General features: G+C 37.7%; 13 protein-coding genes and 2 long non-coding RNA genes across 20 annotated transcripts; 13 read left to right on the forward strand and 2 right to left on the reverse strand.

Annotated features, from left to right (window-relative positions):
• Positions 1 to 14,570: 14,570 nt before the first annotated feature.
• Positions 14,571 to 77,911, reverse strand: LOC124165324 (WD repeat-containing protein 6). 2 transcript variants are annotated; one of them, XM_046542683.1, is made up of 17 exons: positions 77,512 to 77,911; positions 76,870 to 77,209; positions 75,008 to 75,152; positions 71,516 to 71,758; positions 60,179 to 60,313; positions 52,705 to 53,020; positions 42,951 to 43,106; positions 38,358 to 38,524; positions 37,537 to 37,839; positions 35,039 to 35,242; positions 30,043 to 30,278; positions 29,826 to 29,950; positions 29,418 to 29,631; positions 25,265 to 25,606; positions 22,543 to 22,706; positions 15,148 to 15,316; positions 14,571 to 14,833 (listed from the first exon to the last, which is right to left on the reverse strand). In XM_046542683.1, the coding sequence occupies exons 1-17, from the start codon at positions 77,576 to 77,578 to the stop codon at positions 14,752 to 14,754; spliced, it is 3,408 nt and encodes a 1,135-aa protein (XP_046398639.1). In that variant the 5' UTR covers positions 77,579 to 77,911; the 3' UTR covers positions 14,571 to 14,751. The 2 variants fall into 2 exon arrangements, with proteins under 2 accessions (XP_046398639.1, XP_046398638.1); XM_046542682.1 differs by having other exon boundaries at positions 29,826 to 29,959; positions 77,512 to 77,907.
• Positions 77,912 to 84,583: 6,672 nt separating this feature from the next.
• LOC124165807 (heat shock protein 23-like) lies at positions 84,584 to 88,787 on the forward strand. Its single transcript, XM_046543330.1, has 3 exons — positions 84,584 to 84,718; positions 84,830 to 85,255; positions 88,420 to 88,787. Exons 2-3 carry the CDS (start codon positions 84,830 to 84,832, stop codon positions 88,528 to 88,530), a joined length of 537 nt encoding a protein of 178 aa, XP_046399286.1. The 5' UTR covers positions 84,584 to 84,718; the 3' UTR covers positions 88,531 to 88,787.
• A 22,920-nt stretch (positions 88,788 to 111,707) lies between these two features.
• LOC124165793 (protein lethal(2)essential for life-like) lies at positions 111,708 to 114,098 on the reverse strand. Its single transcript, XM_046543296.1, has 3 exons — positions 113,970 to 114,098; positions 113,172 to 113,606; positions 111,708 to 112,054 (listed from the first exon to the last, which is right to left on the reverse strand). Exons 2-3 carry the CDS (start codon positions 113,604 to 113,606, stop codon positions 111,884 to 111,886), a joined length of 606 nt encoding a protein of 201 aa, XP_046399252.1. The 5' UTR covers positions 113,970 to 114,098; the 3' UTR covers positions 111,708 to 111,883.
• A 10,483-nt stretch (positions 114,099 to 124,581) lies between these two features.
• On the forward strand, positions 124,582 to 127,669 carry LOC124165069 (alpha-crystallin A chain-like). Its single transcript, XM_046542324.1, has 3 exons — positions 124,582 to 124,862; positions 125,873 to 126,322; positions 127,115 to 127,669. The coding sequence occupies exons 2-3, from the start codon at positions 125,873 to 125,875 to the stop codon at positions 127,211 to 127,213; spliced, it is 549 nt and encodes a 182-aa protein (XP_046398280.1). The 5' UTR covers positions 124,582 to 124,862; the 3' UTR covers positions 127,214 to 127,669.
• A 6,301-nt stretch (positions 127,670 to 133,970) lies between these two features.
• Positions 133,971 to 136,482, forward strand: LOC124165070 (alpha-crystallin A chain-like). The gene is made up of 3 exons (XM_046542325.1): positions 133,971 to 134,120; positions 134,860 to 135,309; positions 136,130 to 136,482. The coding sequence occupies exons 2-3, from the start codon at positions 134,860 to 134,862 to the stop codon at positions 136,226 to 136,228; spliced, it is 549 nt and encodes a 182-aa protein (XP_046398281.1). The 5' UTR covers positions 133,971 to 134,120; the 3' UTR covers positions 136,229 to 136,482.
• Positions 136,483 to 139,554: 3,072 nt separating this feature from the next.
• On the forward strand, positions 139,555 to 141,909 carry LOC124165075. The gene is made up of 2 exons (XR_006866117.1): positions 139,555 to 140,619; positions 141,306 to 141,909. It is a non-coding gene; the product is annotated as an uncharacterized LOC124165075 (long non-coding RNA).
• A 3,267-nt stretch (positions 141,910 to 145,176) lies between these two features.
• On the forward strand, positions 145,177 to 154,334 carry LOC124165073 (alpha-crystallin A chain-like). Of its 3 annotated transcripts, none has more exons than XM_046542333.1 (3): positions 145,177 to 145,355; positions 152,128 to 152,571; positions 153,721 to 154,334. In XM_046542333.1, exons 2-3 carry the CDS (start codon positions 152,128 to 152,130, stop codon positions 153,808 to 153,810), a joined length of 534 nt encoding a protein of 177 aa, XP_046398289.1. In that variant the 5' UTR covers positions 145,177 to 145,355; the 3' UTR covers positions 153,811 to 154,334. The 3 variants fall into 3 exon arrangements, with proteins under 3 accessions (XP_046398289.1, XP_046398287.1, XP_046398288.1); XM_046542331.1 differs by lacking the exons at positions 152,128 to 152,571; positions 153,721 to 154,334 and adding exons at positions 146,071 to 146,514; positions 147,651 to 148,260 and having other exon boundaries at positions 145,178 to 145,355; XM_046542332.1 differs by lacking the exon at positions 145,177 to 145,355 and adding an exon at positions 151,207 to 151,412.
• Positions 154,335 to 155,516: 1,182 nt separating this feature from the next.
• Positions 155,517 to 157,270, forward strand: LOC124165076. The gene is made up of 3 exons (XR_006866118.1): positions 155,517 to 155,654; positions 156,272 to 156,343; positions 157,184 to 157,270. It is a non-coding gene; the product is annotated as an uncharacterized LOC124165076 (long non-coding RNA).
• Positions 157,271 to 159,579: 2,309 nt separating this feature from the next.
• Positions 159,580 to 161,566, forward strand: LOC124165074 (alpha-crystallin A chain-like). The gene is made up of 2 exons (XM_046542334.1): positions 159,580 to 160,009; positions 160,921 to 161,566. The coding sequence occupies exons 1-2, from the start codon at positions 159,589 to 159,591 to the stop codon at positions 160,962 to 160,964; spliced, it is 465 nt and encodes a 154-aa protein (XP_046398290.1). The 5' UTR covers positions 159,580 to 159,588; the 3' UTR covers positions 160,965 to 161,566.
• A 10,979-nt stretch (positions 161,567 to 172,545) lies between these two features.
• LOC124165071 (protein lethal(2)essential for life-like) lies at positions 172,546 to 192,930 on the forward strand. Of its 3 annotated transcripts, none has more exons than XM_046542329.1 (3): positions 172,546 to 172,704; positions 173,420 to 173,863; positions 192,768 to 192,930. In XM_046542329.1, exons 2-3 carry the CDS (start codon positions 173,420 to 173,422, stop codon positions 192,795 to 192,797), a joined length of 474 nt encoding a protein of 157 aa, XP_046398285.1. In that variant the 5' UTR covers positions 172,546 to 172,704; the 3' UTR covers positions 192,798 to 192,930. The 3 variants fall into 3 exon arrangements, with proteins under 3 accessions (XP_046398285.1, XP_046398284.1, XP_046398282.1); XM_046542328.1 differs by lacking the exon at positions 192,768 to 192,930 and adding an exon at positions 174,964 to 175,569 and having other exon boundaries at positions 173,414 to 173,863; XM_046542326.1 differs by lacking the exon at positions 192,768 to 192,930 and adding an exon at positions 174,964 to 175,569.
• LOC124165072 (alpha-crystallin A chain-like) lies at positions 191,445 to 194,098 on the forward strand. The gene is made up of 3 exons (XM_046542330.1): positions 191,445 to 191,612; positions 192,330 to 192,767; positions 193,476 to 194,098. Exons 2-3 carry the CDS (start codon positions 192,330 to 192,332, stop codon positions 193,572 to 193,574), a joined length of 537 nt encoding a protein of 178 aa, XP_046398286.1. The 5' UTR covers positions 191,445 to 191,612; the 3' UTR covers positions 193,575 to 194,098.
• Positions 194,099 to 197,973: 3,875 nt separating this feature from the next.
• On the forward strand, positions 197,974 to 198,778 carry LOC124165032 (alpha-crystallin A chain-like). The gene is made up of 2 exons (XM_046542270.1): positions 197,974 to 198,404; positions 198,773 to 198,778. Exons 1-2 carry the CDS (start codon positions 197,982 to 197,984, stop codon positions 198,776 to 198,778), a joined length of 429 nt encoding a protein of 142 aa, XP_046398226.1. The 5' UTR covers positions 197,974 to 197,981.
• A 9,122-nt stretch (positions 198,779 to 207,900) lies between these two features.
• On the forward strand, positions 207,901 to 210,692 carry LOC124165078 (heat shock protein 23-like). The gene is made up of 3 exons (XM_046542335.1): positions 207,901 to 208,077; positions 208,463 to 208,905; positions 210,064 to 210,692. The coding sequence occupies exons 2-3, from the start codon at positions 208,666 to 208,668 to the stop codon at positions 210,151 to 210,153; spliced, it is 330 nt and encodes a 109-aa protein (XP_046398291.1). The 5' UTR covers positions 207,901 to 208,077; positions 208,463 to 208,665; the 3' UTR covers positions 210,154 to 210,692.
• Positions 210,693 to 230,852: 20,160 nt separating this feature from the next.
• Positions 230,853 to 236,045, forward strand: LOC124165505 (alpha-crystallin A chain-like). The gene is made up of 3 exons (XM_046542946.1): positions 230,853 to 231,002; positions 234,544 to 234,999; positions 235,498 to 236,045. The coding sequence occupies exons 2-3, from the start codon at positions 234,544 to 234,546 to the stop codon at positions 235,594 to 235,596; spliced, it is 555 nt and encodes a 184-aa protein (XP_046398902.1). The 5' UTR covers positions 230,853 to 231,002; the 3' UTR covers positions 235,597 to 236,045.
• A 3,466-nt stretch (positions 236,046 to 239,511) lies between these two features.
• On the forward strand, positions 239,512 to 249,891 carry LOC124165394 (neuralized-like protein 4). The gene is made up of 6 exons (XM_046542786.1): positions 239,512 to 239,810; positions 240,742 to 240,853; positions 242,640 to 242,741; positions 244,584 to 244,772; positions 246,520 to 246,613; positions 249,203 to 249,891. The coding sequence occupies exons 1-6, from the start codon at positions 239,678 to 239,680 to the stop codon at positions 249,359 to 249,361; spliced, it is 789 nt and encodes a 262-aa protein (XP_046398742.1). The 5' UTR covers positions 239,512 to 239,677; the 3' UTR covers positions 249,362 to 249,891.
• Positions 249,892 to 269,313: the final 19,422 nt, after the last annotated feature.

Consider the following 269,313-nt stretch of genomic DNA (forward strand, 5'->3'; position numbering starts at 1 on the left):
GAAAATCCTCGTTATAATCGCGATTTCACTACAAAGAGTTAAAAAATAAGATTTGGACTGGGCAATGAATATCCATGTTACAAACGTAAAATCACTATTCAGAGTCCAAAAATTAAAAATTTGATTTGGATATGAAAATCCTTGTTATGAATCCGTTTTCACTAGTCAGTGAAAAAATTAAAATTGTGATTTGAGTATGAAAATCCTTATCATAAACACGATTTCACTGCGCAGATTGAAAAAAATTAAAACGTGATATGTATATGAAAATCCTTATTTTTAACGCGATTTCACTACCCAGTGTGAATAAATTCAAAATGTGATTTGGATATGAAAATCCTCGTTATAATCGCGATTTAACTACGAAGAGTTAAAAATGAAGATTTTGACTGGGCAATGAATATCCATGTTAAAAATTGAAATCACTTTTCAGAGTCCATAAATTAAAAATTTGATTTGAATATGAAAATCATTGATATAAATCCGTTTTTACTACGCAGAGTGAAAAAATTAAAATTTTGATTTGACTATGAAAATCCTTATCATAAACACGATTTCACTACGCAATTTGAAAAATTTAAAATCGTGATTTGGATATAAAAATCCTTGTTTTTAACGCAATTTCACTACCCAGTTAGAATAAATTCAGAATGTGGTTTGGGATGTGAAAATCCTCGTTATAATCGCGATTTCACTACGAAGAATTAAAAATTAAGATTTTGACTGGGCAATGAATATCCATGTTACAAACGTGAAATCACTATTCAGAGTCCAAAAATTAAAAATTTGATTAGGATATGAAAATCCTTGTTATAAATCCGTTTTTACTATGCAGTGAAAAAATTAAAATTTTGATTTAAGTATAAAAATCGTTATCATAAACAAGATTTCACAACGTAGATTAAAATAATTAAAATCGTGATTTGGATTTGAAAATCCATGTTTTTAACGCGATTTCACTACCCACAGTGAATAAATTAAAAATGTGATTTGGATATGAAAATCCTCGCTATAATCGCGATTTCACTACGAAGAGTTAAATATAAAAATTTTGACTGGGCAATGAATATCCATGTAAAAAACGTGAAATCACTATTCAGAGTCCAAAAATTAAAAACTTGATTTGGATATGAAAATCCTTGATATAAATCCGTTTTCACTGCGCAGTGAAAAAATTAAAATTGTGATTTGAGTATGAAAATCCTTATCATAAACACGAATTCACTACGCAGATTGAAAAAATTAATAAAGTGATTTGGATATGAAAATCCTAGTTTTTAACGCGATTTCACTACCCAAAGTGAATAAATTAAAAATGTGATTTGGATATGAAAATCCTCGTTAAAATCGCGATTTCACTACGAAGAGTTAAAAATTAAGATTTTGACTGGGCAATGAATATCCATGTTACAAACGTGAAATCACTATTCATAGTCCAAAAATTAAAAATTTGATTTGGACATGAAAATCGTTGTTTTAAATCCGTTTTCACTACGCAGTGAAAAAATTAAAATTGTGATTTGAGTATGAAAATCCTTATCATAAACACGATTTCACTGCGCAAATTGAAAAAATTGAAAACGTGATTTGGATATGAAAATCCTTGTTTTTAACGCGATTTCACTACCCAGTGTGAATAAATTCAAAATGTGATTTGGATATGAAAATCCTCGTCATAATAGCGATTTTACTACGGAGAGTTAAAAATTAAGATTTTGACTGGGCAATGAATATCCATGTTTAAAACGTGAAATCACTATTCAGAGTCCATAAATTAAAAATTTGATTTGGATATGAAAATTCTTATATAAATCCATTTACACTACGCAGGTAAAAAATTGAAATTGTGATTTGAGTATGAAAATCCTCATCATAAACACGATTTCACTATGCAGATTGAAAAATTTAAAAACGTGATTTTGATATGAAAGTCTTTGTTTTAAATGCGATTTCACTACACAGTGTGAATTAATTAAAAATGTGACTTGGATATGAAAATCCTCGTTAAAATCGCGATTTCACTACGAAGAGTGAAAAATGAAGATTTTGACTGGGCAATGAATATCCATGTTAAAAATGTGAAATCACTATTCAGAGTCCATAAATTAAAAATTTGATTTGAATATGAAAATCATTGATATAAATCCGTTTTTACTACGCAGAGTGAAAAAATTAAAATTTTGATTTGAGTATGAAAATCCTTATCATAAACACGATTTCACTACGCAATTTGAAAAAATTGAAAACGTGATTTGGATATGAAAATCCTTGTTTTTAACGCGATTTCACTACCCAGTTAGAATAAATTCAGAATGTGGTTTGGGATGTGAAAATCCTCGTTATAATCGCGATTTCACTACGAAGAATTAAAAATTAAGATTTTGACTGGGCAATGAATATCCATGTTACAAACGTGAAATCACTATTCATAGTCCAAAAATAAAAAAGTTGATTTGGACATGAAAATCCTTGTTTTAAATCCGCTTTCACTACGCAGTGAAAAAATTAAAATTGTGATTTGAGCATGAAAATCCTTATCATAAACACGATTTCACGGCGCAAATTGAAAAAATTGAAAACGTGATTTGGATATGAAAATCCTTGTTTTTAACGCGATTTCACTACCCAGTTAGAATAAATTCAAAATGTGGTTTGGGATGTGAAAATCCTCGTTATAATCGCGATTTCACTACGAAGAGTTAAAAATTAAGATTTTGACTAGGCAGGAAATATCCATGTTACAAACGTGAAATCACTATTCAGAGTCCAAAAATTAAAACTTTGATTTGGACACGAAAATCCTTTATTTAAATCCGTTTTCACTACGCAGTGAAAAAATTAAAATTGTGATTTGAGTATGAAAATCCTTATCATAAACACGATTTCACTGCGCAAATTGAAAAAAATTAAAACGTGATATGTATATGAAATCCTTATTTTTAACGCGATTTCACTACCCAGTGTGAATTAATTCAAAATGTGATTTAGATATGAAAATCCTCGTTATAATCGCGATTTCACTACGAAGAGTTAAAAATGAAGATTTTGACTGGGCAATGAATATCCATGTTAAAAATTGAAATCACTATTCAGAGTCCATAAATTAAAAATTTGATTTGAATATGAAAATCATTGATATTAATCCGTTTTCACTACGCAGAGTGAAAAAATTAAAATTTTGATTTGAGTATGAAAATCCTTATCATAAACAAGATTTCACAACGTAGATTAAAAAAATTAAAATCGTCATTTGGATATAAAATCCATGCTTTTAACGCGATTTCACTACCCACAGTGAATCAATTAAAAATGTGATTTAGATATGAAAATCCTCGCTATAATCGCGATTTCACTACGAAGAGTTAAATATTAAAATTTTGACTGGGCAATGAATATCCATGTAAAAAACGTGAAATCACTATTCAGAGACCAAAAATTAAAAACTTGATTTGGATATGAAAATCCTTGATATAAGTCCGTTTTCACTACGCAGTGAAAAAATTAAAATTGTGATTTGAGTATGAAAATCCTTATCATAAACACGAAATCACTACGCAGATTGAAAAAATTAATAAAGTGATTTGGATATGAAAATCCTAGTTTTTAACGCGATTTCACTACCCACAGTGAATAAATTAAAAATGTGATTTGGATATGAAAATCCTCATTATAATCGCGATTTCACTACGAAGAGTTAAAAATTAAGATTTTAACTGGGCAATGAATATCAATGTTACAAACATGAAATCACTATTCTGAGTCCAATAATTAAAAATTTGATATGAATATGAAAATCCTTGTTATAAACTCGATTTCACTACGTAGAGTGAAAAAATTAAAATTGTGATTTGAGTATGAAAATATTCATCATAAACATGATTTCACTACGCAGATTTAAAAAATTAAAAGCGTGATTTGGATATGAAAATCCTTGTTTTTAACGCGATTTCACTACCTAGTTAGAATAAATTCCAAATGTGGTTTGGGATGTGAAAATCCTCGTTATAATCGCGATTTCACTACGAAGAGTTAAAAATTAAGATTTTGACTGGGCAATGAATATCCATGTTACAAACGTGAAATCACTATTCAGAGTCCAAAAATTAAAAATTTGATTTGGATATGAAAATCCTTGTTTTAAATCCGTTTTCACTACGCAGGTAAAAAATTGAAATTTTGATTTGAGTATGAAAATCCTTATCATAAATAAGATTTCACTACGCAGATTGAAAACATTAAAAACGTGATTTTGATATGAAAGTCCTTGTTTTAAATGCGATTTCACTACACAGTGTGAATAAATTAAAATGTGACTTGGATATGAAAATCCTCGTTAAAATCGCGATTTAACTACGAGGAGTTAAAAATTACGATTTTGACTGGGCAATGAATATCCATGTTACAAACGTAAATTTACTATTCAGAGTCCATAAATTAAAAATTTGATTTGGATATGAAAATTCTTTTATAAATCCATTTTCACTACGCAGTTTAAAAATTAAAATTGTGATTTGAGTATGAAAATCCTTATCATAAACACGATTTCACTACGCAGATTGAAAAAATTAAAAACGTGATTTTGATATGAATATCCTTGTTTTTAACGCGTATTCACTACCCAGTTCGAATAAATTCAAAATGTGGTTTGGGATGTGAAAATCCTCGTTATAATCGCGATTTCACTACGAAGAGTTAAAAATTAAGATTTTGACTGGGCAAGGAATATCCATGTTACAAACGTGAAATCACTATTCATAGTCCAAAAATTAAAAATTTGATTTGGACATGAAAATCGTTGTTTTAAATCCGTTTTCACTACGCAGTGAAAAAATTAAAATTGTGATTTGAGTATGAAAATCCTTATCATAAACACGATTTCACTGCGCAAATTGAAAAAATTGAAAACGTGATTTGGATATGAAAATCCTTGTTTTTAACGCGATTTCACTACCCAGTGTGAATAAATTCAAAATAAGATTTGGATATGAAAATCCTCGTCATAATAGCGATTTTACTACGGAGAGTTAAAAATTAATATTTTGACTGGGCAATGAATATCCATGTTTAAAACGTGAAATCACTATTCAGAGTCCATAAATTAAAAATTTGATTTGGATATGAAAATTCTTATATAAATCCATTTTCACTACGCAGGTAAAAAATTGAAATTGTGATTTGAGTATGAAAATCCTCATCATAAACACGATTTCACTATGCAGATTGAAAAATTTAAAAACGTGATTTTGATATGAAAGTCTTTGTTTTAAATGCGATTTCACTACACAGTGTGAATTAATTAAAAATGTGACTTGGATATGAAAATCCTCGTTAAAATCGCGATTTCACTACGAAGAGTTAAAAATTAAGATTTTGACTGGGCAATGAATATCCATGTTACAAACGTGAAATCACTATTCATAGTCCAAAAATTAAAAATTTTATTTGGACATGAAAATCGTTGTTTTAAATCCGTTTTCACTACGCAGTGAAAAAATTAAAATTGTGATTTGAGTATGAAAATCCTTATCATAAACACGATTTCACTGCGCAAATTGAAAAAATTGAAAACGTGATTTGGATATGAAAATCCTTGTTTTTAACGCGATTTCACTACCCAGTTAGAATACATTCAAAATGTGGTTTGGGATGTGAAAATCCTCGTTATAATCGCGATTTCACTACGAAGAGTTAAAAATTAAGATTTTGACTAGGCATGAAATATACATGTTACAAACGTGAAATCACTATTCAGAGTCCAAAAATTAAAACTTTGATTTGGACACGAAAATCCTTGATTTAAATCCGTTTTCACTACGCAGTGAAAAAATTAAAATTGTGATTTGAGTATGAAAATCCTTATCATAAACACGATTTCACTACGCAGATTGAAAAAATTAAAAACGTGATTCTGATATGAATATCCTTGTTTCTAACGCGTATTCACTACCCAGTTCGAATAAATTCAAAATGTGGTTTGGGATGTGAAAATCCTCGTTATAATCGCGATTTCACTACGAAGAGTTAAAAATTAAGATTTTGACTGGGCAATGAATAGCCACGTTACAAACTTGAATTCACTATTTTGTGTCCAAAAATTAAAAATTTGTATGGATATGAAAATCCTTGTTATAAATCCGTTTTCACTACGCAGTGAAAAAATTAAAATTGTGATTTGAGTATGAAAATCCTTATCATAAACACGATTTCACTGCGCAAATTGAAAAAAATTAAAACGTGATATGTATATGAAAATCCTTATTTTTAATGCGATTTCACTACCCAGTGTGAATAAATTCAAAATGTGATTTGGATGTGAAAATCCTTGTTAAAATCGCGATTTCACTACGAAGAGTTAAAAATGAAGATTTTGACTGGGCAATGAATATCCATGTTAAAAATGTGAAATCACTATTCAGAGTCCATATATTAAAAATTTGATTTGAATATGAAAATCATTGATATAAATCCGTTTTTACTACGCAGAGTGAAAAAATTAAAATTTTGATTTGAGTATGAAAATCCTTATCATAAACACGATTTCACTTTGCAATTTGAAAAAATTAAAAGCGTGATTTGGATATAAAAATCCTTGTTTTTAACGCAATTGCACTACCCAGTTAAAATAAATTCAGAATGTGGTTTGGGATGTGAAAATCCTCGTTATAATCGCGATTTCACTACGAAGAATTAAAAATTAAGATTTTTACTGGGCAATGAATATCCATGTTACAAACGTGAAATCACTATTCAGAGTCCAAAAATTAAAAATTTGATTTGGATATGAAAATCCTTGTTATAAATCCGTTTCTACTATGCAGTGAAAAAATTAAAATTTTGATTTAAGTATAAAAATCGTTATCATAAACAAGATTTCACAACGTAGATTGAAAAAATTAAAAACGTGATTTGGATTTGACAATCCATGTTTTTAACGCGATTTCACTACCCACAGTGAATCAATTAAAAATGTGATTTGGATATGAAAATCCTCGCTATAATCGCGATTTCACTACGAAGAGTTAAATATTAAGATTTTGACTGGGCAATGAATATCCATGTAAAAAACGTGAAATTACTATTCAGAGTCCAAAAATTAAAAACTTGATTTGGATAAGAAAATCCTTGATATAAATCCGTTTTCACTACGCAGTGAAAAAATTAAAATTGTGATTTGAGTATGAAAATCCTTATCATAAACACGAAATCACTACGCAGATTGAAAAAATTAATAAAGTGATTTGGATATGAAAATCCTAGTTTTTAACGCGATTTCACTACCCACAGTGAATAAATTAAAAATGTGGTTTGGGATGTGAAAAATCCTCATTATAATCGCGATTTCACTACGAAGAGTTAAAAATTAAGATTTTAACTGGGCAATGAATATCAATGTTACAAACATGAAATCACTATTCTGAGTCCAATAATTAAAAATTTGATTTGAATATGAAAATCCTTGTTATAAACTCGATTTCACTACGTAGAGTGAAAAAATTAAAATTGTGATTTGAGTATTATAAAATATTCATCATAAACATGATTTCACTACGCAGATTGAAAAAATTGAAAACGTGATTATGATATTTAAATCCTTGTTTTTAACGCGATTTCACTACACAGTGTGAATTAATTAAAAATGTGACTTGGATATGAAAATCCTCGTTAAAATCGCGATTTCACTACGAAGAGTTAAAAATTAAGATTTTGACAGGGCAATGAATATCCATGTTAAAAATTGAAATCACTACTCAGAGTCCATAAATTAAAAATTTGATTTGAGTATGAAAATCATTGATATTAATCCGTTTTCACTACGCAGAGTGAAAAAATTAAAATTTTGATTTGAGTATGAAAATCCTTATCATAAACACGATTTCACTACGCAATTTGAAAAAATTAAAAGCGTGATTTGGATATAAAAATCCTTGTTTTTAACGCGATTTCACTACCCAGTTAAAATAAATTCAGAATGTGGTTTGGGATGTGAAAATCCTCGTTATAATCGCGATTTCACTACGAAGAATTAAAAATTAAGATTTTTACTGGGCAATGAATATCCATGTTACAAACGTGAAATCACTATTCAGAGTCCAAAAATTAAAAATTTGATTTGGATATAAAAATCCTTGTTATAAATCCGTTTTTACTATGCAGTGAAAAAATTAAAATTTTGATTTAAGTATAAAAATCGTTATCATAAACAAGATTTCACAACGTAGATTGAAAAAATTAAAAACGTGATTTGGATTTGACAATCCATGTTTTTAACGCGATTTCACTACCCACAGTGAATCAATTAAAAATGTGATTTGGATATGAAAATCCTCGCTATAATCGCGATTTCACTACGAAGAGTTAAATATTAAGATTTGACTGGGCAATGAATATCCATGTTTAAAATTGAAATCACTATTCTGAGTCCAATAATTAAAAATTTGATTTGAATATGAAAATCCCATCTATATACAGCCCTTGTGGTGACTGACTCATGGATACAAATTCCCGACCACTTCCAGAAGTGCTGGAGAGCTGAAATTTGGCACGCGTGCGGAGAACCCGAAATGATTCGGAGGAAAAATCCGAAAACCGGAAGTTTCCGCCACGTGTCGTCGCTAGGACGACAAAATGGCCGAAATCGCGCCTTTTCCGGGGACATTCTTTCTGTTTTTATTTTACTGCGCGCGAACCATGCGTGTTACATGAATCGTTAATGCATTTTTTGAAAGCTGATAATCGTGGTCACGTGATTATGTAATAGTATTAGTTTCTTTTTAACAAAATGGCGTCTACATTTTGGTTTTTCGAAAATAATTTCATTCCTTCCGCTCCCCTCGCCTTAATTTCGAGTGTAGGATAACGAAAATGATTATTATATATGCTCATAACATCGTCTACGAAATGTAGGCAACAATTTTCTTTCGTCGTCCTTGGTTACTCAGAAAAAAATTAAAATATACCGAAAATTACCGAAAATTACGATTTCCAAAAGATTAACACAGGATTTTGTCAATTTTAACCTGATCGATTTCTTTCAAACTTAGTATTTGCATACACGTATGCATTGACTTTCAGAAAAAATAAACATTTAATAAATTATTTAATCTATATAACGGCAAAAAAATGAAAATTGCGGGCACTACTAATTTTTTCCGGGGAGAGATTTATTTTTTATTGTATTACTCTCGAAATATGGATGCCATAGGGACAACTTCTCTTAGATATGATAGTAAATGGATGTGATCATATAACATCATCATCTTTAAACCCCCTGAAACCCCCTACAAAATTAAAATTTGCATATAAGTAGCCTTTTCGGGTACTTTTCGCCACAATTCCGCCGCTTTTCCAACCCTTACCACTCATCGCTACGGAATTGATATGGGCGATTGATGACCATTGGCAGTACAAACCTATAAACCCCCAGCAAACCCTCCTACACCCCAAAAAAATAAAATTTTGCACATAAGTCTACTTTTTGGGTACATTTCGTGACTACTCCACCGCTGGTTCTTACCCCAACGACTCATCCCTACGTAATTTCTGTGAACGGATGGTGACCGCAGGGAGTACACACATAAACCCCCGGTATCCCCATGAAATCCCCCCAAATGTTAAATGTGCCATTAAGTCTCCTATTTGGGAACTTCTCGCAAACATTACGCCGCACTACCCGTCCCCTCTGAGCTCTAGATCCGGAATATTTGGTGAGGGCGAGCCACCGTAAACCATACGGGAAAAAATATCAGAAAACCCCCGATCACCTCTTGGAACCTCGCCGAAAAAAAAATTTTAATGTCGCCTTTCCGAGTACTTTGTTACAATGCTTAGCCGGTGCCCCTTCTACTTATTAAAACCCCCGATAACCCCGTGAAACATCCCAAAACAATTCTCTAATAAGTAGCCTCTCCGGGTAAAGGAATCGTCAGCACTCCGCCACTGTTGCGGACCCCTAGGACTTATCGGCACGGAATTTATAAGGACGATTTGTTTCGTTCAACATAAGTATAAAGCCCCCGGTATTCCGTTGGAACCCCCCGCAAAAAAAATGAAAAACTTGCCATTAAGTGTTCTTTTATGGGTACTTGTCGCCACTATTACGCCGCATTACACTACCCTTTACAATCATCGCTACATGATCACTGTGGACGATCGGTGACCGCATGTATAACACATTAATACCCCCCAATCCCCCTGGGCACCCCTCTCGGTGGAGAAGACCATGTATTACGACTAAGCGGAGCAGCCGCGGGGGGCTCCTCATTCCCAAGGCGGTGAAGCCGCCCCACAACGAGCTTAAGTAACCCTCGGGCGGCGAAGCCGCCCCGACGTTCAAGCGGCGCAGCCGCTGTGGGCTCCCTCCACCCCTGGGCGGCAAAGCCGCCCCTTAAACGAATAACGGTGAAACAGTTCCGAAATGCCCTTGCCCTCTGGGCGGCTATGCCGACCCCAGCCGAGGAACGGCGAAGACGTTCTGAGAATTAAGCGGGGTAGCCCCGGCGGGGCACACTTAACCCCTGGGCGGCGAAGCCGCCTCTCAACGAGGAACGGCTTCGCCGAGGCCGCTTCCCTACCCCCTGGCCGGCGAAGCCGGCCCCTAGCCTTTTCTGGGGAGATTATTCAAACTAAAATTCTTCAAACGACCACAAATGTAAACGGCGAAGCCGGAACCGGGGTTTTTAAGGGGCGGAGCCCCTTAACGAGCGCGCGGAGCGTGCGAGTCCTTGTTATAAACTCGATTTCACTACGTAGAGTGAAAAAATTAAAATTGTGATTTGAGTATTATAAAATATTCATCATAAACATGATTTCACTACGCAGATTGAAAAAATTGAAAACGTGATTATGATATTTAAATCCTTGTTTTTAACGCGATTTCACTACACAGTGTGAATTAATTAAAAATGTGACTTGGATATGAAAATCCTCGTTAAAATCGCGATTTCACTACGAAGAGTTAAAAATTAAGATTTTGACTGGGCAATGAATATCCATGTTACAAATGTGAAATCACTATTTAGAGTCCAAAATTTAAAAATTTGATTTGGATATGAAAATCCTTGTTATAAATCCGTTTTCACTACGCAGTGAAAAAATTAAAATTTTGATTTGAGTATGAAAATCCTTATCATAAACACGATTTCACAACGTAGATTGAAAAAATTAAAAACGTGATTTGGATTTGAAAATCCTTGTTTTTAACGCGATTTCACTACCCACAGTGAATAAATTAAAAATGTGATTTGGATATGAAAAACCTCGTTATAATCACGATTTCACTACGAAGAGTTAAAAATTAAGATTTTGACTGGGCAATGAATATCCATGTTACAAACGTGAAATCACTATTCTGAGTCCAATAATTAAAAATTTGATTTGAATATGAAAATCCTTGTTATAAATCCGATTTCACTACGCAGATTGAAAAAATTATAAACGTGATTTGGATTTGAAAATTCTTGTTTCTAACGCGATTTCACTACCCAGTTAGAATAAATTCAAAATGTGGTTTGGGATGTGAAAATCCTCGTTATAATCGCGATTTCACTACGAAGAGTTAAAAATTAAGATTTTGACTAGGCAAGAAATATCCATGTTACAAACGTAAAATCACTATTCAGAGTCCAAAAATTAAAAATTTGATTTGGATATGAAAATCCTTGATATAAATCCGTTTTCACTACGCAGTGAAATAATTAAAATTGTGATTTGAGTATAAAAATCCTTATCATAAACACGATTTCACTACGCAGATTGAAAAAATTAAAAACGTGATTTGGATATGAAAGTCCTTGTTTTAAAGGCGATTTCACTACCCGGTGTGAATAAATTCAAAATGTGACTTGGATATGAAAATCCTCGTTAAAATCGCGATTTTACTACCAAGAGTTAAAAATTAAGATTTTGACTGGGCAATGAATATCTATGTTACAAACGTGAAATCACTATTCAGAGTCCAAAAATTAAAAATTTGATTTGGATATGAAAATCCTTGTTATAAATCCGTTTTCACTACGCAGTGAAAAAATTAAAATTGTGATTTAAGAATGAAAATTCTTATCATAAACACGATTTCACTACGCAGATTGAAAAAATTAAAAATGTGATTTGGATATGAAAATCCTCGTTATAAGCGCGATTTCATTACGAAGAGTTAAAAATTAGGATTTTGACTGGGCAATAATTATATCCATGTTAAAAACGTGAAATCACTATTCCGAGTCCAAAAATTAAAAATTTGATTTGGATATGAAAATCCTTGTTATAAATCCGTTTTCACTACGCAGAGTGAATAAATTAAAAACGTGATTTGGATATGAAAATCCTTGTTTTTAACGCGATTTCACTACACAGTGTGAATAAATTAAAAATGTAACTTGGATATGAAAATCCTCGTTATAATCGCGATTTATCTATGAGGAGTTAAAAATTAAGATTTTGACTGGGCAATGAATATCCATGTTACAAACGTGAAATCACTATTCCGAGTCGAAAAATTAATAATTTGATTTGGATATGAAAATCCTTGTTATAAATCCGTTTTCACTACGCAGAGTGAATAAATTAAAAACGTGATTTGGATATGAAAATCCTTGTTTTTAACGCGATTTCACTACACAGTGTGAATAAATTAAAAATGTAACTTGGATATGAAAATCCTCGTTATAATCGCGATTTATCTATGAGGAGTTAAAAATTAAGATTTTGACTGGGCAATGAATATCCATGTTACAAACGTGAAATCACTATTCTGAGTCCAATAATTAAAAATTTGATTTGGATATGAAAATCCTTGTTATAAATCCGTTTTCACTACGCAGAGTGAAAAAATTAAAATTGTGATTTGAGTATGAAAATCCTTATCATAAACGCGAGTTAACTACGCAGATTGAAAATATTGAAAACTTGATTTTGATATGAAAATCCTTGTTTTTAACGCGATTTCACTACAAATACAAAAAAAATGATTAACCCTCCAGAACACACACGGCGTCACCTTCAAATAAACGAGAAAATGATTAACCCTTCAGAACACAGGCTGTCACCTTTAAATAGATAAAATAGTGAACCCTTCAAAATACACATGGCGTCACCATCAAATACACGATAAAAATGATAGGAAAACCAGATTGCGGGCAGGGCGCATGACATCATCCCAAATGAGTGCCCGTGATTAACACAATTTCTGAAGTGGATAATTTCTTTTAAAGTTCATTGTCTTTGTCTTCTATTTCTGAGGATTTTAATGACAAAGGGAGAGCAAAAACACTGAGGTAAGTTACGAGAGTTTGCAAATTCAAAGGAATATGTAGGGAGTCAAAGGTAAATGAAACTGTGGGAACTTTCGGAACATGTGGCGACGAGATTTCTTACGACGTTTTTGTTGAGCGAGGAATGGATCCTGCAGGAACCTTGGGCGTTGGACGGCAGGTCAATGAGACGACAAATTCCGCACTCAAATGTTGCCCGGCACACCACTGTTTTGCAGGTTCAACTCGCTGCTTCCTTGGGTCGCATTCTCGTGCCTTTCCTTCTCGGCTCCACACCAACGGCGGACTCCCAACTGCGACTCTCTCCTTCTCAAAATTTTCACTTTCTTATCCTCTATCCTCTCCCAGGGAAAGGCCTTGCCTCGAACGCAGACGACCAACATCACTGCACTGATTTTGCACTTCATAACACAAAAAAAAAATTAAAATGCACCCTGTGACTCTTACGTGTAAAAAAAATATACAATTTTTGGCAAAGATCAGAAAAAAAAAATAAACCCCTCTTGCCAAATGCAAACACCTCCAACGATCGGCTCTCAAGAGTACGGATCAAAAATTAAAAAGAATGTGATGGCGTCGGACCATCACAGTACATACGATCAAAGGAATGCTATTTAGATTTACATACACGTTTTAATGTTTATAGTTATTAAAAATAATTTTAATCAGCTTTCAAATGATTAAAAAAACTGATAAAATCTTCACATGCTCAGGATTTAAACTGTTACGCTTGCGATTGGAAATGAAAATAGGTTTTAATCTTTGAATACCCCATTGACTGAATTTTGATATTCCTCACATTAAGTTTCCCCTCATTCTGTCACTTTCTCATCGCATACTGACTGCTGTTTCACCCACAAATGCTTCAGTCGTGGTGAGGTGGATCCTCAAATTCCTCCTAATAAAAAGCAGCAATCACAATGAGAACCTGCCACAAAGAAATGATACAAACCTAATTGTACACAGTACAACCCTGTTTATCTTTTCCCTGATTATTTATGTTTTCCCCTTCTGTGCTCACATTTTCATACGAGAAATTTTTGAAAAAAATAGCAATCACAGAGTTATCACGGAAGTGGAGTGTCCAAAATCAAGCCCTTTTTCATACAGAACCAAATAAAAATTCTTCATATGCTGATGATTTGCTGGCAGTATTAAAAAAAAAGATGGAAATCGATAGACTTCATTTCCAGTTTATTTCAACTAATCAATCCGCAATGGACATAAAAACTTCAATCCTGATCCTTCACTCTTTGGAATGATTATGTTTATTGGGTCAACGGCAATGAAAACTGACAGAGCTAAATTTCACCATTCATTTTATTTGTACATATTCCTTCATTCACACTACCATTCTCACTCAGTTGTCCTTTACGAAGAGTCCTTGAAACGCACCAAAAATGTTTTCTCTCTCGCATCACAATGCAATTAAAGAGAGCCAATGCAAGCCAATGTTCAGCACTTGCAACTGGCAAAATAGGCCTCATGCCTGCTGCATCAGTTCATCCGCATCAATGCGCACAATTTCAAGCCCACACCCACACACTACCACAAGCACGCCATCCCTACAATAAAAACAACAAAAGGAACAATGGAACTATTAAAATATATGAACTCTCAAGTCAAACAGATTTTTATTTTCTTTGGACAGTCTTTCTCTGTCATTCCTTTCAATAATAAATATTAAGTCACACAAAATGCAGTGGGATATATCATGAAATTTTTTTTAAAAGCAAATATTTTAATAATTTTGAAAATTTACAGACAGAAAGTTTTACCGCAGTCATAATTAACGAACACTACACGGTAAGAGCTCAAAATTAATTTCCAGCCAGGAGATATTTTCAAAATGAAAGAATGGGGAAATAAAGCTATTTACTTAGCATTGATCACATCAATATCTTCGATGTCTGGTATTGTTGAATAGCAGCTGTGTACTCTGGAGGCATGGAGAGATGAATTCCCTCCATTATAGCACCATCTCCACAGAACTACTTCTTGGCACTTAGAGACAGTTACCAAGTGGTTATTTCCTACAAACTTGACTCCTGAAATGAAGAATCATGAAATGGTGAAATGATATGCAAATGAAATTATGCCACATAGATGAACATGTAAAAGCAATCAATTACCCATGTAGTTACTACATCACAGGTTTGAGCTAAATTATTTTAAGCAATTGCTGTATGTCAAGTGACTAACGATAGCACATTGCCATTAATGTTCTCAAATTTTATTTACTAATAATATTATATCAATTACAAAGATTTAAATTCACACTATGATCTTATGATCTTTTGAATAGATTCATTAGATACATATTTCTCAAACCCAATACATTGACATCAAAAATACATACCAACATCACGAAAACAGAGTAAGTACTTCGATAGTTCAATACTTTCTCTTTGTGTCACCTCCTCCTATGGTTAAATCCACATGAACCTGAATAACAAGCTCCCTGACAGGCCTCAATGTAGTGACAAACACTAGACTCTCATCAATACCAACAATGTTATTAAAAAGTTCTTGTTTTTATGAAGTAAACCGTTGGTCCCGATGACAAGGCATATCCTATCTACAGTGAAAGAAACGTTATTAACCCGGCAGTGGTCGCGTGGGGTGTCCTAGACACCCCAGCCTTATATACGCGCTATTTTTTCTAGCAATTGTGACTGCAATGACCTGTAACCTCCTCTAGCTGATTTTTTAAGCTTTCTGAGGATACATGTAAAAGATTATTATAAAATCAATGTAAGTTTTTAAGAAAAATTACTTTTGTCAAAGCTCTGCAGAGTGGGGTGCGCCAGACACCCCACGCGACCGTTCTCGTTACGGTTTGCCGCCTAGTATTTAAAGTCGCCTTGAATATTTTTCATCCATTTTCATCGCATTTGATAGCTACTTTTCTGAAACTGGCCATGGAAGTTGTCTTTTTACGTTTACATCAATAAATATTTATTTATTGGTATATTTTTTGCCTAAATTTATGTAAACAAATAGAAAGTTAGTAATTTCTTATAATGTTACAGTGATTTTTCTCGAAGTGAGCCACGAAAAATCGATCATGTAGTACGTACAGCACGTTAATTCAGTACACTATGGATTCCTGCAGTCTTTCTAAAAAAAGGAAAAAGCTAATATACTTTGACTTTTGATTGAAAATTTGGATGAGGAATTATTTGTTTCTGACGTCAAATTTTGTAGAAAATGCGATTTTTTAGAAGTAATTTTTTGAAGACTTCGTTCAATAACGATAGGGCAGTAGTTATTCAAAAAAATCATTGTTTACATATTTCTGTGAATTTACCATTGAAGGTTGGCCTTGTAATACTTACATTCATCGTTTTTAATTCATACTAGATGTCAGCTACCTCTAGAGTAAAAGAAAGAGTCTTTGTCTTTTGAATAAATCTTTGAGGGAAGAAGATTGATTCTGATGAAAAAGAAGATGGGTGTCATGTAGCTGCACATGACACTTACACTGAACAACAGTGCAGAGATGATGAACTTTTGTAAAAGGGAAGGGAGCTTATGTACGTTGGGACGTATGGAGTTGCAACGTGTAATACGCAGGGATCAAGACCAAACATAAGAACATAAAATTGTAGTAGTGTTACTGAGAAGCAAAAATAAATTCAAATTAAATTATTTATTATTATATAATTATTATAATTATATACTATTAGCAAAATAAATTCAAATTCAAAACACGAATGGTTTGTTTTCGTATAATGTTCATTGAAAAAATGGTAGAGAAAATTGTAAATTGCACAAATATTCAGGTAGAAAAAGTCACTGAAAATTATTCTCGTAAGAGAGATAGTGAAACAGACAGGAAAGACTTAGTGTTCCTGAATAGAATTTTACTTTTAGCCAGGGCAAATAAAACTGAGTAACAGAATTTTTTATTGTTTTGGAACCAAAATGGATTAGGAGTGGAAATATGTTATTCCCCCATGAGCCATAACATATTTCTCTTTTCCCCTTTATCTTTTCGCTTCGATAACGTGACTGCTAGAGTAGAGAAAATGAAAAGTGGAAAATTAGCACCAAGTAGAGATGTATTTGAGATGTTTGCTCGCCGTACACGGCAACATTATAGAATTGGGCCATGAGAAAAAGCTGATGAGCAAGTGATTCCTTTTCAAATAAGATGTTCATATGGGCAATATTTACCTTCGAACCCCGCAAAATATAGCATCAAAATTTTTGTATCGGCAAATTCGATTGTATTTGAAGATGTACCTACTCAGGGTGGCAACCAGAGGGTCCATTTTTTGTAGATAACAGTCCAAAAGAAGAGTTAAAGCGAATTTTTTCTTTTGTAAACAGAAACGGAAGGAACGTAATTTTAACTACTGGTTCAATTATATTCCGCAAGCAGATGAAATTCTAAGCAATAATTTGACGGTTGCGGGAACAGTGCGCAAAAAATAAAAGAGATTTATCACTGAAAGTCGTATAAGTAAAAGAAAGAAGAAAATAGCAGCTTATTTTGGTTTAGGAAGAAAAAAGCTCTAGTTTCCTGCGTTGTAAAATGGTCAAAGAATGTAATTCTTTCGCCAACAATTCATACAGCTATTTCTGTCAATGAATCCAAGACGAACAGATAATAAAAGAAAACCGGAAATATTGACCTTTTCTAACTGCACTGAAGGAGGTCTAGCCACATTAGACAAAATAGGCAGCACCTATCATACTAACAGAAACATCAGTAGATGATCCATGGCCATTTTCTTTCATTTGACAAACACTGCTGACATCAGTGTGTTTGTTATACCTCGGTATTCCAATTCACAATCAAAATTGCAAAGTTTTCTTCGTGAGATAACTCGATCGTTAACTTTTCCATACAGTATAGATCCATATTGAACACGATCTCAAGAGACTTGAAAAATAGAGGAATATGCGTAAAATGAGCCGGAGAAAAGGATGAGGAGAAAACAAGAAAAAATATTTGGAAGATGTGTTTTTTTCCAACAAATATAAAAACAAAAATATACTGTGAACTGTGTTAGAAACTAATGCGTGGTACACATTTGCTGAAAATTTTGAGAAGTGATGAGAAGTAAGTAAATAGTTTACATGATTTACTTTCTACATTCTTTAGATTCAATAAAACTTATCAATAGCGCGAAATTGAACTTCTGTTGAGGACTACATATTTCTTAGTTTACCTTTCCAATGCTGTATATAATTTGTAACAGGATTATTACAATAGTTATAAGTGACCGTAATATCATCGTAAATTTTTCCTCAAGAATACATTCTGGGAAATCGATTCAATATCGATAAGTAAATTATTTTAGTACATTTATTAGTATTTACGTAAGGCAAATAGAGGTCGACGCTGAAAATATGATGAGATACAGTGATTGATGTTTATAAAATTATATCCCATGTCTTTATATCTCAACATTTCAATTGTGTTCTTTGGCTGAAACAAAAAAAAAGTTGGCAATTTTTCCGGAGGAACTGGGACTGCCTACTGGAAAATAGGGTATTCAAAAATATTTTCTCAAAAATAATAAAAGTTGAATTTATGGTTTGAAATATGTAGTATATCCATTCCTAAATAAACAAAGGATACGTCGAGATGTGAAATATTTAAATAATATGTACTATTTGAAAGAAATTGAAGAAAATCTTTTGGGGTGTCAGAGACACCCCACGCGACCGTTTATGTTTGGAAAATGGGCGCGACTACCGCCGGGTTAAAAGACTTTTGCAATTACGAAATTACGAACTTCAGTCCAGGTCCTGGCGGTTATAAAATGAACTTTATTACAAAGTTCCACGGGTAAGATACGGCATTTAGGTGGATATACACATACTATGGTACGTTATAAGCAATGTGCTAAGTTCAAGTTCTCCTCGTGCACTCTACCCAAGACTCTGGCAATTATGGTTCTTTCATCAGTAAGATATACTTCAATATCCTCACAGCATCATAAAATAAGTTTCAATTCTGTGGAATCGTGGTGCCTCATTATCTCTTGTAAATAGGCAGTACAGAAAGTCCTTTTCCTGAAAAAATTTTATTTATGATCTTTTAGGGACACACAAATTTTCGAAAAATTAAGGGGTGCCCTAAATTTCAACTTAGGTGCCTTTGGAGTAGAACCAATGCGATGCGGTTGTGGCCTGAAGGAGCTCGCACTTTCAGTTCAGCCTGAACAAAGTATCAATTTATCCATTTTGAAGTCGGTAACTGTTCAGCATTTCGCCTGTTCTTCCTTGCCGTGGACAGTGAATTTATTTCGGCTCCAGCTGCATCGCTCGCGCATCTAGATCAGTGCTTCACATCGCGAATTAACGCGTTGTTATACAGTGTTGCATTCTGCAGGATACCACACTTTTCGAAGCCTTGCATTGGTTTATCTATGCCATACACATGACACTGAAGTTATTCCACAGTGCAACTATTAGCACGGGAGATTGGAGAGAAAAGACATTTTGGGAAGGTACGTTTTTTTGCAATGATTCCAACAAGGAATAACACCCTTACAAAGTTCGTTATTATGCACCTCAGGTTTTTTGGTCCCATTAACTTCGTAACAATGAGAGTTTACTGTATTACAATCTCGCTGAGTAATGAGATACTATATGGTATATAATTAAATATTGTATGTATGCATTAAGTATCATATTTATAAGTGTATTTGAGGTCATGTGAGACTCCATACCGCAGGGAATGAGTTAACCCTGTTCCATTGTTAGCATCATTTATCTTTTGAGACCCAGCTCTAGTTAAGCACCACCTGGTTCAGCATTAATGCTATTGAAAATTGCACTATGCACTGCGATCACTGTGCCCCATACGGCCTTTGCCTCAATCAGAATTACATTCTACTGAAAGTTTAACGTCACATGTCAAGTATGATGACTTTTGGGTAAACTTTTATCACTTAACATTGTCAATAATGCATAGTATGAAAGAGGAATAATAATTTTAAAAAGTTTGATCAAGTCTTTTGTCATTACATCATAAAGTAATTTATAGGAAGTAAAAAAATAAAACTTTGTAAGGTTCACTATTATTTTAATATGGGCACGACCCAGGTTTCGTAACTTGGTTACATCGTCAGTTGACTGAACCTGCATGCATCTTATATTTATACACACATATGACAGTGAGGACATCTATCGGAAAGAGAAAGGACTGGTTGAGAGGGCGTAGGTGGGGGTTAAGCACGGAATGGAATGGAGGGTGGGGGGGAAGGGGCAGCCTTGATTTGGGACGAGGGTTTTTCCTGTGAGGATGGGTATCTGACCAGCGAGGGGAGGGCGGGATTAAAGTGGGTGAGGAGACGAGAGCTAAGGGAGGTAGCAGTGTTGGGGAAGAAAAAGCCCCCACCCTCTCAACCAGTCCTTCCCCTTTCCGATAGACGTCCTCACTGTCATATGTGTGTATAAATATAAGATGCATTTAAGATCAGTCACCTGAAGATGTAACCACGTTACGAAACCCAGGTCGTGCGCATATAAAATTAATAGCGAACCTTACAAAGTTTTATTTTTTTACTTCCAACATGGAGAGGTTTCACAAAGCAAAGCCTGAAGTTATCAAGTAATTTATGTTTTAGTAAACCTTTCCACTAAGTTCTGTACCTTTTAACAGCAGGTTATTCGTAGTGCTCAATAGAAATTTTTAACTTCTTATTTTCCAGTTAAAAAGCAGAGAATGAGTGATATGAGGCTGAACAGGAATATAAATACTGCGTGGCGTGAAGTTGGATGAGCTGCAGTGTCTTGGTTCCATTGATGATGAAGATGATCTTTCTTCACGATTTAAAATCTGGTGAATCGAAAAGACAAGTTGACGCATTATTTCTAGATTTTAAGAAAGCTTTCGACACTGTACCTCACAACAAACTTTTATACAAATTACAGTCATGCGGATTAAACGAAACAGTTGTAAACTGGATACGCGACTTTCTCAGAGATCGTAAACAAAGAGTAGTTCTTGACGGAATTAGCTCTGATGTTGTAAAAGTTACATCAGGTGTTCCACAAGGAAGCGTAATCGGCCCCCTGTTGTTCATTACATACATTAATGATCTCTGCTCCCGCATTAGCAGTAAAATACGTTTATTTGCTGACGACGCTGTCATCTATCGCGAAATTAGTGATCACTCCGACTCTGAAATTCTATCATCGGACTTAAACAACGTTCATTTGTGGAGTCAAGAGTGGGGACTCGAACTCAATCTGAGCAAATGCATGGCGGTACATTTCTTGCGGAATTCATCCAACACTAACAATGTTTATGCAGTGGATGGCATTATCATAAAGGCAACAGACGAAGTGAAGTACCTGGGAGTTACGATAACCTCGAACCTCACGTGGGGAACACATATAAAGAATATTTGCGGCATAGCCCTGAAGAAATTAGGATTCGTCAAGCGTATTGTGGGAAGATTTTCGGATGAGAAAGTAAAAGAAAGGTGCTATTTCGCTCTCGTCCGACCGCACCTTGAATATGCAGCGAGTGTATGGGATCCAGTGCAGAAAGACTTAATCCGCGAACTGAATAAGATACAAAGGAAGGCTGCGCGTTTCGTCAAAAACCGCTACGGGCTGCGCGCTAGGCTTAGATTGCTTGAACAATTAAGAATGGATATCTTTAAGAGCCACACAGAGAACATAATCTTAGAGCCACACTATATTTCCAGGTCCGACAGAAGCGATAAATTAAGAGAGATTTTTTGCCGAACGGATAGATATGGGAATTCGTTTTTCCCCCGAACAATAAAGGACTTTAATAAACGCTTGTCCCAACCTCGTTAGAGCACTTCTTTTTTTTTTTTTTATAGCTGTAAACGGCTGGTGTCCTAACACCCCCTGCCACACGCCTTTTAGGCGGCTTGCAGGGTATTATGTAGATGTAGATGTAGATGATGGTGACATCCTCCCCCACCTTTCTTGCTTTTCATTGTTGTTGGGTGCCTACTTTCTCCTTTCAATCCTTTCAATTACGTTTTTTTGTTTTTTCATTTTATAATTGCTTACAATCCCAGAATCCAGCATTAGCATTTATGTATGTATGTAGTTACCATTGAGTCAAGTCGTCTATCATGCGCACCATGTTGTGCTTTTGTGATTGATAGCGTAATGAAGTACTATTGTTTTCTGAGTGGTTTACACAGTTCTCTTTTCCTCCTTTTGCTGTAATTGAAATCAATGGAAGACACAATTGCACTAAACACTTGACAATTATAGGTATTTCGTGGGACAATTGTGGACTGTACAGCACACTCATTTCCTTCACCTGCAATTTGGGTGGCAGCGGCACGTTCCAGTTTCCAAGAAGCGCGAACAGCACCCTCACAGCGTCCACTGACCGCCTCACTCACTTCCAACAGATCCAGGGAAATGGCTCCGTCCTCCCCTCCACTGGCAATCAGCACCCACGGTGGGTCTTCTTTGGACTCACTGCCAAAAGACATAAGACTGGTTTACACGTGGCCAATGAATGGATGTGTACAACCAATGAGAAAATGTAGATGCATTTAGATTTTGTCATTTGAGGAGCTTCAGCCTTGCGCATTAGACCATTGACTTGTCTTCGAGTGCACTCATAGCCCCTGAATATAGAAGCTGCTAGCGTCTAACCTGATGACGCCCAAGCATGTGTCCAACAATGGATCAGGCTAGATGCACACTCAAGCTTTAGGATTGTCTGGACACCACAAAGGCAAGATGTGCCACAAACATGGTTTATATTGTTAATGCACTTTACAAATGCATTGAAGTAAACCATTGAGAGGCAATGAAGTAATTTTACCACATGTGACATTAAAGCGAAACAGAAAAATCTTAGGTACAAAGCAAGCACTTGATGAGCAAAGCCTATCAAATGATACACAATAATATGGTGAAATGATAATTGAATATGAGTATTGGAAATAAATCCAACAATTCAATGGAAATGTCTCCACCACATGAATCGCATCTTTTTCAAACCACTGCAAATCCACTTAATTCTCCAAAAAAACAGCAAATGGCTCAAATTATTCTCCTGGAAAAAAATTGCTGCCGGGTCTCTCGTGAAGATGTCACCACAATAGGGATGTGCAAGTAAGGCTTTTTCATTTCGAGTCGAGTTGAAAACTACTCACGAGTATCGAGTCGAGTCGAGTATGGTGACTATTGGAGCAGGCAATACAACAATTCATGCTGGCATTTTTCATTTTTCAAATCCCCTAGTGAATTTATGTATTTTGAATGCTTAGCTTGTTGTAAAATGGAATAGATAATGAGGAACGTTGATGGTGATAGTCAGAATTAGGAGAAGAACGAAAATTAATGTCTTGAAGAGTTCCATATGTACAATTGAAATCAATTAACCTCTAGCAATATGTTGACAATTTAAATAATACATACAGGCCCAGGCTTTTGCGTCTTCCGTTTTCTCTCATGAGTGTGGTTTTCTTTTGGTCCTTTTTAGGGCTGAATCCGGGTAACGGATGCTGAGTCGCTGACAGAGGAGAAAAGACATCTAATGGCGATGCTGAAACAGAATGGTTACCCGGATTCATCCCTAAAAAGGACCAAAAGAAAACCACACTCAAGTGAGTAAACAGAAGACGTAAAAGCCTGGGCCGTCATCTCTTACATTGCAGGGACCACAGAAAGGCCAGGGCCCTGAAAAAGCACGGCGTCACCACGAGGTCCAATTGCACGAAGAAAATTGGTGACTTCTAAATTGAATTTAAATTTCCGATCCCTAATATGCAAAGCATTCCCAAAATTACTTAAAATCTATCGTTTGGATCCACTTTGCAGCAATGGGAATAGTTTGTTCAAAACACCTTTCTTCAGATGCCGCTTTCCCAGGTGAAAGCACTGTCTTCCAATCAGAAGTCTGTCCTTTTTTGAAAATCCACGAGTGATATAGCCAGTTGCTGCAAGCACAGGAGTCTTGCAGTAGTTTCTATATCGGATATTTCCATCCATTTTCACAAGTAAACATTTGCAAACATTTTTAACCCTTCCTGAAACCTGGGATTGAGGTACATACGCAGTCCTACGAGAGGAGAGTAAAGCCAACCCCTGCAATACGTTCTCGAGTTTGTCGTTAAGTGGGCGATCCCCACAGCCTCTCTCATTACGATATCTTTACGACATTACGATTCTTGCAGATACTTTATGAAGTTAATGCCAAGTAGTTTTTCCAAAGTACTCGCATTTTCTACACTTATAAGATTAGCCGTGACAAATAATATTAAATTTAAGAGTCACAGTTCACAATAGGTTATTACTTAAGGCTAACATATTTGAAGTTGGATTTCATCCGGTTGGACGATTTCATATTCACGAATAAGTTTACGTAGATGTGAAAATGACATGGAATTTCAAACAGGTCCACACTGAAAAATATGCAAGGGCAAAATATTGATGTTCTAGTCAGATTGCAAAAATGTTGAGCCATATTCCTTTCGTTTACACGTAGTCTCATGAAGATTACTTTAATGACTTACCTGCCCTCGCAATTTACATACGAAGAACTTTTTCAGATGCTTAGAATCTTTTTTAATCATACATTTTGAATGGGTTTTTCTCATCACCTGACCCTTCACTCAGGTATGCATCATAACCGCTGATGCCAAAGCACATTCAGAAAAAAAAACGCACTACATCCAGGTAACTGATCCATTCACCAGAAATCTGAAATTCATCCAGTACCAAAGATTATCGATCATCACTGCAGTACATATTAAACCACTGCAAAATGTTTGGGAAAAATAAATTTTAAAAAGTCACCCATTAAGAAAAGGTAATGAGAACAACTATGTACATAGCATTATAATGGAATACAAAGGAATGATTCGGATATATTATGGCACTGACTACGTATACGGTTTAAACTTTATAGTTTTCATTTTTTAGTCATAATAGTCATATGTTTCAATTTGAACATATTTAGTCCTGTCTCTTGTCCCAATATTTTAAAGCATAGCACAAAATGCATTTGCATCAATTAAACTCACCCACTCAGCTGCTTCCAATCAATAGCATTGATAGAGAATTGATGGGAAAGCTTGCTGAAGAATGGGAAGATTGGTTTCCTCTCTTCAACGTGGATACTTTTCTTGCCCAGGGGATCACAGTTTACACTCAAAGAGTCCACTTCCGCAGTGACATCCCAGAGGTGATAGTAACCGATGCAGTCGGTGGTCATCACAATAGTGCGTCCACAGGCACGAGTGAGCAACACTTTGAAAAGGCAATGCCGCTTGGATGCCTGAGGATGAGGTATTCCCAAGGACCACAAACCAAGGTATGGCTGCTTCCCATCAGCTTTGTCTGGACTTTCCGTGTAGCCAAAGATTCTAAAAAATATTAATAAAAATAGAAATTGAAGTCCATATCGTGATGATTGGGGCACATGGCAACTGATGTAGCATGCTGGTGTAGCATTTAGCTTCTATCTGTAGGGTCCTGAGTTCACATTCCAGGTGAATACTACTGTGGACTCCCAAAAGCTGTTATCCTCAAAGAGTGATGTGGCGTAGGGGATGGAACAGGCCCCCCTCGATATGCACGCAACATACAACAAATTCACATGCTGTGGTGATGTGGGGTGGACTCTACCTTAACCAACCTTCACGTTGTGTCACTGAGTGAGTGACTGTGACGCTTATCAAAGAAAAATTGAAGACCCTGTTGCATGAGCAATAACACGCAACGCCTTCCAAGAAATCTCCTGTTCGCTAGGCAGTTGAAAACCATAGAGGCAAATGAATTTACATAGTTTTCAAATAATTGCTTGAAACAACAAATTTATTTGTAAGCAGTCACTAGCACAGTTCCAAGGATATGTTTCCTAACTATGAGAACTAATCTGACTTGAAAAAAAAATCACAGCACTAGAGCAGGACATCTCAAATCTGGAAGCACGCAAACATTTTTATGACCAAATCATTAAAGTTAATGTGCCACACTGGAATCATACCTGACCACTGCCAAGGAGATCTAAGTTAGCACTCTGAGTATGTACTGCTAAAGTCAAATGGTTTTTTTAATAGCAAATTTCATCCTTAGGCATGGGTGTATATGCAAGATTTCAGTTGACTGAAATTTGTTTAGCTGCCTTTCTTTTAGGCTAGTCAACTTGAATAGTCGAATATATGCTTTAATACCATGAATAATATAGAATTTGTGATGATATATATTCAAGAAAGAAATTAAAATGTTTCCTAGAATATAATAATAATCACTGTCTTGCAGATTGTGACATTTTGGCTGTAATTGATGTTAAATACAAACAAAAACATATGGTATAGATGTAACTTATATATGCATATTTTAATTGAACTTTACTCAAATGATTTTACAATTTGAATCACTCAAACTCATCATGTTAAACAACGTTAATGAAATCAGGGTTCCCACTCTAACTAAATTATAAAATCCACCGTTCTTTCCAGGTTTTCACGGTCTAAATATCGTCAAATTCACGGTCTGTTGATAAGCCATTTTAGGCAGAAATATTGATGATGTAACAATCACCGCCCACACGTTAACTAAAAATTTATCAACCGCGACAGGCGCCGTGAATTCAAACGTAGCAATGAAAGTGCTATTTCTCATGACATCACCTATCGATATCAAAATTTAGGTGAAGCTTAAGGTTGTGAGTGGAAAAATGGAGGGAGCAGTAAAGAAGTGTCTGATTTTTTGCCAGGGCTAATGAAAGTGTGCATGCCGGTCTTCCAATCACAGGCTCAAGATCAATGTGTCGTCACGGCACAAGGACCAATAATTGTACTTCAAATATATGTGTGGAGATTAACGTGTGGACGGTGTCTGCATGTGACTCAGCCCTGAAACATGATTGAAATATCATTTTTTCTTTTGATCTGTCAACTGTAGTTCTTTTTCTATAAGTTTGAGAGATTTTTAAGGTTTTATGATGAAATTCATGGCTATTTACAGTTTTTCTCACGGTAGACGAAATTCACGGCTTATTCACGGTTTTAAGGTTTTCACGGTTGAGTGGGAAGCCTGTGAAATTCATTTAAACGCAGTTCCTTTCAGGGAAGTCTAGAGGTGGGTTAAACTTTTCATTTTGATGAACCGTTCACTTAGAATCTGTTCAGTAAAAAGAACAGTTCAAAATATCTGTTCCCGGCGAACAGTCAGGGTCATTCAAATAGAAAATACTGTTTACCGGATGTTTAGTGTACATAAATGAAAGCTTAGTGTGGTCTCATATGGTTTGTGCAGCTTGTCATTGTAATTCGAGCAAATTCTGTCCCGAGCCTTTACTTGGTCATCCATGTGCAGGACAATATATATGCTGTCCACTTGTAGAATAACCCAGAATTAATATCTATCAACACAGCATCTGATGTTATTCGCATATTAAGCACCAGAAAAGTTTTTCAATGCTGCTCTTATGAGCAATTTAGACTTTCAAGATCTATTTTTTTTCTCCTTGTAAAAGCCCGTAAGAGCATGCGTAACATGGTGAGAAATACCTAATCAGTTTCACTGCTATATCAGTACTTTTGGTAGAGTGTAAAAAAATAGTAAAATATGTTACACCCGTAGAATTCTGTAACATATTTAAATATTAAACATGGAAGCAAAGGAAGAGTTAGCCCTTTTGAGGCGTATTTATGTGCAATTAAGCTATGTGGTCACAATTTAATACATAAAATTTCACAACGTGAAAAACCTAATATCATTTAAAAAAAAAAAAAAAAAAAATCGCCGTAGGTAACATATTGTTTTCATTCCTTTGAAAATGATGTCTAATTACACTACAAACAAGTAATTAGAGGAAAGTTGAAGCCAAATTTTTGTTGACCAAAATTAAAAGTTTAGGCCTCTTAACCCAGATAAAAGTTAATTCCATTACGAATAATTTAATAGCATAATATAAGGTGGACATAACATAGTTAAACAATTTATGTTTAACTTTCCGTTTGCTAAAATAGATTTTTGCATCAATATACTAATAAAAATAAAGTTTTAACCTAATGTTTAAATTAACTTTGAACCATAGCACAAATTACGAACAGATAACCGACCCGTAAATTGACCGCGAACCTGAACCATCGCATCCTGTTCATCAAACACGAATGTTCAAATGAAGACAAAATGAAAATGAACGCGAGAGCCCAAATGAACAGCCAGAGGAAACGAACGGCCTCCTAAAAAAGAATGCCCTCCGAGAAATGAATACCCTCCGCAAAAATATGCACTACGGTGGCCTTGGATGGTCTGCATCGTAACCGCCATCTGTTGTAGCCACCACGCACTTGATGGAGTAAGCTGCAGTTCAAAATACCTCTTGGTGATCATACATGTTGGACAGTGCAGTCAAGAACAGTGAACTGGGAGTTTTAGAGAACTGTTCATTTTATAAACGGTTCATTTCAGTGAACAGTTCGTTTTGGCAGCTCGGTTATTTTTGACCCATCTCTACAAGGAACAGGTAGGTCAATATATTTATGGACAGAGTAATATACATCAATAGCAAGAAAAATCAGAAAATATTTGTACAAAGAGTTTTCACATATTTGAAGATATTTTGTAAGAAGTTAAATACTTAAATTTATCTGTATGTAAAAATAATAGAAGTCTCGCAGCCAAAAACAAGGGAAACTAACTAATGAATAATGATTTGTGACTCAGAGTGAAATAAGGTAACATCGTGAGTTTTAAAATTGTCACCTTCACAGAAAATGAGAGAAAATACGAGATTTAAGTTAACATTGATTTATTTGAAAGAGAAGTCTGGGTCTACATATTTCACGTTTTGCAAAAGTAATGATAAGTAAACTGTGTGCTCGCATTGCAATTTAATTAATGATTGAGAATTTCAGTCCATGCATAAATATACATATTTCGAGAAAGAGGAGATGGATGATGACAAATAGACTGCCAGTAATGAACAGCATTCGATTTATTCTTGTTAATATTGTTTCACATGACCAGTTTGAATAATTCAAATTATTAACTCTTTTGAATACATTTCAGTTAAATTTTTTAAGTGCCACTTTTTCAACACACTATCCCAATTTATTTAGTTCACGTCAAATGCAAACTAGAACAAAAAAGATGACACAAATCTTAAATTTCCAATTTTTTGCTTCATCCTAAAGTGACTATAATAATATATATTGAACCTACCTCAAAAGCCCATCAGAGCAAGCTGCCACAACAGCAACACATACACCACAGGATTTCTCAAGATTCATTTCTCTTGGATAGAAAGACTGGATATCCATAAATCTTGTCTCCAAGTTATTCTCATAATTTTTAGTGTCCTGTTTTTTATTGTCCAGCATCAAAGAAAACTTTTCCTCCACCCGACATTGCTCATGGCTGGTGCTGGAACTGCTTTCTAAGGGAAAAAAAAGGCATCAATGAAAACTGTGTGGAAGATATAAAACCTTTACCACAATTGTCATGAAAAATTGGGCTTTCTCAACTATTTTTTCTTATTTTTAATTATGGCGTGGTTTCATCAGCTGATGAATGTCCAAGGTGACAGTGGCTTTTCGATCGCACTCTAGCATTCATGGGCTATGCACCAACCTGTTTGGTCAAAGGACAGCTTCCATGCTTTTAGCTGGGCCCTTCCTCCAGCTGTGAAAATCAGGAATTCAAAAATACTTTCTTCTGTATTTGCAGCAACGTCAGTCGAATGTGTTTGACAATAACTGTCATGTCTGAATGAAACAATGATGATGTTAGAGATGTAGAAATCAATCAAAATAAAATGTGTCCATCATACGAGCTACAGAGCACTCACACGTTCTGAGAGAGAGATGACACAAGAGGAAGGATGGATACAGCTCGGACGCTGGACAAATGCCCATGCAGTGTGCTCAGCACGGAGAAGGGCGACTCATCACCGCCATAACTTACGCGGCTCACTTTGGCTGTTGTATCTTCACTCCCCGTGATTGCAATTGCCACTACGCGAGAGTGGGACTCAGGCCATGTGAAACAGCTGACACTGTTGATTTCCCGTGAATGGAGTCCATCCTATGGTGTGACAACATACATTTCAAAAGATGAAAAGACAGTAGGAATTTTCAATTTCACGATATGTACCACCAATTTCTCAGAGGGAGCTCATTGAGGAGCCTGAACCCATTTGAGGGGGACAGACAGACAGAGATGGCTGAGGCTATTTTTAGGAAATGTGAACGATTTCAGATTCTCAATAATTTCTCGCATTTAATTTTACTTAAAAAGCATATATTATTTCCCATAGCTGACGATATATTCAGGGAAAATTTATAGGAGTTGGATATTATTGTAATTATAAAAAAAAAAGTTTTAATTAATATTACTATAAAAAGCTGGGCCAATAAATTGACCCCGTGGCAGTTTTCATGAATCCAAAAAGGATCGAATCATCCCCTTGCTGACAGTAAAATATTAAATTAAGAACTGTGAATAAAACCTTAAAATATCTTTATTAATAATGAAACTTCCAGCCGTAGGTACAACATAACCCGCCATAAGAGGTACACAATAATCACAGCAGATTCCTGATTATTCGGCTGCGGTTTATCCCTGTCACGGATTATTCCTGCAAGAGTTCACACTCCTTCAATGTTTTCCGAGACTTTTATAAAAAATAAAATAAAATTGGACACAAAAGCACCAGCATACATACATATTTGCGTTTCAATGCACCGTTACACCTGGCTTATTATTCCCATTAGGGTTTCCTTAATAAAATGGAATCATTGGAAAGCCTTCATTGTTTAACGCTGCTGACGCTCATTCGATCTCTCTCTCTATGATTCCATGGTCCATTGGCATGTTATGCCTCGCAAATAATGCATTCGTGTAATATCACACACTGTAGTAATGTCTCCGTCGGAATTTGCCGTTAAATAAATCACAGCCTCTCTCTTCAATTCACATTCATCAATCCTGAAATTCTCCAAAATATCTAGACTGATGTGCTTTCTCTCCTGAAGAATTAGATATTCTGAATCAATAAAGTGCTGAAAGAAGTTAAACGTGGCCGCCAAAGTGCAGAGATATAAGCTAATGCGCACAGCACACGTCAATGCCGAGCTATAATTCCGGTGACTCAGCACGACACAGTAGACAGTGTTACATGCTGGATAACTTATTGCAGGAAAACCTTAAGCCTGGCCTAACTTAACAATTTTGTAAACTCAAACACTACTGGCTGGCTGAGGACGGAAGGCGCTTTCAGACGAGACGACTTTCGGCCGGCCGTCGTTCACAGCACGGATCACTGCGTGGCAGGGCAAGTTGTCTCATCTGAAAGCCTGAATTTCATGCTGTCGCTGAACGGCGGCTGCCAAAAAGTCATTTCGTCTGAAAGAGGCCTCAATGTAGCCTGCTGCCTGCATTTCACGCCGTAGATGGTGCACCGTTGGGCCGGATTGAAATGGGTGGTCACTATGGCGGCCATCGACGGTGCCATGCCGTCAACGGTATGATTTGCCTTGTTTGAAGACATCCATAGAGACCTATTGTTATTTGAAAGCACAAAGCGCTGGCAATTGGGGAAGCTAAGGAACAGGAAGGATTGGAGGAGAGGGGGTGCAAATTATTAGCGGATGGATCGTTGGATATCCGGCACTACACTGAGCTTCAATGTAAAAAAAATCATTTCTACACAACCCCAGTTTAAGTTTCTTTGTATCCGGTTGTGTTTAGTTACGCATGCTTCTTTCGCTGCCCTTCTTGACCGATTAGCAACAGCTGTGATCAATAATAAGAGGTTTTGTTGAATCTAGCTGGCTCCTACCTCCCCTCGGCACCTGGTGAGGGGTATCAAAAGGGAGCCCAAGGCATGAAAAAGTTCAGCTAAAATGTAAGTTACACATTTCTCATGGTTACACCATAGCTACCCAGCAGTCGGTTTGAAAACACCATGAAGAGAGGACGTGATTCACCTTTGGACTGTTTTTATCACACTTGCAGCTTTAAATATCAAACAAAGGATAGGAATTTAAAAATGCTGAAAACCTAGTGTTACCATTCGTACCAGGGCGAGTGAATTCAGCTCCAAATGATTTTATGGGAAATGCAAAAATATTACTGAGGCAATTCAGCAATAAAAGACTTGAATCTGAAAGACTTAACGCACATCAGTAGTGATACGCATAATTGAACATGTGAAAGAAAGGGTATCCGCAGAACGACAGCTATCATTTGAACAAACAGTTACTCAGTCAAAGGAATTAAAGGAGGGGAAAGAGGAGTTTGTTGTTGCTAGTACTGAAGCGTTTTTAAATGCAGAAAACAGGGTAGAGAAACTAGATAATCCAATAATTTGGGAATGGCTCTCGAAGTACATACTTGAAGGGTAGAGGGGATTTGCCATCTGCCGATTGTATTCACCAAGAATTCATCCCAATAGGGTAGTTTCCTTCATCAAAGAAAACGAAAGGCTTTGATTGCGATTCATTACCCACCATTAGTGTATTCATAATATACAAATTATTTAGTTTTAGAAATCCCAGTTTAGACGAATGGTAATGGTCAATTTTTTACATCATTTTAAAAAGGCCAGATTGGCGCCTGTGCGATTCCACTCCACGTGACGTCACAGGGACCTAGTTTCTATAGGAGAAGATAGGAATTTTACATCGTCTGAGATTACCAATGCATGCATGAGGCACAGAGCTCGGGGAAACATGTCTTAATAATCACCTATTAAAACTGCCTAAGGTCCGAAAGTTTCCTTCGTTTGATAAGGTAGTAATAATCCTTATTTAAGCCAAGTGCTACCTGATAGCATCCTACGTCGTATCAGCGCTCAAAGCCTCGCCCCAAGGTCACCTCACACGGCAACAGCGGGAACCATAACGACGTCACACGGAGTTTTCCCAGCATTCACACTTAGCCGTCGCGTTTTCGCGCGCTTGAAAATTTTCACTTTTCATGTAATCGCGAAAAATAGATATTGTCATTTAAAAATCTAAAAGCGTGAAATACGTACTCCAGGAGTAATAATCTTTCGATTTAGGCAATAAAAAAATGATAGGAAACCACCCTATTATAAGAAAAGAAGTGGGGAGAGCCTCTATTTCAGTGCCATTTGGTCAATTTTTGCTCTTGTCTTTCTCACAAAGACAATTAATCAAGTGAATCTTGAACGGTAGTGTCCACAAATATCCACAGGGAGGAATGACGCCTCCGCAGCTTAACTGGCTAAATCACCTGACTAGAAATAAGGGAATTCGGGCTTGAATCAAGGCGATTTTACCCCTCTTAAACTGACTTGTAAAAAATTGCTTTTACTTGCAACAATCATGTAAGCGACCAGAAATAAAACAAATAATAGTCTGCACCCCTATCATACCCTCAATTATTGATCGAATGGGTAAAAATAACTCAACCATTAATGGTAAACTGCTAGTGAAATAAACTGACAGAAATATTTTCACATAATTCCTTAAGGGCCATTCATGCATAGTAAGGCTTAAGCATTGACTGGCTGCCATTAGTGCATATAATGATTCAATGAGATAGCCAATGGCAACTGACCCAGCCAACTGATATAAAACGACCTCAGGATACAGTATTTACCACTGCACTGATACCACTGCAATAAAAAAAACTGCACAGAAATAGCACAGAGGCACATGCCGCCTTAGTGTATATAATCATTTACTCTATACTCATGCCTATTCTTAGTGTAATACTAACCATTTGAGTTCTTGATGACTCGCATAGAGCTGTCCAAGAAATCACATGATAGTCTCTATATCATTTGGGATATTGTTTTAATGTGTATCCTGCAAGTGAAACACTCTTTAATGCAAATCATGATATACTTAATAAAGGGGAATGATTTTTTCTCCGTGGATCTTTCGCATAATGAAGTGAAGAGTTCAAGGTACACCTCTTCTTGCTCATTCTGTGCAATTAATGCTTGAACCATTGATATATATCTTGAACCAATATAATTTGAACCATATTGCTTGAACCTTCATTTGGTTTGATCAGATATCTTGTACAATCGAAATTGTGATTAATGTAATGTAAAATGCTTTTAAAAAAGTATAAGCAATCATGAAACGGGTACCAAAAAATAATGAAACTCCTAGAAATGTGCAAAAATTGTAACATTATAATAACACTACCAAGGTTTTCTATAAAACCAAAATCACGTAGTTTTAAAACGAATTTTAGCAAAAAATAAAATCACTTTCATGGACCTCTATTAATATGGAGCTATAGGAATATGAGCACAATCATGTCAACACTGCAAAAAAGATCTCGATTGAGAAAAGAAAGCTCTAGTAATGATTCTGGAAAGCAATCTAAAAGAACAGACAATGTGCGTGAATAATAATAGATAGTTTTGTTTACGTAAATCATTAAATTAATGTGAAAGTTTGGGTTATTTGCCCTTTCCAATTATTCGTGCAAACTTTCCCCGTCATCAGCCCGTTAGGATAAGCGGGAGTTTGCTGTACTTGGACGTTTCAAAATGAAGAGGAAATTTCAATTTGTTGTTTTATTTAAAAAAAAAAATAATAACAAAGCCAGATTGTGAAAATGGTTACACCCAGTGACAATACCAAGAGTTGAATACCTCAAAGCTATAGAACCAAGACACCGCCAAATTATTTCAAAAACTAAACAAAAATATGAATATTTTTCACAACTTTGGAATGCCAGACACAGCATAGCAGTGAAGTATAACCATTTCCAACACCTTCATGTAAAACGATCAGTAAATACTCCTATTCTGGTAAGCATTCAATACAATTACAGAGCCAATCACTACAAATATTCACCTGCAACACACTATCCCCAAGGGTTCCAGATGAGACCTTCCAGTCCACAGTCACAAGCTCTCCGTTTTTGATCATGGCCAGCAGTAAACTCGTAGTTTCCTCACCATGAGAAATCAAGTCTATGTCCCATGAGCGATGACCTCCTCCACAATTTTTCTCCAGTAATACACACCTTTCTCTAATGCCCCAAATCACAGCACATGCCTGCAAGGTGGGGTTTCATTTTGTAGCAGCAACACCTCAAAATACATATATCAATGAAATCTGTTGAAAGCACCATGAGCAAAATCTACCAAGGATAGAATAAATAAAGAATCACATACTTAAGTAAGGTTTTCACAAAAGTGTGCATGAAATGGGTACCAAATCTTCATGGCACAACGCATAACACGCCATTTCCTCCTCTATGATCACACTACACCTTTCTTAAAAATTTGCTTACCTTGGCTGATGATTAAAAAAAATTAAATTCTAAAGTTTATATCTATCTCTTCTGAACAACATGCAAATAAAGCAACACATTTGATTTCCAATTAAGAGCCATGCTTTTAAAAGGAGGCCTTTTTATTCGCATTTGAATGCCACAAGAATTAGGGCAAGTACAGTATAGTTAGGAAGGTACTGTAGTAATCTTGAGAATATCTATTCTTCATTTAGATCATCCAAAACAGAGATTACACGAGGAAGATTACACTTTTAAAGAGGTTAAGTTGCATACATTCAGATCCAGATTAACATCTTACCATTTCATGTTTTTTTTTTATTTAAACCCCCAAGGAACAAGGCAAGTCAGTTTCAATTTTCAATTTTTAATCTATTAAGACACAGTACTCCCATGATCCTGGAACGAGTAGCATTCAACTATAACCGATTTGTAGATTATTAGGCCAATAAATCGGTGGAAGTTGGGGATGAATCATTTGTCAATATCGTAAGGCGTTGTTAAGATGCAGCAGTGAATGCACTGGATTGTGTTGTGCTGGTGGAAAAGTAAAATTGCCACAATTAATGCCACCACCACATCCGTTACGCTCAATAGCTTCTGGGACAGGATATGATTATAAACCCTTATTGGCCAACATTAAAAAATATAACAGTTGTTTTCAAATGACTTTGTCATCTTTGTATATTTAAACACCGAATAAAATGAAAATCATAAAATTATCAGAAAATATTAAATTTATGAACTCTATTGCAACTGTTTTATATTTAACGTAGATGAAGATATTATATTTATTTGAATTGTAAGGAAGTTTTATTTCATAACCACATTTAATAGTGATAAGGCACAAACTGTACTGACCCAAGTAGGTACCTACTTATCTGTGACATGATGATTAGATAAATATGGTTGAAAGACGGGATGAGCATCAAATATTAGGACTTCCACAGATATTTTATAACCAAAATTAGCCAGATCAGCTAAGCCGTTTTCGAGTATAGCGAGAAGAACTAACTGCAATTGATTCATGTACAATACATAAATAGAAACGAAGGTGATATGAAGTTTACTGGGCCATCTAGTACACAATAAATTGTAAAAATGCATCGAGACCACTGATGAATGCATAAAAATGTAAGTATTACTGTTGACAACAGTCACACTAACGTTCCAAGTGGGAATGAAGCAAATAACAATACAATTCTCTTGAAATACAATCCAAAAATTGCTTATCAAATTCAACTCCCTTTCCCATTTTTTAGCAGTTTTCAGAAAATGTGTTTTCTGACCTTCTAAGGGCAGGCACATAAATTGAAGAATTTTTTTTCAACATGTGACACCTACTAGTGACTTGAAAATTATAATTTTCATTCATAAAAAAGCTGTTCCAATCATTTAAGACTGTAAGACCTCAAAGAAAATGACAGACCCTCCTTGGTATTTTCCTGCATTTAACCTTTAAAATTGTTCCCCCCCCCCCCCCCCCCCCTCCACAAAAATATTGAATCTGGATTATACAGTAATCAGAAGTAAAAGGCACAGTTCATTAAAAATCAACTGAACTAATAAAAAGTATATAACTTGAAAATATTACTCATAACTTCAACCTAAATAACAAATTCAACCCAAAAGCTGAATTGGATAGATAGGAATTGAAGCCCTGACATTGCCAAAGGCGTGTGACAATCAAGGTATGATGAAGAATGATCGTAGGCTTTCCCGGCGTATTGAATTGTGGAAGGCTACACGGGATTTCCACCGGGTCAGGTTCTCCAACTCCATCTCGGCCTGGTATATATCTCGGCCGGCCATAGGTATGATGGCCAAATCTTTTCCCTGGACCACTGGGTACCATCAAGATTTTAGCAATGACTTAACCCAGATTTGAACCTGTGACCCTTCCATTTGTAGCCAAGCAATGAATCTTAAAGGAGCACATATGTACTCCCTAAGAACTTTACATGCCCATTTCCACAAATTTTCCTGTCTATAAAAATAAATGATTGTGATGTGCGTGAATGTATGCATTACAGAAGAACAAGTACTCTCAACTTACCCCTTTGAATCCAAAGACTAATACATTTTTGTTCAGCACCAAAAATCGAGCTGCCCACTCAAATCCTAACTTATCAGTTCCTTTAAACTTGAGTGCACCCTTCCAAGGGACAAAAGTGTTCACAATGCCATCCCTGCCGGTAGAATACACTTCAACGTCTGGGAGATGGCCATCGGCACTTTGCTTTTGCACATAAGTCTCATGATAAGTTGGCATCCAATGCCGATCATGATTGGTCCAAAATACCAGCAGGCTGGTGACACCCATTTGACCGTGCAAGTGTCTCTTGATTTCAATGGGATTCTGGGCAAAAAGAAAACAGAACAAGAAATGTATGTACTCCATTAACCTCAAGTAACGAGCAAAACCAAGAGACACTTCATTGGAGCATTCAAAAAAAGTAGAGGATTTTCTTGCCCAATTCATTTTCAAATATGCACACTAAACCAGGAGTCAGCAACTCAAAATTTCACCAGCCTCACAAAACTTATACTCTGCAATTCAATATTTTACTATTTCATAACAAATATGAAAACCGACTGAGATTGCCAGATTCTAGTAAATTTTCTAAATCACTTTCAACAGATTATTTCTCCATGCTACACAGCAACTGGAATTATTTGCAAGGAATTTTTGAGTAAAACATTTTCTGTGACCAGCATTTGCAATTATTGATGGTGGCAATTCCATTTTCCCAATCACATGAAAAAGAACTACAGTAGATACCATGAAAAAACATTGGCACAATGTCAATCGGACTTCAGGGAATTAAAGCTTGGGTAAATTATTAGATAAATATGAAATTACTTCAAGGATCTTACCGAGTTATCCTTTGAGTAGACCAGCAAATCTCCTGATCGGTTTCCACATATCACAAGGCCGGGAGGTTCTTTGTATGGAATCCATGCTGCAGCAGTTGTCCAGCACTGCTTCGCATGCGGTAAGGTCCAAGTTGCGACCTCTCTAAGTGCTTTGCTACCATCTCCCTCTGCAAAGATTCAAATACAGTAGAACCCCATATTTGCATTATCGGAATTTACGTTTTCCCGCAAATTGCAAGTATTTTTCGGGGTCCCGTCATTTTTTCCTATCTCTCCAATGTAAATAGAACCCTGTATTTACGCCATGTTTTTTCGTTTTCCTGCCATGTGCATCACGACGTGCCGACTAAAAAAAATGATTTGCCTACTAAAACAATTAATCCTGCATATCAGCCCTTAAAAACTGCCTTTTGGCTTCCTTTCGCGCATTTGTATTTAAAAATACAAGAGAGAGAGACGTAATGAGAACTATTTTCGGGAAGAATTTGAATTTGGCGGGGCACAATGCCACAAACGTCACAAAGTTGAACTGAGTTGAGAAAGAAGCTGAGTTGATTAGACTTCTGGAAGGTTACAGCCCAAAAGATGTTTTCGATGCAGACGAAACAGGATCATTTTTTAATTATTGCAGCCAGCTAAAACACTGTGCTTCAGAGGGGAACAATGTTATGGAATAATGCTTAGTGAACAATTACAAAATTAACTTTTCCAAAGCCAGTATGTGAGTAAAAGTGAAAATTCTCTATTTCCCACTATTTGCATTTTCCCGCAATTTACACTTTTTTCATTTATTCCACAAAAGTAACACAATTGAAGCTAAAAGTACTACATAATATAAAGCTAAAGCTAAACTAAAAGTATACATATCTAACATCTTAGGATTTCAGAGTCAGTAAAAACTGTTTCCACCTGTGAATGAAGAACAAATCCGTAAACATATTTTACATCACAACAAAATAACCATGCAGTATGTATACCTACAAATATGTTGTGATTCATTGCATGCATCAGTAATTAATAGTCTGTTAACCTGATGAAATGAGAGCATTCTTGTGAGTATCCCAGAATATTGTATTATTTGTAAAACATTCCTAAATAAATATTTATGTAGTTCAAATGGAATGAATGTGAAATCAATAGGGTGGTTTCCTATTATTTTAATCCATTCGTATGTCGAAGAATTACTGTATCTATGCATGATTCAATCGTGAGACCACTTCCAGATGAAACAATTTTCCACCGGCTGCCGTTCATGGCTCGACACATGGCGTTGCAGAGAGTCATCTCGTCTTAAAGCCGCCTGAATTTTAGGTGAATGGCTGCAGATGGAAAAGGCGTTTCATTTGAAAGCGGACTCAATATAGTATTGTCTGTATTTCATGCTGTAGACAACGCATCGCCGGGCCAAATGGTCGCTCTACCGTCAGCAGCAAGATTCGACTCATTCGAAGACGTCCATAGAGACTGATGGTAAGTTGAAAGAATAGCACCATGCCGTGGCCGGCAGCAGGAAAAAAGTCAGCTCGTTTTAGGCAAGGGAGCTTCCATTAATTATGTGATTTTGGCCATTTTTGAAGCCCCCCTCCGTAAGATATTATGAGATTTGGGTCCACCCCCTCCCTCTCATCTAATGTGAGATAGTTAAAAAAAATGAGTATTTTCAGTATAAATACATTAATCTATGCTTCATTACATTGGATTTGTTAAAAAATACCAATTCGTTGAATTATTTTTTAAGATTAGTTGACACTAGTATTCTAGATTACTAAGACCACAATTTTACTCTGCTTGTAGCAGAAAAAAAAATAACGTGATACTTGTCAGATACTCTCCCCCACATGAAATAAGATCAGAATCAGATTGCATCCCTCCCCCCTAAATACCTCACATAATTATCGGATGCCCCATAGTAATACTAACCCTTCCTTTTGAAGACAAACAATGAAGATATCCATAATAAACCACATCTGATTGTAATCTAATAAGCAAATCAAGCTTGTAAGCTAATCAATACACACAGTGGAACTGTGTTAAAGCGAGTAGGGGCTATTATGAGACCCCCGCAATAAGGTTGTTTCCTATTATTTTTTTATTGTCTAAATCAAAAGATTATTACTCCTGGAGTACCTATTTCACCCTTTTAGATTTTTTAATGAAGATATCTATTTTTTGCGATCAAATGAAAAGTGATGCACTGAATAGTAGAGGCCTTCACGTTGTAGAAATCCATCTTACTGATTAGTGAATGAAAAACTTTGCTGTTTCTACAATTTGGAACTTTATTTTCCTAAAGTTCCAAATTGTAGGAACAGCAAAGGCTTTCATTCACAAATCAGTAAATGAAAAGTGAAAAATTTCAAGTGCGCGAAAACGCGACGGCTAAGTACGAATGATGGGAAAAGCACATGTGACGTCATTCTAGTTCCCGCTGCCGCAAAGTGAGGTGACCTTTGGGCGAGGCTCTGAGCGCTGATACGATGCAGAATGCTAGCAGGTAGCAGAGTACCCTGCTAGCTGGTAGGGCTTGACTTAAATAAGGATTATTGATACCTTATCAAAAGAAGGAAACTTTCCGACCTTAGCGAGTTTATTGACATTGTGCGCCGCTGCGATGCTGGCTGCTAGCAGATAGCAGAGTACCCTGCTAGCTGGTAGCGCTTGGCTTAAATAAGGATTATTATTCCCCTATCGAACGAAGGAAACTTTCCGAACTTAGGTATTTTTAATGTGTGATTATTAAGAGATGTTTCCCTGAGCTCTGTGCCCCATGCATGCATTGGTAATCTCAGACGATGTAAAACTCCTATATACTCGTACATAAACTAGGTCCCTGTGACGTCACGTGGAGTGGCATCGCATGGGCACCAATCTGGCCATTTTCAAATGAGGATAAAATTGACCATTGCCATTCGTCTAAACCGGTATTTCTGAAACCAAATAATTTGTATATTATGAATACTCTAATGGTGGGTAACGAATCGCAATCAATGCCTTTCGTTTTCTTTGATGAAGGAAACTACCCTATTACCAGAGATAGCCGAAACAATGTCAATTGACCCTATGATTAGCATGTAAAAAATATCTGTTTTTACGAGGCCCTTTTGGCATTGGCACTCTTCATAGCGAGAGTTTCCATCGCCGGAAAACCATCACCAAGAGTCCCTAATCTCTGTAAATGCTGGTGATCCGTTATAAATGAAGTTAACATGGAGTGTTCAGTCTCAAATTCATGCAGTAAACCGTCGTTTGATAAATAAGTTGTTCAATTCGGTGAAAATGCTGTGGCATTAACACTCGCAAGTTCTTAAGAGAACATCAGCCCCAAGTTATGGGTATTTTGGAACACAGGTTAAACTCAAATGAAATGATATTTGCCAGCGTGGATGAAGTTAGCTTGGTCTCATATTTTTGTCGCTCCAATTACAAAAATGGTGGTGTCCTAATTTTCAGCAAAATCCACTCTCTCAGTGAGAAATATGCATTCGTAAGGAAAATCCCAGCAATTTCAACACCGAGTGCTTCCTCCACACAGAAGAATCGCTCATTAAATATTCTGAAGCCTCTCTCCATCTATAAATGAACCTACCAGCTCCTCCTCTTCAACCATTGATAACATTTTTTCTAACATTGCAATTAAAAGTCTGAACCTGACACTCACTTCTCAGGTCACAAAAGCTCTGTTCTCTCAGTTTCTTATTAATGGTGATGCAGGAATTTCCTACTAAGGGGCCGAGTACAAAACGTTTCATCCAAAATCGACCCAAAAACTTTTCCTATACTTGCTTGAAGAACAATCCTGGGATTTTTTCCATATAATGATTTTGATGCTAAGTTTAACACACCCCATGATATATTTTTGCATTGTATCAAGAATAGCTTCCTTCTGGTGCCTGTATGGACTCCTATTCATCATTAAAATAACTGTAAATAGGTAACCCTAAAGATAAGCTCTTCTTCTGCAACTTTATGACTGGTTTTTAAGGATCTGAAACCTCACAATGCTGCCCAACAAAGAGACTACTACCAATATTTAAAAAAAGAAGCGCTATTAGATGGTGTCTGAGACAAGATGAAATTACAGCATGCACAACAGCAATCCCAGTAAAACAGTATGATACCTCATTAAAAATTCAGCCAAATTCTCAAAATTTCAGAATTCTAACATAAGTGCTGCCTAACAATTCTACAGCAACAAACCAAAATAATATTGCCAATATACTGAATGAAAATTTTCTCAATGACATAACCGAATTGCTCAAAATGAAAACTCAGCCACCGATACCCAATACAGTATCATCGCACGGTGTATATCACCATGCCCAATCAGCATTCCTTTACCCAGCTGACAATCGACATCATCATTAAGAAGATAAGTAAGAAGCACTCAGCTGGTTCTGAGAACACACCATGTTCACTACTGGATGGCATTCATAACTCTCCTGTGATCTATCCACGCACGCACCTTGTCAATTATTCTATAATAAAAGCACTAGACGGTGCGAAAACTTGAGACTAACCTCACATAACGTATCCATGTTTTCAAAAAGCCCATTAAATATGAATATTAGACACACTTTAGAACAAAAAACTTACCAGCCAAGTGCCATAATTGCAGTTGTCCTTTAGATCTACAAGTCAAAATAAGGTCATCAGCAAGCCAATGCAATGAAAGGATGTAGTCTACATTCAGCTTCACACTAGCTATGTATTTCAAATCTCCACTCTTTTCAGAAAAACTATCTTCTGTATCTGAGTGTTTGGAAAAGAAATGTGTAAATTAACAATAAAAGTCAAATAACACTTACATTACCAGTGCTGCTTTTTGTACCAACTGTTTTGAAAATTTTAATTGAAATAACATGACTTTTGAAAGTTTTTTAATATTTTATACTTTTACCCAGCCACGACTTTAAGAAGTGAAACATGAAGCAGAAGGCAAACGCATGGCTGAGGCTACAAAAATGGGTAATTCATTAAAACATTTAATAAATGCATTACAAATGGGCTTCATAGATTTAATTGAAAGAAGGAAACTGACATCTCTGTCACAAGTTACTCCGAACTCAACTTTGACAAAACATTCATAGAGCCTATAAGCATGACAGGGGTAGATTAAGGACGTAGCTTGGGGGGAGAGATTAATTACTTTCCATAGAACCTCAGAGGCATGCAATACCTCTCAGCAATCATGAGTCCAACATCTGACATGCTAGTAATCAATATTTTTAAACAGTGTTTGTTAATCTGGTGGAATAATAACTTCCATTGGGAAGCCAACTTGAAAATTACCACCATCACAATTTTTCCAGAAATTACTGGGGGTCACACACCTCCACTCTGATTTATCCCTCACCACAGGCTGACATTGCCAGAATGATGTTCAGGATCTGAATGCCGTTCATGTCTCCTTGTGAGTGCATTCTGGTTAAGTTTAAAATATGGTTCAAAAGTAATGTCACTTTTATTCCTGGCAAACAATGGCAGTAAAGATTTCTCAGATTTCAAACCATGTAAGATTTTCCACATTTCACAAGAAACGATTTTAACCCTCATCTCTCATAAGTAACACATGGGAAATCTTACCTGGCGTGAAAGCCAAGATTACAATGAGCACTTTTGAGGGAAAGGGAAGAAACAGTTGCTCCACAGCTGTTCAAAAGTAAAGATAGAGACTTAGTTTCAGATTTTAGAATTGGAGGTAAAAGAAAGAATAGATGGCTACTTGGGTAAGCAAGACTACAATGAGGACTTTGAGGGCAAGGAAAGAAACAGCTTCGGTGGGAGGCCAAATGTTGGAAAGATACCTGCAGGGAGTGTAAGAGATAATAAATTGAAAGAGGATTTTGAAGGAAAGAGAGCTAAACAAAGACAGTTTAAAAAAGGATTCGACTTATAAGGCTTCATTTCCTGACACATTAACCTGTATGAGTGCAAGAAAGATTTTGGTGGATCGGAAGAGAACATTTAGTAATGCATGAAACAATTTAGAATAGGTCCTATTTTCTGTGGATGCATTTTTACTAGAGATGGCAGATTTCTCGAACTCGAATATCGAATTGGAATATTAAATCATTGCTCGAATATTCGAATACCTCGAATACTAAACGATGAACGCGGGAATGTTTGACTCGGTTGCCTATGCAGTAGGAAACACAAGATTTTGGGGAGTAATTTTGATTTCATTGAAAGGATTCGAACAGGAATTTAGTTGATTAATGGAATATTTTAATTTTATGGAAACAATTGGGCAAATAGTTGATTCAACTAACATCTCTTTCATATATTCTAAGGGGACACACTACCTCGCGAAAAATGATTGCATGCCGTCTCGGCATTTACACTGCTACAATGGATTTCTGTCTGATGTGTAAATTCTTACCTACCAAACGCCATTTCAGCAGCACGCCCATCTGATACTCGGCTTCATCCAACTTCTTATTTTCATCAGATAGCCTGCTTTACCACTGCTGTCAAGTGCTAGCGGACAATCTGAGGTATTTTGCAAAATATACACTCTTCTCCACCGCTATCAGGGAGAAACCAAATATCCTGAGAAAATATCCCTTCCTGTGTGACTGTAACAACAGAGATTTATAGCACAACTCATAAATTGTAACTTGATTTATGTTTTCGGAAAAAAATACTGCATCAACTTCTGAGAAGCTCTGCTGCTCATATCGAGTCTCGCCAGAATGCTAAGTCTCTGTCGTATTTTGACATTTATTTCCTCGTGTAAAATGCATAAATATAGTCAGAAATGTGTCGCGTTTGGTCTTATTCTTTTTTAAATTATGAGCAACTTACTAATATTTCAATCCATTAAAGATGTAATATCAATTGCCGAAAGTCATTGTTAGACAACTTTTGGGCTAATAGGTGATTCATGCCGCAGTTGACCTCCAGAAACTGGGAACTTTGAAGCAGGTAGGCAGAAAAAGGTCAGTGGGGGAGAAAGAGGGAAGGGTGAAACACGATTCTACTATTCTCCTGTAACTTGATACACGAACCCTGCATGAGCTGAACCTTTTCACCTTTTGTTCGATTTCGGAGAGGAGGAAAGTTGTGCTGCATATTTACTATCCCACGGCACTGAGGTTCTCCTGGTGGGGGAAACCGGGGATTTTAGGATTTTTTTCACCCAATCATTTTCGGTTCCCCACGCCGAACTCTTTTCACCGCTCTAATCCACAAATTTGATGTAGTTCATCAACTGGCCTATAACAGCGCTGAATGCACTAAACGACTAGAGTTCTTTACAATTTTCCGAGTCAACTACCAATGACAGTGTACGGCGCGAAATTCTAAGTATTCGAGAGCATACCTTTACCATAATTATTCGAGACCTCGAATATCGAATACTTTCTAGTATTTGAGCTATTTGAGTATTCGCGGATACTATTCCCACACCTCTAATTTTTACAAATTGGGTGGTTTCACGGAGCATTTTTATGCTCATTCTCATATTCTTAGTCATACACATTTCTGTCAATGTTTAAATGTATGAACCACACCTTGAAATACGTAAAGTCAACAACAATACGAAAATAGAGGGATGAAAGGCTCAAGATGAGGACAGCATGAGGTGCAACACCAGAACCTGTGCACCAACATTAGCATTCAATGGCAGCTGGGTCCAAAGGTAACTTTAGTGGTACGTGGCAGGAAATGTTTCTTAGGGCCTTTGCTAAATTTTTATCAAAAAACTGTTGGCATTAACCCATTTCTGCCCAACGTTGCGAAAACGCAACATTAATTTTGATGGAGAACAGTTAGAATCTTAAATTTTTTTAGGCAGCTCAATATTTTTTTCTATGTAGTTTTACACTTACTTCATGTAATAATTGGTCATTTGTCGTTCTAAGATTTTTTTATTTTTTGTTATGATTTTTCAAATATGGCTACTCCGAGCACTTTTTTTGAGACGAAAATAAAAAAAAAATTTCTAAGCCCTATCCAACATTGTTTCTATTCACTGCTTTGATAATAACAGTTTAGTCTTTGTAAATGATCATGAGAATAATTTTCGATGATAAAATTAGTTACAAAGTATCAATTTTCAGAGTTGAAAATAATGTTGCGTTTTCGCAACGTTGGGCAGAAGGACTGCTACATTGTTCTACAAGCTTATCTGCGTGAGGAACTTCGAGTGAGACACCGTCTGTTTCTTTCTGCCGCGCTTGGCTTTTAGTCTCTCTCTAGAGTTTGCCTGCATATGTGTTACCATTTTCCAGTTATTTGGCATTGGTTATCCTCGTGTTTTATCCTTGCATTTTCCCTTATCTTATTCCCGGGTTGCATATCGATACCTCCTGTGAACATAATTACTTTCCGAGTGTGTTCAAGGTACGTACATAAGTTGATTTTCTTGGATTATTATGATTGTTTTTCGTATTTTAGCATTTGCGTTATTTAAAGTATATTTGAAGTATTCACTTATCACAGACCAGTCTTTCGGTTGACATACTCTGATTCCTGTTACTTTTCTACAGATGAGTTTTTCTAAGACATTCACTACTGTGGAAGAAATCGTGTCAGTTTTAGAGGAAATTGAGGCAACTGACGAAACTGACGAGGCAAACGATGAATCTCCAACTGACGTTGTGGTCCTACCTCCAGAGGCTGATCCTTTGTCCGACGAGGAAGACATCAACGACGATGTCATGCTTTTGAACGACACCGACCAGACAACACCGAGAGACATCGTAGGTAAGCTGGAAATTCATACTTCAAAAACCATCCCCGGAATGGAAGAACCAACTCAGCCTCTACTGAACACGAACAAAGGGAAAAAGCGCAGAAAAAACATGGAGGAAATAAAATGGGTAAAAAATTCTTCTCCCATCTATCAGACGAAACCTCAAAACACCGAGCACATCTTACAAGAGCGTTTGAAAAACTCTTTCGGTAATATCACGCCATTTGAAACATTTCAATTGTTTTTGGATACCGATTTGTTGGATATGATATTAGAATTTTCAATCACATACGCGAGATCAAAGAACGAACATAGTTTTACCATATCAAGATCGGAAATCATAAAGTTCTTTGGAATTTTATTTCTGACAGGATATAATACACGACCTAACATGCGTTCTTACTGGATGAAACGTCCAGATTATGAATGCCCGTTGGTTAGAAATGTTATGTCTAGAAACAGATTTGAGGAAATAAAAAGGTGGTTGCACCTTGCGGACAATAGTCATCTCGGGGTAAACGATAAATTTGCAAAGCTTAGGCCATTTTTCGATAAACTTAATGAGAGATTTGCCAAATTTGGAATATTTTCACATGAACTTTCCATTGATGAACAGATGGTACCTTACTTTGGACGGCATTCCAGTAAAATGTATATAAAGGGGAAACCCGTTAGATTTGGTTTCAAGGCTTGGTGCCTAGCATCAGCTCAAGGTTACGTATTCCACTTCAAACCATATGCTGGGTCTGGTGACAAATACAAAACCAATATAAACAATGGAGAAAATCTAGGGTTGGGAGAAAAAGTTGTACTTGATTTACTCTCAGTCGTTCAGTTTCCTGGAGAGCATAAGTTGTTTTTTGACAATTTCTTTACAAGCCACAGCCTCTTGTGCATATTAGGTGAGAGGGGATATTTTGGTACAGGAACTGTTCGAGAAAGTAGAATTGCTAAATGCCCTTTGCCCGCTTCTAAAGAAATTTCCAAAATAAGGAAAAAAGGGTATTACTTCTCAGCCTTTGACCGAAAAAACCAAATATTTGTGGTTCGTTGGTTTGATAACGCTGTGGTTACAGTCGCTTCTAACTGTGGATTTTTGGTTCCATTGAACCAAGCCAAACGATGGGATCGTACGGCAAGGAAGGCCATTTTCATCCCTCAACCAAATTTAATTCGCGAGTATAACCAGGGTATGGGAGGAGTTGATCTCCATGACAATGGTGTAGCGAACTACAGAATAAGAACGAGGGGAAAGAAATGGTGGTGGCCATTATTTATAAATTCTCTAGATATGGCGGCTGTCAATGCCTGGAAGTTTTTCCAATTGGCCACCGGTGATAGAGCTTCGCAACTGGACTTCAAGAGTTGCATAGTTTTATCGTTACTTCAATCGGGAGTTATGGAAGAAACCATACCAAACCAAGTGGGCAACAGAAATCAAGAAGAAGTGCAAGATCCTGACGTGACGAATGATCAAGGACTGGGTCGCCCACCTAAAGGGGGCCTTCCAGACTGTGTTAGAAAGGACAAAGTGGGACATTTAATCAAACGCTTGGAAAAAAAGAGCAGAAGAAGATGTAGGCATTGCAAATCGCAAACTGTATTCATATGTGTGAAATGTAATGTCCCTTTGCACTCAACGTGTTTCAGAATATTCCATGACAAAATGTGATGTGATTGTAATTTATAAACAAATGAGTATTATATGTATATTTATTTTATTTTCAATATCATTCATTCATTTGTGATCTTAATATATTATAAGCGTTTTGTTCTTGACCCTTGAGTTTGATTTCAATGTTGGCCTAGGCAACCCCACTAACACCCAACGTTGCGAAAACGCAACATTTTTTTTCTACTAAAGTACTTGACTTATGAACAAAAAAACATCATATTCGTATAGATTAAAACGAAATGACAACATTTGCATGAAAAAAGTTTAAAAAAAACAATTAATTCTGTGCTTGGGCAGAAATGGGTTAATGAATGTAGCTGCTCCACTTCTAACACTGTACACTAACGTACATTGTTAAACATTAATTTTCATGCTGCTATTGACAACGCCACAGTCAAGGCCCTATGGAGATTTACATGGGAAACAAATACAGTGGAACTTGTTTAGTACGTTTCTGAAGGGACCAAAAAAAATGAACGTACTAACCAGGAAAACGTGCTAACGAGGAAAGTAAAAAATAGCAGTCGGGGTAATTGCAATCTGTGGAAAAGTCATCATAATAACAATTACTATCGGTAGTTCTCGTAGGATCGCCTTCCTGAACTCTTTTCACCTTTAAAATAAAGAAAATGGGCGCTACATTGAAAAACAATACCATGTGAATAAAAATCACAATGTTTCATAGATTTCCCGAAGACAATTACAAGAAAACGGCGTCTTTCTCCCGTGATTTATCCTATATGTATTTAGAGAAAGAGGACAAGTAAAGCTAAGTCATTTCTTTTTTGTGACAGCATACTCGGAGAATATAACAACAACCCTGAGTATGTCAACGGGTTGTTTTTAAACATCATAAAAATTGGACAAAATTATATTAACCTTAAATTACGGCAAAAGCCGTACACATTTGCTTCTGGAATAAAGCCATATCGATTGTTATATCGATCGATATTTCGAATAATAACACACAAGATTATTAGATTACGATGTAATTACAAGAAGATTTTATATTATACAGTTGAAATTTACTTTAAAAATTTGTTTAATGTCGTCTGCTTTCGTGCCGAGATCAAGTATTTTTAAGCTAAGCTTCGCGTGGAGATCCAGAGCATTGTCTGCTCCCGCAGCAGTAGTCAAATACGCACATACTCCGTAGCATTGACGTCGTGCAGTACTGCTTTAGATAAAGTGGCAATTGGATAAGACTCATTTCTTCATCATGATAACTCGTGCAATAGCAACAATTGCCCACTCGTGAAATTTGTGCGTAGTGGGCACTCCAGAGGCAACAGAAGGTGAGGAGCTCGGGGTGGGGAAAATTGGGGCTTCTCATTGGCTGCAGTTTTGCATAGTCAGACGTTCCTGATAAATGGCCATATTTTACTATTCATCACGTCATAAGAATTGAGAAATGCATTTGAATAAATCACGGTCGAAGAAAGATATGTGGAATGAATGCAAGAATGTTAATGGCTAGTAATTATAAATTAAATCATGAATTCGGAGCTTTACGACCCTTAAGAAGATACTGGAGAACGAATTGCGGGTTGCGTCACGGCCAGCAATTGAGCGTACTAACCTGGAAAGCGAATTTTTTTCAAACGTACTAACCAAATTTAGAAAAATCTTCTCGGGATACCGCGCGGTATCCCGAGAAGATTTTTCTAAAGCTGTTCGCCGGGAAAGTGTAAAATCATATGTACTAACCAAATACTTTTGCATGTATTTTGTTCCGATGGTACCGGGACTGAGAGAAATCGTCGTACTAAGGAGAAAAACGTGCTAAGGAGGAACGTACTAACCAAGTTCCACTGTAGTTAGAAAAATATGATGGAGACTTAGCTTTCTGGAAAAACTTGATATCCTCGCAGATGAGCCTCTCAGCAATTGATGCAGCTTTTTTTTACGAAAACATGATATGGGGTTACAATTTATGAGTTATGAGTGAGATTTAAATCTCACTTGTAAGAGTTACTGATGGAGGGATATCTTCTCAGGATATTTTGTTCCTCCCGGATTGCAATCCGAAATCATCTGCTCATCTGGGGCTGAGCTATTTAGCAATGAGTGGGTAAGTTGCCTTCTCTTTAAGACAAAAAATTTCATGGCGCAGTCATATGTTCATGCTTCACCCACTGCAGTATGCTCTGTGTACGCCGTATGCGATAGCATCAGTTCCGAACTTCACTTCATGTGATTGGTTCCGTACCTTCCAATGTGGTTTGACTTCAAACTAGTGAGTGTTTTCTGTGTGCGTTTAATGAATTCAGGTTTTATTTTTATTCGTCTTCGGACCATGGACCTTCCGAAGAAACAAGTGAGAAATTTAAAAGATGGACTGAAAATAGTTGAAGAAGGAGAAAAGTATCCCCGCTAGAAGCACGTGAATATTGCAAAACGCCTCGGGTTGTCTGCAGGTATATGGTAGGGGTGGGAGTAGAGCGACCTACATACCTAGTGAAAACAAGAGGTGGGATGAAGCCGAAGATCAGATAGGGCGTGCTGCTGTCGATTAACCCCACATTGTTCATGCTTTACATGATTTCCTCAATTATATTTATAATATACTTATTAGAAAGGAACAGTTCAGACAATAGACTATTTTTGTCTTTTGTAATCCATCTGACAACCAGTCATTGCACCAGCAAAAGCGGTTGTTTTAGGCATAACATGCACAATGCTTTCGTAAATACGTGTACTTGAAATGGCATTTGATGGATAATAATTTTTACAACAGACGGATAGATCCATAATAGCAGTGCAAATTCAGAGATGAAGTGCGAACATTTTTGGCGAGGTGGCGTGATCCTTTAGGATATTTGAAAGAGATATTAGTCCAATCAACAATATGCCCTAATTGTTTTCATTAAGTACAGTAAAACCTCTTTATAGCATATTGGAGAGGACCGAAATTTGGGCAATTTGATGTATGGAGGTTCACTATAGCGAGATTTCAGTGATATGCACCATTTTTTCATATCCTTTGGAAAAAAAGGGTACTACTGTCTTTTAAACCAGTATGTTTATGCATTTAAACAAACATGCATGCATTAGTAAACATATATTTATAATTTAATTATACCAGAAAGCGAGCTCAATCATGTGATTTTTACCATGATTCAAGAGAAAACGATGTGATCTCTCGTAATTCAACAGTCACTTATAAAGATTTGGATAGTTGGATACCTTTTTTTCTTATTTACAGTTAGGTATGTTCTCATATGAAACAAAATGGCCACAACTAATGGTTAATGTGAAAATTACAGCATATTAGAGGTGTATAAGAAAAAAATAAGGGTGAAACATTTGTTGCTGAAAATGTCATTCCATGTACGTAATCGCGGCAGCATTAATGGTCTCCTTTTGTCTCGGTACGATTTGCGGAGGTAGTTATGCTCTCTCGCGGGTCTCTCCTTGGTATGATAAGTGGAGGTTTAATGAGATAAAGAGGTTCATTACATAGAGGTTTTACTGTACTAATGTTCCTGTAAACAGCTAATATATTGTTTGAATCCTTTATTGATTATCATAATTTCTCACCAACAGATCATGTGTTTCCTGGGACGTAGGCAACCTAGTCAAAAATTTCTGCATTCATCGTTTTTTTGTCCATCCCCTTGAAAACCGATAGATCGAGGTTCCACTATATTCTTGAAAACTTGCTCCAAAGCAAGCAAAGAGGGTATTGAACCCGACACCTGATGGTGACAAAATTTATGAATACATTCTGATTTTAGGTCACAAAAGTTACCCCATTGCCAACAGGCTGAGTAACAACTATTAGATAAACTATGTATCTAACACTAGTTATAATTACAAAATAATGGGAAGCATCAAAATCATTTATGATAACAACAATTATCCTATTGAAGTTAAAACGAGAATAAATAAATTTCAAATAAACTTGATAATTCCAAATTCAAATACGTAAAATAGATTGTTCTAATCACTTATTAAACTATTACACAATAACTCACCAGAGAGTATGTCCAAGCTCCCATCAGAAGAGGTTATTGCCACTAATTCTTTGCTCAGATTGGATTCAAGCAGACACAATCCAAGGTACCTTTTCTCACAGGCATGCTTCCATTCAGAAATGTAATTATTACATTCTCTTGTTATCAAAACAGAGCCACTTTTAGTAAGGACAATAGGTTTGAGTCTTTTGCCAATCAAGCAAACTCTTCTGGAGGGATCATCACTGCCAAATGGAGAATAAGACGACATACTGGCTTGAGACAATAGAGAGTTCAAAGGCCACAAGCGCACACCACCATCTTCCAGCCCAAGAGCCTGAAAAAGATTCCAAAACAAACTACATCAACACTAGTGGTGAGGATAGGGTAATTTCCTTCTAAGACATCTATTTATTATTATCACCATCTTTTATTAAAATCTATGAATTGTCTATTGCCTTATCATTAATGTGATGATAACCCAAGTGACTGAAATTGAGAAATATCAGTTTACATGGAAATCAAAGGTAAAATTGAACCTCATTTGAAAAATCTCAGAATGGTGGTGATTACAGCAATCATGAGTATGACATCATTCGTCCTATATTTTGCATCACGAGAGATAGGCATTTATCATAAAATTAACTTATTGGAGCATTTCTAAAGCACTGAAACATGTGGTAGTAATCACTTGTTGAAAATATCGACAAGTGATAATTTTTCTTCAATGCTAACAACATTACTTTTTTTCATAAAACCTCTTCATCCATCAGCTTTCAGCATCAGTTTTTACAGAAAATAGCTTTGAGATTCTTTAAAATACCACACAGCAATTTGTATAACTGGTTGAATATTTTAATGCATGCAGCGATGAAAGCAGGTTAAGGCGAAATTTTAAAGGATAATGTTTCAAATTTACATAAAGGAATACAAGGAATAAATTTCATCTATGCACATGTGTACCATAAAATGAACCTCATAGCCCAAAATATCAAGTATTTTTATGAAAATACGATGAAAAATGAAGCCTTCCAGAAAATGGTAGGATTTCAACACCGGATGACACCACAGCTCACATTGCTTTAATGATTGTAGCACACAGCAACAATGGCATTATAGCGAGTGATTTGCAGTACGCCTGTAATTAACATGTAAAAAATATGTATACAATATATATAAGCCAAGAAGCCCCTATCACAGAATATCTCTTCAGAGAAGTGCATATCTAGTTAACTTAAAAGTAAAAAAAATGTACAAAATATATAAAATTATCATAGTTTTGTTTAAGAGCCCCTAAAGTTGAAGTTGAAACTTGTAATATAAATGCTATGCTCTCAATGTGCCACATGTTGTACTGAATAACTGGAACCTTCTGACAAGCAAGAAGCTTTCAACAAGAAGGACCAAGTTTGTATATGCAAATAAAGGCAATTACTATTATTTAAAAAAAATCTGCCCCACTTTTTTTACCAGCAATGGCAAATATAATAGCTCCAAAAACTGGATAATGACATTTATTTCACTAGCCACTAAGCATCAAACTGTTAGGAATACAATAGAAATAACAACTCCGATTACATCCCTAGGCAAAACTTTACCCAATGACTACTTGGCCTGTGGCCAAAGAGTACATATTTACAAAAGATCCACAACATTAAGACTAGAATAGCTTTGTTCACCGAGAAGACCCAGTCTGCATGCTGAGCTCCTTGTGTCAACAGGGGGCAGTTTCGACAGCTAGCCAAGGCAGCATGTCAGATTGTGTGCCAGACTGATCAACTCCACACCAGAGCTGGGCAGATATTTCAAAACAAACTGCTGCATTTTTTATCAGTATTGTTAGACAATTACAAAAATATCTGCAGCTTTAAGCAAGCGCTTGCATTCCAGAACACCTCATCTGGGGCTGCATGTTTCTCTTCATGAGAGCTTATGTTTATTGTTTCCGTTTGTGTTATGGATGGTGCGACTGCACCACTTATGCAACTGCATCCCACTCTGTCTGCCTCTCATGCAATGTTGCACAGTATGACTTCTTGGTGCAATGTCTGCAATATGGTTTCAGCTGTCGCACATCAATATTATGCATCTAGCCAATAATCCCAGATCCATGATCACATTGCTTGAAATTAGTGATGGGTCGGTTCGATTCCTCGATTCTTCGATTCCTCGATTCTCGACCAAGAACCGGAATCGAAAACGAGTACTTGCCTAGGTGGAAAATCGATTCCGATTCTAGTAGTACTTCAAACAACAATATATACGACCGCGTTTCCAAGAGTAATTCAAATTTTTGCGCCACGTAATCGTAATAACAAAACACATATCTTCTAGGGATGGGCGAGTACTCGAAAATTCAAGTCAATCGAGTAGTTGGTGCTCGACTCGACCGTTTCGAGTAGCATTACGAATGTCGAGTCGAGTAGTGAAGGTTACAGAGCTTTCGAGGCTAGTAGGTCCAGCAATCTGCCGACAGGAAGCGCTATCATGAAACTCATGTAATAATGCAATTTTTAAAGACGATAAGTCATTCTAATGCCTTGGCCTGGTAGATTCAGCTTGACGAATATACTATAGTTGTCGACGTGGGCGCCGAATACCTTTACGCCAGCGGCGGCGGCCGATCATCTTCCTACCCGGCGCACACTGGTCCGAAATCGGAAAAAGCTGGAATAAAGTCCAAAATGACCTTTTTGGGGATAGAGACTTGAAAATCTGCGTAAATACTCATAAATCATTACCAGATATAGATATATATGCCATTTTACATAAATACGACCCTTTAGTGAGATACAGAGGCCCAAACATGACCAATTTCTCAATGCCATGCGAGATTTCGTTTTTCCTCAAAAAATATTTGAATTTATCCAAGTGGTTTTGAGTTGGTATGATTTTTATGGAATAAAAAATGCAATATTCCTTTGATCTGGTGCTTTGCCTATACTTTCAATGACTTTTGAAGATTTTGGCTCTCATCTGTCTGGTTTTACAACGCAAAATGGCTGACCCGTTTCTCACGTGAAATTTGACATAAAGTAGACATTATCTTTCGTTTACGAAAAATATAACTCGGAAAATTTGAACCACAATATAAAGTAGAGATTTCTAAAGAGTACTAATGAGAAATCTTGGAAAAAAAAGTTTGCAACGAAGGAAATAAGAGCGAATTTTCAATCGCGCGTCGAGGCTGTGCTACACGCCGCGGAACTTTAAGGCTCGGTAACTGAGGCCGATTTTTCAAGTTTTTTAAAACATTAGTCTTGAAAATCGTCATTTCAAGCAGTGATAATCGTCTTCATTGACTTAAAACACTAAAATGAGGATGTTAAAAAGGATTATGTATAGATCGACTGGAACATTTAGCGCATTACTCGAGTGAAAATACTAAGGATTGGATATTTTTCGGAACCATCCCTCGCATAAGAAATATACCTCGGGTATTGAAGTAAAGTGAAGATATTTAGTCAGCATGCTTAAGAGAGAGAGAAAAATGAACTGTTTCCGCGAGAGACAACAACTGATACCCTTTTTCCCTTTCCACCTTCGCCGAGGTGAGTCGCGCGGAAGGGGGAGTTTTCACACCACAAGGCTCTCTTAGCCTTTTTTATTACTGCGTCCGTCCGATGTGATATTCATTTGTAGCGTTTAGTTTCTTTCTCGAACATAAAAAAGCAAGAGATTTTAAGGTTGATTAAATGACGTGAGAAGTATAGAATTTGTTTGGCTTTACAAAACTAAAGTTTAGTTCTATAGTTCGTTCGCTTCGTCCACTTGAATTCCATGGAGATTCAAGTTCCAAAAAAATCGTTGATATTATTTTTAATAAAAATTCCAAAGTCTCAGAAATCTTGCAATTTTGGTAGGAAAGTACTTGCCCAATCACACAGAGTGTGTAGCAAAAGGCAATTTTCTGCAGGCAGTAATACTGTAACATGGACGATCTGTTTTTTCTGCTTGAGAATTTGAAAGGGCCAAATATTACATGATTCATATACGTAGTATGTAATCTTTATTGTAGCTATGAAAATTTATGTACTCAGGGCTCTCCCTTGTAGCTTGGATACATATTATGAGTGCCAATGTTCTAAAGTAATAATAATAATAATAATATTTTATTGGTCACAGAAAAGATATGAATATACATATATAGGACCCGTCAGGAAAACATAAAAATCAAATCAAAAATACAAAGTAACTCACAATATATATATATATATACATATGTTACATTAGTTGCGAGGCATCCTCAAAGAATTCATCAATTGAATAGTAGCAATGATCTAAAAGATATTTTTTTAATTTTGCTTTGAAAAGGCCAGGTCTGATTTCGTCTTTGATTGATTTAGGTAATTTATTATAAATTTTAATACTCATATTGATAGGCCCTCTACTGAAGAGAGAAAGATTTTGTTGCCTCACTGCGAGCTCATTTCTACTTCTTGTATGATAATCATGAATATCGTTATTCAAGGTAAGGCACAACTTTTGTTTAAATTCTCTAATTAACATCACAGCATAATAAATATATATACAAGGAAGGGGAAGGATCTGTAACCTTTTGAAAAGATTACGGCAGCTAGCTTGTTTTTTAGCTTTGCATAATATTCTTACCGACCATTTTTGTAGTTTAAAAAGACGGACTGACTTAGGGGAGTGACCCCAGGCTAAAATACCATATTTTAATCTACTATAAATATGTGCATAGTAAATTGATTTAGCTGTTTCTGTATTTGTGAGCTGAATCACCCGTCTAATTAAGTAGCAGCCTGAAGCCACCGAGGATGAAATGCAATTTATATGGGTATCCCAGTTTAGATTTTCATTGATGGAGATGCCTAGAAATTTGGTATCAGTAACCCGCTTAACAGTACAATCCGAAAATTTAATATAAGGGCTGTAATCAATTTTTTTTTGAGTAGGATGGAAAAATATAAAGGAAGACTTGGATTTATTTATAGCCACTTTGTTAGATGAACACCATGTTTCCATTTTGATGACAGCATTTTGAGTGGGAGCAACAATATTGCCATCATGTTTCAGTAGATGATTTGTATCATCAGCATACATAAAAATATTTCCTTTTAATTGTGAGGGTAGATCATTGATATATAACAAAAAAAGCAGGGGCCCAAGAATGGAGCCTTGAGGAACACCCCTCAATATCTCCTGGTGAGGTGAGGTATGTTTAACCATGTTATCGGTTATAATGGTTACTGCCTGGGTTCTTTTTTCAAGAAATGACCTGATTAGATTGTTTGCAATTCCTCTCATACCATATATATGGATTTTCCTCAAGAGAGTCTCATGGTCAACAGAATCAAAAGCCTTAGACAAATCATAAAAAATACCAACGGTATTGAGGTGATGATCAAGACCTTCAAGAACAGAGTCAATAAATTTATAAATGGCAAATTCTGCCGAAAGACCACCTATGAAACCAAACTGAGATTTGGATAAGATGTTGTTTTTTATCAGGAATGACATTATTCTTTTTGAAATGACACTTTCTAATATTTTAGAGAAAACTGATAGTTTTGATATGGGTCGATAGTTTTCAATTGATTGAATATCACCCTTTTTGTGTAGAGGAGTTACAACTGCCATTTTTAGTTTGTCAGGGAAAATACCCGAGGAGAGAGAGGCATTGACCAAATGAGTGATAGGAGTAAGAAGATATCTTATGCAATTACCCTTTAGGAGGGAGCAGGGAACCCCATCCCACCCTGCTGAGTGTTTTGTATTAATTTTATTAATGATTGATTCTATTTCTTTCTCATTAGTAGGGTAAAGGTACATGTTATTTAGAACAGAGTTATTTTGAGGACAATTATCTGTATTGACTTGTAACATAGATGATGTTTTCAAGGGATTGAGAAAATGCGTATTGAAATTAACTGCAATCATGTCTGGGTCTGAAACAAGAATATCATTGTGTAAGATTTCTTTGGGTGATTTATTCTTTCTCAATTTTCCAGAGGTGTTATTTATTATATTCCAAGCTGTTTTTGATTTATTATCAGAAGAATAGATGGAATTGATATTACAAGTCCTTTTAGTAGTGGTGATTAAACTTGAGTAGTACTTTTTGAAAGCAATATATTGTTCCTTAATATCATTGTCATTGGTAGCTTTGTAAGCTGACCACAGAGCTTCTAGAATTTGTGAGTTTTGTATTACTTCAGGAGTAACCCAGGTTTTATTTTGCGGTCTATTTGAACTAGCTTTTACAAGAGGAAAGCAACCATTGAAGAGCGTAAGGAAAATATCCAGGAAATTATTAAATTTATCATTCACTGATTTTGCACTATATACAGGATCCCAAGTAGTAAGTTGCAGATTATTGCAGAAATCTTCAATGTTTTCCAAGGTGAAAATTCTTTTTTTAGAGAAGAATGATTTGGTAGACGAGAGTGAGGATATTGGTACTTCTATGGTTGTAACTATGGCCTTATGATCAGAAAGATGGGACTCAATGGCTTGACCTATACAGAATTGTAGATTGCAGAATATATTATCTATAATAGAGGCAGACTGAACTGTTTGTCTAGTGGGGACAAATATTGTTTGCTTAATATCATAAACTGAGAAAAGGTCCCACAAGCAAGTAGTCATATTGTTTACCTGATCAAAATTAACATTGAAATCTCCACAAATAATGATATAATTTAGTTTACGAAAGCATTTCTCCAAGAGCATACCCAAATTCTCTAAAAATAAAGAAAAATTTCCAGAAGGTGATCTATAGACTCCAACAACAAATAAATGATACTTTTCAATCACCAGGTCCAATACACAGCACTCAAAATCAATGTCACAACACAGGTCCAAAGCAATTTTAGAAATGGAGGCATTTTTACCCATCATGTAACACCACTTTGCAGGTATGTTCTGTTTTGAAATTTAACTATTATATTTTAATTACATATTGCTGATATGAAAGATGCTTTTGTCAACTGACTCTTTCACGTAGTAATATTTTTAAAAGTAGTTTTCTTCTTCCTGGAATTAAGTGATATTTTTCTTGGAGCCAATGGCACCAGAATCGATGGAATCGGTATCGGTAGAATCGGAATCGAAATGTCAGAATCGGAATCGGGATCGGAATCGATAAAATTTTGGAATCGACCCATCACTACTTGAAATCATCTGACACACAGCCACTGATGCTTGGCGTTAGGAAAAGAATGCCTATACGTTCATTCATATACATTTAACATGCAAATTTTAACAAAAACACCCAAGTTAAGGCAACAGCAATCTTATTTATCACTATGTGAAATTTCACTGGTACAAAAGAAAAGTGGTAGGTAACAGTGAACATGGGAATTGAGAGACTTCATCCTTCAGATATAATGATCACTCTATTAGTCAAGCGATTTTCCTGGGATTTCCCATTAAAGCACCCATTAAACTGAGCTTCTGCGGAAGATATTAAGCTCAAATGATATATGTATATCGTAAAGTTACCAACAATAAATTCAATTAAAGACATTACCACTTGATCGTCATGGAAGTCCACATCCCAAATACTGCCTCCTCGAAGAATTTGCTTCCTCGCAATGAGAGGAAATTCCACATCTGTCAAGCCTCCCTCCACTGCAACGTTTTTCCAAACACACAACTGCGAGTCCTACATGAAAAATTAATATTCAATGAAACATACTCAGAGAAACAATGATACCTATAAGTACACATAAATAATGTCAATGATGGTGACTTTTGGTCATAAGTCATACTAAGTACTTCTCAAACAAAATATAACAATGATGAGGTAAAAAACTAAGTGAAAGTAAGCTAGGAATAATTACCATACATATATGTCTGAATATAGTCCCCCCTTTTTTCCAAAAATGCCTGCGATAAAAGTTAAGGGGGGGACTATTTTCGGAGGAATACGGTACGGCTTTTCCTGGATGTACACAATTACTTATACCACTTATTTTTTATCAGAGCACGACACAGGTTTCAATGAATTATCATCATCTTAAGGCGCAAATTATGATTTGTTTATCTAAATAAACAAATAAATAATTAATAATAAATAAATAATTGAATAATTATGATTTGTTTATCTAGATAATATATGTTTATCTAGATATCTTATATTTGTTGATCTAGATATCTGATATCTAGATAAACAAATCATAATTAGCACCTGAAGATGATGATAATTCATTGAAAACCGGGTCGCTCTCTGATAAAAAATAAGTGGTATAAGTAATAGTGTGAAATCCAGGAAAAACTTATAATGGAAAACCACAAAGTAAACCATGAGTTAGTGAATTTAGGAATAATTAATTTGGAAAGTGAACCGGAAATCAGAATCCAGACAAAGTCTGAGTCACCTCTAGAGGTCAGCGAGAAAATATGATTTGTCTGTGACGGCATGCTACTCTCAGGCCAAGTTCCATTCCGGAAAATGCAAACAACGTCACACTGTCTTCCTCTGTTAAACGATACGAGTTAAACGATTGAGTACACACAGTTTGGCTGCCCTGAGTGAGTTATGCAATGCTCAAAAGAAAGCGAAAAGTAAGACCTCACCTCAGCGCAAGATAAGGCGGTTGGTATCAAGAACAAAGAAAGGTAAGACGAAAAATGAAGAGAATTTTTGGCACAAGAGTTAAATACAACATTTAAAAGTCATTACATACGGATAATCCAAAGCACCACCGTTCAGGTGAGCTGGATGCGTCACACAAGATGCAGATGCCAGAAGAGGGTTCTTTAATTTGCACAAGATAAAGGAAGTAAGGTTTGGACACCTTTGAATTTCTCCCATTGTGAATTTAGCCTTAGCTAAATACATTATGCAGCATGACAGATAACATGCGAGCATACAGCAAAAAGAATTTCTTGCCGAGTGTAGAGGCACAAATTTTGTCCGGTACTTTTTTCCTCATACATAGTACATTATTCCTAAATTATTCAGCTATCAAAATTCAAGTTATTCATTTAAAGGATTACATTTTCATAGCCCTAACAGCAACTTCAATTACTTCAAAAAAACGCTTCCTCAAAAATAACCTCCATAGGCTTTCCAGCAGCACCTCAATGAGCATTGCAAAAATAATCCAAGAAAATACAGATAGAATTGGAATGCAATGCAATTTGTGAAAATGGAAGCTAACAACATGTACTGTAATTGATAATTCTGAATTAAAGTCAACAAGGCAAGAGTTACATTATTTATAACAAGTATTTTAACATTAGTCAGAAGTCAACTTTTATAGCAAGATTTCAGCACCATAAACATGATCAATCTATCATAAAATGATTCAACATATATCACAAAATTTAAATACAAATTAATTAAAAACTGAAACAAATTTGTATTTATGTATAGCAATTGTTTTATTTATTTTATTCCCAAACCACAGAATACAGCTCATATTGGCCATTTTACATCGGCATTTTCAACATGTAAACAATTTTAAGGTACACGAACATCATTGCCCTGGATAGGGGAAATCTAACCAGGCTGGACTCACGACCTCTTGCTTGGCAGGAAATGACTTTACCCCACCACCAAAAAATTCAAATAAATACAAGCATAACAATGTTAAGTCATAATGACCGGCCATGGAGTGACTTCCATTCCCAGTGGATTTCTGACGCTTAGGGAGATTTGGAGCCATAGTTTAGACATGGATCGACCACGGTGGTCATTTGGACTGCACTACTTCAAAACAGAGTATAATTCGTTTTAGATTCATTAAAAATGATATTTCACATGCTATGAACCTTTCACACAAAACAATTGAAAAACACTGACGGCATCAAAGGGAGAATTAAGTAATAAAGCATCTTCACGGTCTCCTATGAACTATAGTACATCATCATTATAACTGACAACCAACATTAACATTTGATCCATATTTCCACTATTTTTTCACAAAATATACTGCACTGACTCACCGACACTGATGCCACATTTTCATTAGCAAAATAACGCTATCCTACGGACTTTCCTTCCATTCCCTGCATATATTTATTCCAACTCATTTTATATAAGAAAACAACTTCATTCAGTTCTCCACTACAGTCCGGCCGCCGAGAGTTGTCCGTTGACAGCTAGAAGGGGTAGGGGGCAATGTAGCCAGGTCAGAAAGGGAAACACCCACCTCACATGTAAACAAAAGGGTTCCGTGAAGAAAGGAGCCGTAAGGGACGACGGGCGTGAAGGGCCAACGGAAGAGTCGCGGTCAGCATTACCTTTTTATCCTTTTCTATCCTACTACTCTGCCCTCACTGAGAAAAATAGCGATCGCGCAAATATCACGAATTGCCCTCCAACGAACTGGTAATTGAAGTAATTATAGAAAAATGCTGCTAATTTAAATGCCGGAGTGTAGATGATAACTCTAGGAAAAAAGAATCATAGAAAGGACTCCAGTGAACCAAATGCAGTTTCTGATTTGACATTAAATAAAGCAAGTAATTTTCCTTCTATTCGTTTGATCCTATGATTTTAAAACGCAACATAATTGAGAGTAGTCCCTTCCTTCGAGAAACAAAAACTTCAAATAGATCTGCTTCTTTCAAGGATATCAGCAGTTTCTGAACAGTTGGATATTCCCTTCTCTCGTAGTAACCGTGGATATGCCTACGGACTGCTTCCTTGTTGAAATTGTCAATGCTTGTTTTCTGACTTCGCCTGCACCTTTTCTTTCCGGGTGTTCTTAAAACAGAAGGTTCTATGTTTTCACTATTACGGTCACCATGTTTTTCTTTCAGGATCCTCGAAACTGATTTGGAACTGACTCCACATGCTTCAGCTGTTCTATCTATCACTCTTGCTAATGGAATTAGGGGACTGCCATGGAATTTTTCCTTTTCAAAGTATTCATAAATACTCGAGATTGATTCCCGTTTTTGGGAATTCAGTGTCACACCATGACCACGTTTCTTCCCGCTCATGATGACAGAAGATGAAATCAATCAGAAATACTATGTTAAACAAAGAAACTCAAAGCCTCCCTTAACCACTTTAATGAAATACTTGTGTCGAAAGCGCTGAGAAGTTTTCGTGAAAAGCACAAGTAACTATCCAGAACACCACCACACACAGCAACACCTACAGTACAGTGAACTAAGAACAAAGAGCAAAGAGACAATCTATGGAAAGTTTTGCTTCGGTGATTCATTTGCATGTGACAACGTTGCATGACTAGGCGAGGGTGTGAGGTGCGTTTGGGGGACAACGATTGGCTGCAAACCGTTTTGGCAAAGGGTTCCCCACCCCTTCTTCTGAGCTGTCAACGGACAACTCTTAGCGGCCGGGCTGTAATTATGATCTTCACGACTATCACACGAGAAGAAAAAAACGACTTTCATTGTTTCTCTGTTAGGAGAGAATGGTTGAATTGGTTGGACGACATGAAATGGGAATTAGAGTGCAGGTGTCCTCGACTTTCGCACAGTTCACACTTTTGTAAATATGTAGCAAAATGAATCTTTTCCTTGACTTTCACATGCTTAACTCGGACTTTCGAATGTTTGTCTGTTAAGTACTTTTTAGTAATTTCCGCATTGTTCACTGCACATCAAAACATTCAACTGTTTCATTTGGCAGTATATGCAGACGATACAAATGCACACGGCTGAGGGCAGTGTTTATTTTAATCAAGGTGATTTACTTGAGAGAGAGACTGCTTAGCACAGGCTTCTTTATCAAGAGAAGAAGAAAGCTGTAGTCCAGCCTTTCATTGGAGAGATTCTTCAAAAAAAGTTGACTAGACACCATCAAACAGCTGTGAGTAAAATTAATAACTAAAAGTTCTTCTTCCTAATTGTGTTTTTACACGCTTTTATTTAACTCACTCTGTCTGTTTTTATGTTTAGTTCAAATCTTGCAATCGAAAATTCGACCACTTTCCGACTTCCAATCGATCTGAAACTTTACAGGAAGTCGTATTCCCGGTGACAATACAATATTTTACTACTTTCGAACATCTAAAGTGTGTACTTTGATCATTATAAACATATTAATTTTAAATATGGAATTTTCAACATGGCGGATTTAAAAAAAAAAAAAAGTCTAAAAGGTCTGCGTCATATAAGCAGCATTGCTGCTAAAAGCCTTTCACATCACGTGCCAAACCTCACCTTCTCGCTGGTGGACCTGTTAACTGATAAATCAGTAACTAACGAGGTGGGCTTTTAAAGTTATACAAAACTTATGAAAGTGGTCAAGTATACGATTGAAAGATGTGAAGACTAAAAAGTAGAAAATAAATACATACTTCTTTAAAAAAAACTTTTTAAAAAACACGCTTTTATTTCGCTTGGAACAAGTAATAAAAAAATATTTCAAAAAATGGACTAAAAAGTAAAAAATAAATTTTTATATGAATAGTTCAAAGAACCTGGGTAATCCATAATATTTTCACTAATAAATTTTTGAAATGATAATTCAAAGAACCTTGGTAATCTATAATGCTTTCACTAAAAATAAAAGCGTGGGGGTGGAGTAATATGTTATGGTGAGGCCCCCACGCTTTTTTTTCAGTTTGAGTGCTATTTAACCATTTTGCACCGGATGTCGGGTGGAGCCGACAGGCATTTTCATACGCAGAAGACCTAACGTCGGGTATAGCTGTCACGAATTTTTCAATGCAAATGACCGGACATCGGCTCCAGCCTATGCAAGGGAAGGGAAGTTACCGCTGAGGTTTGGATTGGACTGCAATTGTTGGATGCATTCAGGCCCAGCCTGAGACCCAACTTGGCGAGTCCTTAGGGCCACTCCTCAGCAATTATAAGCCGGACCCTCCCACTCATTTATGATCATCCTAACCGCTGGAATCCGTTGTGAAGTGATTATATTGTCAATAGTTTTTTCAATGATATATTTTGCTGCATGCTACAATTATTTTATGCTTAGAAATGAATTCATCAATTTGCCCTGTGCATAAGCAATTTTTAACGAAATTTTAGTGTTGAAAATAACGAACTTCTGGACTTATAGCCTTACTACCGTACATTCATTATGGGCATTCATTCATTCAATGTACGTGCACAGCAATTCCAGTGATTTTGCGTACGATTTTATTTTCTATAAAGATCGTGGAAAATATTGAGTGAGAGTGAAAATGATGCATGGATAATCCGCAACATGGATATATCGCAGCCGGATAATCGGGAGTCTGCCGTATTTGAAAAGAGGTGAAAAAATGTACAAGCAAATCTCGTAGATATACACTTCGGCTTTTATTTTGAATCCAGTTATCCCAACAGTTAATTTTAAAATTAATTTCTAAAATTTATTCCACCTTAGCAGTGGGGTCATCGCCATTTCTCTGCCATCAGTTGGCACAGGCTGCCCGCGTTTACGGGCCTAACATGCCCCCTTAAGAAATACACCCATGCCTTGCTTAGCACAATTTCGATAGAGGGCAACATCGTTCCTTGGGGAAACATCCCAACGCTGCTTTTTCCCATCAAATAACTTAAAACTCTCTCTTGAATTAACATGAACTTGCACTATGTACACACGAAATTGCTCTCATTTTACGCACATAAATAGTATTGCTTGCCTTTAATCTTCTTCTTTGTTTATATATATATTTGTCAAAATCCATTGCTGTGCAATGACCAAGAGCATTACTTGTCATGCGTCCGGACAGCCGACCTACCAAAGTAATTTATCCTGTCTCTTTAACTGAATAATATCAGTAAATTTAGATCATTAATTAAGTTTGAAGCTAGCGGAGTTTTTTGAGAGCAATACCGTTTGTGACGTCACTTTTGCCATCATAGGTTATCAGACGAATTGACAACTACGTAAAGGGTCCACTCGTCCAACCTTCTAGGCCATCTGGTAGCGGAGGCCCAGTCACGTATGAATACATAGCATCAAAGGGTTCAAGAGAGAGTCTCAAACACATTGGCTTCTTTCTTTCCCAGCAGCCGTAGGCCCTCTGCATCCCAGGAATACAATGTGGCAGTTGTTCAGCAGTAGAAGATGATTTTGATAGAGGCATACAGAGTAAAAATCAAGTGAACAATGGCAAAAATGGGAATGCGGACAGAAAAGTAAAGGAGTTATCAAGGAAAAGCATACACCAAGAAGAGAAATTGAAAGAGATCACTTGCTTTGAAAATAGAGAGTGTCAAAGCGATATTGCCCGTAAGCTCGTAGACAGTCCGCACTATTATTCTGAATAAAGACGAGGTTAGAACGTCGGTGACAGCAGCTGCACCAACTTCAGCCAAGTGGTCAACACGTAGTCATCTCCAGGGATAGTTGAGCAGACATTACACGGAGAATGCCTGAAAGGGATATCAATGGGGTCACGGATTTTTCACTACAGGTGTCACTATAATCGAAAGTTCAACTTGATTATTATAGCAAACAGGCATATCTTGATAAATATACCCGTGAGACCAATTGGTGAATGGGTACATAACATCATTCATCATATGGAAATGGAAATAAGTTTGGCGTGTCAGCTCCCTTTCGATACATGTACATCAAATCTTTGATTTCTTAAAATATATAAAATAGCTACATATAACTTATAGGATTTCACATGCACGGGGATAGTTAAGCAGGCATTATGTGAGGGATGACCAGGGAATGGAAGGGATGGATGAGGGGGATGAAAGGGAAATTAATGATTTCACAGATTTTTTAGAACAGGAATAAGATTATTCAAAAGTTCTATTTGATTGTTATAGCAAATCAAACTTTTAATCATAAATCGCAGCTGAGCTTAAAGCCACCGAGTGCATCCACCGGGTTGCGGATGGTGGGTCGACCTTTAGCTATAGAGGTTAGCTGCAAGATAAGCGAGTTCTCTCGTCGAATAAGCAGTCGTGGACAAAAAGGGGTGGTGTTCTGAGGGGGTATTGGGCTACCCTTGGGTAAGGTAGACCATTTAAGGGATACTGAAACCTGTACAGATACAGTGACTTGGCGTCTGGGGGCCGCCAACAATTATGCCTCTCATCACACGGGGGAGAGGGCAGCAGCTCTTATTCACATATGCGAAGGTGGAGACCATACTGGATGGTACAGCGACACACATTTCACTACAGGCATGGTAACATTTACTTTAACAGCTGTAGTACTGCGATGTGGAAGGCAAGGGGAAACCACCATATTATCATCCCGAGGAGTCGCAGCTACTCCACTAAATTTAAATAATGACATGATGGAATTCTCTCGGGTAAAATATTCCAGCGGTAAACTGGTCCCCCATTCGGATCTCTGGGCGGGGACTACTCAAGAGGGTACATCGGTCAAAGGTGATAGAATGTTAAGGATAGGAACATGGAACATTAGATCACTTCGTACCTGCGGTAGGCTAGAGATCTTGAAGGTGGAGATGCGAAGAATGAACCTCGATGTATAAGGCATCAGCGAAATGAAGTGGCCCCAAGAAGGCGACTTCTGGAGTGGAAGCTACAGAATGTTACACACAGGAGCGCTAAATGGTAATGCTGGAGTAGGTGAGCTTAAAGCCACCGAGTGCATCCACCGGATTGCGGATGGTGGGTCGACCTTTAGATATAGAGGTTAGCTGCAAGATAAGCGAGTTCTCTCGTCGAATAAGCAGTCGTGGACAAAAAGCGGCGGTATTCTGAGGGGGTATTGGGCTAGCCCTTGGGTAAGGTAGACCATTTAAAAGATACCAAAACCTGTGAAGATACCTGGACTTGGCGACTGGGGGCATCAGCGAAATGAAGTGGCCCCAGGAAGGAGACTTTTGGAGTGGAAGCTACAGAATGATACACACGGGATCGCTAAATGGTAATGCTGGAGTAGGCATAATGCTTAGAAAGAGCGCTGGGATGCGAGTTAAAAGCTACCTGCAGTTTAATGAAAGGATAGTAATGGTAAAGATAGATACTAAACCCGTAGCTACTGTAGTGGTACAGGTTTACATGCTTACGTCAGATTATGAAGACGAAGAAGTAGAAGATGTCTACCAAGATATAGCGGAAGTTATCAAGCAGGTAAGAGGGGAAGGAAATCTTATTATTTTAGGTGACTGGAACGCCGTCGTCGGCGAAGGTCAAGAGGGAATAATAACTGGGAAATATGGGTTGGGTAACCGAAATGAAAGAGGAGAAAGGCTACTTGAATTCTGCACGGAGCACAGGCTAGTGGTTGCCAACACTTTATTCAAAAATCCCCGGCGAAGAAGATACACGTGGAAGATGCCAGGAGACCGTAGAAGATTCCAAATCGACTACATTCTAGTGAAAAAAAAGATTCAGGAACCAGGTGAAGGACTGCAAAAGTTATCCAGGGGCAGATATCGATAGTGACCATAACTTAGTTATGATGAAATGCCACCTTAAATTTAAAAAGTTGAAGAAAGCCGTGAAAAACATATGGCAGGTTGAAAAATTGAAGGAGGTTCAACAGCAACTGGCTTTTAAAGAGGCTGTAGAAAATAAAATAGGGGAGGATACGACCAACAAACCAATGGAAGAGAGTTGGAAAACCATTAGAAGTGGTCTGCAGGCGGCAGCTGAGGAAGTTCATGGTAAAAGAAGAGTCGTTATGAAAAAACCATGGATCACACAGGAAGTATCAGATCTCATTGAAGAAAGAAGAAAATACAAGGCTGCGAAAACAGAGGAGGGACAGAATCCTTACAAGAGAATAAGGAACGAAATATGTCGTAAAGTGCGGAAGGCTAGAGAAACGTGGATGAAAAGCATTTGCGAAGACGTGCAAAACAATCTTAAACATGGAAAAGTAGAGGCCGCTTATAGGATAGTGAGGAACCACTTTAAGGAAACAAGGGGCGTAAGATGTAATACCCTTAGGGACAAAAACGGAGAACTATTGATTGAAAACGAAGGAAAAGGGAAGAGATGGAAGGAATATCTGGAAGATTTGCACAAAGGAAGTCGCCTCAGAACGAATGCTATCGAAAACGAAAGGGAAGTGGATACCGATGACATGGGAGCCCCAATTTTAAGATCGGAATTTGATGCGGCTGTAAGAGACCTCAGGATAAATAAAGCGTCTGGCATTGATGACATTCCTGCAGAGCTAATTAAAAATGCAGGAGAGAAGACGTTGAACCAGGTATATAAAATCATTAGTGAAATGTATTCCACAGGTGAGATACCAAAGGACTTCGAGAGGAACATTATAATCCATATTCCTAAGAAGAAAAGAGCGGAGAAGTGTGAAGATTTTGGGACCACAAGCCTTACTTCACATGCGTCGAAGATACTGACAAGGATCATCTATAGAAGAATAGAACGAAAAGCAGAAGAGTACTTGGATTAGGACCAATTTAGATTCAGAAAAAACACAGGCACAAGGGAAGCAATATTGGCCCTATGACTGCTCATAGAGAAGAGAATGGAAAAGAACAAGCCAACATTCGTTGCGTTTGTGGACTTAGAGAAAGCATTTGACAACGTGGATTGGAGCACAATGCTTGGAATTCTAAAGGAAATTGGGGTTCTTTATAATGACAGAAGAATTAAACAGTTAATACAAAAACCAAGTAGCGGTGATGAAATCAGGGCCCAGCTGTGAAGAAGCAAGAATTTGGAAAGGAGTGCGACAAGGCTGTACATTGTCACCCGTAATTTTCAACGTTTACATTGAGAAAGCTATTTATGAAATAAAAAAAAGGCATTGGGAGTGAATATCCATGGAGAAATTATTAGCATGCTAAGCTTTGCCGATGACATAGCCGTTGTAGCAAAAACAGAGAGGGATTTGAAAAATATTCTGATTGAAATGGGTAGGGTACTGGGTAGATATCAACTGAAAATAAGCACGAAGAAAACCAAGATCTTAGTATGCAGCAGAAGAGAAGAAGTCAAGACCAACGTTAAAATAGGGAGGCAACAACTGATAGAGGTTGATGAATTCGGTTATTTGGGAAGCAAGATAACTAGTGACGGGAGAAGTAAGAAAGAAATTATCAGCAGAATAGCCCAGGTGAAGAGAGCATTCCACCAAAAGAGAGACCTGCTTACAGCGGGAAACTTAAATATGGAAGTAAAGAAACAATTTATAGGAACCTACATCTGGAGTATGCTCCTATACGGAAGTGAGGCATGGACAATGACCGCAGCGGAGAAAGCAAGGATAGAGGCCTTTGAAATGTGGTGCTACAGAAGAATGATGAAGATCAAATGGATCGACCGAGTTAGTAACGCGGAAGTCCTAAGAAGAGTAGGAGAGAAGAGAAGCCTCATGAAAACCTTAACAAGAAGACAGACCAACCTTATAGGCCACATCTTGAGACATGATGGTCTGATGAAGACAGTCGTCGAGGGACAAGTGGAAGGCAAGAACGGAAAAGGAAGACCTCGGACAAAATATACGGAACAAGTACAGAAGGATGTGAAAGAGAAGAAATACGTAGGTGTGAAAAGATTAGCTGAGAGGAGAACTGAGTGGAGAGCTGCATCAAACCAATCCTAGGATTGTTGACTAGTGATGATGAATCATAAATTCTATGAATTTGAATGGGTTTTTCACATCATTTGACCCTTTACTCATCAATGCATCATATCCACGGATGCCTAAGCACATTCCGGAAAAAAACGTACTACGGTGTTGCCTACATCCAGGTAACTGATCTATTCACCAGAAATCTGGAATGCGTCTAGTCCCAAGGATTTTGGATTGATTGCCTAAATCCAGGTAACTAAGAGGCCTTTTCACTGGAAATATTGTTCATTCAGAATGCATTTGGTTCCACGCATTCTGGATTATCAATCTTCCACTGTACTATGATTGTCTACAAATATGCAGTCATTGAAAACCATAACTAACTGCACAGGAAGTATATAATTATAGTAATAAATTAATACAAAAAGGATTTCTTTGTGAAGAACTTACCTCTCCAACAGTAAAAGTGAGAGATGGCCCGATAAAACATCTCCACACTCGAGATAAGTGTCCATAGGCGACAGAAACTTGACGAACATGTCCAACACTCCAGGATTCACAGAGACTCTTCTGGACGACATCAGTTTCCTCAAAAGTAGGAGCTGACTTGTGCCACCACCTCACACTGCGGTCATCAGATGTTGAACAGATCAGGCTGGAGATTGGATCATACCTGATGGAAAATACAGCCCCCTAATAGACATTAATCACAATGCAATGACCATGGAGAAGAGTTAATGACCCCATTCTTTAAAAACATGATATGACAGGGCAGAGACTCCAATATTTCCATTACACATACAGTAGACTCTCGTTAATACGAACAACGTTGTTACGAAGTTCTCGTTATTACGAAGCAAACCGTTGGTCCCGTCGAAAAGGCCTATCCAAGCTATAGTAAAAGAAACGTTATTACGAAATTTTCGTTTTTACGAAATTACGAACCTATGTCCCGGTCCCGGCAGTTACAATATGAACTTTATTACGAAGTTGCACGCACAAGCCACGGTATTTAGGTGGATATTCACTACACTTAAGTTTCAATAATTGCGCCACGTTTAAGTTATTCTCGTTTACTGTGCCTAAGAGCGTCAATTATGGTTCTTTATTCAGTTTACACGCAACATCATATAACTAGCTTCATTCCTGTGTAGTCAGGGTGCCCTACTCATAACCGTTCGTAAATAGGATGTACATTCAGACCTCTTCCTATGCACATTCGATTTACGAATTTTCAGAGAAACGAGCATTCAAAATTTTCAAATTTCAAATTTGGCGCCTTTCGATTTGGCCGATACTACGCGGTGTGGCGCTGGGAAACTCTCACTGTGATCATGATCTGAATAAGGTATCAATGAAAATGGTGTGAATTTAGGAACTGTTCAAAGTTTCGCCCGTTCTTCGTCACCGCGGGGAGCTATTTTTTCGGCTCCGAATGCATCGCAGGCCCCGCTAGATCAGTTCGCCACAAGCGTGAGTAAGCGCATACGTGTGATGCAGTGTTGCATCCCGCAGGATAACCTTACTCTGCGATAAATTACATACAGTCCGGCTGGCGAGGGTTGTCCGATTACGGCACAATAGGATGGGCGGATAATCCTGCGCCAGCACGGTTTAAAGCCAACCGCTGTCCCCCAAACGCACCTCACACCCTCGCCTAGTCATACAACGTTGTCAAATGCATAAACGAACACCGAAATAAGCCTGATCCACCAAAATAAGCCCATTCTTCGAATCACAGAACAAGTGATTATTCCTCTAGGTCCTTGACGCTCGTCGTCCCTTCCGGATCTTTTCTTCACGGAACACTTTGTAAGCGTTTCCCTTTCTTACCTGGCAGCCTTGCCCCCTCCCCGGACCTAGACCATTTGGTCTGTAATTGGACAACTCTCGGTGGCCGGACTGTAATTTTATCAACCTAGGAACAAGGTCTTGGGACGCATCGAGTTTGAATATCGGAGTTCATGTATTCGGGAAGATATCAACCCTCGATTGCGTCATGGCGCAGTCTTCTGTTGAAAAACTGAAACGCATTTTCCTGTTTATATTTATTTCCGCGTAATTTAATCGCGTTTATAATACACTATTCCTTTCGACGATTCCTAAAAGAAACGTTCTTACGAACTTCGTTATTACGAACCTCCGATTTTTCGGTCCCGTGAACTTCGTAATAACGAGAGTCTACTGTACTTAACACATTCGCTGACGTGTGGCCCACTGGTGGGTTGCACAAGGCTTTTGGCCAGAGCAATGGCAAATCAACCATTATGCAAAATGAGAAGTTAGAGAACTTGGCATGCTTATACTTTGGGTGGTTACCAATGTGCTGTGAATGGAAGTTTAGTGTGACCAACCAGCCACTTGCCAGGGTGACAGGTGTCAACAAAATATCCAACTATCTGTACGTCAGCTCATTATGATTGGAGGACACCTGTGAGTGAGCTATATTGTATCCGATGCATGCATTCCGTACGTTACTACAGTGGCATCGTTCTTTTTTTAAATTTAAATTCAAGGTTTATTTCCATTTAAATGAGGTCTGAGTTTCCTCTCCCGTTTTCACTTCCACTTCTTTATTATTTTTTATTTATAGTTTATTATTACTTTTTTTAGAGGTCTGAGTTTCCTCTCCGGTTTTTGTTTGTTTATTATTACTTTTTTTAGATATATGTATCAAAGTATGCTAATTTTTTAAAGTTCTGTGTTATTCAAAAGTGTATGCTAATTGCCGAAGAAGTACAATTGAGATAGGTGGCACTGTGAGGCAATCACATGTTTTTGCCCCCCCTCCCACGGCTGGAGAGAAGCAGGCAGAAGCAGACAGGATTTTGGTGCAGCAGAAGCCGTTGACTTCAGGAGGCGTCAAGTTGAATCCCGAGCCAGCACGAAAGACTGGTCAGACCATACAGTCACCCTGCAGATGGGAGATAAGCGGCCAGGTCTTTCGTTATCACACGAGCCTCAAACTTGGGCTTCCATCAAGGATCGCCAAAGGAGACAGGCCAAGTTATCCGCGTAGCTATATTTTATGGAAGTCTTGTATAAAAGTCTTTCTACTGCAATAGTGTATCAGCAACAAGAATTACAATCAACAGCACGAATCGTCTTTCAAAAGTGGCATTATGTGCACTTAACTATGAAATTAATAACAACCACACTTTCAATGTAATTTACCAAAAACATCAAGTAATTTTGTACCTTATATTTTTCCACTTTTCCTTTAAATACGCTTTGATGCTAACAAATTTTCGTTCATATGGAAAGACGCCATTAAGAAATCGACAACTCAAAAATTACTTTCTAACTTTCCTACCTAAATTTTATCAGTTTTTCATTATAATTCCTTAATCTTCTTTTCCAATTTTGCTCCTTCAATTTGCATAAACAAATACTATGTTGCCATGATTATTTGTTTGTATCTTCCTTCCAATGATCACTGTACCACCTTTAGATTTTGGGGGCCATTTTTTAAACTAATCTCCATACCCAATTATTAACGAATAGACAGATAAATAATGGGAAATTTAGTGTATTCATAATTTTTCCTGGGAGTTCAGACAATTTTAGAGAGGGTCCCCACAAGACTTTTTTTCGTATCTCATCTTGTTCACACCAAGCATTTGTATCAGTGAGTCAGTGACTGGTCGGAAGTGGGCTTTATAGTATATAGATAAAATAAAACAAATCAAAATCAATTTACCAAAGAATAATTGATATTGTAGAAGTTTCACTGTAAATGAATTCTCATCAAGATCGACATGTCAATGCCCAAAATCAAGTCAAAAATTCAGAAAATTCATAACTTATTTTGACCAAAAATCAAAATTCAATGTGTCTCAGACAGATTGCTTTGGATGAAGATCCTTTTTCAACAGAAGGCTTAACTAATTAATTATAAAATCAATGGTAAAATAAAATTGAAGAGAAAGTGCAAAATCCTACCTTATGGCCTCTCAAGTGGAACAATGCCTCTCGTGGTTCACACGGATTTTTTGAGTTCACAGACCATACGACAATCTGTCCATACACAGTGCCAGCAAAGCAAATCAGGTCATCACTTCTATCACCAGCCAAGTAACCACTATACCTAATGAAATAATTGTCAAGGATAAACACACTCATAACAAAGCCAAGTACAAATGCCATAAAATTCAGTTTTGAGTAGAAACTTTAACACTCACAGCTTTATGACCTACTCATCATCTTGTGAATTCTCTTTGAATCCCAGTGAAACATAGACACAAAAATCAAAAACCATGGAGAAATTTAAGTGTGAGCCTCAAAGTAAACAATATACACAATGGATTGACGCTCAAGTCATATTCACGCCAAATTCTAATGTAGGAATGTAGTGATGACATATTCAGAGACCCAAGGAACTATAGGTGTACAGTGGATTCGGGGAACCCAGGGCAGGCCTGCATGAGATAGGTACTCTCTCGAGGGCCGGGAACCAAGTCCGAGACTTATACACCTGCACCAACTCGAGAGGGGAAGGACAGAGGAAGGAAAAAGGATGGGAGGTATCGCCAAGATAAGAGCCCGACGACACCTCCAGGGGAAGGAAAGGGAAGGAAGGGAAGTGACGAGGAATCCAGCACCGTCACAAAGGCGGGCGGGTCCTACCATCAGCGAAACCAGGCAGAGCCATTAATGTTCTAACGATCTTGAAGGATCATTCTATGAGGAAGAAGGATCCAACGATCAAATTGTTAGATACAGTTATCGTCGTTAAATGTAGGTGTACAGTAAATTTCAAATGAGAATCACTCAGTGACCAGGGAATATTTTGGAATTTTCGTGGACTTAGAAAATGAATGAATGACAGAAGAGCCACCCAGAGGGAGTGTGTGTGTGGAGCAAGTAAACATTTTTTTGGGAGGGAGAAGAGGGCGAACTTTTAAAAAAATCATGATTTTTGTGAAAAAAAAAGCACAAGTATTATGAACATAGCGTGAGTTGGGGAAGGGGGATGTAGCTGCGAACACGGTGCTCAGCGTAAATAAAGCTATTTGTAAGACCAGTATGATGTAGGCTTAGGATAGTGAAAGAAATTTAGTAAGTAAAGCTGTTTTATATGGGGCATACCATTGCTCAATCTGATGTAAGTACAAAGGCGCATTCAAAATTGCATCATGTAAAACAGTGGATTGCCACAACACATGCAAGAAGGCAAAATAGCCCCTGATCTAATCCCAAGCTCGCATTCTAGCAATTCAGACAATTTTCAGTGCAACCTGTGCAATGATATGACCCATGTAAAATGGCCCTAAACAAGGTGCTGCAGGGTTAGGGCAAGTTTCAGCCTTACTTGAAGCTTCCACAGAAATTACATGGATCTTGCTGCAATATACTTAGCAAGAGCAAGCTTCCTGCAACTGCAGTAGCCATGCAAGCTTGACTTTACTTTAAGGGTAGAGTCGTATGAAGTTCAATTTCGGTTACTATGTAATGATATTATGAAAGAAAACTGAAACACTGTTAGGAAACATGACAAGCAGCAATTTCTATGAATAATCCACAATGTAAAGTCCGAGTAAAAATACGTTATGACACAGTGTCATTTCCATGGATTTACAGACCACCGTACATGTATTATATTGTGATATACATGTGTGTGTTAAAGGCCTTTTGAAGCATATACGTTAAATTAACGTTAAATTTTACAGAAGTTACGGCTGTATTACAGCGGAATACAGCATTCAATGCCAGTGCATGTATTTTGGCAGTATCACAGCTGTTAAAGATATGTACTCCACTGAGTAAGCTGTGCGGGTATGGTAACACATGTGGTTGAAGGATACAGGATTGACTGCTCTAAACATTTCACTTCCAATTTTTCAGCACCATAAGAGTTCCAAACGTTGACGACATTGTGCGCTGATAAAGTTGCTATTTCACCACATTCTAGCCACTTGGAATAAACAATCCAATCGTTCGCCTTCCACATACGAACATCAGTTATATCTACGTCCCCCCCATCACTCTTAAATTGAAAAACTGTCAATTCTTTCCCTCCGTAAACTAAAACTGTATTTTCTTTATTTAACGATATATCTCTCACTTTATGTCTACAGAGAACTTCTCTTTTGCGCAGCAATTTCTTTTCTTGAATGCTATGAACTTGCACCGACCTCCCAATGCCTGTAATGGTAAAATACACGAAATATTTAAAAGAAATAAAACAGAATTTTAATTTTTTAAATCCAGTTCTAGGAGACAGTTAAACTTATAACTACATATGTTCCTCCTCGAGCAAAAATTAATTGAAATTCAAATACCAACCCAAGGCAACGAAGGCAATGATGGAACATAGGAGTACACTTAATAGAGTTATTTCCCACCACCGTGTTCATAAACAGCACGTTCCCATATAAAATATGATTATATTTTCAAACCTCCCACAAGAATTCTATAAAATGTGAGTATGAACAAGGGTAACAAACCTGCAATAACGACTTGGCCGGCAAGTTTCACAGCGGCGGCGTCTAATACCGAAAACCAGGATTCCATTTCGTGTCACTGAAATTTTATCAGTTTCACAGCGGTTTTATGAAGTATTAACTCCAATGTCGGGCAGAGAATTCGCGCCTCGTATCATTCGAATTAATAAATCCCTAACAAAACATGATTCTATCCTTGCTTCGCTGATCGCGCTTTATGTGCGCCCCATTGACTTCATTAGCGCCAAGCGCTCTTCGGCCTTTTAGTGCTATTAGGTGGCATATTCAACTTAAAAATCAGCTGCATCAATTTCCATACAGCGACCTTTTGAAGAATTACGGCAATTTTTAGTGGCTTACTCCGATAATAAAGTCATAATTAATATTATTCAACATAATTTTGGGCCTGATTTTGATAAATACACGCCCCCAATGATCTGGGACCTCTTTATGTCATTTATTTTCTCCATTATACTTTTTTCCGTACACGCATTACGTGTGAATCACGATTGAAAAAAACTAGTAATTGGTGATTAATGTTGGAGTTAAAAACTATTTCAACAAATGCATAATTTTGTTGTATCATCTTTTATTTATTACATCACTTTCATAGACTCAAAGCATGACAACAATCGAATCTTATAGTTTTTTTTATCATATAGAGGTAACCTCTATGGAATAAACCGAATTAACAGCTTCTTGTAAAATATAAAGATTAATAGCTTAGACCATGTAACAAGTCCCTGTAAAGCTAGGTCCCTGTGACGTCACGTACGTGGAATGGCATCGCATGGGCGCCAATCTGGCCTTTTTCAAATGAGGATAAAAATTGACCATTGCCATTCGTCTAAACCGGTATTTCTAAAACCAAATAATTTGTATATTATGAATGCACTAATGGTCGGTAACGAATCGCAATCAAAGCCTTTCGTTTTCTTTGATAAAGGAAACTACCCTATTTTGTGGTGAAGTGGTTGTCAATTTTTTTGAAAAGAAAATTTGTCGCAAGTTCAGATTCATTATATTTTAATGGAGAAGAACACACTGACTTTCATAGTATTTGTTGACTAGGAGAAGGCATTTGATAACGTGAAATGGAATTCAATGCTTAGAATTCTGAAATAAATCGGAAAGCTCAACAATGATAGTAGAATTGACCACAGATTGTATAAAAATCAAGTACATAGCTATGATAATATGTGGACCTGACTGCACCGAAGCATAATAGGAAAAGGAGTGAGACAAGGAAGCACCTTTCTTTCTAGGTCTTTAAATTGTTCCCTATGCTATCGATAGCATCCTTAATTCTCATGACTCTCTCTAGGATGCGTTACAAAGCATAGTGCCATTACATCACATTTGCAAGCCAATCGAGGATGCAAAAGATACAAGACTTCAAAGACTGTATCCCAATGTTTTTAATGTTTACATTGCAAAAGCCATCAATGACATCTTGGAGAAGGCATTGGGTGTCATATCCATGGAGTAAGAATTGATTTGCAACGAATTGCAGACAACTCAGCAATGTGATGAATAGATTTGGAGAAGACCTTGACATATATGAAAAGGACCACGAGTAGATATCAGCTGAAAATCAACAAAAAGAAGACCAAGATATTAGAATGCAGAAAAAGAGAGGAGGCTAGGACAAAGCTTAAACTAGGAAAATAAGTGATGGAAGAGGTGAAAGTTTTTTGTCACGATGGACGAAGCAATAAAGAAATCGTAAGTAGAATAGCACAGGCAAAAAGGGCTTTCTACAAAAAAAGAATCTTCTTAAGGCATGGTTACACAATACATTAACACGTACGGGCAGAGCCGGCCTTAGGGCGGGGCGACCGGGGCTACCCCGGGCCCCGTGCTTTGGGGGGCCCCGCGTTCGTGAAAAAAAATTAAAATATACGATAGTTTTGAATCAAGGTATCATAACGGCGTAATTACGAAGTCTGAATTTGGGAGGGGTACACATACTTAGCCAGAGAGTGGTAGGGATTCAAAATGCTCGAGTTCGTAGATGGGTTATAGAGTTTAATATTTTAAGTGAAGGGCCCCGCAATGAAGGTTCGCCCCTAGCCCCGCACCTGCTAGGGCCGACTCTGCGTACGGGTTAATGTCTAAATGTATGAACGCGTGAATGAACATGAAAATGTACCGTGTAACCACCCAACTTGTGCAAATGCATGAACAGAAAATAGAACCTGTTCTAATTTGGTTCATACATTCGTACATGTTCAGTTCCACCAAAATCATTCACGCAAACGTACATTAACTTGTACGTGTCAATGTAATGTGTAACCAGGCCTTTACAGCTGCATTTATATGTGTCAAGCATAGAAGTAAGGAAACAATTCATCCAATGCTACATAAATAGAGCATGTTTCTCTATTGAACCGATGCTTGGACGTTGGCAGTAGTAGAGAAGTCAAGAGTGGAAACATTCAATATGTGGAGCTAGCTACCAAAGAATAATAAGATTTAATGGATCAACTGAATAAATAATGAGGAAGTGCTAAGAAGCGTGGGAGAGAAGAGAAGCCTTCTAAACGGCATAAAGAAAAGATGTGACAACTAAGTGGCCACATTATGAGGCCTAATGAAAAAAAATTGTCTTTTTTTTACACGGTTATCATTATGTTAGTTTTGTTTTTTGCATTACGGGGCCTCAATCGTTTAATTAAATATTAATGACTTTCATTTTAAAATACAGAGAATGCTTCTTGCAGTAATTTTACATCTTGTTTTTTATCTCGAGAATGAGAAGATCGTTTACCGGCCAGATCCTTGCTCCTCCCCCTTCCCCCCATCCCCCCCCCCCAGAAAAAATCTTGGATCCGCCCCCATAGGAATGGCCACGAATGAATTACATGGATGTTAAAGAGAAGAAACCTAGGATGCTACCTAGGATCCTTAAATGTCATGCTACTTTTAATGATGTATTATGGAGAACAGTGCCTTCACATCACTATAGCAAGTCAACTGAGGACGGAAAAAATTTAACACTTCAAAGATGTGACAGTCATGACAAGCACATGTGCTCAGTGGCGTAGCCAGGAATTTCGTTCGGGGAGGGGATCCAAAACCAGAGGGGGAAATTTTGAAAAACACGGTACTAAGTATTGGGTTTTAAACTAATTATAACACTTCTCATAATCGAAAAAACTTCATTTGTTAAAGAAATATTTTTTAATTCATGATTTTTGAAGATTTTGTTTTCTTTTATGAAGGAAAATGATTGTGTTTTTATATTTTGGGGGGGTTCCGGACCCCCCAGTGGCTACGCCACTGCATGTGCTTCATACAAAACCATATATTTAGTGGTGAAACATCAAGTATGACTATAATCTATGAGTAGTAGCTATCAGGATTAAAGATCTGAACTATAGAACGAAAAGCTTAAGGCCCATGGTTTGATTCCTTATTCAGGTGTTTTTTTTTTCTTAGGGCAATAAAGACTGGAAATGTGTGTGTTAGTAATATATAGTATGATCGACATAATCTTGGACAATGAGGATAGAAAGAACAGGTAAATCCATTGGAGATGGTAAAAATCCTTGTAAAAAAAACATGTAAAAAATCCCTGAAAGTAACTATAGACACTTGACTTGCTTTTTCAGCATAGAGCTATATAAAAACCAATCAGCATACATGTACAATTATAGGGAATCCTATAATTAAGAATGCATATTTATAAGAACGCCTAAAGATATGTATGTAGAAAATTCAGTTAGTAACTACATACCTATATACTGCCATAGCGTACCTGAACATTTTATTTTTATTAGATTTCCTATCAGTTTGATGTGAAGGATACAAAATTCTTTCCATCACTTTCGATACATGCGTGTGTCTGACACACAAATAGTCTCAATCCACAAATGAGTAGGTATGTACAAGTAAATGGTTCTATCACAGTATGACTGATGAAAACACACTGTGGTATACCACAGCATATTTTCGTCATATTATTTTTAACAAAATATATTTATAAAATAATATTTTTTTAATAGCCTAGCTCTAATCTTGTATTAACTTATTCTACTCCACACATTGTACCAAAAGGCTGAAAATATGCACATACTAATTAGAGCGATTGCGTTGGTATCCTTTTAGGAACAAATAGTTGTTACAAGTAATGCCTCATTTTCTACCATAAATTTATGCTTACTTAATTATTTAATAAACAAGTGGTCAAGTAACAGAGTATATGCCAATCTTGAAGTTCATTTTAAACAAAGTTCACTAAATATTTGAAAAAATGTTACAAATATCCTAAGATAAACACCATGCTCAGTCTTATGAACAGGTCAAGCTGAACATTTTGAGCTGCACGTCCAATAAGTTGGTTGAACATTTTTTGAAATCTCTTTGCATCCTTAGCAATCTACATGATCCTATATAAAATCAGTAGTTACACACAGAATTTTGACCTTTCTTTGGGTTTCATACAAATATATCAACTGATTCTCTTCTGGGGGTATAAGTATACCTCGTAATTACAAAACGAATGCAATGATAATAGGACTGTATTAAAATCTAACACATTTTTTAAGGGTCTGGGAGGGAGAGGGGGGCACGTGCCCCCATGCCCTCCCCCCCCCCCCCTATGGTGGGTAGCCAATTTTTTTTGGGTGCTCTGGCTATACAGAGAAGAAGATACCAAGAGAAACTAAACCTAAACACCACCAGAAGCTGGATGGAATGAGATATGCCAGGGGATAAATGGAAAGCTAGCCCAAGTTTTATCTCTAAAATGTTACCCTACTGATGAATTACAATGCACAACTTGGTGTAATAATTGATAATAAACTTAGTTTAAACATTCACCTTGATTATAACATAAAGAAGTCAATGAAAAACCTGGGCTTTTTGAGAAGGAATTCAAGGAATTTTAACATCGACATTGTAAGGCATTTGTACACAACACTAAAATGTATTGGAGGAATCCTAAATAAATTACTTATGCATGTTAATTTCAAAACTGAGGGATTCACTCTGGATGTAAATTATAGGGAAATACTTTGTAGGATTCAACTAGATATGATCCCATTGAAGAACTTCGAACTAAGGCTAACTTAATATTTTTACAATAACTTTTAAACAATAGAACTATTTCTTCATATCTACAATTTTTCGTGTGCTCTAGGGGGTTTATATGTGGTCATATGGGCGATTTGCCTATGAATGTCAATAAATAAGTTAATTTTTGAATAGCTAGCTTATCTGCTAGATAATCTTTGCAGATTTCCATTGGAACATACACAAATTTTGCGCTGTTAGTGACAGAACCAGACAAATTGTACGGATCAATTTCTACCATGATTCCTGCAGATGGAAGTTTATTAGAAGATCTCAGGCATTTATGCCGTCACAATGATAATATGCTCTTCAAATTGACCTAAATCATACCTAGCACAATAGTTTACATGCCTATTATTTTCCACGATCGATAAGAGATTATAACGGCAGCGATAGAACTCATAAATAGATTGCATGCCTTGTGGTGTAACCAACTAACCTATGTAAAACTTAATGCATGTTTCTTAATTTTATTATTTCTAACAGCATATAGTAGTATAATTTGTTCATATGCGCGTGACGTTTTTTGTACTGTGTGGTGTGCATGTTGGAGTCCAATTGCATGCTGGTGATTGATCACCCCCTGCCAAACACCCTAGAGGTGGCTCGCAGGGTATTATGTAGATGAAAATGTAACTTGAGCAGGATGCATACAGCCACGAGCAGTGGCGGATACAGATGGGGGGCGCAGGGGGCGCGCGCCCCCCCTTTGCGGGGCCACCCGTATTGCCAAACATAGCAGAACCATAATTTTAACTTTTTTATATCATAAGATGGCATTGTCTTGAATGTGTGTTAAATCACTTTAGTTAAAACTTCTGAAGCTCTGCATGTGACTTGATTATTTTTTATTGCGATAAAAGTAAAGGTAACTCAAGATGTCTTTTGCGCCCCCCCCCCCTTGAATTTTCTCTGTATCCGCCACTGGCCACGAGGGACATGGCTGGCATGCAGGATTTTCTGTCAACCTGGCATTTATTAAGAATATGAGAGTGGAAAGTTGATTGTTTACACGGATAGCTACACACAGCCATAAAAAGGCTGTCAGCAGCATTTTTCTCTGATCGCAAAAATGCCTGCACATGTCACATAGCTCGATGAAAATGTGATCGAAAACGGAGTCCCATAGCAATTTAGTCTCAAGAAAGGAGAGACTACGTTTAATTTCCAGCCATTCCCCAATTGGAACGGCTAAACAAGTTGTTTAAAAGGATGTGAGGCCATATGCAAAGGTATAATTCCAAATAGGCCACCTTAGAATAATTAAGTAATGCGACACCCCTTCCGAAAATACAAGACTAGGGATGAAATAACATGCAATAATCGGAAGATAAATATGAAGAAATAAAAATACTAAAGAATTTCAAGAAAAGGGAAAGCATTTGCGTAAGTCTACCACAGTAAAAAACAAATGGTGAAGAATCAAGTTCTCATTAATAACGAACTATTATACAATTGCTTCAAAGAATTATATTCAGCAGCTTTTAATTACCGGTCGGCGACATTTACACAAAAAAACTATGTTCTGAACACATCATAATTTTCACGATAAATATTTTCATACACGATAATATTCATCAATGATTTTGCATTGATCAAACGAATGCAGCAGTAAGGACAGCGGTTTCCCAAACGTTACGAAGAAATGTGGTATTTCACCCACAATAACTGGACAATTTAGATAACTCACAATACCAACGACTGATTAATCACTTCATGGATCGTGATAAATAAAGAAATTACCAACTTCGACTCATAACTCTTCATTAATTCCACAAAAATCAACGTTTACCAACAACTGTGAACGAATATGCTTCCAGAAAATTCGAGACGAAAACATTAACGCCATCCACAGAAGCTACAGCGGAATCGCGAAATTCTCCGGAAAGAACTCTCGAGAAATTGGTCTTTAGAGCCATCTACTGTGGACAAGTAGAAGTTTCTCGATTGATCTGGCAGCCAACCGTTGGAGTATATATACGGGTGCTCCGAAACTGTGGGGGCATATTCGAATCTGCTCAGCAGTGAATTTGAGAGGAGAACTCAAAGTTCTGAGAAAGTGGCGAGTAGCTGGTTGCTGGTCGGCATCAATCTTACTTGTGTATTCCTGTACTGAAGTTACTTTGGAGTTGAGGTAAGGCTCGGATTAGGAATTTCCTGTGCGACACTTTCGCATATTTAATTGAAGTTAGCCGTTGTATTCGCCTCCGCTTATGTGATGATGAACTTTTGTCTTTCTTTTCAGATGGCCTACCTTGCTTACTCTCTGGTGGATCCCTTGGACTCTCTTCATCGCTCACTGAGTCAACTCGAGCGAGCCATGTCCCTTGCGGCACCCCTGGCTGCGTGCACGAGGCCGGAACCAAAGGTAGCATATTATCGGCCCTGGAGGCATGTTTCGGGGCAGCATAGTGGCATGTCCAACGTATCCCTGGACAAGGAGGGATTCCAAATCAAGTTGGATGTGCAGCAGTTTGCGCCGGAAGAAATCTCGGTGAAGACGGTGGACGACCACATCGTCGTCGAGGGAAAGCACGAGGAGAAGGAGGATGAGCATGGCTTCGTGTACCGTCATTTTGTGAGGCGGTATGCGATTCCAGAGGGCGTGAAAGCAGACGCAATGACGTCTTCACTTTCATCTGACGGCGTTCTCACTATCTGCGCTCCTAAGGTAAGTAATCATCATCTGGCACCATGGGGTTGTGCATGATAGTTATTTTCAATTTAAACGTTTCGTAAATTACTACCTAATTCTTCTTCCGAACGTTTTAACTATCGGCATTAATAGCTGTGGTGGGAAGATTATTTCGAGGTGGTTTATGATGACATTTTTACTGTAGCTTGTTTCTCTCTTGCGAACTTCATTCAAAACTGAAGCGCGAGACTAATTCAATTTAAGTAATGTTGGCGTCCGTTAATTTCAATCAGTGATTGCAAAAGTTTTTGCCGCGATTAACTTCCACTCTACCAACTTTCGCACTTGGTCAAAGAATTTATTTTAATATCATGCTAACAACTCGCGCTAGTAAGTCCTGTTCTTACCACCGGCTCTAGCAATTTGACTCCGTCTCCTCAATTTCGCGTATAATAGGGATCTTGCATATATTTCAGATATAATCAATAGCCCCAAAATTATATAAAAATATATGTTTGCATACCTCGGTGAAAGTTTTTTTATTATTTTATGACGTGGTTTGCGATATTTAATGCATCAAAGTTCACGAGAATTTTCAAATGCAAGTGAGAAGCGAAAACGCCCGATGATTGGCTGGTAGAAAAGTGACGTCATAGTTCAGTACGAGGCACGGCGGCACGGCCATAGTATAGGTTGCATACTTGAATACATGCGACGGCGTGGTTATGATTCATTTATTGAAGTGCAGACTTATCGGAGTTGTTCATTGTGACTTCAGGGCTATTATTTGATCTATTTCTCCTCCATTGAAAGCGATAGATTGCGTAAAGATGAAGGCATATGGTTATTCTTAGGCTGATCCTAGCAAGCTTCCTGTTACTGATTCCATCATGATAACAGGGTATTTTAGTGAAACTGTAGACTTCGTCGGCTCGGAAAGTCGATGCCGAGAAATGGAAAGGTAGCTGATGTGCATCTGTAATGTTTTATAGTTCATAACAAAGTGAGACTTGCGTATAATATTGGCGAAAGCGTATACTCATGTGAAATGTGTATTCTTTTGGCAGTCCGGTAGAGTCTTATGGTGAACTTATTTCCACCTCGAAGCTGTCGATGATACTTTCAACTTAAAAATACCTTGCCTGGAGGGCGGCAGGAAGCTCTGAGGAAGCCAGACTATTAATGTTTCAATTTAGTAGCGATAATATAGACGAACTTCCAACACAATCTACCATCTTGTGACTCAAAAACCCTGAAGCCACTTCCTATTCTGCAGAAAGAATCGGTCAATCGCACTTCGATCAATATAATAAACACAACGTCTTCAGGTGTTAATAAGTTACTTTTGAAATGAAATACTTCCTAAATTAGCATTAAAATGTGCATGTTTTCCAAACAGAGTATTTAATACATTTTGGGAGCTTTTCTCACGATATATCTGAAACCTTCTCTAAAGGCGAGCTCATCGTCATTGCGATCGGTTGTCACTTAAAAATTCCGTATCGGAAATCCTAGAGGGATGACTTTCGACGATGACTGTGATCACCTGCACTATCACTGGAACCCGTGGTGAAAATATCATCCCAATCCAATATCTATTTGGTTTTAACTGGGGAAAGAGCAACATAGAACTGCACATTCTTTGGGCAACTTTGGGTTTGACTTTCTCTCAAACACACCATTTCCCCTGTGGTGCACATCAGTCCTATCTTTATACGATGGCCTGACAACCTTTAAATGGATCCTTGGTTTATCCTGACAACCAACTAAATGGAAATTGCTGATCCACACATGTCCATTCTTATCTCCATAATTTCCAAATCAAAGGCCGCGGAACATTCCTCTTGTGACTCAACTTTTTCTGAAAAGCAAGCCGGCGTAGAATAAAATCAAAGAAGGCTGCGATTCATTTTTTGTGACCACCTCTGGATTCCATTCTTTTTCCATCTACAACTTCCTTTATCTTTCGGGGTAAACTATGGGACGAGATAATGTTTAAATATTTTCATTAATTTATAACAAAATATAAGTTCTAAAAATACCCAAAAGCCATTTTATTAATCCGCACTGATGAGTGTAAATTAATGTGGAAGATGAATGCTGTAGACGTAGTAGTTTTCCTTAGGTTGAGTTGCAAAGTTCATGAAGTTGACAAAACGGCTAATTTTTCGGTGCGCGGAGTCATTTATTGCACTGACCGTGTCTACATTTTTCAATTTTTTTGTAATAAAATAAATCAGAGTTTAGGATAAAATTTCATTTAAAATGACGTATAGTTCATTTTTATAGCATGTAGTGAAGCCAGGATATAAATTTGCAAAGTACAGCGGCACATCATTTTGACGCCGACAGTAGAAGAAAACGCTGTCTTCTTGGCTGGCACTCGAATGCATGAGGATCAACGTTGCTCTATATTTTCATATTTCCTCCCTTGATTTTAAACATCATGGAATTTTCTATGTCCTTCCGTAACTGAAATTGAACAAGTGCCTTAATAATTTGAGTCCATCGTAACCATCGAGAAACACCTATCTCGATTTTTGTTCGGAAGTTGAGTTTTTATTCTACGGCGGCCGAATCATCAAAAAATCTCAGTTTCAAGTTATTCAGTCAATGAAATATGGAAATATTATTTATATTAAAGTTATCTTCGCTCACACAGCACACGGGTTTATCATTCCGTTTATTATACTCTTTATTTTTCCATAACGCTCATCCCGACAGACGGCTTGCATTGACGCTTTTCTTCTAATTTCCTCCGTGGGAATGCAGACGAAAATTTTTTCTGGGGTGTTATTGCACAGAGGAACAATGCACCACTTGTAATTTTTCCTTATTTCACCCACGTTCTCCTTTAAACGCAACGTGGCTCTTCCAAACCTGCAGTTACTGGGCTTGGATCTTGGACTCGTACTGAACTATGACGTCACAGCCAAAGATTAGTGGGGGCGGTATTTTTTAGCCCGCGAAACTCGGGCGACTTTTGGAAGTCATTTTCTAGGGTATAAACTGAATTTTACGCGGAAAAAAGTATATTGCGGTACTAAGTGTTTACTGTAGTATATCAGCATACTGTTTATAAAAAGTATGCAATTTCCCTATTCACTGCTGCCGGACATAAGGGTGTATTTTCGGAAGGGTCATTGCCTAATTTAAAAACCTGTGGCCAATGATTCATGTGATGTATTTCATTTTTACAGTTGGAGGCCATCAAAGGAGGCAACGAGCGTGTAATCAACATTGTGCAAACCGGAATGCCCGCGAGGAAAGCAGTCGAAGGATCGGAGAAGCAGCCTGTGGAGGGGAAATAGAATTGCGGCGTTGTTTAGTGTGATTGTGACGTTGAGAGCGAGTGTGAGAGGAAGCTGTTCGATTGGACCTGCTCGAAGAGAATTAAGTCTGATTTTTCACTTTTTGTAATATTTATTCATTCATTATGTCATTGTCATTCTAAGGTCAGAGATCTTGTCTTTAAAAGTTACCCTTCACGATGCATTTCATTCCGCTGTAGACTTAATTTTGTACATTGTTTACTTTCCTTAAAGAAAATTAAATACTGTTAAAAGAATTTTATTGATTTATCATTTGTATTCAATAATCCCTCCCACCCGTTGAACTGGGGAATTGTGGTCAAATAACGAATGTGTTTCAGTTCCCGTTTGAATTACATAGCGACTGTTTAGAGGTAACATTTTAGAACATACCTTCGAGGCTCGAGTATGGAATTACTTTCCGTTTCCCCTTGTCTGGCCCTGAGGGGTAGTTTTGCTTTCTCAGCTAGAGGGATTTTTTAATCATTGTATACCTGGATCTCCCATGAGGTAAAGTGATGTATTCGTTAATTCTATGTCAGAAACGAAATCCACATAGGTACGTCCTTGAAAATCGACGATTGCCTGATCATAATGCTGCTGCTCTTCGTGTTATGACTGCTGTGTGGTGAAATTGACAATGATTAGATACGACAATAATGATGGTTGAAATCACATTAAAAAATTGTCCGAACACTTTGTCTTGCGGGCAAAGTAAATAAAAGTAGAGGTGTCCGGTCTTATATGGTGGAAATGAGCAAAATACATTCGGCATTGATATATTCGTTAGAAAGTTAATGGTTACGGCTACTATAATTACAACTCTGTTGGCTGGTAACATTTATCATAAGGCTCCTGACAAGAGATTTCGGATAAGTGTGTCAGCCACACAAAGAAACGTAGATACTTATAGATCTCCCAGCCAATGTAGAGACTTCTGCCTTCTTTGCACTGCAACGTGTGGATTTGCATTTTCTACATCAACTACTATTAACTTGCCACAGACAAGAGCAATGCACCATCAACGAATGGCACATTTAATTTATTTGGCGAAGGAACTTGGCAAAACAAAATTGTGAAAACTGAAAAAAATAATTGTTAGTTTCAATGGCAAAAAAGGATAAGAAACTGAAATTTTTTTAAGCTACCTCGCCTAAAACTTATTACAAATGTGTTTATAGTAAAAATTAGTTTTACTTTTCACTTATATGATTCTTGTGTTATGTGTTTTCAAATAAACTACTTGAACTGCTTACGATTTCCAACTGTGGTCATACCTTCACTCCAAAATGTTGCCCAGCCTGACAACCCTCCACCCCTCCTCCCCTTTAGCCAATAATCCTGGCTGCGGCCCCGCTAGAAACTCTGAAGGGACGCCGGAGGGTACATCAACACTTGCTCTCCCCACCTCACCCGACTGGGCCAACGAAGGCTTTGACTGATCGTGGATGCATCCATCCGAAACAGGGAACTTGCGATTAGAAGACGCCACTGCATGTAATCTCTCCATCGCACGTAGTATTTCCTCTCCACCGTTCCCTTTCCTGCGCGTATTTCAAACTAAAGGCTTTCGCCTGGAAACTTCTAGAGCAGCCACAAAAGTTAGACTTTTTTTTACATTTTTCTGTATCTATAATGTGAAATTTTAAGTGAATTCTTCACATTACAGCGAGGAATCGAGGAAGGTATTTATACAATAAAGGAAACAAGCTAACTCTTACACATGTAATTTTAATTCGTACAATGCCTTGCAGGTCACCAAGGTGTCATCAGGTACAGGGCACATTAATTCAAGGGGACATCATATTTATACATTTTGAGGAGGATTTTGCAAGTTAGCAGAGGGCGTCAGGAGTACCTATAAACGAGATGCTCCCATTTTTTTCATGCGTTTTGTTCCTGTCGATGGGTCGCTGAGCTTAGTCGCGTTTTTATTATTAAAATAATCCACGGGAAAAAGCATTGGTTTCCTTCACTATGCGATGACAGCGCAAGTTTTAAATGTCCCAATAATCTTTCTCGACCTCACCCAAAAGACGAACGATCAAAACACTCGCTTTCTTTTCGTTCGGCAGGCAGGTAAGTGGGAACTGCAGCAGGAGGGCTGCAATGCAACACAGCTGCCAACTCCAAGAGACCCATCCTCCAATGCAATGCAGCTGCCGCGTCTTGGGGTGGGGTGCAGGGCCTATCTTCCATTCTGGAAGGGTGCTCCTCGACCAATTGTGTTACACTACCGGCTCCCAACTCTAAAATGCCTCCCAGCAGAACTTAGCGAAAAAAAAATCAAGACAAGGAAAGGCTAACGCCTCCATTGGCTTTTTCTCATGTATCGCTCAGTTTTGTGTACTTGGAATGGGGGGTGATATTCTTCAATAGGGTAGTTTCCTTCATCAAAGAAAACGAAAAGCAAGGATTGCGATTCGTTACCCACCATTAGGGTTTTAATAATATACAATTTATTTGGCTTTATTAATCACAGTTTAGACGAATGGCAATGGTCAATTTTAACTGAATTTGAAAAAGGCCAGATTGGCGCCCATGCGATTCCACTCCTCGTGAAGTCACAGAGACCTAGTTTCTATACGAGTAGATAGGAGTTTTACATCGTCTGAGATTACCAATGCATGCATGAGGCACAGACCTCAGGAAAACATGTCTTAATAATCACCTATTAAAACTGGCTAAGGTCGGAAAGTTTCCTTCGTTTGATAAGGTATTAATAATCCATAATTAAGCCAAGTGCTACCTGCTAGCAGCCTGCGCCTAACGGCGCACATGTCCTCATCCCAAGGTCACCTCACTTTGCGGCAGCGGGAACCAGAATGACGTCACACGGGCTTTTCCCATCATTCAGACTTAGCCGTCGCGTTTTCACGCGCTTGAAATTTTTCATTTTTCATTTTATCGAGAAAAGTAGATATCGTCATTTAAAAATCTAAAAAAAGGGAAATGCGTACTCCAGGAGTAATAATCTTTCGATTTAGGCAATAAAAAAATAATAGGGAACCACCCTATTTTAAGCGAAAGGTCAACATATAAAAAGTATTCGATTCCGTGATGTTTATAAAGAGATAGAAAACCATTCCTTCTTCGGACAATTATGCTACGGAACTCATGATATTTAACACTCGCTAAGTCGACTTATTGCATGTTTTTCTCCTTTTCATTCGGGCTAGTTTTTGGCATTTTCGTCCTCTTAATCTCGTGTTTCCGATATGTTTAAGGTCTATCTCATGCAAAGTCCTTGAACAGATTGTTGTCAGCTGAGTAATAAAACGGCTGGATGCACTAAAACTGTTAATGAGAATTCAACATGGAATCAGGAAAAGTAGATCGGATTGCTTGCATGTCGGATGATCCTGGAAGGAAAAAAGTAATTTGTGGGAGAGGGTGCAAGCACCCTGAACGTATTGAGAGCTCGGCTAAATCTGACACAAGTATCATTTTCTGCGGTAATGCCAATGACGACTCGTTGCCTCCTTATGTAAAGCATATATAGGCAATGTATAAAAAGGAGTGCATTTATGGAACACATGGAATGAAAATAGTCCTAAAGGGACGTGATGGACGAAGCACGGGCGGGTTGATGGTAATAAAAGAGTCGGAACAAGCTTAAAGCCCACGGAGAGTATTCAAGAAGCAATGGAGAGCAAGGAAGAATTGAAGAAATCTGTGGAAAAGGCCAAATTTGTTATTGATCATTGGAACGGACTCCGATACCCAAGTTTGGTGCTCTCTGTGACAAAGAATGGAGCAATGGTGGATTGTATGGTGCCAACCAAAAAACTTCGCAAGTGGCCGAAAGAAAAGGATTTGTTATTTTATGAGTGGAATGATATTGACAAAGTTATTCAACCACCAAAACTTGTAAATAAAGGAATTTTTAAGGTTGATTTATTAAAAAATGATGAACCATTTTTGAAAGAACTTGAATATATTCTAAACATGTTTTTGCCTTGCATATATATGGTTAACTTAAGTAAAAATATAACTATTTTCATTCAATAGCATGCGCTTTTAAATATGCATGTTCTTCTTCGTCCCTAACCTTTCAACGTGTCTTTGCCAATGAAAAATTATCTTGGGCCAAAGTTACCCTATCCTGAGGGTACCATTGGCCCAAAATTAAAAACTACGTAACAATGTAAAAAAACGAGTTGGGCCAAAATGTGAGCGTCAGCTAAAGTATAAGATGTTATAGTACTACAAAAAGGTTAGCATAATTTCAATTTTAGTAAAAACTATCTTCTCAGAGAGAAACCTGTTTGAAATTGATGAAAAGTAGCCCACGTTTACGGCACTAAAAGTGTATAACGAAGGTGTTTTTTCTTGACCAAGGCGTTGATATGTTCGTCGCGTTTAAGCATCCGTTCCTAAGAGACTCCTTCGTGAGGATATTTGGGAAGATCTCTCTGTTATGTTGTAGCCGTTAGTAGGCGTATCTACTTGCTGAGTCAAGGAATTGGAATAGAGTCTGAAAATCAAAGTTTTTCCCAGCCACGTCCTTTTACGTCCATTTATTAAAAAAAATTCTCAATCCACTGATGGGACATTGAAATCACCGCCAATTATGACACAATTATGATTTTTTGAGAAGCTCAACGCCTTATCGGACTATCTAACTCCAATGCCAAATTTAGGCTGGAATCTGGTGATCTACATTATATAGCAAATATAGAATCTTCTAACTAAGCACTAAGATTGAGCAATAAACACTTTCCAATAAATCACAGCTGAAAAAATCTCTGCTCTGCTCGTGATCTCAGCTTTGAATGCAATGAATACTCCTGCTCCAGTTCTCGCTTCTCGATCCTTCCTGTATATGCTATATGATTTTAGGATGATCTACCTGTCATATACAGGGTGTCCCATTTATCTTGACCACGCGAAATAATGCACAAAGGTTAAGAAAAGACTTAGCTGTTTCACAAAATAAAATATATTTGCGACCGGTTTCGATACAGCGTATCATCATCTGGCAATTACAAGTATCAGTGCATAGAATTTATACCCTTGAAGGTGTTAGAGGGGTGGTAGAGTGGAGGTGGAGAAAGGGGGGACATTCGGAGTACCCATTATTGGATGCATTTAGTTTGATTGTGTTTAGCTCCTTCATCCTGTTGTAATTCGACAATGGAATCAATCATAATCTGTGAAGCATACAATGTATTGCTGATAGTTTGTGAGAGAAGTGGTGTCGTGAATTGCGGTGTATTATTTGGTGGAGGGGGTAAGGGAAGGGAAGATAGGTTTCGGAAGTACGTCGCCGATGGGTCACTGCAAGGGGTAGCCGAGGGTTGGTGTATGATGACGAAATACGGGCAGGGGTGTTATGGAGTGGTGAGTGTCATCCGTAATGGTTTCTCAGAAAAAACATTGAAAAGTGGTGAATTGTGAGAATACAACTGCTCGTTAACTAAAGATATTTTGGGTGAGGTTTGGCCCACTAAAATTTCCAACTGCTCGAGTGCGTCAAGCCTTGGGCCGTTGTTTTCTTTATGTAGGATTATCGGTTCGAAATCGCTTGTGTGGTCGGAATCCAAGAGGTGTTTGGCAAAGTGTGAGGTTTCTTTGTTGTTAATAAAACCTGAACGATGTTCCTTGGCCCGGATGTTGAAATTCCGTCCAGTTTTTCCTATGTAACAGGAACTGCAGTCATTGCAACGGAGTTTATATACTCCGCTGTGTTCACCGGCACTAATTTTGTCCTTGGCACTGCCCAACAGTTTGCCCAGTGTATTTCTACAGTAGAAGGCAGCCTCCACTAGATCTTTAGGTAGTAATTTTCCAGTTTTGTTGGATATACGACCGAGATAGGGGATTCTACGCCTTTTCGCTAACTTTTTGTCCAGATGGAAATTCAAAAATGTGTCAAGCAAATGTTCATAAGCCGTGGGGGGGACATCAATCAGCATGTTTGCCTTCCTTGTAGCTTTGTTAATTACAAAGATATGAACAGCGGTATGTCTTTTTTAAATGGCACCCTATATTTTTAATGAATGAATGGTGGAGTAGTTCCAATACCCGCGTACCTGCACTAAGTGCTATTGAGTCAGTCATTTTTCATAACACTGTGTTCATTTTAATGGTCCACTGTGCTACATTTTTGAATAAGTCTTTAGAAGAGGAAACGAATTTCCGAATAAAAAATACAGAGTGCCATTTAAAATAGACATACCGCTGTTCATATCTTAGTAATTAACAAAGCTACAAGGAAGGCAATCATGCTGATTAATGTCCGCCTGACGGCTAATGAACATTTGCTCCACACATTTTTGAATTTCCATCTGGACAAAAAGTTATTTCGGGTGGTCAAGATAAATGGAACACCCTGTATGTATATCTAATAACCAGCTTTCATTTCCCACGATTACAACTCCTTTTTTTTTATAGTTTTATAGTAGAAATCAGCAACTTTGCTTTTAATATCTACTCCTGCAATTTACAGCAACGCCAAGGGGGATTCTTCCATACAGGGATTTGTAATCCTTTCTTAAAATTAACGTTTCTCAGTGCATTCTACACCTGATTTTTCTTACGTGCAGCCATTATTTTATCAAGGACATTTTCGGTGTTTTTAACACCTTGAAAATGAGAAGGAGACTTCGTTGATTTCCACTAATTTATTTAGTCCGTACGACATGTTTCGAACCATAGAGGTCATTATCAAGTACGTGATGTTTCGAATCATAGAGGTTATTATCAAGTACTTGATAATGGGTACTTGATAATGGTCTCTATGGTTCGAAACATGGCGTACGGACTAAATAAATTAGTGGAAATCAACGAAGTCTCCTTTTCATCTTCGAGTATTAACTTCCACATAGTTGAGCCTAATACAATTGAACGTTTTAACACCTTTTTGATGCTCAAATGGGACCTCTGACTCCATGATCTCCCTGTAAATCCTACACCCTGCACTTCCTATCTCTAACCTAGAGAAGGCCTACAACGCTCCAAATATAAACAACGAGAAAGTTCCGGATGTTACGTGATTCGGCGCATGAAATGACAGCGCCAGGCTTGTTTACGTGTGTGGGTTCAGATAACGACCTGTCTTTGAGAACGATAAGCAAGAGTTGAACAAAGACAGCGACGTGGCTGTGCTGATAAAAATACCCCCACAGAGCTTTGAGTGACGCGCCTAAGAATAGTTTTCTGAAAGACAGCGAGCTTAAATTTTGAAACAGGTGTCTACAAATACTCAAGTGGCCAAACAGTTCAATAGGAAGTTTATTAAAATGTATTTGAAAAGGACATTAAATTAGAGAGCAGCACACATGTGTCGTACTTACAATCTTACTAATGTCGATTTAATCCCTTTGTAGAAACTGTTCTATTAATTACTATTCATTTCCCTTACACAAAATAAAACATTAATCAATATAATTATTTTTTGTATTTATCTTATTATTCGACACAATAGAAAGACATACATTTTTTCCCTTTTCGGTCAAGCCCATGAGACATAAGAAATGATGAGTGGAGAAAATATTTAAGGAAATGATTTTTGCTCAGTGATACGTCAGTTAACAAAAAATACATAAAAGTTAGTCGTATACCCCCATGAATTATTCTGGCTAACCTAATTTATTATATGCCCAAATCATCACTTAGATCATCAATAACTACTATTTAATTCATTAGTGACGCGATTATTTTCAATATAATGTGGTAACCGATGTAACTCACCATATTAATGAAATGTCTTGTATTCAGGGGCGGATACAGGATTTCTTTATGGGGGGGGGGGGGGGGGGGCACACCCAAGGCCGTGTCCAGGAATTTGTTCCGAGGGGGGTTTTGTATTACCCGGGGTATTTTGTATTTGGGGTCTGTTTTGTATTACCTCGTAATACAAAACGAACGGAATGATAGTGGGACTTTTTTTAAATCTTCCATATTTTTTAAGGTTCTGGGGGGGCACGTGCCCCCGTAACCCCCCCCCCCTTGATCCACCTATGCTTGTATTCGTTTGAGAAGTTGTTAAATAGTGACAATATACCAAAGAACATGCAATACATTTATAATAATCATTATTTTTTTAAGTTTCAGCCGTGAAGCTGAATATCGACTCGGGCCTTGAGACTTGATCGACTTTGTCGTCGTGTGATGTGGGGATCTATAATAACCTGCTATAAAGCAATAATTTGGGAAAGCAACAGGTCAGATTTCTTGGCATACTTTCAAGCATCCGCCATTTCACATCTCAGATCCAGCCTTAGAATCTTCGTTCATTCTTCTAAAGCTTGCCATTGTTGATGCAGCCATGGCTTCCCACAAACTCTATCATAGTCCAGGAAATGAAGCACACTGGCTCGCATTTTTTTAAAACTGCATCGATTAACTTGAAATTTTGACAGTAGGTAGAGGATAGAACAGTAGGTTTCCACCCTATCTCGGGGGTGGAAATTTTTTATTACATTTTGACCAGGAATCAATGAAGCATGATCATTACATTTTCTTGTAAAATTAATAATTTTCGAGTTATCCGCGATTGAAGGTTATAGCTCTTCGACGAAAGAATCAATATTTTTATAGTTTTTTTTCGCAAATACCTTGATAAATATGCATTTATACACAAGCTGTAAAATATTAAAATTATAGATTATAAAACAACAAAGAAAATTATTTCATTGTTCCCTTGAAGATCAATACGAACCGAGATACAGCTTAATATTGCATAGTTTTTGCTTGTCAAACGCTATATTTTAGAGATTCAATGTCAAATTGCGGGAAAACTATGCATTTTTTTGAGTAAATCTTATGGTATTTTATACTTAATTGTTTTAAAAACTTTCCTTAGAAATATAGAAAAAGTCTTTAGCATAAAATTTGAGCGAGTAATGGCAAAAATAAAGTCAGTCCTTACTTTTTTCTGCGTAAAAATTTGTGAAAACACCAACCTAATTACCACCCTAGCTAAAACAGGTCGTTTCCTTTATCAGTTCTCATTATTCAGATGCTATCGATGAATCATAAAAGTTTGATTCATTTAAATTTCTTAATTTTGAAAAAAATTGAGCTAAAAGTGAAAAACGATTTTCTACAATTTTGTAAAAAATGTTTTTTTTCTCATAATAACTCCAAGAGATAGATTTTCTCTGTGAAATTTTCCTGTACGATAAATATTTGGTGATATATTGCCGTTAAAAGTCTCTATTTACAAATGACCACCTCCTCACATGAGTCGATTAAACTCACCCCCTTTCAAAAATAAGAAATAAAAATGAATGTAATTTATATAACCTCGTAGCCCTTTAAAATAACCTACAAAATACTTTAGTAAAACGCTTTCTATCATGGAAAACAAAGGAGTTATGTTTGAAAAACCGATCAATTTTGTTTTCGAAAAAATCAAAATGCACAATTCAAAGAATCATAATCTACATTACCGGCATATACTTTGGGTGATACACGTTCGGCTCTGACGCATACATTCAAATTTACTCCAAAATAAACTCACATGCACAGAGGATGTGTATGTACACATATATGTGTATGTGAGTGCATGCTCGCACGCGTGTTGCGTGCGTGCATGCGTGCAGCAGGAAGACTGGAAGCCATGCAATATCCGTTAGATTGTGTTATATGTAATTTATACATAAATATACATTTACTATTACACTATTGCACCCCCATTAAATTAACAAGCCGCCTGCACCTAAAAAACTTTTCAAAATGATTTTTTATAATCTCAAAAAAGCTTGCGCAGTTTCCTGTGGCTGAAGAAAAGTGGGATTGTATTGTAATTCGATTGTTTTATGAGTGCTCTGGTGGATATTGTCCGGAATTAGAAGATGACGAGGATGACATCGATGATTATGTAAATGAAGGTGATAAAAAAATTATTTTTACCTGTGTTTGTATTAGTTTTATTTTTGTCAATGTACCTAAATATTTAGTCATTTGTGCATTTTTGTCTAAACAAACTTATGCATGTAATTTTAATTTTTTCCTATCTACAAATGTAGTTTATAGGCATTTCAATGTTATATGATGTGTTTTTTAAGGGTTTAAAAGTTGCAAAATGAAATTTGAACCTATTTTAAGTAGCAACATTCCTAAATTAAAACACTGAGACGAATAATTTATTTCTTATGGTAAATATTTTTTTTACATTAACCCCTAATAAGGGTTGTGTTTTAAGGGTGGAAATATATAATGGTAGTTTTCACCCCTAAAAAATAAAAAGCGCCCATCGGCATAACATAGATTTTAAAGTGGAGGGTAAGATTAGCCTAATCCCAAATTTTTATGCAAATCTATTCAGTTTGAAAAAAAATTGCAAGGCTTTGCAGTTTTTTGAGCTTCATTTCCTGGACTATCAAATATGGTCCTCTCTATTCGTGTTACGAGGACAGCCTTTTAAATGTCGGGAATAGAACGTTCCTCATCACCCAGCAACTATAAATGGTGTTTATAAAAACTTTTTGAGTTGGTTAATGCCCATGCAAAGTTTCGTTAAGATCGGCCTGATAGTTTGAAAACGGTGGCGTGTCAAAGTTCCCAAGTCGCTGTACGAGATGGAATTAAGTCATGAACAGTATCGCACCATAAATTTCTATAACTTTCGACGAAGCCTAACCATGCAAGAATCGTTACTGAACTTTTTGTTGTTTTTGGTGAAGAAGCACCATCAAAGACAACCGTTTATCGCTGGTACGAAGAGTTTCAGCGAGGACGCTCTAGCCTCAGTGACGAACCGCGTGAAGGGCGACCAAAAACCGCCGACACTCAAGAAAACGTGGATGATGTACGTAACATGATTATGGAAGATTGTCATGTTACATACCGTGAGATTTAGGCATCATTGGAGATCTCAGGGACCTCAGTTCAAAAGATCTTAAACGAAGAGTTAGGTGTCAAAAAATTGGTTTCCCGCTGGATACCGCACCTCCTCACAGAAGAACAGAAAGCAGCTCGAGTCAAATGATGTCGAAATACTCTATAAACGATTCAACTTAGGAGCACCAAAGGACGTTCACAACGTCGTAAGTGGCGATGAATCATGGATCTATAGCTACGAGCCTGAATCAAAACGCCAATCTTCAATATGGGTCTTCCAAAGTGAACTCAAACCGACAAAAGTTGCTCGCTCTCGCAGCGTCTCCAAGAAAATGGTCGCATCGTTCGTAGTCAAATCAGGGCAGGTAGCGACGATTGCTCTTGAAAATCGAAGAACAGTTAATGCTCAGTAGGATACGACTATTTGCTTGCCGGAAGTGATCGCCGAGCTTCGGAAAGATAACCCAAATCGACGCATTACGCTCCATCATGACAATACAAGCTCACACACCGCTCGAGTCACAAAGTCGCTTTGGAACAGCAAAACGTCGAAATTCTTGATAATCCTCCAAACAGCCCGGACTTAAGCCTCAACGATATTTTCACATTCCCCAGAATCAAGAATATGCAACGAGGAAAGCGCTTCCAGACGTCTGAAGAAGCGGTTGATGCCTACAAAACAGCCATTTTGACTACTCCTACTTCGGAATGGAATTAATGTTATAACGAATGGTTCCATCGAATGCAAAAGTGCACTGACTATCGTGGAGAATACTTTGAAAAACAATAAAAAAATTGCGTTATTGTACCTCTAATAGTTTTCTTCATTCCCGACACTTAAAAGGCTACCCTCGTATTGTAAGAGGTGCGTGATCCACTGCCAAAACTTACACGAATGAAGATCTCGAGCGTCCCCTCAATAATTTGACAATAATTATTCCTTCCATAAGAAGCAGTATGAAGATGTCTTACCAGACTAAGTGCCCAATTAGCTTCATTTCTCTTATTTTAATTTTTCCTTACAATCCTCTTTCTTCGTAGCAGTCATTGGTTGTTCTTTCCGTTCCTCTTTTCCTTGTTAATCCCCGTCAAAACCACATTTTTTAAGCTCACGTTTGATTATTTCACACTTCCTTAGCGACCATGTCTTGCATCTGTATGCCAGTATACACCATTCAAAACTTTTCCAAAATTTCTTCTCAGTCTAATATAGAGTTGTGATTTACTTGGAGACTTTTCTTCAATCGAAAGGTTTTCCTGGATAACGGTAATTCTTATGACCTCTAAGAATCTGTCGTTATTATTCTCTAATGCGCGACCCAAGAAGTAGAAATCGGTCCCTCACTCCGCCTATACGTTCAATTTTCACTCCTCTTTCCTTCTGCTACAGTCATTTTCTCTTCTTGGTGTTCATTTTAAGACTCACTTTTCATAGAATGCTTGTAGAATTACAAACACTCGACGTAATTCCTTCTCTGGTTCTGCTACTGAAGCTATTTTTTAAATTGTAAATCGAATTGGATGCGTTTGTTTATAACTTATCATATTATCTCTTCTCCTCGTTTTCATTTCAAACTTCGCTTCCTCCACGTGGCATGGATGAAACAAGTAGCAAGACGTTCTCCACCCTATTCTCATGTATCATCTTACTTCCGGCTCTTCCGTTGACCACGGGAATCGCAAATACGGCCGAGGTGACTTCCCATAACGACTTATTCACGCACACGGAATATATTTAGCCTGGGACATCTGCGACTTCCGTGATCCACCGCGATGATCTTTTCCGTGATGCCTGCACCTCGAAGCATTTTCATCCGACACGCTTCATCCATTTCTTATGTTTGACTTTCTCATCCCGATATCTATTAATCATGCTTACTCACGCCTGAGGGAATACCTAACCCGGCTGGAAGTGGAACTGAGTGACTGCTTTGAAGAGTGGAGATGGAACCCGATCCAAAGTCACTCACGTGGCTCTTTGTCAAGACGGAATTTGTCAAACGAACGTTGGAATGTGTCCACTTTTGACACATGAAACTCAGAAATCCACTAATTTTCCACGGATTTGGGCCACTTTATGATACCCTAAGGTAGAAATTAGACGTCAAAAGGAAGTAATAACTCAAGCCCGAGTGTCACGAACTTTAGCAAAGTATTAAATTAGACCCCAATTCAAGTAGCATCCAGTCTAATTTGAAAATTTAACCAGATGAATTGGAAAGATTTCAAAAGGCTGAACACACTCTAACATCCTTATCGTTAAAACCATTCGATGGGGAGCCCAGTGGCATTGTGGTTAGCAATGGGATATAATTTAAAAAAAAAACGTAAAAAATAGTTACCGCAAATGAAATTATCGCTATATTTCAAAGCACTTACAAATTTAAATGTGGATTAAAAAGTTAAAAAAAAACTGCTTTGTGTATTAGCCCCAATGAAAGGAGCATTTTAGGGAAAATGTCAAGAACATCACTCTGAAACTAAGAGGACACCTTTATTTTATATTGATTATTAAAATCTTGCGATGTTCAAAACATTTCAGAATTAAAATTATTAAAATGCACTTCGACGGCGAAAAACAAGGGCGGACAGGCGACGAAAAACCTCCAAGTGAATGCAAATCTTTAAAGTAACTCTCAAAGATAATCTTCACTGAACACCAATGAATAGGGGTAGCACTCAATGAATTCATTTGATCATTAATTAAATAAACGAATAAACAATCCTGAACTAATAAAGATCGCATGAATTACATGAGCATTACATCCAGGCGTAGGTGCGCATCCAAGGCTGGCTAATGCTGACCTGGCCAAAAATAATTCCCACGCAGCGAGTGGGAAGGGACACAAACGACAACACCAAGAGTGGTTGCACTCGCTTGGACATTGGCCAGCGGGCAGAGGGAGCGAGATCGTGATTAACAGCGACGGAAAGTAACTGAAATCGAGGTCATGCACGATTTAAAGACAACAAATCGCCAATCTCCATGTAAAAATTGGTGTTTACCTTTGCTGAAACTATAAAAATCACAATTATTATCGCAATAATTGTCTTATGCTAAACAGTTCATTAGTATATAATGCATAGATTTAAGATTTAAGATGTTGTATACAATTTTCTTCAACGATACAAAGACGAAGTTTTTTATATAATTATTAATTGATAAAATGTTCAAATTTCCTTAATTAAGGAAATGTGGTGTCATTAGATGGGGACTGCAACAATATGGCTAGAGCTGGTTAATAATTATAACTTAGTTTTTCAAAATTTTATGCCCAAAATAATCATGATTTTATTGATTTCAGAGGCATAACGCCTATGTTCGCTACTTACTATCCTTAATTTATTGGGATGCTTGCACTGTAAAACCGAATTCAAGGAAAAGAGAAATCAGCGAGATCTTACTAAACGCACTAGTGATTCACTTCATTGCACAAGCAGTTGACAAGCCTACGAGAGAAAATAAAATATAAGACGTTTTAACGGTAAGCCATCCTAAGTTGATATAACAAATCGATATTATTGACGATGTAAGTGATCACAGAGTAATTTTTGCAACCTTAAACATTGAATTAGAATCAGCTGTAAAACTAACACGCAATATTTATTTATTTGATAAATGCAGCTTCATTAAATTTGGCGAGATGATTAATGATTCGTACACAGACTTTGTAGCTAAAAAAGAGGATAAAAGCAAAGATGTACCAGGGAAAAACTTCTCAGAAATACTACGTCGAGGAATCAACGAATATGTACCGCAAAAATTGAAATGTGATCGTAAAGAACCTCGCTGATACAACAAGGATGTGAAGAGGGATATTGGAAAAACAAGAAAACTGTGTAACTTGTTCAAAAAGTCCATTGCGTTAGGTGAAGAATCGAAGAAATTGGAAGGAAAATAAAGTTAAAACTCAAAACACCAATAAATCGATGCGCGCTACACTGCGAAATTTCAAGGGAAAAGGAGTCGAAAAAAAATCCGAAATCTTTTTGGTCGTGTGCGAGAGAACTTCGGGGAAAATTTTCAACCGTACGTTCGTTATTTGATAAAGATTGTAAACACGCCACCGACAATATTTGCAAAGCGAACCCGTTCAACTCCTCTTTGCAAATGTACACACTACAGACAACACTGCGCTTAATTTAAACATTCCATTCACTCAGGAACCTATAGTAGAAATTTGAAAAGAATTGGAATGCAATCAATAAAAAGTAATAAATCTCCGGGTCTGGAGGGAATACCCGCGCGCGTCCGTGAGGAGTTAGCGTCAAAGATCTTAGAGACAATATCTGTTCTGAGAAAGTCATTATCTGAAGGATAAGAAGGAAGTACTAATATACTGGAATATTGTAAAAGTGACGCCGATAGGAATTAAAAAACTGAAACAGACATGACCCATGAACAATCGGCCAATTTCATCAACGTTCATTAAAGGCAAGTCACTCGAACACATTGTCGTTAAAAATATCATGACTTACTTGGACAGACGTAACTTCCTCCATGGCTGTCAGCTCGGCCTCCGGAAAGGTAGATCATTCAAAACACAGCTAGCGCTCTTTCTTCACGGCGTTCTCAAATCTGGTGAATCGAAAAGACAAGTTGACGCATTATTATAGATTTTAAGAAAAGCTTCGAAACTTTACCTCACAGCAAACTTTTATGCAAATTATAGTCATTTGGGCTAAACGAAACTGTAGGGTAAAATAAATACGCGACTTTCTGAGTGATCGTAAGCAAAAAGTAGTTCTTGACGTAATTTTCTCAGATGCAGTTAAAGTGACTTGAGGTATCCAACAAGGAAGTGTAATCTGCGTATTTTTTATATACATGCTGCCGAATTTGCAATAAAATACGTTTATTTGCATTATCAATCTGCAATTTTCTGTCATCTATCTCGAAATTGGTGATCACTCTGACTTTGAAATTCTACCAACGAATTTAAACAACATTCATGTGTGGAGCCAAGAGTGGGGACTCGAACTAAATCTGAGCAACTTTTCGGCGGTGCATTTATTGCGTAGGTCGTCCTTCCATCCCCCGTGTACATATATGCTGCGGATGTTAACAAAATAACGGCAAAAGATTTATTGTTATCTGAGAGTTACGATAACCTCAAACCTATGTAGGGGAACATATGTAAGTAATATGTGTCGCCGAGCCCTAAAGAGGCTAGAGTACTAGAACACTTGATATGGAAATCGTTTTTCCCCCGGGCAATAAAGAACTTTAATAAATGCTACGTATAATTTCTTGCGAACATTTCCTTTTTATGCGTAAAAAAACGGCTTATGTTCTCCTCCACACGTCTATTGAGGAGACATGCGATTATTATGTAGATGTTCATTTCGAACAAAACGAAAATGACACTCGATAAAAATGCGATAAATTATTATATTATCAGTGATAACAGTTTCGGTTAGAAAGAGGATGATGAAAGCTTTTTATTCAGTATTCACGCGACATATGCCTTCACTTTTTAAAATATATTTTTTTGCCCCTTGTATGGAGAATTCTATTAAATTGCGTATTTTTCAAATTAACTTTCTGAATATCCAATCCATCCAGGAAGGGTTTCATAATTTTTCTCGCAATGTTCATCTGAATTAAATGTACCTAATGGTGAAATTGTCGATTCCACTATTAATACCTCAACCTTTGAGGCACAAATAAAATGTGTCAAATAAAGTTAGCCATATATTTATTTAACAAATTCCACAGAATTAGCTCGCAAATGATCAAAGACTTTGTGTCTAGCTTATCCTGTTCAAGAAGAAACCTCAGAATTAAAAACGAAATGTTAAGGATTTCGCATCCTCTAAGCATAAAAGCATTTTACTGGTGACCAACTGGTGGTGGTTTTCATCGCTGTTATTTCTATGTGAATAGCTAATTTGAGGGGATCAGTAAAAAATGCAACAATCTAAATAGCAGTTGGATTCATGCATTAACTACGTTACAGATTTCAATGAATTACCTTCAGGTCCTTTCTAATTTTCTTCTGAGATGACAGACAATGGAATGTGAGTATTTACCCCAACCCTCCCCTCCCATTCAGCTGTTTAATGCTCGGAAACTCCGATCGCCAAAAATTAGACTTTAAGCTCAAGCCATTTTCTCCATTCTCCGTGTGTTATTCGAGGAGATTGGCACAAAAGAAGGCTAAAACGGCATTCTAGGCATTGGCCACTCCAGCAGCTGCGTCACTCGACCCCCAGTCACGTGGCCCGTCTCCTCTTTTGGTGCGACTCCACTCATCTCACCGCCTAAGGGCACTCGCATGGTGAGGAGGTAAGAGGTGGAGGTAGAGGTCGCAGTACCTCGAGGTAACACAAATGCATTGTGTGTTACGGGCGCGCGCATAGTGAGCAGGTCGAGGTAGAGGTGTACCACGCGGTTCACCAGGAGGTCGAGTGGGACCGCTTTCAAAGACAAACGAGTTTGTGTTTGGGCGGTGTGTCGCAAGGTATATCGGGAGGCTTCTCCGTGATTGGTGCGTTCAAGGCCCATTTCATGTGACATCCTAATGGTTTCCCGAAATTTGTCTGGGTAATACTTAAGTTGCAAATACAGATGGTGATATTCTCCCAGATCTTGTCGCACTTGAATTATGGGATTGGCACTGAATTCGCGATTACTTAACGACCAGTCAGCCACCACTTACATGCTGATTACATGTCGTCACCAACACCACAACTGTCGCTTAGCATTGTAAAAATGTTACAACTAACCAAATAACCGTTATACTTGATACCACACAGTGAAAGACTGGATCATGGTAATGGGAAAGGCAAAAGCTGCGTGCGTAAACCTCTTTACTATGCGATACTACCTCTACCTCCACCTCAATCTTCATCTCTACCTCTATCTCCACCTCCATCTCTGCCTCCTCACTATGCGACTACCCTAAGTTGGCAACATTGTTCCCGGACGACCTCTCACGGGAATAAAACACCCTGACAGCGAGTTTCTAAACTAAAAAATAATCATCTTTAAAATGACGCCTGCTGCTCACAATAACACATTTACATACCTTTGGGTTAAAACTTTTATATCAATAAAATTTACTAATATAGGCTTCATCACTTAAAAAAAAAACTTGATGCAAAGTTCTAACGCAAAACTTTGCACAACATCGGTAACGATGCTTACTGCTAACAGTGATACGATAATTGACGTTGTTAGAACGCCTCATAATATGTACTAAATTTATAAAAAATGTAGTTGCTTTAAATAAAAACGTTAAGGAAAAAAATTTCAATGCAAGACCTTGCATAACGTTTTTATTGTAAGTAAGTTCATTGTTATAAAATAAATAGGTTACGTGAGATTTTAGCCAAAATTTTACCGAGAGAAATAGGCAAACAAAATTCCAATGATCTCTTTTACGTGCTGTGATTAACTGCAAAAGTTTGAGGGTGCGGGCCAGATGCAGGAGGCAAATGCAGGTGCAGGGCGTTGTCGCAACGTGGCGGGCTATCAATGAACCAAGTTGCCGTGCGGCTCGCGTTACGCAAGCCCTCTGATTAACTTGGAAAGGGCACAGAGACGCATCAAAAGTAAACACAACACAAAAGGGCTCTCAACTCTATAGGCGTCTAACACAAAGAGATGGATAAGGCCCACTTGTCATCGCAGGAGACGCCTCTTCCCAACATGTAGGACACCTCAACTGATTTCATTTCATGAAGATGATCCACGTGAATCAATTGCACCACTTTGATTCGACATTCTACGATCCTTCAAGTATTTTCTAGCGACTGCATCATGTAGAAGGAATGGAATCTAACACACTGCCAAAATAAATTCTGGGCTCGAGCCTTTAATTCCGATAATGCTGACTTTACCATTGGTACTAAAAACTTCCTAAAATACCCATTTATCAGGTACCTAATCGATAATCACTTTGGAATTCTTGCATATAAATTCTGCAAATATAATTATCTTTAGCTCTTGGATTTTAGGCCAAATTTGGTCTGAACTCCATGAATTTAAGATCATTAGATAATAGAGGTCAAGACAAGAGGAAAAAGTCTAGTTATAAATTCAGCGTAAAAATGTGAAAGTTACGAAATTTTGTATAAATCAAATCATTACATATTTTTGATTAAGAATTTATTGAAATTTAAATATAAATACGGATTATTAACCGGTATTCCTCACAGGTAATACATATAAAATTTGTTAAAGACTCTTTCAGTGAATAAAAATATGATGAATAATTCTCTACTCGAAGCCAAGGTGAGTCCTGTGTCAATTATGTTGTGTTTAATTTTCCGATTCCCCGAAAACTATAAAGTATTGGAGAAAATAAATTAAATTTACGAATACATACAGAAGTTCATTAAAAGCGACGATATTGGAATACTGAAACCATTTCCTACGTCTCTGAATGTGGTGTAAAACGCAGGGGTGACTTTGAGGGAATGTTCCTCCTAATTAATTGGGACGCATGGACATCGGCCAGGGACACGGCGACTGATAGGTACTCTGCCGGAGTTCCATTCAGTTCAGAACTGATAAATACCCCAATCCCTTAATAGTTACACCTTAAATGTCAAAATTATTCGCAAACACCTTCCAAAAGTGGATCTGTACGTGCATGCCGGGCACACTCTTATTAATCCCATCTGCAATCCGACATCGCTCGCAATGGCCTTTCTCTTCGCGACCGGCTCCTCTAGTAAAGAATGAAATAATCCCATGACGACACGTTTAACACTTGGACCGTCATGAATTTTTAGGTTTTAAAAATTCGACCCCTATCATGAACTATCTAAAATATGAATATTTTACTTGAGTTACAATTTGAAATTAAATTGCCATTCACGAGTTACGGCTGAATGTTGATGCTGGATGTTGTTCTCTATATGTATACCTTGAAATTTTAAGGATTTAGTCAATGTATTAAACTAATTGTACGTCGGAAAACGTCGTTAATGAACATAAAAACACGATCCAATGATATACTGTGGAAAGCGATGAAAAATGAGTTATTATCGCAATTAAAATTAAAAACAATTTCTAATAATAAATCGTTCGCAAAATGATCATTGAACAGAATAAGAAACCATATTTCGTCAATTTCACTGTGAATAAGAATAGATAGTATGCCGGAATAGAGGTAGAAGAGAATGAACACTATCGTGAGAATTGCCCACATGCATGAATCGCATATTAGTGGACTACAAAATCAGAAAAATACTGTAACCATCGTGCAACATTTTCATAGTTTGTTCTCATGGTCTAACATCAAAGCTATCAATTCATGGATATTACCCCATAACATTCTCATTAAACCTTCCACAAGGTAATGTATATCGCTCATACCACTTTTTATGACTTTAACAGATGTCATTTTTCGGAATCAATCGTGTTCGTATGTGTCTGCATTTATATATAAATGTTCATCGTCGGTTGTATTGAGCGAGAATTTGTTTAAGTTTTGAGCAGCCTTTGATGAATTTGCATGCCAGCCGCGCGTCCTAAAATACCGCAATCTCCAATTGCCATGACCTGGAGTGCATCCTAGATTCATTTCACGAATTTCTGCTTGGCAAAACCACCCCTGGAAAATATCATTACGAAACTCCGGTTTTCCCCAAGTCATATTAAACTCGTTTCCGTGTCGCGTCGCCAAATGTACCAAGGCTTATTTGAAGAGAGCAATCCTTAAGTCACACCGATGGAAACTAGTCCAAGTTCGAATTCCAAGGCAGTAAGTGTAATTTTCGATTTTTAGTCCATAGCCCTTGAGTGCAAACAATTGTTTGGATAGGGGAGTTCGTTTTTGAAACTTCCAGGATGCTCAAATGCACAACTCGTATTAGAGTTAATTATCTTCAGTTCCTTTCTTCTAATTTTGTCATGGTATAAAAATATTTGCTGAGTAAAATTCTCCATTTTACCTGGCTCAGTAGAAAATCTTCAACTATTTTAGCATCAATATTTGTCGAAAAAATTCATTACGCAATGATATTTAAACAAATTGCCACGCACTCGAAATTCAAGCCATGTGAATTGTGCCGTTTGGGAAGTGCCGTGGCTTCAATCGAAATCCAATTTTCATTCAAGTGATGAAATATTTTTAAACCCTGAACCGCCCATGAATCGGGGTTTAATTACCCGACTACTTATCAGAGGCTCATATTTCGGGAAATAACTTCGGACATCCCCAACATATACATCTCCTGTGAGGCGGGCCACGGAAAGAATCTTTAAAATCAGTCGTAAATTATTTGTGCAAACATCAATCATTTCTTTTCGGCAGCACCTTCCACATTTTATCGTCCAAAATGGTATTAATCAGAACTTCCCACAAAAATGAAAATTTTCACTATTAATCCTTCATAGTCACTACCTTCACGACACCTTCTCTAGGAGTTACTAGGGGTTAATCGGAGGGTGTTTTTTCCTTGACGTAATACTTATTCAGAGTTGAGATTCATTGCGATTTTCAGTCTACCGAGTTAAATAGTCCATAAGATATATTTTTAAACCCCAATTTGAAATGTGACTGCGTAGGTTTCTGCGATGTCGAGGTTCCAAAATCCATTCTTTCTTCCATTCTTTTTCTTCATTTCTCCATTCTTCGACCTGAAGACGGTGGCAGCAGTGCCAGCGAAACCATTGTCATCAAGAAACAACCGACACGGTAGCACCGAAAGAATGGAGATTTTAGAACCCCAATTTGAAAACTTCTACTCAGTATTTTTACGGACGCAAAATTCTTACGTTACAGGTAATAGCTAATGTTTCCTACTCATGTAAACCTAAGAACAGGACGATGTACTGAGTTCTGAGTGGGTAATTTGATACGAAAAAAAGTAAAACTTTGACCCGTTTGACAACCCTTTTTCCGTGAAGGATTACTTTTGCGCAAACACAAGCCATTGCCATGGAGTATTGAGGAGTCTCATTGCAGTATTTGCCTGCAGCTTAGATGTGAAAATGTGGGAGGATTTTAAACACCAAATGCGACCAACCCCCAATGGACGCCGAAGGGAAGACAGGGCAAGAAAGGTCCCATTGGCAGGCATTTTCAGGGCGGGTGGAGTGAAACATTTGAATCTTCGGTTTAGAAGAGAAAACCTCACCACTACGATTAAAAATGAAGGCAGTGGACTTCTTAAGTTTCACTATTCACGTTTAACCGGCAGGGTTTTTGCAGAAGCGGATTAGGTTGGGAAGCAAACAAAGAAGAAATCAGTAGAAGATGAATGATCCTGATGTGAGTTACGCATTTTGCATAACCTGGATATTTTAAAAAAGAACTCCCCTATCCAAGAATTCATTCCATATGGCTAACTGAAATTTCACACTAAGAGATATTTTTTCCAAGTAGGCGTCACCAAGATGTCGAATATCCTCGTCAACACGAAAGACATCTGTGGAGGAGTATATCAAATTAAATGCAGCTGCGGTGAGTCCTACATCGGCCAAACATCACGAGCACTGAAATGCCGAGTCCAAGAGCACAGAAGGGCAGTAAAAAATAGACATTTCACCCAGTCAGCGGTGGCGGAACACCAATGGAGTGGACCGACACACAATATTGATTTTGACAACGCCTCTCTTCTGAACAAAGAAAGCCGCTACTACCCGATAATAATCAGGGAGGCAATTGAAATCGTCAAAACGACAAAGAACTTCAACCTTGAAGACGGCTACAATCTCGCCAGCGCGTGGAAAAGGGTCTTCAAAGATCCTGACCAATCAGGGCACACCTCGAGAAAAAAGGCGGCAAACGGGGTGTATATAAGATGAACAAATTTCTGCATCAACACTTCAGTGGACCTGAGGAAACCAACTGGAATGTTGGCGAAATATCGTCCTACAAAATGGATAAACTCGGAAGAATACCCGGAAAAACCAGCAGAATTTAAGAGATATTTTCTTTAGATTTATGGGGATGGCTGTTTACGGGGTTATTTTGCGCGTACTTTCCAGTCAGTAACATTTGCCCATCATGTGATGGCGCTAGACATAGTAATAGATTGAATTTTTTAGCCAAACGGCTTCAATACATAATATTACCTCACCCCATCCTATGCGCAATGCAATAACAGATGCTTCTATGCGTCGTTGGTAGTATACCTTTCCATTGTGAGGGCGCGTGGATTTCCCCGACTGCACAGCGGCTCTCACTTGAGGGAAATTTGATCTGCCTCCGTGCAATCACTCCTCTGGCCTGTACGCGCGCAAACCCTTCGATCTCGATGTCGCTCGCTGGACGGGCCAATCCCCCAAATGCCTTTTCGTCACTCTCTCTTGGCTGCCTTAAGAATTGTTTGATCCGATCCGCGTCAAACCGGCACCGAAGGTTTTCACAGACAATTTGACGGCCAAGGGTAAACATAGGATGGTCCGACTACAGTAAATGAAACACTTTTAACGACGATATATAATTTATTCGCAAACAATTATTCCAAAACTTTCATACAAAACAATACAAAATATTTAATATACTGATGTGTAAACGAGCTTCCTATAAAATAATCTTTGGGCAGGAACACAGCAATACTTTGAACAACATTGAAAACACAACACTTTAAGATCTGCAGTTCATTCTTTGGGCTTCTCAAATTCCACGAGGGCAGTTTGCGACTTTGGTTTCTCGGCCTTGTGCTCTTCGGTGTCGGGGTCGTTCTTCGGCGGCTCCTTGACGTTCTTCACGGCGGGAACACCGGTTGCGGTGATGGGCACGACGCGTACGCCCTCCTGTGCGGATTGAGCCTGAAATACCACACGAATCACGCTCAATGAATCTCGTAAAGAGATACAAATCAATGCGGGAGTTTCAATGCCCTTCGACAATCATAAATATATATATCCCTAAAATAACAAAATATTCTTCGAGACCAAATTCAACCAATCAGAAAGAGCACATACTTTTAAATAATGACCCATATGAAAAACTTCATGTACTACCGACTTACTTGGCTAATTATCTTCATAGTGAAGCAAAAGGATTGTGAAGAATGTGTCAGAGATAAAGGCGGAATCTCATCACAGTTATGAAATAGAATTCTTATTTTCAGAGCTTGTAGGAATTTCAGTGCAAGCACAACTTTGGTTTCACTACAGTAAAGTTCACCCAAGAAACAATTAAAAGTGATGATGACATCCGAGACGAAAGAATATCCGCAAAAGAGTATTTGCGTCATTTCTGGAACAAGAAATTGATTTAAAAGACGCTCAAGATTCATATTATGGAGATGGTACAATACATCTATATTGTTAGATAACATTTTCCATTGTGATGAAAATGGAAATAGTATGCCTTTAAGAATTTGATACAGATGAGAGTTTTGTAAAGCATCAAGTCTTGTCAGAATGTTATCGAACCAATTGAGCGAATTACAGCCTACACCCCAAAATATTCACGAATAGTCAATGACTCAATGTTGTATGTAATGTGTGAAAACTATTTTCTATAAAAACGAAGCGTAACATATACCAACAGATTTAAAGTGAGATCAGCAAAGTTAAATTATATTCACATGATGACCATCAGTTTGAAGTTGTCACAGTGGTAATCACGGCTCGGAAGAAAGGAACAATACGGACTTCTAACCGCAAAATATGAGCAAATTCACTTGCCGTTGCAGCCTACACCCAAAAATATTCACGAATAGTCAATAACTCAATGTGTGCAAACTATTTTCTATAAAAAGGAAGCGTAAAAGAGACCAACAGATTTAAAGTGACTTCAGCAAAGTTAACTTATGTCCACATGATGACCATCAGTTTGAAGTTGTCCTAGTGGCAATCACGGCTCGGAAGAAAAGGAACAATACGGACTTCTAACGGCAAAAGATGAGCAAATTCACTTGGCATTGAGTTTGCTTACTTTGGGTGCGGAGATGGTGAGGATTCCGTCGGAGGAGAGCGTGGAGGTGACGTTCTCGGGGAGGATTCCCTTGGGGAGGTCGTAGCGTCGGACGAAGTGCCTGGACACGAAGCCGTGCTCGTCTCGCTTCTCCTCGTGCTTCGCCTCCACCACCACTTGATCGCCCACCGTCTTCACGAAAATCTCCTCGGGCGCGAACTGCTGCACGTCGATGACAGCATTGAACCCGTCCTTATCGAGTCGGACGCTGGACGTGCCGCTGTTCTGGGCGGCCAACAGCCTCCATGGACGGAGGTAGCCGGCGAGGGTGCGGTCCGTGATGGGCTGAACCAAATCGCTCAACGCCAACCCGAGGCCGAAGTCTTGATCGAAGAGCATCGAAGGTGTTCGGCATTCGTACCAAGGATCAGCCAGAATAGATCGAACCAGAGACATCTGGAAAAGATAAAACAGCGATTCGAATCTTCACATACCAAGTAAAGCAATACTGAATACCGTGGTACACACAATTACCACATGCCTTAATATTTTAAGTAGTAAGCAAGTAATACAAAATTGTTTTAAAAAAAGCAATAACACTGTAATTCAAAGTTAGCGAGGAGTTAATATTCCACAAAGTAAGAAGCAAGGACTATGCAACAAATTTAAGTCAAATAGAACGAAATATTTAGTCCTAGAGGTGACTCAATGGGTACTATGGTAAGTATTTACACTTCATAAATATATCGAAAGAGCTCCATACGAAATAAATGCCAAAATCACGGTTTTACCTTAAAAATAGTTTTCAAGAGTTCTTACCTTAGCAAATTCAGTTTCACAAACAGTACGAGGGTCTCCTCAGGTCGTTTGGTCGGAGCAAACGCCACTTCTGTTCGCCTGCTCAATTCTTGATTTTTGCTTGATTCAATTCAAATCTGCGAGCGCTGCAGCGTATGGGCGATATATATATCTTCCAACCGCTTCACGAGTTTGCCGACAGATCTCGCTGGCTAGTTTTTCGTGCCTCGATCGTTCGAGAGCCGTCGTCTGCTCCGCGCATGCGCACTCGCTGCCATCCGAAACTTCCCGAAAGCCTCCCCCTCCACTGGGCTATCGTCGAAACCCCCCCCTTCTCCGTCCGCCCAGTCCTCAAATACACTTTCATTCGAGTACTCTCTCGTCCGCTGCGATGCGATTGCCAAAGGAAATTTCTGGAAGTGATCGTTATCATTAATTCAGGAGACAAAGGCTGCTAATCTGGATGGAATATCATAATGCTATTCGCCGATATTACACCCGAAGTTGCAATAATATTGCGTATAGCAACCCAGATGCAATACGATATTCAGAACGGATGTAATCCGTGTTTTTATTACACCGGAAGACGCAATTCTCAAAATAGCTATAGCGCCGTTGCAATTCATTATTCTGAACGGCGAATTGTAGGGTTGCAATTATATTACCAACCCAGAAAACGTGCGCGCTGCGATGTTGAATTGATTTTCTGAGGTTAAAGTTACCTAATCACGTAATGACAAATGGAATAATAGCCAAAAATAAAATTACATCTTCTTTATTTAAATTAAATAATCGTAGCATAAGTGATGAATATTTAACTAGTTAAGTAAATTGGGTAGAAATTAACATTCGAGCTTAATGTGTGGAGCACAAGCTTGCTTTTTTTGCAAACTTGCAAGCAGAGTTTTTCTGAAGTAATGTCGCGGGAACGAGAGAAATGGAATCCGTTGTCACTTTTTCATGGGTTGAGTGAGCACTATGTCTTGGATTCGAAGGCAAACAAATCTTGAAAACAGAATAAGCAAGAAAATATTTATTTTGGTTCAATTTGCACGCAAAAATATCAATTATGTTAAAAATTAAAATTAGTTCCAAGTTTTGTTGCAGAAAAATGAAGTTTTTGACATTTCCATGGGATGATTTGGACCAATTCTTCGGACGTTTTAGGATGCGAGTACAAGTGTACGACGCTTGATCATTTGCATGAGAGGAACTTTTGTTCCGTTGGAATCCACACGTAAGCCAAGCACCACCATAGACTAAATGGCATTGCAAATTGAAGTTATATGCTGTGCCCAGTTTTATCGAATTGTAGAAAGTAGAGTCCAAAATGAGTCTAAAATACTTCAATCTTCAACTAATTTGATGACTGGGCAGTAAGAAGAATAATTGGAACATATGGAAAGAATGACAAAAAATTACTCCTGAAGAAACTTGAAGAAAATGACAAGAACGCCAGTCACTGCGTTTTACTGCGACTAAACCGGGAATTATTTCCACAGGAGAATATAATGAATATTTTCGAAATTGCATTAGCCCTTAATAGAAACACCTAAGAACAGTGCCTGTAATAGTGGCCACAATAGCCTGAGCACCTTACTAGTAAACGAGTGAAAAACATCCGAACCAGCATTTGCTCGTGGTCGAGTCACTGAGTGTGTGAGAAATTCTACCAAATTAAATTCATCAAACTGATCTATACAGAAAAGACGCGGAAAACATTTTACCCTACAAAGGAGAACCTTATGGAGGCATGATCTTAGTAATTATGATTTCCGCGAGCAATCAATTACTTTGTAAGAGAATATTTTAAGACGAGACAAATTATAGCGCTAAATAATAATCGCAAATATCCCATAACTTCGGCATCAGAATACGTGTTACGAATCACGTGTGCAGAATACTAAGGACTTCGTTATTGATGACTTCAAGATGTTTAATTTTTTATGCGCGGAAGACGGCTGCCTTATTATTTTATTATATTATAACACACATAAATTTCATGCGGTGAAGTAACCACAAAAATGGTAAACGCGTCACGTAACAATATTATGCTCCTTATACATGTTCTGTTGGTTGTCACGAGGAGAAGAAAATTGCCGGTGAAACTTTAGTGTAGAATTGTTTACGAATGAGTGCATTACCTCTGAGGCGCATAAAAAGCTTACTTGCGTGATGGGAATTAAAGGTACGCCGTTAGCAGCGATAGGAACCGATTTGAAAATAGCACCTAGTGATGAGGGGCCACTCTGACTCAGAGTCAACAGTATACTTTGAAGTGGTCCAGATGGGAAGGCCAAGGGCGAATAAAGTAAAGGAGTGATGACAATTGGAAGAGCAGAGCCGCCAGCCTAAGCAATAAAAGCAGACACTTTCAACCCTCAAAAGCATCATCAAGCATCACGCGATGACCGAAAATGCGCGATACAACTAAAATAAACATCCAACGCTGCAGAGTAAGGATAATGACACTGCAATGATCTCAAATGCAATTACTCAGCCCGAGTTCACATTTTCCACTTTTTCCCGAGGAAAATTATTACACCGCAAGCATAACGTATGGTAATTATCTATTTTAATATTAATTATGGTAATAATAATAAAAATTGAAAAATATCAATTATTATTATTATTAATTGAAATAGATAATAATAATTGAAATAAAAAATAATAATTGAAATTATAATTACCAAAATTATGAAAAATACATAATTAAAAACCCAAATTTATGGGATGACAGATGCAGAAAATATGGCCTCTGAGACAGCACATCACAAGTGGGTGCACGAACTTATCCCAAAAAGACTATCTGCACCGACACAATCAAATATGAAACATTATCGTTTCAAACTCATAGAAAATGCAGTTCCTTATTATAAATACAAACCTAAAACCATCCTTGAAAACAATCAAGATTTATTATGACTTAAAATTTAGGAACTATTTATAGACTATTAAGATTTATTATGACCGATCCATTATCGCCGATAAAACAGTCCGTAGCAATAGACCTGATCTAGTAGTGCAAGATAAAATTCACAATGAAACGTACTTGATAGACATTGCCGAACCTAATTCGCTTAACATCACGACAGCCTGCACCAACAAAATAGAAAAGTATGAATAACTTCAGGATGAAATTAAGAGATTATGGAAATCAGATAAAGTACACATAATGCCAATAATTAACTCTGCCACAGGAGTAGTACCTCATTCAATTCATCAAGGTCTTAATACTATTGGACTGCTGGAAACTTGTTCATTACAATACGAAAAGCAGCAATTTTAAATACATGTCGGATTGTCAGAAAATTTTCTAACACAGAGTAAAAACATGAGAGTGCTTGGTGATACCCGTACCTCGCCTAAAACCAGCAAAAATGCTGTAGAAAAAAAAAATAATAAAACATGGGCTTGACTCGATCAAATTGAGATTACTACATATAATAAGATTTCCTTGAATTGATTCACACATTCAGCCACTCCAACGTATCGCGGCATATGTCCACATTCGCACCCACATAGCACTGTTGCGTGGAGCTGGAGGTTATACATTGCATGAGTGAGTAGTACAAGGAGTACTAGTGGAGTGGATGCAAATTATCTGCGCCTCCATTTGTGTCCTCAGTTTACCTCGAAAAACTCGATATACCCTGAGAATTTCCAGATGACAATCTTAGTAAAAAATATAGTCTTGATCTTAGTAAATATAACTAGTAGAATATCTTAACTGTAAATCTTAGTAAATTTAATAAGTTTCGCATGAGTATGACATCACTAAATAGGCCGACCGGCCTGGAGGGATTTCCTTTCCATGGAATGTACTTATACCTATCACCTTATACTGCAGCGCAATTTGCAAACTAACAGTCAAAATAGCTGTATTACTTACATTTTAATTTGTTATGACAGAATTTATTTGTATGTTCTAACATTGCGACTTTTTGCGTAAAGTTTAGGTGGACGCATTCCTATAATCAATGTCGTTTTTTGTCGCATTCCAGATCATATCAAGGCTTTATTTTTAATCTCATAAATGCGCTTTCCTGAACTTAAATAGCAGAACTAAGCAAGATAATAATTATTCCGTTGTTTTATTAAATGTTTGCTCAAGGAAAACATTTGAGAGATTGATTATTTGGAGCGGAAAAATTAATTTTAATGAATGCTCGAGCAATTATTGCGCAATCATTTCCATCCTGTACGTATGCTCCAATCACCAGCTCAATGGGACCGCGACCAGAAAAATTCTAGCATGGTAGGCACACAAGAAGTGTGTTTATTTGGTCGTCAAGGGGGGACGTGTGCACGCGGCACGTCTGGCAGTCGATGGACACGGGCCGATAACGAATGAAGGGAAGAGAACGAGATAAGGAATGCAGTGGAGAGGAGAGTGCGCCTTCCCTCCGTCATTTGTTTGGGCTCTCACTTTTCAGCGAAAAAGAGACGACGGCAGTGGCGGCTTGCCCATAAGGACTCTCGGACGCCGCCCCTCCCAAATATTTGAAAAAGTAAAAATAAAATAAATATCCATTAATTTATAATTATACATCTAATTAATCAGAGTGTTTTTTCAGTCGCATACATCGAAAGTGTTGGAAAAACACGAAAAGAAATAGCGCGAGAAGTTCGTATTTGTAGCCGTGGGGCGCTGGCCAGAACGTCCCAATCCATCCCCATGCAGTTATATGGAGAGTGGTAGTGGTGGGGGCCGCTGGTGCTATGACGCGTCTAACGTTGTGTCTTATGGAAGTCTTGGGACGTCGTCCGAAAATGCGCAGAGCGACGAGTGAGTTGACATCGCTGCGCAGGCCGGCGGGCGTATAATCTGGCGTCTACTTGGTGCTGCCACAGAAAAGGGACGTACGGAATCAGAATGGTCACTGTACTGGGTGTAGTTAAACGATTTTAATTTTTAATTACTGGTAGGTGTGGCTACAGAAAAGAAATTATCCCATTATGCTTGCGTTTTTTGGTGTTTGAATTCCGGAACACATAAAATCCAACCAGTTAAAGGCCGTATTGATGAAGGAAAACTATTCTCGAGTATTTGCCACAGTTCTATTATGATTACGAATTTCAAGAACCTTGGGGAAACTAATATTATAATGTTTAGGCCTGAACAATGTATTCATATCTTCCCGATGTTTAGAAATGCGGTACCTATTTTTCAGATAAATTTATCAAAAGACCTGCAGTATTAGGAAAAATCAGTTGACATTCCTCACTGATTTATAATTTAAGAAATAGGTGCGTGCGTGATAGGGTGAAGGATTGAACATGATTTAACCCGTAAAACGTGACTTTAAATGGAGTCATTCAATGAATGTCAAGAAGTTCCGCGTACAATGCACCTTTTGTGTGTAGATTCATCATTTTTCTAGCCGTCCTTGTTCTATTAGTTCACCTAATTCCTCAGCGGCAGAGCGGTACCTATCTGACGGAAAATGTCCACTTAGGTCTGATTTAAGGTGCTTCGAAGAGTTCATATCAGTGCGGAGATCCTTACACCTCCTATCTGTGGCTCAGAGTCGTCTTCTTTTACGATCTAGAATTTATATTCTATTACATCATGGAAATGAATTCGAAGACATGGTTATTCCAAGTGCGACCCGTTGGCGTTTCGTGTGTTTACCACATATGAATCTTAGACTCAAGGAGATGGTCCGTGACGTCATTTGTTTGCTTGAATGCCTTTGCTGACCTTAAATTCGTCCCTCAGCTGAATCAGCATTAGTGGACCATGACTTCTATCTCCCTTGAGTCTTCCTTATAGTAACGGCAAGACTCTCGGAAAGAACGGAGTGAAATGAGTTCAGACATCATTTTTGAGGAGTTAACTGTGCTTAATTGCCGATTAAGAAATTTCTTAGTGCTGTGTGTACATTCAAGGAGACAATTTTGAATTAATCAACAGTGCTCGTTTTTGTTTTAGGGAAATATAGGGAAAGATTGTCCCCAAATCTGTGTCCTAGCACCTTGTTATTTTTGGTCGTATTTTTCGTCGGCCCATTTTGTGTCGTCCCTTGTTTATTAAGTCCCTTGTTTATTTATTGACTAGTGCCCTTGCCATGTGTCCAATCGGAAAGAAATTGTTGTCTGGCGCTGATTTCAACGAACGTGTAATTGATCACTTTGCTGGACAAAAGGAAAGAAGGATGGACTTCTGCAATATAACTAAAGGCATTTGAGCATTTCAGATTTTGTTAAAAATGTGTGAGAAATGTTTAATTATTGATTTTAAATCATACTGTATTCAAGAAGCAACGCGAACACCTCAATCAAAGTTTACATCTGCAATAGCAAAGCGCGCGCATTCTAGTAGTGTTTGTTGCCCAGTGGAAGTCAGTGACACTCCCCTCCCTCCTCAGGTGTTACAAGTGTCATTGCTACCTGAATCATTGCAAATGTTGTATAGATTTGACAAATAACGCATTATAATTGCAAAACGAACAACATAAGTGTATTGCGGGCATATCCGCACGAAGAATTTAGGCGCTAAAACCTTAAGTTACGTATTTTCGTTTGTATTTGTAAAATATCGCAGAAAATATATTTTTATTCTTCAAGATCATTGATCATTATAATCGAGAGTCCGGACTAAGCCGATCTGTATGACCGAAGGTCTACTGCATTTAATATTTATTAATCAAGATTTATTAGGAAAACTAGGTATTTTTGTTGAAAAAAACGGAACATATGGCATCACAAAATTTTATTCCTTGATTGCCGTAAAAACTTAATAAAATACACGAAATATTTAAAAAATTATGACCCCCCGGTGGAGTGCGCCCCCCCCCAGCATTCGACTCGCGAGCCGCCACTGGACGACGGCCAACCGAAGTTCATTCTAAATTCGCGAAAGTACTCATTTTCTCCATGGAAAGTCATACGAGTTCGAGTCCTGACGACAGAAATTATTTTTCCAGCTTGAAATTAATGAATGCTGGCTTGCGCTTCCGAAATTTTTGATGTGCCCAGAAACTGACTTTAAAGAGATCTCGCAATGTATTCACACTAATATTTTTTAAATTTAAATCTAAATATAAAGGAACAAAACTAATTCCACGTCGTCAGCAGGCAGTCCTTGTATATAGTGAGTCATTTATGCTGGTGTTTTTACACCGCCACATTCGCTCCCGGCGACATACTGTAGGCCACCAAGTGCATTTTCAAAAGGCGATTCTCAACACAGGTCATAAACTGCCAACCCGACCTTGGTTTGGCGATCCAAAAGTACCGTTGATAGGAAAAAAGAATCACATCGCCGCTTTCGATGCGAGCTATTCTTGGGCTAATGTGACTGACACGCTGTCCGTCCCCTTGCTTTGGGAACTCCAACAACATCCTTGGCAGACCCAGACCTACCCCACAGTCCGTCTACACCATATCAAGGTCATTTGCACTCTGGGGCTGCCCCTTCTACTGCCAATCAGGTGGAGGAAGGGGCAGCCGCGTCATTCATGGAAGAGGCCACAACTCACATCGCTCGAGATATACGTTGCGCACGAATGCAGTCATTCGTCAGGAGGCGGGGAGTCGTTGTCATCACGCCAAAAAAGACCAGAAAAAAATATTAAGTAGAATGCGGTCCGGTTGATCAATAAGCATAAGAGGCGATGGTCCACGTCTGATGCTTACGTACGCAACGAATTAACTTGGCGAAACTAGGTATTTGAAATTTCAAATGCAGCAATTCTATCGCAGTAATTTAAAATCATGTTACTTGGTCACTAGTTGAGGAAAGCTCAAATTCATCGCAAAATTAACGAGGGGCTAGGCATGTTGCTGTGTGTATGGAGAGACAATGAATCGAAAGTCTTATAAAATGCATGTCACAATTAATGGTGCGATTGAAGTAACGTGTCATCGATTCCACGGTGCACTTCGTTGTTCCGTGTGATGCCTTGTTTACAGCAAAATGAGTAGGCGTTGCCACGGAGCCATCATATCACTTGACACTGCGCGGCGCAATTCACGTAAGGCTGTTTTTGTGTCCACAACGAGCTGACACCGTTCTATGCTCATCAAACAGTTATGGAAAAATTACAAATTCCAATAAATAGGGAAATACACAATCCATGTTACAAATTACCAAAGGTATAACCATCAAAGTTTACAATTCATTTACAGGCCACAAAAACTAAAATAAAAATTAGGCACTCATACATATTCATGAGTAATATCGTCCCACCTGGACATGTTGACATAAAATGCATATCGAAGTTAGAAACCTTGTACAAATTTCATTTACGGTTAAATAGAAGCGAAAAAGAGTTTTTGTGAAGTAAAAGGAACAATCAATGCAATCGCTCACTTTAGTTATCACGGATTACGTTTGTCTTGGGCGCCTCAACGCTGCTTATTCCTCGTCTCATAAGCGCAAGACGAAATTTCAACTCCCATAAACTGCGTCTTTTCTGTGCTTAAGTCGGGCGAAATACTAGATGACATTGTAAATGAAATGGCGTATCATCATCTGGCCAGATGATGATACGCCGTATCGAAACCGGTCGCAAATATATATTTATATTTTATTTTGTGGAGCAGCAAAGTCTTTTTTTCTTACCCTTTGTGTATCATCAACCCACTGTCATATCTACACTCTGACCTACTCTCAACTCTCAACTTGAGCACTGAAGGTCTTTTTAAAAGACCTTCAGTGCTCAAGTGTACCACTCGCTACACATCCAGCTCACTTGGCCGATATGTAGATGCAGATGAATACAACGTCACACACTCTCTAATTCACTTTCTGGGAAAATCTCTGCTCGGCTGTTGATGTCAGCAGCAATGCCCCTCTTCCTCAATGTTGTAATTTATTTCGGAAAGATCGTGAATTTCTTATGTCAACCAACTGCCAGTAACTAAAATGGCTTCTGTTTTAAGGGTAATGTTGTGAAAGCCGTCCGCTTTATTTTTAATACTGCGATAATCTGTCAAAACTTGAAAATCATCATAATATTTTCTATATGATTTTTCTGATCCTTCGTAGCTATCATTAGCCAGGTTCTTCTGACATTTAAACTCTGTATCGATATTATTAAAATTCCTAGGAACTTTAGTGTTCGTTAGGCCCATGCTAGACTTAGAATCTGGCCCACTCTCTATTCTAAAAAAAAACCCACAGTGAAGTTGATGCGTAGTTTTCCGCGGCGTTGTCTAGATGATGTCTCCATGTTTCTGGGTTTCACCGCGTGGATTTTTTTTTGTGACGACAGTTTCTCTGGTATTCCAACCGGCGTCTTCAGGTCGACCTCAGGCCGGATGGAATACCGGAGAAACTGTCGTCACAAAGAAAATGCACGCGGTGAAACCCAGAAACATGGAGACATCAAAAACCTGCAGTGCTGAAGAATTGTACTCGCTACACACTTGGCTGACTCGGCCGTAAAATGGACATCCGGACGATCCTACGGGTACATGTACCCCTGCCAAACACCCTGGAGGTGGCTCGCAGGGTATTTTGTAGACGTAGATACACGACTGGATTGTTGGCCGCAGATCACCCGTGGAGGGTTCGATATCCTCGAAGACTCGACGTAGCCTCTGATTTATGCATCAAGAAGGAATAGGAGTGGGTCTATGACACTACCCTGAGGGACGCCAGAAGTGACTTTAACCTACATCTACATCTATCTACATAATACCCAGCGAGCCACCTATAGGGTGTTTGGCAGGGGGTGATCAATCACCAGCATGCAGTATGCAATTGGACTCCCACATGCACACCAAACAGTCCAAAAAACGTCCCGTATACTAACAAATTATACTACTATATGCTGTTAGAAATAATAATAGAATTGAGAAACATGCATTAAGATTTACATAGGTTAGTAGGCTACACCCTCGAGGTGGTTCACAGGGTATTAAGTAGATGTAGAACGTCCAAATTTCCTGAAAGAAATTTCATTGCAGGTGGGGATTTCAATGTAACTTCTATAGAGATTGGGAGACATATAGCCGGTGGGAGAGGTAAAGTGATTTACGAGGCATTACTGCACGCTTTTTTATAAAATGCATTGCTTCAGTTAGCGCCCGTACCTTAGAAAGGGGATAATATTCTCGACTTTTCGACTAGTACACCACGTCGAATAATAAATGTGAGTACCGTGAGCGCTTGGTCAGCATGCAGCTAAGTTTTATTTGCGGTCCAATGTCGAGGCTGAGTCGACAGGCAAAGTGATCCGGCCATCAGATCCAACGGCAAGGTTATCTCGACATCACAAGGCGCTGCGACTATACATGGGCTCAAGGGATTATACATTATTTCAATATATATCATACATCGAAAATTTACCAAGAAAAAAAACTCTTCGATAGAATATGCATAGTATTAAAGCCATTGGATTTTTTTTCTTTAAACAATAAAACAAGGGCAACAATCAATCATGTCAATTTTTTCCTGAAAATTATTTTGAAAAAAATACTATAATAAGAGAAATGGACCGGAAAACAGGGAAGACAAAAGAATTCTCGAAGGTTCTGGAAACAGCCAACCGTTACGTCGTCCGACGGGCGAGGGGAAGGGGGGGAGAGATAGTGGTATTTCACCCTCCACAACAACAACCCCAACCATTCAAGTGACTGACTCACGACGGGACCCGAAGTTCTAGTCGTCACTAGAACCGCATCAATGAAAGCGCAGAAACCTTTCCCGTACGCTCTCGACTTTTCGGGACGACGCAATCGGCGCGATAATGGCTTCAGAGACATCTGCCGCTCAACGGTGGAACTACATCCGCTAAGCATATATAAAGATACTCCGTCCCGCTCTACAGCATGCAGATTGAATCTGTGTTTCCGAGAGCAAGTTGGGCCAACCCAGCGAATTGAGCTATTCTCCAGACGACCGGTGCACGGGGTTTTCTTCCTTGAATATTTGCCAAGGCTTTCATACATCTTGGAGTGAATGTAAGTACACTTCACATCAAACCTCATTATTATCATGGCTTAGCCCAATCTCCAACTCAACCCGCCTCAGTAACAAATGACTCGCACTCTCATTGCGTTCAGCATAGCTATTGTTTGTATCACCAATAGCGACCCAGATTGTGCTCGCATTACTATTGAATTTTGAGGAAATTTATCATTCATTACTTGAGGATACTTCAAATTTTACATGCCTGAAGTCCTTTCACGGAGTTCCACCAGCAACAACCGGAGTCCACCTGATTACAGATAATACTCTACATAGCATTAATCCTATTAGAGAGTAGTGTGCAGAACTACTATTCAGAGAACTCTGTTTAAACCGAGTCTTGACTCCATCTATGCTTTATGTTGTGAAATAAGCGCAATGCTCTATCGTGCCTTAAATTTAATTCTGGGAGTGAATTAGAATTTTTGACTGTCATACCCGACCTTAAAATTGCTGCTCTATTGCAGCGGATAACGACTCTGTTCCCATGTTCAACTGTTTTCAACATGTATTATCTAATGACTACATACGCTATGCCTTTTATACCTAGTGGCGGATACAGATTGAGTCGCGCCCCCCTCCCCCTTGCGGGGCCTCCCGTATTGTCAAACATTGCAGAACCCTAAATTATAACTTTATTATATCATAAGATGTTATTGTCTTGTAAGTGAGTGTAATACATTTAATTTAAAATTTTCTTAAACTTGCATGTGACTTGAGTATTTTTAATAAGGTTAGATATAAAGGTAACTCGTGATATCTTTTACACCCCACTGTAGTTTTTTCTGTATCCGCCACTATGTATGCCTTCTTATTTGGAGGCATGTTCCATCTTTCAACTCCTCCACAAGCAGATTGCCAAGTTTTTGCCTCGGCTTTTGTATAATAATTTAACCATAGTGAAGGCTAATACTCTTGTGTATAGTGACATGCGATTACGTGTTCATCGCTTCGGCTGATGAGGCACAGAGACTGATTTTCTCTGACGCACGTCTCCTTTCAGATGTCTAGGTACGCAATGGCTCTCCGTCCATTCTTCGCCCGTCATCCATGGACCACGTCCAGGGGTCCCTTGCAGATTTTCGACCAGAATTTCGGGCTCGGCATGGACATGGACGATCTCTTCCAGCCAATCCTCCCCTTCCCCACCCTCTACTACGACCGCCCGTGGCGCCATCTCGCGGGCGCCGACAGCGGCACCTCAAGCGTGGGCATGGACAAGGATGGCTTCAAGATCATGATGGACGTGCAGCACTTTAAGCCGGAGGAGATCACGGTGAAGCAGGTGGAGGATTGCGTGGTGGTTGAGGGGAAGCACGAGGAGACGGAGGACGAGCATGGCTTCGTCTCCAGACACTTCGTGAGGCGATATGCGCTCCCTCAAGGCGTCGATCACCAAGCACTCAACTCCACCCTCAGCTCCGACGGCGTCCTCACCATCACAGCACCAAAGGTGGGTACACCACACGAGAAACAATGATTAGCCGTGATCCAGATGACGTTAAAAAAGTTATTCGAACAACATTCTCGTGAAATCAATACGTTCAGGCGTTCCTTAGTTGGCTTGGGTATTGCTTATTGATGAAATAAATTAGATGTTTTCTACTGTTATTTTTTGGTGGTTAACACTGTGCCCACGATTACAGGCACGAAAGTAAGAGTATGTAATTAGGAGAAATAGCACGAAGGAATCTACGAATTCTAAAAGTGCAGTCCATGTCTTCCTTTAATTTGTAAATCAATTGAGAATCCGGAGACCACTACCAGGCGATAAATAAATATCTCATTTTGTCACTTATAATTTTAATGAACTTTGATGTTACTGTTCCCTAAAGTAATGGCACATGTATTAATTAGTCCCAACTACTATTCATGACGACTCATTAGTGGGTGTCAGATTGTAAAATAAATTTCGAATCATGGGACCACTATTTATACAGCGATTAATTAAAAATCCAATTAACTACATCTTTCATTTCTCCTGTAAATTTTAACCTAATATTTGACAGATCTTCTTAATGGAAATTTTTTATTAATCTTCACCCATACCATTTTTTATTGTCTTATCGTATTAAACCTCTCAAATTTAGCTCTCTCAGGAAATTTGCTTTCGCAATTTTTTTGAAACTGTTGTGCACTATTAAACGAATTCATAAAGCAATGAGATAAATTTTATTTATCATGAGTCTCCACTTTATAAAATTTCCGAAATGCTAATTGAGCGTGTTTAATATTTTCATTTCAGGTGGAAAAGATGGATGAGGGAAATACGCGGACGATTCCAATTGAGCAAACGGGGAATCCAGCCATCAAAGATGCTGCCAGCAAGAAGAGCAACAAGTGAAGAAGGCCTCATTAGTCATCGCTTTCTCTTAAAACTACCTCCTTAACATTCTTAAGACTCAAGATAGATGTTCTCTGTGAAGTACAAATACTTTTTTCAGACTATTTTTTGTACCATCAGTTTCATACGTGTATTTACCGCGTCTGTTATAATGCATTTAGAAGCCGTGTGAGGCCTTTACGATCATTCAAATCGTGTATTAGGAACATTAAATTTTGTTTTATTTTGTTTGTACATTATTTGTATTTCAGTTCCTAGCAAAAAGTAATTTGCGCAAAAACCTTTTGTTAATGTATTGCCATAGAGAAGTTAACGAGTGTAGTTCATTAATGGTAGTTCATTAATGGTAGTGAAAAATCTCGTTATAAGACTGATTATTTTTAGATTATAGGTGCTCAAATGGCAGTAATGTGATTTTGAGAATTTTCATTCAATTTCAATGAATTTTATCTTGGTGTATGAATGTTCAAATAAAAAAATCCTGTGTTTTAAATGTCTTTTTTTAATTATTCACCATCAGTTGTGGGTACCAGTAATTAAACTGGCATATGTTCAGAGTTACTAAGGGAGTACTTGTACCAGATGATGGCTCAGTGAGCCGAAACGCGTTGTACGCATTAAAAATTCTTGTGGAAAAGTGCTACGACCTTTCATTTACTTAAATATGTCTAACTTCCACCAATTGAAGCCTGAATCTGTTGAACTTATTACTAAGGGAGTTTTACAACCAACAATCTTACGGTAATTGCGCCGCGCAGCAAAGTGACGAGATTGTCAAGTGATATATTATGGCTCCGTGGCAACGCCTACTTAATTTTCTGTAAACAAGGCATCACACGGAACATCGAAGTGCACCGTGGAATCGACGACACGTTACTTCAATCGCACCATTAATTGTGACATGCATTTTATAAGACTTTCGATTCTTTGTCTCATTCATACACACAGCAACATGCCTAGCCCCTCGTTAATTTTGTGATGAATTTGAGCTTTTCCAAATGGGGAACATGCATGAAGTTTGTTCATCATGCCAGTAAGTCTCATTGAATTGACAATTTGCTCACGAGTCCAAATATATAAGTCAATACACTCCTAGCCCTCCACAAGCGTCATTAAATGATTATTAAAAGTGCTCGAATATCGCTTGACGTCTCGTGATCAGAAACGCCTTCTGACGTCATCGCACGGTACCCCATTCTCTTTGCTAAGATAGTAGAACGGTAGAGCCTTGATTTGAAACGTATCGAAGTAAAAATCATCAACGAGCTATGTAGAAGTTCTTCAAAGGACAAATTGACTTAAGAGGGATTAAAAATGCACAATACGACAGTTTACTTTAGGTCGACTCCTTTATGGCGGCTGATTTTCTGAAAAATAGTGAATGCTTCCAGATCTCACCTAACAATCCCCTTCATTTTTTTCAATAGCGCCTTGGCGACCCAACATATTTACAATCTATAATTTGACGTTGAATCAGCAATTATTTTCGCCAAATTTGCGTTTGAGCACCTGTATATACCGATTTTTTTATCCACTTCCTCAGTCTGTCAACACTGGATACCGTGCCGTGACGTCAAGCTCCGATGACGACGTTTTTTAAAGCAGCCGATGAAGATTAATTTTCAAAGACTCATAACTCAGCTAAAAAACATTGTTCATCCGCGAAAATTTCGGCGAGTATATTTGAGGTATGGGGGTTCTTATTCTAGAACTTTGAAAAAATTGTTCATATTCCCCATTAGTGACCAATTAACATAATTTTAAGTTGCTGCAATCCAAAAAACGCTGCATTTGTAATTTCAAATACCTAGTTTCGCCAAGTTAATTCGTTGCGTACATAAGCATTACGAATGACGTGGACCATCGCCTCTTCTGCTCATATATCAACCGGACCGCATTTTCGTAGTGTTTTTTTTCTGGTCTTTTTTGGCGTGATGACGACTCCCCGCCTCCTGACGAATGAATCCATTCGTGCGCAACGTAGATCTCAAGTGATGTTGGATGTGAGTTGTGGCCTCTTCCATGAATGAAGCGGCTGCCCCTTCCTCCACCTGATTGGCAGTAGAAGGGGCAGCCCCAGAGTGCAAATGACCTTGATGTGGTGTAGACGGACTGTGGGGTAGGTTGGGGTAGGTCTGGGTCCACAGATATATACAATAGATTGGTAATGGGAGTGGGGGGGGGGTGAAGCCATGCCTTTCTGCTGGCGGCCATGTTGCTTTCACCGACCTATGCGTTTGCGTAAGTAGGGAACTGGAGGAAAATTACATTGTGAAAGATAATGGCGCATTGATTAAGGCTATGAACTATAGAAAACGTTGTCATTTTCGTTTAAGATGTATCCAATTAAAAAGAAAGGGACCGATCTTGACACTTACGTGGTAAATTAACCAATCTTTGAGCGGAACATAACCGTGACGAAGTTATGAAATTGGTAATATAAGCTGAGCTAAGATTAATGCTAATTCGGTTCCTAAAAAAAATATTGTGTCCCAAATGTAGAAGGGGCGTAGCAGATGGGGAAAATGGTTAACTACGTCGTCTGCTAGTGTAGGAAGGTAGCCTACAATCGTGAATACATGGTATTGTTCACCCTTAGATTTACCAGCGACATTGTCACACTATTCAAACAAAATAATTCGAAAATTCCAAAGGTTTGATGCTTCCACTTACTGTATTTTTGTTGTCAAAGAGTTGTTGCTCAGTTAGAGTTGTCAATTAGACGAAGAACGTAGAAGCAATGCTACCTAACCTTTCACTGCCATAAGTAATCGGGCCAAAAATATTACGTAATTAAATTTGATTCAACCTATTTAAACCCATTATGATCTAACTTTCTGAGCAAGGCATGCTGCTTGGTGCTGTAAAATGCTTTTCTGAGGTCGTAAAGAGTCAATGCGATTGAATTCCTATCCTTAAGCATCAGAAATATAATTTACATTATTTTATATAGGCAGTGTTTTGGATTTCCCCTCACGATCACCCAATTGCGAACTTGAAAAGAAGTTATTGGCTTAAAAAAATCAACGATTTGATCCATGATCATCAATAATCAGTTTCATGTTGTTATAATATTCGAAGGGGAAGCAGACTATAATATAAATCTTACATCATGAGGGGGTACGTTTTTAATTAGAATTTCTATCTTACCGGGATAAGTGATTATAACAGACACCATGTTCTATATAGAAGCCACAAAATGATCAAATACCTGATAAGTGCTACATGGAAAGGTTGAATTATAATGAATGTGACCGCGTCATTTCACCGCGAGCACATGCAAACCATTATTTAAGCGATCAGTTTCTCGGAATTTCACTCAATAGATATTAACAAAGTCAAAACTTATGCTTTTGAAAGAAATTCGTTAAGTTTCCAGATAGAGTTAAAGGTGCATAATACACGCTCTACATATCTAAATAAATAATAATACTACAACGGAAATAAAATTCCGATACAATGTAATAATGCAACAGCGGAAAGTATATGACATAATGGAAACTGGAGAAAGTCTTTTCTTGGTAAACACAGAAAACACAACTGAAAACATCATGATGATTCCGTCATCAAAACACAGACACCGAGACAGAGAATGCACATGTTATTAACCCCTCAACGCCGTCATGCGTACCCAGTACGCTTCCTGACCTACTGTATATAATTTTTTTTCTCCGCCAGATATTGTATTTTAGATTAAAACAAATTGCTCTATCTTTTGAAGAAATGCTTTCCCTCTCCAATAAAATATTCATAACGACTTTAGGCCTTCAGAAATTTTTAAAATGATTCGATGAAATTCCGTTTTAAACCAGCACATTGACGACTTCGGTCGAAAAACTCAACGCCTATATTTATTCAAATCGCTTGAAAAATTATTATATAGTAGCGCACTACATTATGCAAGTTTACAAAAAATTTTAATGATAATGATCGTATATTATGAACGATATAAATTATTGAATGATAGTATGCCAATAAGGTGAAGTCTTCTTAATCTCATCCGGCCGCTGGGATGGTATTTAAATAAATGCCCGCCGCGCTTGAGGGGTTAATTACCGATCATAGAGATATGAAGCTACTGCATTTGAAATGATATCGCTTTCAGAAACTCCGGTAAATATCCGCTTCCGTCACACACCTTTAGAATTTGTTTTCGAGAGCAATTTGCATTTCAGCAAAAATAACGTGTCACAGTTTCATGATGCTATTTCTACAACTATGTGAATTTTGCCAACAATAAATTTAAAAAGGTAGAGCATAACCTGCACTTCACGTGATATAAATTTCGTGGCGATACGTACAAAAAAAAGGCTTTGGAAAATATTTTCATGCTCTGTGAGATGGAAGCGGAGACATTACTGAACGCAAACCATGCTTTCCTTATATCTATTATTTACGCGTGTAGAGACACATTTTCGCCCCCAGGAAAATTTCCCCTCGTAGTATACTTAAATGTGCACCCCCACATAACGCTGTGGTTCACCATTCTTCTTTTAAAAAGCTCCAAAAGCAGGAAAAGTAGCCTCTCAAATACACGTATGTTAATGGCACATGAGCAACGGTCGGTGAAAGCAAGATGGCTAGTTGCGCAAAATTCTTCTGCCGGCCGGCTTCAGCGCCACCGTGAGGAAAACATAGGCACTGTCAATCTATTGTATATATCTGTGTCTGGGTCTGCCAAGGATGTTGTTGGAGTTCCCAAAACAAGGGGACGGGCAGCGTGTCAGTCACATTAGCCCAAGAATAGCTCGCATCGAAAGCGGCGACGCGATTCTTTTTTCCTCTCAACGGTACTTTTGGATCGCCAAACCAAGGTCGGATTGGCAGTTTGTGACCTGTGTTGAGAATCGCCTTTTGAAAATGCACTTGGTGGCTTGCAGTATGTCGCAGGGAGCGAATGTGGCGGTGTAAAAACACCAGCATATATGGCTCACTACACTTTGGGAATCTCTGCCAGACCGTAGATTGAAAAATAGACCAAACCTTTTAGATAAATTCAAGAGCAGAACCGTTTCTAACGAAGTTAACCATAGAAGTTTGCGTCCATAACCAGTTACGGATGCCAACTTTACATTAATGTTGGGGTTTGCGTAGCATTTTATGTCCGTGTGGTGTGCATGTGGTAATTTTATTGTATGCTGGTGATAGATAACCCCATTCCAAACAACCTATTGGCGGCTGGTAGGATATTATGTAGATGTAGTTAAAAATTTAAACAAAAATATTTACGTGGATTTACAAAGTTTTCTTAAGTTTTCGTTGCATAGATGAAAAATATTGGCAAGCAGTGATAGAAAAGTTAAACTGCATTTATTGGAATACGACTAGGGAATCATAAGTTTAGATTCCAAATCTTGAAAGAGCCAGTTGCTTGATATGCTTTTTCATAATCTTATGGGCACTGTATCGATTTATGGACTTACTTACCTTTTGCAGTCCATCTGTCCCGCTGAAGCATAGCTATTGTTTCCACCGTCGGCGCATTCTAAAAGATTTTCTAAAATATATTGTCCTTCAGAAGCGACGCGTTACCATAGCTACTTTTTTTCTCCCAAGAAAAATATGCATTAAAACTACTTTTGCCTATTTACACGTTTTGCACTACCTCCTTCGGACGAATTCAATGCTTGTGTCATACCTGCTGATGTGATGTCTCCAGTGATAAATTTCCGCGAAATGGGCAAATAATTTTCCTATTACAATTCACCGGGTTCAACGTTGAAAATTTGTTCGTCTTATAGTGAGTCATAATATATCAATGGGCAAAAGTAGGCCAATGCCAAGCGCACTGATTTGAATGTGGGGCCATTTAACTTCCATAACCATAGCTGCTCTCTGGTACATTAGCAACGTCTACGTATTATCTGGCCGAATTTATGTTTCGTTAGTTTGCATGAAAGCAATGTAATGCTCACTTTCTTTTGATAAAAAGTTAGAAAAGTAATAATTTCACGTGCGTTTCTTGAGGCGAGACAGCGATAGCACTTGTACCTTCACTTCATAGTTTTATTTCAAACTCACATTATTTCTTTTCATACTCAGATTATATTTCCTGCACATTGTTTAGCGTGACCGAATTCCTTAACGGGATCGTTTTTCTTCCCAACAAAAAATTCAATGTCATCCTACGAAGAAAGAGGAACCTTTGTACCATACAATTTAAAAAATATATAACTCTCAATTGAAACGCGAAAATGAAAATCTACTTCAATTTAATGTTGTTTCTTAATATAACATATTAACATATAACATATATAACATATAAGATATTAACAAACAACATGTTCCATGTTCCTTATGCATGGGTGTTTTCACCTAAAAAATAACAAAGATGCATTGCCACGGCGAAAAAAAGTAGCTAGTATATTGTGAGATAGTGTACGAATGTTCTAAATTTACTTTCCTCCTGTTTCAAGTTTTCGTGGGATATTTGAAGAAATTGTGTTCGAAAAGTGAGGGAAGACAAAAGAATTCTCGAGGATTCTGGAAACGGCCAGCCGTCGTCCGAAAGGCAAGGGGGTAGGGGAGAGAGATAGTGGTCTTTCACCCTCCACAACAACAACCCCAACCATTCAAGTGACTGACTCACGACAGGATCCGAAGTTCTAGTCGTCACTAGAACCGCAGCAATAAAAGCGCAGAAACCTTTCCCGTACGCGCTCGACTTTTCGCGACGACGCAATCGACGCGATAATGGCTTTAGAGACATCTGCCGCTCAAGGTTTGAACTACATCCGCTAAGCATATATATAGATACTCCGTCCCGCTCTTCAGCAAGCAGATTGAATCTGTGTTTCCGAGTGCAAGTTGGGCCAACCCAGCGAATTGAGCTATTCTCCAGACGACGGGTGCACGGGGTTTTCTTCCTTGAATATTTGCCAAGGCTTTCATACATCTTGGAGTGAATGTAAGTACACTTCACATCAAACCTCATTATTATCATGGCTTAGCCCAATCTCCAACTAAACCCGCCTCAGTAACAAATGACTCGCACTCTCATTGCGTTCAGCATAGCTATTGTTTGTATCACCAATAGCGACCCAGATTGTGCTCGCATTACTATTGAATTTTGAGGAAATTCATCATTCATCGTTACTTGAGAATACGTCAAATTCTACATGTCTGAAGTCCTTTTATGGATTTATAACCATTAAAAATCAGAGTCCTGTCGATAATACTCTACGTAGTACTTACCCTATTATGGAGTAGTGTACATAAATGCCATCCAGAGGACTCTGCAAACAACCGAGTCTTGACTCTATCTATGTTTTATGATAAAAATAATGCCCTATCGCGCGTTAAATCTAATTCTGAAACTGGATTAGAAGTTTTGACTGTCACAGGCGACCTTAAATTGCTCTTGTCTTGCAGCGGATAATGACTCTCTTCTATTTTTGAACTGTATGCAACGAGTATTATTTGATAATTACGCAAGCTATGCTTTGTATGCCTTCTTATTTGGAGGTATGTTCCATCTTTCAACTCCTCCACAAGCAGATTGCCAAGTTTTTGCCTCGGCTTTTGTATAATAATTTAACCATAGTGAAGGCTAATACTCTTGTGTATAGTGACATGCGATTACGTGTTCATCGCTTCGGCTGATGAGGCACAGAGACTGATTTTCTCTGACGCACGTCTCCTTTCAGATGTCTAGGTACGCAATGGCTCTCCGTCCATTCTTCGCCCGTCATCCATGGACCACGTCCAGGGGTCCCTTGCAGATTTTCGACCAGAATTTCGGGCTCGGCATGGACATGGACGATCTCTTCCAGCCAATCCTCCCCTTCCCCACTCTCTACTACGACCGCCCGTGGCGCCATCTTGCGGGCGCCGACAGCGGCACCTCCAGCGTCGGCATGGACAAGGATGGCTTCAAGATCATGATGGACGTGCAGCACTTTAAGCCGGAGGAGATCACGGTGAAGCAGGTGGAGGATTGCGTGGTGGTTGAGGGGAAGCACGAGGAGACGGAGGACGAGCATGGCTTCGTCTCCAGACACTTCGTGAGGCGATATACGCTCCCTCAAGGCGTCGATCACCAAGCACTCAACTCCACCCTCAGCTCCGACGGCGTCCTCATCATCACAGCACCAAAGGTGGGTACACCACACGAGAAACAATGATTAGCCGTGATCCAGATGACGTTTAAAAATTACTACGGCTTTATTCGAACAGCATTCTCGTGAAATCAATACGTTCAGGCGTTCCTTAGTTGGCTTGGGTATTGCCGGTTGATGAAATAACATTGAAGTTTTCCCACTGCTATTTTTGGTGGTTAACATTGTGCCCACGATTGCAGGCACGAAAGTAAGAGTATGTAATTGGGAGAAATAGCACAAAGGAATCTAGGAATTCTAAAAGTGCAGTCCATGTCTTCCTTTAATTTGTAAATCAATTGAGAATCCGGAGACCACTACCACTCGATAAATAAATATCCCATTTTCTCACTTATAATGTTAATGTAGTGTGATTTTATTGTTCCCGAAAGTAATTGCAAAGAGTGATTGTAGCAATTAACCCCAGCTTCTATTCATGACGACACATTAGTCGGTGTTAGTTTGTAAAATGAATTTCGAGTCACTGGACCACCATTTCTGAAGCGTTTAATTAGAAATGTAACTAACTGTAACATTCATTTTTCCTGTAAATTTGCTCTTAACAATTGACAGATTTTCTTAATGGAAATTTTCTGTAAATATTCACTCAGATCAATTTATATCATTCTATCGTTATACACTTCTTTCAAATTCAACCCTCTCAAGAAAATTGCCATCGGAATGTTTTTAAAGCTATTGTACACTCTGTAACGAATTCATACATTAATGAAAGCAATGAGATAAATTTTATTTATCATGAGACTACACTTGATAAACTTTCCGAAATGCTAATTGAGCGTGTCTAATATTTTCATTCCAGGTGGAAAAGATGGATGAGGGAAATACACGTACGATTCCAATTGCGCAAACGGGGACTCCGGCCATCAAAGATGCTGCCAAGAAGAAGAGCAACAAGTGAAGAAGGCCTCATTAGTCATCACTTTCTCTTAAACTACCTCCTTTTACATTCTTGAAACTCAAGACAGATGTTCTCTGTGAATTACAAATACTTTTTTCTGACTGTATTTTTTTACCATCAGTTTCATACGTGTATTTACCGCGTCTGTTATAATGCATTTAGAAGCCGTGTGAGGCCTTAGCAATCATTCAAATCGTGTATTAGGAACATTACATTTTGTTTTATTTTGTTTGTACATTATTTGTATTTCAGTTCCTAGCAAAAAGTAATTTGCGCAAAAACGTTTTCTTAATGTATTGCCATAGAGAAGTTAACGAGTGTAGTTCATTTATGGAAGTGAAAAATCTCGTTATAAGACTGATTCTTTTTAGTTTATAGGTGCTCAAATGGCAGTAATGTGATTTTGAGAATTTTCATTCAATTTCAATGAATTTTATCTTGGTGTATGAATGTTCAAATAAAAAAATCCTGTGATTTAAATGTCTTTTTTTAATTATTCACCATCAGTTGTGGGTACCAGTAATTAAACTGGCATATGTTCAGAGTTACTAAGGGAGTTTTACAACCAACAATCTTACGGTAATTGCGCCGCGCAGCAAAGTGACGAGATTGTCAAGTGATATGATGGCTGCGTGGCAACGCCTACTTAATTTGCTGTAAACAAGGCATCATACGCATCAACGATGTGCACCGTGGAATCAATTACACGTTACTTCAATCGCACCATTAATTGTGACATGCATTTTAGAAGACTTTCGATTCTTTGTCTCTTCATACACACAGCAACATGCTGCCCCTCCTTAATTTCGTGATGAATTTGAGCTTTTCTCAATTAGTTACCATTGTAATTCGAGTAACATGATTTTAAATAACTGCGATAGAAAAAACGCAGCACTTGTAACTTCAAATACCTAGTTTCGCCAAGTTAAGTCGTTAAGTACGTATGCATTAAGAATGACGTGGACTATCTCTTCTTCTGCTCATCGATCAACCGGACCGTATTCTTACGTGGCGTTTTTTCTGGTCATTTTTGGCCTGATGACAAAGACTCCCGCCTCCTGACGAATGAATGCATACGTGCGCCAAGGGGGCGACACATAGAGCATCTCTATGAGAAGCTCTATGGGGCGACAGAACTGCGATATATCGTAAAGAAAACCTCTTTTGTTTTGATTTTTCCGGAGCCCCAGTGGTCCAACGGCCAATGCCGAGTCTACACTAGTAACTTAAGTGACTACTTAAGTTGGCTCTGTATTTAAGTTGGTAGTGTAGGTGTCACCAGCTTCATTTAAGTACACCTCCACTTAAGTCATCTTAGAACCCAACTTAAATTGCGTAGGCAACTGTTTCCGCACGGTTGAAGCTCTTCATGTGTTGTAAATGGCACATAATACCCATCTCACATCATCCCGTTGATTATGTTCCAAGTTGTGCTGTATTGTATGATGTGGTTATTGAGCGTTCTATTTCGTTAGTTAATTTCTAGTGTTGGGGATATTAATTTGACGAATTTATTTTGTAGTGTTTCTTATCTTATTGTTGGTTTTATTTCCGTGAAAACTAATTGCTATGCCTGTTGCTCACGGTGAAACTCGATTTATAAAACTTAGAAACGTTTTAAGGAATTTTAAGACTGACAATGAGACGACGGCAGAGGATCCGGTAAAACAGTTTATTTTCCATGGTGTCATAATCGAAAATAACGTAAACGAATGCACTCAGGAACTTCCCAACCACTGTTATTGAAACTTAATGTTAGTCCTAGGGATGCCGAGGGAGATAAGATGTGGCGATTTCATTGAACGTGGGAGGAATTAATGGTTGAAATTTAACATCAATGGTTTTAATAAAGCAGTGGAATTTGACTAGCAATAAGTGTTTTTGTTTACGTTATGAATGTCATTCCACGAAGTCACGCTTAGTAATTCTAAATTCCTCTGGCTCCATCACCTCTCGCCATATAGCGTTCCCTCAGGAACTGAAATCGGTCTTTTTTTTTTAACCTTCTGAATCCAAAATGGTTAATTCACGGAGTTTGGAAGTTTAATTCAAATAACAGTCGCTTTGGATCAAAGAATCACTAATTGCTCTCCTAGACCTTCATCTGTCAAAATAACTGTTTCCCGATATAGACAATCACGGTGCTGAAGTCGACTTAAAGCTCAAGTGTAGCTACCGCACCACATTTAAGATTATGTTTAAGTGAAGTCACTTAAGTTAAGTGTGTAGTGTAGACAAGGCACAACCCAACGTAGAGGCGCTGGTGTAGCATGTTTTCCTGGGCAGTCTGCTGGGCAGTAATGAACAGAGGGCTGCTATATTGAATCCCGCTATAAACAAAGGTGGTATTGAGGCTTATTGATAGTTATTAGTGTTAACTGCTGACTTTTTTTTATTGCTTAGAGTGCCCCTTACGATGTTGGAATGTGCTCGATGAAGGATATGAGTCTCAATGATCTTGGTTATTGCTAAATTGCATGGGTATGAATGGTATTTGGTGGTGAAAATGTGAGCAATTCTTTGTTTCCTACATTATTCCATTTTGATTTCAACCTGTGATTAGCTAACCTTTTCTCATGTTTTCAACATTTCATGGTGTCTTGTATTCCTTATATTGCAATACGTTTTTCATTATATTTGCAGTTTTTCTAGTGTTCAAACTACTCATGATCACTACTGCTATGCTTAGGTTTGTTTAATGCTAATAATTTTGTTGGTTATATATTTATTTTGCTATTTCAACTCTGTCCTTTCAACTGTTTAATTGTCATCAATTGAGCTTAATTCATGCAGTGTTTCTACAATGTGTACATTTCTTAAAACTTTCTCTTTCATTTTGCAGTAAGAACTTAATTTCTACTACAATGGCATAGATATTCATAACTTTTCTTGTTGCCTACTTTTGGAATACTTTCTTTCGTATAAGTGATGGATATTAACTTCCAAGAACCTCTCATTTTAAGACTCCGCTGCCAAGATATGCTATCTTATTGGGAACTCATCATGAACTACTTCCTACGAAATAATGTCCTTCTCCTTTCATAGTTAAATAATTATCTTATATGAAATGATATCCAAACTTGCATGCTTATTTTTAGTGAAGTGGTGTTATGGTCTACAGTTTTAGGATTAGCATTATTTTCCCTGTCCCAGAGCTGTTGCCAGATACATCTACCTCAAGGAAAATTGGGTCACCCTCTTTGTCTATAACTGTGGAGTGTTTACTTAAGTAATGGAATCTGTCACCTATTACGCAAAGGCTGCTCATCTATCATTGCAATGAACTGTTGTCATTGATATTTGTTGCTTGTGCATCTCATCCCTATTGAAAATGCCCCATTGATCCCCGCAGGGAATTGAAATTCCCTGTAGTTCCCCGCAGGGATTCTTAGTTCCCCATAGGGATCTATTTTTCCTTATAGGGAATTGAGGTTCCCTATGGGGAATTATAATTCCCTGCAGGGAATATCGATTCCCTGTATGATATAGTGGAATCCCTATAGGGAATTGGAATTCCCTACAGGGAAATAGAATTCCCTACAGGGAATTAGAAATCCCTACAGGGAATTATAATTCCTTACTGCCCAGACAACACTCGTTCATGGAATCCATGGTGGAAAAGTGATGGATGTATCCATGATGGATATAAGGAATGGAATCCACATGGATCATAGATGGATTTCATGTAGAAGTTTCCATCATAACTACCAAGGAAATGTACCATGGAATTCATTTGGATTCAATCCATATTCCATGATGTAATGTTACCTATGTCAAAGGAGTTTTCTGTTTAAATTTTAACGATGGGTAATTTATGCATAATTTTTATATTATTGAATTAAATTACTCGAAAAATGGTATGTATCGTATGTATGTGGTCACCCATATATCATTCTAGGCTACAAAATGTGCAAACAGGGACAACCAAGTATTTGCACAACTTTTGATAACTACGGAAAATATATATTTGGCGTATAATACACCTAATTTACAAATTTTTGCCCATTATATCACGTACTTATTTAAATATAACGGATTAAAATTCGTATTTCGAAACTTCCGCCAGAACGGCCGGCGGCCATCTTACTAGCCATCGCTATCGAAACAAAATCGAAACTATCGAAACTGTGTTTACATTCGTTGTTACTGTATTTTGTGACTTTGTGAAACTATCTGTGCTGGAAAATTTTGTTTTTTACAAGCAAATTTACATCGAATTACGCTGTGGAAGAGGAAAATAATACGTGTTTCGCAGTGGAGACTAGGAAAAGGGATTGGAAGATTACTGTCTCATTCACCATGAAATCAACGCCGGAAAAAGTGGCTCTAAGAAGCACGATGAGATTTGAGGAAGGTGCCTTTTTCAGCATAGTAGTGAGGACCGTTTAAATGTAAGTAAATGGAACATTTTCTTTATTCGATAGAAATCACCAAATTTGTGTATCTACTCTTTCACGAATAATACGATTAATGAATCCCTAATTTCAATCCAATAATTATTTAAGATTACGAATTGATTATTACGTTCTCACTGTAATTACAATTGAGCGTTATTTTTTTTTTTTTTTTTTTTATTTTTTCTCTCAAACCACCGGATACAGCTCGTATTGGCCATTTTACACCGGGGTGTTCATCAAATGTAACAATTAAACATACACAAACGACCATGCCCTGGATCGGGAAAACCCACCCAGGCGGGACTCGAACCCGCGACCTCTTGTTTGGCAGGCGAGAACGTTACCCCGCCGCCACCGAGGTCGGCGATCGGCGGTCGGCGGTCCTTTATCATTGCTTTCGCTGGCATAGTAAAAGTACAATCAATTTAGGCCGATTGAGTTGAAATAGCAGGGTTCTCGCAGTAGAATCCTCTTTGTTAGCAGTTCTTTATGACAATAAAGAATTAGTCTTAACTCGTACACGAAGGGTTTTCTTGAAAATGAATTGCCATGGAGAATATGTCGAAGCCTTATAGTTAATAATAAGCAGTTCAAACCATAGCCATGTATTATTCTCACTGATCATTATCATTTAGGTATTGATTTGTGTCTTTAGTAAAATTTTCACTAATGCCTTACAGTTGGAAGAGAATGCAGAAAACTACATGCACTGGAAAAAGATGTAAGGTCCTTTGATGATAAAGAAAACAGTGACGCCTCATGTATAAGATTGCCCGGATGAGAGCATCCCAGTCTCTCCAGACTGTCCCGTAATTAGGAAGAGAAAAATTCTCCTGCTGGAGCATGAAGAGCCCAAGGAGGTGCAAAAGGAACATGCTTTCCCCGGAAATGGTAACGAGAAGGCTGATGAAGAAAATTCGTATCCATTGATGCTAGAGGACCACATTATTCCTAACACAAGTGAGGCTCCCACTTTTACAGAAAAGAGGGTACAAACTTAGATGAAGTATAAGATCAAACACGAAAAAAGAAGTGGTTGTTCTCGATCAATTGCAACTTCTCCAATGAAAGTTGAAAATAAGTGTTTTGCTTTACCCATCCTTGCCATTAATTTTGAATGTGACGTTTGTGATAGTACCTCCAGTGAAAACTTGGATTTATCATTTTGAGAGAGTGCCTGTAGTTATTCCTCAGACTGTTCAGAGCATTAAGAAAATGAAGTGAAGGAAATCAGTGTAAAGCACACAATATTTTACATTATAATAAATCCTACTCTGTTTTTGAGGATTCCATGTTTAGGTTACAGTATAATTTCCTCATTATTTGATTGTATTTTTGTATTTACTAGGCATCTAATGATATGCCTAAAATTAATAAAATTCAATGATTCCCTGCAGGTTCTGGCCCATTAATTTTGGAGTAATTATTCAACTATTAGTCGTACTTTAAGGTATGTGTTGCCTCTAATGTAAAAAAGCTTGAGTGATTGAATGTTAAGGGAAATTAACTTCCAATGAAGTCAGTGAAATGTTATACTTGTATTGGGTATTTATCCATTGCTCTCGGTTATATCTGCAATGAAAATTTAGAATACAATTTGTACACAATGTACCCAGGATTTCCTATTCCCTATGGGGAATGATTCCCTGCGGGGATTGATTCCCTGCGGGGATTGATTCCCTGCGGGGAATGATTCCCTGCGGGGAATGATTCCCTGTGGGGAATGATTCCCTGCGGGGAAAATCCCCATTGCCAATTCCCCGTAGGGAATTTCCCTGTAGGGATTTACAATAGGGATATGCGTGTAAAATTGTTAATTTCCACAGATTTCATCTCCAGTGTGTCATATTTAAATTGTTATTGTTGTATTTCTTTTACCAGTTATTGTATCAATAAATACCAATGTCCACTGAAGTAAGTTTCCGAGATCATTATTCTTACCAACCACCAGATCGCCAGTTGACTTTGTACATTAATCTTGTATTATGGTTACTGCTTTCGTAACCTTGGGAAGTTCTTCAGGAAGATTTTCCTACATTCATTGCCATTAATTTCTCGCAATAGCAGTAGCATTATTGAATAGCAGGCCCTATCGTGACGAGTAAAAAAGTTTGAAACATGCGCCGAGATGTGCATTCAAACTTCGCGGCAGCCTTGGACCACTGGCATAGATGGATGGCACTGATGTATCAAAACCTATACGCGTTATCCCCTTGCGTGCGCAACGTAGATGTCGAGCGATGTGAGTTGAGGCCTTTTCAAAGAATGACGCGGCTGCCCCACCCTCCACCTGATTGGCAGTAGAAGGGGCAGTCACAGATTGCAAATGACCTTGATATGGTGTAGACGGACTGTGGGGTAGGTCTGGGTTGGCCAAGGAGGTTGTTGGAGTGCCCAAAGCAAGGGGGAGGGCGGCGTTAGCCCAAGAATAGCTCGCAACGAAAGCGGCGAGGTGATTTTTTTCTCTTCACCTATGTAAAACTTAATACATGTTTCTTAATTTTATTATTATTTCTAACAGCATATGGTAGTGCAATTCGTTAGTATGCATGGCGTTTCTTAGACTGTGTGGTGTGCATGTGGGACTCCAATTGAATGCTTTATGATGGTGATTGATCACCCCATGCCAAACACCATAGAGGTGGCTTGCTGGGTATTATGCAGATGTATATAAATCTATGAATTAGGAAAATTGCAGATTCAGGATCAACATTTCAGTGCTCACTTAAAAAAGCAACAGAATTCATCGCGATATAAATTGCTTGTTCGTGAGAAATGGAGCAGCTGAGTTTTATTTGCGGTCCGACGTCGAGGCCGACTCGACAGGCTAATCAGGGAGCCGATTTTGTAACTTTACGTTCGAGCGTAAAGATCCGGTTTCCGTGGAGTTTAGATCAACAGCTCGAAAACAATTGAAGGAGTGATTGTGTAACTTTACGTTCGAAAGTATTCCGGCTCTCGATCGAAAGGATCTCTTCGTCAACACATCACTTGACGTTAAGGCTATCGAATCGTTCGCAGGTGAGGTTTGGGATGGAATTCAAATGTTTATTACCTTTCATGGTCACGTTGTATGTCCTTTTTTTGGGATTAAGTGAATTATGCAATCAATTATATTTATAAATTGCAGTGTTTTATGTTGTTAATTACGTGAATTTGTAGTAAATTGACAAATATTTACAATTTGTACGTGTTTCTTTACTATAATGTAAAGATGAGGAAATTTACATTTACTTCTCTATGTACTGTGTGTGCAATTGAAATGAAATTATCTTTTTTGGCATAACAAGAATTATGCATTCAATTTAATTTATAAATCACAGAGTTATGTTTTTAATAACGTGAATGAGTAGTGAAATTACATAGATGAATACAATTTGTACGTGTTAGTTTACTATATGATACAAAGATGAGGACGTTTACATTTGCTTATCAATGTAATGTGTGTGTAATTCGTGTGTGCAATTGAAATGAAAGCCTTTTTGCATGCTTGATTTAGACGTGGTTGCACTATAGTATATTAGCTAAATTATAGCTGCGCTATAATACATTCACAAAAATTTATATTCTCTACAATGTTTAATTTAATTCGGAACGTCGGGCGGTTAATGACAAGTAAAATGATTTAATTGATGTACTCAAATAGTTTATTTTAACTTCTCATTGACGTCGTAAATTAAGTGGAATTTATATGTTTTTACGTACTTCAATTAATGTCTCTGATGCGATATCGTTTCCTCAAAAAGGGTAAATATCGAACTGATATTCGGGTGTTTGAGACGAGAGGAGATATCAAAGATGACTATGCATAATTGCTTTTTCTTTCGAGTAATGGGTGAAAGGTTTGTGATGATGAGAATGTTTTTGATTGAGAATATTAAGGTATTTATTTATTTCATAAGTTACGTTTTTTAATGTTTACCTAACTACTATTATTAAAACATGTCGTACTAATTCACAGTCGTCAGTTTTTATTCCTGGCAAATATATTCAATAAACTGCGGTATTGCCCCTTGCGGACACTCAAAGGCGAAGACAAGAGCCTATCAATATCGATTATTCATACATATATTTAATCTAAATGAATTAACTCACTTAAAAAAACATGCAAGTTATTATTTAGCGAATTGCAAAAGTAACGAAACGGAGACTTACCGCGGCATTACAAAATAGCGATATCTGAGTAAAAACTACTTATCCCAAATATCAGCTACGCTCCAACGGAAAGGAGGGTATCTATTACTGTACTGAATTGAAAAAAAAATGATTATACGTAAAGTTAAAATATGTCGTAAAACAGGTATGATATCAGAAATATCGATCAGCAAGCGAGTACCCTCTCGGCTGATCCAGAGCATGGGCGAAAGTTCCAGAGGGCGACCCTCCCCTCCAATGCCTTACACCCCCTCCCTTTTACAAACCCCTCCCCTCCTGTTTATCCTCTCCAGAACCTTCCCGCAGGTCCCAAAAATTCGCGGCGTTCGCGGAGCGAATGACTGAGACATCTGACGACGAAAATGGGAACTAAAATGGATCGACATATATACCAACGCCCGCCAAGAATCGGTATATTGGAACAGGTCTTCAGGCGTGTAGGCTGTGAGACTAGAGTGTAAAGTGTGATCCCGGCGATTGAGACTGCTTTATAGTCTTCGAGAGAAGTGCAGTTTATCTTCGAGAAGTACCGGAGGAGAGCTAATATCGACATATCACTCGCACAAATCTGAGAGGTAAGCATACATCATTTTTCAATAATATTGCGCATGTTAAGCCTGCGCACTCATGTGCAAGGAGTGGTGAGACTCATCCATGGATTCCAGTTTATTCAATACGCGAAGTTTTCGTTAATCGTGAAAGAGCGATGCACTCAAGGACGTCGATGGACAAGGATCGATTGAAGATCATACAGCTGGATGAGATCAAATTGAGTTATCCTCCTTGTAGTACGATATAGGCTGGCAAAAGTGAATTGATATCTTAATTGCACTACAGTTGGTTTATTGCTCACAATCTCATGGCCACATTACTTTCCATTTGTAGATTAGTACCGATCACTGACTGTGAAATGTATTGTCTGTTCCCACCTCAGTCAGGGTCTTGAACAGGGGCACCGACTCACAAAAAATATTGCGGGGCCCAAACCGGGGATCTTGCCCAAGGAAATTTTATAAGTAGTGAATTTGTAGTTTTTTAAGCATTTTAGTAGAGTCATGTGATCAGCATTAGAACCCTGATATCTTGACACTCCGGGGAAAATCGACAAGTCTGGCACATTTTTTCGTCACACCCATAATCAATTTTTAAGGGGGCTCGGGCCCCCTCGGGCCCTATGCAGTCGGCGCCACTAGTCTTGAACATAATTCACTATTCTTGACAAGGTAAATCTCGTCAATACCACAATAGCTACAGGACCACCTTTAAACTCTATGCTTCCTTTATTTTCAGATGTCTCGACACGCAATGGTTTTTCGACCGTGGTTCGCTGACAACCCTTGGGCTCCTGCTCCCTCTCATCTCTTTGACCAGCACTTTGGTGTAGGCATGCACATGGACGACCTCTTCCAGCCGCCCTACATTCCCTACCATGCTCCGCCAACCCACCACCGACCGTGGCGACAACTCCCGCGTGCCGACGACAGCAGAGGTGCGATGGACAAAGATGGCTTCAAGATCGTGGTGGACGTGCAGCACTTTAAGTTGGGCGAAATCACGGTGAAGCAGGAGGAGGATAGCGTGGTGGTTGAGGGGAAGCACGAGGAGACGGAGGACGAGCATGGCTTCGTGTCCAGACACTTCCTGAGGCGATATACGCTCCCTCAAGGCGTCGATCACCAAGCACTCAACTCCACCCTAAGCTCCGACGGCGTCCTCACCATCACAGCACCAAAGGTGGGTGTCCAGTCCGTAAAAAACATGCGATGTAGCAGTTGAGTCCATGGAAACCCTTCACCGGTGACGTGCGGTCTGAGAGACCGCTGGGTATATAAAATAATGAATATTTTCAAAATTGCTACTTCAAAATATGTTTAATCCTCGTGTGCGTCTTAATTTTGTATAATAAGGACATAAAACTCTTAAAATTCAACGTTCTTATTATTTATATCTGAAAACTTGCAACTGAATTTGAGTAGCGGTCTGTGAGACCTCACGTCACTAAATTGGAAATCCAATAAACGTAATGCTGGTGGGAATGATTCTAAAAAATGTTAAAAACAATTCCTAGTAATTTTTAACAATAATAATAATAAACAATTAACAATGAAGCATTTCTAGTTTCATAACGTGGATAGTTAAGTACTTAATAAAAAGTACCATGATTGAAAAAGTGTTTTTTGATATCAGTTTTTTTGATCCTGTTTCTAATAACAAATTTTACTGAAAAAGTTGGTTCGTATTTGGAATGCATGATATTAAATATAATTTTGTAGTAAGCTAAGCAATAAAAATGACTACAATGTTTTACAAATTTTTGGTTTATTGCGGTCTCCGAGACCGTACGTCACTGATAGTGAATCAAAAATTTCACTTCACTAGTTAAGCGTTAAATTTCGTGTGAATCGAATTTGCTCTTGGTTTCAGCCTTGAACGGATGGAACTGATCCATCGTTTATGACAGATGCTTCTCATATTCACTTTTGGTTTACCATTGGTCGCGTGCGTCCACGTTAACAAATCATTACTTCAAAATTACATGAGGATTACTCGATGTGATCCTAATTTCACGTTAACAATGACAATGCGCCCTCATTCGGGAGCGGTTGAAACTTGAAATGCCCTCCCGACCACACCTTGCAATCGAAAACAATTCATAAATGAATGCTATTCATCTGAAGTTTCAATCTTATATAGTGGAGTCGTTATAAACCATCACGATGTTATTTTATGGTGAACTTTCGTAAAAATATGATCATTTCATAACTTCCTTTAATACGTATCGAAGTGAATCGTGGGTTGTAGCTAGTTCTAGCTTAGTGATACTATTGTTATCGCCGCTCTCTCATTTAAACTGCTTTATTTCATTACAGGTTAAAAAAACGCCAGAGGACAATGTGCGGACAGTGAAAATCCAGCAAACGGGAAAGCCAGCCATCAAGAAAGCTGAGATGAGAGGTTAGAGGAAGCGATTTGGCCACCAATTAAATCTTGGACTCTTGACTGTTCCTATCGCAATTTTTATGATCCCATCATTTTCCACCACGACACAATTCCATTTCATATTCTACAGACAGACTCCAATTAATTAATTAATTTATTTTTTTAATCTTTATACATTTTTCTTACTCACCGTGTTAATTTTATCATTGTGACCATTGTGTCACTATCAATGTGTTTTTGAGTGAGGCGTTCAAGTCATATTTATGTATGAGGACAATGGACTGAGTGTATAGTGATTTTTCTGCAAGTGAAATTCCTGTGTCGGAACACTTTTTATGTACTGGAAATCCATATTGAAAATGGAACACGCAGAATTATGCTGTGATAGAGGAAGATGAAGGATAAATCATTGTAATGAAATAAAAAATGTTGCTGACATGCATAACTGAGTGCAGCCATTGTATTGTATTCACTGTAAATTGTTTCGTTAAATGTAATTTTCTAATATTTTTGTAAATAAATATGTTTTTGAAAAATTAATACATATTTTATTATATACCCTCTTAAACCATTATGAAAAATATTTCTCTCTGTACGCGCATAAGCTACGGGAGTTCTTAGAAAAACCTTGAGTCACAGAAAGCTGTGAGTCTCTTTTAATGTGTATTCTTGTCTCACAGAATTCATTTTGACTTTCAGTTAATCGAACGAATATTTTTTCCTCCGTGCCACGTGTAATAAATGGCAAACTGTTTCGTTGAAATAGTTTCTAAAATTGATAAGTAGGCATTAACTACCGTTGCTCTAAAGTTGGAAATAATTCCAGAACATCGGCACACTTAGTCATCGGCGCCTAAGATGGACTTCATAACAGTAGCGGATAGAGAAAAAAAAACACAGGGGGGTGAAAAGATATCTTGAGCTACCTTTACCTTTATCGTAGTAATTGAAATAGTCAAGTTACATGCAAAGTTTTAGACAGTGTTGTTTAAGCTGATTACACACATAAACAAGGCAATGCCATCTTATGATATAAAAAGTTACAAATCTGGTTCTGTAATGTTCGGCGATAATGCTGGCGGCCTCGCAAGGGGGGGGGGGGGCTGGGCGCCCCCAAATATGTATCCGCTACAGCTTCATCATTAGATTTTGATTAATTGGGTAGATCGATTCTAATAATTATTGACTTCTGAGAGAGCTAAGTGAATACTTCACGCTCTGGCCCGACACTTCATATTTGCCGGAGCCTCCTGAAATAACGAGGTCTGCGAAATCGAGGTTATGCAAATTGCGTTCTATTCAATAGGGTGCTTTCCTATTATTTTGTATTGCCTAAATCGAAGATTATTACTCCTGGAATAAGAATTTCACGCTTTCAGATTTTTTAATGACGATATCTATTTTTCGCGATTAATGGAAAAGTGAAAATTTTCAAGCGCGCGAAAACGTGACGGTTACGTTTGAATGCTGGGAAAACTCCTTGCGACGTCGTTCTGGTTCCCGCTGTCGCAAGTCAACCTTGGGTCGAGGCTTTGAGCGCTGATACGACGCAGGATGGTAGCAGGTAGCAGAGTACCCTGCTAGCTGGTAGCGCTTGGCTTAAATAAGGATTATGAATTCCTTATGAACCGAAGAAACCTTTCCGACCTTGGGCAGTTTTAATAGGTGATTATTAAGACATGTTTCCCTGAGCTCTGTGCCTCATGCATCCATTGGTAATCTCAGAGGTTGTAAAACTCCTATCCACTCGTATAGAAACTAGGTCACTGTGACGTCACGTGGAGTGGCATAGCATGGGCGCCAATCTGGCCTTTTTCAAATGCGGTTAAAATTGACCATTTCCATTCGTCTAAACCGGTATTTCTAAAACCAAATAATTCATATATTATGAATACACTAAAGGTGGGTAACGAACCGCAATCAGTGTATTTCGTTTTCTTTGATGAAGGAAACTACCCTATTTGCAATGAGATCGCTTTTTCAAAACAAACTTGAGGATGACATTTCGCGTCAAGGATTTCACCTGGGAGTCAATAATGTGTAAATTATATAGGTATGCAGTTAAAATTAATTAATAAAATCAAACATACAAAATTTAATAGCTAATTTTTATCAGATGTCGTTAGCAAGTTATGCGTAAGTAAAACTTCTGAAGACAATTTGCGGTAAACTTTTAAGTACATTGATAAAAAAACTCTGTTTTGTGCATAAGTCATACAACCTCATTTTGATATTAGAAACACTGTAGTAATGGGAAAATAAGAATGTGAAATTCACTTTTAATTCCACCCCCATTGGCTATTCACAACTTGAACATCACATCACTATCAATGATTATATAATAATTTGTATGGACATAACGCTGCATTGGTTTGACCATTTCCAACAGTTACCAGATTATTTTCGAAAAAGAAAAATATTTTTTACTCAGTGCTGTTGTTTCATTAGTTCCACGGATTAAGTCAAATTTATAGCAAAAAGGTACTTGCGTGTTTGTTCCCGTGCTTTCCTCGAAAATGAAGAGAGAGTCAACGATTCATTCAGAGCACATTTCAAATAAGAGTTTTACCATTTAACGTTACACCGACCAAAATGCAAGCTAGACCCCAGCCATCCAGCTATGCCTAATCTGTATTTTGATAATAAACCCAACAGCGACCCGGAGTAAGCTACGGCAGAGAATACATGATTTCCAAAATTTGGATATTTTTTCCATAGATATAAGGACAACTAGTTATAATAGCGCAAAAAGGATTATCACGAAAACTTGCTAGTTGTATTTAAACGTAATTCTGTTGTTAATTACTAGTTCATGAAAGAACAAAAAGCTTTACCCAAAATCACTGTAACCATCTCAAGTATTCAATTGACTATATTTTGTATTTTTGTGAAAGGAGAAAAAAGAAATTTATTTTGTTCTGCCCATATATTATACTTTGTTTTTGTTTATTGTAAGTTACTGTCACATATGTTTCATAATGATAACGTTTCAAAAAATCACATATACCTTCATTTTGTTTTCTGGTGTTCCTTGAATTTAATTTTTTAAGACGGTAGCCTCCATGCTAGTTTATTTTATTTTAACCATTAAAGCTACCTAAAGCTCCATTAATTTTGTGTTACTAAAAAAAGTGTACATACAAGGTTGGAGTAGTAAATTCATTCATTCGATTACGACCCCTTGTATTTGGCCCAACATTCGACCCGCGGTGTACCGAACTCTATTAATAACCCACTGAACATAATATACGTCGTATAATAGGTATGAGATCAGAAATATCGATCTGCAAGCGAGTACCCTCTCGGCTGATCCAGAACAGGGGCGAAAGTTCCAGAGGGTGACCCTCCCCTCCGCTGCCTTCCTCCCCCTCCCTTTAAGAGACCCCTCCCACCTGTTTGTCCTCTCCAGAACCTTCACGCAGGCCCAAGGAAATTCGCGGCGTACGCGGAGCGAATGACTGAGACATCTGCCGACGAAAATGAAAACTAAAATGGATCGACATATATACCAACGCCCGCCAAGAATCGGTATATTGAAACAGGTCTTCAGGCGTGCAAGTTGTGAGACTAAAGTGTAAAGTGTGATCCCGGCGATTGAGACTGCTTCCTAGTCTACGAGAGAAGTGCAGTTAATCTTCGAGAAGTACCGGAGGAGAGCGAATATCGACATATCAATCGCACAAATCTGAGAGGTAAGCATACATCATTTTTCAATAATATTGCGCATGTTAAGCCTGCGCACTCATGTGCAAGGAGTGGTGAGACTCATCCATGGATTCCAGTTTATTCAATACGCGAAGTTTTCGTTAATCGTGAAAGAGCGATGCACTCAAGGACGTCGATGGACAAGGATCGATTGAAGATCATACAGCTGGATGACATCAAATTGAGTTAATGCTCCTCCTTGTAGTACGAAATAGGCTGGCAAAAGTGAATTGATACTTGATTGCACTACAGTTGGTTTATTGCTCACAATCTCACGGCCACATTACGTTCCAATTGTAGATGAGTACCGATCACTCACTCTGAAATGTACTTTCTGTTCCCACTTCAGTCAGGGTCTTGAACACGGGCACCGACTCACAAAAAATATAGGGGGCCCAAACCGGGAAATCTTGCCCCAGGGAATTTTATAAGTAGGGAGTTTTTAGTATTTTAAGCATTTTAGAAGAGTCATATGATCAGCATTAGAACCCTGATATCTGGACACTCCGGGGAAAAACAAGTCTGGCACATTTTTTCGTCACACCCACAATCAAATTTTGAGGGGGCTCGGGCCCCCTCGGGCCCTATGGAGTCGGCGCCACTAGTCTTGAACATAATTCACTATTCTTGACAAGGTAAATCTCGTCAATACCACACTAGCTACAGGACCACCTTTAAACTTTATGTTTCCTTTACTTTCAGATGTATCAACACGCAATGGCTTTTCGACCGTGGTTCGCTTACAACCCTTGGGCTCCTGCCCCCTCTCAGCTCTTCGACCAGCACTTTGGTGTAGGCATGCACATGGACGACCTCTTCCAGCCGCCCTACATTCCCTACCACGGTCCGCCAACCTACCACCGACCGTGGCGACACCTCCCGCGTGCCGACGACAGCAGAGGTGCGATGGACAAAGATGGCTACAAGATCGTGGTGGACGTGCAGCACTTTAAACCGGAGGAGATCACGGTGACGCAGGAGGAGGACAGCGTGGTGGTTGAGGGGAAGCACGAGGAGACGGAGGACGAGCATGGCTTCGTCTCCAGACACTTCCTGAGACGATATACGCTCCCTCAAGGCGTCGATCACCAAGCACTCAATTCCACCCTAAGCTCCGACGGCGTCCTCACCATTACAGCACCAAAGGTGGGTGTCCAGTCCGTAAAAAACATGCGACGTATCAGTTGAGTCCATTGAAACCCTTAACCGGTGATTTGCGCTCTGAGAGACCGTTGCGTATCTAAAATAATGAATATTTTCAAAATTGCTACTTCAAAATATGTTTAATCCTCGTGAGCGACTTAATTTTGTATAATAAGGACATAAAACTCTTAAAATTTAACGTTCTTATTATTTATATCTGAAAACTCTCAACTGAATATGAGTAACGGTCTGTGAGACCTCACATCACTAATTGGAAATCCAATAAACGTAATGCTGGCGGAAATTATTCTAAAAAATGTTAAAAACAATTCCTAGTGGTTTTAAACAATAATAATAATATACAATTAACAATGAAGCATTTCTAGTTGTATAACGTGGATAGTGAAGTACTTAATTAAAAAAGTACCATCGTTAAAATAATAACTTAAGTGTTTTTATATTAGTTTTTTATCCTGTTTCAAATAACAATATTTACTGAAAAAGTTAGTTCGTATTAGGAATGCATAATATTAAATATAAGTTTGAAGTAAACTAAGCTATAAAATGACTTCACAACTTTTAAAAAAAATTTGTTTTATTGCCTTCTCGTAGACCGCACGTCACTGATAGTGAATCAAAAATTTCACGTCACTGTTTAAGCGTTAAATTTCGTGTGAATCGAATTTGCACTTGGTTTCAGCCTTGAACGGATGGAACTGATCCATCGTTAATGATGGATGATTCTCATATTCACTTTTGGTTTGCCATTTGTTGGAGTCGCGTGCGTCCACGTTAAAAAATCATTGCTTCAAAATTACATGAGGATTACTCGATGTGATCCTAAATTCACGTTAACATTGACAATGCGCCCTCATTCGGGAGCGGTTGAAACTTGAAATGCCCTCCCGACCACAGCTTGCAATCGAAAACAATTCGAAAATGAATGCTATTCATCTGAAGTTTCAATCTTATATAGTGGAGTCGTTATAAACCATCACGATGTTATTTTATGGTGAACTATCGTAAAAATATGATCGTTTCGTTACTTCCGTTCATACGTGTTGAAGTGAAGCGTGGGTTGTAGCTAGTTCTAGTTAAGTGATACTATTGTTATCGCCGCTCTCTCATTTATACTGCTTTATTTCATTACAGGTTAAAAAAACGCAAGAGGACAATGTGCGGACGGTGAAAATCCAGCAAACGGAAAAGCCAGTCCTCAAGTCTGCTGAGAAGAGAGGTTAGAGGAAGCGATTTAGTCACCAATTAAATCTTGGACTCTCGACTGTTCCTTTCGCAATTTTTATATTCTCATAATTTTCCACCTCGACAGAATACCATTTCGTATTCTACAGACAGACTCCAATTCATTCATTTATTTATTTATATTTTTAATCTCTATAATTTTTCCTTATTCACCGTGTTTATTTTATCATTGTGACCATTGTGTCACTATCAATGTGTGTTTGAGTGCGGCATTCAAGTCATATTTATTTATGCGGACAATGGACTGAGTGTATTGTGATTTTTCTGCAAGTGAAATTCCTGTGTCGGAACACTTTTTATGTACTGGAAATCCATATTGAAAATGGAACACGCAGAATTATGCTGTGATAGAGGAAGATGAAGGATAAATCATTGTTGTGAGACTACATATGTTGCTGACGTGCATAACTTATTGCAGTCATTGTAATGTATTCACTGTAAATTGTTTCGTTAAATCTAATTTTCAAATATTTTTGTAAATAAATATGTTTTTGAAAAATTAATACATATTTTATTATATACCCTCTTAAACCATTATGAAAAATATTTCTCGCTGAACGTACATATGTTACGGAAGTTCTTAGAATAACCTTGAGTCACCGAAAGCTGTGTCTCTTTTAATGTGTATTCTTGTCTCACAGAATTCATTGAGACTTTCAGTTAATCGAGAGAATATTTTTTCCTCCGTGCCACGTGTAATAAATGCCAAACTGTTTCATTGAAATAGTTTCTAAAATTGATAAGTAGGCATTAACTACCGTTGCTCTAAAGTTACTTTACAGACAAGAAAAAGAAGTGGACAGCTCAACAGTTACTCCCAACAGGAACGCCCTTGCTATACATTATTTTCCTTTTCACTTCTGCGATAAGAGTTTTAACTTCAGGTTGGATAAAATAATGTTTGCGATACAAATGAGTTCTTGAAATTAGCATCTTCTCAATGGATTCGTGTCTTAAGAATTCCAATTAGGGCTAAAAATCTAAGTAATTATCTTTTAAATAACCATATTTTTAGTTTGTGATTATGTAACTCTACTTACAAAAAAAGAGTTAGGATGGGATCCATTAATTTTGAAAATTTAGTAAAACACGACTATGCTTCATGAAAAACAATGTAAAATCAAATGTGCAAACTCTTCTAGTTTTCTGCTTCAAACGTATCCGCAAATGAGAGGATGAATACGAGTTAGGAAGCGGCAGGTCACAAACTATATAAGAGAACAGTTAAGTTATTTATGCATAGAGAGGTCCAATTTCACATTCACTCCCACGAAAAGATTATTTCTACCCATCTATGCAAGAATTTGTAGAATTTATATGCCTTCGTCGAATGATTGACCATTTCATAATGAGCCTGTATCGTATCAGGGTCAATATACACCATTGAATGAAAGAAAATCCATCCACGTCCAAAACAAAAGTTAAAGGGAGTTCTAAAATGTTCTAGAAACGGCTAAAATATTCCTAAACGATTGATATGGAAAAAAACATGACTTCCGATACCTCACTTTGACAGCAATGTGGAGAGGCTTCGAAGAAGGATGATTTGTTTACGCGGTGCCGCCTCTAGCAAAAGAGGAAGAGCGACACACCAGGCGGACAAAATGTGAACTAACTCCACACACCACAGACGTGTATATATAGAAGCAAACGCCCGCTCGGAAATCGCTACATTGAATCATAAATTGCGAGCATCAGTTGTGATTAAGCGTCGGCTTGTGACATCGAGACCTTCATCATCCTACTTCGAAGAAGGAAAACAACTAACAATATTCCAAAATAAATAGCGATAATATCCGAGAGTCGTGCAACATAATTTAACTGTAAGTGCACGGAATTCTTCCATTTTTAAATAGCTATATCCTATGATTTATTTAGAGGCCAGGCTCCGTCAGAGCTGAGTGTTTTGTTAAATTTAGTAAAAAATATCTTTAAACAATTGAGTGCGAACAATGACTGCAGTCCAGAAATTAATTTCATTGACGACAAAATGACGCAGCGTAACATTGGGAGGAAATTACATCAGCCTAATATTTAGTCACTTTAATTAATAAATCGGCGATGATAAAAGTTGTTTACGTTTCCCACTCAATATTCGAAGTGTATTCATATACACCTGTAACGATAGAGTCCAAAGGTAAGGCGATTTGTTACCGCATTGCACATGCGCATTATGGAAAGAATAAAATCATTATCGTTTTAGTGGTAATAAAGTGTGTGCGAGGGAAATCGCAGAATGTTACTCGAATGAATTGTTAATTGGGCAGCCACAGAGAGTATGATGTAATCTCGACCGTTATTGCTCACCCCATCTCTATTAATTATTCTTACACCGCTTTGATTGTCTAGTGTACCTATTCATACGTTGAGCATTGATATAGCCTTTACTGAGTGACTGAAAGACTAAGAATTTTATTCTTCGTACTCCTATTCATTTCAGATGTCTCGATTCAGAATAGTTTTTCGACCCTTATTTGCAGGCAATCCTTTGCTTTCCATAAGAAGTCCAAAGGTGAGTGGTGAAATTTTCATATCACGAAAGTTTTGAACAAATTTTCTGTTGAAGATAAGTGATATTAGTATAAGACAAGGTACTAAAATAAAAAAAATCATTAATTTTTCAAGCAAATAATTATAAAAATTATAAATCGCCGTCATAATTTTCTTAAAATTAACCTTTTCTGTGCTAAAATGCTACAACTTGAACGACAATGGCCAGCCCCCCAAGTTTTGATCCTGGGTATGCCCTTGACCACGCTACGACTGACTCCTGGTCACTTGGCGATTTTATTGTCTTCCAACGAACTCTACTTCTCTCTCTGAACTGGGTCCAAACTTTTCAACTGTCATAAGTGTGGTAGCTTACAGTAATCACTATTGGAACTCTAGTGTCTTTTACTGAAATAGAGCATTCAATTATGGACATTCATCACCGATAGTTAGCATGCAGTCATGGTATGCCGCATTACTGGTGCCAAATTATAAACGCATAGCAATATATTTAGCCTAAATTTTGACTTGTAGAAAGATTTAAAGCACATAAATCAGAAGGGTTACATAAAACCAACTATAAACGTCGACACAGTAGAATCACAGTATTGAAAATTATAGAGTGTAAAAAAACAGTCTATTTTAATTTAGAGATAGGTTAAATTATTAGCAGGGACTGTTGGTATTCTTATTTATAGAAGATAATAGTTAATACATTCCACCTCTTAACTTCGTGGGTCTTTCATGATAACACATGCAAATGCTTTCAAATGCATGCAAAAACAAAACTGACACCAGAATGAGATAGGTCGCTCACAAGTAAACTTTATTCACTGCTCAAGTGAGATTTCCTTCATTTCAGACGTTTCGCTATGGAATGACCCTTCGACCAATGATTGCCAGCAATTCCACCCCCACCCCCACGAGTCCCTTTCAGACCTTCGATCGAATTGAGGTAATTGTGGTTTAAAATAATAATATGCACTGACTATATTCTCGGAAATATGAATGAGATTATTTATCTATGCAAATATTAGATATTATTTTTACCCTATTTCACTTTGATACTACATACTTTTATAAAATATGAAAGATGCAAATCAAATTATTCAGTTGACTTAATATTGCAGGAGAAATATTAAGGTAGCCTGGTCATAAACAGTTGTACTCAACTTACTGATTTGATGAGTGGAATCAGATGTATTTAAAAACTCATATGTAATTAGAAATACACGAATTATTTTTTCCAAATGGTTATCTCCTCATTCTGCAAGTGATCTTCTCTTCATATCAGATCAATATACCAGTCGCTAAAATTCAAATTATTTTTTTCTGGTGGGTATCATATTACAACTACATTCCTGTCAAAATCTTTTACCACAGTTCCCTTATAAAGTACATATCAAGTATATGTAGCAACTCAAAATCTAGGGGATACAAGGAAGGAAAATTGGCTCAGCAGGATCTGCTCTTCATTTAAATGATTGGCAATGAAACACAATTGTTATTGAGAGATGAATAATCTATGAATGAATCGTTCACCAATTTTCTTTTTTTTTTATCGGCTGCGATAGCATTTGAAAAATAAAGATACCCATATTTTTGTGTTATTATATTGATGAAATTCAATGCAATGTGATGAGTATAATCATATACCTACTATAAATTAAAAGTCTGAAATTGCACATGAAAAGAGATAACCAATACTAGAAAATTGCTGAGTTTGTGTAAGCAGAAGTATAATTTACGGCGTACATTCTGAAACATGAAAGCCTAAAGCCAATGGAAATAGGAAGGGAAGGTTGAAAATTATTTCTCCAAAAATATCACAAATACATATTAGAAATTGAATAAACAGGCAAATATTGAATCATGTAGATGAGTACAGTGAGCTTCCAAAATAATTGAGTAAACTTCCCTTTCTTGGGAACATATCTTTTAAATTACTTGACTCCAACCTTGAGCGAAAGAAAAACTATATCCATATACTTTCCTTATACTTAGGGAGTCAGATCCGCCAGCATTGCAGAACCACATTTGTAACTTTTTATATCGTAAGATGGCATTGCCTTGTATATGTGTATAATCAGTATAATTAACACTTTGCATGTAACTTGATGAGAGCACACATTTAAACACTAGCGGTCGGGAGGGCGCATTTAGAGCTGTCAGAAAACCAATCAGGACTATGGACACGTTGTGATGGTAATTCACCACTTTCTCAAGTTACTAATTATTAAATTATAAATGGCTGGCAAAAGCTAAGCTTTCTTGAAACCATACATAGATCTGGTATTATCCATATAGTGAAACCTATTACTAACAGACATCAACGGTCCGAGAAAATGTGTCTGCAAGCGAGAGGTGATCTTAATAAACCTCATTTTTATTCTCTATTTTGCCACGCAAACATTGTACCGCAGGTTTTTAAGGCAATAGGGTAGTTTCCTATTATTTTTTTATTGCCTAAATCGAAAGATTATTACTACTGGAGTACGTATTTCACGCTTTTAGATTTTTAAATGACGATATCTATTTTTCGCGATTAAATGAAAAGTGAAAATTTTCAAGCGCGCGAAAGCGCGACGGCTAAGTATGAATGCTGGGAAAAGCCCGTGTGACGTCATCCTGGCTTCGGCTGCCACCGTGTGAGGCCACCTGTGTGCGAGGCTATGAGCGCCGCTACGATGCAGGCTACTTCATGGCAAGCATGGCGGTAGCGCACCCTGCTAGCAGATAGCGCTTGGCTAAAATAAGGGTTATTAATACCTTTTCAAACAAAGGAAACTTTACGACCTTAGGCAATTTTAATAGGTGATTATTAAGAGACGTTTCCCTGAGATCTGTGCCTCATGCATGCATTGGTATCCTCAGACGATGTAAAACTCCTATCTACTAGTATAGAAACTAGGTCCCTGTGACGTCACTTGGAGTGGCTATTATGAATACACTAAAGATGGGTAACGAATCGCAATCAGTGCCTTACTCTTACCTTATGGTAATACACTCCACCTCTAAACTATGTGAAGACGTGGGTCTTTCATGATAACTGCAAAAACTAAAGCACCCCATTTATCTTTTCTCCATTTGAGCAAAAACCACAGACGCTTGTTTGTATTTAATCACTTAACAATGATAAAAAAAGACTCCATGACCAATTCAAATGCATGCAAAAAAACTGACACCAGAATAAGATAGGTCGCTCACAAGTAAACTTTATTCACTGCTCAAGTGAGATTTCCTTCATTTCAGACGTTTCGCTATGGAATGACCCTTCGACCAATGATTGCCACCAACTCCACCCCCACCCCCACGAGTCCCTTTGAGACCTTCGATCAGCTCTTTGGGTCCAGCTTCAACGACTGCTTACGGACGAGAATCATGCCTCCTACCCTTGACTTCCACGAACCATGGGGCAAAATCTCTAGCGAGTACAGTGGCACGTCGAGCGTGACCATGGACGAGGATGGCTTCAAGATCGTGATGGACGTGCAGCATTTTAAGCCGGAGGAGATCACGGTGAAGCAGGTGGATGACAGCGTGGTGGTTGAGGGGAAGCACGAGGAGACGAAGGACGAGCACGGCTTCGTCTCCAGACACTTCCTGAGGCGATATACGCTTCCTCAAGGCGTCGATCACCAAGCACTCAACTCCACCCTCAGGCGTTCTCACCATCACAGCACCAAAGGTGTGTATTTCATTTAAAGGTCATGGTGTAATCTTGACCGTTATTGCTCACCCCATCTCTATTTTATTCTTACACCGCTTTAATTGTCTAGTGTACCTATTCGTTGAGCATTGATATCTGCTTTATATCTGGAGTAACTGAAAGACTAAGAATTTTATTCTAAACTCTATTTTAGGAAAAAAATTGTTTGTTTACATTTTCAGTTGACAAATATTTTCAATCATACAATCAATAGCGTTGACTATAGTTTCGTAGAAAACTTATCAACATGAATTTAAATGAATTCATCAAACTAATGCCAGCAATATTGCAGTGTTAGTTGTAGAGGTATTATTTATTTCAACGTTTGGACTACAATTATTTTAATTTTACGTTTGTTTTGACCTGCGGCTGATGACATTGACAGTTTTTTTTCACCTTTTAATTATGTGAGTGCCATTGTCTTAATGGATATTTATACAAAATATGTATTTTATGTTAAAAGAAGGATAATATTCCTCCATCTATACATCAATTGTGTAAATTATTTAATTTGTAGCCTAAATATTCTCAGTGTTTATCCTCTATAGCACCTATTTCAAGCTCACACTATACACTGGCATATTGCCATTCGGTAACCATTGTAGCTTACACTCAGAGAAGTCCAGCTACGTGTGGACTCAGACTCTGACTAGTATGGTTTAATGGAGGAAAACAATGCGTCATGTTCAAACTTCCCCTGGAGGGATTTTAGCATAGGGAATCACATGCCAATGAGATATGTTTTCTTGCGGATTGGTGTTGCAGCAGCAGAGACTTTGACAGGATATTTTGTCCCTGTGGTACGATGAACTTTGGTCCAACCACCCAAAATTAATTTGCATAGATCCCTTGGAAATGATGACTTGATCATTGATGTGTTCCCATTCCAGGTAGAGCATGTGGAAGAGGAGAATGCTCGCACTATACAGATTGAGCAAACTGGGAAGCCTGCTGTGAATAATGCGAACAAGGAAAAGGGCTCAAAGACGTGAAGCTACACACAACACTCAGAGACTCTGCACCAAATTGCATTGCTCTTTGTTCACGAGCCATGTGAACTGAACTGATTGTTGAGCTATGTATAGTTTGTTTTTTGTGTTAAATTAATTCTAGTGTGCATTACATTTTAAATTATATTAAACCTGTATGAAAGAATAAGTAAGCATGAAACATTTCAGCCTAAATAAAATGACAAATTACTCCTTTAAAAGACATTCACAACAGGTTTGTGAACAAATCTAAAATTGATTTGAATTTACAAATCGTCTCAACCAAAATAAGCTAATTGTGGTTTAAAATAATAATACATATGTACTGACTATATTTCCAGAAATATGAAGGAGATTATTTATCTTTGCAAATATTTTATAATATTTTTACCCTACTTCACTTTGAAACTACATGCTTTCATAAAATATGAAAGATGCAAATCAAATTATTCAGTTGACTTAATATTGCAGGAGAAATATTAAGGTAGCCTGGTCATAAACAGTTGTACTTAACTTACTGATTTGATGAGTGAAATCTAATGTATTCACAAACCCACATGTAATTAGAAATACAGGAATTATTATTATTTTTCAACTGTGTGTCTCCTCGTTCTGCAAGTGATCTTCTCGTAATATCAGATCAATATACCAGTCGCTAAAATTCAAATTATTTTTTTCTGGTGGTCATCATATTAGAACTACATCCCTGTCAAAACCCTTTATAACTGTTCCCTTACAAAGTACATACATATCAAGTATATGTAGCAACTTAGAATCTAGGGGATAAAGAAAGGGAATAGCAATAGGGTGGTTTCCTATTACCGTAAACTGGGACAACTTTGCCACTTTTTATTCTTTTTCAACTGCATTCTTGTAAGTTCATGTACGAAAATGATTTAAAACCATCATCAGCTATTACTCTTGGTCTCTACTTTCAAAATGTATGAAAAAATTACAACTTAAGTAAAATTTTATACGTTAAAAAAATTGAAAACATATGTGGCAAAGATTTTATGGAACTGGGGCAACTTTGCCAACGGAGTTATATCCAGGGGAAAACTCAATAAAACAATGGAATAAATGATTTTAACTTAGAAAACTCTTAAATGTAGAATGGTACACACAGATACTCAAAACACTGTACATAATATACAATGGTTATTCCCCTATTTTTTTCTTCTATTTTCAAGTTCCTCCAATATAATTCTGTGTGGAGGTGCTTGGAAGTGATCAAGTGTGATTTTTCCACGGTTTCTCCTGGGGCCACATTAATTTTCCGTCTTCTTCTCAATGGGGAATTTTTGTTTGGATTACGACGACAGACTTGAAGATAATTCAAAATTGAAGCACTTACTCTTGTAGGAGTGTAATTACAATCAGTTAACCATGCATCCGGAATTCAACACTAAACTTCTTTGAGATTGAGGGGCACGATGCCACATTTTTCGAACCCTGATAAGATGTTTGAGTACATTTTACCGCTTTCATCCAAAGCCCTGAGAGGTTTTGCCAAAAGTATTGGAAATGCTCTATTTTCGAGAGTAATTTAACCAGTAGAGTTCCACAATTTATTGTCAGTCAGTATGGCTCTCCATTTTTTTTACAAGGAGCGAAGAGTGAAACATCAAAAGGTTGTCATAAATATTGGACGATGGTGTAAGTACACAAAACGTATCAATCATCAATCAATGGCATTTAAAGGCATTCCCCGGTCTGCATAAACAAGCACATGTTCCAGGATTTCTTCTTCCTTATCCTTGCTCAATGCCGTCTGGCGCCCTGGATTCAAAGAATCCAGGGCGCCAGAATCCAGGGCGACCTTACTGTAAATTGTCCTCTGTGGAATATTATATTTCAGGACTGCTTTTCCACTTCTCATTTCATTATTAACCACTGCAGTGACAGCAAGTTGCAGCGTAGTGTCATCATAATTTCGATACCTGCGGCCTCCCAAATTGCTATTAAAGCGTCTTGGCAACTGAACGGTCTATAAAACGTTTATGAAAAACGCATCCTTAGGAAAAAGTGTACTAGAATTTGAGATAAAACAATATTGTCAGTTGGCCAAGTTGTCACATTTCCACCAAGCTTCCTGGTGCACCATTGCCAAGTTACATTAATAAGCGTAATTACAGCCTACATTTTACCATTTAAAGCAGTGGTTCCCAAAGTGGGCGCTACCGCCCCCTGGGGGGCGTCTGTGGGGGCGAAAAGTGCCGAGGGGGCGGCAGGGGGGCGCCGGAGGGTCCTGACAATGTGACAAATGCGAAGGTTCCGTAACATTCCTTTTGTGTTTGTTTCTTTTCAAGCTTTGTTTCTTAAGTTTACTTTTTTCCCGCAACTGGAAGTAATTAAGCATGCGTTTTCTAACATTTTAAAGTAATAACAGTTAAAAAATATTTCCAAGGCTTTTTTGCACAATGGGAACGTTTGAAGGAGTTTAGTCTCATTTGGTCTATCGTTGGTACAAACTCACGACAAAGAGAACTTCGGCAGTTAAGTTCAGTGTGAATTAAACGGCTGTGAAAGCGGAGAGGAATCAGGTCATCTAGATTCGGTAGTTTTACACCAAATATTTACCAGAATAATAATAGGGTAGTTTCCTTCATCAAAGAAAACGAAAGGCATTGATTGCGATTCGTTACCCACCATTAGTGTATTCATAATACACAAATTATTTGGTTTTTGAAATACCGGTTTAGACGAATGGCAAGGGTCAAATTTTATCCTCATTTGAAAAAGGCCAGATTGGCGCCCATGCGATTCCACTCCACGTGACGTCACAGGGACCTAGTTTCTACACGAGAGGATAGGAGTTATGCATCGTCAGAGGCTACCAATGCATGCATGAGTCACAGAGCTCAGGGAAACATGTCTTAATAATCACCTATTAAAACTGGCTAAGGTCGGAAAGTTTTCTTCGCTTGATAAGGTATTAATAAACCTTTTTTAAGCCATGCGCTACCAGACAGGAAGGTACTCAGCTACCCGTTAGCATCCTGCGTCCTATCAGCGCTCAGAGCCTCGATCAAGGTCACCTACCAGGCGGGAGGGGGAACCAGAAATGCGACGCACGGACTTTTTCCCTTCATTCCTACTTACGCGTCGCGTTTTCGCGTGCTTGAAATTTTTCACTTTTCATTTGATCGCGAAAAATAGATATCGTCATTTTGAAAATCTAAAAGCGTGAAATACGTACTCCAGGAGTAATAATCTTTCGATTTAGGCAATAAAAAAATAATAGGAAACCACCCTATTTTCCGAACTCGGTTCCAGCGATATTATCGAGGCTCTTATGGTAAGTGATTTTTCATTCTTCAGATGATATCGTTAGAGTTCTATTATATAACATTTTGTATTATTTTAGGATAGCGAAGTAAATAAGAAAATAACTGGCCAGTATATTGTTTACGTTTTTATAAAATTGTAAAAAATTATTCAAAACGAGGACCTTTTCTCTCACACTTCGTATGTACATGATCCCCTTTGCTAGTTGGATTGCAATTCAATAAATTCCCGGTTTACTGATCTAAGTCACCCGGTCACAAGTTTTCTGATATTGTGTATTTCCTTGGAGCATAGCTTTTTCAAACAATGGGTAATATTCACAATAATTCTTCGAATTAAAAGAACGCATTGCAAATAATTCAAGAAATCGAAGCTGTCGACAAAAGGAATAGAGCCTTGATCAGCTTAGGAAAAATATAGCCACCAAAGAAGATAATTATGAAATACAAGAGCCTTCAAAGTGAATTAGCCATTATAACGGAATACTTAAAGCGAATCCAGCTCCCAAAAAACGGAAGCGCCATAGAATAATTGGCTCATATACAAAGGTATTTAATGGGGCGAGAAATTTAAAATTAGTATCGTGAATTGTAGAATCATTCGTAAAAAAAACAGGCTGAGTTTTTAAGTATTTCTTTTGCGCACGTTGAAGTACTTGCTCGGAACTACTACTAGGAACCGTGAGTTGGTTAAGCGAAGAGATCATCATTCATAGAGCATATTCGGGATACAATAGGAAAAGCGAATATAACGCAAGGATTAAATAGCAGAACTCTGAGAGGATTCCCACCAAAAGGCAAAGAAATAGATGATTTTTTGTTAGTTCCGCCCGGAGTTGAAAACTGAGTGATTGCCCTCACAAGTCCTTAAACATTTTAATTACAGCAGTTAACAAGATTAAGGCCTAATTAAATAATATAAACTAAATAAAAATTAATGCTCTTAATAATCGACTCTTTCGAGAGTTGTGTGATGATAACGACGAAGATTTGAAACGTTTCTCACTACTGAAGTTCGTTGGCTGCCAAAAGGCAATTGTATAAGGTGCTTCTGTAAACTTTTTGACACTGTCGTGCAGTTTTTTGAGGAGAAAGATGCTTTTCTCAGCAACAACCTTAGAGAGATTAGGAGTGACGTTGCATTTTTGGCTGTAATATTTGGATGTTTGGAAAGAAAGAAAGAAATGAAATGAATTTACAATTGTAGGGAAACGACACAAATCATATTGAAGCACAACATAGGTCGCCGCGAGCTTTATCAATTTCCTTCTCTTATTGAGCTGGAAGAGCAAGCTGGTTTATGTGATGATAATTTGAGCGTCTTTTGCGACCATTCAGCTACCTTACATAAAAATACGACTCGAAGATTTGAGGATCTTCTTTTGTTGGAAACTCCAGACTGGGTGATAAATCCTAAAAGTAGATATTGGGGAAGTTGGGGTATTAGAGGGACAATTAATTGGACTACAAAATGACATTGAATTGAAACCAAAGTTTAAAATAAATTATCAAGAGTTTTGGCTACAGAAGGAGATTTCCAATCGTTATCCTGAATCATGAATGGTGGTTAAAAAACTCTTTCTTGCATTTCCGACTTCAGATTTGGTGGAACGTGGTTTAAGTGCAGTCATTCAGCTTAATTCCAAGCAGAGAAATAGACTACAGGTTTGCAAACGCGGTGATTTAAGACTTCTGCTAAGTGAAATTAAACCGAACGTTGGAAAATTTGTATCATACCGTCAAGCTCATCCTTCTCGTTAAAAGTTTATTTGATGGAAATATGTAATTAATTTTAGCAATAGGAACTTCTTAAATGACTTCTAGACCATGAAAAACGATAGTTAAAAGTAACTTAAGTGTTAAAATAATTTTAACAAAACGTGATCGGTCATTCAATTACTATAAATTTAAAATTTTCATGCTATATAATTGTTTGATTTAAGTGAAAAAATGACATGTAAAATTCTAAAAAATACTTCTTAAAATTATTTATCTTTATGTCAAAAGTATATTCTCAGTTAAGTTTCTTTTATTGTGTATTTGCATAAATTATTTTAAAAAATCCAATGGATTCTAAATAAACATTTAATTAGTCATCGTTTTTAATTTAATTATTACAACGTTCCTCATTTGGTAAATTAGTATGAGGTTCTGATTATAATTTGAAAGATACCGATTAGGGGGGCGTTGAGTATAGGTTTATGGATCCAAGGGGGCGGTGGCTCGGAAAAGTTTGGGAAACACTGATTTAAAGCAATCCTAAAAGTAAATTACATACTCTATTGAACAATAACAGAAGTTTTTACTTTCAAATGAGAAAATTGGCTGGGCGAGACACTTAATAGCCTACCAAAATATTCAGTTTGGCGGGACGAAAACAAAACACTAATAAAGACCTGCAAATAAGATTAATCGTAAGACTACAAGTGTTTGAAAAGATTATCACTTAATTTCTTTTCCGTGTGATGAAAACATAGGCCCATTCTTGGATAATTAGGGAAGTTAGTAGGGCACCAAAGATAATATTTTCCAAAACCTTGCAAAGTTGTCCCACGTAGTAAAGTTGTCCCGGTTTACGGTATTTTTTTATTGCCTAAATCGAAAGATTATTACTCTTGGAGTATGTATTTCAGGCCATTAGATTTTTTAATGACGATATCTATTTTTCGCAATTAATTGAAAAGTGAAAATTTTCAAGCACGCGAAAACGCGACGGGTAAGTGTGAATGCCGGGAAATCTCTCCGTGTGACGTATTTCTCGTTCCCGCTGCCGCCCTCTGAAGTGACCTTGAGGGAGACTTGAGCGCTGATACGGCGTAGGCTGCAAGTGGGTAGCTGAGTACCCTGCTAGATGGTAGCGCTTGCCTTAAATAAGGATTATTAATACCTTATCAAACGAAGAAAACTTTCTGACCTTAGCCAGTTTTAATAAGTGATTATTAAGACATGTTTCCCTGAGGTCTGTGTCTCATGCATGCATTGGTAATCTCTAGAGGTAGGCTATTTTTGTTTTTGACGAAATTGCGTAATTTCCGTCCGAGGATTAAAAAAACCGAGCTATCACTCGAAGATGCATTACCGCTAGAAAAAGTGGAATATTAAGCATTTCGTTTTTGCGAAATCCATACTATTTCGCGAAATCATTAATAATTCGTGAAATCTGCCACGAAATGATTGTATTTTATCGTGAAATTTCGTCGAATGCGGCGTATGGAAGATGCCCATCAACACAAGATGTTTTGTAGTTTTTAACATGCCGGAAATCGATCGCGACCGATATTTTGGATCATAGATTTTCATTTTTAAAACTGAGACCATAAGTTTCTGGTTAACCTCTGGACAATTCATCTCGCACTTAGAGAAATTCCCTCATTATACTGAAAAGATGAATTCAAAAACTTAGAACAATTCGAGGAACGATAAAGTGATAATATTATATTACTTGCTGATTACGAGTTCCTAAATATCAGAACATGAACGAAGGTCACCATTCCAGACAACGCTTTTTAAAAATTCGTTGGCGCGAGTTGAGCTGAAGCGTATTCACGGCAAACTAATCGGAAAAGCAGTGCTTCCTTGCACTTTCTCTTGCGGCAGTGGACAATAAACGTAGTGTCGGAATGTGATGCTCAGAAGTCCTTTAAAGGATTTCATTTACCAATTTACGCCTCTTTCTCTGTCTGTACTCCGTGAGGTTAGGGTTTTTGCCAATGCGTAGCGTCTCCCTTGAGAATGTCGCGTAGTGGGCTAGCCGTCTCCCTGGTGAATGCCGGTGTCTACTGCCGCGCGCTGTTTTTCGCTTTCAAAATCGCCAGACTTATCAACACAAAGTCACGTTGGTAACTACATTGTAGCCACATTGCATTTGGAGCATTTTTGAATTGTATCACTAGTTGAACATCGACAGAAAACAGTGACGAGGAGCTGGTGAGAGGACCCACTTCATGGTATTCGTATTGTGGAAATAACGAAAGGCAGAAAGACCGATTAATTGGATATTCAGAAATACTTGGAGGTTGATAATGCCTAAAGTTGTGACTGTGTTTCAGAGAGTGCGAGAGTATGAGAAAGAAGGATTTTGTGTGTTTGACAAAGCAAAAAAAATTATGATGTGCAAGTTTTGCAATGTCATTGTGGACTGGAGCCGGAAAGACACATGTGAGAAGCATGTCAACGCCAGAGCTTCTCATAAAGCAAATAAGGAGAGGGTGATGTCTGAGCGAGGATCAAAACGACAGAATTCGATTTCTGAAACATTGGATGCGAGCAAACGGGCAAGGCAAGAAAAAGAAAAATTCACAAAAGACACGGTGAGGGCATTTGTGAAAGCTAATATACCTTTGTTTAAAGTTGATCACCCAGCTGTTAGAGAGTGGATGGAAAAATATATTCCAGGGGCAGGTAGTCTTCCTCATTCTAAAACTTTGAGGGATGTTTATTTAAAAAACATTGGAGAGGAGGAAGAAGTAAATCTTAAAGAAGTAGTTAAAGGGAGAAAGATAGTGATTTTATGTGATGAAACCACTGACAGAAAGGGTCAGTGTGTATTTGTAGTCTTATTTAAAGTGCTTTTGCTTGAAGAAGGCGGCAAGCTTTTCGTTGCTGCTTGTAAAGTGCTCCAGAGTGCTACCGCCACAGTGTGTTCTCGAGTCTTGGTGGAGACATTAGGAAAATATGGTGTGGACTATCAAAATGTCCTTTCATTTACAACAGACTCTGCCCCATACATGACAAAATGTGCTGACATTATGAAAGTGCTAACGTCATCTACACTCATCCATGTCCAGTGCTGGGCACATAAACTCAATCTTGTGGGAAATATGTGGGCTATTGGACTTCCTGAACTGAATCAATGTGTTGTAAAAGCTAAAATGGCTTTTCTTAACACCAGAAAAGGAAACATCATTATTTGAAGTTTCTTGAAGACAAACATGTTACCCCAAAACTGTATCCCTCACCAGTTGCCACTAGGTGGAATGCTTCGTATTGCTCCGCTGCATATATAGATTAATATCTCCCTTACCTTGCTGACTTTTCAAGTTTGAAATTAAGGACTCTAATGGCAACAGCCCCTCTATCAGATATTTCAAGTGCCTAACTGTAGATGAACTTGCAGGTTTGAAATGCCAGGCAAAGTTTGTAGTTGAGCATTGTTCATCCAATGTTGCACTTTTAGAGACACTGGAAGGGTCAAATTATCCTTTTTCTCATGTCCTGAGCGTTAAGTTTTTAAACCTAAAAAATTGTTTCCAATTAGTTGCAGATCGGCAGTTTCGATCAGAAACTGCTAACCTGTTGCAATCACCTGCTTGCCACTCCAGAGCTGTAGAAGCACAGTTGGCAAATGTTGGAAAAGATGCAGTAGCCCAGTCAAATTAGCCCAAAAAATAGGGGTACCCTTGCATAAATTGCCAACAAGCTGAAAATTTGCATGAACCTCTTATGAAATCCTGAAAAGTCCCCATCGATCCCGTGTGCGCAAAAAATTTTATTCAAGGTGAAAGGTCACAAAAATGAGTTTTTTTGCCTTTTTGGCCAAACGGTTAGTTTTATGATAAAAATTGCTCAGATAGAAACGGTAGATCAGAAAATTATCTACAAAATTATTACTTCAATTTTTTCTCTAAGATTTACCATTTCTGAGAAAAGGACATTCGAATGTAGGCTAGAGCTGTATTCTTCGTAATATGTATGACTATATTGTTGCGCTCTCCGAACATTGTTGGACGCGTAACTCGCGTAACTTTTCAATCCTAGGAACATTATTGCAAGTGGGCTTTATGTAAATCATAGTTCTGTGTCTCAGCATATAAAAAAAAAGCCCTTGCTTAGTGATCTACCCATAATTGATTTTACTGAAGCTTATTTAGCTACCAAAAAATGTGTCATTGATGCTGCAGCTACTGGCGAGGTTGACCTAATGGCTATTGTGAAGAGTCTTAGATCTAATTATCCTAAATATGCAGAATATGATTTCTATTGTATAAGTATTCCTGCCTCTAATGTTGACATCGAGAGAGCATTCTCGGCGTACAGAAACTTTGTGTCTGATAAAAGGGCATCGCTAAAACCAGAGAATATGGGTCACTAATAGAACTATATTTTTGCGAATAAAGTCAATTTTACTTATTGGCAGAATTGTGGATCGGAAAGAACCAATAATTTATTATTTTACTTCCTATTTCATGACTTCTATTGCTGTATTACTCAAATATGCCTTAGTGTCCTTTTCTTTAATATTACATAAAAATTTTCAAAAATATCTCTGACACAGAATGTTTTATTGTGCTTTAAATCAATTATACTTCAACATTTTTTCACCGAAATTTCATTTATTTACAGCTTTTTTGCGACGAAATCCACCATTTTATTCACCGAAATTCAGGAATTTTTTCCGCCATTTTTCACCAGCTCTAGTAATCTCAGATGATGTAAAACTCCTATTTACTCGTATAGAAACTAGGTCCCTGTGACGTCACGTGGAGTGGCTTCTCATGGGAGCCAATCTGGCCTTTTTCAAATGCGGTTAAAATTGACCATTTCCATTCATCTGAACTGGGATGTCTAAAAACCAAATAATTTGTATATTATGAATACACTAAAGGTGGGTAACGAATCGCAATCAGTGTCTTTCGTTTTCTTTGATGAAGGAAACTATCCTAATGCATTGAGATCGCTTTTTCAAAACAATCTTGAGGATGAAATTTCGCGTCAAGGAATTCACCTGGGAGTCAATAATGTGTAAATTACATAGGCATGTAGTTAAAAGTAATGAATAAAATAAAACATACAAAATTTAATAGCTAATATTTATCAGAGGTCGTTAGCAAGTTATGCGTAAGTATAACTTCTGAAGAAAATTTGCGGTAAACTTTTAAGTACAATGATAAAAAAACTCTGTTTTGTGCATAAGTCATACAACCTCATTTTGAGATTAGAAACACTGTAGTAATGGGAAAATAAGAATGTGAAATTCACTTTAAATTCCACCCCCATTGGTTATTCTTAAATTGAACATCACATCACTATCAATGATTATATAATAATTTGTATGGACAGAACGCTGCATTGGTTTGACCAATTTCTAACAGCAACCAGGTTATTTTCGAAAAAAAAATATTTTTTACTCAGTGCTGTTGTTTCATTAGTTCCACGGATTAAGTCAAATTTATAGCAAATAGGTACTTGCGTGTTTGTTCCCGTGCTTTCCTCCAAAATGAAGAGAGAGTCAACGATTCATTGAGAGCACATTTCAAATAAGAGTTTTACCATTTAACGTCATCACCGACCAAAATTCAAGCTAGACCCCAGCCATCCAGCTATGCCTAATCCGTATTTAGATAATAAACACAACAGCCACCCGGAGTGAGCTACGGCAGAGAATACATGATTTCCAAAATTTGGATATTTTTTCCATAGATATAACGACAACTAGTTATAATAGCGCAAGAAGGATTATCACGTAAACTTGCTAGTTGTATTTAAACGTAATTCTGTTGTTAATTACTAGTTTATGAAAGCACAAAAAGTTTTACCCACAATCACTGTCACCATCTCAAGTATTCAATTGACTTTATTTTATATTTTTGTGAAAGGAGGAAAAAGAAATTTATTATGTTCTGTCCATATATAATAATTTTTTCTTGTTTATTGTAAGTTATTGTTACATATATGTTTCATAATGATAATGTTTCAAAACATTATGTGTACCTACTTTTGTTTTGTTGTCTGGCCTGCCTAGAATTTGATTTTTTAAGACGGTAGCGTCCATGCTAGTTTATTTTATTTTAACCATTGAAGCTACCTAAAGCTCCATAAATTTTGTGTTACTAAAAAAAGTGTAAATGCAAGGTTGGGGTAGTAAATTCATTCATTCATTCGATTTCAACCTCTACTGTTTGGCCCACCATGTGACCCACGATGTACCGAACTCGAAGAATAACCCTCTGAACATAATATGCGTCCTATAACAGTTACGATATCAGAAATATCGATCAGCAAGCGAGTACCCTCTCGGCTGATCCAGAACAGGGGCGAAAGTTCCAGATGGTGACCCTCCCCTCCACTGCCTTCTACCCCCTCCCTTTAAGAGACCCCTCCCACCTCTTTGTCCTCTCCAGAACCTTCACGCAGGCCCTAGCAAATTCGCGGCATACGCGGAGCGAATGACTGAGACATCTGCCGACGAATGTTAGAACTAAAATGGATCGACATATATACCAACGCCCGCCAAGAATTGGTAGATTGAAAGAGGACATCAGGCGTGAAAGTTGTGACTAGAGTGTAAAGTGTGATCCCGGCGATTGAGACTGCTTACTAGTCTTCGAGAGAAGTGCAGTTAATCTTCGAGAAGTATCGGAGGAGAGCGAATATCATATCACTCGCACAAATCTGAGAGGTAAGCATACATCATTATTCAGTAATATTACGCATGTTAAGCCTGCGCACTCATGTGCAAGGATTGGTGGGACTCATCCATGGATTCCAGTTTATTCAATAGGCGAAGTTTTCATTATTCGTGAAAGAGCGATGCACTCACGGACGTCGACGGACAAGGGTCGATCAAACATCATACAGCTGGATGAGATTAAATTGAGTTAATGCTCCTCCTTGTAGTACGAAATAGGCTGGCAAAAGTGAATTGATATCTGAATTGCACTACAGTTGGTTTATTGCTCACAATCTCATGGCCACATTACTTTCCAATAATAGATTAGTACCGATCACCGACTGTGAAATGTATTTTCTCTTCCCATCTCAGTCACGCTCTTGAACAGGGGTGCCGACTCACAAAAAATATTGGGGGGCCCAAACTGGGGATCTTGCCCCAGGAATTCTTTAAGTCGTGAGTTTTTAGTATTTTAAGCATTTTAGAAGAGTCATGTGATCAGCATTAGAACCCTGATATCTGGACACTCCGGGGAAAATCGACAATTCACGCACATTTTTTCGTCACACCCATAATAAATTTTTTAGGAGTCTCGGACCCCCTCAGGCCCTATGGAGACGGCTCCACTGGTCTTGAGCATAATTCACTATTCTTAAGGAAAATCTCGTCAGTACCACCCTAGCTACAGGACCACCTTTAATCTCTAAGTTTCCTTTAATTTCAGATGTCTCGACACGCATTGGCTTTCCGACCGTGGTTCGCTGCAAACCCTTGGGCTCCTGCCCCCTCTCAGCTCTTCGACCAGCACTTTAGGCACGGCATGCACATGGACGACCTCTTCCAGCCACCCTACATTCCCTACCATGCTCCGCCAACCCACCACCGACCGTGGCGACACCTCCCGCGTGCCGACGACAGCAGAGGTGCGATGGACAAAGATGGCCTCAAGATCGTGGTGGACGTGCAGCACTTTAAGTTGGGGGAAATCACGGTGAAGCAGGAGGAGGATTGCGTGGTGGTTGAGGGGAAGCACGAGGAGACGGAGGACGAGCACGACTTCGTCTCCAGACACTTCGTGAGGCGATATACGCTCCCTCAAGGCGTCGATCACCAAGCACTCAATTCCACCCTAAGCTCCGACGGCGTCCTCACCATCACAGCACCAAAGGTGGGTGTCCAATCCGTAAAAAAACATGCGACGTAGATAGAGACCGCTACGTATTTAAAATTAATGAATATTTTCAAAATTGCTACTTCAAAATATGTTTAATCCCCGTGAGCGTCTTAATTTTGTATAATAAGGACATAACACTCTTAAAATATAACGTTCTTATTATTTATTTCAGAAAACTTGCAACTGAATTTGAGTAGCGGTCTGTGAGACCTCACGTCACTAAATTGGAAATCCAATAAACGATATGCTGGTGGGAATGATTCTAAAAAATGTTAAAAACTATTCCTAGTGATTTTTAAGAATAATTATAATTAACAATTAACAATGAAGCATTTCTAGTTGCATAACGTGGACAGTGAAGTACTTAATAAAAAGTACCATGATCGAAAAAGTGTTTTTTGATATCAGTTTTTTATCCTGTTTCAAATAACAATATTTACTGAAAAAGTTGGTTCGTATTAAGAATGCATAATATTAAATATAAGTTTGAAGTAAACTAAGCTATAAAAATGACTTTACAACGTTTTACAAATCTTTGTTTTATTGCGGTCTCCCAGACCGCAAGTCACTGATAGTGAACCAAAAATTTCACGTCACTTGTTAAGCGTTAAATTTCTTGTGAATCGAATTTGCTCTTGGTATCAGCCTTGAACGGATGGAACTGATCCATCGTTTATGATAGATGCTTCTCATATTCACTTTTGGTTTACAATTTGTTGGAGTCGCGTGCGTCCACGTTAACAAATCATTACTTCAAAGTTACATAAGGATTACTCGATGTGATCCTAAATTCACGAAAACAATGACAATGCGCCCTCATTCGGGAGCGGTTGAAACTTGAAATGCCCTCCCAACCACATCCTGCAATCGAAAACAAATCGGCATCATTCATTACTGAAAGCTATTCATCTGAAGTTTCAATCTTATGTAGTGGAGTAGTTATAACGCATCACGATGCTATTTTATGGCGAACTTTCGTAAAAATATGATTCTTTCATACTTATGGAAGTGAATCGTGGGTTGTATCTATTTCTAGCTAAGTGATACTATTGTAATCGCCGCTCTCTCATTTGAACTGCTTTATGTCATTACAGGTTAAAAAAATGCAAGAGGACAACGCGCGGACAGTGAAAATCCAGCTAACAGGAAAGTCAGTCATCAAGACTGCTGAGAAGAGAGGCTGGGGGAAGTGATTTAGCCACCAATTAAATCTTGGACTCTCGACTGTTCCTATCGCAATTTTTATAATCTCATCATTTTCCACCACGACAGAATTCCATTTCGTATTCTACAGACAGACTCCAATTAATTTATTTATTTATATTTTAATCTCTATAATTTTCCCTTATTCGCCGTGTTTATTTTATCATTGTGACCATTGTGTCACTATCACTGCGTGTTTGAGTGAGACATGCAAGTCATATTTATTTATGCGGTCAATGGACTGAGTGTATTGTGATTTTTCTGCAAGTGAAATTCCTGTGTCGAAACACTTTTTATGTACTGGAAATCTATATTGAAAATAGAACACGCAGAATTATGCTGTGATAGAGGAAGATGAAGGATAAATAATTGTTATGAGACTAAATATGTTGCTGACATGCATAACTGATTGCAGTCATTTTATTGTATTCACTGTAAATTGTTTCGTATAATCTAATTTTCTAATATTTTATAAATAAAACGTGTTTTCTTTTTAATTCATACATATTTCACTATATACCCTCTTAAACCATTTTGAAAAATATTTCTCGCTGTACGCGCATAAGCTACGGAAGTTCTTAGAAAAACCTTGAGTCACCGAAAGCATTGAGTCTCTTTTTATGTGTATGCTTGTCTCACAGAATTCATTGAGACTTTCAGATAATCGAGAGAATATTTTTTCCTCCGTGCCACGTGTACTAAATGGCAAACTTTCGATAAAACAGTTTCTAAAATTGAGAAGTAGGTATTAATTGCGGTTGCCCTAATGTTGAAAATAATTCCTGAACATCGGCACGCTTTGTCATCGGCGTCTTAGATGGACTTCATATGCAGGTGCACAAGGCAATGCCATCTTATGATATAAAAAGTTACAAATATGGCCCTGTAATGTACGGCGATAATGCTGGCGGCCTCGCAAGGGGGGGGGGGGGCATATGTATCCGCTACAGGTAAATCATTTGATGTTGATTAATTGGGTAGTTGGAGTGTAATAATTATTGAATTCTGAGAGAGGGAAGTGAATACTTCAAGCTCTGGCCCGACACTTCATATTTGCCGTGGCCTCCTGAAATACAGAGGTCTGCGATGTCGAGGTTACGCAAATTGCGTTCGATTCAATAGGGTGGTTCCTATTGTTTTTTTATTGCCTAAATCGAAAGATTATTACTCCTGGAGTACGTATTTCACGCTTTTAGATTTTTTAATGACGATATCTATTTTTAGCGATTAAATGAAAAGTGAAAAATTTCAAGCGGGAGAATACGCGACGGCTAAGTATGAATGATGGAGAAAGCCTGTGTGACGCCATTCTGGTTCCCGTTGCCGCAAAGTGAGGTGACCTTGGGGCGAGAATATGTGAGCCGCTGATATGCAGGCTGCTAGGAGATAGCAGAGTACCCTGCTATCAGGTAGCGTTTGGCTTAAAAAAGGATTATTAACACCCTATCAAACGCAGGAAACTTTCCGACCATTGGCAGTTTTAATTGGTGATTATTAAGGGATGTGTCCCTGAGCTCTTTGCCTCATGCATGCATTGGTAATCTCAGACGATGTAAAAATCCTATCTACTCGTATAGAAACTAGGTCCCTGTGACGTCACGTGGAGGGGCATCCCATGGGCGCCAATCTTGCCTTTTTCAAATGCAGTTAAAATTGACCATTGCCATTCGTCTAAACTGGGAATTATAAAACCAAATAATTTTTATATTATGAATACACGAATCGTGAGTAACGAATCGCAATCAATGGCTTTCGGTTTCTTTGATGAAGGAAACTACCATATTGCGAATGACAGTTGAAGGAGTTAATTCATTGGTCTTTGTGAGACATCTATTTTTTTTTGTTAATATTAAATAAATATTCCAAGGAAATAACATTCATTATTGGACCATAATTTGTTTTAATGATTTATCTTTATATTAAAAATGCATATTCTCCCCTAAATTCCTTTTATTGTGTCTTTAGGTTTTTGTATAAATGTGATATGAGAACTATACATCTATTGGATTCTCAATAAACATTAGAATAGTCCTTGTTTTTTATTTAACTATTACAGTATTACTCGTCCGGTTATTTAGTCTATGATTCTGGTTATTATTTTAAAGATCCCGTTAAGACGGGGGAGTTGAGTATATGGATCCCGCCGTGAGCGCACTGCCTCGAATATCACGAAATCGCGTCGCTCCGTGACACCTGCGTTCTTTGTGCGATCCCAGCGACTAAAGCAATCCCCAAAGGTCAGATCCTACTTTGCAGACAAGAAAAAGAAGTGAACAACTCAACATTTACTCCCAACAGGAACGCCCTTGCTATAAATTATTTTCCTGTCCACTTCTGCGGTAAGAATTTAACTTCAGGTTGGTTAAAATAGTGTTTGCGATGCTAATGAGTTCTTGAAGTGAGCATTTCCTTAATGGATTCATATCTTAAGAATTCTAATTTAGGTTAAAAATCTAAGTAATAATATTAAAAATCACATTTTAACTTTGTGAATAAAATACTCTACTTACAAAGAAGAGTTAGAATGGGTTCCATAAATTTTGAAAATTAAGTAAAACACGACTTTGTTCCATAAAAAACAATGTAAAATCAAATGTGCAAACTCTTATAGTTTTCTGCTTCAAACCGTACCCGGAAATGAGAACAAGAGAACAAGTTAGTAAGCGGCAGGTCACAAACTATAAGAGACCATTAATTATACATTTCCAATTTCACATTCACTCCCACCAAAAGGTTATTTATACCAATATATACAAGAATTTGAGGAATTTATATACTTCGAATGATTGACCATTTCAGAATGAGCTTGAATCGTATCCGGGTCAATATACACCAATTAAAGAAAGAATACCAAGCCACATCCATAGAAAGATAAAGCGAGTTCTAAAATGTTCTAGAAACGGCTAAAATATTCCAAAACGATTGATATGGTAAAACAAGACTTCCGATACCTCACTCTCACAGCAATGTGGAGAGGCTTCGAAGAAGGATGATTAATTAATAATAGAGCTCCCAGCAAACCTATTTTTGAAAAACGAGAAATCTTACCTCTTCCCTGCATTTACATTCTTGAAACAGTGCCTCTTACTTACAAAAATCAAGACATGTTTATTAAAAATTGTGACCTTTATGGTCACAGTATGAGAAGCCAAAATGCATTCCATGTAAGTCAGCGCAGAGTAAATAAAACGATTACAGGGATAGATCATCAGGGAATACTTATGTAAAATAAATTGCCTACCCAGATTAAAAATATTTAAAGTTCCTTTAAATTCAAGCGTGCTGTGAAAAAAAGTAATTTTATGTAAATTATTCTATAGTGTAGATGATTTTCTAATGCAAACAAATTTAATTGTTTAATTGAAATGTTTCAATCCAAAAAAATTGTAAATTGCATGTATTGAATTTTTCATTATATTGTTTTGATATTGTGCATAATGTTTTTTTATTTATATGAAGTGTAAAACATGCAATATGTTGACATAGCCATGCATAATTCATATGCTTATGGTGACTGAATAAATTGAATTGAATTGATTTGTTTACTCGGTGAAACGTGCCGCGTCAAGCAATAGAGGAAGAGCGACACACCAGGCGGACAAAATGTGAACTAACTCCACACACCACAGACGTATATATAGAAGCAAATGCCCGCTCGGAAATCGCTATATTGCTGATATTGCTATACATTTCTGATACATATTATATCGCTATAATATATATCAGAAATTGCGAGCATCAGTTGTGATCATAAACGTCGGTTTGTGACATCGAGAACTTCATCATCCTACTCCGAAGAAGGAAAACAACTAATAATATTCAAAAATAAATAGCGATAATATCCGAGAGTCGTGCAACATAATTTAACTGTAAGTGTTCGGAATTCTTCCATTTTTAAATAGCTATATCCTATGATTTATTTCGAGGCCAGGCTCGGTCTGAGCTGAATTTCTTGTTAAATTAAGTAAAAAATATCTTTTATCCATTGAATGCGAACAATACTTGCAGTCCAGAAATTAATTTTGTTGGCGGCAAAATGATGCAGGGTAACATTGGGAGGAAATTACATCAGCCTAATATTTAGTCACTTTAATTAATAAATCGGCGATGATAAAAGTTGTTTACGTTTCCCACTCAATATTCGAAGTGTATTCAAATACTCCTGTAACGATAGAGTCCAAAGGTAAGCCGATTTGTCGCCGCAATGCATTATGGAAAGAATAAAATCACTATCGTTTTAGTGGTAATAAAGTATGTGCGAGGGAAATCGCAGAATGTTACTCGAATGAATTGTTAATTGGGCAGCCACAGAGAGTATGATGTAATCTCGACCGTTATTGCTCACCCCATCTCTATTTTATTCTTACACCGCTTTGATTGTCTAGTGTACCTATTCATACGTTGAGCATTGATATCGGCTTTATATCTCGAGTAACTGAAAGACTAAGAATTTTATTCTACGTACTCCTCTTCATTGCAGATGCCTCGATTGAGAATAGTTTTTCGACCCTTATTTGCTGGCAATCCTTTGCTTTCCATAAGGAGTCCAAAGGTGATTGATGGAATTTTCATATTATGAAAGTTTTGAACAAATTTTCCGTTGAAGATAAGTGATATTAGTATAAGACAAGGTACTAAAATAAAAATCATTAAGTTTTCAAGGAAATAATTTAAAAAATAATAAATATCGCCGTCATAATTTTCTTAAAATCAACCGTTTTTGTGCTTAAAAGCTACAACTTGAACGACAAAGGCCTGCCCCCCTAGTTTTGATCGTGGGTGTGCCCTTGACGACGCTACGACTGACTCCTGGTCACTTGGCGATTTTATTGTCTTCCAACGAACTCTACCTCTCTCCCTGAAAGAAAGAAAGCCCTTTGTGGAGGAGAGAGAGCTGGTCAGGAGAAAGGGGGGTGGAAGAAAGGTTGACTACACTCTCTTCCTGGGGTTCCTCCGTGGTAGCAGAGGCTGGCTCATCGGTAGGCCCTGGGCGTGAATCGCACATATGAACTCGCTTGTAGACCTTGTTGTGGGGTGGTGGAGCAGGCATGCATATGGGCTTTCCGTGCGTTTTCTGGACCAGGAATCAACCGCGCCCATTAGAAAGAACACAACCAATCCCCGTCCACCGTTTTTCCTCCCTCCATCTTTGCCCTCTGCTTTGCACCCTTCCCTATACCCTTTCCTCACTTTTCCTCCTCTTCTCACTTGAGAAATATGGGCTGCGTCCCATCGAAAATTTGAAACAACCTTTCCCCTAAGTTCCCTACTTTTGTTCTTGCCCTGGGGTGGGCACACAAAAAAATATTATATTATTATATAATATAATATAATATAATTTTTATTAATATTATAAAAAAATTATATTATATATATATATACCTAAGTATGTGGCCGATCGAGGAGAACGGACAAAATAAACACTAATAAAAACATAGAAACACGTAGAAAGGACACTCACAAAGAATCTCTAAAACGTTTCAGCGGGTTGACCCGCTATCCTCAGTGCTGAAAGTGAACTGCTGCAGGCAGAGCCTCCAGTAGCCCTCCTTGGTGAAGTAGTGGGGGTGGAAGAAGGGGAAGGGGAGAGGGGGGGAAGGGAGGGTATGGTTTGCTTTGACTCTAATGGGCAATGTTTAGCCCGGGCGTTTCAAACGCCTTTTCAACCCAAATATGGGCCATTTCCCTCGTTCTCACCTCGATGATGGTTGCCTTCTCTTGCAGAATTTCAATGATAGTTATGGAAAAACATTTATCGAAAGAACTATTGTGTGAGGCAGTGTGAATGGGGATGGGTTTTGCAGGAGTGCCTGTGGTTGTTCATTCGGATGGATATGGGTGTGGTACATTCTCCTATGTAGTACGAGGGGGAAAAATTACAAAACAGCTTGTAGATAACGTTTAAGGAAGTACAAGACGGTGTGGAGGAAGATCTATTGATGACAGGTGAAGTGGTGGGGCGTAGCAGAGGGCAGCACTTGCAACGGGGGCGGTTGCATGGAGTCAGGGAGGAAAGTGGGGGGAGTGTGTGCCGGAGGTGGGGGCGGGTGGATTTTAAAATATTACCTAAGTTAGGTGCTCTTCTGTAGGCAATGGAGGGGCATGATGGAAGAAGAGCAGCTGTGGTTTTGTTTTTGCTGATGATGGGGTACAGATCTTTTAATATTTTTTTTTATTTTTTGAGTGCCAGGGAAGAATGTGGTGGTGAGATTAAGTTTGCTAGTTTGTTCTTTTTTGGTGCGTGGGGTGTACTGTTCGGAGGGAGAGAGTATTTTCTTTTTAAGCAGGGATTCTGGATACTCTCGTTTGAGGAGAGCATGATGGAGGTTCTGTGTGGCTCTTTGAAGAGATGGTGAATTGTTGCAGATACGATGGGCACGGACTGAGAGGGAGTAGGGGATTGCGTGTTTGGTGTGAGGTGGATGGCAACTGGTGTAGTGTAGGTATTTTTCATGGTTGGTGGGTTTTTTGTGGATGGAGGTGCTGAAGGTATTGTTTTCAAGGCGGATGTTTATGTCAAGGAAGCTAAGGGAGGAAGCAGAAATTGATGATGTGAAAGAAACGGATGAGGTGGAGTTGAGGGATGCAATGAATGTGTCAAGCGAATCACGCCCATGGGCCCATAGTAAAAAAATGTCGGCAATGCGGCGACAAGTATCCATAAAAGAAGACCTAATGGCAAATTTTAATTTTTTTGGGGGGTTTTCAACGGAATACCGGGGGTTTTATATTTGTGGTCAATTAGTGGTCACCAATCTTTCTCATAAATTCCGTGCCGATAAGTCGTAGGGGTCCGGAACATGGCGGCATTCTGACGATAAATACCCGAACAGGCGACTTTTCAGAAACAATTGTTTTGAGAAGTTTCACGGGGTTATCGGGGGTTTTAATAACTCGTAGGGTTGGAGAACACGGGCTGAATGGTTACGAAAACTACCCGGAGAGGTGCCCTTAAACAAATTAATTTTTCGGGGAGTTTCCAGGAGGTGATCGGGAGTTTTCAGGTTTTTTTCTCGTATGGTTTACGGTGGCCCGTCCTTACCAAATATTCCAGATCTAGAGCTGTGAGGGGACGGGCAGTGCGGCGTTATGTCGGCCAGAAAGTCCCAAAAAGGAGAGTTAATGTCACATTTTACATTTTTCAGGGGTTTAACGGGGATGCCTGGGGTTTATATGGGTGTACTGATAGCGATTACCAGTCGTTTTCATGAATTCCGTAGTAGTAGTAGTAGATGAGTAGTGGGGGTAGGGATCAAGGTTGGAATTGTGACGAAAAGTACCCAAAAAGTAGACTTCACAATGCAAAATTCAATTTTTTTGGGGGTGTATTGGGGGTTAATAGATTTACACTGCCAGGGGTCACCAATCGTCCACATCATTTCCGTGGCGATGAGCGGTAGGGGTTGGAAAAGCGGCGGAATTGTAACGAAAAGTACCCGAAAAGGAGACTTATATGCATAATTTATTTATTTTTTGAGGGTGTTTCAGGGGGTTCGAAGATGGCGGTATTATATGGTCACATTTATTTACTATCATATCTAAGAGAGGTTACCCCTATGACATCCATATTTCGAGAGTAATACAGTAAAAAGTAAGTCTCTCCCGGGAAACAAATGAGTAGTGTCCGCCATTTTTATTTTTTCGCGGATATATCGATTGAAACAATTCTTAAACGATTACGTTTTCCAAAACCTTATGCATAGTTGTATGTTATTGAAGAGTTTTAACAACATCGGTCAGGAATAAGTGGGCGAAATCTTGTGTTAATATTTTGGAAATCGTAATTTTTTTTCTGAGTAACCAAGGACTACGAAAAAAATTCTTACACACATTCCGTGGACAATGTTATGAGCATATATAATAATAATTTTTGTTATCCTACACCTGAAAATACGTCGAGGGGAGAGGATGGTTTATTTAACTCCTTTATTTGAATTAAGTTATTAAATCTCTCCTAAGAACCCCATAAGTATACATATATTAGATGAATGTATTCATCAGGGGCGCAGCTAGGAATTAAGGCTAGGGGGGGTTACAGGCGCAACTAATACTGGGGTGCTTGGGGTATTGCGTACCCGCCAGGGTAAGCGGGAGGTGCGAAGACCTTCCGCCGGAAAAAAAAAGATAAAAGGTTCAAAATTGTGACTGTTACGGCCCCTTGAGGGATATTTTATTAATTCTAGCACTATTCCGTAAGAAATATTAACTCAATTAAATAAAATAGATTTAACTTAAAAATTTATGTGAGCCTTGGGGGGGAGGGGGCGGAAGTGGGTTCATCCCTCCTAACCCGCCCTCGCTGCGCCACTGGTATTCATAACAGTACATAGTTGCATTCATATCTTTCCCTGTACAGTATTTCTTTCGATCTTTTCTTTCCTTTGCCGAGATTCGCCAAAATGGAACCATATAAACAAGAGTTGATTGGATTCTCATTGACCTCCTTGGGCCCATGAGGCCCTGAAATGGGCCCTGAGTCATTTCCATAAGAAATGCATATAAATTTAGTTTAAATTTAGTTTTCAATGCCTGCAGATGTTTTTGCTTTTGCATATTTAAATTAGTTATAATGGTCACATTAAGTTGAGTCATATACCATTGGAAAGAAATAGAAATGCACTTTCTTATTCCAGCAATCAAATTTCGTTTTCTACCTGATTTACGGTGAATTTAGAAACAACATTTTACTTATTGGCAGAATTGTGGATCGGAAAGAACCAATAATTTATTATTTTACTTCCTATTTCATGACTTCTATTGCTGTATTTTTCAAATATGTCTTAGTGTCCTTTTCTTCAATATTACATAAAAATTTTCAAAAATATCTCTTACACTGAATGTTTTATTGTGCTTTAAATTATTTATGCTTCAACATTTTTTCACCGAAATTTCATTTTTTTACCACTTTTTTGCGACGAAATCCACCATTTTATTCACCGAAATTCAGGAATTTTAGTCACTATTTTTCACCAGCTCCAGTAATCTCAGATGATGTAAAACTCCTGCCTACTCGTATAGAAACTAGGTCCCTGTGACGTCACGTAGAGTGTTATCGCATGGGCGCCAATCAGGCCTTTTTCAAATGTGGTTAAAATTGACCATTGCCATTCGTCTGAACTGGGATTTCTAAAACCAAATAATTTGTATATTATGAATACACGAAAGGTGGGTAACGAATCGCAATCAGTGCCTTTCGTTTTCTTTGATGAAGGAAACTACCCGAATGCATTGAGATCGCTTTTTCAAAACAATCTTGAGGATGAAATTTCGCGTCAAGGAATTCACCTGGGAGTCAATAATGTTTAAATTATATAGGTATGTAGTTAAAAGTAATGAATAAAATCAAATATACAAAATTTAATAGCTAATTTTTATCAGATATCGTTAGCAAGTTATGCGTAAGTAAAAATTGTGAAGACAATTTGCGGTACACTTTTAAGTACAATGATAATTTAAAAAAACACTAGTTTGTGCAAAAGTCATACAACCTCATTTTGAGATTAGAAACACTGTAGTAATGGGAAAATAAGAATGTGAAATTCACTTTTAATTCCACTCCCATTGGTTATTCACATCTTGAACATCACATCACTATCAATGATTATATAATAATTTGTATGGACAGAACGCTGCATTGGTTTGACAAATTTCTAACAGCTACCAGGTTATTTTCGAAAAAGAAAAATATTTTTTACTCAGTGCTGTTGTTTCATTAGTTCCACGGATAAGTCAAATTTATTACAAATAGGTATTTGCGTGTTTGTTCCCGTGCTTTCCTCCAAAATGAAGAGAGAGTCAACGATTCATTCAGAGCACATTTCAAATAAGAGTTTTACCATTTAACGTCATTACCGACCAAAATGCAAGCTAGACCCCAGCAATCCAGCTATGTCTAATCTGACTTCAGATAATAAACCCAACAGCGACCCGGAGTAAGCTACGGCAGAGAATACTTGATATCCAAAAAATGGATATTTTTTCCATAGATATAACGACAACTAGTTATAATAGCGCAAAAAATTATTTTTACGAAAACTTGCTAGTTGTATTTAAACGTGATTCTGTTGTTAATGACTACCCTAGTAGCAATGGATAACCATACAACATCCATAGGTGGTTACCAATATCCAATAAGCATTATATCTAAAAGTAATATTGCATGGATATTGAAATGATGTTAATTTTCTATTGAGTTTTGGATATTACTGGGAATGATAGACATTTCTTTAATTCCATTCAAACATACATGAACATAATTAGTGAATGCAATGTGCACCAGGGGAGCAGCCAGGAATCAAGGTTTTAGGCACAACTAGCACTGGGGGGTCTGAGGGTCTGGAATACCCGCTAGGGCAAGTGGTATATGCGAAGGCCCTCCCCTAGAATAAATGAACTTCCCTAAATTCAGATAAATGTCTCAAAATGGTGAGTTTTACGGCTTTCTGAGGGATATTTTATTGATCGCTTACACTATATATTCTATAAGTGATATTAATCAAATTAAAAGAAATGGATTAAACTTTAAAATTTCTCTAAGATCTAAGGGTAGGGGGGTTTACCCCCCGAACCCCCCCTCGCTGCGCTAGTGATGTATACTAACTATGGTTGCAATGAAAAAGGAATGCAAATATGTAGTAAATTGAACAAAATAATTTAGGCAAAAAAAAGTGAAAACAGGGACAAGCAAGTATTTTCGTAACTTTTGGTAACTATGGGAAATAAATTTGGCGTTTTAAATACCTAAGTTACATATTTTGCCCATTACATATTTCGTTATTATATTTTAATATAACGGATTAAATATCGTATTTTGAAACTTGCGCCATAACGACCGGAGGCCATCTTGCTTACCCAACAGCCATCGCAAATGTTAGTGAAACCAACTGAAACTTTGCTTGTTTACATTCGTAGTTACTGACTGTATTTTGTGACTTTACGAATTTAGCTGTGCTGTATAAACTTATTTTACAAGCAAATTTACGTTGAAGTACGCAATGGAAGGGGAAAATAATCCGTATTTCGCAGTGAAGACTGCCAAACGCCGGATTAAGTTTCTGTACCTATACTGAATTATCGGATAAAGTGGATATTAGCGGCACGAAGAGAAATAAGAAGATACCTTTGTCAGCATCAACACATCTCTGCTGAGGTGACCATGTAAATGTAAGTAAATGGAACATTTTTTCTATTCGTTAGTAAATCATTGAACTTATATACCCTTTCGTATGTATCTACTAATGCAATAAATGAACCGTTACTTTCATTCCAATTAGTATTTATGATTATTAATTACTATGTTCACTGTGTAATTACAATTTAGCATGATATTTGCTTTCGCGGCCATATAAAAATACAATCCATTCAGACCGATTAAGTCGAAATATCAGAGTTCTCGCTGAAGAATCCACTATGTTAGCAGTTGGTTATGGTATTAAAGTATCGATCTCAATGAACTCGTGTACGAAGGGTTTTTTCGGGGAAAATTGTTCTAGAAACCGCAGCCAATTGGCGAATAAGGGGCTCCAACTCCGGTTCATCTGGGTTTTTTCTTGAAAATGAATAACCATTGGGAATATGTCGAAGAATTATAGTAATTTGTATAGTATACTTTGTTAATTTCATTGCAGATTTCCGAGTTGGCCCTCATTGGAGGCAACACTTCTAAGGAAATGATTGTACGAACTCTCCGGTGTGTCATGAAATACTAAGTTTGGCAGCCAACTATAGTTGGATAGGCTACAAAAAGAAAAGAGTATTTTCTGAGCTTGGCCTGGAAACAATAATTTTTGGTAAGTTTTATATTGCATTTTTTTCATCATTAGGGGAGAGGGTAGATACTGGGGCAATTCTAAATCAAAAGGATATTTCTTTGTGAAAAAAACCCTAACAAACATCTATCCCTTTCTTCAGTAAGACTTATTTCTTAACCTCTTCATCTCTACTTCATAATTTATTGTATTACATCTCTCTTCCTTATTTTCTAATAAATTGTTCCTTCAAAAATTTTATAAATTACCTATGATGATTAATTGGACTACATGTTGTTGATATCATTGTCACAGGAAATACCTCTTTTTTTACAGATGCAGTTCGACATTCTCATCTAAGTGCTTCATCTAAGGAGCTAGAAAATTACATAAAGGATTAGCTTACAATTATACATGCCAAATTTAGGGATGCTTAAAAGAAAGGCCATCATATTGATCATCCTAATCAATAGTGCAGTTCTCACTTATAAGTAGCATTAGTGTGGAATTAATTTTCCCATATTATGTCAATTGGTGATTTAACTTTTAAGTTATATTGAATAACAATATTCTCCTTATTAATGTGAAACATGATATTTTTGTGGAAGTATTCTAATGCTGTTAATTAGTGTAGCTTGTTTTAAAATTCTTTTAGAAAATACTACTTTAGTTGTTCCATTTTGGGCATTAAGATACATTGGAAAATAAATAGATTTGTGATTACATAAATGCATAAAAGTACTAGAATTTATTTTTCTGTTAATAACGAAATGAGTTTGATTAATGATTGATTTTTCTAACTTCTGCTATGAAATGAATCATCTAAAATTAACCATGCCAGTTTCTAATGACTTCTTCAATGAAATTGATCTTTATATTCTCTTGATTGGGTTCATTACTTAATTTCTAGTGAATTTCCCATTTGGATATGAAACCATATATAAATTATGTGCATATAATTACTGTCCTAGGCATTTCCCGTGAAAGAGTGAAATATATATTTTCAATCTCCCTCTTGAAAATGCATTACACACTTCTGTAAAGAATTTAGACTTTAAAAATTAGGTAGAGCAATTGTATGCACAATTTGTATGGTTGAATATTGCAACAATAGGAGGAGTTCATAAGGGGGGCAAGACCCCCAGTATGGACCCCCAATATTTTTTACAGGTCGGCAACCCTGCTCATGGTCTTTAAAGCTAAGGCTAAAAATATTTGGCACAGCGATCACATGTACTGTTACTGCGTGGTTTAATCCTGACTGCAAATAGGGTTGTTCACCATATTTTTTTTATTTAAGAAATCGAAAGATCGTGCTTCAGAAGGAGCAATGACAATAATATTATGCTATTTTCTTAATTGTACATGTTTAGAGAAGGCTTTAAACAGTGACAAATTTTACGTTACGCCAAAAAGCCCTACTTCCATCTTGAATTGATGTGTGACGTCACAAGCCTGTAGATGCCCTACTGCAGTGTTGTTTAAGTGGCTCAGCAGGGTTATTCCACTTTTTTTCAAGATCTCCAGCGTCTGCCGCCAGATCAGTGTTTAAAGAAAATCCAAATTTATCCTTTAATAAGAGTAATAATAAGCAAAATTACCCTTACTTGTACATATTTATTGCTCATCATATCATAAATAGCACTACAACGTACACATTTCACGAGTTGTCTTTTTGATACGAATTATTCGAATATATTCCGAATCAACTGATTCAACGAAAAACTTGACTCACAATAAATATAAAACACTAATAAAACATGATAATCGGTTTTCCAATCACTATGCACACGCTAAAAGAATTTGCACTCCTTGAAGTTCGAAAGATTCTCCACACCTCACTTCTCACTCATCACTAACGACTTAGAATCAGTTTACGTTATTTCACATTGACATTTCGAGGACAATGAAATGAATAGGCTGAAACAAATAGCTAAACCGGTTATTGTAACATCAAAAAACTTCGAATTTCACTATTACTCTTACCCGTACTCTTATGCCTCATTCACATTACGATCGTCCGAGCCGTCGTCCTAACGATAGTTGACCGAACTAGCCGTGTGAATGCAAGTTCTGACTATAGTTGACGTAGTTCCGAACGTTGCCACTTTACGATGGTTAGGCGCTGGGAGACCGGAAACGGAAGCGACAAGAGAAAGACGAAAAGCTCGTGAAGCTCTATTTTTTCCATGGACATTTCATGGATTTGTCCTTGGAAGGAAGAATATGGGCGGAAGAAAAATGATTCGGTAAATACACGTTAAACACAGTAATATCTTGTCCATGCATACCTCAACAGCTTTGCTAACATTCAATTTCCCGTTCACTTTAGATGTCAGCACTTGAGGGCAGCACAGGTTTTAACCATCGTAATGTGAATGCACGATAGTTACGACGACGGCTCGGACGATCGTAATGTGAACGAGGCATTACCGTAACCAAAATATGACCAAAACAAAAACAAACAACAGCGCAACGAAATTCGTGAAATGTAAACACTCGTGAATGCTCAAAATGAATAGGTAATAAAATCAAACGGAACTTAGAAGCGAACAAACGATTGAAAATTAATATGCGTTCGATGTATCCCTAAAGCACAACTAGCTCAAATATGAAAAATATCCCCTAGGCAATAGTTAGATACCTTAGATCGAAATGTATAGGGTTGATTGAACTAGCATGGAAGAAATAAATAATTTCGTCGAAGCAGTTACATTCACAACTCACTTCACTCTTTACTTCATCGTCTATATGCAATCATTCACTTAGGGGTACATTAAGGGCACAAATTGTGTTCACTTGCACTAGAAGCACAATGAAAGTTCACTGCACGTAGTTTCCTAGCAAATGCAGCAATACAAAACTTTCAATTCCTGTCAACGCTACATACATTGCCTGCCTAACTTGAAGAATGGATTTCATGTCGCCTTGATCCATCCGGAAGCTTCATGCACAACATAGGCCATTTCAAAATAAGGAATAACCTTGGCAAATGTCCAGTCGGCATGCAGAGTACTCAGCTTGGCATCGAGCGATCGAGGGTACAGGCCAGCCGTACAGGCTTGTTTCGTCATCACCTCTATTTCAAGATGGCCGACCGTTTTTGGCGGCGTTTAAAATTGTTCGAATTTTGATTGCTAATAATTCCATCATTACTTTTTCAACGCATCTGTCATTCATCCCAATCAAAATGAAATTACATCAGAAGTGATATACATTCGTTTTTTTAGACCGTTTTGATAGGCTTGAACAACCCTATTCTCCTAAGGGCAGGCACGCACTAGCGCGACCACGACCAACAAATTGCTTTGCAACAAATGGAGCGACGTGCACTAGGCCAAGTGTGACTCGTTGGTCCAAGTTTTTTGAATTAGGTCGTCCCCAACCCTGCGGTCGTTGCGGCCAGAAATTACACATATAGTAATGGCGCGCCACGCACTGACTCCGACTTCACTCCAACCCGACCATACCAACTGAGCAAGTGGTGAATGTGTTTTGCTATCGTGGTCGTGCTCTGGTCGGAAGGTGTGCGGCAGAGATCTGCCATGGTCGTGGTCGCGCTAGTGTGCGCCTGCCCTATGAGGAGGATGGGGACCCCAATCTAGTTCATATCCATGATGGATAAGAATTAGATATCAGATTAATATCCAAGTTGGATGTTCTATGGATGGCTTTTGGTGGTAACTTCGATACTATGTGGGTATTCATACAATATTGTTGGATGAAAATTAGATATTAGGTAATATCAAAGTTGGATATTTCATAGATGGCATTTGGCGGCAACTTCGTATATTATGTGTATATCCAAGCAATATTGTTGGATGAAAATTGGATATCCTTTGGATATTATAGTTGGATATTATAGATATTGTATGGATATTGTATAGATATCAATTGCTACTAGGGTAGTTTATGAAAGCACAAAAAGCTTTACCCACAATCACTGTCACCATCTCAAGTATTCAATTGACTTTATTTAATATTTTTGTGAAAGGAGAAAAAAGAAATTTCATTTGTTCTGTCCATATATTATACTTTGTTCTTGTTTATTTTAAGTTATTGACACATATATGTTTCATAATGATAATGTTTCAAAACATTATATATACCTACTTTCTTTTTGTTTTCTGGTCTGCCTTGAATTTAATTTTTTAAGAGGGTAGCGTCCATGCTAGTTTTTTTTTATTTCAACCATTGAAACTACGTAAAGCTCCATTAATTTAGCATTTAAAAAAATGTATATTCAAGGTTAGAGTAATAAAAACATTCATTCATTCACTTACAACCTCAAGTGTTTGGGCCAACATGCGACCCGCGGTTTGGCGAACCAAAATCACTGAACATAATATACTTCCTATGGTAGGTATGAGATCAGAAATATCGATCAGCAAGCGAGTACCCTCTCGGCTGATCCAGAGCATGGGCGAAAGTTCCAGAGGGTGACCCTCCCCTCCACTCCTCTGTCCCCCTCCCTTTAAGAGACCCCTCCCCTCCTGTTTGTCCTCTCCAGAACCTTCCCGAAGGTCCTAAAAAATTCGCGGCGTACGCGGAGCGGATGACTGAGACATCTGCCGACGAATATTGGAACTAAAATGGATCGACATATATACCAACGCCCGCCAAGAATCGGTAGATTGAAAGAGGACATCAGGCGTGCAAGTTGTGAGACTAGAGTGTAAAGTGTGATCCCAGCGATTAAGACTGCTTACTAGTCTTCGAGAGAAGTGCAGTTAATCTTCGAGAAGTACGGGAGGAGAGCGAATATCGACATATCACTCGCACAAATCTGAGAGGTAAGCATACATCATTATTCAGTAATATTACGCATGTTTAGCCTGCGCACTCATGTGCTAGGATTGGTGGGACTCATCCATGGATTCCAGTTTATTCAATAGGCGAAGTTTTCATTATTCGTGAAAGAGCGATGCACTCACGGACGTCGATGGGCAAGGGTCGATCGAACATCATGCAGCTGGATGAGATCAAATTGAGTTAATGCTCCTCCTTGTAGTACGAAATAGGCTGGCAAAAGTGAATTGATATCTGAATTGCACTACAGTTGGTTTATTGCTCACAATCTCATGGCCACATTACTTTCCAATAATAGATTAATACCGATCACCGACTGTGAAATGTATTTTCTGTTCCCATCTCAGTCACGCTCTTGAACAGGGGTGCCGACTCACAAAAAATATTGGGGGGCCCAAACCTGGGATCTTGCCCCAGGAATTCTATAAGTCGTGAGTTTTTAGTATTTTAAGCATTTTAGAAGAGTCATGTGATCAGCATTAGAACCCTGATATCTGGACACTCCGGGAAAATCGACAATTCACGCACATTTTTTCGTCACACCCATAATCAATTTTTTAGGGGGCTCGGGCCCCCTCAGGCCCTATGGAGTCGGCTCCACTGGTCTTGAAAATAATTCACTATTCTTGACAAGGAAAATTTCGTCATTACCACACTAGCTACAGGACCACCTTTAATCTCTAAGTTTCCTTTAATTTCAGATGTCTCGACACGGATTGACTTTCCGACCGTGGTTCCCTGCGAACCCTTGGGCTCCTGCCCCCTCTAAGCTCTTCGACCAGCACTTTGGTCTAGGCATGCACACGGACGACCTCTTCCAACCGCACTACATTCCCTATCATGCTCCGCCAACCCACGACCGACCGTGGCGACATTTCTCGTGCGCCGACGTCAGCGGAGATGCGAAGGATGGCTTCAAGATCGTAGTGGACGTGCAGCACTTTAATTTGGGGGAAATCACGGTGAAGCAGGAGGAGGAGAGCGTGGTGGTTGAGGGGAAGCACGAGGAGACGGAGGACGAGCATGGCTTCGTCTCCAGACACTTCGTGAGGCGATATGCGCTCCCTCAAGGCGTCGATCACCAATCCCTCAACTCCACCCTAAGCTCCGACGGCGTCCTCACCATCACAGCGCCAAAGGTGGGTGTCCAGTCCGTAAAAAACATGTGACGTAGCAGTTGAGTCCATTGAAACCCTTAACCGATGACTTGCGGTCTGAGGGACCGCTGGGTATATAAAATAATGAATATTTTCAAAATTGCTATTTCAAAAAATGTTTAATCCTCTTGAGCGTCTTAATTTTGTATAATAAGGACATTGAACTATTTTAAAATTTTACGTTCTTATTATTTATTTCTGAAAACTTGCAACTGAATTTGAGTAGCGGTCTGAGAGACCTCACAACACTAAATTGGAATTCCAATAAACGTAATGCTGGTGGAAATTATTCAAAAAGTTGTTAAAAACAATTGCTAGTGATTTTTCAAGAATAATAATAATAATTAACAATTTATAAGGAAGCATTTCTAGTTGCATAACGTGGATAGTTAAATACTTAATTAAAAGAGTACCATTATTGAAAAAGTGTTTTTGATATAAGTTTTTTGATCCTGATTCAAATAACAATTTTCACTGAAAAAGCTGGTTAGCAATCGAAAGCAATCTTATATAGCGGAGACGTTATAACCCATCACGATGTTATTTTATGGTGAACTGCCGTAAAAATATGATCATTTCATAACTTCCTTTCATACGTATCGAAGTGAATCGTGGGTTGTATCTATTTCTAGCTAAGTGATACTATTGTAATCGCCGCTCTCTCATTTGAAATGCTTTATGTCATTACAGGTTAAAAAAATGCAAGAGGACAATGTGCGGACAGTGAAAATCCAGCTAACGGGAAAGCCAGCCATCAAGAATGCAGAGAAGAGAGGTTGGAGGGAGTGATTTAGCCACCAATTAAATCTTGGACTCTCGACTGTTCCTATCGCAATTTTTATAATCTCATCACTTTCCACCACGACAGAATTCCATTTCGTATTCTACAGACACACTCCAATTCATTTATTTATTTATATTTTTAATCTATATAATTTTTCCTAATTCACCGTGTGAATAAGGGAAAATTATATTGTGACCATCGTGTCACTATCAATGTGTGTTTGAGTGAGGCATTCAAAAGACATATTTATTTATGCGGTCAATGGACTGAGTGTATTGTGATTTTTTTGCAGGTGAAATTCCTGTGTCGAAACACTTTTTATGTACTGGAAATCCATATTGTAAATAGAACACGCAGAATGATGCTGTGATAGAGGAAGATGAAAGATAAATCATTGTTGTGAGACTAATATGTTGCTGACATTCATTAAGTGATTGAGGTCAGTAATTGTATTGTAATCACTGTAAATATTTTCGTTAAATCTAATTTTCTAATATTTTTTTAAATAAATGTGTTTTTGGAAAATTAATACATATTTCATTGTATACCCTCTTAAACCATTATGAAAAATATTTCTCGCTGTACGCGCATAAGCTACGGAAGTTCTTAGAAAAACCTTGAGTCACTGAAAGCGGTGAGTCTCTTATTATGTGTATGCTTGTCTCACAGAATTCATTGAGACTTTCAGATAATCGAGAGAATATTTTTTCCTCCGTGCCACGTGTAATAAATGGCAAACTGTTTCGGTAAAACGGTTTCTAAAATTGAGAAGTAGGTATTAACTGCCGTTGCCCTAAAGCTGGAATTAATCCCTGAACATCTGAAAACTTTGTTATCGGCGTCTTAGATGGACTGCATAATAGAAGCGGATACAGAAAAAACATCACAAGGGGTGCACAAATGATATCTTGAGCTACCTTTACTTTTATCGTAATAATTGAAACAATCAAGTTTTCATACATTTTTATATAAACTGATTATGCACATGCACAAGGCAATGCCATCTTATGATATAAAAAGTTACAAATCTGGTTCTGTAATGTTCGGCGATAATGCTGGCGGCCTCGCAAGGGGGGGGGGGGCTCCCCCCATATGAATGCGCTACAGCTTCATCATTTGATGTTGATTAATTGGGTAGTTGGAATCTAATAATTATTGACTTCTGAGAGAGCGAAGTGAATACTTCACGCTCTGGCCCGACACTTCATATTTGCCGGGCCCTCTTGAAACAAAGAGGTCTGCAAAGTCGAGGATATGCAAATTGCGTTCGATTCAATTGCGAATGACAGTTTAAGAGTAATTCATTGGTCTTTGTGAGACATTTATTATTTTTCGTTCATATTAAATAAATACTCCAAGCGAATAGCATTCATTATTGGACCAACATTTGTTTTGATGAATTATCTTTATATTAAATGCATATTCTCACCTAAGTTCCTTTTTTTGTGTGTTTAGATTTTTGTACAAATGTGCTACGATAACTATAAATCTATTGGATTCTCAATAAATAATAGATGATCCTTGTTTTTTATTTAACTATTACAGTATTACTCGTCCGGTTATTTGGGTATTATTTTAAAGATTTTAAGACGGGGGATTTAGCATAGGGATCTAGCCGCGAGGGCACTGCTTCGAATATCACGGAATCGCGTCGCGTCATGACACCAGCGTTCTTTGTGCGATCCCAGCGACTAAAGCAATCCTCAAAGGTCAGAGTCTACCTTACAGACAAGAAAAAGAAGTGAACAACTCAACATTTACTGCCAACAGGAACGCCCTTACTATAAATTATTTTCCTTTCCACTTCTGCGGTAAGAGTTTTAACATCAGGTTGGTCAAAATGGTGTTTGCGATACAAATGAGTTCTTGAAATTAGCATTTTCTCAATGGATTCGTGTCTTAAGAATTCTAATTAAGGCTAAAAATCTAAGTAAAAATCTTAATAACCATATTTTTAGTTTGTGATTATGTAACTCTACTTACAAAGAAGAGTAAGGATGGGATCCATAAATTTTGAAAATTTAGTTAAACTCGACTATGTTTCATGAAAAACAATGCAAAATCAAATGTGCAAACTCTTATAGTTTTTCTGTTTCAAACCGTATCCGCAAATGAGAGGATGAATACGAGTTAGGAAGCGTCAGTTCACAAACTATATAAGAGAACAGTTGAGTTATTTATGCATAGAGAGGTCCAATTTCACATTCACTCCCACGAAAAGATTATTTCTACCCATCTTTGCAAGAATTTGTAGAATTTATATGCCTACGTCGAATGATTGACCATTTCAGAATGAGCCTGTATCGTATCAGGGTCAATATACACCATTGAATGAAAGAAAATCCATCCACGTCCAAAACAAAAGTTAAAGCGAGTTCTAAAATGTTCTAGAAACGGCTAAAATATTCCTAAACGATTGATATGGAAAAAAACAAGACTTCTGATACCTCACTTTGACAGCAATGTGGAGAGGCTTCGAAGAAGGATGATTTGTTTACGCGGTACCGCCTCTAGCAAAAGAGGAAGAGCGACACATCAGGCGGACGAAATGTGAACTAACTCCACACACCACAGACGTATATACATATAGAAGCAAACGCCCGCTCGGAAATCGCTATATTGAATCAGAAATTGCGAGCATCAGTTGTGTTTGAGCGTCGGCTTGTGACATCGAGACCTTCATCATCCTACTCCGAAGAAGGAAAACAACTAACAATATTCCAAAAGAAATAGCGATAGTATCTGAGAGTTGTGCAGCATAACTTAACTGTAAGTGCACGGAATTCTTCCATTTTTTAAGTGGAATCCAATTATTTATTTCGAGGCCAGGCTCCGTCTGAGCTGAGTGTTTTGTTAAATTAAGTAACAAATATCTTTAAACGATTGAGTGCGAACAATGACTGTAGTCAAGAAATTAATTTCATTGGCGACAAAATGACGCAGCGTAACATTGGGAGGAAATTACATCTGCCTAATATTTAGTGCCTTTAATAAATAAATCGGAGATGATAAAAGTTGTTTACGTTTCCCACTCAATATGCGAAGTGTATTCATATACACCTGTAACGATAGAGCACAAAGGTAAGGCGATTTGTCGCCGCAATGCATTATGGAAAGAATAAAATCACTATCGTTTTAGTGGTAGTAAAGTGTGTGCGAGGGAAATCGGTTAATGTTACTCGAATTAATTTTTAATTGGGCATCCTCAGAGAGTATGATGTAATATCAATCGTTAATACTCACCCCACCTCTATTTCAGTCTTACACCGCTTTGATAGTCTAGTGTACCTATTCATACGTTGAGCATTGATATCGGCTTTATATCTGGAGTAACTGAAAGACTAAGAATTTTATTCTACGTACTCCTCTTCATTTCAGATGTCTCGATTCAGAATAGTTTTTCGACCCTTATTTGCTGGCAATCCTTTGCTTTCCATAAGAAGTCCAAAGGTGAGTGGTGAAATTTTCATATCACGAAAGTTTTGAACAAATTTTCTGTTGAAGATAAGTGATATTAGTATGAGACAAGGTTCTAAAATAAAAATCATTAATTTTTCAAGCAAATAATTATAAAAATTATAAATAGCCGTCATAATTTTCTTAAAATTAACCTTTTCTGTGCTAAAATGCTACAACTTGAACGACAATGGCCAGCCCCCCAAGTTTTGATCCTGGGTATGCCCTTGACCACGCTACGACTGACTCCTGGTGACTTGGCGATTTTATTGTCTTCCAACGAACTCTACTTCTCTCCCTGAACTGGGTCCAAACTTTTCAACTGTCATAAGTGTGGTAGCCTACAGTCATCACAATTGGAACTCCACTTACTTACGTCTTTTACTTACTGACATAGAGCATTCGATTATGGACATTCATTATCGATAGTCAGCATGCAGTCATGGTATGACGCATTACTGGTGCCGAATCATTTACGCATAGCAATACATTTAGCCTAAATTTTGATGTGTAGAAAGATTTAAAGCAAATAAAACAGAAGGGTTACCTAAAACCAACTATAAACGTCGACACAGTAGAATCACTGTATTGAAAATTATAGAATGTAAAAAAAACAGTCTATTTTAATTAAGAGATAGGTTAAATTATTAGCAGAGACTGTTGGTATTCTTATTCAAAGAAGTGAATAATAAATACATTCCACCTTTAAACTACGTGGGTCTTTCATGTTAACTGCAAAAATTAAAGCACCCCGTTTAGCTTTTCTCCATTTGAGCAAAAACCACAATCCGCTTGTTTGTATTTCATCACTTAACAATGATAAAGAAAGACTCTCCATGACCAATTCAAATGCATGCAAAAACAAAACTGACACCAGAATAAGATAGGTCGCTCACAAATAAACTTTATTCACTGCTCAAGTGAGATTTCCTTCATTTCAGACGTTTCGCTATGGAATGACCCTTCGACCAATGATAGCCACCAACTCCACCCCCACGAGTCCCTTTGAGACCTTCGATCAGCTCTTTGGGTCCAGCTTCAACGACTGCTTACGGACGAGAATCATGCCTCCTACCCTTGACTTCCACGAACCATGGGGCAAAATCTCCAGCGAGTACAGTGGCACGTCGAGCGTGACAATGGACGAGGATGGCTTCAAGATCGTGATGGACGTGCAGCATTTTAAGCCGGAGGAGATCACGGTGGAGCAGGTGGATGACAGCGTGGTGGTTGAGGGGAAGCACGAGGAGACGAAGGACGAGCATGGCTTCGTCTCCAGGCACTTCGTGAGGCGCTATGCGCTCCCTCAGGGCGTCGATCGCCAATCACTCAAATCCACCCTTAGCTCCGACGGCGTTCTCACCATCACAGCACCAAAGGTGTGTATTTCATTTAAAGGTCATGGTGTAATCTTGACCGTTATTGCTCACCCCATCTCTATTTTATTCTTACACCGCTTTAATTGTCTAGTGTACCTATTCGTTGAGCATTGATATCTGCTTTATATCTGGAGTAACTGAAAGACTAAGAATTTTATTCTAAACTCTATTTTAGGAAAAAATTGTTTGTTTACATTTTCAGTTGACAAATATTTTCAATCATACAATCAATATATTGATGAGTTTTCTACGCGACTGTAGTCAACGCTATAGCGTTGACTATAGTTTCGTAGAAAACTTATCAACATGAATTTAAATGAATTCATCAAACTAATGCCAGCAATATTGCAAAATTATTGCAATGTTAGTTGTAGAGGTATTATTTATTTCAACGTTTGGACTACAATTATTTTAATTTTACGTTTGTTTTGACCTGCGGCTGATGACATTGACAGTTCTTTTTCATCTTCTAATTCTGTGAGTGCCTTTGTCTTAATGGATATTTAAACAAAATATATATTTTGGGTCAAAAGAAGTTTAATATTCCTCCATCTATACATCAGTGGGGTAAATTGTTTAAATTGTAGCCTAAACATTCTCAGTGTTTATCCTGTAGCACTACTTTCTCCTTCATAACAAGCTCCTAATATTTAAACTCTAGCAAACTCACACTACACACTAGCATTTTGCCACTCGGTAACCATTGTAGCTTACACTCAGAGAAGTCTAGCTCAGTGTGGACTCAGACTCTGACTAGTATGGTTTAATGGAGGAAAATAATGCTACATGTTCAAACTTCCCCTGGAGGGATTTTAGCATAGGGAATCACATGCAAATGAGATATGTTTTCTTGCGGATTGGTGTTGTAGCAGCAGAGACTTTGACAGGATATTTTGTCCCTGTGGTACTATGAACTTTGGTCCAACTACCCAAAATTAATTTGCACAGATCCCTTGGAAGTGATGACTTGATCATTGGTGTGTTCCCATTCCAGGTAGAGCATGTGGTAGAGGAGAATGGTCGCACTATACAGATTGAGCAAACTGGGAAGCCTGCTGTGAATAATGCGAACAAGGAAAAAGGCTCAATGATGTGAAGCTACACACAACACTCAGAGACTCTGCACAAATTGCATTGCTCTTTGTTCACGAGCCATGTGAACTGAACTGATTGTTGAGCTATGTGTAGGGCTGCTATTCTGGATAAGCGTTGCAAAAAATAGCATATGCTATTCTGCGGGTCATTATTGCAACGACCCCGTATTCAGAATGAAGCGTAGTAATAATTTTGTTCGGAATAGCAGCATGCTATTTCTTGCGCGAGCTATTTGGAAGCTCCGCCCCTTCCCGTATGAAAAACTTTCTGAACAGTTTGCGCAACCAATGAGGGAGAAGATATTTTATATATTTTTCTGTATTTTATGGAATATTGACTTGCAATTACAACTAATTGCTTCATTTGCATTTAAAAATTATATTAAACCGTTGATTTATATAATACGCTTTGAAAATCTCGTTTAGGAAATCAGCTGATTGTTGTTGTTTTGATAATATCACAATGGCTTCAGACAGGAGGGTTAGGTCATAATTTTACTGTTATAATGATGATTTATCGGGCATAAATATTGAATCATTTACCTATATCCGATCGGTCCTTTATCGTGAGATATATGTTATGCGAAATAATCATTGAAAGCTAAATATGTTTGATTTTCTTCGTAATTGTCTTAGGCTTCGAAGTCTGTCTGTTCGTTGCATGTCAAAATAAATATGTACCAACTTTTATTGCTTTGATCGTGACGATATAGCTTTACTGTATGAACTAGAAGCTTTCGTTTCTAATACTAGCTTTATATTATATGACTCCCTAATTTCAGTATTCATTCTCTGTTTAGGAAATGAAGTAGGTGGCAACGTCACCGCTGTGCTTTCATGTAATATGATGGAATAGTATCAATATTTCAGCTGCAGATTTGGAAAAAGCAGAGGGATGTGATGGTGAATTTGAGGATGGATGGAACAACTGTGAAAAAGTGAATCGTGTGGAAAGTGCTGTTGTGTCACTTATTATTGTTTTCGTATCAGCTGATTTTAATATGCTCACTGAAATTTTTGATAGACCCTGAACTGTGCCGATATACTGAAACTTAATTGTGTGAATAACTTACTTGCCTATAGAGGAAACAATTTGTATTGAATTCCACATGATATATATTGCATTAATGATGTACATGGATATTCCATTAAACGTTTGTGGCGAATCATATTTGTTCGGAAACTTTATTGGTGTTCGGAGAAATCCTTTGTTTTCAAGCAAGTAATTCAAGTCGACTGCCCGTGTTATAAGTTTGTAAATTTTAAGTTTTAACTGTAGAAGGTAGCGAATATAGTGGGGAAAATAATTTCGACTCGTTGCATGTTTTTGTATATACTGTCCAATTGAGGAAATGAACGGCTGATCAAAGTATATGGTATTATTATGGTAATATATGGTTTTCATTGAAAGGTATACCTGTTATTATATTTGGCGAGTTACTGTGTTCACACAAGCTTGAAAATTTTCAAGAATCGACCTGATAGCCTACATTGAGGATATTTTTAGTAGCAAGTCAAGTGATGAAATAAAATTATGAGTTGTAAATATGAATAAAACACGGAAAATTTGGGCTAATCGTAGTAATTCTTTGCATTAATTGTGTAGTGTCAATGAAGCAAGCTTGAGCTTCATATATTAAGCTCGAATGTTAATTTCTAACCAATTCACTTAACTAGTTAAATATTCATCACTCATGCTACTATTATTTAATTAAAATAAAGCAGATAACATTTTATTTTTGGCTATTATTCCATTTTTCAATGCTTGATTATGTTACTTTAACCTCAGAAAAACAATTCGACATCGCAATGCGCACGTTTTCAGGGTTGCAATACCGAATAGCTCGGCCTCGAAGACTGCGTAATATTATAGCAAGCCTACCGGTTGCAATTCGCCGTTCAGAATAGTGAATTGCTACGGGCCTATGCTATTCTGAGAATTACGTCTTCCGGTGTAGTAAAAACACGAATTGCAACCGTTCTGAATACCAAATAGCATGGGCGTTGCTATACGCTATATTATAGCAACATCGGTTGCAATATCGGAGAATGGCATAATGCTATTCCATCCAGAATAGCAGCCTAGGTACAGTTCGTTTTTAGTGTTAAATTAATTATACTGTGCATTCCATTTAAAATTATACATAAATACCTGCATTAAAGAATAAGTAGGCATGAAACATTTCAGCCTAAAAAAAATGACAAATTACTCCTACAAATGACATTCACAACACGTTTGTGAACAAATCTAAAATTGATTTGAATTTACAAATCGTCTCAACCAAAATAAGCTAATTGTGGTTTAAAATAATAATACATATGTACTGACTATATTTCCAGAAATATGAAGGAGATTATTTATCTTTGCAAATGTTTTATATTATTTTTACCCTACTTCACTTTGAAACTACATGCTTTCATAAAATATGAAAGATGCAAATCAAATTATTCAGTTGACTTAATATTGCAGGAGAAATATTAAGGTAGCCTGGTCATAAACAGTTGTACTTAACTTACTGATTTGATGAGTGAAATCTAATGTATTCACAAACCCACATGTAATTAGAAATACAGGAATTATTATTATTTTCCAACTGTGTGTCTCCTCGTTCTGCAAGTGATCTTCTCGTAATATCAGATCAATATACCAGTCGCTAAAATTCAAATTATTTTTTTCTGGTGGTCATCATATTAGAACTACATCCCTGTCAAAACCCTTTATAACTGTTCCCTTACAAAGTACATACATATCAAGTATATGTAGCAACTCAGAATCTAGGGGATAAAGAAAGGGAATAGCAATAGGGTGGTTTCCTATTACCGTAAACTGGGACAACTTTGCCACTTTTTATTCTTTTTCAACTGCATTCTTGGAAGTTCATGTACGAAAATGATTTAAAACCATCATCAGCTATTACTCTTGGTCTCTACTTTCAAAATGTATGAAAAAATTACAACTTAAGTAAAATTTTATACGTTAAAAAAATTGAAAACATATGTCGCAAAGATTTTATGGAACTGGGGCAACTTTGCCAACGGAGTTATATCCAGCGGAAAACTCAATAAAACAATGGAATAAATGATTTTAACTTAGAAAACTCTTAAATGTAGAATGGTACACACAGATACTCAAAACACTGTACATAATATACAATGGTTATTCCCCTATTTTTTTCTTCTATTTTCAAGTTCCTCCTATATAATTCTGTGTGGAGCAGCTTTGAAGTGATCAAGTGTGATTTTTCCACGGATTCTCCTGGGGCCACATTAATTTTCCGTCTTCTTCTCTATGGGGAATTTTTGTTTGGATTACGACGACAGACTTGAAGATAATTCAAAATTGAAGCACTTACTCTTGTAGGAGTGTAATTACAATCAGTTAACCATGCATCCGGAATTCAACACTAAACTTCTTTGAGATTGAGGGGCACGATGCCACATTTTTCGAACCCTGATAAGATTTTTGAGTACATTTTACCGCTTTCATCCAAAGCCCTGAGAGGTTTTGCCAAAAGTATTGGAAATGCTCTATTTTCGAGAGTAATTTAACCAGTAGAGTTCCACAATTTATTGTCAGTCAGTATGGCTCTCCATTTTTTTATTACAAGGATCCAAGAGTGAAACATCAAAAGGTTGTCATAAATGATTGGACGATGGTGTAAGAACACAAAACGTATCAATCATCAATCAATGGCCTTAAAAGGCATTCCCCGGTCAGCATAAACAAGCACATGTTCGAGGATCTCTTCTTCCTTATCCTTGCTCAATGCCGTCTGGCGCCCTGGATTCTTTGAATGGCGACACTTCACCTTACTGTCAATTGCCCTCTGTGCAATATTATATTTCAGGACTGCTTTTCCACTTCTCATTTCATTATTAATCACTGCAGTGACAGCAAGTTGCAGCGTAGTGTCATCATAATTTCGATACCTGCGGCCTCCCAAATTGCTATTAAAGCGTCTTGGCAACTGAACGGTCTATAAAACGTTTATGAAAATCGCATCCTTAGGAAAAAGTGTACTAGAATTTGAGATAAAACAATATTGTCAGTTGGCCAAGTTGTCACATTTCCACCAAGCTTCCTGGTGCACCATTGCCAAGTTACATTAATAAGCGTAATTACAGCATACATTTTACCATTTAAAGCAGTGGTTCCCAAAGTGTTTTACTTTAATGCTTACCGCCCCCTGGGGGGCGTCTGTGGGGGCGAAAAGTGCCGAGGGGGCGGCAGGGGGGCGCCGGAGGGTCCTGACAACGTGACAAATGCGAAGGTTCCGTAACATTCCTTTTGTGTTTGTTTCTTTTCAAGCTTCGTTTCTTAAGTTTACTTTTTTCCCGCAACTGGAAGTAATTAAGCATGCGTTTTCTAACATTTTAAAGTAATAACAGTTAAAAAATATTTCCAAGGCTTTTTTGCACAATGGGAACGTTTGAAGGACTTTAGTCTCATTTGGTCTATCGTTGGTACAACTTCAAGACACAGAGAACTTCGGCAGTTAAGTTCAGTGTGAATAAAACGGCTGTGAAAGCGGAGAGGAATCAGGTCATCTAGATTCGGTAGTTTTACACCAAATATTTACCAGAATAATAATTTTCCGAACTCGGTTCCAGCGATATTATCGAGGCTCTTATGGTAAGTGATTTTTCATTTTTCAGATGATATCGTTAGAGTACTATTATATAACATTTTGTATTATTTTAGGATAGCGAAGTAAATAAGAAAATAACTGGCCAGTATATTGTTTACGCTTTTATAAAATTGTAAAAAATTATTCAAAACGAGGACCTTTTCTCTCACACTTCGTATGTATATGATCCCCTTTGCTAGTTGGATTCCAATTCAATAAATTCCCGGTTTACTGATCTAAGTCACCCGGTCACAATTTTTCTGATATTGTGCATTTCCTTGGAGCATAGCTTTTTCAAACAATGGGTAATATTCACAATAATTCTTCGAATAAAAAGAACGCATAGCTAATAATTCAAGAAATCGAAGCCGTCGATAAAGGAAATGTTCCTTGATCAGCTTAGGAAAAATATAGCCTACAGCGAAAATAATTATGCTTCAAACTTGTAAGCCTTCAAAGTTAATTAGTCATTATAACGGAATACTTAAAGCGAATCCAGCTCCTAAAAAACGGAATGGCCATAGAATAATTGGCTCAGGTACAAAGGTATTTAATGGGGCGAGAAATTTAAAATTATTATAGTGAATTGTAGAATCATTCGTAAAAAAAAAACAGGCTGAGTTTTTAAGTATTTCTTTTGCGCACGTTGAAGTACTTGCTCGGAACTACTACTAGGAACCGTGAGTTGGTTAAGCGAAGAGATCATCATTCATAGAGCATATTCGGGATACAATAGGAAAAGCGAATATAACGCAAGGATTAAATAGCAGAACTCTGAGAGGATGCCCACCAAAAGGCAAAGAAATAGATGATTTTTTGTTAGTTCCGCCCGGAGTTGAAAACTGAGTGATTGCCCTCACAAGTCCTTAAACATTTTAATTACAGCAGTTAACAAAATTAAGGCCTAATTAAATAATATAAACTAAATAAAAATTAATGCTCTTAATAATCGACTCTTTCGAGAGTTGTGTGATGAGAACGACGAAGATTTTAAACGTTTCTTACTACACACGTAAGTTCGTTAGCTGCCAAAAGGCAATTGTATAAGGTGCTTCTGTAAACTTTTTGACACTGTCGTGCAGTTTTTTGAGGAGAAAGATGCTTTTCTCAGCAACAACCTTAGAGAGATTAGGAGTGACGTTGCATTTTTGGCTGAAATATTTGGATGTTTGGAAAGAAAGTAAGTAAGAAAGAAAGAAATGAAATGAATTTACAATTGTAGGGAAACGACACAAATCATATGAAGGTAAAATCTGTGGTGACTGTGTTTATTTCCAAGTTGATTTTATTTAAGCACCACATAGGTCGCCACGAGCTTTATCGATTTCCATATCTTATTGAGCTGGAAGAGCAAGCTGGTTTATGTGATGATAATTTGAGCGTCTTTTGCGACCATTTAGCTACCTTACATAAAAATACGACTCGAAGATTTGAGGATCTTCTTTTGTTGGAAACTCCAGACTGGGTGATAAATCCTAAAAGTAGATATTGGGGAAGTTGGGGTATTAGAGGGACAATTAATTGGACTACGAAATGACATTGAATTGAAACCAAAGTTTAAGATAAATTATCAAGAGTTTTGGCTACAGAAGGAGATTTCCAATCGTTATCCTGAATCATGAATGGTGGTTAAAAAACTCTTTCTTGCATTTCCGACTTCAGATTTGGTGGAACGTGGTTTAAGTGCAGTCATTCAGCTTAATTCCAAGCAGAGAAATAGACTACAGGTTTGCAAACGCGGGGATTTAAGACTTCTGCTAAGTGAAATTAAACCGAGCGTTGGAAAATATGTATCATACCATCAATTCTCCGTAGTAGTATATGGAATGCACTCAAAAAAAGAAACCTTTCAGTGCACCTCTTGCAGTGCCCAGCGATTGCATAATAAAAGTCATTCGTGGTAATATTTATTAATTTTTCTGGTGATTATTCTCCATCACTATTATACCTGTTATCCACATATAAAATTGAATGAGACCATATTGCATCCACGCTCTTGCCGCGTCGCCGTGCTCTCTGCCGCCGCGGGCCAGAACCGGAGTCGACCGCACGCTCGAAAAAACTATTTAAAATTCGGGGTTGCAAGTTGGTGCAAGGTTTTACTTTAGATTCACAATGTAGAAGCTTCAAAGAACGACATGATATAAGTTAGTTAGTGTAAGTCGATGATAATATCTACTTTTTCTCTACGTTTATGTAAAAAAAAGGGCTGAAAACAGGCTCCGCAATTTTGTTATATATCTATGGTTATTGATGAAACAAAATCTTTAAAAACCTTTCAAATGAAAGAAAAAGAAATGTCAATTAAGATGGCATAACAGTTTTGTCGATAAAACTATTCATGAAACCACTGCACGAGGATAAAGTCGGCAATTTTCAGAAAAAATCGAGGGTGGTCGTTTTTCGCTAAATTTGTTCAACTTTGACCTCACTCATATTGTTAACGTGAAAACACAGGAAATAAATAATCTGAAAAGGTATGCACAATTTATTTGAGAATATTTATGCGAAGTTTCAACTACCTAGCTCAAAAAAATCGATTGAGGTATTGGCCAGCTTTTTCCGATTCTAGCCCACTAAGCGTCGTTCTTCTTCCCGCTGACGCAAGTGAGGTGACCTTGGGGCGAGGCTCTGAGCGCTGATACGACGCAGGATGCTAGAGGTAGCCGAGTACCATGCTAGCTGGTAGCACTGGCTTAAATAAGGATTTTTAATATCTTATCAAACGAAGAAAACTTTCCGACCTTAGCCAGTTTTAATATGTGATTATTAATACATGTTTCCCTGAGCTCCGTGCCTCATGCATGCATTGGTAATCTCAGATGATGTAAAACTCCTACCTACTCGTATAGAAACTAGGTCCCTATGACGTCACGTGGAGTGGTATCGCATGGGCGCCAATCTGGCCTTTTTCAATTGCGGTTAAAATTGACCTTTGCCATTCGTCTGAACTGGGATTTCTAAAAGAAATAATTTGTATATTATGAATACACTAAAGGTGGGTAACGAATCGCAATCAGTGTCTTTCGTTTTCTTTGATGAACGTGATTCTGTTGTTAATTACTAGTTTATGAAAGCACAAAAAGCTTTACCCACAATCACTATCACCATCTCAAGTATTCAATTGACTTCATATTTTTGTGAAAGGAGAAAAAAGAAATTTATTTTGTTCTGTCCATATATTATACTTTGTTCTTGTTTATTGTAAGTTATTGTCACATATGTTTCATAATGATAATGTTTCAAAACATTATAGAAACCAACTTCCTTTTTGTTTTCTGGCCTGCCTTGAATTTAATTTTTTTAAGACGGTAAATTCCATGCTGGTTTTCTATTTTAACCATTGAAGCTATCTAAAGATCCATTAATTTTGTGTTGTTAAAAAAAAGTATATCCAAGGTTGGAGTAATACATTCATTCATTCATTCACTTACAACCTCTAGTGTTTGGGCCAACATGCGACCCGCGGGTTGCAGAACACAATTCATAACCCCCTGAACATAATATACATCGTATTATAGGTATGAGATCAGAAATATCGATCAGCAAGCGAGTACCGTCTCGGTTGATCCAGGGCATGGGCGAAAGTTCCAGATGGTGACCCTCCCCTCCACTGCCTTCTACCCCCTCCCTTTAAGAGACCCCTCCCACCTGTTTGTCCTCTCCAGAACCTTCACGCAGGCCCAAGGAAATTCGCGGCGTACGCGGAGCGGATGACTGAGACATCTGCCGACGAATGTTAGAACTAAAATGGATCGACATATATACCAACGCCCGCCAAGAATTGGTAGATTGAAAGAGGACATCAGGCGTGAAAGTTGTGAGACTAGAGTGTAAAGTGTGATCCCGGCGATTGAGACTGCTTACTAGTCTTCGAGAGAAGTGCAGTTTTTCTTCGAGAAGTATCGGAGGAGAGCGAATATCGTCATATCACACGCACAAATCTGAGAGGTAAGCATACATCATAATTCAGTAATATTACGCATGTTTAGCCTGCGCACTCATGTGCTAGGATTGGTGGGACTCATCCATGGATTCCAGTTTATTCAGGGAATTTTATAAGTAGTGAGTTTGTAGTTTTTTAAGCATTTTAGAAGAGTCATGTGATCAGCATTAGAACCCTGATATCTTGACACTCCGGGGAAAATCGACAAGTCTGGCACATTTTTTCGTCACACCCATAATCAATTTTTTAGGGGGCTCGGGCCCCCTCAGGCCCTATGGAGTCGGCTCCACTGGTCTTGAGCATAATTCACTATTCTTGACAAGGAAAATCTCGTCAGTACCACACTAGCTACAGGACCACCTTTAATCTCTAAGTTTCCTTTAATTTCAGATGTCTCGACACGCATTGGCTTTTCGACCGTGGTTCGCTGACAACCCTTGGGCTCCTGCCCCCTCTCAGCTCTTCGACCAGCACTTTGGGCTCGGCATGCACATGGAGACCTCTTCCAACCGCACTACATTCCCTACCACACTACGCTAACCCATGACCGACCGTGGCAATACCTCCCGCGTGCCTACGACAGCAGAGGTGCGATGGACAAGGATGGCTTCAAGATCGTGATGGACGTGCAGCACTTTAAGCCAGAGGAGATCACGGTGAAGCAGATTGATGACAGCGTGGTGGTTGAGGGGAAGCACGAGGAGACGGAGGACGAGCATGGCTTCGTCTCCAGGCACTTCGTGAGGCGATATACGCTCCCTCAAGGCGTCGATCACCAAGCACTCAACTCCACCCTCAGCTCCGACGGCGTCCTCACCATCACAGCACCAAAGGTGGGTGTCCAATCCGTAAAAAAACATGCGACGTAGCAGATGAGTCCATTTAACCATTAACCGGTGACGTGGGGTCTGAGAGACTGCTGGGTACATAAAATAATGAATATTTTCAAAATTTCTATTTCAAAATATCTATAATCCTCGTGAGCGTCATAATTTTGTATGATAAGAACATTGCACTATTTTAAAATTAAACGTTCTTATTATTTATTTCTGAAAACTTGCAACTGAATTTGAGTAGCGGTCTTTGAGACCTCACGTCACTAAATTGGAAATCCAATTAACTTAATGCTGGTGGAAATGACTCATAGAAATGTTAAAAACTATTCCTAGTGATTTTTAAGAATAATTATAATTAACAATTAACAATGAAGCATTTCTAGTTGCATAACGTGGATTAAGTACTTAATTAAAAATGTACCATTGTTAAAATAATAACTTGTGTTTTTATATTAGTTTTTTATCCTGTTTCAAATAAAAATCTTTACTGAAAAAGTTGGTTCGTATTAGGAATCCATAATATTAAATATAAGTTTGAAGTTAACTAAGCTATAAAAATGACTTTACAACGTTTTACAAATTTTTGTTTTATTGCGGTCTCCCAGACCACACGTCACTGAGAGTGAATCAAAAATTTCACGTCACTGGTTTAGCGTTAAATTTCGTGTGAATCGAATGTGCTCTTGGTATCAGCCTTGAACGGATGGAACTGATCCATCGCTTATGATAGATGCTTCTCATATTCACTTTTGGTTTACAATTTGTTGGAGTCGCGTGCGTCCACGTTAACAAATCATTAGTTCAAAGTTACATGAGGATTACTCGATGTGATCCTAAATTCACGAAAACAATGCCAATGCGCCCTCATTCGGGAGGGTTTGAAACTTGAAATGCCCTCCCAACCACATCCTGCAATTGAAAACAAATTGGCATCATTCATAACTGAAAGCTTTTCATCTGAAGTTTCAATCTTATGTAGTGGAGTAGTTATAATGCATCAAGATGTTATTTTATGGTGAACTTTTGTAAAAATATGATCATTTCATAACTTTCTTTCATATGAATCGAAGTGAATCGTGGGTTGTAGCTAGTTCTAGCTAAGTGATACTATTGTTATCGCCGCTCTCTAATATGAAATGCTTTATTTCATTACAGGTTAAAAAAATGCAAGAGGACAATGTGCGGACAGTGAAAATCCAGCTAACGGAAAAGCCAATCATCAAGACTGCTGAGAAGAGAGGTTAGATGAAGCGATTTAGCCACCAATTAAATCTTGGACTCTCGACTGTTCCTATCGCAATTTTTATATTCTCATCACTTTCCACCACGACAGAATTCCATTTCGTATTCTACAGGCAGACTCCAGTTCATTAATTCATTTATTTATATTTTTAATCTATATAATTTTTCCTTATTCACCGTGTGAATAAGGGAAAATTATATTGTGACCATCGTGTCACTATCAATGTGTGTTTGAGTGAGGCATTCAAAAGTCATATTTATTTATGCGGTCAATGGACTGAGTGTATTGTGACTTTTCTGCAAGTGAAATTCCTGTGTCAAAACACTTTTTATGTACTGGAAATCCATATTGTAAATAGAACACGCAGAATGATGCTGTGATAGAGGAAGATGAAAGATAAATCATTGTTGTGAGACTAAATACGTTGCTGACATTCAGTGAAGTGATTGAGGTCAGTAATTGTATTGTAATCACTGTAAATTGTTTCGTTAAATCTAATTTTCTAATATTTTTTTAAATAAATGTGTTTTTGGAAAATTAATACATATTTCATTATATACCCTCTTATACCTTTATGAAAAATATTTCTCGCTGTACGTGCATAAGCTACGGAAGTTCTTAGAAAAACCTTGAGTCACTGAAAGCTGTGAGTCTCTTTTTATGTGTATGCTTGTCTCACAGAATTCATTGAGACTTCCAGATAATCGAGAGAATATTTTTTCCTCCGTGCCATGTGTAATAAATGGCAAACTGTTACGGTAAAACAGTTTCTAAATTTGAGAAGTAGGTATTAATTGCCGTTGCCCTAATGTTGAAAATAATTCCTGAACATCGGCACACTTTGTCATCGGCGTCTTAGATGGACTTCATATCAGTAGCGGATACGGAAAAAACACAAAGGGGGCGCAAAAGATGTCTTGAGCTACCTTTACTTTTATCGTAATAATTGAAACAATCAAGTTACTTGCAAAGTGTTCAGACAGTTTTATTTTAACTGATTATGCACATGCACAAGGCATTGCCATCTTATGATATAAAAAGTTACAAATATGATCCTGTAATGTTCGGCAATAATGATAGCGGCCTTGCAAAGGGGGGGTGGCCCATATGTATCCGCTACAGGTTCATCATTTGATGTTGATTAATTGGGTAGTTGGAATCTAATAATTAATGACTTCTGAGAGAGCAAAGTGAATACTTCACGCTCTGGCCCGACTCTTCATATTTGCCGGGGCCTCCTGAAATAAAGAGGCCTGCAATGTCGAGGTTATGCAAATTGCGTTCGATTCTTTATCTTTATTCATCCACGGCGAGGATTGGCCCTCGCGGATGTTGTATACAACACATTTATAAAAACATTCGATACAACGAAACATACAAAACATGTACATTGGATCAAAACATTTGAAACACATACATTGCAAAGATTACATTTAAAATAAAAGAGAAGAAAAGTTCAGCTCAAAATACTCATGAATCGAGTACAGTGGATAATTGCACAGCCACTTTTCCAGCACATTTTTCAGTCTAGTGATGCTCACTGATCTGGCTTTGCTGGGTAATTTATTAAATAATTTTACTCCCAAATTGTCAGACTGGTTGTTGGTCTTAAACAGCCTACAGTAATTAATATTTAGGCTATTTTTAGCCCTAGTGTCATGAGAGTGGATGGTGGATCGTATGGGGTAGGTATCTAAGTTATCTTTAATGTGCATAATGCTGCGAAACACAAAGAGGCTGTAGATGGTGAGGATATGAAAGTTTTTAAAAATTGGCCTGCAGTGGTCACGGGGCCCAGCACCACTCAGAATCCTCACTGCTTTTTTTTGCAGTTTTAGAATTTCTTTGGTTTCATTTGCATGTCCCCAGAGTCGAACACCATAGGCAAGAATACTATGAAAAAAAGCAAAATAGGCTAATCTCATGTACTTTTCATTGATACAGGTTTTGAGTTTCCTCAATAAGTACAAAACCCTAGAGAGTTTTTTGCTCACTAGGAAAACATGTGAATTCCATGTCAATTTAGCGTCAATATTGAAGCCTAGAAGCCTGACAGGATCATTGTTTAGCTCAGTACTTTTAAGACAGCATGTAAGATATTGTGTCTTGCCATTGTTCAGAAAGGAATTCAATAGCGAATGACAGTTGAAGGAGTTAATTCATTGGTCTTTGTGACACATTTATTATTTTTTGTTCATATTAAATAAATATTCCAAGGGAATAACATTCATTATTGGACCATCATTTGTTTGATGATTTATCTTTATATTAAATGCATATTGTCACCTAAGATCCTTTTATTGTGTATTTAGTTTTTTGTATAAATGTGCTATAATAACTATACATCTATTACATTCTCAATAAATATTAGAATAGTCCTTGTTTTTATCTAACTATTACAGTAATACTTGTCCGGTTATTTAGTCTATGATTCTGGGTATTATTTTAAAGATACCGTTAAGAAGGTGGAGTTGAGTATATGGATCCCGCCGTAAGCGCACTGCTTCGAATATCACGGAATCGCGTCGCGTCGTGACACCAGCGTTCTTTGTGCGATCCCAGCGACTAAAGCAATCCCCAAAGGTCAGATCCTACTTTGCAGACAAGAAAAAGAAGTGAACAACTCAACATTTACTCCCAACAGGAACGCCCTTGCTATAAATTATTTTCCTGTCCACTTCTGCGGTAAGAGTTTTAACTTCAGGTTGGATAAAATAATGTTTGCGATAAAAATGAGTTCTTGAAATTAGCATTTTCTCACTGGATTCGTGTCGTAAGAATTCTAATTTAGGTTAAAAATCTAAGTAATAATCTTAATAACCATATTTTTAGTTTGTGATTATGTAACTCTACTTACAAAAAAGAGTTAGGATGGGATCCATAAATTTTGAAAATTTATGAAAACACGACTATGTTTCATGAAAAACAATGTAAAATCAAATGTGCAAACTCTTCTAGTTTTCTGCTTCAAACGTATCCGCAAATGAGAGGATGAATACGAGATAGGAAGCGACAGGTCACAAACTATATAAGAGAACAGTTAAGTTATTTATGCATAGAGAGGTCCAATTTCACATTCACACCCACAAAAAGGTTATTTCTACCCATCAATGCAAGAATTTGAGGAATTTATATACTTCGAATGATTGACCATTTCAGAATGAGGTTGAATCGTATCCGGGTCTATATACACCAATTAAAGAAAGAATACACAGGCCTGCAAAAAAATACTTTTTGAAAGTTGTTTGAAATTTGATAACTGACTTTTATGTACTTTTCAGCGCTGATTTCAAAAATCTAATCCATTTTTGTCTATCACGTCAGGTTTTCTCACAAATTAGGGAGTATGTTTGGGTAGAATAACAATATATAGGCAATTTTTCACATTTTTCCAAAGTTATAAAATTTTATTTTATTCATAAATAATGTTATAAACTACACTTCCAGTACACTTCAATTTCTCTTTAAGCTCATGAGTCCTTATAATAACCCTTATGCTCTCTGTCGAAACTTCTTTTACTGCTTGTCCGGTTGTGGATTCGTTGAGGATCATCTCTTTTTATCATCCAGCAGCAGTCCACTATCATGGTGACTTTGAATCTTCCTTGATATCTTCTTTCCATTTCTTTGACGTCTCGATGAATCTTACGCCCTGCTCTTCACTTAAATCACCAAGATTTGCAGGGGAGTAGCCAAGATGTGAGTGGAGAAAATGAACTTAAATGCTCATGTTACAGCCCAGCTTCTTAAAGTTGTCGAGCATGTCTGCGACGATTGCCTTGTAGCTTGGATCTCTTTTGTTTCCTAGGAAACCGGTAACATCTAATTTAAAAGATGTCCATGCTGCCATTTCTTTTGCTTCCACTTTATTCACAAAGTTGGTATCTGTCATAAGTTTTCTAATGTCTGGTCCGACAAATATTTCTTCCTTTACCTTTGCCTCTGATAAACCAAGAAACTGTCCTCAAAGATATCTGAAGCACTTCCCTTCTTTTGACAATGCCTTAACAAATTGTTTCATCAGCCCCAACTTGAAGTGGTGCAAGTAACACCTTTTGTGGAACCACAATGGCTATCAATATTTTCAACCCATACCTGTAACCTTTTTCTCAAGGTAGGCCGTACCCTGCAAGAACAAAAATAGCAGTCATCGCTATGATTTTTGGGCTCTCTACAAACCATTGGCATTCCAAAACGTAAGGACCGCTTTTTGATTTGAAATCACTGCCTCAATTCTTCAACACACACTGCACAAAATTTGTGTGGGGACCAAGGGTCATTTTGATCGCCTAACTTTATACCAAAGTAGGCGAAATTTACTTTTTCAGCAAGTTAGCCAGCAAGTGCATGGGGGAGGGGAATGGCTAGGGCAAGTGCTGACATGAAAATACTGCTGGTTTTTTCTAATAACTTAATTTTACGTATATCTAGTATGAAAACGGCTAAATAAAAGTTTATGGTAATCCTAAAAACCGAAATTCAAACTCACTAGAGTGCTGAAATATTTATTAAAATATCAAAAAAGCGCTAAAACTAGAAATGCAGTTTGTGAAATAACTGTGCGTGATGGAATTTTTTCTTTATTTTTCCCGAAATCAGCGTTGAAAACACTATAAAAATCACTCATTAAATTTGAAACAATTTTTGTGTCGCAGACCTGTGATATCCATCAACATCCAAAAAAAGTTGAAGCGAGTTCTAAAATGTTCTAGAAACGGCAAAAATAGTCCAAAACGATTGATATGGAATAACAAGACTTCCAATACCTCACTCTCACAGCAATGTGGAGAGGCTTCGAAGATGGATGATTTTTTCACGCGGTTTAACGTGCCGCCTCAAACCAAAGAGGAAGAGCGACACACCAGGCGGACGAAATTTGAACTAACTCCACATACCACAGTTGTATATATAAAGAAGCAAACGCCCGCTCGGAAATCACTATATTGAATCAGAAATTGTCGACTTGTGACATCGAGAACTTCATCATCCTACTCCGAAGAAGGAAAACAACTAATAATATTCCAAAATAAATAGCGATAATATCCGAGAGTCGTGCAACATAATTTAACTGTAAGTGTTCGGAATTCTTCCATTTTTAAATAGCTATATCCTATGATTTATTTCGAGGCCAGGCTCGGTCTGAGCTGAATTTCTTGTTAAATTAAGTAAAAAATATCTTTTATCCGTTGGGTGCGTATAATGACTGCAGTCCAGGAAATAATTTTGTTGGCGACAAAATGATGCAGGGTAACCTTGGGAGGAAATTACATCTGCCTAATATTTAGTATCTTTATTAAATAAATCGGAGATGATAAAAGTTGTTTACGTTTCCCACTGAATATGCGAAGTGTATTCATATACACCTGTAACGATCGAGTCCAAAGGTAAGGCGATTTGTTACCGCAATGCACGTGCGCATTATGGAAAGAATAAAATCATTATCGTTTTAGTGGTAATAATTAAAGTATGTGCGAGGGAAATCGGTGAATATGTTACTCGAATGAATTGTTAATTGGGCATCCTCAGAGAGTATGATGTAATCTCGACCGTTATTGCTCACCCCATCTCTATTAATTATTCTTACACCGCTTTGATTGTCTAGTGTACCTATTCATACGTTGAGCACTGATATAGCCTTTACTGAGTGACTGAAAGACTAAGAATTTTATTCTATTCATCTTCATTTCAGATGTCTCGATTTAGAATAGTTTTTCGACCCTTATTTGATGGCAATCCTTTGCTTTCCATCAGGAGTCCAAATGTGAGTGATGGAATTTTCAGATCACAAAAACTTTGAACAAATTTTCCGTTGAAGATAAGTGATATTAGTATAAGACAAGGTACTAAAATAAAAATCATTAAGTTTTCAAGGAAATAATTTAAAAAATAATAAATATCGCTCTCATAATTTTCTTAAAATCAACCGTTTCTGTGCTTAAAAGCTACAACTTGAACGACAAAGGCCTGCCCCCCTAGTTTTGATCGTGGGTGTGCCCTTGACGACGCTACGACTGACTCCTGGTCACTTGGCGGTTTTATGGTCTTCCAACGAACTCTACCTCTCTCCCTGAAAGAAAGAAAGCCCTTTGTGGAGGAGAGAGAGCTGGTCAGGGGAAAGGGGGGTGGAAGAAAGGTTGACTACACTCTCTTCCTGGGGTTCCTCCGTGGTAGCAGAGGCTGGCTCATCGGTAGGCCCTGGGCGTGAATCGCACATATGAACTCGCTTGTGGACCTTGTTGTGGGGTGGTGGAGCAGGCATGCATATGGGCTTTCGGTGCGTTTTCTGGACCAGGAATCAACCGCGCTCATTAGAAAGAACACAACCAAACCCCGTCCACCGTTTTTCCTTGTTACGTAGGATTGACTGTCAAAGTAGTAGAGGACTGTTTACTAAGTCTGTGGCACAAGAGTAGCAGACTTGTGACAGAGTAACATGCAGTTTATAATGTGGTTGTCACTGGTGTGGATTGTCCCCCTAATAATAAATTTCAGACTTGTATAGCATATGTTGATGGCACGTTAGCAAAGAAATGATTCGAGATAAGTGCTAGAATGGAAGCTGTATGTAATAAATTAAGTCTGATCCTCTCAGAATTGTGTGGTCTGATGGTATTATAGGTGAAAATATATGTATACTATCCGTGTAAAATATATGCTCACCTTCACTGATGACTGCACAAGAAAGGTTTTTGTTTTCTTTATTAAAAGTAAGGAGTCTCATTTAGTCCGACAATGCTATACAATTTTTAAGGCAAGCATGGAGAATGAGACAGGGAACAATATGAATTGCCTGCATACAGATTATGGGGGTGAATATATGGGTCAGGCATAACAGGGGAGGTTAAGGGCATGAGCGATAAAAGATTAAACTACAAAATCTTATAATCTTCAAGCAGAAATGATTAGCTGAGCAAATAGAAAGCTAGGTACAAACTCTCTGGCACCAATTTACTAAAATATTATTGGGTTGAAGCTTGTTGAGCAGCTGTATATCTCGAAACGGTACCATCCAAAGCAGGAGGGAATGCATTACCTGAGGAGAGATGGTCTGAACGAAAATTTAATCGAAGACATCTAAAAGTATTTGGATGTATTTTCTATGCTTATGTGGCTAAAGAGCAATGAAAGATGCTGGATGCCGAATCCAAAAAGTATTGGCAATTGTGAGGAGTCAAAAATGGTATTTTTTGGCTGACCCTGATATAGGGGGAAGATTCATCGAAGCATGTGATGTAGTATTCTTTGTAAATATTTTTAGGGAGCTCAAACCTGTCCAAATATCTCTTGGTAACTCTTTTATTCTACCTAGGCTCTTAGAGGGATAATTAGTTACTAGCCTCAACCTGACAGTGGAGAGAATGGCAGTGCTGAACTCACAAAGGTACCCAAGAAGTGAGGGGAATATCAGAATATCAAGTAATGAAGACTCCATCCCTGAATCAAGTTGTGAGGGTAATGACAAAGTTCCAACTAATGTAGACACTAGTTTTGAGAGTAATCAAGAAAATGAGTCAGTGTTTGGAAGTGAGGGAGGAGAAGCAGAAGAGACGTTTTCTCTAAAAAATGGAGTGGCTCGAAAATTACCAGATCACATAATCTCCTTGTCATCCACTAATTTGACCTGCAATCAACCTTTGTCTCATAGAAGCAGGTTTGAATGTAGCTCCTGCAGTGACCCAAAAACTTTTCCTGATGTTCCATTTCTAGTTTTGATTGGTTGTCTTATGTATGCAATGATTTGTACAAGGCCAGATCTCGTCTTTGCAGTGTCAAAGTTAAGAAGGTTTATTGATGATTTTACAATGCAATACTGGGCATATGCAAAGAGTATATTAAGATATTTGATGGGAACTATAAATTATCTAATTTCTTATTCTTAGTCAGGAACGTTTCTGGATGGATACACAAATGCTGACTTTGCCATTGAAAAAATAGATTGAGTATCCTGTACTGGATACATGACAAGTTAGTTAATGGAGCAGTAGCTTGGGAAAACAAAAAGCAGTGCTGTGCAGAGGCTATGTATACAATAGAACGCGAGTATGTAAGTTAGGCAGTTGGAGCAAAAAATGGTATTCTCTCTCCAGAATTATAAAAGAAATAGTTGGAAAGAACTGCATTAAAAAACTTGGTACTGATGTGGTGCATGTATGCAATGATGACCAGTCTGCAGTAAAAAATGCAAATTGTGGAGATGGAAGGTCAAAGAACAGAGGTTAGACATCATATTGTTAAAAACTCTGTTGCCAAAGGAAAAAATAATTGCTGATTACATGTCAACAAAATACGGTAGCAAATGTGCTTCCAAATGGGCTTAACAATGGTAAGCATTTGAACTGCATTAATGAATACAATTTTGTAGCTGATGGAAGCAACTATAGTTGAAGGGAGGTTGTTGTGCTTGTAACCTATAGTTGCAAAGTTAAGAAATAAATAGCTACAACATGTTAAAATAGTTCTTGGAGTGTAGGTCAATGTCTCATTTTTCAACATAGGTACATATTTTACTGTTCCGAGTCCATAAAAAAGCCTAAATCACAATAAAATTAAGTACATTTTATTGTCTTCCTACGAACTCTACTTCTCTCCCTGAACTGGGTCCAAACTTTTCAACTGTCATAAGATTGGTAGCCTACAGTATTCACTATTGGAACTATAGTGTCTTTTACTGAAATAGAGAATTCACTTATGGACATTCATTATCGATAGTCAGCATGCAGTCATGTTAGGACGCGTTACTGGTGCCGAATTTTTTACGCATAGCAATACATTTAGCTGAAATTTTGACTTGTAGAAAGATTTAAAACACATAAAACAGAAGGGTTACCTAAAACCAACCATAAATGTCGACACAGCAGAATCACTGTATTGAAAATTATAGAATATTAAAAAAAACAATCGGTCTATTTTAAGAGAAAGGTTAAATTATTAGCAGGGGCTGTTGGTATTCTTATCTATAGAAGTAAATAAGTAATACACTCCACCTCTTAACTATGTGAAGACGTGGGTCTTTCATGATAACTGCAAAAACTAAAGCACCCCATTTATCTTTTCTTCATTTGAGCAAAAACCACAAACGCTTGTTTATTATAATAAGTAGAGTATTTCAGATTTTGTTAAAATGTGTGAGAAATGTTTAATTATTTATTTTAAATCATACTGTATTCAAGAAGCAATGCGAACACCGCAATCAAATTTTACATCTGCAATAGCAAAGCGCGCGCATTCTAGTAGTGTTCGTTGCCTAGTGGAAGTCAGTGACACTCCCCTCCCTCCTCAGGTGTTACAAGTGTCATTGCTACCTAAATCATTGCAAATGTTGTATAGGTTTGACAAATAACGCATTATGAATCCAAAACGAACAACAGAAGTGTATTGCGGGCATATCCGCACGAAGAATTTAGGCGCTAAAACCTAAAGTTACGTATTTTCGTTTGTATTTGTAAAATATCGCAGAAAATATATTTTTATTCTTCAAGATCATTGATCATTATAATCGAGAGTCCGGACTAAGCCGATCTGTATGACCGAGAGTCTAGTGCATTTAATATTTATTAATCAAGATTTATTAGGAAAACTAGGTATTTTTGTTGAAAAACACGGAACATATGGCATCACAAAATTTTATTCCTAGATTGCCGTAAAAACTTAATTAAATACACGAAATATTAAAAAATTATGACCCCCTGGTGGAGTGCGCCCCCCCCAGCATTTGACTCACGAGCCGCCACTGGTCTCAACCAATGAGCTATTAGAGGTTTAAAATAATAATATGCACTGACTATATTCTCGGAAATATGAATGAGATTATTTATCTATGCAAATATTAGATATTATTTTTACCCTATTTCACTTTGATACTACATACTTTTATAAAATATGAAAGATGCAAATCAAATTATTCAGTTGACTTAATATTGCAGGAGAAATATTAAGGTAGCCTGGTCATAAACAATTGTACTTAACTTACTGATTTGATGAGTGAAATCTAATGTATTCACAAACCCACATGTAATTAGAAATACAGGAATTATTATTATTTTCCAACTGTGTGTCACCTCGTTCTGCAAGTGATCTTCTCGTAATATCAGATCAATATACCAGTCGCTAATATTCAAATTATTTTTTTCTGGTGGTCATCATATTAGAACTACATCCCTGTCAAAACCCTTTACCACAGTCCCCTTACAAAGTACATACATATCAAGTATATGTAGCAACTCAGAATCTAGGGGATAAAAGAAAGGGAGTAGCAATAGGGTAGTTTCCTATTACATATTTTTTTATTGCCTTAATCGAAAGATTATTACACCTGGAGTACGTATTTCATGCTTTTAGATTTTTAATGATGATATCTACTTTTTGCGATTAAATGAAAAGTGAAAATTTTCAAGTGCGCGAAAACGCGACGGCTAAGTATGAATGCTGGGAGAACCCCGCGTGACGTCGTTCTGGTTCTCGCTGCCGAAATTGAGGTGACCTTTGGGCGAGGTTTTGAGTGATGATATGACGCAGGCTGCTAGCAGGTAGCAGAGTACCCTGCTAGTGGGTAGCGCTTGGCTTAAATAAGGATTATTAATACCCTATCAAACGAAGAACACTTTCCGACCTTAGCCAGTTTTAATAGGTGACTATGAAGACATGTTTCCCTAAGCTCTGTGCCTCATGCATGCATTGGTAATCTCAGACGATGTAAAAATCCTATCTACTCATATAGAAACTAGGTCACTGTGACGTCACGTGGAGTGGCATCGCATGGGCGCCAATCTGGCCTTTTTTAAATGCGGTTAAAATTGACCATTGCCATTCGTCTAAAACTGGGATTTCTAAAACCAAATAATTTGTATATTATGAATACACTAATGGTGGGTAACGAATCGCAATCAATGCCTTTTGTTTTCTTTGATGAAGGAAACTACTCTATTGGCTCAGCAGTATCGGCACTTCATTTAAATGATTGACAATGAAAGACAATTTTTATTGAGAGGTGAATAATCTACAAATGACTCGTTCACCAATTTTCTTTTTTTTATCGGTTGCGATAGCATTTGAAAAATAAAGATACCCATATTTTTGTGTAATTATAGTGATGTAATGTAATGAGTATAATCATATACCTACTATAAATTAAAAGTCTGAAATTGAAATGCACATGAAAAGAGATAATCAATACTAGAAAAAAATCTGAGTTTGTGTAAGCAGAAGTATAATTTACGGCGTACATTCTGAAAGATGAAAGCCTAAAGCCAATGAAAATAGGAAGGGAAGGTTGAAAATTATTTCTCCAAAAATATCACAAATACACATTAGAAATATAATAAACAGGGAAATATTGAATCATGTAGATGAGCACAATGAGCTTCTGAAATAATTGAGTGAACTTCCCTATCTTGGGAATATATCTTTTAAATTATTTGACTCCCACCTTGAGCTAAAGAAATATATCCATACACTCTCCTAATACTTTGGGAGTCAGCTCTGCCAGCATTACCGAACATTGCAGAACCACATTTGTAGCTTTTTATATCGTAAGATGGCATTGCCTTGTATATGTGTATAATCAGTTTTAATAACACTTTGCATGTAACTTGATTATTTAAAAATTATGTCCATAAAAGTAAAGGTAGCTCAAGATACGTTTTTCGCCCCCCCCCCCCCTTGAGTACACAAGGAAACAAAAATGGTTTATAGAGGTTAAAATTGACTACTCCCAATTGTACTTTGAAATGCATTGGGTAAAGTGGCCAAGCCGCATCAGCATGAGGACTAGTAAACATCGTGTTGTTTGAAGGGAGTTATTTTGCCATCCTCTGCATAAGTTCTCATTGAAGAGGATCATGAAAGTGACTTACTGCTTTTAGTGCTCCACCCTCAGTCACAGCACTCAATGAATGAGTTTGTCTGTATCTAAAGGTTCAGATTTCACCACTTACTCAAGTTACTAATTATTACATTATAAATGACTGGCAAAAGCTAAGCTTTCTTGAAACCAAATATGGATCTGGTATTATTCCATATAGTTAAACCTATTACTTACAGACATCAATGGTCCTATAAAATGTGTCTGCAAGTGAGAGGTGATCCTAATAAACCTCATTTTTATACTCTATTTCTCCATGCAAACATTGTACCGTAGGTTTTTAAGGCAATTGAAAGAAATCCTTTTATTGCAGATATTAATTATGAATAATTCAAAATAAATTGGAAATAATTTTGGCAATAATTATTTGTTCTACATGCTTAGGCATCAGGTTTGACGTCTCCATGATACAGCATTACGGCCTGCAGAAAATCATCTTTCCCTACACACTTTTGCACACTTGCCAAACAATGCCTTTCGTTTTCTTTGATGAAGAACACTACCCTGTTGAAAGAAATCCTTTTATTGCAGAAAACAATTATTAATTAATAATTATTAATTAAGTTGCATAAAGCACTAACTCATATACATATATAAATTTTAAAATCTCAAAGCAGTTACACATTTTAATATAAATAAATACACACTTATGTTGGGGTTTCATTTTTGTGCCAGCTATCAGCCAGCAAGGCTGGCAGGCATGAGAAGGCACTGCTCATTTTTTTGTGAGTGTGTTGCTGCACAGTCGCGCCGAGTGGGGCACCGAGTATGTAACATGTGTGCTTCATAAAGGTTGCTCGCTCCTGCTTATTGTGTACTTTCATTTCCCACATCAACGCTAAACTGCAAATCAGCCCACAACTTATAGGCAAAGAAGTAATTGATTTCGGTTTACTCATTTCTTTGTGTGACAAATTCTTTTTTTAAACTTTAACTGTGCATCAGTAAGGTAACTAAATGCTTCACTGTTGCCTATTGAATTGCAAAATTTTTTAACAGTTCCACTTGATGCTGTAAATTGGCATATGATACTACAAGCACCTCTTCGCAGGGGCACAACCAGAAATTAAGGATGATAAGGGGGGGTTTCAGGCACAACTAATACTGGGGTGTTTGGGGGTGTGGCATACCTGCCAGGGTAAGCGGGAGGTGTGAGGGCTCTCCGCCAGAAAAAAATTAAGATAAATGGTTCAAAATGGTGAGTTTTACAGCCTTCTGAGGGATATTTTATTAATCCTTACACTATTCTATAGGTAATATTAATCCAATGAAATAAAATTGGTTAAACTTAAAAAATTGTCTTAGCTCTGGGGGGGGGTTTTATCTCCCAAAGCCCCCCCCTCTCTGCGCCACTGCCTATTAGATCCTTCTCAGTCTCAGCCTCACAGACCTCACGTTCACTCTTTCCAGGACCAGTTTAAGTGGTAAGCAAAGTCCGCGGCCACGTAAGGCACCAAGCAAAAGGGGTGCCTAAGTGCTCATTCCAATGTTCAGCACTAATTAATCAAGGAGAGAAAAGGTCGAGGGCTGATTTACTCCATAATATGTATTATGGTAGAAGTAAGGTGGATATCGTAAAGTGGATTCCGGCAACCCCACTACTCGGGTTATTGTTATTCCCAAACGGACTCATCCAGTCGTCCGTCAATCCATCCCATACTGACTCATTCATATCAGTACTCTGAATTTTAATACATAATTGGTTTCAAAGCTCTAGAAATATCACATTTAATATCTAAGAACAAGGACGTCATAAATTCACGCTGATATTTAAGTCTTGACACTTATTCCTAAAGTATTTGAATTTATTTAAAATTGTATCCAGCGAGAATCCCAACTATCTCATGGTTATTTTTGAGGGGGGGGAGTGCCGGAATGTTGTTCGCTTGTACCAGAAAAATGTCTAGAATCAGCCCTCCTGACTATTTCAAGCCTCCTTTTTCAAGATTACTTAACATAATTTCTCCCATGTCAACCCCATGATCATGCATTCTGTACTTTCGGCAGCATCATTTAACAAAATTTATAATTGCAAGCCATTGAAAACATCTAATTCTGGTGATAATTCAATGTTACAGAACCCTGATTTTGGGATGGCAAGGAGAATTGTCAAGGAACAGCAAAATCTTTCTACTTTCCTTCCTCACTTATTACTGAGATTTTGCAGCCACTTTTATACTTCAGTATATCAATGATTGGAGTCCAATTCATACAAAAATGAACCAAAAATTTATGGACACCACTTTTAATTTATTTAAGGAAAGATTTTTTGCCATTCGGCATCGCATAATACGCTTGAAAACCACCCTTGCCCCCTAAACAGTGTGAATTGTGACAACGCATGAGTGCTGGCAAGACAGCACAGTTGGAGATGTTCAAAAGGTACTCAAACAGTATAGTTGACTCATTATTTGATGCACGTTAAAGCTGTCCCGGTAAACCATTTTCACCCTAACCAGCCAGTTCACATTAAAATAATTATTTTCCACCAATGATCATGTTGTGTGTAGTGTGGTGTTTGTGTGAACAGAAACTTAAAACTAATACTTTGTTTGGCATTAGATTTTTTTTTAATATTTTTTTTCCATTATATTCATATTTTTAATTTTTGATTTCTTTTTGTTGTTGATTCTTCTTTTTGAGCCATATATTTACTGGGGACCTTCGGATCTTTACGGGGTTTAGGCAGAAGAATTACTTTAGCTTGTTTCCAAGCGATGGGAAAGTGCGGAAGAGAGTGGCAGAAATTGAATAGATTAGAGAGAAGAAAAGGATATTTAGAGCATTGACTGGCATATTGCAACCGTGTGTTGCTGATATTGCCAGGAGCTTTTCTAACAGAAAGAGTTTAATATATTACGAATATCAGAAGGAGTAGAAATAACAATAGGAGAAGGCATAGATGAAAGATTGCCAAAAAGGTCATTCACTGATTAATCTTCAATTGGAGAAAAGGAAGTATGTATCAAGGGACATAGGTTTTTGAAGATGGTTGGCCTGAATTTTAACTTTTTTGGTCGGGTCAAAAATAAAGGATGACTTTAGTGAGAGTGGGTGAAAAAATACTTTGGCGGATTTTTTGAGATATTTTAATTTGTGCCAAATAGATGTAGCATTGTGGGGGCAGGATTATCAAAAGTTAATTTTTCAATATGTCTTTCACAATTTCTGTCGCTAAGGAAAATTATTTCTTTTTTTACTTGATTGGAAAGAACAGTACCTATAATCTGTTGAAAGTCCTTGTAGTTCTATATCCAACAGAGGAAGACGGCTGGTAATTGGCTGCTGGCAAATCATGGGCTGGAGGGCTGGAGGGCTGTGGTCACCCTATACATATCTGAGACCTCTTTCATGGCCGTGTCCCACTAACGTCAGTCAGCCTCATGGAAGCCTCAGTGAGGTGCCACATATCATTTGAGATTACCTCTCCAAGAATAGGGTGGTCTCCTATTATTTTTATTGCCTAAATCGAAAGATTATTACTCCTGGATTACATATTTCATGCTTTTAGATTTTTAAATGACGATATTTATTTTTCGCAATTAAATGAAAAGTGAAAATTTTCAAGCGTACGAAAATGCGACGGCTAAATATGAATGATGAGAAAACTCTATGTGACATCGTTCTGCTTCTCGCTGCTGCAAGTGAGGTGACCTTGGGGCGAGGCTTTGAGCGCTGATACGACGCAGGATGCTTGCAGGTAGCAGAGTACCCTGCTAGCTGGTAGAGCTTGGCTTAAATAAGGATTATTAATACCTTATTAAACGAAGAAAACTTTCCGACCATAGCCAGTTTTAATAGGGGATTATTGAGACATGTTTCCCTTAGCTCTGTGCCTCATGCATACATTGGTAATCTCAGATGATGTAAAACTCCTATCTACTCGTATAGAAACTAGGTTACTGTGACGTCACGTGGAGTGGCATCGCATGGGCGCCAATCTGGCCTTTTTCAAATGAGGTTAAAATTGACCATTGCCATTCGTTTAAACCAGTATTTCTAAAACCAAATAATTTGTATATTATGAATACATTAATGGTGGGTAACGAATCGCAATCAATGCCTTTCGTTTTCTTTGATGAAGGAAACTATCCTATTCATTCAAGGACACCCTTTCATTTGTTCTCCCTCTGCAAGTTGTAGTATCTGTATGTACACTGCTACATATGAATTATGTAAGGGCAACCACGCATCTCTCCAAGGTTCTCGGTATTTGAATTCATTCCCAGACTCTCTTTTGTTCAATACTCCATGCCTGTGCACATAATTGCATATTCACTGATTTCCCTATCTTCATTGTCTTTCCCCCAGCGAGTCACGAATGCCATTTTAAGAGGAAAAACCTTTCAATTTTTAGAGAAGGGTGTGAAAATACAATGCGATGGAATCCGTATGAAATAATATCTATGTCCAAAAAGGTATCTGTGAGCGGGTGGGTGAGTGTCGGTATACAAGAGGTTTGATACCCTTATACAAAGGCATATCCTTCTGCCGGAAAATTGAATACTGTATTTAATCAGAATTAGTGTCCGTTATTCAGAGGAGTCTGTGAATGGAGGTTTCACTGTATATTGTTGTGCTGCTGCAAAAAATATTAATGTAGTTTGAAAATAAACATCACTTTCTTGAGAGGAAAATGATATTACAATGCTGCCATTGCCAGGATTTTGAAACTTATACATAATTTTGGGTTAAAAATAAATTTGAAAAATTATCCTGTTTTCAAATAATAGTTTTAATTTTGGTATGCATTTCTAAAGCAATGCATTAAACAAACAATTTTGTATGGAGTCTTGCGCATGGGGGCTAGATAATGTACCAAGGGTGAAATTTGTCATGGGGAATCATTTGGCTTAGCTGTTCCTCACGTCTCCCAATTAAGAACGTCCTTAAGATGTGCCAATGCATATACTGAGAAGGGTACACAACTCTTTACCCACGAACCACTAGTTATCACATCCTTAGGGCAGTGGGGTAACCAGGAATTTTGTTCAGGGGGGGAAATTTTTGAAAAACAGGGTACTAGATAGAGGGTATTAAACTAATTTTAAAACTTTTCATAATCGATAAAACTTAATTTTTCAAAGAAATCTTTTGTAAATTCATGTATTTTCAGTATTTCCTTTAATGAAGCAAAGTAATTGTGTTTAATATAATTTCGGAGGGGGAGGGGGGGTCCCGACCTCCGGACCTATCTCAAGAGAAGTCTGCCAGTCATACTGGACGTAATTTCTAGTTAAAAGTGGCTTCAGGATGTTGATGAACAGGACTGTAGTGGTGATTTAAAATATTGTAGCAGCAATTCATTTGGAAATTCTTGCATTTTAGTTGTGTTTGTTGTATTCTGTCGTTCGGTTCTGTCGTGCAACAATTGCTCTATGAAAAATGTTCTTAACCCATGAACGGCTAGCGTGCCCATATGGGCACAGCTGCAATGGTTTTTAGAATTGCGTATAAATTCCGACGCAAACATTATAGAGCATTCTGTCTTCGCCATAAATGATTACAATGTTTCACTTTATTTGGTTCCTGTGCTTACGGCCAGCATTTATAGCAGCAGTTGACTGTGTCATGATAGGTATTCTTACTCACTCTGTTCGAGGTGGCAAAAGAGGAAAAATGGCGAAGTGTCTTCAGAAAATGAGATTTTTTTCCTTCATATTTTTATACTCGGCTAAGTATTTAATCTTATCCTCATAATGAATGTTGTCAACTTCAGTTTCTTTTGCCAGCATTGTGATATCTTTCGTATGAAACAAGGAATTTGAATTTATTTTTGGGTGATCCCATATGGGCACGCTAGCCGGTAGCCGGGGGTGTCTTTTTTGGCTGGCGTCCTTCACTACAACCGTCATTATTGGGTCTGTTATCAAATAATTTCGATGTAAAACGCTAAGTTGCTGTCAATCTTTCATTTTTTTCTTATGTCACTCGATTTTAACGACTTCAATATTTTTGCTGTATTTTTTTGTAATATTTCCATTAATTTTTAGTACAAAAAATACATTTTATACTATTCAACACTTTTATTCATGGTGCTTGCGTTATACTTTGCTCAACTCTCTAGCATGAAGAATGATACAGCTATTTTCTACCACTGGTATACATACCCAACAATCAAGGGCATGGTGAAAGGGTGGATGAGGAAGCTAAAACTTGATGAATCCATGATAATAATGGCTATCATGGCTGCAAACAGTTCATACGGGGTGAACCTATAAGTTTCGGCTTTAAAATATAGTGCTTTAATGCTCCTCAAGATTACTCGGTGGAATTCAGCATATAGCAGGGACTGAGTGCTGAAGAAAAAAATAACTACCATAAATTCGTAGGTAAGTGCTCTTCGTATTTGCTTATCATGTTGGACAATTTACTAGAGCAAGCGATAAATCTTTTACGTTTATTTTGACAATTGGTTTACTAGCTTTCCTCTTATAAGTCAGTTAAAATCTCAAGGATGTGAGGGTACTGGAACAGTTCTGAGAAAAAGGATACTCAAAGGTCGAAAAATCAGCTAGCTAAGCAGCCCCGCTGCTCCCATGCTTTCGCACGGGGGAAAAAGGACATATTGTTGTTGTTAGATAGAATGACTTTTCGGTAGTGACTGTCAAGTCACCTTCCCAATGTGTACACCCACTCAAAAAGGTCACGAGATTCCCGCGTGTTACCTCAAAAATGGTACAAGTTAGGCAGCCAGCAGTGGTCTCTAGCTACAATGTTTAGACAGGCGGAACTGATCTCACGGATCAAAATATCAACAGGTACAGGAATGTTATCAAAGGAAAAAATGGTGATGGTCCACATGAAGCTATTTCCTTGATGCCATCATCGTAAATGCCTGGATCTATATGGAAAATTCTGGTTCAAATATACCGCAGTAAACCTTTAGGCGAGAGATTGCACAAGTGTTTTTGTAATGAAGATGTACCTTTCCCAGACCTGGTGGTCGTATTTAATATTCCCTATCAAGTGCAACTAATAATAGAAAGTCTGATGACATAAGGTATGATGGCAGGGATAACCAATTTGTCCCGTTTCATTAGACGCCGATGTTCTTATGAAGAATATTCTTCCCGCGCGCGCTCAGACTCAGGCTAAGTGCCCAGGTCTTTGCCTTCAATGAAATTCTAACTATCATACTCGGAAATTGAAAACCCAATATATATTATTCAAAGACTCTACCAGCAATATAGGACTAGTTTTGTGAATAAACTCATCGATAATGTGTTTTTTTATTCAAAAACTGTTTTCAAATCTGAGTTTTATACTGCTAACATCTTTGGACAGCCAAAAAATGTTTAAACTGAAAAACATAGTATAATGATTTAAAATTACTTCAAATTGCCAAATAAAAGAAGTATTATAGGTAAATACGAAAATATATGGCGTATCACGTAGTAAAAATAAGAATTATGATGGTTCGAGCGATTCTTCTGCAGAATGCAGACCGGTGGCCGGAACGGCTAGCATGCCCATATGGGCACACCCCCTCTAGCAAAAACGAATCGACAGAATTTTAAAACTAAGTGTTTATCTGAATCCTTGGGAGGTAATTAAGCAGTTTTTAACGGTAAAACAAAATAAAACTCCAAAAAAAAACTCCGCTGTTTAAGGGTTAATTATAATATATGTAACCAAGTTTATACTTACTCTATTTTAGAACTAAAGTGAAATGTGGATAACAAATAAAGTACCGATGCATAGAAAAATATGCTAATTCGTGAGGTTGACAATTTAGGTCTCAAAAAAACCTTCCAATTTTTTTTTTCCCACAAGGCGACGTAATTCCTCGCGTGCACACATTTCCCAATGTGCAGTAAAAAAGGTAAAAATTAATTGATAACATCGTCATTTAAAGTTAATGAATTTTCACTTCTGCATCCTGTTTCACATTTGTACTCTCGTGAATTTAGATGTGTTGTGGACAAGACAAAAATTAATAATGTATACAAGTGGGCATACCCAGACTCAAAACTAGAGAGGGGCAAGCCGTGGTCATTCAAGTTGTAAAATTTTAGCGCAGAAAAGTTTAATTAAATCAAAGTTTTAAGAAAATTATGACTGCTATTTTTATTTATTTTTTAAAATTATGAACTTGAAAAATAGTGATTTTTATTTCAGTTCCATGTCTTATATTAATATTATTTTTCTCCCAAAGAAAATTAAAACTTTCGTTTTTAACTAAATTTATGCCTGCTTCTAAAGGGGGCAGTTGCCCATTCCTGCCCCCGCTGGGTACGCCCATGAATGCAGACATTCGAATGATGTTTAACCAATTAAATTCAGTATTATTGATCCAAAATTTAACATTTTAGAGGAAATAAATTTCATGAAAGCTACGTATTTCCTTCACTAAATAATATTCCTGATAATACCATAGGCATTCCTTGGGGCAAGGAGAAGCATCATACGGAGGAAGAAGTGGCATATTTACCATATACACATTATTTAAAACAATAAACCTATGCGTCGCCGCCAGTATAATTTCACGCCAAGTGAAACTGCACCGCTAACTTGAAGGTACAGCCTCTGAGAACAATGAAATGCCCGGTTAACCCACGTAGCTTCCTCGAATGATCAATGCAACCATTTCCTAAATCTATTGCTTCACGGTTGGTTAAAATAAAGGGCAGCTACAGGGGTTTCGAATGTTCTGGAAACATCCAGTCGCTCCTCGAAAACCCCGTAGCGATACGAACTTCCCACCCCAACCGCACCGCAGCTCCTTCCGTCCACAAAGATCTCCAACCACTCTCCAGATTTTTCGCGACGATCCGAAGACAGAGACATCTGCCGCAGGATATTAGAACCACCTCGAGTCAGCATAAATACACGCGCCCGCTCTGAGGGAACAATTTGAATGCACTGAACTCTGCGGTGTGAATACTGAAGTAAGGAGTACTCGAATCACTCGACAAATAGCGTCGTGCAGCGAAGCGGCATTTCGGCAATTTTCTGTTTTGAAATTAGTCCACACAATCATATTTAAAGGTAAGAAATATTACATAGAATTAATTAGTCTTTTTATTCTCCGCATGACTCGCTTGGTTTTACGCATGGTCCTTGAGAAATGAGAAATTAAGGCAGTGACTTCACTTATAAGTTAGACCTGGAGGCAGTGGCGTGGCCAGGAATTTCGTGGGGAGGATTCCAATATCAGGGGGAAAATCTTTGAAAAACAGGGTACTACTAAATAATGGGTTTTAAACTAATTTTAACCCTTTCATAATCGAAAAACTTCATTTGTTAAAGATATATTTTTGTTTAATTCACGATTTCTCAATATTTTGTTTTCTTTTACGAAGGATAATAATTGTGTTTTTATATTTCGGTGGGGGGGGGGGGGGGCGGACCCACCCCTGGCTACGCCACTGCCTCGAGGTGCTCATTCTGAGTTCATGCGTCCTTTCAATGATTGCTAGATCTAAGCAAGATCTGCTGATAGGGTGAGGAGTCGTATCGACATGCATGTTCGCCTCATATGCAAGTCCTCAGATGCTACAAGAGAAACTCATCCCAATGGGTGCATCCAGTGGGAGAGATCGCTCCCTGATCAGTGAGCGGACTGTGACGTCATCGCTCACTGAGCGATCACATTCCCCCCTGGATGGTGAATGCTCAGTGAGCGCTTTGGGGTGCGGTCCAATGAATGCTACTTTCGCTACCAGACGCTACAGACGGAAGTGCTCCGGAGCACCGGTCCATAGGCGCTACGTTCGCTGCGAGAATTTCTTTTCGGACCGGTCAGGAGCGAAGTGAAGATGGCGGAAATGAACGAGGGTGGGCAAACTGGGATTATGAAATCGAAGATGTGGTTTTAATTGCGAATTGAGGTGACTATGATCATTGAATATTAATAAATATGTTTGAATATCATTAAAATGAATTTTATTTTTCAATACCGAGGCTCCACATAGTAAAGGAAGAAACTTTGGACTGTATTTCTCACACCAACCCTCGCCTACCCTTCTCAATGAAACTCATTACCCTAGTAAAGGAAAAAGTAGGTACTCTACCGTTTTCCCAGTTGAAACATATTAACTTATAATGGCTAACGACTATTAAAAAACATTAATCTATTTCATGTATATCCTATTTTTCTTCAGATTTTAATTTATGGCATGAGTAAATTTGTCGATATATGTTCTTACAATACTTTCTTTATATTAAATGCCCCTTTTAATAATTTTTGTTACCTTTTGTATGTAAAGGCTGCTTCCAAAGACATTTGAGTTCATTTTGGGGGAGATACGAGAATGTTTGTCGATATTTAGTTCTTGCTATATATTTATTTAAATCACAATTAAATTTACATCTATTTACTAAGTGCGTCTACTCCGTTACTTCGTAGTCACTTATATAGGAGAAAGGCGTCCACATTCAGCGTCCATCATCTGCAACGTGAGTAAACTCTCCATTGCCTCAGTGCATTCCCTTCGAATTTCCGCCAAAAATTGACTCGCTCCTCCGCTGACCCAAGTTTTCAGGGGAGCGTCTGGAGCTGGTCCGGAGCGAGGCGGGAAACGGGTGTATGACGTTTGCCGTGACGTCACAGCCTAACCTGTAGCGCTCCGTAGCGAATAACGGACCGCTTGGTGGCGCTCCGAAGCATTGGTAGCGTTCAACGGACCGCACCCTTGGTGGGGAACTTGAAATGCAAAACATTCAATATGGCGCCCAGCGCTTGTGCATACTTTCGTGTAGCGGCTGCGAAATATCCTTTAATTCCTGTGATAAGTTCATACCTTGTGACTCTGTCCCGAATATATATCACTCTTAATGTACGGGCCTTAAGGATTTATCGCTAACAGTTCTTTACGAGTCCCGTGATATTTATTGGAAATGCCTTTTGTGTCAATCGTCCAAATATTTCGTTGGGAATCTGGCGCCTGACATTGAAGTCTTGAAAAAAGAGGTCTTTGCACTAAAATGGACGTCTTTCCCATGTTTAGAAAGCAATAGTTTCACATTTGCTAATTCCGTGAAATCCGCTTCGTCTTATAGTTTCTTGAATGAGATTTAATAATTGATCAAGGACAGCAGTAGACATTATTATCACAACAAATTGTTTGTGAACATCGGGTGACTAATGATGAAGTTATATCTCAGCATTACGTGACGTAGTGTGGCGGATGTTTTGAGGAAGTGCTGGTAAACCGGTCAAATTAAAAAAATGCTGGTGTTATCGTACTAACCACATGAGCTTCTAATTGAGGAATGGACTTTGAATGTGCTCGGGTTAATGTTCATGTTCCTGCTGATGACAAACAAATTTTTGTTATATCTTCTTGTCGTTTGCGAGCGAGTAGTTTTAAGGGCTTTTAAAATCGCTGAACAACTTGCTTGATGCCAACTTTTTATTGACATAATAGATTTAGCCTCTAACCTTCAACATTTCTAGTTCTGTCTACTTTATGTATGCCACTCACTTTGTCAAAGGTCACATGAAAGGTTTTACTCTTAACCCTGATATCACTGTAATATGTTTCTCTACCAGAAGACCAATATTTATAAAGGTACCTTATGTACGATCATTCTCGCGTGTGTTATAGAAATTCACCGCTTTGCACGATGCAATTTTGATTTTAACTCCATACATACTTCAGCTATTGCGCAATGACGTCCCCCGTGTAAAACGGCCTGAAGGCAATGTTGAAGCAATTACTTAGTTAACCCGGGAGAAAAATTACTCACGCCTTATTTTTTGACTAAGCGGACAAGTAATACCCCGCGATTTACGTATATAGCTATATTTCAATTTATCTGAAGCCTATGAAATATTAATAAAGAATTAAAAACACATTTCAACTCGAAAATCCATTTTTCAGCGAAGGCTACATCGCTGAACTTTACCTGGCTAACGACAAAATTCCACCGCAGAATAATATTTTGGCTACCTAATTTAGCAAGTAAATACGTAACAAAAGGCCTTCTGCAAATCGCATTTAATATGCCTACATTACGTATAAGTCATCCAGCGTTCGATACGTTACAATGTATAATTAATACGGCTGCTCGACCTGACAGTTCTTCGGCACCATTTTGAACTCGCGCCGCCGCTCACTGGTCGGTGAGCGAGGTGATCATACCCGGAGTACGCTCACAAATATGGCGGCCGCTCACTAGTGATCGGGTGGTGAGCGGTCAAGGTGCGTACCTATTATACGCACCTTGGTCTGGAGCTGGTCTGGAGCGAGGCGGGAAACCGGTGTATGACGTTTGCCGTGACGTCACAGCCTAACCTGTAGCGCTCCGTAGCGAATAACGGACCGCTTGGTGGCGCTCCGAAGCATTGGTAGCGTTCAACGGACCGCACCCCTGGATGCACCCATTACCCATCGAAGGCGGTAGTTTCAAATGTGTTCTCGCCATGTTCTCGTTTTTAAGATTTTCTCCTCACATACATCACATCTCATTTCTTTGCAAATTGTTAAAGCTGAGGCTATAATAATGAAGTCTATCATTGTATGCTGGTAAGCAAAGAGGAAGGCGAATAACTTTTAAAATTTTTGTCAATTTTTTCCCATTTCAGATGTCGCCCAGGTACAGAATGGCCCTTCGTCCCTTCTACCCATGCAATCCGTGGGTTACATCCAGGGGTCCTTTGAGGATATTTGACCAGGATTTTGGAAATGTCCTAGACGTGGACGACTTATTACACCCCATCATTTCTCTCTCTACTCTCAACCGTCACCTGCAACCACGGCATGGCCCGTTGGTAGAAGACAGCGGGAGGTCGCGTGTGGAGATGGACAAGGATGGCTATAAGATCCTGGTGGGCGTTCAGCACTTCGCTCCGGAGGAAATCGAGGTGAAGCACGTTGGTGACAATGTCATAGTGGAGGGTAAACACGAGGAGACAGAGGACGAGCATGGCTATGTCTCCAGGCACTTTATTCGCCGATACGTGCTCCCAAAAGGTGTTGACCCCGATGCCCTGACCTCGTCACTCAGCTCTGATGGAATACTGACCATCACTGCTCCGAAGGTAAGGAATGACACTCATGTGACAATATGTCTTCCAAACTATGTGCTCATCTGAGAGAGCTGTTTGATTGTTCATTGAAATATTGCATGACTATGAACTCCTCAATAAAATTTACCTTTTCAAACATTGCTTGAGCCAATGTATGCATGGTTGTGTACCACATAGACATTATGTTTTCCCTTATTACACATTTTTTACTCTAAATCAGTTTATTGCTGGTTGTAATTGATGAAGTTTTTAAAATATTATTCAATAAATAATTTATTCGGAGAAAATAATTCATTGAGAGCAAAAGCGTATGTGAGAAAAGTTTAAGTGACTCAATCTATTTTTAATAATCTCTATGTTGGAGGAACAACCAGTTTGATGTATCCATGACAGAAGGCCAAGTTTGGCTTGCCAACTATTTGTGCTGTCCTCAAGACAACGGTATAAACTTCCTCAAGCATGGTATTAATACAGATAACAGTTAGCCTAAGAATTTACTTATCATTTCAGGTTGAGCTGACGGAAAAAGGAAAGGTTCGCAGGATATCTATCAAGCAGACGGGAAAACCAGCCATTAAACACGTGGAGAAGAAGGCGAAAAAGAAGTGAAAGAAGGAACTACTGACCATCTTTGCTTCAGCAATCAAACTCTGAAAGTATAGACTATTCTGAGAGTGAAGACTGATGATAATAAGTACAAAAAACCATGTACTAAATTTTTTAACTTTTCAATTTTTAAACTCTTTAATTTTTTAATTTTTTGTTTTTACAAAAAAACTCATTTATTTTAAGTATTATTTAATTTTTATACGATTGCATTTCCTCAGCTCCCTTCAATAATTTCTCCACCCATGAGAACCTGTATCACGAAAAGTCATTGAATGGGTCCATTTATATAGTACTAAATGCATTCACAATCAGTTATGTACCAGGTGTCATCATTGATTGGTCGTAGAATCTATTGAGTTCACCTTTTAGATTTGAGACATAAATCACAGCACTTGCTGTAGTCATGTATGACATGCATTGTCGTAAAATAAAAGTCGTTATTATTTAAATTAATGTGTTTTTATTGGATATGAGCTTTCATCTGAGTGCTCTACGATTCCAACATGTCTATATAATCATCCCGGTGAATCGTGGACAGAGTTGGAGTAAGCTTTGACTCAAGCCAGGAGTAATTTGTGTAAAGGAAATGACAAATAATTAGGATAGTATTGTGGAGATGATGATTACCTTTAGAATAATGCGACGGATAAAAAATTGTAGCCAGAAATAAATGCCAAAAATTTAGTGTACTTATAAATACACTAAATGTTTGAAATTTTTTTATGATAATATATGCGAATACATAGAAGTTAACCATAAAATAACTTGAATGGTGATGGTGATCCTATGGTGATGGTGAATGGTGATGATCAAATGAACAGATAAGGACAGAAACGAAGTTGTGTACTTAATAACAGGAGAAGGGAAACAAAGTAAAACTTAGTGAAACACAGTAAAGAGCACAAAGTAAGACTAAAGTGAAATGCAGAACAAATAAAATGCCGATGTGTAGAAAAAGATTCTAATTCGTGAGGTTGACGATTTATAAGTCTCAAAAATATCTCTCAATGTTTTTTTTCCAAATAAAGGCGTAGGAATTCCTTGAGCGCCCAAATTTCCCATGGAGCAGTAAACTAAAGATAAAAAATAATTGATAACATTAAATATACTGATAACAATAAAAAATTGATAACATAATTATTTAAATTTAATGAATTTTCGCTTCAGCATCCCTGTTTCGCATTTGTACTCTCACGAATTTAGATGTGTTGTTGACAAGAATTTTTCAATTGCGTATTCATCAATTCGTATTTTTATTCCTGCAGATGTGTTGTAGGCAAGACAAAAATCAATAATACACACGCTTCAATGATTTTTAACCGATTAAATTCTGTATTATTGACCCTAAAATTTAAGTTCCAAGGCAAGTTGAAAGACAATGATGTTTTACTGTGACAGCAACCAATGACAAATATTTCCTTGTGTGAGATTTTACACTTTCCCGGCGAACAGAATATTTAAAATTTTATCGGGATTCCGCGCGGGTAAGAATTTCTAAGAGCGCAGGAAAAATCTAAAAAAAATCTGGCCCGCTCAGAAAATCTTACCCGCACGGAATCCCGAGAAAATATTAAATATAAATATTCCCTTGGTTCCACAAAACGATGTTAAAGAGCACGTGAGGAAGATCCTTAATGCATGAGAAAGATCCACAATAAGACAAAATGAAAGGTCGAAATTTTGAATAATGATAATTATTTATTATTCATTAAATAAATCACTGATTATTTTTTATCCCCAACGACCACTGACTTCCCTAATTCATTTGTTTTCTTGGCCCCACCGTAAAATTCCTCAAACCATTCATCCCTTCCAATCCCTATTTATCTGATTCCCATTGTCCCTTCCCCTCCAATATGTGTACACCTAGCCTCACTTATCGGTCCTTTCCTTTAAAATGGCGATGCTAGTCAAGGTGCAGCAAATATAAAAGTGTTAAAATTGAAAATTTGGCAAATTATTCATTACGAAAAATTCAACTGTAAAAATCTGTAGGCAAAAACTGTAGTGGAGATTTATAATTAAAATTTAAAAGAATTCCAGGAAACTGCAAAGAATACATGGATGCAGAGAAGACATATACAGCTGAAATTTAGAAATATGTTGGGTACAAGGCACAGAATACCCGAAGTTCCAAATATTTTTTCGAAAGATAAAATATTTGGATCTTCGGGTATCGAAATAAGTCCATTTATATAATAAGTATATTTATCAATTGATGGCTATTTTCAAACATCAATAGTTTCGTGTCTTTAAACTAAAGACGATTTTGACGATCGATAGCAGTGGAGAAGCTTTCGAAAATCGGACTCTAAAATCGAAGTCGACTAAATCGTCGACTGTATACGTAGTGACCATGAACATACATGTATATGTTCACTACCATGGACATACATGTGTATGTTCATGGGAGTGACTATAGAAACAAACTCAACTATATGTATCGCATAGATACGTAATTTTATCCTATTTTATGCTCAAAAATATTTTAAAAAGTAGTAAATGGGTAATGTGATTTTAGAGTGTCACGGCAAGCCCTTCGGTCAGCATTGGTTCTGGTCAATTGGTTAGGGCTGACAAATTCGTTCGGGATGCAGAAATGATGCGAGCCACCATTTTATTTCACTCATGTTGGCACGGGTGATCTGAAGATGATGAAAACTTTGCTAAAATCGTTTACTGTGAGGCATTATTAGGGAAACGTAGCATGCTGTCGTTTTGGTAAGTAAGAGTTGCACCAGACCAAGCCTAGAAGCACTTTCTCCATTAACTCAATTTTAACGACAATATTCACTTCTAGACAATCTAGAGTTATGCCATTTAATAAAATAAATGACAAAATAAATAGTTTAGGAAACTTTAAATCAATAGTTTAGGACACAGTTTAGTTCAGAATTCAGTGCAAATAATCATTTACACTAAATTCTGAGACCGATTATCAAATTTGTCTTTAACAATGAACAACTATCCGAGGACATTCTAGGATGCTATCGTAATGCTAAATTTTGGTTTGACAACTTTATAATGCAAGGGACTGCTAATAGGGTAGTTTTCTTCATCAAAGAAAACGAAAGGCATTGATTGCGATTCGATACCCACCATTAGTGTATTCATAATATACATATTATTTGGTTTTAGAAATCCCAGTTTAGACGAATGGCAATGGTCAATTTTAACCTCATTTGAAAAAGGCCAGATTGGCGCCCATGCGATTCCACTCCACGTGAAGTCACAGGGACCTAGCTTCTATACGATTAGGTAGGAGTTTTACATCGTATGAGATTACCAATGCATGCATGGGGCACAGAGCTCGGGGAAACATGTCTTAATAATCACCTTTTAAAACTGCCGAAGGTCGGAAAGTTTCCTTCGTTTGATAAGGTATTAATAATCCTTATTTAAGCCAAGAGCTACCAGCTAGCAGGGTACTTAGCTACCTGCTAGCAGCCTTCGTCGTATCAGCGCTCAAAGCCTCGCCCCAAGGTCACCTCACTTGCGGCAGCGGGAACGAGAACGACGTCACACGGAGTTTTTCCAGCATTCATACTTAGCCGTCGCGTTTTCGCGCGCTTGAAAATTTTCACTTTTCATTTAATCGCGAAAAATAGGTATCGTAATTTAAAAATCTTAAATGTGTTAAATGCGTACTCCAGGAGTAATAATCCTTCGATTTAGGCAGTAAAAAAATAATAGGAAACCACCCTATTGTAACCAATTGGAGATTTTCTTTCGCTGGAAAATTCACCAGGACAACTTGATTACATTTATTCACAACGGATATTTATGGTGACAGTGCATTTTTATACAGAAGTATCGTGACTCTTCATCATGAATAAATCCGCTCTCATTTGTGGCTTATCTCCGCTTATCTTATCTTCCTTTCTTTCACTTGATAACTCATAATATTCGTAAGCAATGAGTCTTCAGCTATCTCTTAAAATATAGCCTCGTTTCAAAACCCGCCCTTCCCTCCAAAATTGTTTTAGTTTCCATGAGTTTCAGCCTTAGATCACACCAAATCATCAAATTCCTTGCCTCCGACTGGCAAAACTTCTCTCTGCTAATTTGAAGAACTGGGAGAATGCGGTACCTGGCGTGGATTATCACAGCCACAATCATTTGTGGCTTTGATGCTGCACCGCTTCAAAAAGATTTTGGTACAGAAGATAAAGAAATATTTCCTAAGTTATACGATGTGCAAAAGTATACAAAAGGTAAGCATCATCATGTATTTTGATCTATTATCAAAATTATTTGTCCAAGTGATATTTCGTTTGCGGCACGCCACCGATGCATATTTATTTTTTCCTGGAAATTAGTATAAAAATTCCTCGTAGCACTGATAGAAAACCTCCTCGAAAAGGGCCTCGAAATTAGTAGATATTAGGCTGCATTAATATTATTAATTATCACTTAAAAAGATATAACATACAAAACACAGGATAGATGTACATAAGTAAACGCTGCAGTACACAGATTCAAAAACGAAGCAAGATGTCCCGCAGTAACTTATGATGTTTAAAATTGAATACCGCTTGGATCTCAAATGATAATATTTCGCTTAATTTGATGCTGAAATTGCATTTAAGTGCATAATGAGTGGAAGAGTTTATTTACGCGATGGAATTCAAGATATTACATTTATTTTTTATATATAATATTTAATCGGAAATAATAAAATAATTTTCTCATGACTGCTCAACTTCCTCGTGGCCCAAAGGACTGTAAACTTCTTTTAAGTAACTAACGATCATAGTCTTCTTGGTATTTCAGCAAGCGATGAAATAATTTTTTCCTTGTCACCAAGTTACGATTTCTTTGCTAACCAAAAATGCATTATTATCACTTACAAGGAATCTAAATATTTATTTCTCTGAATAAAGTCATCCAAAAGTTGTTCTACTGATAAATTACTGCGGACCTCCTGGATCGTGTGCCAAAGGTACAAATGAGTTACAAGATATAATAATGAGTAAGCAAATAGTTTCTTCACCCGACCATTATCTTATTCACATGCTTCCGAGTCGATTTATTGCAAAACCAGAATAATTACCTTTTTATGCAATTAACAGAAATGTAGAAATATAATGTAAATAAGCAGAGATCGCTAAAATTTCTTTTCATCAGAGAAATCATTTCTTTCAGAGAATTTAGACCGTCATGACGTTGCTCCTATCACTGCATTGAAAAGTTTTCCCAAAACTGAGCTAGCAGCAAAAGTAGAACACCAGCTAATCGACCTGAGTGAACAAGCTCAGTAAGTAAACACACTCTACTTTATATTAAAGAAAGACACCTTATTATTCTAAAACTATTAAAATAAAATTACGTACACTCCTATAAAATTTTATGCAACGATTTTTGCACGAGATAAACTATGCAAAGTCAATGATTCCGGCAAATCCACACTTATTATTGAATTAAAAATAATAGGGTGGTTTCCTATTATTTTCTTATTGCTTTAATCGAAAGATTATTACACATGGAGTGCGCATTTCACACATTCAAGATTTTTAAATGACGATACCTTTTTTTCGCGATTAAACGAAAAGTGAAATATTTCAAGCGCGCGAATACGCGACGGCTAAGTAGGAATGATGGGAAAGGTCAGTGTGACGTCAGTCTGGTTCCAGCTTTCGGCGTGTGAGGTGACCTTGGGGCGAGGCTTGAGCGCTGATACGACGCAGGTTGCTAGCAGGTAGCAGAGTGCCCTGCTAGCAGGTAGTGCTTGGTTTGAATAAGGATTATTATTCCCCTATCAAACGAAGGAAACTTTCCGAACGTAGGTATTTTTAATGTGTGATTATTAAGAGATGTTTCCCTGAGCTCTGTGCCGCATGCATGCATTGGTAATCTCATTGTCAGACAATAAAAAACTCCTATCTACTCGTACAGAAACTAGGTCCCTGTGACGTCACGCGGAGTGGAATCGCATGGGCGCCAATCTGGTCTTTTTCAAATGAGGTTAAAATTGACCGTTGCCATTTGTCTAAAATGGGATTTCTAAACCAAATAATTTGTATATTATGAATACACTAATGGTGGGTAACGAATCGCAGTCAAGGCATTTCGTTTTCTTTGATGAAGGACACTACCGTATTCACCCCTTCGTCATAAATTTACAATATTTATAATATCTCTATCGCCAGTGAAACAGATTTATGAAGTGGTGCACTACATGAAATCAAGTGCAAATAACTTTTAATAAGTATTACAAGTACGTGGATTTATTCGAAGGTCATTACTTCACCGTGAAGATTCTTTAATTTTATCGACAAAAATATTTTTCAAAACTTACGATTCTTCGCTAAAACATCATTATTTGGGCTCGTTGCGCGTGCTGGCCACAAACACTACCAAAACTATTTTTCATATTCTCTTTCATTCGTTCGTGCCTCAAGCATTATTCGCTATTTCTTTATTAATTGAAGTATTCAGAAAATCACAATTTTTATCGAAAAATATTCAGACCAAAATGAGGACACCCAGGTGGTATGAAATACAAGAGGCGTTGATTTAAACTAAGAGATTTTAGTATTGAATAGCTGTAGCTTCCAGAGATTAGATTCTGGTTAAATTACTTGATAATTTTTGAAAAATTGTTTTAAACTCACTGCCGGCCTCGGTGTCTGTGAGTTAAGCGTCGCAGCTTTCACACCAAGAGGCTGCACTTTTGCCAGGGAAGGTTATTTACCGCTTACGACGATATTACGTGGGAATGGATGCATATGCTATTCACCAAGGTACTCGAATGCTAGCGGATTAAGGGGAGGAGATTAAGGCTTCCTTCACGCCCGTAATTTCTTTAAAAAATGGCAATCTTAAAGATGACTCTCCTATTGACATTTCTAAGGTCTCTAGCTTACCATTAGGTTTAGAGATAATTGACTTAAAATCCAAAAGCCACTATTTTCAGCTGAGACGCAATATCGCCTAGTGCCTAAAGAGGTATTACCTGCCACCAAGGCGCCTCAGAAAGTAACGAACCGCCGATCTCGAAAATGCAACGACCTCATTCCACCCCTGATATTATCTTTTCACAGGACGAAGATCGCAGATGGAGATTCGGATTTTCTTCGCTTCAGCGAGAAGCGAGGACGGATGGTGACTCTGTCTGGGAACGGACGAACAGCCACAAGAGTGAAGTAGGTACTCTCCACAATCCATCTATTACATCCAAATATTTAAATGATTGGAGTTGGAATTCCTTTCTGGGACAATTACTGATTCATTATATGACGAGCGTGCTGCGCCCGCTCCCAGCGGGCTTCCCCCGCTCTTTTCAATGCAGGTCCACAGAGGGATAGGCGCGTTTCTAATTTAAAAATGTAGAAAAAAAAGGCAGGGTCTTATGTACAAATTTAATTGGAATATTCATGTACAAATTTAGGTCAGAGGACCTCTTTAAACACAACATTGGAAGTGATTACACTATCCTCTGTTAAACGCACATGATGACTCATGCTTACGTATCAACAGGAGACCTGAATGTGGAATCGGCCGCATTTTGATAAAAGTTATTTAAAGAATGCGAGATATTGTTGCAAATGAACAAATGTATCAGTTTGTGAGCCGTTAACGTCAGGAATATTAAACGTTTTTTTAATTATTTAAAAACCAATTTTAGGAACCAATAGCAATATTTAGGAGGTAAGATATGCCGTCGCATGTTCTCTGATAAATTCTGTGCATTTTGGTACCTCATTTGTAGAGTTTGGTTGCGTATAAGTTGAGAAAAAGGTATCTTTACAGTAGAAATAATATAGTAGATTGGGAGAGGCTGGAAGTGTTCCAAATCCGATTGATTATCGGCATTCGAGTACCCAGGTTGCGAATTCACGTGCCGTATCCACTGAACCGATAGCAATGCAACGCCGCGCACGCAAGCAGTTCTATCAAGGCCCGCCTGGGCCCTTGAAAAACAGATTATGACGCCTTCATTGAATGAACATTGTGGTTAATTCATTCATGTCCACTTCCTCACCTCTGTGTCAAGCATCCGTTGATGCAGCTAATCGCCTCTTATTACACTTTTTGGTCCTCAAATACATTTCTAATTTCCTCTTAGGACTTTGAATTACATTGTTCCTCTCGAAGATCTTGGGTTTCTCACCGGTTGAATAAGTTTCACTTGTATTTTGTACGCGGGTTCAGCGTCTTTTCTCCTGAATCCTTAATGCGGAATCAGTAATAGGGTGGTTTCCTATTTTTTCATTGCCTAAATTGAAAGATTATTACTCCTGGAGTACGTATTTCACGCTTTTACATTTTTAAATGACGATATATATTTCTCGCGATTAAATGAAAAGAGAAAATTTTCAAGTGCACAAAAACGCGACGGCTAAGTATGAATGCCGGGAAAACTCCGTGTGACGTCATTCTGGTTCCCGCTGCCGCAAGTGAGGTGACCTTGGGGCGAGGCTTTGAGCGCTGATACGAAGCAGGATGCTAGCAGGTAGCAGAGTACCCTGCTAGCAGGTAGCGCTTGGCTATATTAAGGATTAGGTATTAATACCTTATCAAACGAAGGAAACTTTCCGGCCATAGGCAGTTCCAATAGGTGATTATTAAGAGATGTTTCCCTGAGCTCTGTGCCTCATGCATGCATTGGTAATCTCAGACGATGTAAAACTCCTATCTACTCGTATAGAAACTATGTCCCTGTGATGTCACGTGGAGTGGAATCGCATGGGCGCCAATCTGGCCTTTTTCAAATGCGGTAATACTTGACCATTGCCATTCGTCTAAACTAGGATTTCTAAAACCAAATAATTTGTACATTATGAATACACTAATGGTGGGTAAGGAATTTCAATCAATGCCTTTCGTTTTCTTTGATGAAGGAAACTACCGTATTTTAAAACGGAACTTGCGAAAAGTTGGCATACTTTACGAACCTCACTGCTGTGATGTGTACCTAACACTCTGAGAGTAGTCAAGAGTACATATAGCTGAAAACTCTTTCTTTTTCGTCTCTTTGAACGCAGCGAATTTGGTGAGCCCAAGGTGTTTGCAATCACATACACAACGCGTCCACTCGAGGACGATGAGCTCTTCGAGATCAGAATATTGGAAGAGGATGCCGAGGCGGGAGACAACTACAATTTGACCATCGGATTGACCACAGCGAATCCAGAACAAATAGAACACCTTCCAATGATTGCTCTCTACATCAAGTGAGTAAAATATTTAATGCCTGACCTGGAATCAATTTGACCGTGGAAACAGCTATTATGATCGATGTGTAGAGATGCGAGAAAATCGCTGATGCGCTAAATGCGTTATAGATGCGATGCGCGCAAATAAATGCGACAAAGATGCGATGACTGGAATTTTATGATATTTTTACGCAAATTTGGCTTTTCGACGGCAAAATACGTACATTTTGTGCCGAGCGCAGTTTAAATGCTCCGGCGACACTCACCGCTTAAAGCATGTGAGCGACTGGCCAGCTGCTAGTTGGCTGGGACTCTACGTGGCCGCGAACTACAAGTCGGAGCGGGCAAGCTACACCTCCGCCACTTTCTGTCTTATTCCTTAATTTATTATTGTTCTACAACACGATTATTTAAAATATTCTGTATTTTGTCATATAATTGTGTTTCACTACATTTCATCGTCATCTACCTCATTATGAAAATAAAAAATAGACGCTACAAAAAGCGATAAACTGTTATTGAAAGTGCGATAAAATAAAAATGAAAGTGCGATTTTCACGCATCTCTATTGATGTGTATTGGTAAGCTGAATTTAAAAAAATGTCAGTCAGATGACGGGTTGGTACACGCAGATATCATGAACCAGGGATGGCATTGAGTGGCTGCTCGTAACAAAAAGCCATCATTCAATTGCTAGTAATTAATAAGCGTCCAATCAGTAGGGTGAAAGTTCAGAAAGTAACCAGGATCAAAACTAGGGGGCGGGGGGCAAGCCATGGCTGTTCAAGTTGTAGGCAACATTTGACCCTTAACAGATGACGTGCGGTCTGAGAGACCGCTGCGTTTCTAAAATTATGAATATTTTCAAAATTAGTATTTTAAAATATCTATAATCCTCGTGAGTGTCATGATTTTGTATAAAAAGGGCATAGCGCACTTAAAATTTAGCGTTCTTTTTATTTATTTCCGAAATTTTGCTACCGAATTTGGTTAGCGGTCTGTGAGACCTCACGTCACAAAATTTGAAAAACCATTAAACGTAATTCTTGTAGAAATGACTCAAAAAGCTTTTAAAAAATTTCCTAGTGATTTTTCAAGAATGATAATAATTAATAGTTTGCAAGGAAGCGTTTTTAGTGGTATTACGTGGGTGATTAAGTACTTAATTTAAAATAGTACGATAATAATAACGACTCAAGTGTTTTTTATATCAGTTTTTTGATCCTCTTTCAAATAACAATTTTTACTGAAAAATTGGGTTCGTATTGGGAATGCATAATATTAAATATAAGTTTTAGAATAGTTAAGCAGTCAAAGAAAGATTAAACTAAGCAATAAACATGGATTTGCAACGTTTTACGAATTTTTGTTTTATTGCGGTTTCCCGAACAGCACGTCACTGGTAGTGTAAGAAGAATTGCACGTCACTGGTTAAGGGTTAAGTAGCTGTTATTTAGTAATTGTTGAGCTGTTGTGGTTTAGTGTTAAGCATGAAAAACCAAAATTTTAAGGAAACTGTAATAGCTCTTTATTAGTTTTTAAAATTATTTGCTTGAAAAAATATTATTTTCCTTAAGGATATTTATGATTTTTGCTTCTAGGGCGGGGGGGGGGGGGCAGGAGGGGGCAACTGCCCCCTCCTACCCCTCGCTGGGTGCGCCCATGCATCTATCTGAGCTGTACATAAAATAAAAGGCGTGGTGCTCATCCGATATCTTTCCCGTGGATGCATTCCATAATTAAGGGCGTTTATTTCGCATTTCAGCTCCCCTGGTTGGTTTCTCTACGGAACGGAAGGAAGGCAATGCAACGGAGAATGCAGACGCATTCACGGCGTCAACCTCCCAAGGAGAGGCAAGGTCAGTGAAAAAGTACATAAAGTGAAGAATGATCGTAGGCTTTCCCCACTTCAATCGAATTTTAATTGGCTTCCAAAAATGTCCGCGGCGCGGTGATAAGTGCAATGCACTTTTTTTCTATATTTTGCATTATAATATTTATAATTGCGAGAAATAGCATTGGAGAGTTATGAATTTCATAGATCATACAATCATGACTATAAACTTTGGTTGAAAGCCCTAATTTCTACTTATTTTCCCGTGAAACTCGGATCAGTTTGTCCGTCAGCGACGCGAGTGGCGACTTTTGTAAACCCATTTAAAAGCGCGGTGGGTGACAACAGATTTAATTGGCCGAATTGAGACTGACCCTCTTTTGTAAAATTCGTGGCATTCTGTTATACATTTGGCGCCATTTTGCAATATGTACTTTGATCCTACAGAGCACGAACGGGCCACAGCGCAACCCACTATGCTAGCAAGTATGATCCCATCGCAGCTGCACCGAGGCTCATTACACAATAAAGATGGTAGGGACTGAAACTGTTGAGGAGAGGACTTCCATGAAGCCATTATCTGTTGAGAGCCTCGTCGGTTATTTTGGAACTACAATTTGTTTAATTCCTGCCGTCGCAGAGTTGGGCACAGTAAAAGGTGGTCATAATAGGGTGGTTTCCTTCATCAAATAAAACAAAAGGCATTGATTGCGATTCGTTACTCACATTTAGTGTATTCATAACATAAAAATTATTTGGTTTTAGAAATCCCAGTTTAGACGAATGGCAATGGTCAATTTTAACCTCATTTGAAAAAGGCCAGATTGGCGCCCATGCGATGCCACTCCAAGTGACGTCACAGGGACCTAGTTTCTATTCGAGTAGATAGGGGTTTTTCATCGTCTGAGATTACCAATGCATGCATGAGGCACAGACTTCAGGGAAAAATCTTTTAATAATCACCTATTGAAACTGCCTATGGTCGGAAAGTTTCCTTCGTTTGATAAGGTTGTAATAATCCATATTTAAGCCATGCGCTACCAGCTAGCAGGGTACTCTGCTACCTGCTAGCATCATGCGTCGTATCATCGCTCAAAGCCTCGCCCCAAGGTCACCTCACTTGCGGCAGCGGGAACCAGAACGACGTCACACGGAGTTTTCGCGGCATTCATACTTATCCGTCGCGTTTTCGCGCTCTTCAAAATTTTCACTTTTCATTTAATCGCGAAAAATTGATACCGTCATTTAAAAATCTAAAAGCGTGAAATACGTACTCCAGGAGTAATAATCTTTCGATCTAGGCAATAAAAAAATAATAGGAAACCACCCTATTCCTGCCGTCGCATAGTTTGGCCAAATGCTTTAAAGGTGGTCATAGTTATTAAATATCATGTATTCTGTTTGAAATTTGGTATATAACAGTTTTCGAGGTCGCGAATTCCGAATATGATATTGAAATGTAAATAAAAATTATATTTTGCCCAAAAAATGTAATTTTGGCAAAAATAAGACAGTAGTTGTTAATTATGTCCAGTAAAAAGGGGGGAATATTTTTAATGGTATTATATTACGAATATGAAACTGATTTTTAAAATTATTCTTTTCTAAAATACATTGCAAAGCTTTAAGGCAATGGATTATTAATTTTATGAATTATTTTAAATAAATTGCATCATTTTATGCCTATTTTTAAGTTTTAAACATTCAAAAAGAATAAATTTCCGATATTGTTCCATGTATCTTAACGCATACGCTATACGCATGTTACATGTACATACTTATGCCTTAAAAATAAATACTGGAACATATTAAGGTAGCCAAGAAATTTACATAAAACATTATTGCATACCAGTCAATCTGCGTAGAATAGGAACAGGCCCGCGAAAACTCGCTTCGAAAAACAAAAACTATACAAAAGCGCTGCTGGGCACTGCTTTATAACGTAATGATGTTCGAATTTTTGTTTTTTAATAAAAAATGTGTAATGTACTGGTTAATATTTATTTTAACAATGATTTTAATGTTATATTAAAAATAGCGTTTCAAATCTATTGGCATTGCTGCATCGATGCTTCTTCTTAAATTTAAAATTGAGCCAATTTCGTAGATGTGGAGCAGTCTTGAAGATCGGAATATTTCGAAGCGAGAGGGAGGTCTATGCATCTCAGCAGCGCACCTGTCACTTTGCCAGTGATTTATACGAAGATGTGCATACTTACTTGATTTTCAAATTAATATCTCAGCGGATCAAATAAATGTCTTCCAACCATGATTTGAAAAATCAAAACCCAGAACGTTTATATTTCTAATTATGACCACCTTTTATAGATTTGGCCCCACTGTGCGTCGCATCGAGACCTAGGAATAATGAGTATGAAGAGAAATGAAGCTGCATTTTTAACGATAGCGATTGTGGCGCCACTGGTGGAAAACATTTTTAGCCCAACATAACATACGGACGCAGGTTACATGCGGAATGATTCGGGTTAATGGGGCAGCCGCTTAGTTGGAACAACGTGTATCGGTCCAGACATATCCCAATCCACCGCAATGTACCGCATTTGCTAAGTTTCAAAATCGAATTTTTACTAATACGAAACCAATTTTTTTACAGGTGAACGACACGTTAGGAGTGATGAGGAAATCTTCTGGGGACATCAACTTTTATTTCAATAAAAAGTTTATAGGCTCCATTACGACACTGTTTCCAGGAGAAGTATATGGTGTGGTAGATTTGCGAAATAATGTTGACAAAATCAAAATAACATCGTAAATTTAAGCAGAACGCCGAAATTTTGAAAATGCAAAACAAATTCAAGGAAGGAGGGCGTTGCTATGGGAACCATGCAGCTGCTGCGGTTGGAATGGTTGAAATAGCCACGCTGAAGCCAAGGCAACGACGTAAACAAACTAATGCAGTCAAATGAAATGCCCTTGGTTTATGCGCATTAAAAACAAATATTGAAATCCTAAAAAAACCTTCATTAAAAATGGCTAGTAAGTGATTTAGCGTGGATAGCAAACTTCAATTATAAAAAAATACATATCGCCACAAAAGTGCTCTGGAAAGGTTGATTGAACTGGTGCAGGTATTACTTGTATGCTATACCATTGGGCATTGACCGGGTAGAAGTGGATACTTTTAAAAGAGGCTTAAATTATGAAAATGTTGTAAAAATAATGTCTTTGTGTCATTGAAAATATAGGTAATGTAACTATTCAACGTCCAGGATAGAAAGATTTTCAGCAAGGATCGTATTGTTGTTCAAATATTCTATAATTTTAAATAAACAAAAGAAAGTACAGTGGTTTTTCACAAAATATTTCCAAAATCACTTTATCCTACCCTTTTAAACCTGATTATACTTATCTAATTTTGACAAACCGCAAAGAGTGTTTTAATGAATTTGCCTACTTGCCACATACACATCCCCTTTGGCTGGGAAATGCCAGGTCGGTATGAAAAGAGAATGAACTGAACTCGAGCGATAGGAATTGAGGAGTATATTTCTCGCAGTTTTAGGCATTAGCATCAGTAACTTTGGAAACATACTAAAAGAAACATTGTACGATCCTAAAAATAAACAATAATCGTCAGTCCACATATTATTATAATCCTAAGTCCGTCTATTAAAAGAATGTTCAATGGAGTGGAAATGGAAAACCGTGGCTCAAAAAGGCAGGCTCAAAAATGGCTAAAATTCTACATGCTGGGAAAGGAATATTAAAAACCACTTCTTATTCCAGAAAGATGCTCTTAAAAAATTATCTTCATTTCGTGCACGTGTGATTCTTCAGTTGTTGAAAACCCCTGATATATACAAGGCCAATGTGCTGTTTTAAGTGATATGGGTATAAAAATAAAATAAAAAATAAGTAAGATAAATAACGGTACCTCTATGGAACTTATTTCAAATAATAAGTGAATGTATTAGAGTTATATATTACCGGGACACGTCACATTGAGCTTGATATGGTTCTCACACCACAAAAATATAATGTATAAATATATAGAACTGTATGAAAGTTTTCAAATTAATTGAATGATAAGGTTTTGGCACTTTTGTAAAATCTCTTTTCCACGCAATCATACCATAGCCCATCCACTTAAGGAGCACGCATTTTGCGCAGCGAATACCAAAACTTTTCATTAAAAAATGTAAATCATGATAATGATTTCTATAAGGTGATAAAATTCTCTTTATACCTTAAGTTTCATAATAAAAGTGAAATCGGGCGACGTCACCGTATCACATGAGTTATGGTCACCTTATCGATGGCGTTATTGAAGGCAAAACTCGTCGGTTGCGGGAAAATGGCGCTGCATTCGGCTCAAATCGCACGAATATAAAATGTAGACGTCGCCGTTGATTCTCACGTGCACTCGTGTCACACCCATCCCGTGGCACATTCGTGCCTTGTTACCATCGGACAATGAAAATACGGAAATTATAACTTGGAAAACATCTGCACGAGATATTTATTATTATATTTTACAAAAATACTATTTGCATTATTAAAATGGCAAAGTATTTTACTTTTCGAAGTAACTAGAAAGCACTGCCCTCTTTCAACAATAGGGTAGTTTCCTTCATCAAAGAAAAAGAAAGGTATTGATTGCGATTCATTACCCACCATTAGTGTATTCATAATGTAAAAATTATTTAGTTTTAGAAATCCCAGTTTATACGAATGTTAATGGTCAATTTTATCCTCATTTGAAAAAGGCCAGATTGGCGCCCATGCGATACCACTCCACGTGACGTCACAGGGACCTAGTTTCTATACGAGTAGATAGGAGTTTTACATCGTCTGAGATTACCAATGCATGCATGAGGCACAGAGCTCAGGGAAACATCTCTTAATTATCACGGTAATCACCTATTAAAATTGCCTAAGGTTGGAAAGTTTCCCCACTCTAGCTAGCTGGGTACCTTGCGCAACCGCCATGCTCGGCAGCAAGTAGCCTGCATCGTAGCGGCGCTCATAGCCTCGCACCCAGGTGGCCTCACACAGCGGCAGCTGGAACCAGAATGACGTCACACGGCTTCTCCCAATATTCATACTTAGCCGTTGCGTTTTCCCTCGCTTGAAAATGCTCACTTTTCAATTAATCGCGAAAAATAGATATCGTCATTTAAACATCTAAATGCGTGAAATACGTACTCCAGGAGTAATAATCTTTCGATTTAGGCAATACAAAAATAGGAAACTACCCTATTTCTGACCAACAGCAAGTTAATTGAACATCGTGTGTGGGACACGTGCCGTATTTGACGCCGCTAAAAAGGAAAAGTAGATGCGAGTGCTCGAGGAAAGAATGACAAAACGTTTTAGAGTAGTCGAAACAATAAAGTAACTCTTAGGAAAAATGAAAGCAATAAAAGAGCACTATTTTTATAAAAAGTAATAGGTAACCAATTTACAATAGGGTTGTTCACCGTATTTTTTTTATTTAAGAAATTGAAAGATCGTGCTTCAGAAGGAGCAATGACAATTATATCACGCTATTTTCTTCATTGTACATGTTTAGAGAAGGCTTTAAACAGTGACAAATTTTACGTTACGCCAAAAAGCCCTACTTCCATCTTGAATTGATGTGTGACGTCACAAGCCTGTAGATGCCCTACTGCAGTGTTTGAAGTGGCTCAGCAGGGTTATTCCAATTTTTTTTTAAGATCTCCAGCGTCTGCCGCCAGATCAGTGTTTAAATAAAATACAAATTTATCCTTTAATAAGAGTAATAATAAGCAAAATTACCCTTACTTGTACATATTTATTGCTCATCATATCACAAATAGCACTACAACGCACACATTTTACGAGCTGTCTTTTTGATACGTATAATCAGTATATTCCAAATCAACTGATTCAATAAAAAATTTGGCTCACAATAAATATAAAACACTATTATGTAACACTAATAAAACATGACAATCGGTTTTCCAATCACTCTGCACACACAAAAGAATTTGCACTCGTTGAAGTTCGAAAGGATTCTCCACACCCCACTTACCACTCATCACTAACGACTTAGAATCAGTTTACGTTATTTTACATTGACATTACGAAGACAATGAAATGAATAGGCTGAAACAAATTATTAAACTAGCTAAAGCAGTTATTGTAACATCAAAAAACTTCGAATTTCACTTTCACTATTACCGTAGCCAAAATATGACCAAAACAAACAACAGCGCATCGAAATTCGTGAAATGTAAACACTGACGAATGCTCCAAATGAATTGGCAACAGGTATTAAAATCAAACAGAACTTAGAGGCGAACAAACGAATGAAAATTAATATACGTTCGATGTATCCTCTAAGTACAACTAGCTCAAATATGAAACATATCCTTCGCAATAGTTAGATACCTTAGATCGAAATGTATAGGGTTGATTGAACCAGCATGGAAGAAATAAATAATTTCGTCGAAGATGTTACATTCACAACTCACTTCACTTGTCGCTTCACTCTTTACTTCATCGTCTATATGCAATCAATTCACTCAGGGGTACATTAAGGGCACAAATTTTGTTCACTTGCACTAGCGGCAAAATGAAAGTTCACTGCACGTAGGTAGTTTCCTTGCAAATGCAGCTATACAAAACTTTCAATTCCTGTCAACAATTACACTACATACGTTGCCTGCCTAACTTGAAGAATGGATTTTATGTCGCCTTGATCCATCCGGAAGCTTCATGCACAACATAGGCCATTTCAAAATAAGGAATAACCTTGGCAAATGTCCAGTCGGCATGCAGAGTGCTCAGCTTAGCATCGAGCGATCGAGGTTACAGGCCAGCCGTACAGGCTTGTTTCGTCATCACCTCTATTTCAAGATGGCCGACCGTTGTTGGCGGCGTTTAAAATTGTTCAAATTTTGATTGCTAATAATTCCATCATTACTTTTTCAACGCATCTGTCATTCATCCCAATCAAAATGAAATTACATCAGAAGTGATATACATTCGTTTTTTAGACCGTTCTGATAGGCTTGAACAACCCTATTAGTGAGACCGTTTGGTCCGTCTAAACCCATAATACCAATGAGTATCCTAAAATAAACCATTCATTCGCGGGCCTGTATGTAGAAGTATTCATCGTGATACTTGTACCAACAGGATATCTCATTACGATCTTTTGAGTGCACAGAAAATCACTTAATTATCAAGGTATGGTACTTAGGGATTGCGACCGATAGCTGAGGTCGTTTGCGCCTTGAGTATGCAGGAAATGGAGGACATGCTGTCCCGGCGTCGGCATTAGCCAGCTCTAAACGAAAGGCGGCAAGGGAGCACGTCTAAACGTCCCATCCGAAGGACGGAGTACTGCACTTAAATTAAACTCCGCAAACCAATGGAGCAGAGATGGATCGGGCCGAATCGGAAACTTAAACCGGGATGCACATGGAGGAAAGACAGCACAGCAAACCGATCCCCTCCTATCAACCAGAGTAAGTCCTTCATATTCGGGTACTCGAGTGCACAACTGGGCGATCATTATGCCTCGTTCACATTACGATTGTCCGAGCGATCGTCCCAACGATATTTGGCCGAACTAGCCGTGTGAATGCATGTCCTGACTGTAGTTGACGTAGTTCCGAACGTTGCCACTTTACGATGGTTACGCGCTGGGAGACCGGAAGCGGAAGGGACAAGAGGTAGACGAAAAGCTCTTGAAGCTCTATTTTTTCATGGATTTGTCCCAGGAAGGAAGAATAAGGGCGGAAGAAAAATTATTCGGTAAACACACATTGAGCACAGTAATATCTTGTCCTTGCATACATCAACAGCTTTGCTGACCGTCAATTTCCCGTTCACTTTAGATGTCAGCACTAGAGGGCAGCACAGGTTTTAACAATAGTCGTATGAATGCTCGATAGTTGAACAATCGTAATGTGGCCAATTCGAGTCGTTCCGAATAGAGTAATGCCCCGTTTACACTACGAACGTACCGACGTTGATCGCGACTACTGCACGTTTACACGTCTAAAATTTACCATCGTAACTCAGTGCTGCCCTCGTTGGGGAATTGTGTCAGATAACAACTGACGATGTGACTGCGTGGGAAAATTGAAATCTTGGAAATTAAGAAGCTAAAGAATATTAATGTTTTCATGTGCTATAGCTAAAGGTAGACCGAACTGTTGGTAAAACTTTAATGAATGCAGGATTCATTATGGGAATCGGTCCAAATTTTAACAATATTGATGCGGTAAAGACAGTAGATATGTCGCTTTGCTGCGTTCAAAATCGGAATGTATTGTTAACTGGTCACTTTATTATAATATCGACTCAATCCAGCTTGAACGTGTCCAAAATAAATTTCTCAAATTAAATAATTACGATTTAGGAATCTCACTGTCTGAGTAAAACACTTCATATATTCTTTCCCTAGTCAATTTGAAAACTCTTGCACGACAAAGGATCCTCTAACAAAGGCCTATTCCTCTACAAAATTATCAATTAATATTTATATTGTTCCTATCTCCTTTACTAGTAACTTTTAATGGATCCCGTCAAAGCTATACAAATCCTCACCTGCTATTGTTTTTAATTACCATAGAGCAAATTATGTCTTCAACTCCCAGCTATCCAGTATGATGAGGTAAAACTAAAACTAGTCATAGCAGTCCGTGAAGCCTTTAAGAATCTAGATTCTTCGAGAGAAAATGTCAAAACATTCAAGAATATTCACGCATTAAAGACATATTGCTGTTATTGTTTAACTGGAAAAGGCTTAGATTTCGGCTTGCTTCGGCACAAGTATTGATTTCTCCATGTCCACATCTAAATGTTATATTTACTTCTGGCGAATTTTATCGTGAAATCCTGTATACAATGATTTAATTGGTTAACATTTTGTGCATGTTTGTTATTTTCTATCATCTGTGCAGTATAATTTAAGGATACATATTATGTGTTAACCTGTAAATAAAGAAATGCATAAAACTGGAATAGTATAGAATATCCGATATCATTTGGTAAATAGAACATCAGAAAAAACTTTCCCCTCACGTCCTTCCATCACTTGCTCAATAATGTCTTCAATCGTTGCCATGTATCTTAGATATATTTTTGTTATTTATGAAATATCAATTATTGTATCAATATTTCAACGGCGCGAAAGAATCGTATATGCATCGATCTTCATTTCCTAACTCTTTTTTCTTGGCACACTAGCGCTAACCATCGTAAGTTCGGCAGTGTTAGGTACTAAGACCTACGATGGTAACTCTGCGCGTTTACACGACGTTTTGAGGTTACGCGCGTACGGATCAACGTCGCGACGATCGTTGTGTAAACGGGACTAAGAGTCAACCGTCCGGTATAACCGACGGCAGCGCCAAAATGGATAATTAAAGAACTACGTGCAAATATGCAGGGAAACCACACAAACAATAATAAAGCAATGGCGGGGAACGGACGAAAGGTTATAGAGGAATAAGAAAACATTTCATTGAATGTAACATGTTAATGAAGATATTGTATGTAGGGACATGAAGTACATTTCCATTACAATCTGAATGAAAGAGTTAAATTTTTAGATTCGCTCAACTATAAACAAATACGTAATTCCTCATTAATGCAATGAAGATAAATCGACAGAGTCAACATATTCGGTAAAGACTTACCTATGCCAGGAAAGGCGAGAATGAAATGATGGCTCGTCACCCACTTTGCTACCAAGTATCAATTTGTGAATCGAAGCGCGTGTGGGCGAAGTCACCCCATTCTACGGTACATACATTCCTACAGCCAGAAGGAGTTTTTCTCGAAGTTGAGATGTTCCGAATAATTTTCTTCACTATCGGCAGGCGAGTTTATTTTCTTTGTAGAAAATTTCTGCAACTATATATTCCTTAGATGAGCTTGCCAGATCTATGATTCGAATTTGAAAGTCTCCGACAACAGATTCATCGGTCGTTTCCACTCGTGCGCACGGTCAAGCAGCACAAAGGTGAAGCGCAGGTATCTGTTTTGCTGGCCTGCTGTATGAAGTTGGAGCTCTGTACAATTACGAGCAAAAATTGTTGAAGATTTCCTCTGACGACACATTCTAAAGTTGAAGACTTTCTCTCTGAAACGGTTGGAGTCTCATCAATCACACGTGAGCTTGGACAGTTGCATTCGTTTTGGGGTTGTATTCTTTTTTTATGTTATCAAACTGATTTCTCTTTCTTTTTGTATGTGTAGATCTAAATTTATTTGCATAGATATGCAAAATGGTTAGGTGGCTAATAAGGAAGAAGCCTCGGCTAGAAAATCATTCAAAGGAACAAGATTCGAAATCTCTTCCCGCGATTTTTTAAAGCATTAAGTAAACGTAATAAAACCATTGTTGATATCTTAGGTCATCAAATGGCAGGTAACTATGAGACTAGATGGGTAGAAAGGCATAAAGCTATTGTAACTTTTAGAGACGACTTAAATGATATTGCCAAAGCTCTCGAAAAAGTGTCAAAGTGGGATGATTATAAAACGGCAACTAAAGGAAGATGTTTATTGTTATCAATTTGTAATTGTGAATTTATTTGAACTGTATATAGCCTGAGTGATGTTTTTAGTGCAATTTATATTTTAAGCAGATATTTGCAAAATGAGACTGTAGATGTTTTTCAAGCTAAAAAAAAGTTGACCAAACTTCTGAAGTACTAAAGGATAAGCGGATGAACTCTTATAAAATTTTCTCTGGAATTTTTGTAAAGGCTAAGAAAATTATGGAGGAAATGGACATTCAAATCCACATTCCACGTGCAGCCAATCGGCAAAAAAATCGAGCAAATTACCCGGCTACCAATGATTAAGACGATAGAATCACGTATTGGGAAAAATAATCTATATTCCCATCTAAGAATACCTACGTAAATACGGATATCAAGGACAGATTTGCTGGAGAGTCAATTGAGTGCTTCAAATTGAATACACTAATCCCAGCTGTTTTCATGGAAATAAAAAATTCGGATTCGTTAGAAAGCATGCTTGAAAAAAATATGTGATAAATAAGCACCGTTATCGAAAAAAATAAAAATACAATCTTAACGGGATTAGATGATGAGATAACTTTTTTGAAAAAAAAAAAATCCGGAATTTACTGATATGAAACCAATGAAAACTGCCTTGGAGTTTTGTGTGTGCACATGATTGTATTTATAAATACTTCATAATAATCTCTATAATAACTTCTCAAAAATATTTTCCAAGATATTCAAATGAAATGCGGTAAATGATTTTACTGTCGACTTCAGTTGTATTTTCTTGATCAATCATACAGTAGTTCCTGAAATCCAAAAGTTAAATACTTATGGGTAAAATTGGAATATAATATGTTGAAGAGAAAACTTCATTTCGTCCGCTAAGCACTTTTGTCAAGGGGTATAAAATGCGAACTCGCATCACGTACCGTAGACTACCCTCTATTTATAAATGTTACGCTTATGTCTGCTTTTTCTCTCTCAATTTTTGATCTACAGGGATGGGGTTTGCTGCATTTGGTGTGGATTCTCTGTTTTCATGATTTGATCATAATTGAAACTGCATAAATAATACATGAGTCGTAAATTATATTCACAATTTTCCCATAAGTTTGCACAGCGTTTTTTTTTATTTTCTCGCCCTATTTCCCTCAACTCTCCATCGAAATCTACGATTCGAACGTCTATTCAAAGCTTGTGTCTCCCGCTTGGAACGAAAAATATACAGATAGTTTGAAATTCCACACGTAAATCAGAAATTGCTTTTACAACTTTTTCCATAAAATAACACGGGCTTTTGCAATTTTCTCGGTGTATTCGGTGCAATTCGCTCATTAACACTTTCGCTGCTAGCCATTTTGATGAAAAATATCGCTGTGAGCGGCAGTGGTTTTTCTGCATAACCAAGTAGATATGTCTCTATGGATACCGTAAAAAATAATAATAAAAATCCTATGATTGTTTTAAACAAATAAAACGAAGGACGCACCGGTGCGTCTGCCGCTCACAGCATTGCCAAAGCTATGCAACCCGTGTCACATGTGTTATGCAACCCGCTACACAAATATTTTTATCTCCCTTAATTCTCATCTAACGTTCTTAATATTCGACTGATTTTGCAAATAAATAGATGTTTTAAAAATTTGGGGTATTCGAAAGTGATAATTTTTTTAATGAAAATATAATTTTCTCGTAAAATAATTACAAACTCATAATTTACTAATGGTTTTGGGATAACTTTCAAGAATCATCCTGAAAAAAACACTAGAATGAAGAGTGCTATTTAAGTCAGCAATAAATATAAGATGTAAGAAAATATCCTAAGGCATAAAACCGTGTTTTTACGGGCAACCTGGATCGTAAGTGCTAACATATTTCCTCACTCTATTTTTGGCTCATACTCGGCACTTCTTTCTTCCTTTTCTTTTCATTTCCAAATTATGTGGTGAGTGACCATGTTTAGGGGAACTCATTGAAGGCATTACCTCAGGTTGGACATTTAGCTATGTTTATAGTATAGTTTATTAATTCATCGCGGTATTCTAACAAATGTACACGTTTCCCACTAAATCTTTGGTATAGAATGAAAGAATGAATCATTATTATCTGAATTAAGTATATTCTCAGCTTTAGGTACCAACGGCGAGTTTTTGTTTCGTAAAGATAATATGACAACAATTGATCGGTCTTGTCTTTGCCTCCAAAATGTTTATTGTAATCGTCCACCATACTGGGCTCAGTTGAAACCCTTCCCCGCCTGCCCGCAAAATCGTGTCCATACTCGGAGGAAATCATCTTCACATCTCTTCATTATCAGAATGACTGTACAGTATGTTTTCTCTGTACAGCATGTTTTTGTAGACAATGGAAAAGGTTCACGCTGTCGTAAAAGTTATCCCTGTACACAGCGTGCCCCTTATTTTTTAAATTTGCCAACAATTTATGAGTGACTTTCTCTGCGTTCCATGCTCCCCCCACTTTTTTACCCTCGGTGCCACAATATATCAAGCAATCCAAATCCAAACCGCGTGGTTCAGTGATCATGTACAATTTTATTTCATATTTGTGACGTTTGTAAGGAATGACTTGTTTTAATAGTAACTGTGGATAACGTCAACTCCATAGAACCATGGATTCGTCTAGACTCACAGCCCATTCCACGTAGTACAATTCACTCATACTTGCATAGAATGTATCATGCAAGGGTCGTATATTGTAAAATGGATCACTGGGTAAGTGTTCGCATTCAACCACATTTCTATCTTAGTGCATAGCGCGCAATATTTGCAAAAGCTATCTCGGGACATGTATATGGAAAAAACAGGGAGATAATATATTTCAGATTTTTTCCTATAATATTATAATCTACTAAGAGAAATAAAACCCATCGGAAATAGAAGGTCAAAAAAGTTTCCAATTACCTTCGACTCAAGACTTATTCCAAGACGATATTCGAATTTGGAGAAGTATTATTTCGAACCACATATTCAGCATTGATATTCGTTTCTGTTGCAACTCAAAAAACATCATTGGCAATGAGTCGTAAGTCTTAAGGATTCCCGCTGGGAACATTTAATTTTTGTCCTGAGGTGCCAGTAAAGGGGATATCTCTTACTTGGAGTTCATCTTTGTACCATAAATCGAAGTTATTTGAGTGCTTTCGGAACAGTTTTGATGAAGAAGCATGGGCGTTTTCTTCCTGACTCTCTTTGGACGACTCCTCTGGAATTCCTTCCTGGGATGCATTATCTTCCTTGCTGTCCATCTCCTCATCAAACTGCATAAGGATATCCATAAACTCTCAATTAGTCTTTTTCTTCAAAATTCTCTAAGGATATTCATCTCTTTTTTCATCGCGTTCCCGCTGAACCAGACGTTGATGCCACTGGCTCCTCAGCCATCTAATGTAATGGGAAAAAATCAAGATATTCAGGTAACCGGTGACACCTCCGATGATACTTCAGAGGATAGATATCTCCGAAAATCGAGCATATCAATCTATTCCGAAGGCCACGAGCACCTAGTACTTTCCTGTGGCAGCGTCGTACTTGCAATGATATTTCGGCCAGAGGGCGTGGAGGGATGAGAGTGAAAGGAATGCCTCGACGACTTTGTTTTTATTGGCCATACGAAACGATATCCGCATGAAATGAGACGAAATATTACCCTTTTATTTCACACATTATCGTGATCGTCTTGGAATTCCCGGTGTTACATTTCCGTCATACCGGCATTGAATTTCATTCTCAAGGTCAATGCTAATGGATCCTGTGTAAAATATTTTATCTTGAAATAGTGGTCGATTTCAGTTCCGTGTGTAATGTATACGCAGAGTGGTAATTATATACCTATCTGTCAGTTTAACAAAGTACATAGCCTTTGCGATTGAACCGTAATATAACGAGACACTTGTTTATAATATAGTGTTTCGGGGTTTTGTGGAACAAGTGATTGAATGTTCAACAAAATTTTTCATTATATTTCAGCAAAATTCGGCAACATTACGGCATGTTTACATAATCAATAGGCTATATGGAAGAATAAAAGAAGAGTGCAATGAATTATAATTCATTATTATCGAATGGGATTACATAATGTCCCTCGATATGCCTTATGGTGATAATTTCTTAGAGCTAACTTTTTCCACGTTATGCACGATAAAGGGACATGTATAGAAAATTCTGGCATCGAACCTGGCTCAATCACGCGTATTACTTTTTCAAAGGATTTATCATAGCTAAACGTAATATCTTTTATGTACAAAAGAAGCAGCCATGACAATTGTCCAAACCAATGTGTTCACATATTTTTGCAATCTTCGGATATATCGACACATTTCCTCATATTCGGATAAACTGAATATAAAACTTTATTTGACAAAAATAATATTAAGAAGAGTTTATAATGCATACGAGACCCATTTATCTCCGGTTCCGAGACAATTTAGGTCAGAAAAATTAAAATATCATAAAAATTACGAAAAAATAGAGAAAAGATGAAAAGGTATTTACCTAAATAATGAAAGGTGATTCCTAGAAACGACGGCCAATACTGAATAGTACGGAATGTAATAGAGCAGCGAGAGGTAATTTGGAGCGCCCAAGACGTTCTCGGCTGATTCTATGGGCATTTGAAAACGGGTCGAAGCAGGACGCACGGGTGCGTCCTCCGCTCAGCATAATAGTTTGCGCAGGACGCACCGGTGCGTCCGCCGCAGCGAAAGTGTTAAAACCAAACAATTTGTAACAATTCCTTCATTCTTTCTCTACTATAATGCCGAAACTCTTATCTTATTTTGACGCTAGTATGCCACATCATGAGAGAGAGAGAGAGAGACGGGGGGAGGGTTAAGCAGCCCGTCGCGCCCCCCTCAAGGAAATCCTGGAGCCGCCCCTGTCCGGGAGTGCCTGACAAATTAAATATAAATTCTGTAACATAAGGCTAAAGGCAGGGTAGTATTGAATCAATCAATTGGGAAAACTATTTTACAAATATGCAAACCGGCTCCAGCAGAAGTAACGGGATAGTATTGTAGGACAGATTCCGGAAATTTAAAAGATTCTGCAAGCCAATTTTTGTAGCGACACAAAATCGTTCATTGTTTCGGGTAATCTCTGCCTATTTCTTAAGGTATGGCCGTAAGATGAGTTTTTTCAGGAAATGATAAAGAGATTTAAGAGCGTCAAGGTTGCGTCTTAAATTCAGCCTCCGCGATAAATAATCCAGCAACTTTTTTCTGGGACAATGATTTTTTTCTCCGATTTCAATATCATGTGGACATCACGTCATGTAACCAAGTGAGGAGGCATTTTCCATAGAATGATTTAATTTAATCTTTCTATGAAAATACCTCCTCACTTGTAAGTATCCTATATAAGATTAAAAGATAGACTTCAAATTGATAGAATCTGAGGTTAGACAATATCCTAATGAGTTCAAGGGCAAGAACGCATGGTAAATGTATCACGGGCATGAGTTATCTTTCATAGCACGAGCATAAATAAAAACAGAAGTGAAAGAAAAAAACAGAAGTGACGATGAAAATGCTAAAAGAAAGAAAACGCATAGCGTACCTGATGGAATGGTCGGATGGAACTGAGAGAATGATGCACATTTTTAAAAAGCGAGAAGTTCTCCAGGGAATACCGCAATAAGCCCGTCCGTTCCGCGGTGTCATAAAACGACATTTTTCGCTTGGAATCCTGAGTGTTAGGAATCGCAAAGTAAAGAAGGTATGTAGCTATTAGGTGGTATCTTTGTAAGAGGTATTTTTGTACAAGTCTCTAGCATAGCTAACTTTTTCGAGGTTTGAACACTTTTAATGAAAGCATAGTCCGGCCCATCGTATCCAAAGAAAACTAAATTAACTCTAATGAAACGTGCACATTTACCTCTTTTGTTTTCTTCACCATACACCCTTTGAGGGTCAATGTCTTGAAGTACAGCTTAAAAACGATGAATGCTGAGCGTTAAAATCCATACAGTTCCCATAACCTTACCGCGTCGCGGCTAATCCAGCTCCCGACCCGTGGAAGTATGTAAAAAGTCTTCATCCGTGGCATCGGGTGATATGGTATCGAATGTGCTTCTTCAAGTTTTTTTTTGATAAAATAAATGTTCTGTCACAAATATTTCAAATGAAAGGACGTGAAACTCTCTAACGTTGAGTTTCGAAAGTTGCCGATTCCACCATCAAGTCACGGCTATCCCAAAAGCACTCTATACAGCATTCATTTCGTTAAAAAATCGTTATATAAAAACGTCATGCTTGGCATTCATGAAGAAGTATCACAGGCTCATCCTATCAGTTGACAGAGGAAAATCAAAAATGTATCGTCTTCCTGCTAATGGCAAACTAATATCCTTTGATGTCACGAATTTGTTCACTTCTGTCCCTGCCTCAGAAGCCTCTAACTTGACTCTGGAGCTAATTAAAAATTCTAACTGTGACCCGATGGTTCAGGAAGAGATTATAAATCTTTTAACGTTATGCACCTCACAGAATTATTTTCTGTACAACGGTAATTACTATATTCAGACGTCTGGCCTCGCCATGGGTTCACCTTTATCCCCTATTTTAGCTGAAGTATTTATGAATCATCTAGAGATAAAATTATTTAAATCCAATCACCCCCTTCTTTCTAACCTCGTCTACTGGTTTAGATACGTAGACGACATTTTATGTTTATGGACGGGCACTAAAAGACAGTTAGACAATTTTAAAAAGTTTTTAAATTCATTCCATGACAATATCGATTTTAAGATGGAATATGGGGGCGATAATATTGACTTTTTAGATTTAAATATATCAATTGTTAATGACCATCATGATTTTTGTATTTTTAGAAAAAGGACTTTTACCGACACCATTATCCCTAATGACTCTTGTCACCACATTTCTCATAAATTTGCTGCTTTGAGGTGCATGACAAATAGGTTACTCAAAATTCCCCTGTCTATTCCCAAATTTGAAAAGGAGTTGCAGACTATCAAAACTATAGCTATCCGTAATGGCTTCAACTCTTCATGTATTGACAAGCTGCTGGAGCGCTCAAGATCCAAGAAAGCCACACAGTCACTAACTTCTCTGTCATTTCAGAGCAATGCACCTTCCCGTTGGGTAAAACTGCCATTTGTAGGTAAATTGTCATGCAATCTAAAGAAAATAATTCCCAAAGACAAAGCTAGAGTCGCCTTCTATACCCCGGCAACATTGGAGAAACGATTGTGTAACTCTAAGGACATGTACAACCAAGAAAACAAAAGTGGTGTATACTTGTTGAAGTGTAATAATAGGGTGGTTTCCTATTATTTTTTTATTGCCTTAATCGAAAGATTATTACTCCTGGAGTACGTATTTCACGCTTTTAGATTTTTAAATGATAATATCTATTTTTCGCGATTAAATGAAAAGTGAAAATTTTCAAGCGCGCGAAAACGCGACGCGTTAGTAGGAATGATGGGAAATCTCTCCGTACGTCGTATTTCTGGTTCCCCCTCCGCCCGGTGAGGTGACCTTGAGGCGAGGCTTAGCGCTGATACGTCGCAGGCTGCCAGCGGGTAGCCTAGTGCCCTGCTGCCTGGTAGCGCTTGGCTTAAATAAGGATTATTAATACCTTATCAAACGAGGAAAACTTTCCGACCGTAGCCAGTTTTAATAAGTGATTATTAAGACATGTTTCCCTGAGCTCTGCGCCTCATGCATGCATTGGTAACCTCAGACGATGTATAACTCCTATCTTCTCCTATAGAAACTAGGTCCCTGTGACGTCACGTGGAGTGGCATCGCATGGGCGCCAATCTGGCCCTTTTCAAATGAGGATAAAAATGGACCATTGCCATTCGTCTAAACCGGCATTTATAAAACGAAATAATTTGTATATTATGAACACACTAATGGTGGGTAACGAATCGCAATTATTGCCTTTTGTTTTCTTTGATGAAGGAAACTACCCTATTGTGATATTTGTTATGTAGGACAAACTGGGAGAAGATTTAAAGATCGTGTGATTGAACACAGGAATAGTTTTATCAATAATGACGAAAAATCATGTTTTGCTAAACATATGAATCATTGTAAACATTTTATTAACTTTGATTTTGATATTTTACATTACATAGACAAAGGGCAAAAGCTGGACTTTTACGAGAATTTTAAAATTGTTAATAGCCCGCATAATCTTTGTAACGACGAAGTGTATTTTACCCAATCGCCTCTTTTATCCCTGAAAATTCCTGCCCGCTCTTAGATGCTTTTAATCTCTGACCTTCGCCAACACCCGCTCCTCTCCTGGTTGTCATGACTTCTCTTCCTCCCTCACCGATTCACTAATTTACGTAATCCCTATTCCCAACCCCTCCTCCAAAGACCTTATTACGCTCCTTTAAGTCAAACTGTCCCCCCCCCCCTCCCTTGCTAGCCTTTCCAACCCGCCTTTCCCCCACTGGACGGTATATATAGACCTTGGGAAGCCAAAATGGGTACCTTGATAATGACACTACGTGTCGAAACCGGGTCGGTAGTTTGTTAATAAAAAAGTGTGTGGAAATTAACCATTTTATTTTATCATCATGAATATTAAACATTTCCACCATATATCGCCGGACACTGTGAATTATAATCACAGCAAATCTCGGGCAAGGAAACGAATGTCTGGTACCTGCGAATAAGGATTCTTATTTTTCCATGGAGCCACTTACATTCTTTGAAAATGGGAAAAAAATTATTTCCAGCATAGCGTTTTAGTTCTTAAAGGCTATTTTCAGGTATAATTACTGGAACATATGTACTATTAATATCTGTCGGAGGGCCATAGAGTTGTAAAAATGTGTGGAAATAGTATAAGAAAATTATAAACTCCACATGATAACATGTGACTGTGCCTAATTGAGGGAAAATTTAGGAAAAAATAGCATTTTTAACAAAAATTGAACTTCAACCACCATATGATGAAATTTTGATACCACTGCGGTAATTACGTTGTATCTCCGGGGAATGATTGTCTTATCTGCAACCTCCGTGGCCTGGTGCTAGATTTAATAAGAATATCTATAAAATTGTTAATTCTTTTTAGCAATGTTCCTCTAAATAATATTTATTCACTATTTTGGTTCTACTCTCCAAACCGTATGGATGGTAAGGGCTGTTCTTTATTCTCTGAAAATACATGTGGTTATAAGTCACACTTCTATATTTAGAGAAAACGGCATTGGTGTTATGATCTGTTTATATCCGATGTATGTAATTAGCAAAAAATCATGGGTAGGTACATTTTCACCTCATATCAGGGGTTACGACTATTTCAATTGTTAGGTGAGCAGAGGGAGTTGACGAATAAGTTTCACTTCGACTTTGCAGCACACATTTTAAAGCAAATATTAATCGAGTCACGGTGGATTTTTGTGAAAGCATTTCTTGATTAAATCTATAAGGAGGACATCGACCGCCCTACTTTGAAAAAAAACACTAAATACTGCTGACAATAGGGTAGTTTCCTTCATCAAAGAAAACGAAAGGCATTAATTGCGATTCCTTAACCACCATTAGTGTACTCAGAATACACAAATTATTTGGTTTTACAAATCCCAGTTTAGACGGATGGCAATGGTCAATTTTACCCTCATTTGAAAAAGGCCAGATTGGCGCCCATGCGATGCCACTCCACGTGACGTCACAGGGACCTAGTTTCTATACGAGTAGATAGGAGTTTTACATCGTCTGAGATTACCAATGCATGCATGAGGCGCAGAGCTCAGGGAAGCATCTATTAATAAATTACCTATTAAAATTGCTTATGGTTGGAAAGTTTCCTGCTAGCAGGGTACTCTGCGCTACCGCCATACTCGGCAGCAAGCAGCCTGCATCGTATCGGCGCTCATAGCCTCGCACCCAGGTGGCCACCCACAGCGGCAGCTGGAACCAGAATGTCGTCACACGGTGTTTTCCCAGCATTCATACTTAGCCGTCGCGTTTTCGCGCTCTTGAAAATTTTCACTTTTCATTTAATGGCGAAAAATAGATATCGTCATTTAAAAATCTAAAAGCGTGAGATACTCCACTCCAGGAGTAATAATCTTTCGATATAGGCTATAAAAAATAATAGGAAACCACCCTGTAAAAAATTTTGGGCATAAATTATTTTCCTGTTGTATACTATACTCCTGTTAGTTGACGTTTTGTACCGTAACGATTAATATATACAGCAAAACCTCTTTACATCGTATTGGAGGGGACCAATTTTTGGGCAAATATTACCACTTTTCTACGCAAATTTTTATTCTGTGTTTGTCATGACTTAACATATCTAAAGTGGTTGAAAATATATGATAAATAGTTACTTATGCGTGATTAATTCCTTCTATTATATTGCGGAATACTTACCGATTTCGATAATTATCTCAGCATCATATTTAACCATTTAGTCGATAGTAGGTGGACGCATCGTAGAAATAAGGGCATCATTGGTATCTCCCCGTTTACACTTTACGTCGCCCACGCTCTCCCAAGGTGAAGACTCAAACTTCATTGTCCACCGTCGATGCTCAATGATTTTCGCCGTCCGTTAAACGTTATACACTTGATGTCAGCTATAGCAAGAAGAAATTTATCAGGTGTATCATGGATAGACCTCATTACATCTACTTGAAATGAATGTCAATAAATATTTAGAGCCAATCTTTCAAATTCAAAGAACTATGCATTTGGCAAGTACAGCAAGAGAAAGCTGTAAAAAATTAAGCAGATGACTATCAATTTATGGCAGATCATCCTTTTCCTAAAGCTTTAAGTGAATTTTATTTCACTTCCCAATTTTGACTTGCTGATGCAAATAATTTTCAGGAAATATAGTCGTACTAAGGTGGAAACGGTGTCCAGCCATTTTGTCAAAACGCTCAGAGGGAGAAAATATACAGCCCGACCCAAAAGAAACACTATACATTGCAGAAATTTAATGTATTGTGAATGGTAAATTAAATTTTTTAGATTTTTTTAAAGGAAGGCTTATCGATAAAAGGTCTAATATTTTATTTCCTGTCGTAGGCTGGACAACTACTTACGCAAGTAAGTGATTTACTAATGCGTTAGGTAAGATCTCGCAGATTTCCCTGTTCTGTGAATTATGTTTAACAGTTTAAGAATCCCAATTTATAGGTGGCAGATTAAATAGCAAACATAACGTTATGCCTGTGAAATCAATAAAGTCATAATTATTTCCATTTAAAATTGCATCGCTTTAGGGTCTTTGGATGTCTTTTTGCTAAAATTACTCTGTGATCAAAGGTCAATAATATCGATTTGTTTTATCAACTTAAGATGGCTTACTGCTACAGGGTCTAATATTTCATTTTCTCTCGCAAGCTTGTAGACTACTAGGTGAAGTGAGTGATTGGAAAATGTGTTGAGTAATATCTCGCTGATTTCCCCGTTCTTCGAATTCGATTTGTAGGTGGGAGATAAAAATATAGCCCAAAAGTTATTACTCTTTTACTGCCTATAAATATATGTGCATATTTGATTTTATAATTTTATAAATAACATCTACTTTGGAGGGCTATAAAAAGAGCAAACGTGGATACTCCATTTACTTCGTTGTTCAATTGTTCACCTTATGATTTCTGCTTCATTGCCATTTATTTCGTGGGCAGTGCCCTGTAAATAGGATTTAACTGCTGGGACAATTCCGTGACCTGTACTATTGCGTCAATCGTATCAATAGATTTTATATCCTCGAGGAAAAATTTCGCTTATATATATCCCCTGTAAGCCAATGGGGAGCATGCACAATTTTTTTAAAGTATTGGAATAAGAAGGCCTCTACCTCAAATGTTCTCGCCGAAAATTTCGCGTATGAATAATGCTTTTCAGCTGAGTTATGAATGAGTCTTTAAAAATTGATTTTCATCAGCTGATTGAAAACACGAAGTCATCGGAGCATGACGTCAAGGCACGGTTTCCACTGATGACAGACTAAAAAAGTAGATAGAAAATCGATCTACGAGGGCTCAAATGCGAATTTGGCGAAAATAACTGCTGTTTTAACGACAAAATGCAGACTGAATATTCTGGGTTGCCAAGGCTTTGTTGAAACATATATAGGGGTTCTTGTTTGGGGAGATTTGGAAAGATTAAAGATTAAATTTTGTAGGATTATAAACATAGAGGAAGATGGCTATTCATGAGAATAAATACTGATTACGATTAAACCACGGGGAAAAATAAGGAAAATACGAGAAATATGTGGCTTTT

The sequence above is a fragment of the Ischnura elegans genome, chromosome 9, assembly GCF_921293095.1.
Source record: "Ischnura elegans chromosome 9, ioIscEleg1.1, whole genome shotgun sequence".
In the NCBI taxonomy this organism is placed as follows: Eukaryota; Metazoa; Arthropoda; class Insecta; order Odonata; family Coenagrionidae; genus Ischnura; species Ischnura elegans.

Excerpts from the sequence above, each read along its gene's own strand:
- LOC124165324 (XM_046542682.1), bottom strand. The coding sequence starts at position 77,578 with ATGGAATCCTGGTTTTCGGTATTAGACGCCGCCGCTGTGAAACTTGCC. Across the intron at positions 77,210-77,511 it reads CGGCCAAGTCGTTATTGCAG|GCATTGGGAGGTCGGTGCAA; the intron begins GTTTGTTACCCT and ends TTACCATTACAG. Across the intron at positions 14,834-15,147 it reads ATTGATGTGATCAATGCTAA|GGATGGCGTGCTTGTGGTAG; the intron begins GTAAATAGCTTT and ends TTTTTATTGTAG.
- LOC124165807 (XM_046543330.1), top strand. The coding sequence starts at position 84,830 with ATGGCCTACCTTGCTTACTCTCTGGTGGATCCCTTGGACTCTCTTCAT. Across the intron at positions 85,256-88,419 it reads TCACTATCTGCGCTCCTAAG|TTGGAGGCCATCAAAGGAGG; the intron begins GTAAGTAATCAT and ends TCATTTTTACAG.
- LOC124165793 (XM_046543296.1), bottom strand. The coding sequence starts at position 113,606 with ATGTCTCTGGTTCGATCTATTCTGGCTGATCCTTGGTACGAATGCCGA. Across the intron at positions 112,055-113,171 it reads TCACCATCTCCGCACCCAAA|GCTCAATCCGCACAGGAGGG; the intron begins GTAAGCAAACTC and ends GTGGTATTTCAG.
- LOC124165069 (XM_046542324.1), top strand. The coding sequence starts at position 125,873 with ATGTCTAGGTACGCAATGGCTCTCCGTCCATTCTTCGCCCGTCATCCA. Across the intron at positions 126,323-127,114 it reads TCACCATCACAGCACCAAAG|GTGGAAAAGATGGATGAGGG; the intron begins GTGGGTACACCA and ends TTTTCATTTCAG.
- LOC124165070 (XM_046542325.1), top strand. The coding sequence starts at position 134,860 with ATGTCTAGGTACGCAATGGCTCTCCGTCCATTCTTCGCCCGTCATCCA. Across the intron at positions 135,310-136,129 it reads TCATCATCACAGCACCAAAG|GTGGAAAAGATGGATGAGGG; the intron begins GTGGGTACACCA and ends TTTTCATTCCAG.
- LOC124165073 (XM_046542333.1), top strand. The coding sequence starts at position 152,128 with ATGTATCAACACGCAATGGCTTTTCGACCGTGGTTCGCTTACAACCCT. Across the intron at positions 152,572-153,720 it reads TCACCATTACAGCACCAAAG|GTTAAAAAAACGCAAGAGGA; the intron begins GTGGGTGTCCAG and ends ATTTCATTACAG.
- LOC124165074 (XM_046542334.1), top strand. The coding sequence starts at position 159,589 with ATGACCCTTCGACCAATGATTGCCACCAACTCCACCCCCACCCCCACG. Across the intron at positions 160,010-160,920 it reads TCACCATCACAGCACCAAAG|GTAGAGCATGTGGAAGAGGA; the intron begins GTGTGTATTTCA and ends TTCCCATTCCAG.
- LOC124165071 (XM_046542328.1), top strand. The coding sequence starts at position 173,420 with ATGTCTCGACACGCATTGGCTTTCCGACCGTGGTTCGCTGCAAACCCT. Across the intron at positions 173,864-174,963 it reads TCACCATCACAGCACCAAAG|GTTAAAAAAATGCAAGAGGA; the intron begins GTGGGTGTCCAA and ends ATGTCATTACAG.
- LOC124165072 (XM_046542330.1), top strand. The coding sequence starts at position 192,330 with ATGTCTCGACACGGATTGACTTTCCGACCGTGGTTCCCTGCGAACCCT. Across the intron at positions 192,768-193,475 it reads TCACCATCACAGCGCCAAAG|GTTAAAAAAATGCAAGAGGA; the intron begins GTGGGTGTCCAG and ends ATGTCATTACAG.
- LOC124165032 (XM_046542270.1), top strand. The coding sequence starts at position 197,982 with ATGACCCTTCGACCAATGATAGCCACCAACTCCACCCCCACGAGTCCC.
- LOC124165078 (XM_046542335.1), top strand. The coding sequence starts at position 208,666 with ATGGACAAGGATGGCTTCAAGATCGTGATGGACGTGCAGCACTTTAAG. Across the intron at positions 208,906-210,063 it reads TCACCATCACAGCACCAAAG|GTTAAAAAAATGCAAGAGGA; the intron begins GTGGGTGTCCAA and ends ATTTCATTACAG.
- LOC124165505 (XM_046542946.1), top strand. The coding sequence starts at position 234,544 with ATGTCGCCCAGGTACAGAATGGCCCTTCGTCCCTTCTACCCATGCAAT. Across the intron at positions 235,000-235,497 it reads TGACCATCACTGCTCCGAAG|GTTGAGCTGACGGAAAAAGG; the intron begins GTAAGGAATGAC and ends TTATCATTTCAG.
- LOC124165394 (XM_046542786.1), top strand. The coding sequence starts at position 239,678 with ATGCGGTACCTGGCGTGGATTATCACAGCCACAATCATTTGTGGCTTT. Across the intron at positions 239,811-240,741 it reads TGTGCAAAAGTATACAAAAG|AGAATTTAGACCGTCATGAC; the intron begins GTAAGCATCATC and ends CATTTCTTTCAG. Across the intron at positions 246,614-249,202 it reads ACCTCCCAAGGAGAGGCAAG|GTGAACGACACGTTAGGAGT; the intron begins GTCAGTGAAAAA and ends ATTTTTTTACAG.